The sequence below is a fragment of the Anabrus simplex genome, chromosome X (assembly GCF_040414725.1).
Source record: "Anabrus simplex isolate iqAnaSimp1 chromosome X, ASM4041472v1, whole genome shotgun sequence".
In the NCBI taxonomy this organism is placed as follows: domain Eukaryota; kingdom Metazoa; phylum Arthropoda; class Insecta; order Orthoptera; family Tettigoniidae; genus Anabrus; species Anabrus simplex.
The window spans coordinates 107,608,040-107,875,025 of record NC_090279.1 but is presented as its reverse complement, the minus strand read 5'-3'; the positions used below and the strand labels follow the sequence as shown (position 1 = coordinate 107,875,025).

Below are 266,986 nucleotides of genomic sequence, written 5' to 3'. Positions count from 1 at the left end.
AGAAATAATTATCTGTAGTCCTCATATTGATGATGTACATATTTTATATACATTGTATCTGTTTATATGCTCAACCGTTTACTAATAACCTTATACACACAAACTATATTTTGATGTGTAAGTGCCCACCAATATGTAATGTCCTGTATAATTCCTATGTATGAGCCTACAGGCTCGTGGAATTAATTGAAATAAATAAATAAATAAATAAATAAATTAATTAATTAATTAATTAATATTTGAAGCGGCGAGCTTCTGATAATAGTTATCTGTACCTTGGAGTGTAATAACGCCGCGCTCACGTTATAATTTTTTGACATCCATTGAACGAGGTATGCTTATGTTACAATCCTTTTCCCTTTTTAAGTTATTGACATCACTATTTTACATATCTGTTTCTAATTTACTTTACCAATAAACCCCCATTTAAGTTTTATTCGGATTTTATTGCTGTAGAATTAGATTGATATCCTTATTCGTCAATAATGAGGGACGTTTTCAGCTCAAGGCTGTGTTCTCCTGGCCTTTCCTAGTCGTGGTCCTCGCCTCATTTATCCCCTACGTGCGGATCACGTCATCGGTATTGAAGGGGGCGGTGCAATGCAATAGTGTGTTGACTGTGAAGCACATCATTACAGACTGTTCACTGTATGACAAATGGCGCCAGTACCACGTCATAACTAAGGATATTAAGGGGGCACTCCCATCTCCTTCACTCTGCAAACAAATTATCAAGTTCAGTTTAAAATACCAAAATCTTTTATATTCCTTTCATTCTTCACTCTACTGTAATTTACTGTAAATTCTACAGTTAGAAGTCACGATAACACCTTAGGATTAATGTGACTCTAAAATAACTTAATAAAAAGCAAGTAATATGAGGGTTAGGCTCCTCTTTCATGAAAATGAACTATAGGCCTAAACCTGATTCTTTCTCGAGCAAGTGCAATTAAGTATTAAATGTAATGTTACTCTCTTCCACCTATAATTTCTCAAAGTCTTTAAATGTTTTGCCTCAGCATTTCCACTATATGTACCGGTACGTAAACTGTCAGTAATAGCATTTTCTAAACTCTGTTTTTACACTATACCCCGCCTGTTTTCTGGATCTTCACAGGAAGCAGTAGTGGCTCCAGAGAGATATTGAGGGCAGTTTGGAAACTGTGATGGAATTGATCTTAAAATGTTAAAATTAGTTGTTACACAGTTGTACTGAAACCGGCATTCTATCAAGAAACAAATAATAGGCCTGAAATGTCATTGTACTCTTTCTAGGAATGATGAAATAACCTTTCGCCAATCTGGAGTTTGACGAAGGAGCAGTGAGTAACCTCCCGTTCTTCGTCGAACATGCTCGTAGATCTTCCAATCTTATCATATTTAAAATGAAGTTCGCATACCTAAAAGACAATGACATTGAAAATTGAATGCACGTTCGTAAACTATGCTGTTCGTAATTGAATGGGTGCTCGCAAAAACGGGCTAACCAACATTTTGCCAGAACAGAGATACATCAACTTTTCCAAATGTCAAAAAACAAAAATTATACCATAAAAATAATATTTGTTTCATTATTTTATCTTGATGTAGTACCTTTAAATTACCAATATCATATATTGGAACTGTATTAAAAATGAAAAGTGCTTGGAAAAATAGGAATATAAAAAATGGAAGCAAATTGACTTCTGCTATGACCTAGCTATAGTTAATAGTTTACCTTACATTCGTTATTTTATGATCATACAATACAAAAAGGTGTTTTATACAGTAAACTAGACATAAAGATGTCGGCCCCCGTAGTGTAGGGTTAGCGTGCCTGCCTCTCACCCGGAGACCCCGGGTTCGATTTCCGGCCAGGTCAGGGATTTCTCTCGACCTGAGGGCTGATTCCAGTTCCACTCAGCCTACGTGATTAGAATTGAGGAGCTATGTGACGGTGAGATGGCAGCCCCGGTCTCGAAAACCCAGAATAACGGCCGAGAGGATGCGTCGTGCTGACCACACGACCCCTCATAATCTGCAGGCCTTCGCGCTGAGTAGCTGTCGCTGGGCAGGCCAGGCCCCTTCCAAGGGCATAAGTGCCATGGGTTTTTAGAGATGAAGATGCTTTAGACTTATTTTGAAATATGACATAACTTTCCCTCATGGGACAATTATCAGTCATATGCGTCATATTCTAATGCATTGGAAAATAATTCCTCAGTCACCTCTTGGCCATTGCCAGTTCTCTGTAATACATGCATACATACATACATACATACATACATACATACATACATACATACATACATACATACATACATACATACATACATACATACATTATCATTATAGACTGTTATGCCTTTCAGCGTTCAGTCTGCAAGCCTCTGAGAATTCACTAAACGTCGCCACAATCCTCGATTTGCAACTAGTGTTGTGGCCTCATTTAGTTCTATACTTTTTTTCTTTAAATCGTTAGAAACGGAGTCTAACCATCGTCGTCTTGGTCTCCCTCTACTTCTCTTACCCTCCATAGTAGAGTCCATTATTCCCCTAGGTAACCTATCCTTCTCTATTCGCCTCACATGACCCCATCACCGAAGCCGGTTTATGCGTACAGCTTCATCCATCGAGTTCATTCCTAAATTAGCCTTTATCTCCTCATTCCGAGTACCCTCCTGCCATTGTTCCCACCTGTTTGTACCAGAAATCATTCTTGCTACTTTCATGTCTGTTACTTCTAACTTATGAATAAGATATCCTGAGTCCACCCAGCTTTCGCTCCCGTAAAGCAAAGTTGGTCAGAAAACAGACCGATGTAAAGATAGTTTCGTCTGGGAGCTGACTTCCTTCTTACAGAATACTGTTGATCGCAACTGCGAGCTCACTGCATTAGCTTTACGGCACCTTGATTCAATCTCACTTACAATATTACCATCCTGGGAGAACATACAACCTAAATACTTGAAATTATCCACCTGTTCTAGCTTTGTATCACCAATCTGACATTCAATTCTGTTGAATTTCTTACGTACTGACATCAATTTAGTCTTCGAGAGGCTAATTTTCATACCATACTCATTGCACCTATTTTCAAGTTCCAAGATATTAGACTGCAGGCTTTCGGCACAATCTGCCATTAAGACCAAGTCGTCAGCATAGGCCAAACTGCTTACTACATTTCCACCTAAGTGAATCCCTCCCTGCTATTTTATACCTTTCAGCAGATGATCCATGTAAACTACGAACAGCAAAGGTGAAAGATTACAGCCTTGTCTAACCCCTGTAAGTACCCTGAACCAAGAACTCATTCTACCATCAAATCTCACTGAAGCCCAATTGTCAACATAAATGAATTTGATTGATTTGAATAATCTACCTTTAATTCCATAGTCCCCCAGTATAGTAAACATCTTTTCCCTCGGTACCCTGTCATATGCTTTCTCTAGATTTACGAAACATAAACACAACTGCCTATTCCTCTCGTAGCATTTTTCAATTACCTGGCGCATACTGAAAATCTGACACTGACAGCCTCTCTGTGGTCTGAAACCACACTGGTTTTCATCCAACTTCCTCTCAACGACTGATCGCACCCTCCCTTCCAAGATGCCAGTGAATACTTTGCCTGGTATACTAATCAATGAGATACCTCGATAGTTGTTGCAATCCTTCCTGTTCCCTTGCTTATAGATAGGTGCAATTACTGCTTTTGTCCAATCTGAAGGTACCTTACCAACATTCCACGCTAATTTTACTACTCTTTGAAGCCATTTCATCCCTGCCTTCCCACTATACTTCACCATTTCCGGTCTAATTTCATCTATTCCTGCTGCCTTATGACAATGGAGTTTTTTTACCATCCTCTCCACTTCCTCAAGCGTAATTTCACCAACATCATTTTGCTCCTCCCCATGAGCTTGGCTGTTTGCAACACCACCAGGATGATTTCCTTTTACATTGAGAAGATGTTCAAAATATTCCCTCCACCTCTCCAGTGATTCCCTGGGATCTATTATGAGTTCACCTGAATTACTCAAAACACTGTTCATTTCCTTTTTCCCTCCCTTCCTAAGATTCTTTATTACTGTCCAGAAAGATTTCCCTGCTGCTTGACCTAGCCTTTCCAGATTATTACCAAAATCTTCCCATGACTTCTTTTTGGATCCAACAACTACTTGTTTCGCTCTGTTTCTTTCATCTACGTACAAATCCCTGTCTGCCTCGGCCCTTGTTTGGAGCCATTTCTGATAAGCCTTCTTTTTACATTTACGGGCTGCTTTCACTTCATCATTCCACCAAGATGTTCTTCTTTTCCCATCTTTACACACACTTGTTCCTAGGCATTCCCTTGCTGTTTCTACTACAGCATCCCTGTATGCCACCCATTCACTTTCTATACCCTGAACCTGCTTACTGTCTACTGTTCGAAACTTCTCACTAATCATATCCATGTACTTCTGTCTAATTTCCTTGTCCTGCAGATTTTCAACCCTTATTCGTTTGCAGACAGATTTCACTTTATCTACCCTAGGCCTAGAGATACTTAGTTCACTACAGGTCAGATAGTGGTCTGTATCATCGAAAACTCCCCGGAAAACTCGTACATTCCTAACAGATTTCCTGAATTCAAAGTCTGTTAAGATATAGTCTATTATGGATCTGGTACCCCTAACCTCCCATGTGTAGCGGTGAAGAGCCTTATGCTTGAATAATGTATTCGTAACAGCTAAACCCATACTAGCACAGAAGTCCAGCAAACGCTTCCCATTCCCATTAGCTTCCATATCCTCCCCACATTTACCAATCACCCTTTCGTATCCTTCAGTTCTATTCCCAAATCTCGCATTGAAATCGCCCATTAGCACTATTCTATCCTTGCTGTTGACCCTGACCACGATGTCACTCAATGCTTCATAAAACTTGTCAACTTCATCCTCATCTACACCCTCACATGGTGAATACACGAACACAATTCTTGTCCTAATTCCTCCAACTGACAAATCTACCCACATCATTCGCTCATTTATGTGCCTAACAGAAACTATGTTGCGTGCAATGGTATTCCTGATAAGGAGCCCTAACCCACACTCTGTCCTTCCCTTTCTAACACCCGTCAAGTACACTTTATAATCTCCTATCTCTTCCTCATTATCTCCCTTTACCCGAATATCACTTACTCCTAGCACATCCAGATGTATCCTCTTTGCTGACTCAGCCAGTTCTACCTTCTTTCTTCCATAAGCCCCATTAATATTGATACCTCCCCATCGAATTCCATTTCCTTCGCCAAGTTGTTTCCAAGGAGTCCCTCGCCTGTCAAATGGGAGTGGGACTCCATTACTCCCATAGGTCCGAGGCTTGCTTAAAATGTTCTGAGCTCCGTAAATTCATTCTCTGTAATACTGGTGATATATTGCGGGGACATATTCAAGTAGCTCAAGCAAGTCCTTAAGCTTTGCTGGCCCTATTGGCCTTGTAACACTTTACTTTGGTGACAGCTGAACACTAGCAAGTGATGGCCGACCACCATTACTGTTCCTTTTGTGAAGGTCAACACAATCATATTCCTCAACAATACCATATAAATATTTTAAAAATACTTAAATGGTACATCTTTCATAAATAATATGCCTGAAACTTTACTAATTAGTACTCTTTGCTTATTTACAGATACCATTCTCTTGGTTAATTTTTCTAGCAAAGGTTGAGTGCTCACAAACTTATCACTTGTCATTTTTACTACTTGAAATGGCTTTCTTAGTCTAGCTCTTTTTACTAAATCTTTCCACTCATCTGGCACCAAAACACAAGAAATATCCACAGCCTCTAGTATACATGGAGATAAGGTTTGCTAACCTATATATACATCAACTCCATCTTTACGCCCTCCCCCATAAACGTCTGTTAGCCCGATTTTGCAATAACAAAATTGGCCTAAATAAAATGGCATAAAATTCAAAGTGTTTTATCTCATCACACAGGATTGCCTCATGTTAGCCCAAATCACAGAAGATACTTTGAACCTTCCGCAATTGATGGCAGCTCATAACTCATTTTTTCCAAATTTGTTGGTTAGCCCTTTTTGCGAGCATCCATTCATTTTTTTAAATATAATTTCCGTGTCAAAAGGATTTAGTAAACCAAAACTATAGATACTCTAGAGTGTTTCCTGTCCATTTTAACCTCAGTTCTTAATTAGCAGAGAAAGAGAATACACTCACTCTTGGTCCGGTTAAATTAAAATTTGGCACAGTGCACTTATGAGGCATTATGCCTTTTGATGTGATAGGTAGGCCTGCCACCAAGTAAAGAACATAAATTCACACGCATTAGTCAAAAGCTACATTTTTTCACAATAACATTTAAAACACGCTGCCAGCTATTTACAGTTCTGATAGGACGTAGCAGCATGACGTCAAACGAGGATAGCATTTGTATTGCTAAGCCTTCTCTATAGGTGGTGTTGCTAAGGCCCACGAGAGATGGAGTCTGACCTTTAGCGCCACCGGCGAGAAAAAGTTGCCCAACGCTGCTCGAAAATTGTATGTTTATTGAAATTAAACACGTTTGTTAAAGGTTAGAATTTGTCATTATTTTTTTCTTTTGGTACAACACTTCATTTTTACCAGTCCTTAGCAAGTGTGCTGACGCGTTGTGTTTGTTTAGTGCAGTTCATCAGGTGGTACCTAGGATAGGTCATGACGCAGAGACGCAGATACATTCAGGTGTCTGCTGGGCTTCCTGTCTCCTTTCCTTAAGGCAGGGAGTCGATGCGGCGGTGTCTGGTAGTCCGAACGTTTGTTTGATATCTTCCAGAAATAATGTTTCTTCTGCCATTATACTGTGTAGGATCTGTTTGCAACCGTTAGTTTGTGCCATATTAATTGTATCCCATTTCTAACTACCGGGGCAACTTTAAGCTTGAGTCGTGCCATTGCAGTGCTCATTGACAGGTTCTGTGACTTGGGGATCTCGTACATTGCTTTGGTTGCTGCCGCTGCTTTTTCTTTTACATGCAGGGTGATACCCAGGTATTTAAATGATGACACGATCTCGAGTTGTTAATTTCTGTTACGGAAGATGTCACATGTTGCCAGTTTTCCTCCCCTTCTAAATTTCATAACTTTTGTCTTAGCACTTTTGATGGTTAGCGAGTTTTGTTCCGCCCATGCTCTGAGGTTATTGAATACAAGTAGTATAATAGGCGGATTCGGCCGCCACCACCCCCACCGGCTCCCAGAGGCCTCCTCCACCACCACCACAGACAGAGGCCTCCCAGTGGCCGCCTCCACCACCACCACAGCCAGAGGCCTCCCAGAGGTCGCCTCCACCAGCCACGTGCTTTTTGACAGCTGTCATCGACAACAACGCATTGCTAACCTCACTGCTGCCATCTTGACGGGCCTAAACCTCAGTAGTGCCAACTTAACTTAACTAGCGCGAGGTAAACAAAGCCACGAGTTTTTTGACAGCCACGTGCTTTTTGACAGACAACAACACATCGCTAACCTCACTGCTGCCATCTTGACGGGCCTAAACCTCAGTAGTACCAACTTAACCTAACTAGCGCGAGATAAACAACACCACGTGCTTTTTGACAGCTGTCATCCACCATCATTAAACTACAGAGCACTGTGCTGCCCTCTTTATCGCAGTAGCTGCAAATTCGTCACCTGTCATCCGCAGTGCTGCCATCTTGGCGGGCCTAAACCTTGGTGCTACCAACTTAACCTCACTAGCGTGAGATAAACAAATCTACGTGCTTTTTTTGACAGCCGTCATCCACCATCTTTAATCTATAGAGCACAGTGCTGCCCTCTTTAGCTACTTACCTTTGAAATGTGGTACGTCACAGCTGTCATCCGCCATCTTGTATCGCAAACCTCAGTGCTGCACTCTTTATCTAGATACCTTTGAAATGTAGAGGCGGTAATTTGAGAAATTCTTTATGCTCTTGTTTGGAAACAAAGCTACGTGCTTTTTTTGACAGCTGTCATCCGCCATCTTTAATCCAGAGAGAACCGTGCTGCCCTTTTTAGCTACTTACCTTTGAAATGTGGTACGTCACAGCTGTCATCCACCATCTTGCATCGCAAACCTCAGTGCTGCACTCTTTAGCTAGACACCTTTGAAATGTAGTGGCGGCAATTTGAAAAATTCTTTATGCTCTTATTTGGAAACAAAGCTACGTGCTTTTTTGTCAGCTATCATCCGCCATCTTTAATCCAGAGAGCCCCGTGCTGCCCTCTTTAGCTACTTACCTTTGAAATGTGGTACGTCACAGCTGTCATCCGCCATCTTGCATCGAAAACCTCAGTGCTGCACTCTTTCGCTAGATACCTTTGAAATGTAGTAGCGGCAATTTGAAAAATTCTTTACGCCCTTGTTTGGAAACAAACCTATGCGCTTTTTTGACAGCTATCATCCGCCATCTTTAATCCAGAGAGCACCGTGCTGCCCTCTATGTAGTGGTAGTAAATTCTACACGCTCTTGTTTGGAAACAAATCAATGTGCTTTTCTGACAGCTGTCAACCGCCAGAGAGCACCGTGCTGCCCTCTTTGTACCGGTGACAAATTCCACGTGCTTTACAAACTCACGTGCTTTTTGACAGCTGTCATCCGCCATCTTGCATCACAAACCTCAGTGCTGTACTCTTTAGCTAGATACCTTTGAAATGTGGTGGCGGCAAATTCCACGTGCTCTTGTTTGGAAACAAAAGCCACGTGCTTTTTTTGACAGCTGTCATCCGCCATCTTTAATCAATCGAGCATTGTGCTGCTATCATGCGGGTAATTTCGTCAGCTGTCATCTGCCATCTTTAATCCACAGAGCACCGTGCTGCTCTCTGTAATAGCGGGCAATTTGAAAATTCTGTTAGCTGTCATCCGGCATCTTTAATCAAGAGAGCACCGTGCTGCCATCTTTAGCTAGATACCTTTGAAATGTGGTGGCGACAAATTCCACGTGCTCTTGTTTAGTAAACAAACTCACGCGCTTTTTGTCAGCCGTCATCCGCCACCTTACATCGCAAACCTCAGTGCTACACTCTTTAGTTGAAAAATGGTGGCGGATAATTTAAAAAGAAAAATTCTACAGCAGCCATCTCTCGACGCTAATTGCACAAGATGGTGGCTATACATAACTCCTTAAAGGTGCTTATGCAAGATGATCGCTATACATAGGTTCTTATGAGACGTACTTGGGATGCTTGCGCAAGATGGCGGTTATACAAGGCTCCTTATGAGACACCCTAGGGATGCTTGCGCAAGATGGTGGTTACTCTTATGAGGCGACTTAAGGATCCTTGCACAAGATGGCTTGAGACGTCCTAGGGATGCTTACGCAAGATAGCGGACACAAAATGGTGACTATACATAGCTCCTTATGAGACAGCCTAGGGGGTGCTCGCACAAGATGGCGGCTAATCTTATGAAGAAAGCTAGCTTAGAGGCTACTGCGTAAGATAACGATTGCTGTTATACATACGGTGGAGAGCAAATTGAAATTCTATATGCTTAATCAACAGAGCACCCTGCTGCCCTCTTTAGCTGAAATGTGGTGGTGGATAATTTGAAAAATTCTTTTGACAGGTGTCATCTTTAAACAATGACGACTATACATAGGCTGTTAAGACCTTATCATTCTCCTCCTCCTCCTTCTCCTCCTCCTCCTCCTCCGCCTCCTATGTCAAGGCATAGCTTTATATCGAACAGGTTTAAACCTGCATCGCGAAGGCAAGCGTGTGCAGCGATGACATTATTGTACATGTTTAGACTTGCGAAACATAAGAAGAGTAGAATCAAACGCTGTACTCGATACAACATGTGATCAGAACATTGATTGATGTGTTCAGAACATAAAATAAATAGAATCGAACACTGTACTCGATACAACATGTCAGGGGATACCCTTGTTCTAAGAAGATCAGATTGAAACATAACAAGACTTGAATCGAACACTGTACTCGATGTCGTTAACTTCAACATGTGATTAAAACATTGTTTGGTGTGTTCAGAACACTACATAAGTAGAATCGAACGCTGTACTTAATACAACATGTTAGGGGATACCTTTGTTCTAAGAAGATCAGATTGAAACATAACAAGACTAGAATTGATCACTGCACTCGATGTCGTTAACCTTAACATGTGATCAGAACATTGATTGATGTGTTCAGATCACTAAACAAGTAGAACCGAACGCTGTACTCGATACAACATGTTAGGGGATACCTTTGATCTAAGAAAATTAGATTGAAACATAACAAGACTAGAATCGAACACTGCACTCGATGTCGTTAACCTTAACATGTGATCAGAACATTGATTGATGTGTTCAGATCACTAAACAAGTAGAACCGAACACTATACAACATGTCAGGGGATACCTTTGTTCTATGAAATTAGATTGAAACATAACAAGACTAGAACCGAACACTGTACTCGATGCAACATGTTAGGGGATACCTTTGTTCTAAGAAAATTAGATTGAAACATAACAAGACTAGAATCGAAGACTGCACTCGATGTCGTTAACCTTAACATGTGATCAGAACATTGATTGATGTGTTCAGATCACTAAACAAGTAGAACCGAACACTGTACAACATGTCAGGGGATACCTTTGTTCTAAGAAAATTAGATTGAAACATAACAAGACTAGAATCGAATACTACACTCGATGTCGTTAACCTTAACATGTGATCCGATACAATATGTTAGGGAATACCTTTGTTCTGAGAACATTAGATTGAAACATAGCAAGACTAGAATCGAACACTGTAAGAACATTGTTTGATGTGTTCAGAGCAAAAGTACAACTTCAATGATTTACCTAGTGTAAAAATCAAAACACACACTGTGCACATATCGCATAGCTATCTCGCCTATCACTTGCCTAGTACGAAAATCAAAAACACACTGTGCACATATCGCATAGCTAACTAGGCAACACTTCAAATGATTTGCTTAGTGCGAAAATAAAAAATCTAAACCGCGTAGCTAACTCGTTCACCGCACTGCTAAGACGCTTAGTAATTGCAAATACACTGATATATGTCATGCGAAAATCAAGAAAGCACACTGCGTAGCCAACTCGCTCGGTCACTCGCTTAGTAATTGCAACACGACTAGAACACTGATACACGTTACTCTTTTTTTCTCGAAACACACACACACACACGGATAAGAATGTTGCGAGATACTACATACTTACATGTTTTTTTTTAAATAGGGGATGAAAGATCATAAATTATATGTACACATGTTGTCTCCTCCAAGTTGTAAGACGAAATAGACGCAGTACTGCGAGTTTCCGCTATAGCTGGCGAACGGAAGTAGCATGATATCTCAGCAAAAAAATACGCGTGAGCTTGCATACACGCAAGTCAGACACAATGAAGGATACCGCGATTCAAATCCTGGCAACTTATTCCGTCAGGAAGGGCATCCGGCTAGATCATGTAATTACACGTTATGACGATCGTGCAGGTCCCTCGCCTAGCATTTGCTATTTTTTACGGCTTCCGAAAGTGTGAGTATAAGATGTTGATGGTGATTCATCTGTCGGATGGAGGCGTTAAGCCTTGTGCAGGCTTCTTCGGTAGGAGTAGGCTATGTGCCGATACCGGGACATCTAGTTATAAAACCCGCTACAACTGATTTGTCGCGTATACTGCGATTTAAAATCCTAGTCAGGAAGGGTAACCGGCCGTAAAACTATGGTGTATGATGTAAGAGGCTAGATACTAATAGTTTATGCGTCAAGAAGGGCATCTAGCTATTAAACAATAGTTTGTGGTGTGGGACACAATTTAAAATATTGTTTCTCTAATCAAAAATAACACCCAGCTGTAAAATTAATTCTCCTGATTTAAAATCTTAGTTCGCGCGTTAGAAAGGGTATCTAACAGTAAAACAGATTATCGCGAGTTAATATCTTAGTCCTCGCGTCAAGGAGGGTAAATAGCCGTAAAACTATGGTGTATGATGTAAGAGGCTAGATACTGTAATTTAAAATCTTATTTCTCGCATCACGAAGGGTAACTAGCCTTAAAACAATCCTTGCGATTTAAAATATAGAGTCAGGAAGGGCATCCGGCTGTAAAACAATAGTTCGTGATACAGCGATTTAAAATCTTAGTTCCTGCACCAAGAAGAGCATCTAGCTGTAAAACCCCGATTTTCGTGTTAGAAAGGGCAACTAGTTGTAAAACAGATTCTTAATCCCAGTTCTTTGACGTCAGGAAGGGCAACCGACCGTAAAACAATAGTGTATGATGTAAGAGGCTAGATACTAATAGTTTTGTGTCAGGAAGAGCAACCAGTCGTAAAACAGATTCTTGTGAAGTGTAACACTAGATACTGCGATTTAAAATCTAAGAAGTGCATCTAGCTGTAAAACCCCGATTCTCGTGTTAAAAAGGGCATCTAGTTGTAAAACAGATTCTTAATCCCAGTTCTTTGACGCCAGGAAGGGCAACCGGTCGAAAACAATAGTGTATGATGTAAGAGGCTGGATACTGCTAGTTTGGTGTCAGGAAGGGCAACCAGTCGTAAAACAGATTATTGTGATTTAAAATCTCACGTCAGGAAGGGCAACCAGCCGTACCGTGAAACAATAGTGTATGATGTAAGAGGCTAGATACTGCTTTTTAAAATCTAAGAAGAGCATCTAGCTGTAAAACCCCGATTCTCGTGTTAGAAAGGGCAACTAGTTGTAAAACAGATTCTTAATCCCAGTTCTTTGACGTCAGGAAGGGCAACCGGTCGAAAACAATAGTGTATGATGTAAGAGGCTAGATACTGCTATTTAAAATCCTAGAAGGGCATCCAGTTGTAAAACAGATTCTTGTGATTTAAAAATCTCACGTCAGGAAGGGCAACCGACCGTAAAACAATAGTGTATGATGTAAGAGGTTAGATACTGCTTTTTTAAATCCTAGAAGGGCATCCAGTTGTAAAAACAGATTCTTGTGATTTAAAATCTCGCGTCAGGAAGTGCAACCGGTCGTAAAACAGATACTTGCGATTTAAAATCCCATGTTATGGAAGGGGGCACTCGGCTGTAAAACATATTTTTAATCCCGGCCCTGCTACGTTAGGAACCACATCTAGCTGTAAAAACAGGAGCTCCAAACATTTACAGTTTTAAGCTTTAGGAACGGGTTATGGGTTACATTTTTGTTCTACCGCATAGAACACTATCTTTGAAGTTCTATCGGCGCAGTTAGTCAGAGCGTAGTGCAGAATGCATGTGTTGCCTGAAATTGTACACTTGGCTTCCGGCTGTACTAACCTTGAACGAGGACACCGCGTGCTGATAAGCCACTTATAACTCGCGGTACGTTTTCTTAGCCGTCTAGCATTTAGCTCGTGTAAGTTACTAACATAAAATATTATGATTGTACGGAGAGGTTAAAACACAGCGCCAGAACATAGCCTACCCCTATCGAAAGAGCCTGCACGGCGCCGGGGGCACGCCCTCGAAACTACCTAATAATGTAATATACTACCGTAGGGAGAGGGTAAAACCCGGTGCCGGCACATAGCCTACTCCTACCGAAGAAGCCTGCTCAAGGCTTAACGCCTCCATCCGACAGATGAATCATCATCAACATCTTATATTCACAATCATTTTCGAAGGAGTCTGCATAAGGTTTAACGTCCCTATCAACAGCCCTTACTTAATAATAATATATTTAATGCAGCCAAATAGCCATAACAGAGAATATAGGATTACATTGATGGGTTACATATTTGCATAATCACTTATAGACATTGTTCTTCTTGTACAGAATTCAATGTGGTACTGTTCACACGTTTTTCCACATAGTTTACACTCACAGTCTATACTTGGGTCATGGAAGTGTTTTGATTTGCAGAGTAGGTGATGAAAACCGTGAACTGCTAATCTTGTAATGACATGTCTTAATTCAAAATTAGCTTTTGTCCACGAGCGATCTATCATTGCCCCTGTGCCATAGAAGTCTGGTTGGACTTCTTCTCTCTTCTCAGTCAGATTTGCTAGCAGTTTCTTTGATGCACCGGTGTTCGGTAGTGGCATACTTGTCCTGAGATCTTCTATGAGAAATGATTCCCTTGCGAGGAGATATACAAGTCTAGATCGTGTCGTTTTTGATACACCTATCACCTTCTTTATATAGTTCGCTTTCACCTTTTCCAAGGTTGATAAGTTCCTTACTTAATGCTGGCTTTTTGCACGCCCTCAGCCTGCACACAGCTTATCACCTCCATCCGATAGATGAATCACTATCAAGATCTTGTACTCACAATCATTTTCGAAGGAGTCTGCACAAGGTTAAACGCCCCCATCAACAGCCCTTACTTAATGCTGGCATTTTGCACGCCCTCGAAACTACCTGAGAATGTAATATGCAACAGTAGGATCGCCCCCATCCGACAAATGAATCACCCTCAACACTCTTGTACCCGCAATCATTCTCGCTACTTCGGGAGATAGCAGGTTCGAACTCCTACTGTCGGAAGCCGTAAAAAATAGCAAATGCTAGGCGACGGACCTGCACGATCGTCATAACGTGTAATTACATGATCTAGCCGGATGCCCTTCATGACGGCATAAGTTGCCAGGATTTGAATCGCGGTATCCATCATTGAGTCTGACTTGCGTGTATGCAAGCTCACGCGTATTTTTTTTGCTGAGATATCATGCTACTTCCGTTCGCCAGCTATAGCGGAACTCGCAGTACTGCGTCTATTTCGTCTTACAACTTGGAGGAGACAACATGTGTACATATAATTTATGATCTTTCATCCCCCTATTTTAAAAAACATGTAAGTATGTAGTATCTCGCAACATTCTTATCCGTGTGTGTGTGTTTCGAGAAAAAAAGAGTAACGTGTATCAGTGTTCTAGTCGTGTTGCAATTACTAAGCGAGTGACCGAGCGAGTTGGCTACGCAGTGTGCTTTCTTGATTTTCGCATGACATATATCAGTGTATTTGCAATTACTAAGCGTCTTAGCAGTGCGGTGAACGAGTTAGCTACGCGGTTTAGATTTTTTATTTTCGCACTAAGCAAATCATTTGAAGAGTTGCCGAGTTAGCTATGCGATATGTGCACAGTGTGTTTTTTATATTCGTACTAGGCAAGTGATAGGCGAGATAGCCATGCGATATGTGCACAGTGTGTGTGGTTTTGATTTTTACACTAGGTAAATCATTGAAGTTGTACTTTTGCTCTGAACATATCAAACAATGTTCTTACAGTGTTCGATTCTAGTCTTGCTATGTTTCAATCTAATTTTCTTAGAACAAAGGTATCCCCTGACATGTTGTACAGTGTTCGGTTCTACTTGTTTAGTGATCTGAACACATCAATCAATGTTCTGATCACATGTTAAGGTTAATGACATCGAGTGTAGTGTTCGATTCTAGTCTTGTTATGTTTCAATCTAATTTTCTTAGAACAAAGGTATCCTCTAACATGTTGCATCGAGTACAGTGTTCGGTTCTAGTCTTGTTATGTTTCAATCTAATTTTCTTAGAACAAAGGTATCCCCTGACATGTTGTATAGTGTTCGGTTCTACTTGTTTAGTGATCTGAACACATCAATCAATGTTCTGATCACATGTTAAGGTTAACGACATCGAGTGCAGTGTTCGATTCTAGTCTTGTTATGTTTCAATCTAATTTTCTTAGAACAAAGATATCCCCTAACATGTTGTATCGAGTACAGTGTTCGGTTCTACTTGTTTAGTAATCTGAACACATCAATCAATGTTCTGATCACACGTTAAGGTTAACGACATCGAGTGCAGTGTTCAATTCTAGTCTTGTTATGTTTCAATCTGATCTTCTTAGAACAAAGGTATCCCCTAACATGTTGTATTAAGTACAGCGTTCGATTCTACTTATGTAGTGTTCTGAACACACCAAACAATGTTTTAATCACATGTTGAAGTTAACGACATCGAGTACAGTGTTCGATTCTAGTCTTGATCACTTATTTTGTGTTCTGAACACATCAATCAATGTTCTGATCACATGTTGTATCGAGTACAGCGTTTGATTCTACTCTCCTTATGTTTCGCAAGTCTAAACATGTACAATAATGTTATCGCTGCACACGCTTGCCTTCGCGATGCAGGTTTAAACTTGTCCGATATAAAGCTATGCCTTGACATAAGAGGCGGAGGAGGAGGGCAGCAGGGTGCTCTGTTGATTAAGCATATAGAATTTCAATTTGCTCTCCACCGCATGCATAACAGCAACCGTTATCTTGCGCAGTAGCCTCTAAGCTAGCTTTCTTCATAAGAGCAGCCGCCATCTTGTGCGAGCACCCCCTAGGCTGTCTCATAAGGAGCTACGTATAGCCGCCATCTTGCGTCCACGATCTTGCGCAAGCATCCTTAGGGGTGTCTCTAGCCATCTTATGCAAGGATCCTTAAGCCGCCTCATAAGAGTAACCACCATCTTGCGCGAGCATCCCTAGGGTGTCTCATAAGGAGCCTTGTATAACCGCCATCTTGCGCAAGCATCCCAACGGCGTCTCATAAGAACCTATGTTTAGCGATCATCTTGCATAAGCACCTTTAAGGAGTTATGTATAGCCACCATCTTGTGCAATTAGCGTCGAGAGATGGCTGCTGTAGAATTTTTCTTTTTAAATTATCCGCCACCATTTTTCAACTAAAGAGTGTAGCACTGAGGTTTGCGATGTAAGGTGGCGGATGACAGCTGACAAAAAGCGCGTGAGTTTGTTTACTAAACAAGAGCACGTGGAATTTGCCGCCACCACATTTCAAAGGTATCTAGCTAAAGATGGCAGCACGGTGCTCTCTTGATTAAAGATGCCGGATGACAGCTAACAGAATTTTCAAATTGCCCGCTACTACAGAGAGCAGCACGGTGCTCTGTGGATTAAAGATGGCAGATGACAGCTGACGAAATTACCCGCATGATAGCAGCACAATGCTCGATTGATTAAAGATGGCGGATGACAGCTGTCAAAAAAGCACGTGGCTTTGTTTCCAAACAAGAGCACGTGGAATTTGCCGCCACCACATTTCAAAGGTATCTAGCTAAAGAGTACAGCACTGAGGTTTGTGATGCAAGATGGCGGATGACAGCTGTCAAAAAGCACGTGAGTTTGTAAAGCACGTGGAATTTGCCACCGGTACAAAGAGGGCAGCACGGTGCTCTCTGGCGGTTGACAGCTGTCCGAAAGGCACATGGGTTTGTTTCCAAACAAGAGCGTGTAGAATTTACTACCACTACATAGAGGGCAGCACGGTGCTCTCTGGATTAAAGATGGCGGATGATAGCTGTCAAAAAAGCGCATAGGTTTGTTTCCAAACAAGGGCATAAAGAATTTTTCAAATTGCCGCTACTACATTTCAAAGGTATCTAGCTAAAGAGTGCAGCACTGAGGTTTGCACTGCAAGATGGCGGATGACAGCTGTGACGTACCACATTTCAAAGGTATCTAGCTAAAGAGGGCAGCACGGTGCTCTCTGGAATAAAGATGGCGGATGATAGCTGACAAAAAAGCACGTAGCTTTGTTTCCAAACAAGAGCATAAAGAATTTTTCAAATTGCCGCCACTACATTTCAAAGGTATCTAGCTAAAGAGTGCAGCACTGAGGTTTGCGATGCAAGATGGCGGATGACAGCTGTGACGTACCACATTTAAAAGGTAAGTAGCTAAAGAGGGCAGCACGGTGCTCTCTGGATTAAAGATGGCGGATGACAGCTGTCAAAAAAAGCACGTAGCTTTGTTTCCAAACAAGAGCATAAAGAATTTCTCAAATTACCGCCACTACATTTCAAAGGTATCTAGCTAAAGAGTGCAGCACTGAGGTTTGCGATACAAGATGGCGGATGACAGCTGTGACGTACCACATTTCAAAGGTAAGTAGCTAAAGAGGGCAGCACTGTGCTCTATAGATTAAAGATGGTGGATGACGGCTGTCAAAGAAGCACGTAGATTTGTTTATCTCACGCTAGTGAGGTTAAGTTGGTAGAACTAAGGTTTAGGCCCGCCAAGATGGCAGCACTGCGGATGACAGGTGACGAATTTGCAGCTACTGCGATAAAGAGGGCAGCACAGTGCTCTGTAGTTTAAAGATGGTGGATGACAGCTGTCAAAAAAGCACGTGGATTTGTTTATCTCGCGCTAGTTAGGTTAAGTTGGTAATACTGAGGTTTAGGCCCGTCAAGATGGCAGCAGTGAGGTTAGCGATGTGTTGTTGTCTGTCAAAAAGCACGTGGCTGTCAAAAAACACGTGGCTTTGTTTACCTCGCGCTAGTTAGGTTAAGATGGCACTACTGAGGTTTAGGCCCGTCAAGATGGCAGCAGTGAGGTTAGCAGTGCGTTGTTGTCTGTCAAAAACCACGTGGTTGTCAAAAAACACGTGGATTTGTTTACCTCGCGCTAGTTAGGTTAAGTTGGTATCACTGAGGTTTAGGCCCGTCAAGATGGCAGCAGTGAGGTTAGCAATGCGTTGTTGTCGATGACAGCTGTCAAAAAGCACGTGGCTGGTGGAGGAGACCTCTGGGAGGCCTCTGGCTGTGGTGGTGGTGGAGGCGGCCCCTGGGAGGCCTCTGGCTGTGGTGGTGGTGGAGGAGGACTCTGGGAGCCGGTGGGGGTGGTGGCGGCCGAATCCGCCTATTATACTACTAATACAGTCTGGATATCCGTGGGATCTCTGTTTATCAGCGCCATGTTGTCTGCGTACATCATTAGCTTGACCTTTTCGGTCCCCAGTTCTTTCATGATGTCCGATGTCATCCGGTTGAATAGCATAGGGCTCATCGGATTTCCTTGCAGAACTCCTCTCGTCTGCGGTAGGGCCGGCATGGTGGTGGTTCTATCATAGATTTCCAACTGGTTTGAGTTTATTATCTCCCGTTCGTGTTGTAAGTCTGGTAATGCTTTCTCAAGTTTCTGTACAAGTATTTTTCTGTCAATACTGTCAAACGCTTTTACGTAGTCGATGAAAATGGCGTACAGTGGGCTGGTTGGTGGGTCCTGGGTCCCTGTCTATTCCGACTATGATTTCTTGGATGGCCTGTAAGGTCGATTTACGTTCCATGAACCCGTACTGGCTTAGTGGTATCTCTGTTGCTATTCTTGGTGGTATGCGATGTAGTATGATCTTTGAGAAAAGCTTGAAGGTATTACACTCTAGTGCTACCACCTGTAAGAACTGGGGTCGTCCTTGCTGCCTTTTCCTTTGATTACATCCGGGCTTGCGGATTTTTTGGCCATGGTGTCCATTACACATTTCTTCACTTCGTCTGTTGTGATAGGTTGTAATGTGTGTATTGGTATGACTTTTATTTCAAATCCATTCGATGGTCTATTTCCGAATAGTTCTTGTAAGTGTTCCGTCAATTGCTACGGGTTGACTACGGAATTTGTAGGTGTGGTTTTGTTTGATTTCAGTATCCTGCAGGGGTTTTCCCCTGCCTCTTCGATCACATTTCTCTCTTCATTTTGTCTATAGTCTTTCTTCCTTGTTCCGTAATAGCTCTTTGTATTTCCTTCTCATTTCTGCATATTTCTGGAGGTAATGTTGGTTATTTCTGGATTTGGCTTTTTGTATGGATTTCAACCTTATTTGCGTTTCCTTGCAGCATTCGTTGTCGAACCGTATTTAAGCTGTTCTTTGGTTGTGTGATTTGGTTGTTGATGACAAGAGAATATTTTATAGTTTATTCATGGCTTCGTCTAGGTTTCCTTGTACGATTTTTTCCTTTATTTCCGGTATTGCTTCCTTTTTTGCCTTCCAGAGCTCCTCGTCTACGTTCCTTGAATTTCTTACCTGTTTTTCTGGATGTTCTGTGTGCTTTTTCGTATTCAGTTGTAAGTGGGTTTGAACTGGCATTTTCTTTCTGATTGGGTTGGAGCAACGAGCTAGAATAACATAGAGGGGCTGTATGCCTGTCATCAGCGCTCCCTGCTTGAAGCAAGTTGATAAGGGGCAGCCATGTTAACGGTTGGCAAAACAAAGCGAATTGGCGCGAGAGCATATGTTGAGGTGACAGGGAGATCGTGCATGCCAATTTAATTCCCTAAGTTTTAAGAAGTGAAAACATAGATTCTCGCTTTCAAGAATGCCAGCCGTAAGCTCAGCGTATGGTTGTACTAATCGGAGTAATAAAACCAAGGATATATCGTACTTTAAGTAAGTATTACTGAATTATAGCCGAGATTCCTTTTTGTAATTTCTGTTTGTAATTAAATCCATTTTATTGTTTACTTAGCGAAAGTACGGATAGCCACGGTAATTATTTGTCGAATTTTGTTTCAGAGTTCGTTTAAAGAACAAGGAATTAATGGAACAATGCGTTGTGAGGGCGAAAAGAGATAAATGGTATCCCACTCAATTCAGTTGCTTATGCTCTGTACATCTCCAGCCCTACTTAAGTTTCATTCACATTTACAAATAAAGGAAATGGAGCGCCCACCACCAAGAAAACGTAACAACAAAAAATCACTTATGTCGTTCAAACGTACACTAAGTATGATAAATACAGCATTTTACTGCTATTTTTGAAATGTACCGTATACAGCCTTTATTGTGGATGTCTGTTGCCACACTTCATAATGGACAACTTTCAAGCTTACCTTTCAGCTAGTAATCCCAGTATGATATGGTAATGGGAGAAACATGATATCCCCCCTATATTATAATAAATAATTACACTAAACGATTATTGTGGTAAAGTATTCATGGGCCGCCTCTGTGGTGTACTGGTTAGCGTGAGCAGCTGCCACCCCTGGAAGCCCGGGTTCGATTCCCGGCTCCGCCACGAAATTTGAAAAGGGGCACGGGGGCTGGAACGGGATTCTATCAGCCTGGGGAGGTCAACTGAGTAGAAGTGGGTTCGACTCCCACCGCAGCCATCCTCGAAGTGATTGTCCGTGGTTTCCCACTTCTCATCCAGGCAAATGCCGGGATGGTACCTAACTTAAGGCCACGGCCGCTTCCTTCCCCCCCACAAGGCCCCTGTTCAGCATAGCAGGTGCAGCCCTCCCTCACAGTTGTATCCCCCGACCCAATGTCTCACGCTCCAGAACACTGTCCTTGAGGTGGTAGAGGTGGGATCCATCGCTGAGTCCGTGGGAAAAACCAACCCGGGAGGGTAAACAGATTAAGAAAGGAACACAGTACTCATGAGGATGCAATAATTTTAAAAATATGAACAGAATGAGGTTGTAACCTATTGTAGGTCCCTATGATTTTAAGGTTTCCTGTCATAAATATTTATGTCCATCGTTTTTATTCTAATTTACGCTTAACCACAACAGCCAAGCAGGGTAACGCTCTTGTTCCGATTTCGAGGCCTATTCTTGTGTCACTGTGCAATGATTTCGAACTACCCTACAATCAACTGATCGTGATGTTGGCCTCGTGCCGTAATTGATGAAGTGGCGGTATTCGCTTTAATGCTTCAAGCTATCGGCAACGGTCTTTAATTCTCCCCCAGTGATTCTAAAATACGTATTTTCTACACTTTTCGTCATTTAAAGGCCATGCCCCCTTGCTTGTGTGACCACAGGAAACATGGCGGACTTTCGTTCTATTAGCTTCACCCAGGCACGGCTTCCGCCTCTCTGTGTTATTCTAGCTCGTTGGGTTGGAGCCAACTCTTTGTTCCACTTCTTCGAGCCCTTCGTTGCTGACAATTACCAGGTCATTCGTGCTCTTTTCGTTGTGCGCAATGTATGTATACTCCGATTCCGAGTTGACTAGTCTCAGGCCGTAGTCTGTTAGGAAATTTATTACGCTGTCCGTCTTCGTGCATCTTTTGTCGATTCGGCAGTTGTAGTCACCGGTTACCATTAAACGTTTGTTGTCATTGAATGCTTCGATGTATGTTGTTGTATGTTGGGTATTCAGCCTGAAGGCTGGTTTGATCCTCTGCAACTCCGCCAACAGCTGTCATAAATAGCCTAGGCGTCACTGAAGAGGCGTACTAGGGAAATGAGGAGTGAGGTAGTTTCCCGTTGCTTTCCTCACCAAGCCAGCCGTTGCTATTACATATCAGTCTGCCAAGCCATAGCTATCGATTATATATTCGACACATGTATTTGGGTTGAAGTAGGCTACGATTATATTAATGAGTTGATATCGCCATTGTGGCCTGTGTTCTTAGGATCGTCAGCATTGGCTGTAGGTGCGGCTTCACGAAGCAGCTTATCCCTCCCTCGAGTCGCCCTCCCTTTCCCTGCCTTGCTATAATGTGCGCATCATAGAATTTGTCCAATTCCGCTTCTTCGGTGTTGAAGGTTTCTGTGAGCGTCACAGTGTCGTATGTGTCCCATCTGGTGCTTGAGTCTGCGGATAGTAGTGATTTAAAGCCCTCCACATTCCAAAGCACGGCTTTCAGTGTAGTCTTTGTGTTGGTTTTGTCAGTTCCCACCGTGGAATCTGCATGGTCTGCAGACGGTGTAATGGCGTAGTTCCTGTTAGTGGGGTTGTTTGGTTTCTTGGTGGAACTTGTAGGGGCGAAAAGTCGCCCCTTTGGGCCAAAAGTTTGGGTAGTCTATCGTTTCCTGTTTGGTGAATGGGACTGCAATTCTGAAGCCTATGTTCTGTCCTCTGTGCTATGGTAACGATACCGCATTTGACGTAGCTATCACCTCGTGGGTTGGCTTGCTTGTTCGGAGTGGTACTGTCTTAGCTGTGTTAGTTGTTGCTGGTTTACGTATTTGTTTGCTGAATATTATTTTCGTCGTTAGTATATTTTTTTAAAGTTAATCAGTGGCTAGTTGTACAGTTCTATTTTGTATTGAGCATGTGCATATTTTTTTTCGGTTATTGTCAGAAACTGATGATATTGTTGGTTGTTGATTATGAAATCTCATATTTAGACATGATATTGTATAGGCTTTTGGGCTTGTGCCGTGTCAAGAAAATAAGGTGAAATTCTTAACGTTTCGCAGAAAACTGTGCTCTGCGTCCTTCTGAGGCCTTGTTTTGGCAAATATCAACGCAAGTACCGGTAGCCTACAGGAGTAATAATTATGACAGTATTAACCTATGTAACAATCTCCATAACTCTAAAGTAAGATAAATCGGCAATCAAACTCAATACCTTTTCCACAGAGGAGTGCAGTCGTACGCCGCCTGCACAACGTGTCGAGACATCAAGTCAGCCGTGATCCCTATCACATCGTTGGACAATGGGTAAAACATGGCGGACGAACAATTTGGTCGCATCGTGTATTATGTACTCGGGCTACTATCGCGCTCCGTGCGGCTTTCCTCACATCGTGCTGTCAACGGAATCAGCTGATTATAGATTGCCAAACTAAACTGAATTTTTTAAATGTTGGCTGTTACAGCTGAGTAAGTTAATGTGATACCATTCTCGCCGGTAGTGACAGCAGTTCGTCAATTGATGGATATCAGAGGCTACAATTTACTCCCATTATTACGAGACATTTTGACAGCCACTCATTCTGCCTTCGAGCGAGGATCCTACAGCGAAAGGACAGTGAGTTTTGATTTCACAATTTTAGTGCTATTGTGAGGAACCTGAATTTTTGCACCTCCAGAATGTTGTAATTATGTGAAGTTTCATTACATTACATTAATATGCAGCTCTTTTTGTAACAGAAAATCTTACTCGAGAACCAGGAGTCCTCCTGTAACTTAAAATAGAGCTAAACTAATTTCTTTTTATGGAGATCTTCGAACTTTAGAATAGCTTGCACAAATGGTTCTTTAGGCCTATAACTTGTACATCTTCAGATCATTTTTCTTGTGCTATTTTATTCAATTCAGTAAATGAACATGTAGCCTACATCGAGATGTTTTTCCGTTTTAGAGTCGCGAGGTTCTTGGTTATCATTTCATTGGTACCTGTCTTCAGGGTATAAGGAAGAAAATTTAATTCGATCCAAATTAATGCTTTTTTAAATTTAGGAAGGCGTTTGATACATGAGAGCCTCCGTGGCTCAGGCAGCAGCGCGCTGGCCTGTAACACTGGATTCTGTGGCTCTAATCCCGGACACTCCATGTGCAATTTGTGCTGGACAAAGCGGAGGCGGGACAGGTTTTTCTCCGGGTAATCCAGTTTTGCGTGTCATATTTCATTCCAGCAACACACTCCAATAACATTTCATCTGTCATTCCTTAATCATTGCTGCAGAGAAGTGCGACAGGCTTCGGCAGCCGGCACAATTCCCATCCTCACCGCTAGATAGGAGCTTCATTCATTCCATTCCTAACCCGGTCGAATGACTGGAAACAGGCTGTGGATTTTCATTTCATTTGATACATGATGTACGTTGTCCAGTAGTTTTTACCAGTGGACACTGCAGAAAAATATAATAAAGACAGAAAAGCAATGCAAGTGAAGTCTCAATAACCCAAATTACAATTTGAAAACACGAATGGGAATGCAAGAGTTATTGCTTCAGATAGTTCCTCCAGTTGGCACTCATTTCAACAAATTACAGATGATTTCTTCAGCAGGAATTTAAAAATGTATTTCCTCATTCATGATGAAATCATCAGTTCTCTGCATATTCTTAAGTATTTTATCTCCAACTCTCCTGTCTACATGTTTTTTTTTTTTTTTTTTAACCACCCTTGAAACTAAATGTTGTCTGCTTTCTTCTGCCGTGCAGTGCAAATAACATGGTCATACCTTTCAATAGAACTAGACCTGTCCTTCAACTTGAGCTGGTAATTAGTCGTCCTCATTATGACCACCAATACCAACGTTGCTGTGTGGCATTTCTTGGCCTGAAGTGAGTTGTAAGGCCTAAGATAAATTAATAAAACATTTGAAAATATGTTTAAGCTTAATACATACAGCATTGTCCTCTGCTACATTTTATACCAATTGGGGGAGAAAAAAAAAGTTAAGTCAGGTTGTGAGTTTGTTTTAATTACTGTGTTGATGGGGTAAATGATATCGCGTATGGCTTTTAGTGCTGGGAGTGTCTGAGGACAAGTTTGGCTCGCCAGATGCAGGTCTTTTGATTTGACACTCGTGGGCGACCTGCACGTCATGATGAGGATGAAAGGCTGATGAAGACGACACATACACCCAGCTCCATGTCAGCGAAATTAACCAATTATGGTTAAAATTCCCAACCCTGCCAGGAATCGAACCTGGGAACCCAGTGACCAAAGTCCAGCACGCTAACCATTTAGCCATGAAGCCGCAGTGTTGACGGGGTGAAAGTTGCTTATGGGGATCACTGTGAGTACCTAGGTATTAATATAAGGAAAGATCTTCATTGGGATAATCAGATAAATAGGATTGTAAATAAAGGGTACAGCTCTCCGCACATGGTTATGAGGGTGTTTACGGGTTGTAGTAAGGATGTAAAGGAGAGGGCATATAAGTCTCGGGTAAGACCCCAACTAAAGTATGGTTCCAGTGTATGGGACCCTCACCAGGATTACCGGTACTTGATTCAAGAACTGGAAAAAATCCAAAGAAAAGCAGCTTGATTTGTTCTGGGTGATTTCCAAGAAAAGATCAGTGTTACAAAAATGTTACAAAGTTTGGGCTCGATTAAGTGGTATGTTACATGTGATAAACGAATAAGTATTTGAACCGTAGAATAAAAATCAGTAAAATTTCAACAAGTTGATAAGGACGAAGTCCTAATTTTTAAGACTTGATTGTATTGAATAGGTAGGTAAACAAGAAAAACATACTAGTTTTATTGTATTTAAGTGGTCTGTTCCGAGCTGTCAGCAGAGAGATGGCGTGGAATGACATTAGTAGACAAATAAGTTTGAGTGGTGTTTTTAAAAGTAGGAAAGATCAATGAAGCTAAAGTTGAAATTCAAGAGGACAAATTGGGGCAAATATTCATTTATAGGAAGGGGAGTTAGTGATTGGAATAACTTACCGTGGGATATGTTCAATAAATTTCCAATTACTTTGCCATCATTTAAGAAAGGGCTAGGAAAACAACAGATAGGGAATCTGCCACCTGGGCAACAGATCAGTAGTGACTGATTAATTGAATCATAGGTATAAACTAAATGCTCATGTACCTACCTTCAAATGTGCTTTTAGAATATTTTTGTGAGGGAAGTTCACTCAGTTACAATGCACAAATACATTGATCAAGGAAAAGAATGCACTCGCTTACTGGCCACTGTTTGCTATTGGTGCCAACATAATGTCTGTCTCCCCTACAGTCTCAAGAGTAGCACATGTAGTGAGTCCCATATCTTGAGTTCAAGTGGGGCAAAAACACATGCACAATATGAACTTACTTTCAACTGTCTTTGGAAGTGTTGTTTACTGAGAAGATTAACTGACAGCTGCCGGAAAATACTCGGAAGGCTTATTCTGTTTTTTATCATGCTTCACATCGAGGTGCCGTTAAGGGATCATTGACTGCTCAGAGAGTTCTGGTCTGGTCAAAGGATGACAGTAATGGCTATAAAGAGGGAAGGATCTCTCCACAATTTCCTGGTGCAGCCCTTGTAAGGCCGACCCTTTGACGAGAGTAAGAGTTGTGAACATATTAAGATGTGATTGTGAAAGAACAAGAATGTTGGATAGGAGACAAGAAAGTCAGGAACAAGAAGGCATGAGAGAAATGCCACATTCATCTTGGTTGGTGGTGGTGTTTTCACAGTAACGACAATGATGTTTCATGCTACCTCCGTCCAAAGGTAACCCGTGTCTGTCATAAGACGCAATTAAAAGGGGCCCCAGGGGCTCTGAACTTGGGAGGGTGGGTTGGCGACCACGGGGCCCTCAGCTGAATCCTAACATTGTTTCCACTTTATTTTATTTAATTTCCGGGTTGAACCGTGTTGTACTTGTACGCATATCACGTACAGTTTGCCGACGTTTCGAATACATTGCAGTATTCTTTGTCAAGGCGACTGAAATACCCCTACTCGATCCGAGGTAATCTGTCTCGCGAGACTTCTGGAAAGTATATGTCACGGCCAGGTAGTGGGGGCTTGCCCGCACTGCTATGTAATGGGGTTTCGGCCTGTGTGTTTATGTTGTGGTCTGTATGTCTTAAACTATGAATGATAGGCATCCAAGAATTACTGATTTTATATCCTTCTTCTAAATTTATGTTGTTCGGATGTTTCTTGATTTTGATAGCCTCGCGGATTTTCCTTTCCAGATTCCAAGGGGTGGCTGCTAGGATCTTGGTCTTGTCAAATGATATTCCGTGCCTAGTTTCGTAGGAATGCTTGGCTACTGCTGAAATATCTGTGTTTTGGTTCTTGGTGTGACGGATATGTTCTTTTAGGCGGGTGGAGATTAGACGTTTTCTCACCTACATAACAAGCTGCGCAGCTACATTCAATGTGATACTCTCCAGGGGCCTGTAATTCTATTGTGTCTTTTACTGGTGGTAGATAACGGGCTAGCTTACGGTGAGGTTTATAAATAGTTTTTATGTTGTATTTGTCCAGTATCTTGCCGATCCTGTCTGTAGTATTTTTAATGTATGGCAGTATCGCTGTTTTCTGGCGGGTCAGTTCTTCTTTCCCGTTGTTTTCTCCTGCGGCGGCCTTTTCTTTGTTCTCTTCTGATTTTTTAAGGACTCGTCGGATGTTATTGAGCGAGTAGCCATTTTTCCTAAGGGTTTCCGTGAGATGTTCTTTTTCTTCCTCAAGGTGCTCTGCGTCAGATATCGCTATGGCCCTGTTCACTAGTGATGTTAGGACAGCCTGCTTTTGTGATGGGTGATGATGAGACGAGGTGTGTAGGTACCTGTCTGTGTGAGTGGGTTTCCTGTATACTGCGCGACTCAGCGTCCCATTGGGGTTACGTATTACTAGCACATTCAGGAACGGTAGTTTTCCGTCTACTTCTATTTCCATGGTGAACTGAATATTTACGTGTATGGAGTTGCTTGTGCCAGGCTCCTTACTTTCATATTTGTTATTCAACCTCCCTTGGTCTGCTCTTGTTCTTTTTCGACCATGATGATATTAGGTTTGCGAATCCTAGGGAGTCTTTTATTTTCACGGCCTTGGTGGCCCTTGTCTTTCTTTAGCCGATATGTTTGTTTTTGAAGTGTTGGATCCCTTCCGTTTTTTTCTCTCTGATTAGTGTTACCACCACCACCACTAGGTCTGTCCTGTGGCTGGGGCCCAATCGCTGCCTGTCATAAGGGGCCATGGAAAGCTGGACCAAAGGTTCTGTCTGTTGTAATTGGAGTGCAACTCTGTTACAGACATGTCTTTAGAGCAGGAGTCAGCAGGCCAAGTGTAAGACTGCGTCAGTCTCCTATCCAGCCTCCCTTGTTCTTTCCTGAACCCGGCTTGCTTTTCTTTTGCTGATGCCTTCATTCTTCCAAGTGTCATTTTCCTTCTTGGTAGTGTTAAGAGAGAACAGTTGTCATCTTATGGCAGGAAGCGCAGAAGACAAGTACGAGAGGAAGTACGTCCTGGCCCATGATAAAACGAGTAAATAGCACCTCATTTTATTGCTCCCCAGTTGACAATGAAGTGATGTACCTCTCCTAAAGCAAGACCAGTAACATTCAACTTTCTAACTTGTGTATTTTAAATTAGGGTGTCAATGAAAGAAAGGGGCATGAAAATGAAAGACATTGATGCCCTCTGTGGTCCTTCACTTCCTTTTCTTGATGCCCTTATTAGTAAAACTTAAAATACCTAAGTTAGAAAATTGAATGACAACGTATGGCAGCACAAGTAACAAAGAGAGTGCTTCTGTCTGCCTTCCTTCCCAGTCCAAGCCCAATGTCATTGAGGATCTCCGGAGACGATGTTTGATGTCTCCACCAACGATCATGCTCAATTGGTAAGTGAACATTTCTAACTATAGCCCAACAACATTGCAGCAGACATTTTATGTCTATCTTATGCCACTCCTCCTGACAGGCCATTGATAGTGTGTGGACGTCTGTTTCCTAAGGCTCCTTTTAGGATTCCATATGCACAGAAGTCCATGGGTGATCTATCGGATGCCTTCGCCGGAATGTCAGTAAAAGGAATTGCACGGATTCCGTTTTCGTCTCCATTCTCGCTAAGAACAGACGATTCGAGCAAGAGTTGTGGCTGGATGCATTATCTTGATGAACCCGTACCTGATTTTTCATCCTCCTGGCGGTGCTGGGATACCTGCGTTGTAAATGGGTGTTAAAACCTCTTCCTGATAGGATCTTCACATTATTAGCGACACGGTGAATGGTCAACTTGCCACTATAGCAGTATCCAGCGATGATCATGAAACCCTTTGGAAAACTTGGCATTCTTTATACATAGTTTCTTTTTGTCTCTACGGCGGTACTAATCGAGCATGTTTTGTTACAGTCACTAAGGTACACATATGCTTTGTCTAATGTCACCACATTTTTCCATCTCTCCCCTGCCAGATAGCCCTCATACAGCTCTCTTGCGTTAGTGTGACGTTCCGAAATGTGTTATGGCGCCTATGCCGCTTTTCTAGTTGCAGGTCTGTTGAAACAGACACCCTCAACTTATGTGCGATAGAGGCAGGGTTATCACCTGAGATAAGGGCATTCACTTTACTCACCACTTCTGGTGGCTTGTCATGGATTTGCTTGTTTTCTTCCCCCTCTTGAATTAAGCCCGGTCCACCTTTGCCTTTTTTATTCAATGGAGCACTGATCCAGCTCTTTGATATCAAGAAATCACGCTTCTTGCACGTTCCCTGGATTGCAGAATAGCAATATTTAGCATTGGAAATAGTTGTTATGTAGCCCTCCCAGTAAGGGTCAATCTGCTTCGTCATCATTGCAGCTAATGTCACCAAACTCTGCATACATATTCTCAGTACTGATATGAATCATCGCTCCCTGTTGTGACATGCTCAAGTTGATAACAGCAGCCTTCAGACTTGTCCCCAGAGATCCTGAAAGAGAGAATTGTTTTCAGCCCCAGTGAGCTCATATACTTGCTGTTGCTCTGATTTCAGACGGAGCTTGCTGCGTTCACCGGCCATGGACGATTACTGCTGAAACAAGCAGGTGGGTGCTAAGGAATGATGTAGAGTGCATTACTCATTGGTCCCAGTTCTTGTTACGGGGTCAGGGATGGCGTGAGATGTCGTTACGACCAGAGTTGAGGAGACAATGAAGATTAAATCAATCATGGTGAATGCAGTTGGGAAGGAATCGGCTCAGGCCTATCAATCTGCATTTAGGGCAGCAGATTCCCTATCAATTGTTTACCAAGCTTTATCTTTAAAAATTTTTATGAATTTGCAAATTTATTGAACCTTTCCCTTGATAATTTATTCCAGTCATTTACTCCTCATCCTATAAATGAATATTTGCCCCAGTCTGTCCTCTTGAATTCCAACTTCATCTTCATATTATGATCTTTTCTACTCAAGCTTATTATTCTACTTAGTCATTCGATGACAACTCTGCAATGACAGCTCAAAACATACCACGTAATACGAATGTAGTTCGTCCGTTATTTGACGTTATGAATCTTCCAGCTTGAAACCTCTAGCAACCAGGAATGAGTTAGCTGCAAAATTTATAATGTCCAATAACAGACCAACTATATTCGTATTATAAATTTACTAATTCGGGACAAATGTTTCAGGTTTGCTATGGGAATCACCGTCTATAACATACTACACAGTTGAGCATCTTGTCTCCTTACTTCCCAGCACAAAGTTTGCAACGTTTCCATAACACTACTCCTTTCTACAATTTACGAACTTCATCGAATCACTACAGTTAAAACTAAGAAACAATGTTAGATTACGATTCACCCAATCAATACACATCACTTTACAAGTGAAAAACTATTTAATTAAAAGACATTAAATATATTTAGGGACATGTCTCATCTCTGTTTGCGACTGCATCGGCCATAAAATCACTTGGTAGATTACAAAACCCATTGCTCAGAAATTGAAAAAAAAATGGAAGAACCCAGTTCCTTTTTAAGGACTATTTGAGAAACGCAAAACATATATATATACACACATCATCTACACAAATTGGCCTCATGTCTTGCAGAAACTTTTGTCATGCCTGCCATAACATCTCGTATGGAATACAATGTCCATTGTTGCTGTTCGTATATAAAACAGAAGTTCCTTTATGAACTGTTGAGGAAACACTGGAGAACAAATACACACAATCATATTTAATGAGGTAGTTTAACACTTTCTGCAAACAATCTTTCTGCAGTATGAACAACCTTACTTGAAAATGTTGCAGGCATTGTTGGAATCCAGTAGTTTTAGTGTATTGACTGGGGAGATCAAAATTCTGGCCTCAGAAAAGGATTGGTGCTAAATCCACATGAGAACATTAAAAACTTTAACTTGTAAGGAATCTTCTTTCAGATTGAACTATTCTGGTAGAAGAAATCTGAAACCTTACGAGATCGCCTGTCATATGGCAAAGACCAGTGCTGCCTGACCACTATATTCATGACTTATTAAGAATATTCCTTTTTTAAAAAGGTCTGGAAAGAAAGAAATATAAAAATTAATGGGTTTAAAACCGTCTGATATGTAAGAAAAGAGATTCCGTCACAAATGTATAACGTGAAGCTTACGATAAATGAAACTCCCTATAGCTGGTTTACGACTGAACCTCACTCTGACTTGCTTCTCGCCACGCTACTGCGCGTGACTGGGATGAGACGAGACGAAACATGTCCCTAAATATATTTAATATGGCTTTTAATTAAATAGTTTTTCACTTGTAAAGTGGTGTGTATTGATTGGGTGGACCATAACCTAACATTGTTTGTTAGTTTTTACACTACTCCAGAACAAATTATGCTGCTATCCTTAGAATATTTTCCAGTTCTCGTATCCAGTAGACCTGGTGAAGGTCCCACACTCTGGAACCATACTCTAACCGTGGTCTTACCAGAGACTTATACACCCTTTCCTTTACATCCTTACTACAACCTGTAAATACTCTCATAAGTGTGTGAAGAGATCTGTAACCTTTGTTAACTACCTCGTTATTATGATTACTCCAGTGAAGATCATTCCTTATGTTAACACCTAGGTTTCCCATGAGCTACTATCACACCATCCCATTGTCGCTCTCCATCTCTCCCTGCAGTTGCTCACAATCCTGCAACTACTCTATAACATCATCCAGATCTTTACTCTTATCATTTATAAGAAAACATAGAGATCCAATAATACTGCCCTGTGGGACCTCGTGTGAACTGGAACTGTCCCGACATTTGTCTAGAAGAGAAAATTGGAAACCACAGAAAACAGGAGAGCTGATGGTGGGATTCAAACTCTCTCTCTTCTCTCCTGAGCACAGAGCTCGGCTCCGAAGTAACGTGCGGCCACTCTACGTCCTCTGCAACACCGTTGGCCAGACATGTACACTCAACCACAACTAGCTAAACAGAAGAATCCACCACATTAGTGTAGGTACAGTACTGGCCACGAAATGGAAGTAGACATCGCAGAGATCCCATTTCTAGATCAACGTACAACACATCAACAACAACTGTTTTTAGAATGTGAAGGAGCAGCTATCTTTCCAATGAACCTGTTAATAATGTAGCTCATCGCTACTGGAGGTAGTGGATGTGCTAGGTGCTGTATACGGGCGATAGGTATAAACTGCAAGCACAGTCACTTTTTGGAATGCATTAACAGGGAACAGTTATTGCAATTTGCTTCTTTTGTTTTGTTTCTGTGCATAGCAGTACATATGATAGTATAGGGAAGATGGTAAACATTGAGAGAACGAATCTATACTAATATATAAGGTAAAGTTTGTTTCTATGTAATGGCTAATCTCACGAACTACTGGACCGATTCTAAAAATTATTTTACTAATGTAAATATTCGTTATCCCTGAGGGACGTGGACTGTATTTTCTTTTCAAAACAATTCGATCGTGTGGGCACGGGGGGGGGGGGGGGGGGGGGGAGGAAATATAAAAATAATAGGCTAATATAGGCAATATATCGGATTCGTCGTACAAGGACAAGACAAAGCTCAATTTAAGCCCCTTGACGCAAAGCAACCGTTACGGAGATATGGGCACCACACTCACTACCCCTGCTCTAGGAATCGGATAAAGAAATGAACTGCCGTAACCATGGCAACGTCAGCTCCAGGATTCTTGATTTATCAGTTTCATTTTCCGTATTGACCGTTATATATAAATGCCGATATGTGTGATTGCTTTTGTGGTTGTGATGCGCTAGCTTTGGCTGCCTAGCGTGCACTGTGTCGTGTTCTTCTGGTGTTAGTGGTGTTTAAAATGAGCAATCACACCCATCGGCATTTATAGACCAGAGAAGACCCACCTTCCTGCATTTGACACTCACAGAATAGAAATTACATTCAATACTCCAGCCATATTCAACCGCAGCTGCACACATCTACCTCGGACAATACATCAGACTTGTTATTAATGATTGATAAGTCAACCATAAACTAATGAATAAGCATAATATACAGCAGAAAGAAAAGCACCACTTACAAAAAAGCATAGACATTCTCCATACGATATTGAAGAAAATCAACGAATGCAAGACCGGAAACTTACTCTAAAAAAATTGTTTCCTATTTACTGTAACGGATCTTACATGAATTTGCACATTTTAAGATGACATTCTACATGTACTATATATATTTTTAAGAGTATTTATGTAACTGTACTTTTAATAATAGTCCATTTATATGATTTTCACATCATATTGAAGAAAATCAACGTACGCAAGACGAAAACTTATTCCAACAAAATGTTTCCTATTTATTTATTATAACGGATTTTACTTGAACTGTATATTTTAAGACAACATTTTACATATTTCACATATATTTTTAAAAAAGTGTTTACGTAATTGTACTTTTAATAACAGCTCATTTACATGATTTTAGGCCTAAAAAATTCACCTACACATTTTAGATTGTACATAGTCGAATTTACCCTGATGTATGCTCAATTAGAAGTAAGATATATCCTATCATTATGACTATTATTATGGACAAGGCAAATCAACTAATTTGATTTATGTGAAGGTAACGGTGTACAGCTGAGGATGACTACATGTAAAGAGTCGAAACCGGTACTGTAGATATTTGTATAAATAAATTTGTACTGATAAGGTGGAACCTTTCTCATCTATAACTTAGCTCCAGGATTCTACAGCAGCGAGATTATCTACAATATATCACGAAAACCTAACATGTTACCGACATGAATATTGGTATTTGGAATCTCCTTTAAAAATAAAATGACACAAATGTTTGTTTTCAGAAAATCCACTTAAGCGGTGGGGGGTGAAAAGAAGTGAGGAAGGAGTTGAATTCTTTATATGAGGATACATATATCTCAGAAATTGAAGATGTTAAAATTGGTACTTGGAATTTCCTTTAAAAATACATGAACACACTTTTTTTTCTTTTTTTTGAAAATGCACTTAAGAGGGTTAAAAGAACAAAAAAGCAGGTGAACTTTTAAAATGAGTATCTTCTTCATCTACCGCTTTTACCACACCTTTGGGGTCGCAGGTGCGAACTGTGTCGTACATGTGGATTTGACCCTGTTTTATGGCTGGATGCTCTTCCTGACGCCAATCCCGTGTGTAGGGATGTAATTACTATTGTGTGCTGTTGTGGTTGGTAATGTGACGTGTTGAGTGAATATGAAGAGGAGAGTGTTTGGACAAACACAAACCACCTGTCCCTGAGCCAGAGGAATTAATCACACGCGATTAAAAAACCCGACCCAGCCCGGAATCGAAGCCGGAACCCTGTGAACCTAAGACCTCAATGCTAACCACTCAGCCAAGGAGTGGGGCAGTTTTTAAAATGAGTATATCTCATAAACTGAACATGTTACAGACGTGAAAATTGGTATTTGGAACGTTGTTTAGAAATAAAGAAAACTTTTTTCCTACATAAAAGAGGACTGTTCTCGCATATTGAGTTCCATGATATAGATGTTGATTCCCATAGTGCATTGGCACTGCCGGTGGCTACAATTAGCCTACGCAGTGGCCTCCGTGGCCAGCGTCTTGGTAGGTTTGCTAGGTACCAACTGATGAGCCCAGCCTAGCACATGAGGGTGAAACGCTGACAACCAGGAATGAGTTAGCTGGAAAATTTATAATGTCCAGTAACGGACCATTTATATTGGTATTATTGAGTTCCATGTCGCATGTTCCAGATTTAGGTCTACCAGTAGCCTGGTCATCTTAGCCCCAAAAGTCAATGCTACAAACGTTTGCAAAGAGTTTCTGGGGTAAAGGAAATGCAATTTTTCTGTGAGATTTTATACTTCAGGGATTTACAGATAATGCCTTAGTGCAACACCGAGAAACAAGTAATTTTTATCAAATTACGAAATCCTCGCGTGCGAAGCCGTGGGTAACGGCTAGTATTATATGTTTTTGTTTTTATTTACTTCCATTTAATTAGACACATTATTTTATTGTTTAATGCACAAAACATGTTAGTTGATTGCTACGTTAAGCATAATGTGAAAGGCAGGAGCTTGAATATTTATTATCCAGAACACGTCAACACAAAAAGATAGAATAGATTTTGTGATATCAGCGAGGATATGGATGACCATAATCATTCTTAGGATACGGACATTTTACAGAAAGGTAGGTTGAGGGTATTCATATTCATTTAGAGAGCTAATCCAGCAATCCTCTGCGTGTCAATATTATACAGCACATTTTTGAAAGAAGTAACAAAACACAACGGTTCGATACTGTTTATTTGCCTAAGGCAAACTGTAGAACATGTTTCGTCTACTTTGTAAACATTGTCAGCTAAATATGTTTAAGCGTAATTAATGTATAATTAATATGGACACATTCATTATACTGAAAAGTATGTGTCATGGAAAAAGCAAGGGGAGTGATCATGGACGGAAAGGGAATATGATACATTAACTAATTCTGACTAAAATATCTTGCTAATAACAATAGCTTTATACTATAAAGTTTACCATTGTCACTGATCATGTGTTATATAAAAACTCTCATTACAATTCACTGAGTGTACTATTATTTGTTGTCTTCCTTTAGAACTCTACTTCTTGTTGTCATTGTATCTGAAAGGGAGCTTCTAACGTTGCATTGAGAAATCTTGTGACTGTCCTGTACTTGACTGTTGGGAATTTAGATGCGCGCCCATACACACACTTTTCAGTATAATTAAATTTACAACTTTTTAATGGATTCAACATGTGTTTTAATATTAAGAATGTGTCCTTGTTAATTATGCGATAAGCAGATGATGTTTACAAAACATGTTCTACTGATCTTAATTTGCCTTGGCCAAATAAACAGTATCGAACCGTTGTGTTTTTTACTTCTTTTAATAATTTGTTTTACATCGCACCAACACAGACAGGTCTTATGGCACCTATGGGGTAGGAAAGGGCTAGGAGTAGGAAGGAAACGGCTGTGGCCTTAATTAAGGCACAGCCTCAGTATTTGCCTGGAGTAATCCAGCTTTAAATCTTAATGAGATTTTTGAAGAAGTATTTTATATGATGAAATTATAAACTTTGACAATAAACAAAATTTACCACACCGGTAGGTCTGCATTTCTTGTGAGTTGTCTATAAGTGATTAGTACAATTAGTGAGCTGAATGCAGATCCACTGATTGTTTTGCATTCATCAGTATTTGTTTTAGTCGGTGGATACATCATTTCATTTTGTTTCACCTCGTACCATTAGGGGCTGATGACCTAGCTGTTGGGCCCCTTTAAACATTATGTCCCGCCTGCCAGCGCGAGCACTGAGTAATAGATACAGCTGATGGACAATCCTCATATTTTGACTTTTCCTCTTCATTATAAATATGTTCCTCTTTAGATCACGCTTCTGTCGCAGATAATTTGAAATTTCAACGTTCATTCCTCGTTTTTGACAATGATATAACAAGCTGATGTTCACAGTAGAGAACTTCGCAAGCTGGTTTTTAGCAAGAACCGTATGTAACTCCAAATAGGGTGATTTTTACTACACTTCTGCAAGATTATACCTGCTTTTTAACATACTAAGTACTACAAATTCAATTTAATTTTTCAGCTCATTTTTCTCAAGTTGTTTTTAACACATGTACTTCTTGTCACTTAAGAATGTAGGAATTATGATGTAACATTCTGATTGCTTAGATAACCTGTACATTTCATCCCTTTATGTAATGTAGCTGTGTAACAATTTTGAAACTTAAGAATTGTTAATAAATGTAATTGTATTGTCTAGGTGGACAAATATATTACCGTTTTTCCTATTGTCAGTACGCAATCACATGCAGTAAATGGCCTCGTCTTTGAGGACTGTGATTAGTACCACTATATGAGCGACGCCGTGGATCTGCGTTGGCTGTGATTAGTACCACTATATGAGCAACGCCGTGGATCTGCGTTGGCTGTGATTAGTACCACTATATGAGCGACGCCGTGGATCTGCGTTGGCTGTGATTAGTACCACTATATGAGCGACGTTGTGGGTCTGCGTTGGCTGTGATTAGTACCCCTATACGAGCGACGCCGTGGATCTGCGTTGGCTGTGATTAGTACCACTATATGAGCAACGCTGTGGATCTGCGTTGGCTGTGATTAGTACCACTATATGAGTGACGCCGTGGGTCTGCGTTGGCTGTTGAATAGTACCCACTATATGAGGGAGAAACACCATGCATTTGTGTTGCCTATGAGTGGTGCCATACTGTGAGAAAGACCATAGGTCTGCTTTACCTGTGAGTAGTACCACTACTTAGATAAATTGAAACACAGGACAGAACAAGTTAAGAATAGTACAGCACCAGAATATCGAAAGAATAGAACAATTTTCATAACAAACCACAAAGGGATTATTGCAAAGCTCGGTGATAGTAACAGTTTGGATTTCATTTTAATAACATTTACAATGACATGCTTTAAAGAGAACAGATGTTTCCTGACCAACTGTACAAAGAGGAATTACAGAAGATAGAAAAAACAGTAGAATAGGTGAATGAATGAAGATCAGCATTATTAAATTAAAAAATCCAGGCATACTATAATAATTGACCTGACTATAAAGTACCACACTATTTCAATGTCAAGTTTCAGCAAACACTGGATGTAACACAGATAAATGTCAGCAAGTGCAATGTAAGACTTACGCAGTAGAAGAATGATAACCAGAAATTTTTGAGAGTATTGACACACAGAAAGTTCACTGTCACATAACTTAAAACAGTGCTCCAAACAAAGGAATTAGCTTCTCCCTTGTGGATACATAATGGAGTACAACCACTTGAGAACATAGTCATGAAGTTTACAATACCTCATGTTTGAAAAATAAGTCCCGTACAGATATGAAAATTTACATTGGCGTAACACAAAGATGTTGCCCTCTCTCCAACAGCCGAAGAATGCAAAGTGAGCTGCTTATATAGGCCAGTTGGAGAGGGGAAGTCATAACTCACAGCACTGGAAACGTCCATGAAGAGTGTGGAGGTTTGACAGCAGTGTCGTAGCTGTGGTAGTGTGCAGAGATGAGTTGACAATGTCAGTGGATTGATACTGGAATTGTGAGTTGGATCCGCTGATTATTTTACATTCATGTTCATCATCAACTTTTGAATTTTGGTCAGTGGATGATTATCATTACATATCATCTCCTTAGGGGCCAATGACCTAAATGTTATGACCATTTAAACAACAAGCATCATTATCACACGATAGAGCGCTGGTGTTCTGACCCCAATTTGGCAGGTTCAGCATAACACAAAGATGTTGCCCTCTCTCCAACAGCCGAAGAAGTAGTAGGCTGCGGGCATTTGAAGGTCCTGAAATACGTCAGCCTTGCATTGGTAGATTTGTTGTTGTTTGAGTCATCAGTCTCTGCCACCGTACCGATTGTCAGCAGCAGAAGTTAATCATAGGCAAGAAAGTTAAAGGCAACACCAAAAATAACACACTAATATCAAACACTTACCGTTACTTTAGTTAAGACAGACATTTCTCAGAGACCATGACCCAAATAACCCCTGGTATGGCAATAAGTTGTTTTAACACTACCAAAGAAAACAAGAGGTTCATTGAGAACAAGGTACATAATACTTTATTCAATAAATAAAGGTTAAAAGGGAGACTTAATTAGTATAAAATTTAAATAAATAAACGTCCTCGAAATGAAACCATAAACCAATTAAAACAAATAAAGCCGTGATGTATTAATTTAAAGTGTTTGGCAAACAAGAAGGAAAAAAAGAAATAATAGATTTTTCTATTATTTTTTTAACACCTCCAAAAAACTTGAGCAGTTAGTAACCTGTTTTACAATCCACTAGAAACAATTTCTTTGCTTAAGTTATTCTCTTCCATAGTTTCAAGCAATTTAATTTACTTTCATTATTATTATTATTATTATTATTATTATTATACTTGAACAGTACCAACTACCATCACAGAGATTCCACTAGAATTCAGTTCATGTCTTACTGCCAGAAAACATAGTTAAACATACAACCCGACAGGAGGGCAGAAAAACCAACCCCAGAAAAATAAAGAAGGAAAACAAGTTAATACACCACCGAGATGTCGAGACCACCAACGCAAAGACCGCGAGCCACCCCATAATAATAATTATTATTAACCCAGCCGGTTGCTATGGTAACGACAACACATCGAGCGTCCATAGCAACCACCAATATGAAAACAAGTACAACAATGGTACATACACAGGAGGAAAGAAATCCCAAAAACATAATGAAAAATGAACACTACAAGAAAAAATTTATTACCTGGAATTAGAATGTGGCAGAAAAACATTTCACTGAAATTCAGGCAAAACCTCTTGTGCTCTATAATTTATAAAGAGTAATTACCTTTCAAATTACACATACCGAGGCCAAAAGGAATAAAATTGTGAAGAGACTTACATGTTGGTTCAAACTGCAGAAACACGTTACCATAGTTTACTCACGTAGAGGCACTAGTACTTTACCATATCCAGAAGAAAAGTAAATAAATAAGAGAACGTTCTGTTTGAAAAAGTTTAAGATGATTTCTGAGGGCGAGCCCTCACACAGGCTCCATATCATAGATAGGAACCATATCCCAGAGCGGAGTGAAAACACGTCCATCTTACACAAGGCGGCGCACACCAATAATCAGCATGGCCCCACCAAGCGGAAAGAGAAAGTAATAGACTCGGCCTTAGGGCACGGAATCGTACCAGACCAAGTTTAAGGATTTCAAGAGAAAACATTAAAGCAATATAATCTCATGACACCAATTTCTATAGCACGAATGCAGCTTTCGAAATATGGTTGGTCACCAACGTGACTGCTTTGATGCTGCTCTCCATGCCACCCTGTCCTGTGCTAATCTTTTCATTTTTATGTAACTGCTGCATCCTACATCTCTTCTACTCTGTTGGTCATATTCATACTTTGGTCTGCCCCTACTGTTCTTACCACCTACACTTCCTTCAAAAACCAATTGCAGAAGTTCTGGGTGTCTTAAAATGTGTCCTATCATTCTATCTCTTCTTCTCGTCAAATTTATCCAAATCTATCTACTCTCATCAATTCAATTCAGTAGCTCATCATTTGTGATTCGATCTACCCATCTCGCCTTCAGGATTCTTCTGTAACACCACATTTCAAATGCTTCTTTTCTCATTCTTTCTGAGCTAGTTATCGTCCATGTTTCACTTCCATACAATGCCACACTCCAGACGATGGTCTTCAGAAACATCTTTCTAATTCCTATATCAATGTTTGAAGTGAGCTCTTCCTTGCTTGTGCTAATCTGCATTTTATGTCCTCCTTACTTCTGCCATTGTTAGTTATTTTACTACCCAAGTAACAATATTCATCTACTTCCTTTAAGACTTCATTTCCTTATTTCCTGAATCACCTGACTTCGTTCGACTGCACTCCATTACTTTTGTTTTGGAGTTATTTACTTTCATCTTGTACTCCTTACACAAGACTCTGTCCATACCATTCAGCAGCTTCTCCAGATCTTGTGCAGTCTCGGATAAAATAACAATATCATCAGCAAATCTCAAGGTTTTTATTTCCTCTCCTTGGACTGTGATTCCCTTTCCAAATTTCTCTTTGATTTCCTTTACTGCCCGTTCTATATAAACATTGAAAAGGAGGGGGGACAAGCTGCAACCTTGCCTCACTCCTTTCTGGATTGCTGCTTCTTTTTCAAAGCCCTCGATCCTTATCACTGCAGAATGATTTTTATACACATTGCAGATCGTTCTTCGTTCTCGATATCTGATCCTGATCACCTTCAGGATCTCAAATAGCTTGGACCAAGCAACATTATCGAATGCCTTTTCTAGATCTACGAACGCCATGTACCCTCTGTACCCTTTATTAACAACCATATTTATGTGATTACCCCAATGAAGGTCCTTTCTTATATTAACACCTAGGTACTTACATTGATCCCCAAGAGGAACTTTCACCCCATCAATGCAGTAATTAAAACTGAGAGGACTTTTCCTACTTGTGAAACTCACAACCTGACTTTTAACCCCGTTTATCATCATACCATTGTCCACCGTCCATCTCACAACACTATCGAGGTCACCCTGCAGCCGCTCACAATCTTGTAACTTATTTATTACTCTGTACAGAATAACATCATCTGCAAACAGCCTTATCTCTGATTCCACCTCTTTACACATATCATTGATATATATAAGAAAACATAAAGGTCCAATAATACTGCCTTAAGGAATTCCCCTCTTAATTATTACAGGGTCAGATAAAGCTTCACCTACTCTAATTCTCTGAGTTCTACTTTCTAGAAATATAGCCACCCATTCATTCACTCTTGTTTCTAGTCCAATTGCACTCATTTTTGCCAGTAGTCTTCCATGATCTACCCTATCAAATGCCTTAGATAGGTCAATCACAATACAGTCTATTTGGCCTCCTGAATACAGGATATATGCTATATCTTGCTAAAATCCTACAAGCTGAGCTTCAGTCGAATAACCTTTCCTAAACCCAAATTGCCTTCTGTCAAACCAGTTATTAATTTTGCAAACATGTCTTATATAGTCAGAAAGAATGCTTTCCCAAAGCTTACATACAATGCATGTCAAACTGACTGGCCTGTAATTTTCAGCTTTGTCTATCACCCTTTCATTTATACACAGGAGCTACTATAGCAACTCTCCATTCATTTGGTATAGCTCCTTCAACCAAACAATAATCAAATAAGTATTTCAGATATGGTACTATATCCCAATCCATTGCCTTTAGTATATCCCCAGAAATCTTATCAATTCCAGCTGCTTTTCTAGTTTTCAACTTTCATATCTTACTGTAAATGTCATTGTTATCATAGGTAAATTTTAATACTTCTTTTGTGTTACTCACATCCCCTATCTGGACATTATCCTTGTAACCAACAATCTTTACATACTGCTGACTGAATACTTCTGCCTTTTGAAGATCCTCACATACACACTCCCCTTGTTCATTAATGATTCCTGGAATGCCCTTCTTTGAACCTGTTTCTGCCTTAAAGTACCTATACATACTCTTCCATTTTTCACTAAAATTTGTATGACCACCAATTATGCTTGCCATCATGTTATCCTTAGCTGCCTTCTTTGCTAGATTCAATTTCCTAGTAAGTTCCTTCAATTCCTCCCTACTTCCATAACCATTTCTAACTCTATTTCTTTCCAGTCTGCACCTCCTTCTTAGTCTCTTTACTTCTCTGTTATAATTAGACCTGGGATTTTAGGCTCTAAAAAATTAGTTTTAGGCGCCTAAAATAGGCTTTTAAAAGAGAAAATAGGCACTTAAAATATGTTTTTAAAATGTGTGGATAGGCAGGAAATGACTTTAAAATATTACAATATACACTTAAAGTGTAATGTTATACTCTTTTACTTTAACAAACGTGGTATCCCTATTCTTAACCGAAATACCTGCAAAATTAGGACAGAATAAAGAAGACATTTATCAAAAACTATATAAAAAAAGTCATGTGTCAAAAAACTTATGGATTATATGATATATCATTATCAGTACTGATCTAAAACCTTAATACTAAAATCACTGTACACAATTACAGCACTGTAGGCATCCAATAACGGTGTAAACGCGAATGGAGTATGTGTTTAGTATTTGTGAGGAACATTCCTACAGTACTTTCATTCGTAGTTTGCTTTACAGTACATAACAATAATCTTCTCCAAATTTTCCACAGTAAGGCGGTATCTTTTGTCTGTTAAAATCATTTTGAAATCAGAAAAAGTGCGCTCCACACTCACAGATGTTAGAGGAACATAGGGAAATTTACCTACATTTTTCAATTCAATTTCACTTGGTAAGTCTACCTTTTCCCCATCCATTACCTGATGTACCCGTTTCAGCACTGAATAACCTGGGTTCTTCTGCAGTACAATAGACCACTTGTCTCTTATTTTATCCCCTACCTTGCCCCTAGCACTTTGTCTGTTATTCTCAGCTTCCTCAATTAGAGAAAATTTCTGTTTGAGACTGTTTCCCTTTTCCTCCATTTTTGTAATGGTGACTGGAAGAAATGAAAAATTTGTCTGAATATACGCACTGTCTCTCTGAACACTGGAACGATCATTTAACAGCTCTTCGACAGACGACACACATGCAGAGTTGTCCGTTAAAGGCAAATTGCCTATCACAGTCATGATTTCCTCAAGATGTTCTGCATAATACAGGGCAGCTTCCATCCAGGAACCCCAACGGGTGATGATTGGCTGCGGTGGAGGGGGAATAGAGGGGAGTTTCTCTCGAAAGATGGCTATTCTTGATGGAGCCTTACAGAACACTTTCTTCATTGTTGAAATAAGAGTATTTACTGCAGGAAACTCGGCCCTAACAGTTTCTGTGAGTCTATGCAAGGCATGGGCCATGCAAGTAACATGAATTAAAGAAGGATAGAAAGTTTTGAGGAGAGGTGCAGTGGCAATCATGTAGGAAGCAGCATCGGAGACAAGGAGAAGGACTTCAGAATCATCAACACTCCCAGGATACAATAATTGCAACCCCTTGTTGATGAAGTATACAATGCTTTGACTATTGACTTTCTCAAGCTGTTTAGAGCAAAGGAGGTGAGCGGTAGATGCCTGATTGGGTTCCAGTTTTCCTACTATAAGGTTAGCAATGTACGTGCCCACAGAGTCGGTGGTTTCGTCCACACATAACGATATGCAAGACTCCTGAATATCCTCCCTGATTGACAAAATGACCCCATTGTAACAAATATCTAAGTAGCTTTCTTTAATGTAGATGCTGATGGGATGTGCTGCTTGGTGTATTTCTGTAAAAAAATCTCAGAAAACAGGATTATGCACAGCATTCCAGAGGATATTTGCTCCAAATAGGGCTCGACACATATCAGCATATAAATCATTATGGGTTGTAGGAGATATAGTTTGTGTGAGCAGAGTCTGTCTAATGTTACTTTTCATGGCTGCTGAAGGTGGCATTTTTTCTCATGTGAAATCTAAAACATGATAAAGTGATGTCAATCAGAAACTAAGATGAATAGAAAAGATGAGCTATTGAATAAAATGTGTAATTTTGAACTATTTAAATTAAGCCATTATTACTCTAAAGTTCATTAAGAACAAGAACACTACAGTCCCCGAAGGGCCTTGGCTTTCAATAACGGTTGCTGCCCAGCTCATGGCTTGCAGATATTGGGTGGCGTGTGGTCAGCACGATACATCCCTCAGCCGTATTGCCTTGCCTCTGTGACCCCTGCTCACTGTAGCTTCTCAGTTGTCCTCATGATGCTGGGTCAACACCGTTCCAGACCTCATAGATTTCTAAATTACTGCCGATACTAGAAATCGAACCCAGGTCACCTGGACTAGGTCTCTACAATTAATTAGAGGAGCCAATATCACAACCTTAGTTTTAGATTAATATGAAATTTACGATATATACACATACCTGTTTATTGCAGTACTGGCAGAAAATAATGTTGCCATCAAAAGTCATCTCTGGAAATTGTACAAGCCATTGTTGTATAAGCGCACTCTTAGATGATTTCGTTTTAGGCAAGATGAACTATATTCACTTAAACAGATGTTTCACTGGAGACTTGACACAGAATGTCCCTTCTTACTACCTGCTCCTTGCTCTTCCTAGATAATCTCCCCCCCTCACCCCGTCACTCAACACAGTACGTCCTTTACTACCTGCTCGTTGTTCTTCTGAGCTAATCCTCCACCTCCACCCTTCACTCAGCATTCCTTTGGTGACAGCTGTCTGGGAAGAATGACATTTCTGCGAAAAACCCACCCTCTGCTGTTCTGCTCGTTCCAGGGGCGTCCATTGGGTGATTGTAAAAATTACAGAAGTTTAATTTTATTTTAAATATAGAAAATAGGCATTTTAGGCACTAAAATAGTAAAATAGGCTCTAAAGGTCCAAATAGGCATTTTAGGGCACTATAAAACTCTTTTAATGTAAGGGATTTATCATGAAACGTCAACATATTTAACAAAAATCATGTTATTTCGTAAGGAACGAAATAGGCATTTGCCTTAAAATCCCAGGTCTAGATATGGTGGATCCTTACCATTCCTTACCACCTTTAAAGGAACAAACCTATTTTCACATTCCTCAACAATTGCTTTAAACCCATCCCAGAGTCTGTTTACATTTTTATTTACCATTTTCCAGCGATCATAGTTACTTTTTAAAAACTCCCTCATGCCTGTTTTATCAGCCATATGGTACTGCCTTATAGTCCTAATTTTAATACCTTCCTTTCTTTCACATTTATTTTTAACTACGACAATAACAGCTTCGTGATCACTAATACCATCTATTACTTCAGTTTCTCTATAGAGCTCATCTGGTTTTATCAGCACCACATGCAAAATATTCTTCCCTCTAGTTGGTTCCATCATTTTCTGAATCAGGTGCCCTTCCCATATTAACTAATTTGCCATTTGTTTTTCATGCTTCCTGTCATTCGCATTACCTTCCCAATTGACATTTGGTAAATTGAGATCACCCGCTACTATCACATTCCTTTCCATATCATTTCCAACATAGCTGATTATCTTATCAAATAATTCTGAATCAGTATTACATCTTCTATCTCTTCATATGTTCTTTAGATTTCCTCATCATCCGCTGAACTAGTAGGCATATAGACCTGCACTATTGTGGTAGGCATTGGTTTGGTGTCTCTCTTGACGACAATAATTCTTTCTCTATGCTGGTCGTAGTAGCTTACCCGCTGCCCTATTTTCTTATTCATTATTAAACCAACTCCTGCATTTCCCCTGTTTGATTTTGTGTTGATAATTCCGTAGTCGCCTGACCAAAAATTCTGTTCTTCCTGCCAACATACCTCACTTATACTAACTACATATAACTTTAGTCTATCCATCTCCCTTTTCAGATTCTCTAATCTACCACAACGATTCAAACTTCTAACATTCCAGGCTCCGACTCGCAGAATGTCAGTATCCATCTTCCTGATGATCACTCCCTCTCTTGTAGTCCCCACCCGGAGATCTGAATGGGGGACTATTTTACCTCTGGAATATTTTACCTCAGTACATGATTCATACAGAGAGAGCTGCATGTCCTCGGGAGTTAGTTACGGCTGTAGTTTCCTGTTCCTTTCAGCCATGTAGCAGTAATAACACAGCTAAGCCATGTTGTGTATTATCACAAGGCCATAGACTGCCACCCTTGCAACTTCCGAAAGGCTGCTATCCCCCCTTTCGATGAACCATTTGTTAGTCTGGTCTCTCAACAGATACCGACCTGCGGCTCGGCTCTCTGTTTCATTGGGACACGCACGCCTCCCCACCGCAGCAAGGTCACATGGTTGGTAGATTTTCTGGTACTCCTGCGGGAGAACATTCCGGCACCTGAGCATCTCAGTAAAGCGTAAAAGTAGTTCATGGGACGTAAAAGCAATAACGCTATCGGCCACGGAAGTAACTTCTTCCGCTCCTTTCCTTCGAGATTCACAGATTTCCTTTACTTCGTTTCTTTCTCCTGGAACCTCGCAAACTCCTTAATCCTTTGTATGAAAATGAATGAATGGATTTTTATCAAAATGGTGATTAAAGTCTTGAGATTTATCTCGCCATACTGTCTGAAGCTTTTCATTTCTGAAATGAACTTCCTCATTGTTAAAGCGTGGACTTTCTCGACCACCAAGTGATATTATATTATGATTATTGTGTGGTCACGCAGTCTTCAGAGGAATGACAACTGTAAGTCACTCCATAGTGGACTCAAGACAGAAATGTAGTCTGCTCAGTAGAGGGTGCGCCAGAAGTCACGGCAAGTTCATAAACTACTACTAGAACAAAGCTTCTACACTTGGACGCTACACTCTTTAAGACGATTGCCCTAAACGAAACTTCTGGATAAGTAACAGGAAAGGACTGTCAGATTCTGAAGGGGCAAATGCTCTCAAAATGTTGCGCAACATCTTGGCAGTTCGAGCAGTTCCTGGCACAATCCACACTGTGGAGAGAAAGAACTCGTGGTACTGCTGCAAAGGAACACGGGGCACTGTAACTCTTCCATGGGATCCAATAGAAGAGCACAACCAGTGTTATTCTTGACCCAAACATCCAGTTTGAAAGAGACTTATCCGAGGCCAAGGAAGTTGACCAGGAAAAGAAGAGCATCCCATGTCTGAGTGAGAGAGTGGGTCTGATATTAGGAAGCAGAGGCACACGTGGCATATACTGAAAAAAACTTGGAATCCACCACACAATATTGGAACAATTTATAGGGATATTTTAAAAGATGCAGTGACAATTTTAAATCATCACTTATAATACTAGTAAATGATAAATCATCTAGTGTTTCCTTCCTGTACAGTCATTTTAATAATTCAGGTTTTCATCGCCATCAGGATCCTTATGGAGCTTCACGCTTTGTTAACTTATGTCACATAGACCTGGAAATCTGTTCTAGGTTCATCCCTGCCCGTAGTACGTCTGTCTTCTGGTGGAGGTAACTCGTGCGATAATTGCTTTGTGTCACGGCATGTGATCGTGTTCTGATTTGTTTGTGGTTCTGGCGACTGCTCCCAAGTTACAAAAACAATAAGTTAGATGGTACAAGATGTGTTGTTGGTTAAAATCACCTCGTTTATTTATGGTACCGGTTTCAACATCCATGGACGTCGTCATCAGCCAATCAGGGTCATTATACAAAGATACACATTAAAGTTAAAACACACAAAATTGATCCTCATAATTACAACTGTCTATAACAAGTTAAAATATAAAGCATATTTATGCTAAATGTCCAGGTTTGAATATGTAATTTGTATAAGTTTGACAACTTGTTAGTCACAAATAAAAATAAAAAACTGAAGCTGAGAAGTCTCGCAGAAGAAATTCGCAGTCTTTGACACTCCTAAAATTTATAGATTTGGGTGCTTTGTGCGGCATTGGTAGCCAACGTATGTAGAGAAATGTATGCTGAGTGCAATGTGGTAATGTTCAATACGTAAAAAGAGTGGTGTGAGCATAAAAACGACACTAAGTCAATAGATAATACATATGAAAACCATCTTCGTAAAATACAACGTTATGTCGTATTATATTGGAGCGAGTGGATCTTGTGGCCAGAACTGTGTGTTGAAGATGTTAAAAATTCTTGATCCAATGCAGGCCTCAGCTGGTTGGTTGTGTGTGATCTTACCTTTAAAACATGCTGGAAGTGCCATCCTCCATAACAAGGGACTTCATGAACACCAATAGCGGGAGTTCACACGACCATTGAGATGAAATAGCTTACTCGTGCTTGTTACCATAAAGATTTCCTCGGGCTGATGTCCATTCTTGCTGGTTTCTTCTCCCTTTGGCGGTCTTATTTAAACAGAGAACGTAGGTCGGCAAGTTTTACAAGTCTCGCACAACTAAACTTTAAATACAGGGCTGATTTGTTTCACACCTACACCTTTAGTCCTGTAATGAACACCAGGTTTCTCTTCACAAGCTTCATGAAAGTACGCAGTTTCCCGTTAGTCACCCTTGATTTACGTATTTGAACACACTGTGCAGTCCTTTGTGTTGCTTTTCTCATTAGAATAAATAAAATGTTGTTTCCTGTTCAGCCTTCCACACGCATCAGGTAGGTGATCCTCGTGCAGACTTTCTCTCCGCCAATAGTTCTTCGACCAGTTTTCTCTTAATTTCTTCAGAAATATCTGAGAGAAATGTAATATCACTGTCATAATTCTCAAGTGCATCAATAATGTGTGAATCGGTCAAAAAGGTACATTTATCTTTGCTGTCTCGTAGACGCCATGATGTACACAGAATATAAACAGAACGACTAGCTTGTTTCTTGCTGGAATTCGATAGTATTGTTTGTTGAGATATTTTGTTAACTCCATCGATGCCACGCAATGAAGCGTATAATTGCCGTAAGATGATTGTAAATCACATGTTGGGGTAGCATCAGCTGAAGTGCTGTCTCTCTTCTTCCATGTGATAAATTGCTGAAAAATACAGAAATGACATTAAAAAACTGCAACTGAAGTCGTGGACTTGCTGTCTAAATGCACGATCACTTCACTGTACAAATTATGCTTAGGGCTTTAAAAGTAACCACTGCAGACGATGTGGCAAGATTGAAACTGAGGCACACGTCTTAGGATCTGCCTATTCGGCAAATGCCTGCAAAACACCGGACACCATCACATGTGGTCTTCCTTGGCCGATACACTATGTGCGTAAGGGTATCTAGTATGTGAAGGCCTCGCAGTTGACAGTGGAACAAGACATATTGACATAATTGCTTTCAAATCTGGGAGCAAAAAAGGTTTCATTCTCGATCCAACAATCACAGCTCACTGAAGTCAATAAAGAGGATATATTCAGCAACCTTGAGTCAGAGAGCTCCTACTTGGTGTGAGCTGGCGTTTCTCTTTACATTATCATTACAATTATTGCTATTCTGTATTATGTTAGATTACTAAATTGATTTTATCGGGTGAGTTGGCTGGGCAGTTAGGGGCGTGCATCCGGGAGGCAGTGTGTTCAAACCCCATTGTCGGCATCTCTGAAGATGGTTTTCCATGGTTTCCCATTTCTACACCAGGATTACCTTAATTAAGGCCACGGCCACTTCCTTCCCACTCCTAGGTCTTTCCTGTGTTATCGTCGCCATAAGACCTATCTGTGTCGGTGCGGCGTAAAGCTAGGTTTTAAAATAAACTTATTTTGTATCATATTCTTTGTCAGTTTGGCAACGTTAGTGATTTGAGGAAGAAATAATAATAATAATAATAATAATAATAATAATAATAATAATAATGATGATAGGATAAAAATAATTACATCATCTGAAAGATGCAAAATTAATTAAATTTATAATCCCAAAATTGAAACTCGTCATAGTCATGATGTTTGTGTTTCAGTAGTTGACTATGCCCAGAGTGAAGCAGCCTCACTCCCTGGAGGACATCTCGCTTCACGGATTTGGTCGCTGCATCCAGACATTAGCCTACGAAGGGAGAGACTACCAGCAAGCAGGATGGAACAGCCTATACGAGTTCCTCTACGCCAGCCTTCCGTGGTGCTTCCGAGACAAAGTCGCGTGTCAGATCCTGCGATCCGTGTCTCGTGCATGCGGCGAAGCCAATCTCAAAGAATGTTCTACGGCGATGGTTAAGCTGATCGAGGTGGCCTGTCGCCTCAACCTTCGAGTTGTCGACTTCTCTGCGTGGCCCATATTCGTACAGAACGTCCTGCTGGAGAACGTCCATCGCCTCGACCAGATGGAGATTCTCAACACGGGTCGCGAGTACAGCATCTTCTACATCGGCAATAAGGTCGAACAGCTGCTCAAGGTGGTGGGCGACAACTGTCCCAAGTTAGAGCACCTCGAAGTGCATTACTGCGTCTCTGAGAAATCAGTGAGGCCGCTCCTGCAGTGTCGACACTTGAGGGTGCTAGTGCTCCGCTCCATCAACATCGACGTTGCTGCCTGTCATCAGCTGCTGACCGGCCTTCAGCATCTAGAGACTGTGGAGATCGTGACTCCTAAGTATGAGTCGAATGTGGTGAAGGCTTTGAAGGCCATTCACAGGAGCAACGGCCAACTTCCCTCTCTGAGGAGCCTCACGATCCACATCGCCAAACAGAAACATCTCAAGGTGAGTGTGTCATGTCTCCATATCTCAGGAGCAATGGCCAACTTCCCTCCCTGAGGAGCCTCACGATCCACATCGCGAAGCAGAAACATCTCAAGGTGAGTGTGTCATGTCTCCATATCTCAGGAGCAACGGCCAACTTCCCTCCCTGAGGAGCCTCGCAATCTACATCGCGAAGCAGAAACATCTCAAGGTGAGTGTGTCATGTCTCCATCTCTCAGGAGCCTCACGATCCACATCGCGAAGCAGAAACATCTCAAGGTGAGTGTGTCATGTCTCCATCTCTCAGGAGCCTCACGATCCACATCGCGAAGCAGAAACATCTCAAGGTGAGTGTGTCATGTCTCCATCTCTGAGGAGCCTCACGATCCACATCGCGAAGCAGAAACATCTCAAGGTGAGTGTGTCATGTCTCCATCTCTGAGGAGCCTCACTATCCACATCGCGAAGCAGAAACATCTCAAGGTGAGTGTGTCATGTCTCCATCTCTGAGGAGCCTCACGATCCACATCGCGAAGCAGAAACATCTCAAGGTGAGTGTGTCATGTCTCCATCTCTGAGGAGCCTCACGATCCACATCGCGAAGCAGAAACATCTCAAGGTGAGTGTGTCATGTCTCCATCTCTCAGGAGCCTCACGATCCACATCGCGAAGCAGAAACATCTCAAGGTGAGTGTGTCATGTCTCCATCTCTGAGGAGCCTCACGATCCACATCGCGAAGCAGAAACATCTCAAGGTGAGTGTGTCATGTCTCCATCTCTGAGGAGCCTCACGATCCACATCGCGAAGCAGAAACATCTCAAGGTGAGTGTGTCATGTCTCCATCTCTCAGGAGCCTCACGATCCACATCGCGAAGCAGAAACATCTCAAGGTGAGTGTGTCATGTCTCCATCTCTGAGGAGCCTCACGATCCACATCGCGAAGCAGAAACATCTCAAGGTGAGTGTGTCATGTCTCCATCTCTGAGGAGCCTCACGATCCACATCGCGAAGCAGAAACATCTCAAGGTGAGTGTGTCATGTCTCCATCTCTGAGGAGCCTCACGATCCACATCGCGAAGCAGAAACATCTCAAGGTGAGTGTGTCATGTCTCCATCTCTGAGGAGCCTCACGATCCACATCGCGAAGCAGAAACATCTCAAGGTGAGTGTGTCATGTCTCCATATCTCAGGAGCAACGGCCAACTTCCCTCCCTGAGGAGCCTCACGATCCACATCGCGAAGCAGAAACATCTCAAGGTGAGTGTGTCATGTCTCCATCTCTCAGGAGCCTCACGATCCACATCGCGAAGCAGAAACATCTCAAGGTGAGTGTGTCATGTCTCCATCTCTCAGGAGCCTCACGATCCACATCTCGAAGCAGAAACATCTCAAGGTGAGTGTGTCATGTCTCAAAAAAACAGGAGATACATTTTACAGTCTGATGAGTACAGCATATATCATCCCCTTGTTGCAGAATTATTTTAAAAACTAAATAAACATTACTTGCAAAATATCAGTCAACAACGGCTATAACAAGACAGAATAATTAACAAAGTAAGAGAGAAACCTCAATCAACACTCATCAAAGGATAACAAGAAGGATTTATCCAAATTTACTTTCAAAAATAATAATAATAATAGTAATAATAACAACAATATTGATTAAATCATCAATATCTTCAAGAACATAATTTGAATATAGATTTCTGTAAAAACAGTACAAATAGCCAACTAACTAATGGTATTATCCGTAGAGACAGGTGTTTAAATTCAGGCATTTGCAAATGTACCTGCTCTGAATGTAAAGCGACATACATCGGCCAATCAGGAAGAAGTTTTATAACAGGAACATATTGAGTCGGCAATGAGTACAGAGCACTTTCACAGTTATAGGCATTTTAATTATTATTCCCAAAGACATTTACATCCAAATAGACCAAAAGTCTAACCCCAACTGTAATTTAAATGAATTTACTGAAAATATTCTGCTTGAGGGAATCTTCAAAATATCTTCTCAAAAAAACAAACATAATAAAATTATTGCTGATAACATGAACTCCCATTGTACATGTCTTCCGTACCTCAGCGTTACCCCTGCCGCCCCTGTAATGTCTCCTCCTTAACAACCTGCCTGACACGCTCAGTCAGTTGCTGGCAATATCCACCGTTCTAAAGAGAGCAGGGGGAAAGTCAGTGCTGAATTAATTATTTTCAGTAAGCACAGTAATTTCAATATTGCATTTGAAGAGCTTGTTATTGACGTAACACTCCACCCTTTGAATACTGTATTACCTTTTTAAAGAAATACACTTTTAAAATTATATTTATTGAGAAACTCTAGAACTTTCCAGACATTCTTGATTGCCATGAGGACAAAGTTTAAATATGTCAAAAAAGTAACAAATTTAAATTTGAACATTAACATCATCTGATAAATTATAACACAATATACAGTCTGTAGCAGTGGTACTGAAACAGTTTGGTTGGCATACCTACAGCTTCATACCCCTGAAATACGAGTATATTGCGATTATACCAGAAATAACAAATGATTGTTGCTGGATGTCAAATAATATTAACTAAAATAAAAACATAATGATTATTATGATGATGATTATAATCATCATCATCCTTGGACACATTGTGGCCTGGGATTTAAGGTTGCACCACTCCTCCCTCTCACCAGTCTCTACTTCTCGGAATTTGAGGTACTATCAACTTTGAAGAGGATTCGACCCCATGCGGCGAGCGGCCCTGATGAAATACCCAGCCGTATACTCTGTGACTGCGCTGAGTCACTGGCACAATCTCTCTGCGAACTGTTCAACCTATCTCTTCACTGTGGATCACTGCCTCAAGACTGGAAGTGTGCTGATGTAGTTCCGATTTTCAAGAAAGGGGACAAAGCACTCATTGACAACTATCGGCCAGTGTCTCTCACATCCCCTGTATGTAAATGTATGGAACGACTTGTAGCCTCTAATACACGGGAATACTTCTGGGAAGGTAATCTGCTAAGTGAAAACCAGCACGGTTTTCTTCCAGGAAGATCCTGTAATACTTTATTAACAAAGGTTATTGATGAGTGGCAGTTCTCTCTGGAGAAATCTAAAATTGTACAGGTAGACTGCGTGGATTTGGACTGGGCTAAAGCTTTTGACCAAATCCCCCATGAAATACTTTTGTTAAAATTAAGACAGATGAATGTTAGGGGAAGTGTACTAGCATGGTTGCGATCATTTCTCGAGGGTCGAACTCAACGTGTTGTATTTGATGGAGTTCGATCATCGACCGTTAAAGTAACCTCAGGAGTATGTCAAGGCACCATCCTGGGACCTTTATTATTTAATGCATTTGTCTCTGATTTACCTAAATGTGTGACCTCAACCATAGCTCAGTACGCTGATGACACTGTAATGTGCAGGGATGTACAATGTGTACTTGATTGATGTTACAGTCGGACTTGGACACTATAGCGGTGTGGTGTTACGTCAACGGTCTCAACATTAATGCTGGCAAATGAAAATACATTAGGTTAAGTAGGTTCGACACCCGGTAGAATGTATATATAACATTAATAATGTACATATTGTGCGAGTTAAAACCATGCATTTGTTAGGAATAACCATTTCTGAACAACTAAAATGGAACACACAAACAGAGGAAGTAAGATGCAAAGCTGCCAGGGTGCTCGGTTTTATGCACAGAAGCCTCCGTGGGTGCAAGTCGAATGCTATATGGACGGCTTACCTGACACTAGTGAGACCTATACTAACGTACGGTCTACCTGCCTGGCACCCTACCACTGCAGCTAACCTTCACAAACTAGAAGGAATCCAACGTCGAGCTGAACGACTAATTAACAAGAACATCTACCTGTCTTCCCTCCCGTCAATCGCCTCCTTGTGTAAACAAAGCGACGTCACTTTCTTACATAAGTCCCTCACAGGGGCCATTCACCTTTCACCATTTCCTCTACTCTCCTTATCCTACAACTCCGTCCGTAGAGGCAAAGGGGTGGGTCTTATACCCCCCTTTGTGCGAACTGAGTCTTACAAACTAGGTTTCTTTGCTCATTCAGCGCGGCTTTGGAACGATCTACCCGCCAACATTAAATGTAGAAATGTAAATATAGTTAAACGTTATGTTAGGAAGCACATACAGTGAGAAAATGCATGGGAATATGTGGAAGAATGAATGAGGGTGTGAAAGGTTGTATAAATGAGAAATATGTATACATTAGGCTATACTTTGTTACCTGTAAATAGTGTATATGGCTGTTTTAGTTTAGGATTTAGGTGATTATTTCAAAGGTCAGGGGGCACTACGTGTAGGGGGCTTGTCCTTTTCCCCTGGCCTTCCATAGGTACTGTAAAGGTTTATGGTAAATAAATAATGAATGAACGCATGCCCTTCCTGAGATGACCACCCTGTTCCCCGATAATGAGGAGTGTTGCTGGGCAAAGTAAGCCTCGTAACTCCTTCAAGTATACATAAAGAGTCCAAAGTGAGTGATGAGAACTGTTTTTTGCATTTTCATTGCTTAATGATATCCCAATTATTCGATCGTTGGAGTCTTCTGTTCCTTTGTAAGCCTTCACAGGTCATGGTCCTCTCGCCAGAGGTTTTCATCGTCTAGCAACGATATCTGTGGTAGTGTGTACACTGGGAATGAGTGGATAAGGGCAGTGCAGCATAAGTCAGCCTGGCACATTGGTAGTGTAGTGGTAGATGAAAACAGTAAATAAAAAGATTGATTCTACTGAAAATGAGCACGCTCGACTCTTTGAATATGACATTAAACATTTGGAAATAAAAAAACAAGAACAATACATTGGTTATTAGGACATTGACTTGTGATTTTAAAATTGATAAAAATTCTTGTAAAGTGGGGATTGATTCTTGACTTGTGTAATGCGAATCTGTTCCCCTACCATTACACCAGACCAGTGGGATCGATTCTTGTCGTGCTCCATTTGTTGACACGCTGTGAACGGTATGACTCTTTCTATGATGCTCTGTGGCAATGAATGAATTTCTTAATGTCGCACCGTCTCGAGATGTCCCGAGGAAATGTTAGGTGACATTTTCATTGCCTTAATACACGTTGATGGTACTTCACCCAGGTGTTGGCAGGAGTACATTCCTTAGTCCCTTTAGAGGCAGTTTACACCACACCACGGAGTTCACTGCATACGTTACTTGTATCAGGAAGATTGGTTTTCTGATTTAACACGGGAGCAGGATTCAGGATGCCGAGTGTGCTCCGCCGTGGAGTACGCCCTGGCAAATGTGTTGCTGGTGCTGACTTCCCATTTGGCTTTAAATAGTCCAAGGCCTTTATACTCGTCTCCTTTGTTCAATGCACAGCTTCGACAATCTGTTGGTAACTACTTCAGAGCACTTTTAATAATTGTGCCCAGCAGTTTGAAATGGGGACAGACTGCTGTATTAAAAACTGTAAATTTCTGATCAGATTTAAGCAGTCACAAGTATACCAATGATTCTGTTTCATTGTAAAGGTTATTTATAACAAGATTTGAGTTAAAAGTAATGGTATTTGACTTTTTCTCCTTGTTTTAAGCAATTTACTGTGATCATCAAATTGTTCTCCTCCAACACAGATGCTCTTGGGCTTCATAAGATTTATACGTAGGAAATAGTTGTGTTGGTCACTCCTTGCTGTAAATGTGGTCACAGTGATTTACCATACCGCAAACAAACGCTTTCTTCGGAATAGATTGCACAAAGCTGATGACAACGGAAAACCTCGCAAGACTCCTCTTCGTGTAATGATCCGTTTAGTTTTTCCTTTCAACGTCCCTACTTGAGTGGTGGTATCGGTTAGTCATTCTGAGATGTTTGTGGCCTATATTATGGAATGCCTTCAATATATCTAGGAATACTGCCGTGATGTCATCTTTTTCCTCTTGACATGACTGGAGGATTCCTCGTAATATAGACGACTGATTACCTAATCCACTTTGATGCTGGTTTTAATTTATAAAAAATCGAAAGTGTCCATTGAGAACTGTTTTAATAACCGAGTAAATTGTTATTGATCTCCGAAAGATTGCCAGTGTCGCCATTATTGAGCCTTCTTGAAGCCAGCTGGTGCAGTCATTACAATTATCCCCAATGACTCTAACAAGAGATGGTGGTACTCGATTACTAGGTCTTTATTCACTTGTTGCATTAGAACTTTTCACGGAAAGTGTTTTCATGAAATGTTCATGTATCTCTTTACTTTCAATTGGACATGTTTTATATTTGTCATCCAGAACACAACGTATTGCATTTCTTATTTGCTTGTAAAATAGATATTGAGAGACCTCGTAATTGTTTTCATGTTTCATGGGGTCTTTTCAACGCATCTTCTGGATTAGATGTTTTACTCAAAATTTTATTATTCTTGAGGAGATGTTTCTTCCTCCAGGCTTCATAATATTTAGTAGCTGGATGTTTCGGCCCAGAAAGTTGTTCCTGCTCAAAAAATATTCCACCAGTATTCTAGTAATGAAAAGGGTGGATTCTTCTCAATTAGGTTTGAGGTTACTCTCAATACTCCCTACAACAGAAATTAGAATTGCTCCTTCTTTCTTCTCCTCAATAAATATTTTGAAACACTTCAAAGTCCATCTGGCAAACTATGCATCCGTACAGCAGTCAAACAGTATTGAGATAAGTTTCCCTTCCTAGAATAACAACAACAACCCGACAAGACACTAATATTGGGTCTATGAATCTCATGTTAGATCCACATTGACGATTGAACTTCTTACAAAATTATGTTGATATCCTTCTAGTCAATGCTATAATATTTTACATCCGATTAAGATGAAACTTTACAAGTTTCGACCCGGCATAGGGCCATCCTCCGTAAGACATATATAATGTATTAAAAACATCAGATACACAAAATGAAATGTTAGTTAAGGAGTTTTTCTTAAAAAGCGTGAGGGAAATTGAAAACTATTAGATGGTGATCGTTAAAACAGTCTTCAGCTGGAGGTCTTGGTGTGGTTCAACTAGTATCTGTTGGCTCAGTTGTAATGAACTGTATCACCCATGACTCGGGCCACGTAACATGATAATGTTTCCAACAGCCATGGAGCCAGATGCCGGGTCGAAACGTGCCTTGTTATTGACTAGGAGGTTGTACTAGCCAGTCTGGATCTCATGGTGTGACAGTACGAGTCGGCTCGACGTTTGTTCAGTAATTTCCACCTTCATGACCACAGATTCATGGAATTGTAAATAAATTTGGAACTACTCGCTCAGTGCTCGCACACAGACAGTTTTAGCAGAGGAAAAGCCAGATAACATTGGTGCAAATCTTGAACGGCCACCGAATAAATCGCTCACAAAATTAGCACAACAAGTAGTGGTTTTGATTAGCCACAAACTGTGCTGGTTTACACAGGCCCATTGTTTAAAACCTGCTGATCCAGCCACAAGAGAGATATTGTGAGCATTATTGTCCTCGGCTTGTGTTCTTTTCGGATGAGGCCCTTAATTGTTGCGTGAACAGTCGTAACTCTCGCTGTTGGTGTGCAGAAAATCCTAATGGTGTTTGAGTCCCTCATTATGCAGCATCTCTTATAAGGTAACATTTCATATACGATTTGTATACAGGCTTAAAGCAGAGTACAACACCGTGTGCTCACTTTATGAGAGAGACCTCTGCATGATCACGAAGTTGTCCTTTCGGCTGCACACCACACGACAGAAACACGCAATCCCTCCGTATAGGGTTGGCATCCGCCCAAATCCACATGTGCGACGCAGTTCGCTGCCACGACCCCACGGGTGTGGGGAAAAATGGTAGAAAAAGAAGAAGGAAGTGGAATTTGTTTTAGAGGAGAGATGTCCAGGAAACCTCCAGCTCTAACTAGCTGATGCTTCGCTACTGCATACAGAATTCTAGGTTAGGTAGTGTATACATTGTGAGGAAGCTCTTAACGTTGCCCTAGAAACGCAACGGGGAAATCACCAAATGTCTGTTCTCGTGTGAAGACTGGCTTAGGGAATTGTCATTGTAATGGCAGGTCCACTTGCCTACCATCAGTCACAATGAGGTTGGGTATTTTTCATTATAATGGCAAACACTCTCTCCACCTGCCTTTTGTACATCCTCAGAGAGACTGCCTTAGTCGTTTTCCCAAATGAAATGAACTTAGGTCATTACAGTGACATCAGTAGGAATGGCGCGATCAAAAGCAATGCTTTCATATGAAATACTCGATCAAATAAAAAACTACACATTTTCTCACTTTTAACGAACAGTTCTAGCAGTCCAAAGTTCCAGAGCCGCAGACAGCCGTGATCCGTGAACACTCGTCATTTTTCGGTCATGGGGGTCTAATAGTGGAGAGTCCCAGGGCAGAAACTATGCCCTTTTACTAATTTGTTTCCTATGAGTACCCAATGAGTTGGATAATCTCAATTCACTAAATGGGCGGCGGAAAAATCTCTCTGCAGTGAAGAGCAGGAAGAAGCTTTTCTTAACAAAAGGCTCTTTTCAGGGTTGAATTTTGAGTTATTTAGTGAATTGTGGTGCTATAATTTGGAATAGGCCTAAATTGTAATTCTAGACCAGTTCATACTACTACTACTACTACTACTACTACTACTACTACTACTACTACTATTGCTACTACTACTACTACTACTACTACTACTTCTACTTCTACTTCTACTAACTGAGCTTATAAAGAAGAAAGTTTTCTAACTCCCCAGCTATTTCCCACCAATATTCTGTCAGCCTGTTATACTCGGTACGCAGCAGTAATCCCATCTATCTGAGTTGAGCGGCAGCATAAGAGACAAAGAACATCACCACAAACAATGGTCAATGTAATGTTATTGTTGATCAATCTTATGCGCTTTCAATGTTGTAGGCCTTCACATTTAGTTTTCTTCCGACTCTGAAATACCACTCTTATCATAGTCGGTACGGTAAAACTGAATAAAACATAAATGGTCGGAAATTGTATTCTCTAACTTTTGTTATGTAGTACTTTCGATAGAACCAATAACATAGGTATTTAAATTTTAGGCACCTTCCCCTAAACTACAATTTCATCCAGGGTGAATAAAACTGTTTATAGGTTAGAATGTAATTTCTTATTCCCCGACTCTATATACTGATTTTCATTAAATTCTGTTTACCCATTTTCTCATAGCTTGGTGTCCATATGGACTTAGCAACAAAAATACAAATTCATGAATATCTGTGTTATCAAAGCCGGTACGGTAAACATGTTTATTTATAGTTATGAATTTCATTGGTTCCGTATTGAAGTGGGATTGCAGTAAAATGAAATACCGAATGCCGAAACTAGTACCATTTGACATGTGATTGAATCACATTAAAACGTCTTTGTATTGAATAGGTGGACCTTGAAGGTATTTTATTTTACAGTAAACATGTATAAGATATAAATGATCGGAAATTTAATTCTATATAACTTTAGTTATGTAGTATTTATCAATAGCACCACTAATAATAAAAATATTTGAGAATTACATTTTAGGCCTTCCCCTAAACTACCATTTCACTCAGCGTGAATAAAATTATTTATAGCTTAGATAGTAGTGGCTCATCCCCCGACTTTACATACTGACAGATATTATGAAAAAGTAAAAAGTGCATTTCCTTGTTACTGTGGTTATAGTCGATACAGAAATACCATTCTTTTCAAAAACTGAGGGATGTACAGACTAAACTCTTATTTTATATACAGAGCAGTGCCATCAACAGGAGCTGGACATGACATTCTCCATTGCTAATTGTAACATAACGTCATTCCCAGCAATGATTGATTGATTGATTGATTGATTTATTTATTTATTTATTTATTTATTTATTTATTTATTTATTTATTTATTTATTTATTTATTTATTTATTTATTTATTTATTTAAGCAGTGGCGAAGTTAGGGCTCGTGGCCCTCTCTTACACTTAACCACATAATTAATCTACAGATAATACATATATAAAAGAAATGTACTATTCTATCATAAAATCAAAGATAAGCTAAAAATTACAGATTTGGACAACATATAATGAAGAAAGAAAGCAGAGTTCAACAAATAAAATAAGAATAAAATTTGGAGCATAAAGATAATGAGAAAGAGACAAAGTCATAATGAAAAAGTAAGATACAAACTGAAAAAAATAAGCAATGCATAAAGAGAACACAATAAGTAATAAAATAAATGGAAATATAAGTATGGCCATAAAAGTGATGAGTAAGAAGCTAAATGATGAGAATTACATTCCGTTAGCAACCCCCGCAGAATAAAAGCACAATTAAATAGAACCTGTAAAGGTTCCTGACTTGCTATGAGAAACAAACAATGATGTTTACGATGCAAGTAGAGCAGGGTGAAGTTTTAATGTTGCTTCGGTTTGTAGAGAGCTCGTCAACTTATAAGAGTTTGAGAGGAGGCACATCATCAGGTCGTTAGGGCTCACACGAGACAGTTGGTGACTTCTAGTAGCACATTCTGCTCTGCATGACATGGCTTCCAACAGGATAATGCAAAGGTATCAGGGTATTGCAACACTTCCATGCCCTGCCCGATGTGCTCGATCTAGAGAACCAGTTGCCGCAGGATACCATACGAAACCTGTACGTCTTGTTTCCACTTCAACTGTTCCATTTTGTGCAATAAATTATATTTTTGCTCTGATATTTTAATTGCTCACTTATATACCCATATTAAATTTCATGTGATTGTAACTACTCTTCGTTAGTGAGCAATTTGTTTGCAAATGAGTTGGTTACATCAAGTGTCAACTCCATCACCTCTGTATTTAGTATGGGGAAGTTACTTCATGACACATCATGTTAGTGACCACATGTTACAAGTGTCAGCTTGCGTTTGCGAGATAGTGGCTATGAACCCCACTGTCGGCAGTCCTAATTTCCCATTTTTACACCAGGCAAATGCTGGAGTTGTACCGTAATTGAGGCCACGGCCACTTCCTTGAGACTCCTAGCCCTTTCCCGTCCAGTCATTGCCATTGTGTCGGTGTGACGTCACCAAATTATAAAAATATATCACCGTCTATCTTGAATCACTTTTATTATGGATATATATTATACCAGCTCATGTTCTTGTGCTTTGCTAAGGAATTGTAGGTTAAATACCATCCACATTATAAGATTTTATTATATTGCAGTACGCAAGAAACACCGTGCGTCCTTTCTCATGTAAAGTCTGGGTTGGGGAATATTTTTAATAAGAGGCGGTACCATTTCCTACTGCCGGTCGCAATTTAATTCTACTGCTGTTCAGTTAGTGTTGTCCAAGGTGGTGGTGGTTGTTGTAAAGTACATTTTCCGTTCAGCCCTATGACTGTCAGGAGAGCTACGTGTACCTGGCCATAGGAAAAACAGTCGTTCCTTAAATCCACACCAGCAAAGACTGTCCCTGAACTTTGTGTACTGCCATTGTGAAAAATTGCAATCATTTGAATAGGAACTGGTAATCGCAGGGAATCAAAGGAATGCGGGGGATAAAAACTGTTTCTCCTGCCCCACACCCCGTGGAATTGGTCGCTTTGATCACGTTACTTTCACTTGCAGCCTGGTGCTATTGCAAAGCTTAGGAATTATAGCAGCATTGAAGGGGCTTTCAGACTGAGATTGTGGACCACGTCCTCTGTCTCCACCCCAGACTTATATCTCACCGTCTTAGTAAGTGTTGTTCTTAGGTGCAAGACAGGATCCGTCTCTCTCCATCACACCACCAGTAGCAATGAGCTGCATGCATAGAGAAAATAGTCAGGTTTAAGAAACAGCAAACAGAAAGGAAAATCTGGTAGCATTGTGACCAAAAGTATGACAAGGTGGAAAAGTATGAAGAATAAGATAAGATGTGTACAACAAATAACAGTTACTTTGTTGAGCTGTACAAGCGTCAACTTCTTCCTGCATGTCTTACGCAATCGGAAGTTGTAACTCTCGCCTCGTTCGTGAGTCTGTCTACATGTGCTTTCCACCACTTAGATTGGAGGGCACTGGCAGTGTGGTGCCAATATGCTGAAAACAGTTGGTTTTAGAGCTTTAAAATGTGCTTTCCGGTTCTGTTCCTCCCGTCCTATGACTGCCTCATCCTTGTACATCAAATTAGAATTTTGCCTATAATAACCTATGCTATTGCGCAAAGGGCCTAAATCTATGACAGAAACTGAATTTTGAAAAATCCTTTGTTAGTGCACCTCTAGGGCAGAATGTTCATAATTTCAGTTTTCTATGTCATTCCGATCTGGAGATCTGGTGATCAGTGAGTGGCATTAGGCTGCTTTTTTTTAGTTCGCATGGGCCACCTGAGGGCCACGGTGCTCGTTGTTGCTTGTGGTATTCTTAATGGCAGGTTTGGTCGGTGCCTTGACCTTTTATGTTGGCCCAGAAATCCTTTGTTCTCTTGTTGAACTTTTTTTTTGCGTTGCTGGACCATTTCCTGGTCTCATTGTAAGGGATGTTAGGAGGGGTCTGGTTTTGATAGCTGAACAGTAGTTGCTCCTGTTAATTATGATGGCATTATTAATATTAAGATCTGCCACATCCTGCCAGCGATCGAGTGGCTTTACCCTTGCTGGCTACCTTGAAGATCTTATAGGATAGCCTATACAGGTGTCTTGGTTTGCACCATCGCCTTCCAACTGATAGGATCCTTGGTCCTACTATCTTTCTCAGGAACTCCCTTTCTTGTACTTCGTGGGCTCTTAGTGGGGTCTTCTTAGATAGAGATAGGCGCTCTGCTGCGTAGAGGACTGACTATTGCATAGGTGTTTTGAGGCGTACGGTTTTCTGCTGGCATGGTATGTCTTGTCTAGTTAGCTCTTGAACATATTGTGAGAGTAATAAAGTAATTGGAAATTCTAAATGGACTATTAATATATCTTATGAATAAAAGTTAGGCTGTACGTTAACATCTCAGCCGCTTCCTTCCCACTCCTAGCCCTTTTCTATCCCATCATCGCCATAAGAGCTATCTGTGTCAGTGCAATTTAAAGCAAATAGTTACACTTTCCAGGTTTTATATGGCGTTCGAATGGAATCAAAACAGGTATTGTAATAGAAACCGTATTGAGCACAGTTTATGGATGTGCGTACTCTTACAATCGCCATCAACAGCACTGCGGGGCTGCTCGGTTCAAGTGTGATGATTGTACACTTTCTGGTAACACGTTAAAATAAATTCCAAACAAGTTCATGAAATAGTGGACTCTAATTTTGAAATGATGTTTGATTCACAAAAATGCCGGTTGGCTACAGTTGACAATCAACTATGTACAACTTCTTAAGAGGCACAAAAAAAAAATAAAAAAATTACTTTATATACAGTACATAATATATATATATATATACAAACTCCACATTAAAAAGGTTGGCATTGATACACAAGAATACATTTTGCCTCGTGCTGAGCCAAGAGATATCACGTCACATCACATAGCATATGTCAAAATGGAAGTATCAGTCTTATACAGAAATATGATGAGCTAAAGTAGCACCGAGCGCTGCAAAGAGCAACTGTAGGAAACATCAAGTCTGAACAATAATCATCATTGCTTCGTTCTTGTAACCCATAAGTGGTACCAGTTTAAGTCTCTTAAATATATCTGTGGAAGGCAACAGAAGTCACCAGCAATTGTGCGACGATGACCGCTGATAGAAACTTTTTGTTTTTAGTCATAAAAATTTATATAGGATGACTGGCCAGAGTTACTTGTTACGGGATGAAGTAAACCGTACAGCCAAGTGTTGGGCGGTGGTAAATAACTGTGTTGTTGTTTGAGTCATCAGTCCATAGACTGGTTTGATGCAGCTCTCCATGCCACCCTATCCTCTGCTAACCTTTTCATTCCTACGTAACTATTGCATCCTACATCTGCTCTAATCTGCTTGTCATATTCATACCTTGGTCTACCCCTACCGTTCTTACCACCAACACTTCCTTCAAAAACCAACTGAACAAGTCCTGGGTGTCTTAAGATGTGTCCTATCATTCTATCCCTTCTTCTCGTCAAATTTAGCCAAATCGATCTCCTCTCGCCAATTCGATTCAGTATCTCTTCATTTGTGATTTGATCTATCCATCTCACCTTCAGCATTCTTCTGTAAAACCACATTTCGAAAGCTTCTATTCTCTTTCTTTCTGAGCTAGTTATCATCCATGTTTCACTTCCATACAATGCCACGCTCCACACAAAAGTCTTCAAAAACATCTTTCTAATTCCGATATCAATGTTTGAAGTGAGCAAATTTCTTTTCTTCAGAAAGCTCTTCCTTGCTTGTGCCAGTCTGCATTTTATGTCCTCCTTACTTCTGCCATCGTTAGTTATTTTTCACCTACTTCCTTTAAGACTTCATTTCCTAATTTAATATTTCCTGCATCACCTGCCTTCATTCGACTGCACTCCATTACTTTTGTTTTGGACTTATTTATTTTCATCTTATACTCCTTACCCAAGACTTCGTCCATACCATTCAGCAGCTTCTCGAAATCTTCTGCAGTCTCAGATAAAATAATATCATCGGCAAATCTCAAGGTTTTGATTTCCTCTTGTTGGATTGTGATTCCCTTTCCAAATTTCTCTTTGATTTCCTTTACTGCCTGTTCTATGTAAACGTTGAAAAGGAGGGGGGGGGGGACAAACTGCAGCCTTGCCTCACTCCTTTCTGGATTGCTGCTTCTTTTTCAAAGCCCTCAATTCTTATCACTGCAGACTGATTTTTATACAGATTATAGATAATTCTTCGTTCTCGGTATCTGATCCCAATCACCTTCAGAATCCTAAATAGGTTGGTCCAATCGACATTATCGAATGCCTTTTCTAGATCTATGAATGCCATGTACATGGGCTTGTCCTACTTGATTCGATCATTTAAGATCAGACGTAAAGTCAGGATTGCTTCACGTGTTCCTACATTTCTTCTGAAGCCAAACTGATCTTCTCACAACTCAGTTTCAACTTGTTTTTCCATTCTTCTGTAAACAATACGTGTTAAAATTTTGCAGGCATGAGATACTAAACTAATGGTGCGGTAGTTTTCACACCTGTCAGCACTGGCTTTCTTGGGAATAGGTATAACAACATTCTGACGAAAATCGGATGGGATTTCTCCTGTCTCATACATCTTGCACACTAAATCAAATAACCTTGCCATGCTGGTTTCTCCTAAGGCAGTCAGTAATTCAGAGGTAATGTCATCAATTCCAGGTGCCTTGTTCCTATTTAGGTTGCTCACAGCTCTGTCAAACTCTGACCTCAAAATTGGGTCTCCCATTTCATCAGCATCAACAGCCTCTTCTTGTTCCAGAACCAAATTATCTACATCTTTACCTTGATACAACTGTTGGATATGTTCCTGCCATCTTTCTGCTTTATCTTCTTTCCCTAGAAGTGGCTTTCCATCTGAGCTCTTAATATTCATACACTTAGATTTCCTTTCTCCAAAGGTTTCCTTGATTTTCCTGTATGCAGCATCTACCTTTCCCAGGACCGTACAGCCTTCGACATCCTTGCACTTCTCCTTCAGCCAGTCTTCCTTAGCTACCTTGCACTTTCTATCCACTTGATTCTTTAATCACCTGTATTCTTTTCTGCCCTCTTCATTTCTAGCATTCGTGTGTTTTTGTCGTCATCAATCAGGTCTAGTATCTCCTGATTTATCCGCTGATTCTTAGTTGATCTTTTCTTCCTTCCTAACATTTCTTCAGCAGCCGTACTGACTTCTTTTTTCATGACTATCCACACTTCCTCTATTGTGTTTCCTTCAGCCTTTTCATTTAGTCCTTTTGCAACATGTTCCTTGAAACAATCCCTCACACTCATTTCTTTCAAGTTGTTCAGATCCCATCTTTTTGCATTCTTTCCTTTCTTCAATTTCTTCAGCTTCAGATGGCATTTCATGACCAACAAGTTGTGGTCAGAGTCCACGTCTGCTCCTGGGAAAGTTTTGCAATCCAACACCTGGTTTCTGAATCTCTGCCTAATCATAATAAAGTCTATTTGATACCTTCCAGTGTCTCCAGGTCTCGTCCACGTATAAAGCCATCGTTTGTGGTGTTTGAACCAAGTATTGGCAAGGACTAAATTATGATCAGTGCAGAATTCAACCAGCCGCCTTCCTCTTTCGTTCCTTTTTCCCAATCCGAATTCTCCTACTGTATTACCTTCTCTTCCTTGGCCTACCACTGTATTCCAGTCTCCCATCACAATTAGATTCTCGTCACCTTTTACATATTGTATTAAATCTTCTATCTCTTCATATGTTCTTTTGATTTCCTCATCTGCTGAGCAAGTAGGCATATAGACCTGCACTATGGTGGTGGGCATTGGTTTGGTGTCTATCTTGGCGACAATAATTCTTTCACTATGCTGGTCATAGTAGCTTACCCGCTGCCCTATTTTCTTATTCATTATTAAACCAACTCCTGCATTTCCTCTGTTTGATTTTGTGTTGATAATTCGGTAGTCGCCTGACCAGAAATACTGTTCTTCCTGCCAACGTACTTCACTTATATCAACTACATATAAGTTTAGTCTATCCATCTGCCTTTTCAGATTCTCTAACCTACCACAACGATTCAAACTTCTAACAATCCACGCCCCGACTTGCAGAATGTCAGTATCCATCTTCCTGATGATCGCCCCCGCTCGTGTAGTCCTCACCCAGAGATCCGAATGGGGGACTAGTTTACCTCCGGGATATTTTACCCGGGAGGAAGCCATCATCAGTACTTCATTCATACAGAGAGAGCTGCATGTCCTCGGGAGTTAGTTACGGCTGTAGTTTCCCGTTGCTTTCAGCCGTGTAGTAGTATCAACACAGCTAAGCCATGTTGAGTATTATAACAAGGCCATATCAGTCAATCATCTAGACTGCCGCCCTTGCAACTACCGAAAGGCTGTTGCCCCCCTTTCGATGAACCATTCCTTAGTCTGGTCTCTCAACAGATACCCATGCGATATGGTTGCACCGTCGGCTCGGCTATCTGCATCATTGGGACACGTAAGCCTCCCCATCGCGGCAAGGTCACATGGTTCGCAGGGGAGGAAATAACTTTACGAATAAAAAAAATTAAACAAAAAAGGTTCTTACATTATCCTCCTTTTCAATAGAGACTTGAGACTGACCACTCGAGACGACAGCCTTTATTCCCTTTATTGATGGTCTCGCTATGCTGCACAACACAGTGTTCCACTTTTAAAAGGATTAGCAAGTTTTATGTCAACCCGACGAGTTTTTAAATGAGAGAATTTTTCTACCTCAACATGTTTTTAGTATGTCAACCATAATCATTGTCTTTTAATTTCCACACACTTTATCAGTGTTTTTAATTGTTTGCATAAATGTAATATTTAAGCTCCTACTGAGGATGGTCTTTAGATAGGCTGAAACATGTATAAATATTGTCCCATCTAATATAGATGTTTTTTTGTATTGAAAAGGAGGATAATATAAGACCTTTTTTTATTTGTAAAGTGATGACCATCAATAAGGAATGAGATGTATAACACGACTCGCTAAAGGGGCCAACGGTGCTGGTCTGCAGGTTGAAGATACTTTGTATTGCTGTTTCAGGTCGTGCATGCGGCCTGCCCTCGTCTAGAGAAACTCGGGCTGATCCTCAGCTCCAGCTACAAGACGGACTCGGTGCCGTTCAAGCCCGTGGCAATCACGGACTTGAGCCTTCAGTTCAGCTGCAAGGTGTACAACTCGTCCAAGAAGTTCCGCAAGTTGCTGGGGGCGATCGGTCTCAACCTGTCCAGCCTGAACCTGGACTGCGTCACACATTGCTCTGTCAACCTACTAGAACTTAGCCATCTCTGTCCTAACCTCCGCCGCATGACTCTGGTGTGTTACCGATGCATGGACGTGCCGCGAACGGCCACCTTGTTCCGCCACTTGGAGCACCTGGACATCGACCAGAAGGACTACAACACCCTGTTCCTGGAGCCCATACTGCGGTCGTGTCCCAACATCACGAGCCTCGCCGTGCGTTTCGGACAGTTCACTCACTGTTTTTACAACGTAGAACGAATAGTGATCAGTGACACAATAATTTCCAACATACTAAGAGTGAATTCCTTGGCATGTCTGGAAGAGTTTGTAGTCCGAGGGGAATCTCGGCTCACCGTCGAGACCGTGCGCATGCTGATGGAGTCCTGTCCGAATCTCCGCAAGCTAATCATCAACGACGTGTGGCACATGTCCCAAGAGGAACTAACGAGCTTCAAGCAACAACTACAGGAGAACAATCTCGACCTAGGCGTCTACTACTTCAAGTATATCGGCTCGGATAGGACCTACAATAGTGAACCATAACTTAATATTTATTGTACCGATCTCAGTCTGGTACAAGTACAGAGCGTTCAGAAAGTTGCTGTAGATTAGGTTCAAAGTTCTAATCAAATTAAGGTGTTCCTAGAACCTTACTGCAACCTATAATGGTAGAACTGGTTGTTCATTGTTGTGTTTGTTCCATTGTCTCATGACATTTCACTATTTTAGTTCAATATTCAGTTGGTAAACAGCTATTGAACAAAACATATTAGTTTACTGTTTAAATTTTGTTATTTCAAATGAGAAGCGTATATACCCTGCTGTTTGGAGGAAGACCGAGAGCTGATATCACAATGCAGTTTATTTCACAGGTTAGAGACATGACAAGACACAAATTATTACAATTTCAGACCTGTACATGCACAGTGACTGCGGAACATTAGTACAGCACCATGCTACATGTCCTGGCAGGGAATCAAAGAGCACATGAATATGCTGCTGGGGAACACACTGCCACGCAGTTTGTAGACGCGTCCACAAATCAAGAGTGGCTGCAGGAGGACCCGAACGAACGAGTTGCCGACCGACCACATCCCAGACGTGTTCAATGGGCGACATTTCAGGCGAACGGGTAGGCCAAGGAAACAGTGGTACCCGTTGTTCTTCGAAGAAGGCTTGCACATTCCTCGCCTCATGCAGCCGGGCATTGTCCTGCCGGAATATGGCGTGTGGAAGGTCTGCAGGAGGAGCAGTGTCTCCCTGATGTAGCGGTAGCTGTTCAGATTGCCCTCAACACATAGGAGGCGAGATCCCATGTCATAAACAATGGTGCCCCAAACCATCACACCAGGCTTTTGTCCACTGTGCCGCTCAACAGTACAGTCTACCCGATTGTGTTCACCATGGCGGTGTCTAACATGTATACTGCGATCATTGTAGGACAAGTTGAAGCGAGACTCATCCAAAAACGCTACATTTTGCCACTCAGCATGCCTCTGTCAGTGTTTACGTGACCGTTTCAGTCTGCGATGTTCGTGGCTGTTGGTCAGTGGAAGCTGACGGTGTTGAACCGTCGATGCAGACATATCCACGTCCGTTGTGTGTTCCAACGTTGAGCCAACACTGTGGACAAAACTGTTCCATCCGTTATGGCCAAGTGGACAAATGGTGGTGTCATTGTGTCGTCCAGTGTCGTTGACGCTGTGTACGGCCCTCTTCTCTCCACTGGTTCCACATCTGCCTCACTCTTGCAGCTCTTAAGTTATGAATTTAATTATGGTCCATATTGACAATTGACCATTTGAACGCACCTGCATGCTGATATTCCACCCTGTCATGTCGGCGAGGTATAGTGGCATTTGGGTACAAGTTTCCACTTCGTATCACAGCTCCGCTCCAACTGACTTGCCCGGTCACACAGGAGAGCACTGGTGGGCTTTAAATCACTTATTATGGTTCCGCTGTTCTACACGTCCTCTTTCTCCAAACAGCAGTGTAGATTCATTGCAGAAACCAGTGTTGGATGGTGAACGAAGTGGAAGGCCATCCAAAGTAAACAGACGTTGTTGAACTGTGTGCTGCCAAGGCCATCAAAATCATTGCGCAGGTTGACACGAGGTTGCATGCAGCAGTTCAGAAAACATTTCGAACAGAGTTACAGCGGTGAATGATGTGGTTCTTTGAACTGAAACAAATACATCACCTCGTGTGCAGGCGTAGACCAGACTCGTGGCTCGTTCTACTTTCTGAACACCCTGTCAGTCTAGCTCATAACATAATGTACTCGTGTCTAACCTGCGTTACTAGAGACAGGCTGCTAGATCTATGGCAATGAGGAGTTTCTACACAGTGCAGTGGGTAGAATTCAATTTCCACAACAAAAACAAATTGTTTATATGCTTCATAATTGTTTCTAACATTTACAATTTCTGTCAAGATTGTTTGCTCCCTGATAAATTGTGTTGTCTTAACCAGTGTTAGTCCAGTGAGGTGGAAAATGATACAAAATAGAACTGAATATTAGGCTTATTTCTTCGTAAGCCTATCACAGAAGTTTACACACTCGCCAAGCTTCTTCTCTCTTTTCTGCTTGCTTATGTTTTAGTTGATAATTTTGGCCACAATTTCACTGCACCCAAGGTTTTTTTTTTAGTACGTTTGGTGAACGTGTTTACTACAAAGTATTTTGGACTGTTGCCGACTTTCCTTCTTCCCCTTCAAATAATATCATCGTCTTCTAACAACATAGAGCATTCAGTCTGGAAGCCTCTCTGAATTTACTAAACACAATGCTATATTTGTAACTAGCTCTGTGACCTCATTTACTTCTATACCTCTTATTAGATCACTAGAAACCGTGTCTAACCATCGTCATCTAGGTAACCTGTCCTTATCCACTCGCTACACATCACTCGTACTGATTTATGTGTACAACTTCATAAGTTCATGCTAACTTACCCTTCTGAAAACAGACCAGTGTAAAGATAGTTTTGTCCGGGAGCTGACTACCTTCTTACAGAATACTGTTGATCGCATCTGTGAGCTCACTGCATTAGCTTTACTACAGCTTGATTCAATCTCACTTACTATATTACCATCCTGGGAGAACACACAACCTAAATACGTAATATTATCTACCAATCTGACATTCAGTTCTGTTGAATTTCTTACCTACAGATCATTTTAGTCTTCGAAAGGCTAATTTTCATACCATGCTCATTGCACCTATTTTTAAGTTCCAAGATATTAGACTGCTGGCTTTCGGCACAATCTGCCATTAAGACCAAGTCGTCAGCGTAGGCCAGACTGCTTACTACATTTCCACCTAACTAAATCCCTCACTGCCACTTTATACTTTTCATCAGATGATCCATGTAAACTATGAACAGCAAAGGTGAAAGATTACAGCCCTGTCTAATGCCTGTAAGTACCCTGAATCAAGAACTCATTCTGCCATCAATTCTCACTGAGCTCCTATTGTCATCGAAAACTGTATTAGCAGTTCATTTACCCAAAATGTTGGCTGGCAGGTGGTGGTATACACACTGCTGCCTACCTCATAATGATCATGATCATCTTGCAGCCAGACATTGGCATATCCTCACACACTCGCGGCATACACTAAATAAATAATCTAGGCCCAGTGAGGAAAGCAATGGGAAACATTCTCTCTTGTCATCAATTATTTTTTTGTTTCCCATAACCGTGCAACTTGTGAGGATCCAACATGCTTCTGGACTGATGACCTTTTACTTCTACAGTTTGCTTTACATGGCACCAACACAGACAGGTCTTGTGACGACGATGGGACAGGAGTGGGTACAGTCCCAGCATTTGCCTGGTGTGAAAATGGGAAACATCTTCAAAGCTGGTAGCAGTAGGGCTCAAACCCACTATCCCCCGGGTGCAAGCTCATAGCAAACAGGTGGGCAATGAGAGAGCTAACGTCATCATATTATTCTTTATTGAAGAGCAATATAATGCAAAACAAAACCTAAAGGCTTCCACCTATTCAATAATATTTGTTGTAACCTTAAAAGATTTGATGGGTCTTGCTAGAGACCATCATCAGTCAGAATCAAGAAAGTTACAGCAAGACATGAATTATAGATGAAACTTATGAAGCAAGTGTGTGTTGTTGATATTCGGTGCAAGACAAGTAAACATTTATCACACGTCTTGTGTAAGTTCTCAATTTTCTTCCAATTTGAAGAATGCACTTCAAGTACTAGCACATGAAGAATCTTTTTTCAATTATCCATATTGGAACATCTCAACATTTTGCCATCATTATTCTGTTCATACAAGATTCATGAGTGTTTAACACAACAACACACGCTTGCTTCATAAATGTTATCTATAATTCATGTCTTGCCGTAACGTTTATTTATTTTGACTGATGTTCTCTAGTAAGACCAAAACAAGTTTCATAAAAAATGTGTAACTCTTTTAAGGTTACAATAAATTGTATTGAATAGGTGGAAAGTTTTAGTATTTGTTTTACATTAAAGACTAGATGGCGATAGCACAGCATTGCACTATTTCCGTGACCACAGGTAGTTATCACATGTTTCCTATCTAATGAAATTAATATTTAAGTAGCACAAGCCATTTGTATATAAAATGATTTCGTTGCCATAATCGAATGCACAGACGATAAAACTGCTAAAATTTTAAATTTGTTTACATGCGCACCCCTTGAGAGCCATGCTCTGCTCCTTTACCTGCCAGACATGGAGCGCTTCTCATTGAATTGAACTGTACCTGCCTTTGTTCTGAACAGTTTAAAGACATCTAACATTAAAATATGATTTTCATATCTTGTTATTTTGGCAAAATAAATTTCACATTTTGAGAAAATTTCCTTCATCTTATGCCTGTCTCTAGCGTACACGTCGATAAACGACATTTGTCTATTTCCGTGATATTGTTCCCTCAGCTCTCCTTCCTCTTAATAAAAAGTGTCTGTGATCCCACGGCTATAAATTTGAAGTACAAACCTTACTAATATAAATAAACCTCAACTATATGTAAAATATTGTAGCAAGGAAATGTAAAATAAAAAATCTTTGATAACTCTAGAAATGATTGTCTTGTAAAACCCTACCAGAAATATCTCAACTACGGTGACTGTTACTGAGATACAGTATCAGGGAACTTGTTTTGTTCAACTGCACATCGTATGTAGATATTTTAGACATTTTAAAAGTAAATATCAAACATTTTTCTGATGATGCAATTTATTTTGTAAAAAACAGTTATTATAAAATGTTCATTTGTGCTAATACATACCATACCATTAAATTAATAGTCTTTGGTGTAATCTTAAGTTACTTTGCATACTCTCGCAAGTACTTGTGTCCATAGCCAGTCATGGATTGTGAACTTTGCTATTGCTTTTTGAATTAGTAGAAACGAGTTTTGACCTGCAGTGTCAGTGGAAGTATTCACGTAATTGTAACTGTTTCGCAGGTCGTGCCATCAGGTAGTAATATAACATATTCAATAACTGAGTGGATTTCTTATGTCCAGGCTCATAGTGGTGTGATTCACTGGACTTACTTTTCTTGTTCTTCTTGTATGTTTTCCGTTATGTCAAAGACCGATTTAAATGTGTAGAAGTCCATGCATACATACAGAGAAACAAAGGAGCTGCAACTACATTTAAATATTTGCTCCCATCACGTTGTGAAAAGAGAATGAGTCCGAACAGGAGAAAGATTTCTTTCCAGGTATATTCTGCTATTAAGTCTTTCTTTTTTTCTTTTTTTTTATGCATATGTAGTATGTATTTTATACAGTCAAAGAAAGTCAAGTGATGCAGCAAATATTAAGACTAGGAAATGAAGTCTTAAAGGAAGTAGATGAATATTGTTACTTGGGTAGTAAAATAACTAACGATGCCAGAAGTAAGGAGGATATAAAATGCAGACTAGCACAAGCAAAGAAGGCCTTTCTTAAGAAAATAAATTTGCTCACTTCAAACATTGATATAGGAATTAGAAAGATGTTTTTGAAGACTTTCATCTGGAGCAAGTCATTGTATAGAGGGAAACATGGACGATAACTAGCTCAGAAAGAAAGAGAATAGAAGCTTTTGAAATGTGGTGTTACAGAAGGATGCCGAAGGTGAGATGGATAGATCGAATCACGAATAAAGAGATGTTCAATCGAATTGGTGTCAGGAGATCAATTTGGCTAAATTTAAAACTAAAAAACAATGTTAGGTTTTAATAATAATAATAATGTTATTTATTTTACGTCCCACTAACTACATTTTAAGGTCTTCGGAGACGCCGAGGTGCCGGAATTTAGTCCCGCAGGAGTTCTTTTACGTGCCAGTAAATCTACCGACACGGGGCTGTCGTATTTGAGCACCTTCAAATACCACCGGACTGAGCCAGGATCGAACCTGCCAAGTTGGGGTTAGAAGGCCAGCGCCTTAACCGTCTGAGCCACTCAGCCCGGCATGTTAGGTTTTGGTCCACCTATTTATACACATCACTTTACAAGTGAAAAACTATTTCATTAAGAAACATATATTGCGCGGCTGTGAGCTTGCATCTGGGAGATAGTAGGTTAGAATCCCACTATCGGCAGCCCTGAAAATGGTTTTCCGTGGTTTCCAATTTTCACACCAGGCAAATGCTGGGGGCTGTACCTTAATTAAGGCCACGGCCGCTTCCTTCCAACTCCTAGGCTTTTCCTATCCCATCGTCGCCATAAGACCTATCTGTGTTGGCGCGACGTAAAGCCCCTAGCAAAAAGAAGCATATTAAATATTAGGAATATGTTTCGTCTCTATTTGAGACTTCATCAGCCTTAAAATCACATGGTAGATTACAAAAACTCATTGTTCAGAAATTGAAACAAATGGAAGACCAATGCCTTTTTAGGGATTATTTAAGAAACGCAAAAGATATATAAATTTATATACATTATTTACGAAGAAGTTCTTAAATTGTACTTGGCTAAATTTGACAAGAAGAAGAGACAGAACAATAGAAGACATCTTAAGACACACAGGAATTGGTTTTTGAGGGAAGTGTGGGCGGTAAGAACAGTAGGAGTAGACCAAGGTATATGACAAGCAGATTAGAGCAGATGTTGGATGCAGCAGTTACAGAGAGATGAAAGGGTTAGCACAGGATAGGGTGGTGTGGAGTGCTGCATTAGACCAGTCTATAGACTGATGACTCAAACAACAACATATATTTGTTTTATATCAATCCAACAGCATGGAATACCATTCTTCCTGCTTCTGTCGTATGGATTGTGAACTTTCTCTTATGTAGGGGTAGGGTATTATTTTTTCTTCCTTTTGGTGGATATACCTTTGAGCTGCTTGAAAGTCCTGAATTTTAGCGCTGTGACAACCAATTGTGGCAGAGCAGCTCAGGTAAACTACGTTACCATGGTATGAACTTGACGATCACAGGCAGCGTCGTGCCTCACTTACTAAGCTGAAAATACTGTTTGGTTCACAAACCAACTGGTGTGTTCAGTAATTAGAGCAGCAGTTCCTTCGACTGGTATGATGCAGTCCTCCACACCACCCTATTGCTACTTAACTCCTTCCAAAGCTGTGCACGTCTCAAACCTGTCTCTCCTTGGAGTCAAATATCGCCACAGCTACTTGGTTCAATAGCTGTGATCCAATTGACACCTACACATGCGTAACCTTAGGGCCTCCAATTGTACCCATCCCTTGCCATTTCTCGCAACACATAGTTGGTCCGTTATTGGACGTACCTGGTTGCCAGCATTTTGCCCCAGTGTGCTAGATTGGGCTCATCAGTTGGTAAGTAGCACATGGCTAGTGCATACCGTGGAGGCTACTTTGAGCCACTGGCCGTGCCAATGCACTGTGAGAGACTTTGTCTCATTCTCAAGAAATTAAGCCTGCCTGGCCATCAGATGATATCGAAATCAACATCTATACCACACCAGAAAAACCTGCACCAAATCATTTAAAAATAATTACACCAATGAAAATGTACACCAAAGTTCCAGAAATAACAACAGTTTATAACATGATTAAGAAGTTGTAGTAGCAATCAGTCAACTCGGCTTTGAACAAGCTCTCTTGGCGTGAAGTTAGCTTTATCGGTTGTGTATTTTTCAAACTTTATTTGAACAGATTTTTATTTAATTTTGTTCTAATTGAGTAAATTATTGTAACTGAGATTTCGATATTGTTATAAAATATAGTTCTGTAGTTACTGAAAAATGAAACCAATTAAAATTAAATGCTAAGTTCTAAGTTCTTTATGGTTGTCATTTCAGCAACTTGGCAGTTAAACTATGGACGCAGTCAAATAAAACCTATTAAACATTATTTTTAATAATACACTGCCGAAAAAAATTAGTAGACCTGGAAAGGCGACATTGATTTCGATACGAGGAGGGCAAATGTCACTTGGGGGATGTACTGATAATGATTTCAACATTGTCCGCCAACAGACAGCGTACCCTTTAATAGGGAATGTTTACAGCTCGGTGTGAAGCAAGCAGGCGCCATGCTACATGCTTCCTACAGCCAACTGAGCGAGTTTGACAGGGGTTAAATTGTGGTCTTCCGAGTGGCGGGTCCTTTAGGACAATTACCACAGAAGTTGGACGTGCTACGTCAGTTGTGGAACGATGTTGGATGCAATGGTCACGTGAAAATTCTCATACCCGTAGACGAGGTTCTGGGTGTCCACGCAGCACAGTCGTCCGCAAGATTATCGTATTGTAACGGAAGCAGTGAGAGATCGTAGAGCTACCACAGCACAGATAAGAGGGTTTGTGAGTCCAGAAGTGTCAACACAAACTGTTGCCAACCGGTTACTAACAGTAGGACTACGGGTGCGCACACCTCTAGCCCGTCTTCCACTCACGCCACAGCATTGACGGGCACGGCTCGAGTGGTGCCGCCAGAGGATCACTTGGAAGGTGGAATGGCGGGCCGTGGTCTTCAGCAATGAAAGCAGATTCTGCCTGCACGCAAGTGATGTGATGGTCGTTTGCGCATACGTCGTAGACCTGGCGAGCGTTGTCACGTAGAGTGCATTTATCAAAGACATACTGGCCCCAACCCTTGGCCTTATGGTCTTGTTCACCTTTGCTGTTTGTGGAAGAATGCTGACCAGCGCTCAGCACGAGCAGGATGTTGTAAGACCCGTTCTTTTGCCATTCTTGCAACAGGAAGGTGATGTGTTGTTCCAACAGGACAATGCTTGCCCACACTGCGCGTGAAACTCAACGTGCTCTGCAAGACGTAAAGCAACTTCCCTGGCCAGCACGACGTGCGACTCGTCAGCCCACAACTTGTGCAGAACTACATGAACAGATCGAAGAGGTGTGGAATAATGAATCCCAAAACAGTATGACCGAATGGATGCCAGAATCGGCGCCCGTGGACGATGGGTGTACCTCAGTACTGCTTATGCAGGGTTTCAACAATAGATCTTGAGTGAATTGGAAAACTCTTAAGAGGGTGTACTAATTTCTTTTTCCAGCAGTGTATTACAATAATCCCTTTGCTCATTTACCTGCTGTATTGTTTAATCTATCAATACTGATCTGCATTTAGGGCAGTCACCCAGGTGGCAGATTCGAAATCTGTTGTTTTCTAGTCTTTTCTTAAATGATTGCGAAGAAATTGGAAATTTTGTGAACATGTCCCTTGGTAAGTTATTCCAATCCCTAACTCCCCTTCCTATAAATGAATATTTGCCCCAATTTGTCCTCTTGAATTGAAACTTTATCTTCATATTGTGATCTTTCCTACTTTTAAACACACCACTCAAATTTATTCGTCTACTGATGTCCTCTCACACAATCTCTCCACTGACAGCTTGGAACATACCACTTACATGTTACAAATCTCATGTTATGGTCCGTACTGAAATGTACTTAAAGTCAAATAATAATACTAGATTAGAAATTACACCTGTTCAATACATAATCTCGCTTGTCTCCTTTCTCCCAAGTCTTCCCAGCTTAAACTTTGCAACATTTTTGTAACGCTACTCTTTTGTCAGAAATCGCTCAGAACAAATTGAGATGCTTTTCTTTGGATTTTTTCCAGTTCTTGAATCAAGTAATCCTGGTGAGGGTCCCATACACTGGAACCATACTCTAGTTGGGGTCTTACCAGAGACTTATATGCCCTTTCCTTTACATCCTTACTACAACCCCTCATTACCATCTGTACCCTTTACTTATAATCATATTTATGTGATTACCCCAATGAAGATCTTTCCTTATATTTTGACCTAGGTATTTACAATGATCCCCAAAGGGAAATTTTACCCCATCAATGCAGCAATTAAAACTGAGAGGACTTTTTCTATTTGTGAAACTCGCAACCTGAGTTTTAACCCTGTTTATCATCATACCATTGCCTTCTGTCTACCTCACAACATTATCGAGGTCATTTTGCAGTTGCTCACAATCTTGTAACTTATTTATTACTCTGTACAGAATAACATCATCCGAAAAAAGCCTTATCTCTGATTCAACTTCTTTACATCATTGATATATATAAGAAAACATAAAGGTCCAATAATACTGCCTTGAGGAATTCCCCTCTTAATTATTACAGGGACAGATTAAGCCTTGCCAACTGTAATTCTCTGAGTTCTATTTTCTAGAAACAGAGCCATCCATTCAGTCACTCTTTTGTCAAGTCATTTTTGCCAGTAGTCTTCCATGATCTACCCTATCAAATGCCTTAGATAGGTAAATCGCGATACTGTTGAGTCCTGATTGCAACAACTGGCGTTTGTTTATTTACACTGCAAAGAGAACTCTCCATTCATTTGGTATAGCTCCTTCATGCAAACAGTAATCAAGTAAGTACTTCAGATATGGTACTACATCCCAACCCATTGTCTTTAGTATATCCCCCGAAACCTTATCAATTCCAGCTGCTTTTCTAGTTTGCAACTTTTGTATCTTACTGTAAATTTCATTGTTGTCATATGTAAATTTTAATACTTCTTTAGTATTATTCACCTCCTCTATCTGGACATTATTTTTGTAACCAACAATCTTTACATACTGCTGGCTGAATACTTCTGCCTTGTGAAGATCCTCGCATACACACTCCCCTTGTTCATTAATGATTCCTGGAATGTCCTTGTTGGTTGTTGGAACCTGTTTATTCCTTAAAGTACCTATACATACTCTTCCATTTTTTACTAAAAATTTGTATTGCCGCCAATTATGCTTGCCGTTATGTTATCCTTAGCTGACTTCTTTGCTAGATTCAATTTCCTAGTCAGTTCCTTCAATTTCTCCTTACTTCCACAGCCATTTCTAACTATTTCTTATCGTCGCCATAAGACCTATCTGTGTCGGTGCGACGTAAAGCCCCTACCAAAAAAATAAAAAATAATAAAATAACTATTTCTTTCCAACCTGCACCTCCTTCTAATGGTGCGTCCACACCAAGATGTTTTCGTTAACTTTGTTAATAAACATTGTTCATGAACATTTCTGTCTGTTAATAAACAAAATAGCGTGTTCATTAACTTTTCGAGCATGTTGATAAACAAATTTTCTTTAACTTTTGTGAATGAAACTTTTCATTAACATTTCGTGTTCGGTTCGCACATGCGCAGAGACGCAATTAGAACACACAAATTTGTAGCGCAGAATACTCCAGATCAGATCGCAAGCAACTCGTATACACCCAAGACCAACTCTTGATACACCATACAAATACATAAGTGAAGTGCAGGAGTCATCAGTTGCTAGGAATCTTAGTTATACCTAGCCTAACATCAATGCAGATGGCATTCCGATAATTTGTATCATTTCTTGCAATTTCAGGCCCAATTACTGTCAACAAGAACTGAAAGTCATGTGGGGACATTCTCGGAAAGTTTTGAAAGCCTGTTGCATCATGAATTAAAAGTTCTTTTTTCTATTTGCTAATTGCTTTACGTCGCACCGACACAGATAATTCTTATGATGACGATAGGACAGGAAAGGCTTAGGAATGGAGAGAAAACGGCCGTGGCCTTAATTAAGGTACAGCCCCAGCATTTGCCTGGTGTGAAAATGGGAAACCATGGAAAACCATCTTCATGGCTGCCGACAGTGGGGTTCGAACCAACTATCTCCCGGGTGCGAGCTCACAGCTGCGCGCCCCTAACCATACGGCCAACTCGCCCAGTAATTAAAAGTTCTGACATAAGTGTCTTCTCCAAACTTAATTCTAAATGCTTTACCAATATTTTTCTTTGCCACATTCTGCATCTGCGCTTTTCTCTAATTGCACTCATTAAAATAATGAAAGCTGCAGCTGTAAGTATTTTGTTCTTCCTAACCCTATCCATTCTAACCTCACAAACAGATTTTGGTGTGGACACAATGTTAAAGAATCTTGTTAACAAAAGTTCATTTAGTGTGGACACAATGTTAAAGAAGCTTGTTAACAAAAGTTCATTTAGTGTGGACACAATGTTAAAGAAGCTTGTTAACAAAAGTTCATTTAGTGTGGACAAAATGTTAAAGAAGCTTGTTAACAAAAGTTCATTTAGTGTGGACACAATGTTAAAGAAGCTTGTTAACAAAAGTTCATTTAGTGTGGACAAAATGTTAAAGAAGCTTGTTAACAAAAGTTCATTTAGTGTGGACACAATGTTAAAGAAGCTTGTTAACAAAAGTTTATTAACATATTGAGAAACGTTTTCGTTAACAATGTTTATTAACTTTGGTGTGGACTAACCATTAGTCTCTTTAGCTGCCTCTGTGGATCTGTAGTAGAGTGTCGGCCTCCGGATCCCAAGATAGGGGGTTCAAACCCGGCAGAGGTAGTCGGATTTTTGAAGGGCGGAAGAAAGTCCATTCGACACTCCATGTCGTACGATGTCGGCATGTAAAAGATCTCTGGTGATACATTTGGTATTTACCCTACAAAATTAATTAAATCTCAACCAGAGACGCACAAGAGAGGTCCAGTTTACTCTGTCTGCCATCTAGCGGACCTAGAGTAAAACGGAACGTCAAAATTGACGAGCAGACAGCCAGATGGCGTCAAATCGAAATGTCTGCACACGGTAGCTGATGCCATATGATTGCTATTATTATTATTATTATTATCATTATTATTATTAGTCTCTTTACTTCTCTGTTATAATATAGTGGATCATTACCATTCCTTACCACCTTTAAAGTTTCAAACCTATTTTCACATTCCTCAACAACTGCTTTAAACCCATCCCAGAGTCTGTTTACATTTTTATTTACCATTTTCTGCTGATCATAGTTACTTTTTAAAACTCCCTCATACCTGTTTTATCAGCCATATGGTACTGCCTTAAAGTCGTAATTTTAATACTTTCCTTTCTCTCACATTTATTTTTAACTACGACAAAAACAGCTTCCTGATCACTAATACCATCTATTATTCGGTTTCTCTATAGAGCTCATCTGGTTTTACCAGTACCACATCCAGAATATTCTTCCCTCTAGTTGGTTCCATCACTTTCTGAATCAGATGCCCTTCCCATATTAACTTATTTCCCTTTTGTTGGTTGTTCGTATTACCTTCCCAATTGACATTTGGTAAATTGAGATCAGCCGCTACAATCGCGTTCCTTTCCTTATCGTTTCCCACATAGCTGATTGTGTTATCAAATAATTCTGAATCAGTATCAGCGCTACCCTTTCCCGGTCTGTACACTCCAAAGACATCAAGTTGCCTATTACAGTATCTTTAGACATGAGCCTTACACCTAGAATTTCGTGCTTGTCATCTTTAACTTTTTCGTAGCTTACAAATTCTTCTTTCACCAGAATGAATACTCCCCCTCCTACTATTCCTATCTCTGCGATACACACTCCAGTTCCGTGAGAATATTTCTGCATCCATTATATCATTTCTCAGGCATGATTCAACTCTTGTTACAATATCTGATAAGTATATATCTATTAAATTAATTTTATTCCTTTCTTTACAATACTTCTACAGTTCAACACTAAGATGTTTATGTCATCCGTACTTGATTTCTGGTTCCCTGTTCCCTTATCACCGCTCCCTAGGCCACCCCCCTGAATGTACCTCCCTATTTAAATTTTAAATCATTTTAAACATAATCATGTTTTCTAAGGAAGGCCTTGGTAACAATCATTATTTCATGAAGGCGAATAATTGTTTCCATGAAATGTAAACATATTTCAGCTGTTTATGCAGTTTTGCTTAGAACATGTCACCTCGCATCTCAAACGTAGGGAAAGTGAACTACAACAGGGGGAAGAGAATAGAGGAACTTTTTCTGATAAAAAGGCTCAGGCTTTATGTTGGACCTATTGAAATTCCTGACATTGAAACCACATGTACACTATCAAAAATTATGCATGAGATAAAAAGTGTTGAATCACTTGAAGTTGCCAATAAGTGATTATTTATATTGTGTGTCTGTATGTATAATATGTTCAAGTCCACCTCCGTAATATAATGGTTGGCGCTACTAGCTGCCTTCCTCGGGGGCCTAGGCTTGAATACTGACACTGTCAGAAACTTAAAATTGGCATGAGGGTTGGTATGTGCTTAAAACGATGCATGCAGCTCATTTCCATTAGGGGTGTGCTTGAAAAGAAATGCACCACCTCGGGACGAGGACATGAATGTACGGATGTAAAATACAGTATTTCTGCGAGCTATTGATATTGCGTAATGGAGGCCTACTTCTTTAATTATATTTGTGTACTGCCTTTCCAAATCCATTTTGTTAGATAAATACTAAAAATACTAAATTGGTCTATAGTACAGTGTGGTATTATTATTATTATTTTTTTTACAAGCGAACGGACCACTAAGGATCACGCTACAACTTCATTTCTTTCTCTTTGTGCAGAGTTTATTATTATTATTATTATTATTATTATTATTATTATAGCTATAATTAAGACTGTGGCAAAACAATACAATGTGTATCTGATGATGATGATGATGATGCTTGTTGTTTAAAGGGGCCTAACCAATGTGTATCTATTATGATGTGTGTTCTCTAAGAAAGATGGCCTACTGCAGCTTGCTTTGCAAATATATTATTGCTATAATAATTTGTTTCTAATTGTTTACCTATTTGTAAAATGGTTAAAATACATGTTGTAAAAAGTTAGTTTGTATTCATTAAAATCTATACATCCAGAATTACTTCTTGCGATTTACTGCTATGATCCACCATCTTTCCAAATGCATTTCATGAGGTTGTGAAGAAAACCTTTGAATCACAGTATCTATTAATGCAGCCAACAACAAGCATATAGTTCTGCCCGAATGTTATCGCATTAAAAAAAAATCATCTGAAGTCAGCATTGTAAAATGATTCTTCTCCTTCTGCTGATTCTCCTTCATAATTTATTTATTGGTTTCCACTTTTGTGTTATACCCAGCCACTAGTCGTTTTATCGTGTAAAGCCAAAACTATGAAGGTATTAATTGTGAAAATGGGGAAGATAAGAAATTAGCTGAAAAAACATACGTAGGTATCATATCCTGTGTCAAAAACAAAACAAAACTTGGGATAGAGAATGTACAGGGACAGAAGGTGCTACTCTTCACGCCAGTGTGAATCATCACGGTGGCTATCAACATCACAAACATGACCGGATCAATACGTAGGGAATTCTAATAAAGGCTTTAGACAAAAACATAGAAAGGGATTCAGCGATAGAGGGCCACTGTAAAATGATTGAATATATGTATGTAAACATTACACATATTCCAGTTTCTTATAGTCGGCTGTTGATGAACGTGCCTGTAAGTAGTTCTCGTAATGTCCATCCGCTGCAGCATATTGCTATACACAGGGAGCCTATACCAACTTGCTTTACGTTGTTGGTACCAACGTGAAACATTACTACCTTCTCCTTCCCCTCTTCCTTCTCTTCTATTTTCATCAACATTTGCCTTAACCTAATTGCTGGATAACACTCTACCCTGGTTTCCTTTCCTCCACACACTTTCCCCAAACGTCTAACAATAGAATCCCCCTTGACCAGAGCCTCAACCCTACCTACCTCATTTGATCCCCTCCCCTCCTGGTCAGTCCTATCTTTCCTGATAGCTGCAGAAGCTACTTCCTTCTCCCTTTTCTCCATCCCATGACCCTGTTCCACCTGTTTTTTCCTATCCACTACTCCACATTTCTCTTTCCTACATTTTCCCTTCCTCCTACTTCCACACTTCTCAGCAACAGTTCCCATTTCCTCATCTTCCCTCGGCTGTTCTACCTGCAGTGACTCGTACAGATTTCTCACAGACACCTGTCCTGAATGGAGCCCTTAGCCTGCAATCTCCTTCCCCTTAAAACATTAGACGACCTGTCTTCTACAATTCCCCCCTTTCCTTCCCATCCCTCTTTTACACCTACTGTATCCTGTACATTGTTTGAAGGAGGCCTACTTTCCTTCCTGTCCTCTGAGAGAGTCCTAATTATCTCCCTCAAACTCTCCAACTCCTCCCTCATACTCCTTAATGCCTGGCCACACGCACAGTTCCTACACTTGCACTCCTTAGCCATTCTTCACTGAATAATGAAAAGAAAATGAAAAAAGATAACTTCCGTATCCCTTGTGACAAGAATATGTAAGTAAATATTGTGTTGATATATATTCTTCAAGTGACACAAGATTTTTATAGTACTTCCTAAACTTCCGACCTGCGTGACCCATATTTTAACTGGCTTAAAATATAATAAGCTTATTTTATTATATAGTGCAGCAGTTAACCTTCAGTACCGATGTGTTGTTGTAGGTGCGATCTGTGGGTTTTGATTTAATTCAGGAAAATGCATGTGCATATGTATGTGGCTGGTTGTGTTCCAAGTTACCCCATTTGGAATGCCGTAATGCGTTGTCAAGCACTGAAGAAAACGTGGGTGACTTAAGAAATGTACATATTTTGTTGAAACAAAATGATTCAATTTTGCTTTATCCTAATGTAATGGCAAGTATTGCTTATAGGGAAATATTGAATGTTTTTGAGGCTAAATTTATAGTTTTTCTTTCTGTTATTAGGCTTCAAGTTAATAAGAAAATTGTCCAGCTCTTAAATGTCAATTCATTGAATCATGTGTGTAAGGAATCAATCAATATTCTAAAAGTGAATGCCTTGTCGATGCAACCATTCTTTTCTTTCGTTGGCTGTTCATTTCGGTTCCATGTAATTGTTACAACCTAACCTCTTCTTGATGTCGTCCAAATACTTCATCCTAGGTCTTCCTCTCCCTTTCTTTCCCAGCACTTTCCCTTCAAGTATGTTGTCTGATGACATGTCCAATAAATTTTAATTTACTGTTTTCCATTTCGTTTAAAAATCTTCTCTCTTCTTTAACTTCCCTTAAGACTTCCAGGTTGGTTTTCCTTTCTGTCCAGCTCGTTCTGGTCATTTTCCGCCCTATCCACATTTCACCAGCTTCAAGTCGATTCCTTTCTAATTTACCAGAGTCCAACTCACTCCATACTGAAGTGTACTCCATACAAATGGTTGTGCAAAGGATTTTCTGACATCTATATTCATGTGTGTGCTGGTTAAAATGTTTTTCTTCCTCATAAATGTCTGTTTTGCCAATGCTAGTCTTCTCTTTACTTCCAGGAAGCATTTATTATCCTCTGTTACCACACTACCAAGATAACAGAATTGTTTCACCTGATCAATTCTGAGGTCATCAATTTTTATATTGGTTTTAATTTCTTCCATATTTTTCCGTACTACCATTACTTTCATTTTCCGTTTGTTTACTTTTAATTTCCATAGTTTAAGAGTACCTGAGAGGAGTTTCAGCATTGTGTTAATTCCTTACCGGGCGAGTTTGCTGTGCGGTTAGGAGCGCGCGACTGTGAGCTTGCCTCCGGGAAATAGTGGGTTTGAATCCCACTGTCGGCAGCCCTGAAGATGGTTTTCCGTGGTTTCCCATTTTCACACCAGGCAAAGCTGTACTTTAATTAAGGCCACGGCCGTTTCCTTCCAACTCCTTGGCATTTCCTATCTCCTCATTGCCTCCTCTGTGTCGGTGCGACATAAAGCCAATAGAAAAAAAAAAATCTGAGTCTGCAATTAATATGATGTCATCTGCAAATCTGATACAATGCAGTAGCGTAGCCAGGATTTCAGTTGGGGGGGGGCATTCATCCAGAATTTTATTTTGATAAGTGTCCAAACTTCCAGAGTTTAGCTGGTGTAGAATACCTAAAAAGGAAATTAGTGTCCTTGGATCCAAGTAAAAGTGGTGGATTCGTGTGGATTCCGGAAGCTAATAGTAATCTTATTATTATTATTATTATTATTCCACACACACACACACACCGCCGGCTTTTCCCACATCTGTGAGGTGGCTGGTGCGAACTGTGCCACACATGTGGATTTGGTCCTGTTTTACGGCCGGATGTCCTTCCAGACGCCAACCCTATATGGAGGGATGTAATCACTGTTGTGTGTTTCTTTGGTAGTTGGTAGTGTAGTATGTTGTCTGAATATGAAGAGGAAAGTGTTGGGAAAAACGCCTAGTCCCCGAGCCAGAAGAATTAATCAGACGCGATTAAAATCCCCGGCCCGGCCGGGAATCGAACCCGGGACCCTCTGAACAGAGGCCTCAACACTGATCATTCAGCCAATGAGTCGGACTCCGGAAGCTATTATTAATATACGTTCTGTATAAAATGCTTAATAAAAGTAGATTCGTTAAAACTCCTGGAGTGTCTGGACTCCTTGGACAACAAACCATCCCTCCCCCCCCCCCCAAGGCTACCTCTGTTACTCCCATCCCAATATAACTGCAGCATTTCATATATTCCGAGTACAAGTGAAATGAATGCAAGAATAAAGAGTGTGAGTAAAGATGCAATATTCTGGTTTAGAATAAATACGGTGGGTAATGTTATTATAATAATGGTCATGTGATAAGCAATAAAGAAGTGACATTTTATACAAATAATGCGGCAAAGAAATACACACACACGTCAAATACAGGTTTCTCGCCCTTCTTGTCCATGGCTAGATGTTGAAGCCAAGAGAATGATGGCCCACCGTGACTCGTTATTTCGATATTATAAACAAACCCTAGATCACACAGACTTCGAATCTTACCACATCTTAAAACATCGCACAAAGCAGTTAAGCAGAAATAAGAAATGTATATATTTCCGGAATTTAGCTAACAACTTAAATTCTAATCGCGCATGGGACCAACTTAGAGCTCTGGGAATAGGAAAACATCAACAGAGACAGGCGTCTTCTGACATTCCACTTGACGAACTGAACGATTACTTTAGTAGAATAAATATTCAACCTACCCCAATTAACTGCACCGACTCACCGCCCTCCCCTCCAGCCAATCCACCATTCACGTTTCACGGTGTCGCAGAAAATCAGGTTGAAAAGGCTTTGCATTCCATTAAATCAAAGACTACAGGTGTAGATGATATTACTTTTATAGGCCTACATAACATTATGGGTGCTGTCCTGCCTATACTACTGACGCACATTCTGAACTACTGTTTACTAATCGGAAATTTCCCTACTGTCTGGAAAACAGCGAATATTATACCGGTACCTAAGAGTTTAAACCCACAATCACCCTCTGACTATCGTCCTATGTCTATACTCCCTGCGCTTTCTAAAGCCTTTGAACGTTTAGTATACGAGCATGTTCTGGAATACCTAAATCAAAATGCTTTTGGACCCTTTGCAATCGGGATTTAAGAAGGGTCACAGTACCGCGACAGCACTTTTGAAGGTTACTGAAGACATTAGAAACGCTATGGACAAACGACTGCTCATTATACTTATCCTTCTTGACTTCAGTAGTACCGGTATAGTAATTCCGACTATGATTAAAATAAGTGAAACTGCTAAATAACGACCTGGCTGCGCTTAAGGTTTTTAGTTCTTTCTTTTGAGTAACCGTCAACAGCGTGTAACAGTAAACGACAAGGCCTCTAAATGGAAAATGAAACTTAGTTCTGCCCCACAGGGCTGTATTCCAGGGCCTCTAATTTTCTGTATTTATATCAATGACATACCATCTGTGACAGGAAATAACACACACCACCTCTATGCTGACGATCTTCAAATATATCGACATTGCAAGACAAGATATTAACAATGACCTCCGACGACTCAATATATATGCACAACGAAACTCTTATACTAAACTGCACAAAATCTCAGGCAAACATAATTGTATCACAAAAATTACTGAGCTGCTCAAACAATGTCGCAATTCCGCCTATCCTACTGAATGCTAACATTATTCCCTACAGTAAAACGGTTAAAAATCTCGGCGTAATGATGAATGAAACAGTTGATTGGTCTGATTACACGAAAGAAATACGTAAAAAGATTTTTGGAGTGCTTCACCCTCTTAAACGGCAGAGGGATGTATTTCCATTTTGAGCTACAGGCCAAAATCATACAGACACTCGTTTTTCCTATTCTTGATTATTGTGACGTTTTAGTTGACATGACGAGAGAAGAAACACTTAAACTTCAACGAGCACTGAATTCCTGCCTGTGATTTATTTACAATATCGGGTACGATGTTCATATGACCCCATACTATCAGGCTGTCTCATGGCTGATGTCTGATAAACGTCGGCAGCTACACACTATGACGATGGTGTTTAGAATGGTAACTGAAAGTCAGCCAATGTATATTTCTTCTAAATTCATCTTTTTATCAACATTTCACAACTGAAATACACGTTCTAGATTCATTCTTTCTATTCCACTGTGCCCCACAAATAAAGTTAATAGATCATTTGTGGCGACTGTCGCCAGAGTATGGAATTCCCTGCCAGCTCAGGTCAGAGAAACTAGCTTTTTTAAAATCACGATTTAAGGTCACCTGCCGAGACTACCTGCTAAGGACAGCTGACTTAATGGTTGAATATGAATGTGTGCGTGCCTGAGGATTAGTCATTTTTAAGAGTTTTTAATATTAATTTAGTTAGTAATATATTCAAATTTATTTTCAATTCTATTAATTTATGTAGTTTTATCTATTTTAAGTATCTCGGTATTTATTTAATATTCTGATTAGTATGTGGTTAAGTATACGAGAGGGCCTGGAGCCCTAACTTCGCCACTGTACAGAAGGCACTAATAAATAAATATAGAATGTAAAGCGTAAGGGGTGCCGGTATATATTTTGTTAGTTGGTAAATAAAAATTTCACGTCACAACATATGCTAGGTAGGGTTTACCTTGTCCTGTTAGTTTCCCTCGCGTTTAGGGCCGCGCAGCTGTGAGCTTGCATACGGGAGATAGATTCGAACCCCACTGTCGGCAGCCCTGAAAATGGCTCCCCGTGGTTTCCCATTTTTACACCAAGAAAATGCTGGGGCTGTACTTTGAGACCACGGCAGCTTCCTTCCAACTCCTAGGCCTTTCCTATCCCACCGTCGCCATAAGACTTATCTGTGTCGGTGCTAGGTAAAGCAAATTGTTAATCAGTTTCCCTCGCAAGCCTGGGATACAGATTATAGTAGTATAAAGTTACAGTTTTCTGAAGCTAATATTCGGATATATGTAATTTTTATTAACGCGCCATAACCAACGACACGGAGCTGTTGCCATTTCAACACCGTTTTAAGGGCCACCGACCCAAGCCGGGATTCGAACCTGCAAACTCGGACTCAGGACAGCGACTCAACCAACTGAGCTACATGAAAAGGAGGCGTTTGTGATTATTGTTATAAATAGATGCCGTTAGTATTTTTACAAAGGTTTTATGAGGAGCATTTATTATGGCGTACGTTTTCCAACTGTTCTAAATGCACGAGGCTGGACAGAAGAACTAGCTGGAAGCTAAAGAGACTTGCAGGTGTGTCGCTTCCTTCTCTGTTCACTTTTACAAACCAAACTCCATGGTGTGACAGCCCCGAAGGGCCATCGCCTACCAAGCGACCGCTGTTCAGCCCGGAGGCCTGCAGATTACGAGTTGCGTGTGGTCAGCACGACGAATCTTCTCCGTTATTCTTGGCTTTCTAGACCGGGGCCGCCATCTCACCGTCAGATAGCTCCTCAATTATAACACGTGGGCTGAGTGTACCTCGAACCAGCCCTCAGATCCAGGTAAAAATCCCTGGCTGCCCGGGAATCGAACTCGGGGCCTCCGGTAAGAGGCAGGCACGCTACCCCTACACCGCGGGGCCGGTTGGTACTTTTAGGTCTCCTTATTTTAGAATTTGACTTAAGGCATCCTGCATTCGATTCCCGGCACTGACAGCGTTAAGAAAGGGATGGGATGGGGAAGACACAACCTTGTTTGTGGGTGCAGTATAATTGGCCTTGGATCTCCCGTAATCGGAATATCTATGACCTGGAAGGTAGTCACCTTCATGGGGTGTAGTACCAAAGTGGTTTTTTTTTTAAAGACAAATTGAATGAAAATTCTACTTCCTCAAAAACCAAGAACGATATTATCAATTTTACGAACAGTTTCATTAATGCAGCCTGTTTATGTTTAGAGTAGGCTACAGAAGCTATGATTGTACATGGTAACAATCAAAACGAATCAATATCTACTGAAGATCCGTCACCGCACTCGGTAGGACCCGCTTTTTTCCTATCCACCGGGCGATTTGGCCGTGCTGTAAGGGGCGCACAGCTGTGTGCTTGCATCCGGGAGATAGTGGGTTCAAATCCCACTGTCGGCAGCCCTAAAGATAGTTTTCCGTGGTTTCCCATTTTCACACCAGGCAAATGCTGGGGGCTGTACTTTAATTAAGGCCACAGCCGCTCCCTTCCCACTCCCTTTCTCATCGTCGCCATAACACCTACGGTGCGACGTAAAGCCAATGCTAAATAAAAAATATCTTTTCACAACCCCTTTCAAGGAAAAGTTGTATCCACGCCACTGGCCTCGACTTATGTACACCCCACCCACTGAAATTATTTCGTGGGTGCGCCACTGCATCCACTCACCATTTAAGGTACAAGGTAAGCCCGAAGAATGGTTGGATACTCAAAATGACCATAAATGACGCGGTTATGCCACAAAAGTGTAAAGAAAGGTAGGGGACGGGATCTAATGTTTTAAGTAGAATCCATATCAATAGAACATGACTTTCCATTTTAAATGTTTCATGTATCAACTGCGATTCAAGCCTGGGCCGTCCTGATGAGAAGATAGAACCATTGGAACTGAGTTATGATGCAATTTGAGGTTCCAATCAATCTCCGGGCATTTGACAAAATATATAGGCCTACATATCGAACTTTGGCACGCATCCGCGATTGTCTTGTTACTGTTAAAAAAAAGAATAAAAAAACCTTTTTCATAACTTACCGAGGATGTACATAGTTTTGGCTTCTCAGTGACGAAATGGCCCTCTTCAAAAAATTTACTTATATGGCACAAAATGGGGAACTGTCGTGCAGCTCAAAATCCTGTCACAGTCTTCCCAACGCTGCAACTTAAACCTAGCACATCTCTCAACCGATCTGACACTATGTTGTAAGCTTGCAGCTGTTCCTGGCCGTGGCCCCAGTTATCTCGGTGGTCACGTTCCGGCCCCCAACTGAGTAATCCCTTGGTAATTGCCCTTTTCCTGTCCACCTCCATGGCTTAATGGTTAGCGTGCTGGCCTTTGGCCACAAGGGTCCCGGATTCGATTCCCGGCAGGGTCGGGAATTTTAAACTTAATTGGTTAATTTCGCTGGCACGGGTGCCGGGTAAATGTGTCGTCTTCACCATCATTTCATCCTCATTACGACGCGCAGATTGCCTACGGGAGTCAAATCAAAAGACCTGCATCTGGACAGCCGAACTTGCCCTCGGACCCTCCGGCACTAAAAGCCATACGCCATTTCATTTCATTTCATTTTTTCCCCTTTTCCTCATGTCTTGACATTTGTCAACACACGGTTACATTCCCAATACTGAGGCCTCTAGAGGGAAATATCCCCACACATCACAATCCTGAGTGTTTGCCTTTCATTCAAGCAGTACAAATGTGGAGAATTATGATTAGACCTATTGAGCATTGCTAGTAGATTCTTTGTCGCTACGTTAATTTAACATTTCGGCGCAAGTTTTTAAGTTGTTCGTACCGTACGTAAAACAACGGCTGATCGTCGCTCTAGTTTCAGGAAATACACTGGCCGGCAAAAAAAAGTGGATCACTTTGAAAACGTTGATTTTCTGTTCGCTAAAACAAATTTTTAAGGACATATTTCATTTTGTGATGTTCCTCTTTATAAATAAATGTTTTCAGCACTCTCTGGTAAGTGTGTGGTGCATATGGTCCGAATTGATCGACTATTAGAGATAATTTTCCATGCCATTAGCTTTTATGACGATCCCTTTTAACGGGGTTCCTCGCCCCCTAATCAAGCGTTAAAGTTACTGTAAACATTTGCAGTGATAAGATGTTCTTTGTAAAAACTCTGGGGAGTTCCAAATCAGTTTTTGTTCGATCCTTGATGAGTCAAGATGCCTCTAAGTAGAGAAAATGTTGCACGCGTAATCGCCTTGGTTGAAGACGGTCGCAGCCTTCGGTATGCGGCCCATGCTGTAGGAGCATCTTATGGAAGTGTACAACGGGCCGTGCAACGTTATCGTGAACGTGGAACATGCGAAAGGAGACCGGGATCTGGACGTCGACGAATTACGATTTCTTGTCCTCCAAGTCTTGAGAGACCGAAGAACAACAGCGGAAATCGTCTAGAGGCTACAAGAAATGTCCGTGTGAGTGAGAGAACCGTAAGACGAAGGCTCCAGGAGGCTAATCTTACTTCAAGAAGGCCCGCTACAGGGCCACTATTAACGGGGCAGCATCGGAGAAGACGACTCGAGTTCGCGATGCAGCATCGAAACTGGACCATTCAGGACTGGAGCATGGTGCTTTTTACAGATGAGAGCCGCTTCTGTCTGAGATCTCCAGATGGGCGAGAAAGAGTGTGGAGGAGGCCTGGAGAGCGATTCTCACCCGTAACTCTCTCCCAAAGGACACCATTTTTTTTGCCGGCCAGTGTATTTTTTTTTGGGGGGGGGGGGCCGGCCCCACTGCCCACCCCCTGGCTACGCCAGTGATACAATGTACCCTTTCACCATTGACTTATTCCCTTTGTCTTCTCCTTCATGATCTGAATAGCTTCCTCAATGAACATATTCAATAAATACAGTGATAGGGGACAACCTTGTCTAACTCCTTTCCTAATCCTGGCCTTTTCTTCTACCTGATGATTATTTTTGTGCTTTGGTTCAGATACAGTTGATTAATCATTCTTCTATCCTTCCAGTCCAGTCCTATTTTCTTCATAGTTCTAAACAGTAGTTCCCAGTTCACATTCTCAAAAGCTTTTTCAAAGTCAATGGAGGTAAGTCGTTCTATTCATTTCCATCCTTCTCTCCAGTAACATGCGTAAGGCCAGAATTGCTTCTCTTGTTCCTCTGCCTTCTCTAAATCCAAACTGGTCTTCTCCAACATACTTATCTACTTTTCCTTTTATTCTGTTCTTAACTATGTTAAGGAGTATCTTGTTTGGAGGCATGTGTTAATATTGGTAGTGTTCTGTAATTGGTGCAGTCAACTGCCCTTCCGATTTTAGGTATGGTAATGGTTCTGCATTGTGAAATCTTCTGGCAAGGTTCCTCTTTCATAACATTCATTTATTACTCTGAATAATTGGTCTTTCATGTTGATACCTAAATTTTTCAGTAATTCTGCTGGGATGTCATCTACACCGGTTGCTTGTCCTTCTTTCAGACTCTGAAGGGCATGTTCAAATTCATGTCTCATGATTGGAGGACCTTGCATTTCTCTTCCACACTCATTGATGTCTTCAATTAGCTTATTGTCAATCTTGAAGTCCTTATCATCGTTCAGTTTTTCTGTGTGTTCTTTCCATCGAGCACATATCTTACCGTTGTCTATCAGTAACATTCCTTCGTTGTTTTTTACTACTGCAGATTTGGTTCTATTTTTGTACTGAAGGGCACTGATTTTCTTATGAACTTGATTCTGTTTCCCTTTTTTATATTTTTATTGATGAGTGTCCTAATGTGATGATAAAATGTTTTTTTAAATGAGAAAGAAGACAAATCTAGCCGTAGAAGTTCAGGCAGGAATGCTAAAGCTAGAAAAGTAATGCATAAATGAAAGATTACACCTTTTCACAGCAGTCCATTTCACATCTTGATTATATGTCTAATTTGAGTCTTTAAATAATAACCTGTTAAATAATTCTTCATTTGTTTATCCAGAATTGCTTTACCAACTTTGAAGTTAACATCTTAATAACACTTTCTTTCTAGACGTAATTTATTTATCTATTCCTGTATGTTTTTCCATTGATATTTGAATTCAGTGCGAATTTTCAGGTCACGCCACTAGGAGCGCCACTTGCAAATTGTCTCCCATTTTAACAAGGCTAAATCCGGAAGTGTCGTGTATTGTCTCTACTGTATTTGTATAGGCTACTACTACACTACATTACTACTTAGTTGTACAATTTTTTTCTTACAACACCCTAACAGGATGAAAATTGCTGTTAATTACAGAAAGCAGAAAATAATACACAAGAATTACATAATTCTAAACTGCAAAGTCTACCCTGATTACTACAACAGAATTTTAGTAAAAGAGTTATTACAGATACTATACTACATAAATATTTCACAGTAATAGAATAAACACACTAATTTCTAATAAGATACTATAATACACTACAATAATTTCATACTACGATCAGACGTATCCTAATTACAACAGGTTATTACTAAGCACAAACAGAAATGGAAAATACAATTAATGTTTGAAATTATACGTTATAATTCTCATGTTTGGTTCGTATTGAAATGTACCTAAAGACAAAGAATGTTACAAGTGCTTTAATTTCCACCTATTCAATACAAAGAGAGATCTAGTAATTAAGAATTAAATCTAATCATATTAATTACAGGGATATGTTTCACCCATTATAAGGGCATCTTCAGTCTTAATCTCAAACCTGTAGAGTGAATAATCAGGATCCTGATTGCTCTTACAAATTGTAAAATGAGGATACTAATGCAGGTGCTTGTATAACACAAACTTATAAGACTGTCCTTGGTTAAAACTGTGGTATCAAGCAGCATGTCACAAGTTCTACAAGATTATATTCCTTATAACGCTGAATGGAAATATGCCTTAATATTTGTTGAGGGTGTAAGAAAAATAATTTGGAACATAAACAGCTTAATCTTTATAATGCAGTAGAAGTGTGCTTTTTAACAAATACGACTCCCTCCCTGTCCGCCCACGCACATCTCTCGCAACCAGTAACACATAAACTTAACGCCCCGCCTACCCACCCCGTCCACCCCATCCTCCTCCGCCAATCTTACATTGATACAACACTAGAAGCGCAAGTGTCGGTCATTTCAACTCTACCATAGCAACTGATTAACACCATAACAGTCAAAGAGATAAATGAACATACACATAACGTTGTTTTTCTTTAACTGATTTACATCATTACAGAAGAAGGGGTAAGTCACCGTTTTTTCTTTTAAAGCCACCTTCTCTTTAAAAATTTTTCCTAAGTATTTACTCTCCTCTTGTTACAGACATTACACCATAAGCTCTCATCAACATCAAAATACCTTCCACTAAATATGACTACAGACCTTCCTCACTTCTACAACGCACTTAAAGAAGACTGCTGATCTTAACATATAAAACTAACATCTTTACCTACTTCTAGCAGCTTTACTTTTTTTCTTATCCTCTTCTAGGAGTGATCAAAAAAACAAATTTCAACTTCATTATGAAGATTAAGCTGCTTATGTTCCAAATTATTTTTCTTATACCCTCAACAAGTATTAGGCACATTAAACCAGGTTCCATTCAGCGCTCCAAGGAATATAATCTTGTAGAACTTGTGACAAGCAGTTTGATACCACAGTTTTAACCAATGTCTTATAAGTTTATGTTACACAAGCACCTGCATTAGTATCCTCATTTTACAATTTGGAAGAGCAATCAGGATCCTGATTATTCACCCTGAAGATGCCCTTATAATGGGTGAAACATATCCCTGTAATTAATATGATAAGATTTAATTTTTAATTACTAGATATCTCTTTGTATTGAATAGGTGGAAATTAAAACACTTGTAACATTCTTTGTCTTTAAAGTTCAAAATTCACAAGGCTACTCAAAATAATTGAATAAGCACTCTAATTTCTAATAAGTTACTACAATACACTAAAATCATTTTTAAACTACGTTCAGACATATCCTAATTACAATACGTTATTACTAAGTACAAATAGAAATGAAAATTCCAATTAGGCCTAAAGTTAGAAATTCGCAAGAACTACTCAAGGATTACCAACAAAGTTAAACAAGTAGACAGATTAATATTAGTACTACTTTATCCTACTATGCTGTAATATTAATGAAACCTGCCGTTTGGTTAAATGCTAAAATATCGAAAGGGTTACCGTACACACGAATATAACAGGCAAGATACTATCTAATATACCGTATCTCTCAACTGAAATGTGGTTATGTGATTAATACAGATGGTGGATTACTATTATTTTCCCTACTCTGCAGGATGGAGAATAAAAGTGTCCTTAAATGCTAAAAAATATGAGGTTGTTTACAGTAATTTCTCAAAAATACTTCTGTCAAAACTATGCCAGGGACTTGAATTGCAATTATTGGGATATAGAAACTTGATTATTATCAGCAAACCGCTCATAAATAGTGAAAGATTGAAAGTGTGAAATATATATTACGGATACTTTAACTGCCTCCTCAGAACTACAAATGATCAAGATACAAGAATCAGCTGATTTTTATTTATATTTTATTTATATTTTCTTGATACACTACACCCTTTGTTCACGACTGTAGTCAACAATGCAATATTGGAATACGAAGAGCGGCTGCTAACTATTTCACCAGTGAAATAGGCCTACTGTATATTCTGTTGAAATCCTTTCTTTAAACAAAATTTGATGATGATGATGATGCTTGTTGTTTAAAGGGGCCTAACATCGAGGTCATCGGCCCCTAATGGTACGAACTGAAAGAACAAAAATTTCAAATTCATCCACTGACCAAAATAAAAAAAATAAAAAATGTCACGAAGAATGAATGGACATGAACCCCAAAAAAAAAAAAAAAAAACAGTGGATCAAACTCAAAGATCATAAATTATGGATTACTGACCAAGGGACCACTCAGAAAGCACAATGATGCCTGATGTCTAAAGGGGTGCAAAATCCATGTCTAAGGCCCCACAGAATGGTACATGTCGCGAGTAAAGTAGAACCATGGTATTTGTCATGTTAGGGTACTAATCAAAAATAGCGAAACTCACGGTGTTCCACGCAAGATGGTACTACTCGCAAGTATTGTACTTCGTACAGGGAACGCAGACCTATGGTGTTTCTCACACAATGGCGCCACTCATAGCCAACGCAAACCAATGAGTTTCCTCACCTAGGTGTACTAGGCACGGGTGCCGGTCCCACGGGCTCCGTGGTGTTCCTCACATAGTGGATACTAATCAAAGGCAACGTAGACCCACGGTGTTGCTCATATAGTGGTACAACTCACAGGCAACGCCCAGACCCGCGGTGTTGCTCACATGGGTACGACGCACGGATACTGGAAACCCACAGGGGAACCACTCTCTGCTGCTACTAATCACAAACCTATTGTGTACCAAATATAGTGGTACTACTCGTAAGTAAAGGCGACCCATGGTGTTCCCCGCATGATGGTACTAATCAATAGTAGTTTCATGGTTCTAATACCAGCATCCCTTGGTCGCCCCTTGTAGTCGCCTCTTACGACAGGCAGGGGATACCGCGGGTGTATTCTACATGTGCGTCCCCCACCCGCAGGGGGTTAAACTAAATTTACAACAGTATCATGTTATTTAAAGAAGTTATTATCTTCGTGATAGGTGAAACAGTTGAACTGCCATTTGAAATACTCTGCCAATTGCTTGCACTAATATAACGGCTGCTGAAGTTATTTAATATCCCATCTTTTTACGTATTTTATCAACAAACCTACTGATATTTTAATAATAATATTAAAAAGAAAGAGAGAGAGAGACACACACACACACACACACAAAATATTCGCTAAATTTCAACAACTATTAACTACTTTACCATTAAGATAATACAGAGCTCTTGGAACAGCCAACCACTCGCTAGCACATCCAACAATGCATTTGAAGCCATGTATAGCTATAATCTCTTTGAAATCAGGCTTTGTGGGCATTCTTTGAAGATCATACAAGTTTGTAAATAGATATTGTTTAGCAACATGACGTTGTTTGAGCACAATGAGAAGGAAATAGCCAGACTTTTAGATTAAAGTGACGATTTCAGCGATAATGAGTGATTTTCAATTAATGGTGAGAAAGATATTGAGGAACTAGATTGTATTGGTGAGTTGAGTGATAAAGATGCCAATAATGAGCAAAGTATGCTAAATGGCAGTGCTGGTGGCTGGAGGGAATACCGTGCCATGGACTTGGACTTCAAAAGAACCCCATTCACAGGTACGTCAGGTTATAAGCCATCGTAAGGCACTAAACCTAAGAGTGAACTTGACCTTTTTCAATTATTCATGAGTGATGAGTTATTGTCAGACATTGTGCGTGAGACTAACCGGTATGCCAGTGTAAACATTCAAAAGGTTATGGCCCTCAGACATGAGACTATTTGGAGATCGTGGAGGTCTTCCTGAATTCAAAGCATTTTTAGGTGTAATCCTAAATGTGGCAATGAACAGTAAGGCTGAATTACGATGTGAGACAGTGTTTTTCTGCAATACTTGTAGGAAAAAGCTTTGATTTCATCCTGGAGAATGCTTTGAGACTTTCCACACAATGCACAATTACAGATAAAAAGTGACTAACTGAGATTAATTTCAGGCTTAAAAATGCTGAACAATGCACCTGAATATTGTATTATATTTATTTTGTGTTTGCTCTATTTGATTTTTATAAATATGCTGTCCATATGTTTTTGTGCTGTCTCTTATCCCTCTGCAAGTAGATTCTTAAATGCAGCTGGAGAGGCAAGAGTGTTCATCCCTCAACTGGGTGAATGGCTTTATAGCGCAAATCACCTGGTGGGTAATTACCAAGATCAACTGCACGGCAGCTTGTGGCAGATGTAAACCAACCAACAGAAGATGCAACCTGAGAACTTAGAAACTTAATTAACTGTATTTAAAATGCCTAAATATTTAAATGACAAGTAGCAGTGCAATAATGTCAGCATAATATGAATAATTTAATAATATTTTACTATTGTCATCATTTTAATGTACAGGAGAAGAAGGGTTGTCTAAAATACGTATGTACAAATATTAACTACTGTGATGATAATAGAGAAGCAACTATCCATAGACAAATATGGGAGGATTTCACTTCTTGCAGCCAAGGAGGATGAGACTTCAACTCGCCTTTAAGGAAAATTGTATTATTCTTGGCAGCCATTTCTTGTATAACATTACCATAATAATAATAATATGCGGTGTGTTTTTTTAAGTAAGAGCAGTTAGAAAATATGTACACAATGAAAGACGATTTTCAAACACCACATTAATTTGCAGATTCTACATACTCAGACACCAAGTTCGTTATCATACCTCTCAACTAAGTTTGGAATACCCTCTTCATAGACACTTGCAGCCTGCTCCGATAACCAAGAGTTCTTGATCTTGTGCTGGGACAGAGTGTGTTTGGCCTTCACCTGTACAGGCGAATGTGTGTCTCCATAAAGGATTTGAGTGTTCGATGACATTTTTGACTCGTTATACCGAAGAAGGTGACGACATGTTGAGTCGGATCATAAGGGGAGGCGAAGCATGGGTTTCGCATATCACGCCCGAATGAAAACACACACAGTCGCCTGTAAAGGTGAAGGCCAAACAGACTCTGCCCCAGCGCAGGCGGCAAGTATCTATGAAGAGGATATTCAAAACTTAGTTGTGAGGCATGATAAACTTGGCGGCTATGTTGAAAAATAGAGTAAAGTATGTACAATCTGCAAATAAATGTCTTGTATGAATCGTCTTTCGTTGTGTACTTATTTTCAAACGGCCCTTACTTAAAAAACACGCCTCGTAATAATAATCGTACAGCCTCAGCTACCATGTGGAAACCATCTGGTGTTCTGTTTTATTCTAGGCCTACTAGATGGTTGTCTATGTTGTCCGGTGGACACTGAATGTGTCACCAGATATTTTTTACATGTCAACATCGTACGACGTGGAGTATCCAATTTTTTTCTTTTCTTTCCGATCTGACTACCTCTGACTGGTTTGAACCTGCTATCTTGGGGTCTGGAGACCAGCACTGTACCGCTGATCCACTGGGAGAAGTCAAACATATTAGCGTGAATTTCCAGAAGGTATCGTGACACAATTTAAGAGGGGGTGGATTTATTATAAAATAATTTAATGCGATGATTACAGTACAATCAGGAACATATGAACATAAAAATCTTTTGTGAGACAGCTCTGGATCTTCAGCCTTGTCAGAAGTGAAGAGCGCAAACACAGTACGTAAAGCTGTCACCATGCATTGAGTGGTATGCGCAGTTGCCCGATCTGGAACAAGAGAGAATTTTTATAGCAATATTCAAAATCACTTGAAAGCTCCAATATGTCTGTCAAATTGAGAAAAACAGCATCAACTTCAGCATTTGAAGATTCCAAAAGAAAACCACTTAAGCTTAAAAAATTGACAAAATGAGGTTTCAGCACTTTTTTTTGAGTGTTATTAACATTCTTATTAAATAGGGGCAATAAAAGTCAATTCACTGATTAACAGCGGTTTGAAATTTTGCATCCAATGCTCAGCATCTAAAAAATGTTGTGGTGAAAAATAACACACTTAACTTAAAAGAGTGCACAGACTGTCCTCTGACCTGGTGAACACTGTAACTTTCAGGAGAATTTCCATCTTTTGGATTCTGTTCATTCACTAAACTCAGAAAGAGAGGCCAGACCCTACGTTCAACAGATTTCAATGAGCTTCAGTGTACCTGTGGGGTAGAAACTTGACAATAACTCTTGTACAGGGTCCGGCAGAAACCATCTACCATTTTACTATACGTCTTATCATCATCATATTCTAAAGGCTACCGGGCGCGTAGAGGCGCGCGGCTGTGAGCTTGCATCTGGGAGATAGTAGGTTCGAATCCCACTATCGGCAGCCCTGAAGATGGTTTTCCGTGGTTTCCCATTTTTACACCAGGCAAATGCTGGGGCTGTACCTTAATTAAGGCCACGGCCGCTTCCTTCCAACTCCTAGGCCTTTCCTATCCCATCGTCGCCATAAGACCTATCTGTGTCGGTGCGACGTAAAGCCCCTAGCAATTTAAAAAAAAAAATTCTAAAGGCTAAGCCTTGTCGCTGCAGCCACAGATGTCTATCTTGAGTCAGTCTTTTCAACTCATCCTCAGAAGCAGGTTCTTGAAATAAGACACTCTGGGTTGTCCTGTTCCTCTTTTTCCAGCAATTCTTCCTACTATGATGTTACAAAGGAACTCTTCATGCCGAAGAATGTGAGCAATAAATTTTATTTTCTGTTTTTCAACTTCAGTTAAACACTAAATACGGAATGTAAATGACTAGAGTGGTAACTAAGAGGTAACACAATGCCATTTTATGACAACAACACAAGTCATGTTGTATTTTCATTTTTTGAAAATAAATTCTTTTAGTTAACCACCGTCCCTTGCGATGCACGCTTGGAGTCAATGAACGAAGCTCTCCATTCCTTTCATCAGCATTTCAGGTGGAATTGCCTGGACCTCTTCATGAATGCATCGCCTCAGAGTATCGAAGTTGGGATACATGATGTAAACACTTGGCCCGAGAAGAAAATCTCAAGCACTCAAATCGGGCAATCTGGCCAGCCACGGTATGTCCCCGTAACGTGAGATAACTCTTCCCGTGAACAGCGTACGTAGTATGCGCAGTTGCCCCATCTTGCTGGAAATAGAGCGATGTCAAACGCCCTAAGTCTGTAATTCAGGAATCGGGAAGGTCATCAGTAAGCCCCTGTAACGTTCCGAATTCAGTGTGACCGTTTCCGTGCTTGATCCTAAAAAAACTTAGGGTCCAATAATCCTGGAAGCTGAAACACCACACCAAATCATGACCTTTGCACTATGGAGTCGTTTTTCGTGGAGTTCTTGTGGATTCACATTACTCCAGTATCACAGGTTTTGCTTGTTGACGTAGCCTCTCAGTTCAAAGTGTGCCTCATCCAACATTATCAGGCTGGGAAGAAGGTCCCTATTCTCGTCCAATACATCGATAAAGTTGGTACAGAATTGTTTCTGGAAGGCATAGTCACGCTTATGAATCACCTGCATTTTGTACGGATGATAAGGTAAATCACTGTGGAGAATGCTGCGTACGCTTCTGCCTGACATGAGTAAAACTGCAGCGCTCATTTACTGAATGCCTAGGACTCCTGTCAATAGCATTCATAGTTTCTCAATGTTTTTTGACTTTCCCAGCAATTGCAGTAGCATGAAACTGCTCAACCCATCTCTGTATTGTGTGCCGTTCTGGTACCCTTCTATGTCTCTCAAAGTCAAAACTTCTGCAGCATAGCTACCACACTGTCACCACTTTTAAAATACGCTTCAATCACAAAAGTCCTGGTCCAATGCTCCATAGTAATTAAAATGGCATCCTTCCTGCTACACGCTACCCTGCTCAGTTTTATCCGAACTGCAGGGCTGTACATGCTACCAAACTTTGAAAGTGGTAGGTTGTTTCTGCCGGATCCTGTATAAACATTTAGGTCAATACGCTTTCGTTTTCAAAACAAGAGGTCAAACGTCATGACAAAGGATCCGTTTCGGACCAAGTGAGGGTGAGGTAAATTATTTTACTTGAACATGTCAGATCTGCAACCTAATAATTTCCTAAAAATTGATTAATTCCCAATTTCAATGAGACGCATATATACTTGAGAGTTACACTGCAGTCAACTGGAGAGGTCATCGCACTTGTCTACAAACCTTGAACATCGCAGCTATGATTCTTATACAAAATAAATGAAGATAAAAATGTGAACAAAAATATTACACAAATAGCATTATACTTTATTTTCTACCTGAAATTAATATGGACCTAAACATTCTGATATTAATGTTAATTTGAGGTAGAAAATAAAGTTCAATCCAGTTTGCCTAATATTTTTATTCGGAGTTTTATCTTAACGATCTCTCAAATAATAATTTATTTCGTACAAAATATATAACTGTGAAAAGACTCATCAAGCTTCGCAGACCACTCGGCTACTACCCCGGCTGGCTGCACTGTAACTCTTCAAGTATATCGTGTGATTCAGCCGCCCCTTCAATGTAGTTTTATGCAACCCGCAATAATCATTCTCTCTTGAAAACGTCTGCCCTGCCGGTATGCTCAGACAACACAACCGCCTTACCATGACAGGACGCCATAATATTATACTCGTATTAAAAACTGGAAGGCATGTGTGTGCCTTCAAGATTATATGAACCTAACATGCCGCACTGTGACCGGAGTAAACCTAATACATGCTGTAAGCTGCTCGGTGTGCCATACGGAACCGTAGCATAGTTGGTAAAGGCACGGTGGAGTGGGCTTATATGAGAGGTGGGAGGTTCGAGTCTGAGGCAAAGATTTCATAGTTTTGAAATATTTGTTTAATACTTACCGCATGTAATGTAAGTTGAGTACCTGCTCTCGTGCAAAATGTGTGTGAATGAATGTGTTTGTGGGCCCTAAGAAGGGCCAATTAGTTAGCGGGCCGGACACATACGGACCGGAATTAATAGGAACATAACTGCCCTGATAATGTTTTATTGCAGCAAATGCTCGATGTGATACCCGTTTTGGTTTATGCACATTCGGCCCGGTGTCCAATAGATTGTCTTGCGTGCTGAAGCATTGCAGGTGTTATTGCTCGGCAGGTGTCCGTAATGAGTTGCCGGAGCTGGTCGGGGTTTTCTGGTGCTTGAGTGTAAATGACGTTCTTCAAATGTCCCCACAAGAAGAAGTCTAACGGCGTTAAATCCAGTGATCTGGTGGGCCAAGAAACAGGACCTCCTCGTCCAATCCATTTCCCTGGCAGTTTCTCGTTCAGATGGTTACAAACGGGCAAAGCTGAATGTGGTGGAGCTCCATTGTGTTGCAACCACATTGTCAAACAATCATGCAAAGGCACATCTTCCAGCAGCAGTAGGAGTTCCTGACGCAGAAAGTGCAGGTAGTGTGGGTCCGTCCAATAGCCCTCAAAGAAATAAGATCCAGTCAAGCAACCCACCAAGATTCCACACCACACATTCACTCCCCGTCATACTTGATGGGCACCCAGAGTGGATTGTCCGGACTCCAACAGTGCATGTTGTGGTGATTGATGTTCCCATTTTTGTGGAAGCGCGAGTCGTCTGAGAACAAGATTTGCAATATGAATGCTGCATCATTGTCCAGCCTGCCTAACAGACACCGACAGAACTCCATTCGAGCTTCGAAATACCGCCCATGGAGCTCTTGGTGTAGCTCAAGATGGTATGAATGAAATTTATGTTCATGCAGTATTCGCCAAACGGACGACTGGCTGGTGTTCACCTGTTATGCAATCACCTTTGTACTGATGTGTGGATTATTACGAGCTGCCTCCAGAACGCCCTCTTTCTGTTTCACCCGATGTAACAGGCCTCTCGCGGACTGGTGGCTGCTTGGAAATCATGCCGGTTGTCCTTAGGTGTCTTTCAACACAGAGGAATGTTGCAGCAGCCGGGTGTTGCCTGCGGAATACCATTCCTGGTACACACGTAGTGCCTAGCATGCGTTTTGTCTTGCTTCCCCATAAATGAGGAGCATGTCAAGTATTCCTCCGTGGAAAACATGCCAAATGAAAGCAGAGATTACATTCAGGCCCTAACCAGCAGAGTATGCGCAGGGCACAAGATGAATAACATTGTCGTTCTACTGTTTGAATGTGGCAAACGCGGGCCTGTGTTTACATATTCAAACATCATCTGAGCAATGCATGATTCGAACTGCCGATGGCACATTCCGTCGATTGCTAGGCTGACGCCTAACCACATCCGCCATGCTACACTGCTGGGAAAATGCTGGCAGTACAACGAGAGTAGAGTACATACGCCGTCCGGTTCGGTGTTTAAGACATTAATTACTACACTGTTAGCTAGTTTTATGCATTGATTCCCCTCATTAATGGTTATGAATTTCATGTTTTTGGTCCTTATTGAACTGAGAATAATATATAAGTAATAATAATAACAACCTAAACGTTTCCACCTTTTCAATACTAAAATATATTCACAAAATTATAAATTACACGGTACTAGTTTCGACCCATCTAGGGGTCATCATCAGCCGTATTGGAGCAAAGATCACTTTTGGCGAAATCCTAAGAAAATGTTATTACCATAATAACATCTCATTTCACTTGTTATTCTTTAAAATAACATTTTCTTAGGATTTCGCCAAAAGTGATCTTTGCTCCAATACGGCTGATGATGACCCCTAGATGGGTCGAAACTAGTACCGTGTAATTTATAATTTTGTGAATATATTTTAGTATTGAAAAGGTGGAAACCTTTAGGTTGTTATTATTATTACTTATATATTGATTCCCCTCTTCATTACATCCGATAACGAGGCACGGACGATGTAAGCTGTCAATAGGGTTCAGAACTGTATGCTGACTGGACATTAGTACCATACAGTATGCATGCAGGGAAATAGCCACTACATTGGAAGGGGCAGCTAAATGTGCTGACTGGACATTAGCATCATACAGTATGCATGCAGGGAAATAGCCGCTACATTGGAAGGGGCAGCTAAATGTGCTGACTGGCATTAGTACCATACAGTATGCATGCTGGGAAATAGCCACTACATTGGAAGGGGCAGCTAAATGTGTTTCATTGGAATTGGGGATTCACAAATTATTAGGTTGCGGACCTGACATGTTTAAGTAAAATGTGTCTCCTTTTACTGTTCTATTCCCACTGTTGGCAGCCCTGAAAATGGTTTTCCGTGGTTTCCCATTTTCACACCAGGCAAATGCTGGGGCTGTACCTTAATTAAGGCCACAGCCGCTTCCTTCCAACTCCTAGGCCTTTCCTATCTCATTGTCGTCATAAGACCTATCTGTGTTGGTGCGACGTAAAGCCACAAACAAAAAAAGTTACTGTTCTATGGGTGGCGTGCACCATCTTTGAGTAAATTACTCTGGAAGTAGCGTTTACTAAAGAAGTCCTTACTACAGAAGTAACTTACTACGGGGAGTTATTTACTCTGGAAGTAATGTCGGAGAGTTGATGTACAATGTACTCTTTTAGTTACTACTATAGAAGTAGCGTTCGTTACTCGTGGAGTGTACTTGTGTTTGCGTGTTTTCTTTAAATAAATGAAAGTAGATAAGCTTATGTGTGATAGGAAACGGGAAAAACGTAAACGTAAAAGATAAGTGCTTGTTGGTAGAGATAATGAAGATCTATGTAAAGTATATAGAGTGTAAGAAACACAACATAAAGATGCTGGATAAGAAAATAAATTCATGGAAAGCCGTGACAAAAGAATTCAATGCTCCGAGTGACGGAAAACGCAGTGAAGAGCAAGTTAAAATTATTTGGAAGGACTTAAAAGCAAAGGCTAAAGAAAAGCAGAAAGTCATGGACACGCGGGGAAAAATTAAAACTGATGGTGGTTTCTTCATACAGATCACCTATATCCACAACGAAATTGTTTCCCATTTTCACACTAGGCAAATGCTGGGTCTGTAACAGCCGCTTCCTTCCCACTTCTAGGCCTTTCTTCCTACCCTGTCGTCGCCATAAGAACTAACTGTGTCGGTGCTACGTCAAGCAAATTGAGAGAGAGAGAGAGAGAGAGAGGAAAAAAAAGGACCCCTTCCGATTTCTGAAAAGTTTACCGTTGTCACCGGGAGGGCAAAAAATGGGAATATGGGTGCAGGCAATTGCACCCACAATGTGTGGGAACCTGCCAATGTGAAGAATTTCCTTTCATTTTCCGAACAATCATCATCATTTGCAGGCGTACCTCCCTCTTAACCTCACTAGTGCTTTCACCACGCGATGAAAGATACGGCCAGCAGTCGTGCAGTAATCGTTAATTAGATCACCGGCAACTGTACTGAAATGTTCCGGTACAAAACACTCGTAGGGCACACAAAAACTGTAATTTGGGAGATACAACAAAATTAAGACAGGAATTCAGCTGTAAGTGGTCTCCAAGCAGATTTACAAGGAAAGTAAAGGATTCCTTCCTAAGGCCAAAAACATTCCTGAAACTCTCTCCGTGTGCACACCATACGCACTATTACATTTCGTGTCGTTTTCTGCGTCGAGATCGTCAATGTAATCTCAACAAGTCTAAACTTAGCTTCCGCCATGGACAATGTGAGAGTAAATTCTAACCTATATTCGTACGTTATTTACTTCTTTAGTAATATACTACAACATTTTACTCTTGTAGTAATTTAGTCCAGGAGTATCTGAAAGGACTAAAATACTTTGGAAGTAATTTACTCTCGTATGGAAGTTGCCGAATGCTGACTTCAAGAGTACTTTACTACGGAAGCAGAACTTGCTCTTGGTTGGTGCACGCCAGCCTACGACTTGGTCCCAAGCAGATCCTGTGTCATGACATTTGTCCTCAACATTTTTGAAAACAAAAGTGTATTGACATGAGTTACTGTTGAGTGTTGCCCCAACAGGTACACTGAAAGCTTGTTGAAATGTGTTGTTTTTTTAACAAGTGTGGGAAGGAAGCGGCTGTGGCCTTAATTAGGGTACAGCCCCAGTATTTGCCTGGTGTGAAAGTGGGAAAGCACGGAAAACCATCTCGAGGGCTGCCGACAGTGGGGTTCGAAGGCACTATATCCTGCATACTGGATACTGGCCGTGTCTATCGAGCTCAGTGGGCCTCTATTTGTGAAGCAGTTTTCAAGCAGCCTGAAGATCCATCTAAACGGTATTTAATTTTGGAGATAAACTGCTAAAATGCCACGTTCATGTCTTTTCTGCTATTGGTTTAACATCGAAGGTAAGGCTGCCACCATCTCCCGAATGCTACATAAAACATTCATGTACGACTAAAGGCAGCCGAGCAGTGCCTAAGCTGTAAACACCACATTATTACATGGCATGAATAGTTCAGGGGGAAATCAGTTGAGTTAGTCACAATTTCGTTGCCTGGTTAAAGAGCTCGGTGAGGCTGTGGAACACCCGTGCCGCCGCCAAGTTACTCGTGCAAACAAGACAGGCTATTGGCCTTACGTCCCACTAACTGCTTTTAGAGATGCTGCAGTGCCAGAATTTAGTCCCGGAGGATTTCTTTTACATGGCAGTAAATGTAGCTCACCGACAAGAGGCTGACCGGACTGAGCCACGATCGAACTGTCTCATACTCAGCCCGGAGCCAAGTATTTTTCTACATAAAACTCACAGACACATGAGCCACATGTACTCTATGAGTTTTGATTTGTGCTAAATTTGACATTTCTGTGTAGAGACAGCAGACGAACCATGATGTTGTCTGAGAAAATGAGAATTGTTTCAACAGTTGAAATTCACACAACATATACACACAACCACGATTTCGGAGCATTTTAAAGAAAATGACATGTCTGAAGTGTGGTTGCCAACGAGCACAGAATAACAGAGAGATGCTGGCATTCACTCGCTGATGCCGAGATTTGTGTCTGTCACATTACTGAAACTAACGAGCACAGATCTGAAATTAACAAACAAGCGCAGCTACTACATTATAGACCGGCTGGTTTCCATCATTGTTACAATGGTTAAATTAAATACAATAATTTTGTATTATTATATTAGTAGACTTTATTGAGATGTTGAAAAAAGTTGTAAAAAATAGAAATAAGAAAGGTATGCACTTCAGAAATCTACTTTTAAATGACAGGAAATTAAAAATAACAGAGTTTTGTACCACTTCAAATGGCAGTGCCAGCAGGATTTTATATCTACACTGTTCAGTCAATTTTAAAATACCCTACTATATGGCCCAAAATTAACATTTTTAAACCAAAAATTAATGTAAAGCTATAGTGAACAGCTTGTGATACGGATTTCAGAATAATAACACTTCACTCTGAAGGAAATAAACAGTCGAGACTCCAAAACTTGGTGGTAATAATTTTCCAGGAACTCTACACTAGTGAGGAACCAAATTAGAGATACTGTGTTGCACCCCCTTTCACCCTGACAACGAGCGGCGTGACAGGGAAACGTGGGAAGTTCCATACCACACCACAGCCTCCTCTTATGCATAGAAATTAGGAGCAGGGTCAATGGCCCTCACATCTCTCTCGACATGTCCATGGAGTGTTCACTGAACTATACTCCGCACGGCCTTACTTCTAAATTGAAGTTTCACAAAACAAATGAGCATCGCCTTTCCTCTGTTGCCAGCGCGCTACACCCGCGAGAACAGCTGATGCAATACGACCGCGGTAAACAGCCCTTGTCAAATGTAATACCATACTCAGAAAAACTAATGAATATGGATTGAAAACAATTTCACAGGAACTACACTTGCTAACATCTGACACTAAGAGGGAATATTTTATTAAGAATAAAAGAGAATGAGGAAATAACACATCACTCACGGCTAATGACTGGCACAGAAAGAGGTTATGGCCTACAAAGGGAACATTCTACTGATCTCAGAGCCACTGGAACTCTCCAACAATATGAAAAACACACTAATTACTGAAGGAAAATGCAAAAGATCGCGAACCGTACCGAATACCATACACGCTGAGTGAGATAGGTTAACCACGTGGTGAATGTAAATATTAGAGTTGGCAACTAGATTTCGAGATCGTGCTCTGCCGATATAAATCGATATGAATGGCAGCTGGGGATTGGTTGGATGTCTATGCTTCAGCGCATAACCACCAGACGGAGCCAAAATCTGCCAAAACGTCAATTTAGAAGTGGGTCCGTTCGGAGTATAATCAGCCACAATTCAGGCATGACTGGATGGTACAGGTCTCCCTGTCAGCAGGTTTCTGCATTGATTGCGAGTGAGAGACGTTGTCAGATGTTTCATCCCATGTGAACAGTCCCCATATATCCGGCCTGAACTGTACCCCCCATCAGTGCCACAACTAGTTTGTCCAGGCAATATTTCTCTATGCTTTGAGAGTTCAATGGCGGTGCTCCAGTGCCATTGTCGTTCTTTGTGGCATGCGGCGGTACCCAGGAGGTGGTCCTGAATGGTATGGCTGCTTACACTTCATTGTTATCCAGCGCTGAATTTCTGAGTAATCTGTTCCACAGTGCTCTTACCATCCAAGTCAGTTGCTGGTGACTATGGCAGTTAACCCTAGCGATGGTGGTTTTGCCCGAATCTAGGTACTTATGGTACACTCTGGACAAAGCCCAGACGTACGGCACTGACAATCGGGCTGCAATCGAATGTGCCGAGTCAGCCTGTGCTTACAGCCAGTATCACAGTTGTGTACCACAGCACTGCTACTGATCATCAGTTGCACTCGAGATGAAACATTCAGAGACAAGTTATAATGCAGAGTTTCCAGGATACAGCTTGGCAAGGGAAGGGATTGATTCCATTTTAGTTTCTCTGGAAGACTTGCTGTGACTTGACCGGCAAATCAGTGAAAATGCCACTGAAAGAAGTAAAACTACGTGATATTTACATATATCTCATTATCAGAGCTTTTATGAGGAAACATTAGAGTGGTCTACTGTGGTAAAGAAACTGCTCCATAAACTGCTCAGCAATACCATGGGGAAAAGTGTCCAAACTGACACGGCTATTGGAAAAATCTCCTGAGACATGCTAATATGGCTTCAATCAATCTTGGAAGTTTTGACGGGCGAAAATAATCATCAATAAGTTTTTGTGTAAATATGGAATTTGTCTCGTTTGGCACAACTTCTAAAAGAATTACACTAATGGGTTAAGTGTAGGATAGTTTTCTGGCTGACCGAGGCACATATTGGTTCAAACGTTGTCTACAAGGAAATCTTATGAGGCCAATCAGGATAAATTCAAACTTGCTCTAGTACAAAGCTGCTGGAACATAAACTTTCCAAGTTCCTTCTTGCGAACCTAAAGGTATACTGCAGTTCTTCCCTCACAGACGCCGTGCACGTTCCATTCTCCACGTCACACCAACTTTGTAAATTCTAGGTGTGAGGTGCAGTTGCCCAAAGTGAACAAGAACATAATCTATTGGCCACATTACAACACTCTTCCTAACGGTAGACATTAGAAAGTAAATGTGTTTTGGGTAACCACAGCAAGCAGTACCCTTCCAGCTATGTCATTAGGTTGCTGTGACAACAATGGAGCAGTCCGGTCTAAAAAACACTTGTCAGTATGGCTGCCTAAACAAATGGAAAAAAATTACAAGAGCAGCACTTTTTGTCTGACTGCAGTGCTCTTACAAAAAGCAGAAATAGAGAACTAGATAAAAAACTTCCTCCACCCAATGTCAGCCATAAAAACACAACTGTTAAATGTTTTTGTCTGTGACCGATTTATTCCTTATGAAATAAAAATGATATTCTTCTACCGCTTTTCCCACGTCTGTGGAGTTGTGAGTGGCTCTGTTTTACCTTGCTGATACCAATCGTACATGGAGGTGGTTTGTGTGGTGGTGGGTACTGAGGTGCGTTGTCTGAATATGAAGGGGGCACTGCCAGGATGAACTCAAAACACCCAGTCCCTGAGCCAGCAATCAAACCTGGACCCTTTGAACCAAGGGCCTGAACACCGACCATTCAGCCAAGGACCAGCATAGTGTAGCTGCAATGAGAGATAACGGCAGGTTGTGGGGGAAGAAGCAGATACATCCTCCAATGCTAGTTGACTGCTGAAGGCAACAGACGTGTTTTTGCAACGATGGGTATTTCCGTATCAGCTTGGCGAGCAGCAATCGGAACATGGGCAAGCAGGCAGAGAGCGTGCTGGAATGCAGACCTGCAGCAGGCAATTACCCGGGGCGTGTTGTATCGTTGGCACTCATTACCACATTACTTGTTATCGAAGGCTTGGACTTAAACCTGGGCCCTATTCAACCAGCTTCAGAAGAGGTAGTGAACGTGAAGTGTATGGAGTGTAAGGGGAGCTTAAGATCTGGTGCTAAGTGTGATACGTGTGGAATTTGGTTTCATTTCAAGTGTGGTAAGCTACAAGCCCTGGACAGTGATAACTAGGGCCCGGATTTTTAGGTTTTAAACTATTTTATTCCTTGCTAGTTAACTGCAGTATTTTACCTTACTTATCCATTTCATTACCAATGGAGTAAATTACCCGAATCTTAAAAAAAACTAAATGGGCTATTCAAGACAGTATTATGTTATTTTGAAATAGAAGTACCAAATATTAATGAAATTGAATGATTTTTTTTTTAAATAAACATTATTCACGTTTTTTGAAATGACTTCATGGTTTGGAACTGGAAGTGGTTTGTAAGTATAACTGGTGCAAGTGAAACGTGATACGATACTATTCCACTAGGGTACAGCACATATCAAGAGACAACCTCCTGGCGTTCACTGACCTGTATCTAGCAGGTACAAGCCCGCCTAACTTGCCAGCTTCAGTGCATCTCTCATTGTGTACGGTCGACTACCGCCAGCTACGGCGCTGTTCACTGTTTAGCTCTATACACATTATTATGCGAAAGACTAAAATTAATTTTCCCTATAAATCAATTTATTATTAAAGGCAGTTTAAGAAGCTTACGCATCTCAGAAGCAGCGATGCCTAAAGGCAAGTCATCTCAAAGTTGGTTGATTCGCCAGTGGATTGGTAACGATCCGGACTTTACTACAGATGGCAAAATTATATTTTGTCAAGTCTGCCAAAAGCAGGTAAGGAATTATTTAGCATACCTCCAATAAAAAAAAATCCCCATTACTATAACGAAAAGTAAGTTTTTTTCTGCTATTTGCTTTACGTCGCACCGACACAGATATGTCTTACTGCGACAATGGGATAGGAAAGGCCTAGGAACTGGAAGGAAGCGGCCGTGGCCTTAATTAAGGTACAGCCCCGGCATTTGCCTGGTGTGAAAAATGGGAAACCATGGAAAACCATCTTCAGGGCTGACGACAGTGGGGTTCGAACCCACTATCAGCCGATTACTGGATACTGGCCGCACTTAAGTGACTGCAGCTATCGAGCATGGTAATATCCGTTTATGCGAAGCGCTGGTTTCGGCAAACGTGCCGTGGAATACGCTGACCATAGCTTGCACCGTCCGAGATGCTCTTCGCATTCTTTGCCCAAGAGAAAAACAGGATGGCAAGTTTTTACTTCTTTTGAGTGATAGTGCGGCATATATGACAAAAGCTGGTGAAGTATTGAAGAGTTTCTGCCCTAACGTGCTGCGTGTAACTTGCATAGGCCATGGCTTACACAGATTGGCTGAAGAGGTTAGAAATAATTTTCCATGAGTAAACAGTATTGTTTACTGTGAGAAAGGTGTTTCTTAAAGCTCCTAGCTGCATTCTCACATTCAAGGAAATGTTGCCTCAAACTCCTTTTCCTCCCAAATCCATAATCACTCGTTGGGGGACATGGTTCAATGCAGCCCTATACTATGCCAATCACTTTGAAGACATTAAAAATGTTATAAATTCTTTTGATGTCGATGATGCACTCTGCATAGTGTAGGCTAAAACAGCTCTCACGAACACGAACGCTGTTTCACTTGCCTTCCTTAGGGCACACTTTGCTGATCTTCCTGCAGCTATTGAGCGTGTTGTGTCGACACCGTTGCCATTAAAAGATTCAATAGAAGTTGTGGACTCCATTTCGAAAAAGGAAATACCAGGACCAGTGGGTGAAGCCTATTCACTCAAGCTCACCAAAATTCTACAGTGGAACCCTGGATTTTCAGCAATGAACAGTGTGTCTGCAATACTTCAGGGAGAAGAAATTGCTGGCGAGGTACCATGGGGACCGAGAGCTATTGCTTCAATTAAGTTTGCTCCAAGGACTTCTTCTTGTGTGGAGCGTATATTTTCCTGCTATGAGAATATTTTGAGAGATAACAGAAAAAGTTTTACTCTGAAAAATCTGGAAATATATTTAGTTGTTAATGTAACAGCAAGTGAAAACTGTGTTCTGTGCTTCTGAAAATGTTTCTTGATGCATTGGAAGTGACAAAAATTTAACCTACATGAACCATTCATTGTATTTGCGCATAAATATTTTATGTTATTTTTAATTTCAGTTGGTATGATGTGTTTGAAATGCTTTCATTAAGCCATTCTGTCCCATATTTTGAAATGAGTGGTATAGTTTTGTACTAGAGAGGCGTGAAGGTTACAATAAAGTACAAAAAATAAAAATAAAAATGGAGAGAGACTAGTTGACCTGTGTAGAAACCATAATTTAATCTCAAAATCTACATGTTTTAAGAGGAAACCTCAAAAACTCAAAACATGGAAACACCCTGACTACACTAAAGGAGAATGGCAACTGGACCACGTCTGCATGGACAAATACCACCACAAAGAGATCTATAACGTCAAAGTCCTCCGAGGAATAGACACAGGTTCAGATCACTACGTAGTTAAAATTAAAATTAAACTCACTCCCCAGAGGAGACAACAAAAGCAAGCCCTTAAAACTAAAAGAAAAATAGATCCTACCCAGCTAATCAACAACAAAAATTACCAGAAAGCAACTGAAAAAATAAAAATCACAGACAAACTTGAAGACTTAGTACACAACCTTAAACAAATTGCAGAAGACCTAGCTCCAATTAAACCACGTAAAAAACACCAATGGTGGAACAGTGAATGTGATGAAACAGTGGAGAAAAGACATCAGGCATGGCTATTACATCAGTCCCAAAAGACAGAAATATCCTATCAAAAGCTAGTACAACAGAGAAAAGAAACTACCCAAGTCTTAAGAAGAATAAAAAGACAACATCATAAGGACACCCTGCAGTTAATTGAAGAACAGTTCAGTAAAACTAAATCAAGGGACTACTACAAAACCTTCAGAAAGCAGCTCCAAAAATATGAACCCCCGACCCTACTGATGAAGTATGAAGATGGTAAGCTAGCCCATAACAATAAAGACAATGCAGAAATTCTGGCTAAACATTTCAACAAGCTTTTAAATTGTGAGGAACCTACAGAACTCCTTCATTTGGACACCAACACCCCGATAAAAACATCACCAGAAAACATCAATCCCCCCACAATAAAGGAAGTCTACCAAGCTCTGAATAAATTAAAAAACTACAAAGCGCCAGGAGAAGATCAGACCTTTGCGGAAATCTGGAAATATGCAGGAACCTCAGCAAAAGTTGCCCTCCATCAACAACTTGTCTCTATCTGGATTAAAGAAGAACTACCAGAACACTGGACAACAGCCCTCATTCATCCTCTGCACAAAAAAGGGGACAAAACCGACCCTAATAACTACAGGGGAATCTCGCTCCTAGACATAACATACAAAATATTTTCAATAATCATCCTTAATAGGATAAGTTTACAACTTGAGAAAGAACTAGGAGAATATCAAGGAGGTTTCAGACCCTGGAGGAGCTGTCCTGATCAGATCATGAGTCTTAAGTTGATAATGGACTATAACAGGAGAAGAAACAGAGATATGGTGATAACATTTGTAGATTTCAAGAAAGCTTATGATTGCATCCATAGAGAATCTCTGTTTAAAATTTCAAGACACCTTGGACTACACCCCAAATTAATAAACATGATAAAATTGACTCTCACCAATACCAAGTCAAAAGTGAAGTTTAGGGGCGAAACATCAGAGACATTTGAAATGAAAACTGGACTACGGCAGGGAGATGGGCTCTCACCACTATTATTTAACTGTGCTCTAGAAATGGTAATGAGGGAATGGTTTAGAAAATGTCCCCCCAAAATAAAGATTGGCCGAAAAATCAAAACAAATTGCCTGGGTTTTGCTGACGATTTAGCATTACTAGCAGTGGACATAAAAGAAGCAAAAACCCAGATATCAGAACTTCAAAACATTGCAAATAAAATTGGCCTCAAAATATCATTTGAAAAAACAGAAATTATGCCCCAAAAACCAACACAGCTAAAAGAAGTCACCATAAATGGTAATAAAATCAAAATAGTAACTCAGTTTAAATATCTTGGAGAAGTAATAACACATAACTTAAATGAAAAAATCTCAATCCAAGTAAGAACAAATAGATTAGCTAAAGCACAAAAATTAACATGGGATATCTACAAAAAGAAATGTCTATCAATAAATACAAAAATAAAACACTACAACACAGTTATAAAACCGGAAGCTACATATGCAGCAGAAACACTCTTTTACCTGAATAAACAATCAAAGACTGACAGACTTCAGAAAATTGAAAGGAGGATTGGAAGAACCTGTATCAACAAAAAATATCAGAAAGATGGACAGTGGCGGTTAATACCTAACAAAGTCGTGTACAAAGAGCTAGAACCCATTACAGATACTATGCGTAAGAGGAGACTGGGATTCTTTGGACATATCATGAGGATGCAGGACTCAAGACTTCTGAAACAACTAGTACAACACAATCTCGTCTCAAAAAATACCACAACAGGATGTAAATGGATCAGAGAAGTAAGAGAGGATCTGAAGGAAATAGGCCTTACAACAGAAGACACCAAAAATAAGATAAAATTGAATACAAAACTCAAGAATACAAACCTCCGCTTTACCCTTACACAAAACAAACCAACAACACGCACATTTTCAACTGAGGAAAGGGCACGAAGATCGGAGCGTCTGAAGAAGTACTGGGAGGACCGCAAAGCCCGAACAATCCCTTCAAAGAGACCTGAACGACGGACTGACTAAAGTGATCCTATGTGGTCATAAAATAAGAAGAAGAAGAAGAAGAAAGTACAAAAAAGTTTGAATGAGTAGTATAACTTTAGTAATGATTGAAATGATCATTAAAAACTATTTCAGGAGGACAAAAACCTAAAAAACTATTCTGAGCTATTAAAAAACTAAAACGTGGTTTTTAAGAACATAAAAATCCAGGCCCTAGTGATACTGCAGAAGTATTGGTAATAAAATTGCAAAACTCGAAAACGTAGTTGATGCGAGTGACCCTGATATAATGAGATTAATTACATGTAACCCTAGTGATAAAGAAAGGATGGCATGTAGCAAGTGTTTCGTCAATGGGAATGTGACTAGCAACAAAACAATGTTTGACGAACTACAATGGGAATTAAATGAAGCAAATGTCATGATTGCAGAGCTACAAAAGAAGTTACAGGAAGTGTATACGAGAAATGTAGGCACTCATTCATCTGTGGAGGTGATTCTATCGTGTGGCATATAGGACAGGAAAATAGGTCAGTGAAAGTGATGTGCATACCGGGAATACGAGGTGAACAGTTGAACAGGAAAAAGAGGACGAATGTGGCGGGAATGAGGCAGTAGTAATTCTCCACGTAGGAAATAATGACTTAAAAAGGCAACGGGCTGAATATATAATGGGGGACATTTATGATCAAGTGAACTCGACTAAGAACTAAGAAAAAGTTCCCGAAGGCAAATGTAATTAGTGGTATACTAAGGAGACCAGATGTATCATGGAAGAAGAACGAAGACTGAACGAAGAGCTTAGGTGGGTTGCCGAAAGTTCCGGACCACTGTTTGTAGACGGCAACAGTTGGGTCGACGACAGGGACTTCATCTGAACCGGCGAGGAGTGGCAAGACTTGGTGAACTCTTTTCGAGGGTTACCGAGTCCTTTCCCACCCAAATGGATGACGGCGCAGAACGGGCAGCCGAATGACGATCCACGACGGAAGCAGATTCGATGCAGCTACAACGACATCAGGGCCACCAACAGGACATTGTGAGAGGGAGTGATACCAGATCAGTAAGTTTCTTAGATTGTTGCAGGTAAACTGCAGAAGTATTGGTAATAAAATTGCAAAATTCGAAAACTTAGTTGATGCGAGTGACCCTGATATAATTGTGGGAACCGAAAGTTGGTTATCGGATAATATACAGGGTGTTTCAAAAAGAATATACATATTACAAAGTAGTATTTTGTCCAAAATATCGATCGCTGCACCTCGCCTATTGGAGAAACTAATACATAGTCTAGTTTATATTAATAGCCGCTAGATGTCAGTTGTCTTCTGTTATGCTTGGTAACTGTCGTATGTTTAAAATGGCTACTCCGCAGCAGAAATCATTTTGTGTTCTCGAGTTTGCGAAGTGCAATTCCGTGATTACTGTGCAAAGACGTTTCAGGTTGAGGTACCAAATTGATCCTCTGAATGGGTGAAACATTCGCAGATGGTATCGACAGTTTGTAGACACAGGATGTATATGTAAAGAAAAGAGTCCTGGCCGCCCTCGTGTTCCTGAAGAAAATAGTGCACAAATTGAAACTGCTTTCCAACGCAGTCCTTCAAAATTAACTCGTGTTATTCGGGAGTTACAACTGCCCACAACAACAATTTGACGTGTTTTGAAATAAGATGTACAATATTATAGTTTAGGATCCACCTTTCAATTTCCTATTATTGAAAATAACTTAAATACATATAGTTGCTTAAGCAAACTTGAAATTAATGATTTTATGACCCTCTTAAAATTAGTAGTTACTAACAACTTCTTCATCTTCGACAATACAATTTATCAACAAGATGGTTTAGCTATGGGCTCTCCAGCCTCGGGGATCCTTGCAGAAATATACCTAGACTTTTTAGAACACAATTTCATTGATAACAATGACGACTTTAAACATGTATTATTTTGGGCTAGATATGTGGATGACACATTTGTTATACTGGATGATAGAGTTTTCAATGCAGCTTCTACTCTTAATAGCCTCAATAAAATTGATCCACATATTAAATTCACTCTTGAAACAGAATCAAACAAATCTATTAATTTTCTAGACATAACAATAAACAGATTACCTTCCTCATTATCATATATGATTTACAGAAAACCCACACATACAGCTAATACCATAAAACAAGACTCTTTTCACCCACAGTCACATAAACGTGCTTCATACAACAGTATGGTTAACCGCGCCTTCAAAATTCCGCTATCAAAGGATAACTTAAATAAAGAACTAAACATCATCCGCTCTATTGCCAAATTTAACGGTTATAATTCTTATTTTATTGAACAAATCATTAACAAATTTAGACACCGCCCTAACACAACACTCTTAAAAGATATTCCCAAACCAGCTGCTTACACCACATTCACATTCAATGCAAATACCTATAGTATAGCTAATGTCTTCAAAAAACATAATACTATGATTTCTTTTCGAACTAATAATAGAAACCTTGAATTATTACATAATTCCCACTCCTTAAATAGAACAAGTGTCTTTTCTAAATCAGGCGTATACCGTTTTAAGTGCCACAACTGTAATTCTTCTTACATAGGTCAAACTGGTCGCAACTTCAAAATTAGGTACTTTGAACACGTTAATGCAATAAAGCACAACAGATTTTCGGCAGTGGGACAACACATACATGACACAAAACATGCTTTCACTACAATAAACCAGGATATTGAAATTCTCAGCACTCTAAATAAAGGCCCTCTCCTAGACATCACCGAAAACTGTTTTATACACCTTGACCAGTTTTTCAATCCAAATCTTAATCTGAATGATATTTCTGAGAAACCCAATCCCCTTTTCGATTTTCTCATCTCCTTTTTAAATAACCTGAAGTCAACAAATAAGGAATCAATCTTTCACAATTTACACAATACCCTCTCATGCCACTTCCCCCTTCCGCAACACCCCCCTTGATCCTCCTCAGTTCTCCCCCTTCTCACCCAAGGGGCTCTGAACTTCGGAGCGTGGGTTGGCGACCACGGGGCCCTTAGCCGAGTCCTGGCATTGCTTCCACTTACTTATGCCAGGCTCCTCACTTTCATCTATCCTGTCCGACCTCCCTTGGTCAACTCTTGTTCCTTTCCGACCCCGACGCTTTTAGGTTTCCGAGGGCTAGGGAGTTTTTCATTTTCACGCCCTTCGTGGCCCTTGTCTTCTTTTGGCTGATATCTTCATTTTTTCGAAGTATCGGATCCCTTCCATTTTTCTTTCCTTCCCACCCTCCATCCCCCAGAGGTTCTGAACTTCGGAACGTGGGTTGGCGACCACGGGGGTCCTTAGCTGAGTCCTGGCATTGCTTCCACTTACTTGTGCCAGGCTCCTCACTTTCGTCTATCCTGTCCGACCTCCCTTGGTCAACTCTTGTTCCTTTCCGACCCCGACGCTTTTAGGTTTCCGAAGGGCTAGGGAGTCTTTCATTTTCACGCCCTTCGTTGGCCCTTGTCTTCTTTTGGCTGATATCTTCATTTTTCGAAGTATCGGATCCCTTCCATTTTTTCTTTCCTTCCCACCCTCCATCCCCCAGGGGCTCTGAACTTCGGAACGTAGGTTGACGACCACGGGGGCCCTTAGCTGAGTCCTGGCATTGCTTCCACTTACTTGTGCCAGGCTCCTCACTTTCATCTATCCTGTCCGACCTCCCTTGGTCAACTCTTGTTCCTTTCCGACCCCGACGCTATTAGTTTTCCGAGGGCTAGGGAGTCTTTCATTTTCACGCCCTTCGTGGCCCTTGTCTTCCTTTGGCTGATATCTTCATTTTTCGAAGTATCGGATCCCTTCCATTTTTTCTTTCCTTCCCATCCTCCATCCCCCAGGGGCTCTGAACTTCAGAGCGTGGGTTGGCGACCACGGGGCCCTTAGCTGAGTCCTGGCATTGCTTCCACTTACTTGTGCCAGGCTCCTCACTTTCATCTATCCTGTCCGACCTCCCTTGGTCAACTCTTGTTCCTTTCCGACCCCGATGCTATTAGGTTTGCGAGGGCTAGGGAGTCTTTCATTTTCACGCCCTTCGTGGCCCTTGTCTTCCTTTAACCGATATCTTCATTTTTCGAAGTGTCGGTTCTTTTTCTTTTTTCTTCGAATTAGTATTATATTAAGGATTGTTGCCCAATTGTATTTCCTCTAATAACAATAACCACCACCACCACCACCACCATCACCACCCTCTAATTAACGTCCCCCCCCCCTTTCTCTATTTATCATTTCTTTATCAATTACTACGGCAAGTTGTTTCGAGTTGAACCTCGTATTTCTTTCATTATTTCTTCCTATTTTTTAAATATATTTTTTATTTGGCTTTATTCTTTTTTAACGTTTTAAATTATTTTATAAAACCTATATATCCACTTTGAAATTTGACGAAATTAAATCCTACACTGTTTTCCTAGGACTTCATTCACGTCACCTTTTGCTCTTCGGCCGGAGAAACAAATGCCTACAAGACCTGCCTAGCAACGACTTTACATAAGCGAATATTTGACCTGCTTATGAACTTCAGCTATATTTGTTTTCGGCGCAAGATAGTGATGTTCTGTTTACTCTCTTGACTGTGATTATTGTGTTTTGAACATTTACTGAATTGCTACGTTATGATACAATGTTAATTTTTTGCCTGTATTCAATGTGCTAGTTGTTTTAAGATCTTCGCAAATTGGCTGATGATGACACTTAAAATGTGTTGAAACCGGTCCCATTAAACAGGTTGTAACTACTTTTTACCATCTTATTACGGAGTATTGAAAGGTGGATCCTAACCTATAATATTGTACATCTTATTTCTTTATTCAATACGGAACAATAATGAAGTTTTTAACTTTAAATGTGTTTTGAAATGTCGGTTGGTTATGAAGCCGTACAAGTTACAGCTGTTACAAGCTCTGCGTCATGATGACAAACACAAACGTGTGGCATTTTGTAACGAGATTCTTGATGCTATTGACAATGATGACACTTTCGCACAACGCATAGTGTTCAGTGATGAAGCGACTTTCCATGTTAGTGGTCAGGTGAACAAACACAATGTTCGAATTTGGGGCCTACAGAACCCACATGCAGTCACTGAACATGTACGAGATTCGCCCAAAGTCAATGTGTTTTGTGCTATATCCCGATCATCTGTTTACGGCCCATACTTCTTTGATGGAAACACGGTTAACAGTCAGCAGTATCTCGCTATATTACAAAACTGGTTGTCCCCCTCGTGTGTGCTATGACAATTGTACGGGGTTAACCTCGGTTACCCTCTTCAATTGAAGATCCTCTGTGTGGTGAGGGGGACTAGTAGCTCCTTTCTTGCGATACCGAATGGAGCCCTATTGGGTAACCATTTGGTATACAAGGAGGAGGAAGCTAAAGCACCACCCAACCCTAAGGTGTAACGCTACCCGTGCCGATGGGGTGCATGGCTCATGGGAGATGTGTCTTGAACGGAACCTTCGAGATACTTGGCGCCCTCTCAAAGTAAGTAGCCTTACTTGGGTATGCGGGGCTCTGCCTGGCTACTAGTGGGACCTACATGAGTTCCGTAGCCACCCAAAAACTAGAGAGCTCCTCTGGGGCCTCCGAGAGAAACACCAGCACGACAACAACCGATGGGGACTCTTTGGAGATACCCTCAGATAGTACGAACTCGACAGTAAGAGAGCTCACTCTAGAGGTGGGCAATCTTCTAGTCCAGAAGAAGAAGAAACAGCGCTCTGGTACTGAGAAGAGGAGGTACAAGAAGGCTTTAAAAGGCCCGGGAGCAAGCCAAAGAGGGCCTAACTCCTGGAGCTGAGAGGCCTTCTACTGCCACGACAATGATGACTGCGGGGGGATCGAGTGGGCACAAGAGACGGGACCCTGAAAAGGGCTCTGCTTCTAGGGCACAGAGGACTCCACCCACCAAGACGCCAGTGAGAAAACAACTCCTGTCAGGGGCAACCCCAGAAAAAGATCGGCAAGCCCACAAAAGATCCAAGGTGGAGTATGCCAGGATAGCTAAAGATGGAATTAGGATGGCCACAGTGCCTGTAGGATATCCTGACCAGCAGCTAACTGAAAAACAGGTGGAGTCTGTAGAGGAGGCTATCACCAATCTGACAGATGAGCTTCCGGATCAGGGGCCCATTAAGCCTCAGTTCCTGGACTGCTATCTGTCGAGAGGTGCGGCCATCATTATGGCAGAGAATGACAAGACTGTAGCATGGCTTTCCAGTCTTGTTACAGAGATGCAGCCGTGGGAAGGAGCCAGGCTCACAATTGTGGGCATGGATAAACTCCTCTCCTATAAGAGAGTCATGGTCTGGATACCAGGACAACCAAAGGACAACAATGTCCTTTTGGGAAGAAAGGCACGCCAGAACCATGGCTTAAATCCCAACAGCTGGAGAATCTACGACCGCAAGGAGGAGAAGAGAGGCATCCGCCTTGTGGTCAGCATGGACTCCAGAGATGTGGAAAAAGTGGTGGGGAAGAAGATCTTCTGCGGGGTGCATGTTGCTACCTTCACCCTGGTGGAGGGCAAACGTGACAAACAGAGGACCAACCCCACCACAGACAACATTGAGACCAGCAGGGGCAAAGAGCGGGAGCCTGAACAGGAGCCGGCGCCAGCCAAGCCTCAGGAATCATCGCGGGAGACGGAGCTGCACGTTCCGGAGACCGCATAAGGTAAACATTGCATGAAGGTAAGGAATGATTACTTTCATACAAGCAAATATACAACATTGTATAGCAGCCTCTAGGGTACTTATAAGAAGTTTCCAGAAAGGTGGGTTTTCGGTCGCCCTGATACAAGAACCCTGGCTTAGACAGGGACATATCATGGAACTAAAATGTGCAGGCTTCACTCTATTCAGTGGAGTAGCGGAGGAGAAGCCTAGAGCATGTATACTAGTTAAGGATCATAACGCTTGGGCTATACCAGGCTTCATTACTAGAGACCTTGTAGCAGTTCTAGTGAGATATGAGGAGGGCGGACAGCCAAGAGACCTGGTTGTCTGTTCTGCATATTTCCCAGGAGACTCTGAATCTCCATCCCCGCCGAAGGAGTTCAAGAGACTGGTGATATACTGTAGGAAACAAGGACTTAACCTCATAGTAGGATGTGATGCCAATGCTCATCACAGCATTTGGGGAAGCAAATACACAAACTGAAGGGGAGAGAATTTCACAGAATTTCTATGTACAACTGATCTTGAGATCATGAACATAGGTGATACCCCTACCATCATCAATGATAGGAGTGAGGGGATCATAGATCTAACCCTGGGTTCCATGGGAATCATACAGGAATTTAAAGACTGGAAAGTTTCTTTGGAGCCTTTGGACACATTGTGTTTCATATAGAGGGCTCCTTCGAGATCTCATCTTACAAAAATCCTAAAAGAACCAATTGGACGTCTTTTAGGGAGGACGGGACTGGAATGAAGACCCTGAAATATAATTAAGAACAAGGAGGAGCTGGAGCTCAGTGTGAGCTTTCTAACACAGACACTAGCTACCTCTTATGAATTAAACTGCCCAGTTGTTAAGGCAAAAAGAGTAACAGGAAGCTTCAAGTGGAACAATTATCTTGAAAACCTGAGGAGAAACACACAAAGGCTCTGGAATAAATACAGGGAACTTCAAGATCAAGAAAGTCTAGATTCTTACAAAGAATCACAAAGAAAGTACAAGCCAGAAGTCAAAAAGGCTTCTAAGAAATCTTGGAGACAGTTTTGTGACTCCATCGAGAGTCAACATGAAGCGGCAAGGCTTCATAAAATTCTAACCTTGGATGGAAGGGCAAGGCTGGGCTCACTGGAGTCTCCTTCGGGTGGATATATATCCACAGAAGGGGAGACCCTGAGCTTATTGCTTGATGCCCACTTTCCAGGTTCAGTAGTCACGAATAGTGAAGTAGAATTGAGCGGATCCTTCAGACCCCATAGAAGTGGTTGGAAGGAAGCCGCAGAGATTGTTACCCCAAGAAGGGTGAAGTGGGCATTAGAATCTTTTGCCCCTTATAAAAGCCCAAGAATGGATGGGATCTTCCCAGCACTACTTCAGGAAGCAGGCATGGTCCTTATACCATACCTGGTCAGAATTTTTAGAGCTTGTCTCACTATGGGGTACGTGTACTTCTTGTGGCGTCAGGTGAAGGTAGTGTATATACCTAAACTCGGACGGTCTTCATATACTAGACCTAAGGGTTATAGACCCATTAGTCCAATGCCTTTTCTTCGTAAGACTTTGGAAAGACTGGTGGATAGACATATCAGGGAGAAAGTATTAATAGACTGTTCCCTGCATCCTCATCAACATGCATACCAACCAGGGAAGTCAGTTGAGACGGCACTACACCAGCTTGTTTCCAGGCTGGAGAGCGCCTTGGATCAGCAACAACTTGCTATGGTGGTATTCCTAGGTATAGTAGGGGCCTTTAACTACACATCTTTGGGCTCCATAGAACTTAGTCTAGAGAGAAGAGGAGGCAGGATGCTCATAAAATGGATTATGGCCTCACTGCAGGGCCGTCAAGTTCTGTTTACCTTCAACGCAGTAATGCTGAGAGTTCCTCCACAGGGAGGAGTATCATCACCAACATTATGGTGTCTGGTAGTGGATGAACTACTTACCAGGTTAAATGTTGGAGGAATTTATGCCCAAGGCTATGCAGATGACATTAGCCTGATGGCGGTGGAAAATTTCCCCAGTACGGTTTCAGAGCTCGTATAGAGCCCCTACGCAGGGTGGTAAGATGGTGCCACGACACGGACTTGTCGGTTAATCCCGACAAGACAGAGCTCGTGGTATTTACCAGGAGGAGGAGGAGGAGGCGGCTAGACGGACTGTCAGAGCCTTTCCTATTTGGGAAAAAATTAGTTAAGACAACCTCAGTTAAGTACCCAGGGGTAATCCTCGAGGCAAGGCTATGGGGGCGAAGCGCTGGCAACAGGAATGGGTTAGCTGGAAAATTTATAATGTCCAAAAACGGACCATTTATGTTGGTATTATAAATTTACTCATTCGGAACAAATATTTCAGATTCCCTATGGGAATCAACATCTATAACATCTGATGGCCAAGCAGGCATCAATTTTTGATAATGAGACAAAGTCTCTCATAGTGCATTGGCACTGCCGGTAGCTACAATTAGCCTACGCAGTGGCCTCCATCATATGCACTATCCAGCGTCTTGGTAGGTGTGCTAGGTACCAACTGATGAGCCCAGCCTAGCACATGGGGGCGAAGCGCTGGCAACAGGAATGGGTTAGCTGGAAAATTTATAATGTCCAAAAACGGACCATTTATGTTGGTATTATAAATTTACTCATTCGGAACAAATATTTCAGATTCCCTATGGGAATCAACATCTATAACATCTGATGGCCAAGCAGGCATCAATTTTTTATAATGAGACAAAGTCTCTCATAGTGCATTGGCACTGCCGGTAGCTACAATTAGCCTACGCAGTGGCCTCCATCATATGCACTATCCAGCGTCTTGGTAGGTGTGCTAGGTACCAACTGATGAGCCCAGCCTAGCACATGGGGGCGAAGCGCTGGCAACAGGAATGGGTTAGCTGGAAAATTTATAATGTCCAAAAACGGACCATTTATGTTGGTATTATAAATTTACTCATTCGGAACAAATATTTCAGATTCCCTATGGGAATCAACATCTATAACATCTGATGGCCAAGCAGGCATCAATTTTTGATAATGAGACAAAGTCTCTCATAGTGCATTGGCACTGCCGGTAGCTACAATTAGCCTACGCAGTGGCCTCCATCATATGCACTATCCAGCGTCTTGGTAGGTGTGCTAGGTACCAACTGATGAGCCCAGCCTAGCACATGGGGGCGAAGCGCTGGCAACAGGAATGGGTTAGCTGGAAAATTTATAATGTCCAAAAACGGACCATTTATGTTGGTATTATAAATTTACTCATTCGGAACAAATATTTCAGATTCCCTATGGGAATCAACATCTATAACAAATGTCTATCTATATATATTCACTGATGTCGATTTTTAGCAATCGAGAAAGGGTGGGTCTGCTATTGTAATAAGTACTCCCCACACCGACTTTGACTGGCAGTAGGAAAGGGTTCCTTCTCCAACTCCTGTGTAACTGTCATTAGTGAGGAAGGCCTACAATTGTAATGAATAGTTCCCTTCTCGATTTGACTTGCAGAAGGCAAGTGAGCATGCAGTTTTGTTTAAAACTCCCCTACCCGATTGTGTTTGGCAGTAGGCAAGGGTGCCCGCCATTATAAAGAAATGTCCTCTTCTAAAATGTGACTGGCATTAGGCATAGTGGACTGCTATTTTGATGGAAACTCACCAACTTGGTGTGACTGGCAGTAAGCTGGCTGGCAGTACGAAAATGGGCCTGGCATTAAAAATGGTAACTGCACAACTCAATTTCGAGTGATAGTAGGGTAATTGCCTACCATTATAATAGAAACTCCTCAACTGTAATCCGTCTGGAAGTAGGAAAGGGGGGGGGCTGCCTTTTTAACGAAAACTCCCCAAATCGATTCTGTCCGCGTAGTAGGCAATGGGTCCTGCAATTATAATGTAAACTTTCCAACTCGATTGTGAATGGCAGTAGGCAAGTGAGCCTGCCGTTATATCACAAATCCGTAACAAACACTTTACATTGGAAACAACGTACGGGGACCTCCCCATGCTCTTTCTCGGATAACGCTAAGAGACATGCAATTTTAAAACAATCTTATTTACTGCATGTACACTATGTACTTCGATATTCGAATACAATGTAGAATACCGTAGCGAAGCACGGGTACATTCGCTAGTATATTTGTAAATTCTCAACTATTCAATTAGATAATGTAATTACTATATAGTTACCAACTATTGACATTAGTTTTTATTACAAACATTTACGCCGAATGTTATAATGTAAATATTTTTAAAACTTTATCTCAACTGTTCAATTGAACAATGTAAATACTGTATAGTTACCAACCTTTGACATTAATTTTTGGATACAAACATTGACGCCGAACACTACACCTTTTCTCCCTTAATTGTTTTAATGTAAATATTTTTTAACTTTTTATTTCCCTAAGATTGCGTCAACTGTTTCTCCAGAGCACCACTGCCGAACTCTACTATGTTAATTTTAGGCATTGGTGCTGACTTTTCATCTATAAACCTATATGTTCAACCATCACTTTTGTACAACTATTTCCCATACTTAATTTTTGTAATTGTATTAATAATATGTATTAATTTGTACCGTCAACTACTAACCAGTTACCTGATTTTTTACCTTGAGGTGATATTTTGACTGATGATGCCCTCAATGAAGGGCGAAACATGTCTCAAGTGGAATCAACAATAAATTCCTAATTTATAAAATTTATATGTATTGAATAGGTGGAAAAAACTAACCTTTTAGCATCCTACATTCAGTATCTTCAATACGGATAGCAATGATTTTTATCACTTGCAACAGATTCTATTTCCGGAGAGGCACTTGAACTCGGGGGTCAAGGATCCTACCATATTTAATAAGAATCTTTAATATATCACTGAACAATACAAAGGTTCCAGAAGATTGGAAATCAGCCATTGAGGTTCCTATTCACAAAGGGGGTGACAAAAGCGACTTGAATAACCAGAGACCAGTAAGTTTGACGTCAATCATACGCAAACAAATGGAGCAATTAATAGTAGATTATTTGAGGTTAAAATGGGACTCCTCTGGAATTATATTTAAGGGGCAGCATGGATTTAGGGAAGGCTTCTCCTATGAAAGTCAGCTCTATTCCGTATCCCAAGATATATCGGATAAGCTCGACAGTGGGTCAAGGATTGACGTAACAGTAATTGATTTTGTAAGGCATTCAATCTTGTGCCACATGTCATCCTCCTTAACAAGTTAGCATGTATGAGAATTGACAACAGAGTTATGAAATGGATACGAGAACTCCTCAATGAAAGAGGGTGCGGGTGGGAGAAACGCTATCTTCTCCAATAAGTGTTACGTCTGGTGTGGCTCAGGGTAGTGTTATTAAGCCAATTCTTTTCATACTTTTCATGAATGATATGCCCGATTCGATAAAATTGGAAGTGCGCCTCTTTGCCGATTGCATCATATATCGGGAGATAAAGACAGAGGACGAACCATTGCTTCAGCAGGATTTAGATAAGATTGAAAAATGGGCGCGTGAAAATCAAATTAAAATTCACAGCGGAAAAAAGAAAATGACAGGAAAGAGGGATTACGAAATTGGAGAAGAAAGTGTTGTTGAAGTTGATAGTTGAAAGTACTTAGGTGTTACTATTAGAAAAGACTTAAACTGGTCAGAGCAAGTGGAAAATGTAGTTAAGAAATCCTGGAGATGGTTACATTCTATTATGCGGAATCTCAAGAAAGCTAATTCTGGTGCCAAAAGTAAAACTTATAAATGCTTAGTAAGACCGATTCTCGAATATGGATCTGCGTGTTGGGATCCGTACGGAGTGGGTTTAATAGGCCTAAATTTCCTAGAAAAAGTTCAAAGAAGAGCGATGCGTTTCGTAACCGGGAATAGGAGGAATTACCATTAATTGGGAACTAGAACCTGCCCTGTGTGGTCTTTATAAGAGCTATACGGGAAAGGCTGCCTGGAGTAGTATTAGGAAGAGGTTGGAACCTCCCTCATACTTATCGAGAAATGACCACAAGCATAAATTAGGGCCAGAAACCAGCATACGGACATGGGCAAGTTTTCCTTCGTTAATAGGACCATAAGGAATTGGAATAAATTACCTGCAGCAATCTTTGATAGATTCCTTTCCAGTATCAAGTCATTTAAGAAGACCATTAGTGCTAGTGTAAAGTGAAAAGTAAAAGTTGTAAACTACAGACACTGAATTAGTGATTTTCTGCTTGGTTTAGATTGTGGTATTCTGTTTCCAGGGAACTGCTTGTTGTACTCATGTTGTTGTTGCTGGGTAATTTACTTCATTATCATTGTAATGTTAAGCTGGTAGTAAGCTCCACCTATGTCCGGCCCCATGGTGTAGGGGGCAATGCCCGGCAGCCCCGGGTTCGATTCCCGGCCAGCTCAGGGGTTTTTTAATTGTGAATGATTAATATCCCTGGCCTGGGGACTGGGTGTTTGTGTCATCCTTAATGTTCCTTTCCTCACATTCAACAAGTTACACTTCCGCAATTTACATAATGCACGCAGGTTCCTCACATAGGTGCAAGTAGGGGCAAAAGATCTTCCTAGGTTGATGCCCCAAACAAATAACATTTTTTTTAAAGAACTCAACTTATAGCATTGTAAGCTGTAGTGTTAAGTACTGGAAATACTTAAGTTGTGTGTGAATTTGTAAATGACAATGCTGGATTTAGAAAATTAAACTGGTAGTATTTCTTGTAACATTTGCTTTGCATGGAATTGCTTGTTGTACTCTTGTTGTTGTTGGGTAATTATGTTTTAACCTTTCTTTATTACAACTTGTAATGTTAAGCTAGTAGTAAGCTCAACCCATAGTTTTGTAAGCCATAGTGTTAAGTATTGGAAATAGTTAACTTCTGTATGAAACTGTACATGATGCTAAATTTAGAATGTTAAACTAGTAGTATTTCTTGTAATACTTCTTTTCCATGGAATTGCAACTTGAGTTGTTGAGTAGTTATGTTTTTAACTGTAGCGTTAAGCTAGTAGTAAGTTCAACCTATAGTATTGTAATTCGTAGTGTATATATTGACACTGGATTTAGAAAGTTTAAACTAGTAGTATTCCTTTCGGTTACGTAGCGCAATCATATCTATGAAATGTCACTGTAATATTTCTCCCAAATGGAACAAAATAATTGTTTTTACACAAATAAAGTCTCAAATCTGCGCTAAATTAAGAAATAGTACGAAATATTTTACTAGCGGAGAATAATATGGATACATACTTTACTACCTTACTTTTTCTGCTATGTCACAGCTCTTCCGTTTGTGTTTTGTTTTTCTAACACTTCCGTGTGTGATGTCTTTGCTCACTGAAGTTGTTTGAATTAATTAGGTGTCATTTTCTTCATATGCTCATTTGTTTTGTGCCCTAACTCATTCACTGATCATGCTATTTTGCTGTTTGAACTGCCTGCGCTAGTCATATGGACAAAGATAATGAGAATTCACGGACATAGCACTCCCAATCGTCGGTGCCAGCCCTGGATCTCAGGAAAGAAACAAAAGACGGCACCAGCAGCGGAATACAACATTAGGAAGTCCTGTCTACAGCCCGTAGGTACGTACATATATTTCTCTAGTAACGACGGTATTTCTTAATTTACCGCAGATTTTTCACTTCATTTGCGCAAAACCAATTATTATGTTCCATTTGAGACAAATATTACAGTGACATTTCGTAGATATGTTTGTGCTACATAACCTTTCTTTCTTGTTGTTGTAGGTTTATTATGGTTTAACTTCACTTTATTATCACTTATAATGTTAAGCTAGTAGTAAGGTCAAACTATAGTATTGTAAGTCATAGTGTTAAACACTGCAAATACTTAAGTTGTGTGTGAATTTGTGTATGATGATGCTGGATTTAGAATGTTAAACTAGTAGTAATTCTTGTAATTTTTTCTTTCCATGGATTTGCTTGTTGTACTATTGTTGTTTGCTTGTTTGTTTGTTTGTTGTTGGGAATTATGTTAACTTTACTTTATTATTACATTACTTTAAGTGACCACTGCCGCCAAGATATTTCCCATTTGCAATGTATTTGTTAATATTAATAATAAAAATATACTGCCGGGATGAACACAAACACCCATTCTCTGAGCCACCAGCAGGCAATCAACCCTGGACCCTCTGAACCTAGGACCAGCATAGTGTAGCTGCGATGCAAGATAACGGCAGGTTGTGGGGGAAGAAAGAGAAACATCCTCACATACTGCCGGGATGAACACACAACACCAAATACCTGAGCCGACAATCAAACCTGGGCCCTCTGAACCTAGGAACAACATAGTGTAGCTGTGTTGTGAGATAACGGCAGGTTGTGGGGCAAGAAGCGGACACATCCTCATATACTGCCGGGATGAACACAAACACCCAGTCCCTGAGCTGGCAATCAAACCTAGGTCCTCTGAATAATGCAGCTGCGATGCGAGATAACAGCAGGTTGTGGGGGAAGAAGCAGACACATCCTCACATACTGCCAGGATGAACACCAACACCCAGTCCCTGAGCCAGCAATCAAACCTAGAACCAGCATAGTGTAGCTGCGATGCGAAGTAAAGGCACGTTGTGGGGAAGAAGCAGACACATCTGCATACACTGCCGGGATGAACACAAACACCCAGTCCCTGAGCTGGCAAACCTAGGACCAGCATAGTGTAGCTGCGATGCGAGGTAAAGGCAGGTTGTGGGGAAGAAGCAGACACATCTGCATACACTGCCGGGATGAACACAAACACCCAGTCCCTGAGCTGGCAAACCTAGGACCAGCATAGTGTAGCTGCGATGCGAGGTAAAGGCAGGTTGTGGGGAAGAAGCAGACACATCTGCATACACTGCTGGAATGAACACAAACACCCAGTCCCTGAGCTGGCAATCAAACCTAGGACCAGCATAGTGTAGCTGCGATGCAAGGTAAAGGCAGGTTGTGGGGAAGAAGCAGACACTGGTCTCTCTCCTCTTCACTACATCCGTCTCTTCCCAGCTTCACCACGACACCATCTTGACAGATCTTCAGTTCCTCTGTCTATGACCTACATTCACACTTGTTTCTTCCTTTCCACTCTCACAACTTCTTCGGACATCATCGTAGAAGTGGTGGTGATGGTGATTGTTGTTTCAACTGGACAACCATCTTCTATTAACACTAATCAGAGAGGAAATAATGGAAGGGATCTGATGCTTTGAAATATGAATGTACTGGTCAAAGAAAGACAAAGACCACATAGGGCTTGAAAATCAAATACGGTACTGTAGGGGTTAGAAAATACGCTGATTGGTGGGCCCCCAACAATCGCACTTCTACCTCTCCTAAGGTAAGATGAATAACATTCAACATAATTTGTGTATGTTTACCTAAGCAGTTCTCTTGATGTTTTACCATTGTTTTAAATTAAATCTTTGGTAAAACTTTATCATTTTTATACGAACAAGAGAGCCCCACAGTACAACAGCTCCGAAGAGCAACTGCTGCTCAGCCCGTAGGCATGCAGATTACGAGGCGTCATCCGTTATTCTTGACTCTCTAGACAAGAGCCATTTTCTCACCGTCAGACAGCTCTTCAATTGTGCTCATGTAGGCCGAGTGTACCTCAAACCAGCCCTCAGATCAGGTAAAAAGCCAGAAATTATAGTATAGGTTAAATTATGCTAATCTCACATCATATTCCTGATAGAGGAGAGATATGGTCTTTATCCTTGTTGAGGATGCATGCACATTGTGCATGTAATCAGCAGCTAGCTTTGCCACTGACTGAAATATCATGCACAGAAATCAACACACACAGATTTTGTGAGCCAACCACCACACAAGAACAATGTGAGCCAATGGCAGACACGAAACAGAGCCCCCGCTATGTGCGGAGAGCAGAGGTGCCAACATTTGAAGTGAATTATCAGTAATCGCCCTCCACCCCTGAGAAAAATTTCGAGTAATTGCACAATAACATTTACACATAACCTGTCAGTTCTGTGATAAAACATTCCTTGTAGCTTGTTTCTCACACAGCAGCTGTTTTTCAGTGTAGTTTTTCTTGAAGCATCCTTCCCACTGCGATGACATTTTCGTCTTCTGAACCATAAGCGATTCCAGTGCTGATGTGCTTAATGTACGCCTCACTTCTTTCACAATCTTTGTCAACTGTCAGGTACACTTAACACAGTAAAATACAACATTACTGAAGGATTTATAGTGGAGAAGAGTAGTGCCCGAGTTCCTTCATTCACAATGAATTTTACAACGCTTATGGGTAGCAAAAGGAAGTCATGATCGAATAAGTTTGTTGTCAACTCACAAGCATTGAAACGAGAACAATTTAGGAGAAAGGCTCAAAAGGATTGAAAATTTTTCCTTCTTTTCTTTTTTTCTGTACAAAATTTTGATCATGATAATGTCAGCTTTATGAACATTAAAATAAGAATAATAATTTACACCACCTTTCCAATAGTTGGCACCTCTTTGTTAAACAACCCTGATGTGTTAGAGCAATGGTTTGTTGTAACTAACCAGGACACATGCAAACAGCTGAAAATACGAGCATGTTAACTTCCATATTGATGGTGACTATTCACTTTTTAAGAGATGTACTAAAAACCACCTTTCAATACAAATCATGACGCATTGGATCACCAAATTAACAAGACATATTAAAATGTAATACAAGTTTCGTCCCTCTGTGGGATATCTTCAGCTACACAGATTATAACACTTAAATTACAGATAATTAAAATAACACTGTATAACAAATTGAAGAGGGGCATTTTGAAAAATCCCATCTCTAGTCTTAATACCACTGAGAAAATATTCGCTCAACACTGTTCCATTAAAATGCAGTTGTTACTATACATACGAACGTCTATGCTGTTACTGTTTATACACTACAAAGTCTGACATCACTAGAGGACCGAGACATTCCACTTCAAATCAATGTCGTAGTTTTGATGACTGTGATAAGCCAGATCTCCAACAACATGTTAAAAATGACATGTTGAAACTGATATGGATAAGAACTATTCGTTCATAGTTGCCGTGTTTTCCAGTGGGATTGGAAAACATTTTTAATCAGTTCATTGTCTGTCTGGCAAAGTTCATATAGGTCATGCTCACACATTCTGAGAAAGTTTTTAAAGCCAAACCCATCTTCTACTTTGAGTCCATCCACATTGTGCCTTCTATTCAGATACTGTCGTACCCACATTTTCCTTTCCTTCCTTCTCATGAATGGCCAATGACATAGATGTTAGGCCCCTTTAAACAACAACAACAATCATCATCCTTACCCTTCTCAAAATCCTAAAAGTGGCAATAATGAAAATACAAGATACCACCTATGTATAAACAAAGGAAGTCAACTTTAACAGGTTTATAAGTGTGGACACAATGTGAAATGAAACAATATTTAGCAGTTAACATGTTATTAAATCTTAATAAGTGGAGACCAGCCTTTACACAGCATTTACCACTACTAAGAATTTGCACCCATCGTCCAAGAGTTTTACCCACGACTGCAAACAACTTTCCAACCACGTTCAAAACCTTTGCATCATGGCCCCAACTAACAATGATTTTTCAAAAGGCAAATTAACAAGATAACTGCTCGCTGTACCATGAAATTAAGGGAGTAAATATTCTGTTATGCACAAAAGAATGAGTCCCACAAGGGCAGAGTACTAGTGAGCATAAAATATGAGCGAGCTCAGTTTGGCATGAAATTTATTAATCCCAAACACTAGCCAGTCGTACTACTGTGGTAAATGTTCCGCACCCAGTTCGTGACAGATCCAACATGGCACAGCTCAGACAATGTCACAGCTGTTACACAAACAACATGGCGTGGCTCGGTTAACGTCAGAGTGAGCTATATAAGGCTGCCAACCTATGAGCCGCTGCATGACAAGAGTGGTGGTGATTATTGTTTTAAGAGGAAGTACAACTAGGCAACCATCCTCGTGTGTGACAAGACAATTGGTCTGGGGGCAAAAGCCCCCAGGTTAGAGCCGTGAAGTGACTCTTAGGCCTCTAATATCCTGCGTGACAAGACCATTGGTCTGAACAGGTTAGGTCCGGCTAGTGACAAGACCATTGGACTGGGGCAAGCAAAGGTGATCTGTGGGCATAAGCCCCGAAGTTAGAGCCGCAAAGCGGCCCTTAGGCCTCTATGGTCCTATTAAAACAGCTCGCAGCACATGGCGCTTAGCAAAGGAGTGGGAGCGCTGTGTTGGCACATGACCTAGTTGAAGTTATTACATCACAATCAACCCCTCTTGTTCTGCGCTACGCATTCCGGAGGTTATGTGAATGATGTTGATCAACGAAATATCACTGTAATATTTGTCACAAATGGAAGATAATAATTGCTTTCACTCATATAAAGTCTCAAATCGGAGGTTGATTAAGAAATAACCCGAAACATTTTATTTTAGAGAATACATACTTTCCTGCCTTACAACTACAATTTCTGCTACATCGCAGCGCTTCCTTAAGTGTTTTGTTTGTCTAACACTGTCATGTGTGATATCTTTGCTCACTGAAGTTCTTCGGTGTCATTTTATTGATTTTTCTCATTCGATGTAATTTGAAGGGCTGTCACTTCATGTGCCCAAACTGATTCATTAAACAATTTATTGGTCCAGGGATCATGCTATTTTTCTTTCAACAAAATACCCGCGCTGGGCATACCGGTATAAATTCAATGTAATTTGAAGGACTGTCACTTCGTGTGCCCTAACTGATTCATTAAACAATTAACTAGTCCAGAGATCATGCCATTCTCCTTTAAATATATATATATATATACTGGTCCAGGGATCATGACTTTATTTTTCTTTCAATAAAATATCCGCGCTGGACATAGGCCTATGGAAAAAAAAAAAAAAAAGAATTCCCATTCATCGGTGCCAGCCCTGGACCTCAAGAAAGAAACAAAAGACGGCGCGAGCAGCGGAATGCAACATAATGGAGCCTTTTACAGCCTATAAGTACATAGGCCTAAACATATTTCTTGCTAGTAACGACAGTATTTCTTAATCAACCTGCGATTTGAGACTTTGAGTAAAATCAATTACTATCTTCCATTTGTGACAAATATTACAGTGATATTTTGTGGATCAACATCATTCACATAACCCATTCCAGAAAATAATATCCGTGTACGGGGACCATGCTCTTATTCCAAGGTGGCTCAGCAGTAATTTTATCAGTTCAAATATCGTAAGACTTACAGCTCATCCCTCTTCCTCATAGGCTTTTATCAATCTATCACCAGAAGATTGATTTCATTTTTAGGTAGATTTCAGCCGTAGAATGGCACTTTGACTGCCCTGTTCAACATTCTGGGTTCAAATCCGGATGAGGATGAGAGAAATACCTAAGAGTTTTTTGTATATATCGGTCAGGCTCTGTCATAGGCGCCTAATTATTGTAGCTTGAGATATCTTTAACGCTGCTGCTGTTCTTTCTACAAATATGTTAACATCTTTCAGTAGGCCTCAAAATATTCCTGTAAGGCACACACCATGTCGCGAGCTTGACCACGAATAACTAAGCCGTGCCTCCCCATTACACTTGGCTTTTTTCGAGGTGAATGAATTCTTAGTTGTACTTGTTATTGTTCAGCGGCGCTCTGAACGGATTGCAACATTTTGTAGTTCAGTAAATGACAAGGTGTTAAAAATTACACTATACTACACGATACCAAAATTTACACTAAAATGCCAGTCTTGATAACAATACACTTATTAAAACGAACACAATACTGTAGCACTAGAAATATTTTAATTTCAAAAACACACTATACAGATAATTATATCACTCAAAGCAGACTGTTATATAGCCCAGCCACATGTGCTATGGTATACTAATTGGCAACGTGGACCTGCCTCTCAGAGCTTTAAGACAGAGGTGGGGGTGGGGGGGGGGGGGGTAGGGAAAGGGAGAGAGCGTGTCTAGCTGGGATTGGCTTAAACGGGACGCGTGTATTGGTTGCCATAGTAACCTGCCACTTCTTACTACCACGCTGAGAGCTGTCGGAACACGCATGTTGTTTTAATAGCACTATAGTATCCCATGTGACAAGACCATTGGTCTGGACATGTTAAGTCCGGCTAGTGACAAGGCCCTGGAAAAAAATTGCAAAATGACAAAAAGTAATGTTATGTGGCTGTTCACTTACCTTCATTGGTGCGGTGGATATAAGGTGTTGGCTGCGAGTAGGAACCGGTGGATCCTTTCTTCCCAGGAATGGCAGTATTTAAACACATGTTCTGCCAAGTAACCTATGAATTGTATCTTGCACTCTGATATGGGTAGGGATTCACTCATTGTGCATTACTTCCTTTCTATTGTGTTAGTGTGCACAGTAATATCTTGTCCCGTGGGAGATTGTTGGTTCAATTGCAAATGAATAAATTTCTCGTTCTGGAGGCAGTTATATGCCTTCCGGCAATCCAATACTATTGTTGCGCCAGTAAGAATATACTGCCTAATAATGTGACACTGTCACGGGAATCTATGGGCACAAGAAATAACTTTTTATTGTTGGCTCTTCTTCCTTTATGGTTGCCAGGATCTACCAAACCATCCCTGTAAGTATTCTTGCATGAATTAAAACTGTCACTGTGTATATCCAAGAAATGCACCATTATTTGAGTTCCTACTGGGCTAGTACCCACGTTTTTTCCAAACAGCAGCAACACACTTTCTCCATTGAATACCTGAAGTTTACTTACCTAATGATCCAAAGTTCCTTCCTGACAGCCAAATCACAAATCAATTAGGGTACTTCTCTTCCACATAATTCCTAGACTTGCCGAAACGATCACGACTTTTATGGGACTCTGATTTCCTGTTACCTTCCCCTCTGCCGTTACTTTTGCAGCGGTCTTCTCGTCCGTACGGAGACGACGATATGGGCTTCTCGTCACGTATTTTAAACAACTCTGACGATCTCCGCAACTGTTCATCTGCAATCAGAGGTTTCCGAAACGGTCGTGCTCGTCCACCAAATCGTAACTGCCCCGATTCTTTCTTCCCACCAAATCCTCCTCCTAACCTGCGAGGCACCCAACCAGGAAGCACTCTTTCACATTCAAAATCGACAAACACTTCCGAACCGTTCAACAAACCTCTGTTTCCGCTAACATATGCATGTTTAGCTGACGATGAGCGTTCATATTCAACAAAAGCGTAGCACTTAGAAACTCCAGTTACAATATCTCTTACTAGGCGACATCTCCGTATAGTACCATAGTTAGAGAAAAATGACTTCACTTGTCGTTCTGTCGTCTCTCTTGTGAGACGAGAAATGAATATGGTACATTCTGGTCTCCCTTCTACTTTCGGATCACAAATATATTCTGCAGTAAGAGCCCTCACAATGGCTCGATCGTGAGGCTCAGTATCCGTACCATCAATACTGCCAGCTTTCAATGGATCGTAATATTTATACGTAGACCATACAGCCATTTTCCACGTAACTTAAAACTGTTCTGTTCAAAGAGAATGAGTAGAGGTTCTGTTCTTTTGTTTTACACAAAGAGAATAAGTTTTACACATATGCTTCGCACCTCGCACTTTCTTCTTCTTTCTTGAGGAGGTAGGTTTGGGATTAAGACCACTATTTCCCAGTCACAAGTCCTACTTAATATTTCACTGGAGTCACTTTACGATACACTCACATCAGAAATAACCGTTTTAGACACAAGTATACTGGGTTATATGTAATAAGAAAAAACACTATTCTGTTCTTCGTGAGTAGAGCCATACAAAATATTACACTTTAGGAACTTCTGGAATACATATTATCCGCGCACTTTTTGTCTTGTCTTGTCTTGCTGATATTTTTTTGGGATTCAAAAGACTTTTTCCCAGTCACAAGATCATTAATATGTTACACTTATATCACAAAAACACACGTTTACTACACGAATGTCCGATTTTAGCATGATGCACTTAAGGAAGTAAGATTATATCGGGTATGAGGAGGGTTATGGAGGTAGTACATTCGGGACTGAGCAAATACACAAAGAACTTAGTAAGCTGGAATAGGAGTAACGAGTGACGCTGTACGAGATCGGAAAATAATAAGAACCTTGAAACAGTATCTACTCACCAGGGACATTGAGAAGTGCCACCTCACAAACATGTCGGAACAAAACCAACTGCAAAACTAAATCATGATTACAATTTTATGCGAGTGTTATCAAGGTACTCATTTAAAATAGTAATGATCGTAGGCGAAGGTTGGTGCAACAAAACTGAAAGTCGTGTAGGGAAAGATACTTGGACTTTAAGTAATTTCTGCCCGCGCACTTTTTAGTGATAGATTTACACCCTAGTGCTGAAGCGGTCGACTTTGGTTATCTTCGAGATTCGTATTGGCAGCCTTTGAAACACAAACTAAGAATCGCTTATCATCGCTGTGCGCCATCTGGCGTACACTATAAGTACTCGTACTGTTGTTGTTTACACAGCAAAGCCAAACCATAGAATTCATGCTAGGAACAAGTTTCGCAACGGGAAATGTTATATAGTATTAAATATTGTGTGTGTGACACAGTTGTTAGCTTAAAATAATAAAGGTTTATAAAATTCATATCGATCGATCATATTATCGATTCAATTCAGATTTCATTTCCATTCAGTTGGCAGTATTGACGGAACCCTTCTTACTTCTCCAACGAGTACAAAAATCTATCACTAAAAAGTGCGCGGATAATAGGGATCCTTATGGACTTTAGCTAAACAAAACTAAAAAAACACTTAACTAGGATGTAACAAGAGTAAAACACTCACTTAACTAGGATGTAACAAGAGTAAAACACTAGCAAGACCCCATTGAACATAAGGGCAAGAATACAAGCCATTGAATATGTAAACACTATACAACAATAGAATAATAACAAAAATCTACAAAATTGTAAACAAAATCTTAACAACAAAATTGTAAAAATTGTAAATATCATAACTGCAAACTGTACATGCTGTAACTGTAAAACCTTCTGTACATAATGTAAAGCCGCAAATTTTCTGTACAACCAGCTTACCTTCTGTACATAATGTAAAGCCGCAAATTTTCTGTACAACCAGCTTATGTAACAAAAAATTAATAACACACATTGTAAATATCCTAATAACCTCCCAATAAAAAAATAAAAAACAGGGGTAAAGGATATCCACATGCACACAAATCCACATTGTAACCAGCAATATCAAAACAGACAATCAACCCAGAACAAGAGGAAGACGAAAACATAAAACAACCACAATTGGAAAAACAAAACTGAAAAATCCAAAATTGTAAAAGTATCACATTGTAAAAATACCACATTGTGCATAACTGTATATAATGGAAGATCAATAAATACTTAGCCGAGAGGTCGAGACCCCCTCCCAACTCCTTCACCAACACAAATCTCCGTCCCTCTCTCTTCCAACTCCAGCAATCCTCCAAACCCGCCGAATATCCTGGCCAGAGAGAAGGCGTTACCTTCTAGGTGGCCCGCCCCTTCCCTTCGGGAAGGGGAATGAAAACTTCCCCCTTGGTCCTTGGTAAAACACTAGGGTCGTGATACATTCTCCGGGAACGTATAGAAGTGCCACTTCTCTGCATTCCTGAAAAACAACTGAATTTCGATAGCGTAATTACAATTTGATTTGAGTATTGTCAATATGCTCGTTAAGAATAGTGACGATGTGTGGCGAAGGTTGTGATAGCAAGACTGAAACACGAGTAGGCAAAGGTACGTGTAATCTAATTAATTTCCGCAGTAAAATTTCCTGGTGTCGTGCGTATTGGGGGCATTGGAAAAATAAATGGTCGCTGTCTCCATAATTATGTCCACATGAAGAAGATGAGTCATTCTTGATATAAAAACGGTGTAGGTACACAGGGGTTAGCGAATGATTGAAACGTAATCTAATAATGTTAGTAATGTGACGTCGCGTGTACTTACCGTTTGCAAACCACGGTTTTATTGGGATGTTAGGTTGCAACTGATAATAGTATTGTCCTTTCGTACTAGCGATAGACGCCATTGTGTGTGCCATGCAAGCTGAGCTTCATGTTTAATACGTGGGAAGAAATCGGAGACCGGAATTTTGATTTGTAATAAATGATCGGTATCTGCACTTGCTTCTTTGGCTGCTAAATCGGCTATATCGTTACCTACGTGTTGACTATGCCCTTTTATCCATAATAACGTTATAAAAAAGCCAGACGCCTCGAGTTGGAAAAGAAGATATTTAACATCGTAAACATACGTATTTTGACTTTGGGAGAAAGATTGTAGAGCTTGTAGCACACTTTGGGAATCACTGAAAATATTTATTTTTCTGTAATTCAAATGCTGGACATATAAAAGAGCTTGGTATATGGCATATAGTTCTGCTGTAAAAATAGTTAAACTATTCGGCAACGGCAGCCTCCGCATGGGGGAAGTTGTAATAATAATAAAATAGTGTGTGTTTGTGGATCAAAAAATGCTGCTCCAACTCCAGTACACGATTTTGAACCATCGGAAAATTTTTTTTTTTGCTAGGGGCTTTACGTCGCACCGACACAGATAGGTCTTATGGCGACGATGGGATAGGAAAGGCCTAGGAGTTGGAAGGAAGCGGCCGTGGCCTTAATTAAGGTACAGCTCCAGCATTTGCCTGGTGTGAAAATGGGAAACCACGGAAAACCATCTTCAGGGCTGCCGATAGTGGGGCTCGAACCTACTATCTCCCGGATGCAAGCTCACAGCCGCGCGCCTCTACGCGCATGGCCAACTCGCCCGGTCATCGGTAAAAAGGTGATAATCTACAGAATTTAATAAACCTTTAAATTTCTTATGAGCAGGTGGTTTGAGGGTAGGTGCACGAATAGATTGATTCGACGAACCAAAGGGCACAATCATAATAGATGGACGGAATATTTGAATATCATAGATATATGAGTACACATTCAAGCGTGGTGTTCGCAAAATGGCCTTGGGAATATGTTGCATTTCAACGTATGCCATATATATTGCGGGGTATTGATGATTATGAGGAGGACGCTGTTGGTAATATTCATGTAGTAATTTTAATTTAGGGAATATAATGGAGTTCGATCGACTAATATGTTTGAGTAGAAATTTTTTTCGAAACTTTTAACCTTCGAATATGAAGCGGTTCTTCTGAAGTTGGTGTTGTTCTAAGGGTGTTCGGTCTCGTTTTAGAGTTGCTTACTCGTGTTTAACGAGGCCTAGCTCTTCCCACAGTCCACGAAATGTACTTCATTAAGTGCAAAGGGAAGGCCAACATAATGTACATTACATACTTCATTTATTCACAAAACTATTTACACTGTACAAAATATACATTAGGACGCCGTGGTCCATGTTGTAGCGCACAAACACAATACTGTTACCCACGCTCGTCCAAGTCTCGGCAAGGTTCTTAAACACTACTAAAGGTTGGGCTCAACGCGAGACGAGCTGCTATTGGTTAACGAAATGACGTCACAGTAGGAGCAAAGCAGCCGAGCCCAGAGCGCGCAGATCAGTAGGAATCTTGTAATACCAGCAAACATCACAGTTTCTCAGAACTAACTGCAGACCAGACAAAGTTTACTGCTGTAATAAGATTGAAAGAGAATACAGCATAGTAAGTTTTCATTATTTCTATTACGAATAAGGCGTAAATGTAACGAGACGGCATACTGACCAACGCTTGAAATTTATTAACAAATCCAAGTTCCTCTATTTAGTTTGAGGAAGGTTCTCTCAAATCTATCAACATAAATATTTAGAGATATGAAATGTTTGTAATATTAAATGTTGACAGCAGAACTTCCGTAAATGAATTACCGTACGTTAACATACGATATACTGATTCATTTTCGCAGGTATCGAGTTTAAAGCTCAACACATATTATAACAGCAGCAGAAACAAGTTCATATTCAAAACCATGCGTAGATATCCCTACTTTCTAAAATTAAAGAATAAAAAAGAATAGGAAAAACAGTTAATTAGAACACAGTCCTACCTGTGAGATCAGATGTCATGAAGTGGTTGCTTTTGAACATAAAATTTACTGCCGTGCCTTTCGCCGATGAGCTGCTATGGATCTTTCAGTCCTTGCCCGAAAGTTCATTTGTCGTATGCGTATAAATGTTCTAACATACATTTTTACTATTTCTGGTGGTACAGCGAGGAATTTACTGCTAATTATTTGACACACTTTGCGTATAATATTAGGCATGCGTGACAGTTCAGCACGTCCGTGATCTGTTCTTCTCCATTTTTTGCTCCGAAGACTGTGGAACTGACGAATTTCTCAGGAATAATTGTGCACTTACTGGGCTACTACTGTAAATGCTACCGAGATGGTTCTCTGTAGGTACTGCATATTTTTTCAAGTTCTTGGGAGGTAAATGCAGTAATTCTGCTCTTAAATCGCGAACATAACTGGCATCAGTAAAATGCCGCGAGCACAGAGTAGAAGTAGCTACATTGAAGAAATCCTTCCTTTTATATTTTTGTATCCAAACATTTTGCAGGTCTGAAGCTTTAGGAAATGAATGATACGCGATATCTGTTCCATTCGTCTTTCTGCTGTATGACAGACAGCCAGTTACTGCACATCCAGGCATTGGTGTCAGTTATTTCGAACAGATATAATCTGCTTTAGCCTAACAAATTTAAGAAATTTTATTCACACTCAAAATTTCGTAAAATGACACGCAAGTGGCACGAGGGCTGGAACGGGGTCCACTCAGCCTTGGGAGGTCGACTGAGTAGAGGTGGGTTCGATGCCCACCTCAGCCATCCTGGAAGTGGTTTTCCGTGGTTTCTCACTTATCCTCCAGGCAAATGCCGGGATGTTACCTAACTTAAGGCCACGGCCGCTTCCTTCCCTCTTCCTTGTCTATCCCTTCCGATCTACCCATCCGTCCACAAGATTTTTTGTTCAGCATAGCAGGTGAGACCGCCTGGGTGAGGTACTGGTCATCCTCCCCAGTTGTATCCACGACCCAGAGTCTGAAGCTCCAGGACACTGCCCTTGAGGCGGTAGAGGTGGGATTCCTCGCTGAGTCTCAGAGAAAACCAACCCTGAAGGGTAACCAGATTAAGAAAGAAGAAAGAAATACACACACTACAATGATGCTGTGAACACAGAAATGTCATTCCAGATACTACTACACTCTTCACGCAACTAACGAAAAGAAAATAAGTGCCGAAACACTGCAACTTAACAGAGATCTCACAGAAACGAACTACGACACACACACTACGCAAAATACAGTAGGCCACTGTATAAACCAATAGCAATATACGGAAGGAAACTACGTATAGATATTACGTGGAAATCCTTTCTTTATAAGATAGACAGCGATAAACAACGAAATAAGATACCGGTACACGTGCGGTTGCATGCTACACAGTTACGGTGCTCCTGTGATGACGTCACGAGCAGGACGAGAGAAAACTAACATCTACTGCGCAGCCAATCTGGGCCACCCGTGAGTCTCGGAACTCACTGACGCCGGTGAGGCGCGTGAAGGCTCGCTCCCACCTAGTGGAATCGAATCGAACCGAACAGCCGAAATTTCCACTCGACCGCTCACATCTAGCGGAACAGAATCGAACGGGATTCTACGGGAAACTTCAGGCTTGCAATGGACAGTCTGATAGAAGGTGTGAGGAGGCAGAAAATTACGAGAGATCGGAGAAGTTTCTAGGTGCATGAAATTAACAAGAGAGCCGAAAGAAGAGTATTCAAACTTATTTGAATGTTTATTGCGCGATGAAGCTAAGTCTCTACGGTAGGCCTACTTCAGAGTTACTGTATTGCAATTTCAACAACTATTTCAGATAGTAGGATTTAACAGAAGAAATCCAATTTGCAGGAGGAAATGCTACCTCAGATGCAATAGGAGTCCGTGATCATTTTTAAAACAACTTTAATGCAGCAGATTGTGTCCTGTGGCAGGATGAAATTATTAACCGAGGTAGCCTCAACATTATATTTTTATAATTTGCTTAACGTCGCACCGACACAGATAGGTCTTATGGCGACGATGGGATAGGAAAGGGCTAGGACCGTGGCGTTAATTCAAGTACAGGCCGAGCATTTGCCTGGTGTTAAAAATGGGGAAACCACGGAAAACCATCTTCAGGGCTACCGACAGTAGGTTTCGAACCCACTATCTCCCGAATGAAAACTCACATCTACGCGATCCTAACCGCACGGCCAACTCTCTGTAACATTAATTAAAGACCGTGAAGTGTATTTATTGTCCATAACAGAGCAATTTAGTATACATTAGCCTACTATTTGTTAGGAACACATATACGACAGTTTGAAACCCAGGGAATGCCACTTAGAAATCGTTCACTGTAAATATAGTAAACACTTAAATATAGATCCCATATGAGATGTGGTGTCAAGTATCGTACCGATAAAGGCCTACCGTATGTGGACTCCAACATAACATGCTTTTGTGATGAAGTCAACAAAAATTGAGATAAATTGTATATTGACTACAGTAACCTACCACAGAATTGAATATTCTAGTAAGTTTGGTTTTTCATAGCCTTGCTTATTTCCTCCCAGGCATTAGGCTATTTTTTACGTTGTTGTAGTAATGCTCGTGGGTCTTGTAGTAGAGGAAATTATATTTTTGAATTAAATTGGGAAGTTTTTCCGTGTCTTGTGTTAATAAATTAAATAAACTAACACAAAACAGAACGTTCCCGACCGTATCAAAGAAACAGCTGTCTTTCCAGCTGAAGCTGATACACATTTGCCGCTAAATGGTCGCCCGAAAGATCTCGACCCGACTATCTACGAAGTTGCACGAATCTTGATAATTCTGTTCGATTCCACTCCGCTAGTCGAAAAATATTCTTGGCAGAGAATCCTGTTCCGTTCGGTTCGATTCGATTCGACTCGTGGCGATCGCCATCTCTATCTCCCATTTAAACACATGTTAAAAACAAATTCTGTTCGGTTCGATTCGATTCCATTCCACTAGGTGGGAGCGGGCCTTGACTCTGTCGCCCTTCCACTCGGGCTGTAGCAGTCTGATTGTGCTGACCTCTGACGAAAGAAAACACATGTCGTTCAACAAAGGGCACCCACACTGATACGTAATGCAGAAAATTGTAATCGATCCAAAGCTAATAGACTTTGTTTAGAAGCTAAATCAATTATATGTGCACTGTAATCAAGAGTAGAACGAATGGTTGCACGGTATAGCTGTAATGCTGACAAGGGGTCAGCACCCCATGCACGTTTCGTTACTGTTCGTAAGATATTGATGTATCGATCAGATTTTCTCATTAAAGACTGTATTTGAGGATGCCATGTTAGCCTTTGGTCTATATAAATGCCTAAATATAAATGCTGTGGGACAAAGGGGATGTTATAATCATCGAAAGTAATAGGACTTTTATCAAAAACTCTTTTGTTAGTAAAAATCATCGCCGCACACTTATTTAAGGAAAGAGAAAGTCCATGGGTCCATAGCCACCGAAAAACTAGACTTAAAACATGGGATATTGTAGCTCTACAATTGTCAATGTTGTGGTGTGAACAATAAAGTACATAATCATCTGCATAGGCTAGAATTCGGGCATACGGTGTTACTATAGATTCTAGATCTTTCATATAGAGAGAAAACAAAATGCCGCTTAGTATTGATCCCTGTGGCAATCCCTGCGATGTGAGCCGGCTATCAATTTTATCTTGAGTTGATTTAATTGTTAAACTACGATTGGTGAATAATTGCTGTAAAATAGAAATGAATCTGATGGGAAATCCATAGGTAGATAACTTCTCCCATAGGATATGTAATAAAACGGCATCATAGGCGCCTTTTATATCGAAGAAAACTGCAATAGTAGATAACTTCCGCCCTTTTGCTAATAAGATATCCAAAAGGAATATAATAATAGGATCCTGTGTACTATGACCGCGCATAAAAGCGAATTGGTACTTAGGTAATAACGAATAATATTCTAATATCCACGCCATTCTTTTCATTAGGATTTTACAAAAAAAAAAAAAATCCGATACATGATCCCATTTCAATTCCGTGAAAATTGTCACGTACAGTGGGTCGTTTGGTGGGCTTTAAAATGGGAGTTATAAAAACATTGTTCTATTGCATTGGCACTTGTAATGTCTCAAAAATGCCATTGTAATATTGTAGTAAGTGGATATGGGCTTGGGAAGGCAATGCCTTTAGCCTAAAATACGTGATCGCATCAGGTCCTGGAGAGGAACTATTAACGTTATATAGGACAGATTGAAGTTCATTATATGTGATTGGTTTTAATAATAAATTAAAATGACAAGAATCACCCACAGAGGAGGGTATAAAGGGGGGATTTACTGATACTGGGGCGAGAATGTGCAGAAAGTCCTCTAAAACTTGTCGAGGAAATGAAAAGTTAGCTTGATATTGAAACGTTCTTGTAATCATGCGAATGACATTCCAGAATTTCGCGGCTGGTAGCTGTGGAGTTAAAGTAGAAATGAAAGATTGCCATGCCTTACGTTTCTTGGTGTTAAAAATTAGCTTTGTCTTTGCTATATGATTACGTAATTGGAAGTAAAGATGTTGTGTCATAGATTGACGATATTGTTTAAATAATTGTTTTCTCTTAATAATGAGGTCGTGGCATTCTTTATCCCACCATTTTATTACATACTCCGGGGGGGAGCTCATTACCTTAAGAGGTCTGCACGGGTGGACAGCGCCTCTGAGATGGAACATATTTAAATAATGAGTTAAATAGGGAATCAAGGTTCACCTCGCACAATGCTCACCGTCAAAGAATGTTTACTTTGCTTCCAGTAGCAGAGTTACCAATGTCTTCATTCACCAAGTCTCCAAACGGACAGTAAGTTTACTTTATAGTGTCTCAAAGTGCGGTATATTTGACAGCTCTATGGGACGTTTAAGAGTTTTTCACTGTTAGTATCATTCAAGCCCAAACACATGCATTGCTTATATGGGATTCATTGTAGTGTATTATGTTTTAAAATACGTACATATAACTGTGAACAGAATGAAGTTTACTACGCCTTATGTGAATTTCATGTCATAATATTGGCAACAATTAATAACAAAGACATTCAAGGATCATGGTTGCCATGTGCTATTTGAAGGAAGGGCGTTTGAAGTTGAACTAAAGAGCTCAAGGATCGTGAAAGAGCTGGTATCCGAAGAAGTGACAATGAGCTGTATTTTTCAGTGTTATTGAATCCTCTCTCATCTTAAGCACATTTTTTTTAATGGAAAGGTAGCGATGGAAGTTATTTTATTTTTGTACTTTTCTTATCAGGAATTTTAGTGACATCCATGTCTTGAAATGTCTAAGGTTAGGATAGATATTGCATAAAATGAATTTCATTGCAAAGTCCGTATTGTCGGTAGTGTCGATTTTAAAGGTACACAGAGCCCAAACCTTTCTCCCGAAGAAGAAGCCAAAAATATTTGTAAGATGTGTCTGCTATAACAGACGGATCGAGTCTGACTTCTCTGGGGCAGGGCAGACGAGGACGAATATTCAACTACGGCACAACCTTTCTCCTTGTGTGCGCTTACATTCAAACATTCCGCCTGCCTCATAAACTTTTAACTAAGAATTATCAACACATCATCTCGCCAATATTAGAAGAACTCGATCATCGAATTTTTAATGTTCAATAATTTTATCTTCATTTCAACAGAACAAAACAAGCAACTGAACTCCTACGTTTTAAGAACATTCTTCGAATTTTATCATGTATTTTAACTTGACGTATTCGGTAACTCGAATCATATTTTAATGTGTATTTGTGACCTTATCTATTTTCATTCATCTTACAAGTATTTTCGGTTAATGTCTACAAAAGAAGGGAAACATGTCCTGACACTTGTTAATGCAATTTTAATTAAATATTTTTATAGTATTGTAAAGGTGGAATCTTTGACTGTACCTTTAAAAAGTATAGGCTAGACATGTTACACAAGAATATACACTGATAGTCTTGATATTCTTGCGATCATTGGGGACGCCTTTGAAATCCCCAGCGGTGTCAGCAGTCATTGGTAGATGGCAATGGAATGATTAATTGTTTGTAACATGCACTGACTGGCTTGATGGAACGACTGTAAGCTGATGATTATTAAATAGGCTTGTCCCTATTTGGTCTGGCGTTTTGCAGCGCTACATCAAGGGCTGAATAGCCTATACAAACTCGAACAGATGAAGCTAAGCAAATAAGGTGGCAGGATGTGCTTTCAAAATGGACATGAACATGACAGACTCGACGGACAAGCTGCGGTTTGAGCAACAACTGCTGCGGGTGTTTTGTTAACTTGCACTTGCAAAGAAAAAAAAAGGAAGGAAAAACAATAAAAAGAATCAACTTTGGTAAAGTAAGCTAAGTGGATATCTAGGAGGCAGAATAAGGGTATCTTTAGTCTCCTCAGTAAAGAAATATTACTAGAAGATATAACTTACACTCACTTCGATTTTTAAGTTTTTTTAGAGAGTTTGTTATTTTTCAGCTTAATTCTTCTATCTTATTTAACACCCCAGATGCTTTTAATTTTTATTTTAACCAAAGTAGTCTTATTTTATTATAATATAATTTGGCGACTTAGAGAGGTCTTATGGCGACAGTGGGATGGGACATGGTGAGGACTGGCTATCATTTCCCCAGTGTAAAAGTGGCAAATCACCGAAAGCCATCTCAAGGCTGCCAAGAGTGGGGTTTGAATCCACTATCTCCCAAATGCAAGCTCGGAGCAATATGCCTTAAACTGCATAGTCAACTTGCTCGATGGCTAAGGGAGTGTTTGGACAAATTTCAGTAAAATATAGTAAAATATTATGCAAAAATGAACTGTTATGGAGGGTAAGAGAAGTAGAGGGAGACCAAGATGATGATGGTTCGACTCAGTTTCTAAGGATTTAAAGATAAGTATAGAACCAACTGAGGCCACAACACTAGTTGCAAACAAAGGATTGTGGCGACATTTAAAAAATTCACAGAGGCTTGCAGACTGAACGCTGAAAGGCATAAAGGTCTATAAGGATGATGTATGTATGCATTTACCAATAGTGGTCCCTATTCCTAATAACATATAGATATGGTCATTGCTATACAGTTCAATTAACTTCACTACTTGAGACCTACTGGAGGTCGGCCACAATCACAGCAAAGTCTGCACAATGTTTAGCTGCCCTCTTCGGTTCAAGAGTGTTTCCTTCGACTGTGACCTCTATGTCCATCAATTTTAGTTGGTTATAGTTGTCATTCCTCATAATATGCCCAAGGTAGGCGGTCTTTCTTTTCTTGATTGTACACACCAACATTTGTTGTCGTCTCATGCGCCTGAGTTCAAGACAAGATCCATAGCATCCTTCGGAAAACCCACATCTCGAAAGCAACAGCCTAAATTCTTTTTTCTCTGCTAATCTTCGGTCCCTTTCGTGTGAGTTCAGCTCTTTTGTCAGTGATGCATGGAGCATGCTTGACTTACAGCAGGGAATAATAGATAAGTAAAATTAAAAATCCACCTTTTTAATACTAATATTAAACCAAATAAGTTATAACATTTACTCATATTTGGCTGAAGATGACACTCACCAGCGTCAAAACTAGTTCCAAGTAAATGTTATAACTTATTTGGTTTAATATTAGCATTAAAAAGGTGGATTTTTAATTTTACTTACTATTATTCTCGGTTCAATATGGACTTAAAAATGAAATTCTTAAATTTAAATTCAGCAGGGATACAAGTGTGCGTGCATTGTGCAACAAAATACCGGCGTAAATAGGGAATAACTAAACCCAAATATATCTTTTATTACACACACACTGTCAATGCCATATGATCAATTTTTTAATGCTTCATTAAGAATTGAAAATGTTTTCAAATAGTACTTGATAACCCGAACTGGTCATATCTGAGAAAGAAAAGAAGATCAGAAGTGAAAGGATGAAGAGGTTCTGGGAGGAGGAGGAGGAGGAGGAGGAGGAGGAGGAGGAGGAGGAGGAGGAGAAGAAGAAGAAGAAGAAGAAGAAGAAGAAGAAGAAGAAGAGAAAGCCTTAAGTTCAATGCGGTCCACAGGCGGCCAAACTCGGAAACAAGAAGTACTCGTTAACATTGATGCTTTCACGGCCCGTACTTGTAGACATGGGCTTATGCCGTGTCGAGAAACCGAGGTGAAACTCTTTATGTTTCGCGGAAAACTTTGCTCTGCATCTTCAGGAGAAAAATGTCTTGACTGTTCACGAGGAAGTCTTCTTTGATTTAGGATTCTTTTACCGTTGGATCTGTAGTGGTACGCTCATTTGTCACCACATGGTGGCACAGCGCTTCAACCGGGAGCCGACGATACATTAAGATGTTCATCACACCGTGTGTGCGTGGGAAGTAACAGAGAGGATATCAGACGAATGTGGTAAAAGAAATAGAAACTAATAAAATAAAATGCAATGAAAGACAGCAGGATAAAATAGAACAAAGCTGAAATAATGAAAAGAAAGTATGTGGAGAAAATGAGAGGATGATGTGAGAGGGGGCGTGGTGTACACATGTTATGACATTAACACATAGCTTGAATTGAACCAACTGGTGATGACGAACGAACGAATTTGGAAAACACCGAAACAAAATAACAATATAGAAAAGACAGGGAAATCCTTAATGGCTGCAACCGTGTATAGCCAGTGTCCCTGTTGAAATTGTTAGGAATTTTACGTATTTCCACAACTTCCCGTATAATCCTAGACCTGTAGTGTTTAATGTGGGTAAGAGCTCAAACATCTTGGAACACGACATTGTGACCCGACAGTAGGGCGTGCTCATCTGTTGCTGACTTGTCTGGCTGGTTGAGACCAATATTTCTGTGGTGTTCCTTGATGCGAGTCCCAATGCAGGGGCATGTTTGGCCAATGTATACCTTGCCGCAAGTACGGGGAATTTTTTACACCCTAAGGTGTAATAGTGGGGACAGTTTGTCTTTGCTTTTACCTAAACTATGATCAATTTTAGTGACGGTGCCAAACACGGTTTTTATTTTGTGCTTGCAGAGGACTTCGGCAATTCTGTCTGTGGTATTGTGAATGTAAGGCAGGTAGGCAGTTCCCTTCACTTCTTCTTTCTGCGAGCTTTTCGTGAATACTTTATCCCTGCTACTTTTGGATGTCGTGACTATATGAGATACAATTTTGTTTTGATGAATTTCTGAATTTGTTCGTGTAATGAGTTTTCTATCCTCCAGCTTCCTGAGAAGGGACCAAGCTTCACGACTGGATTTTGTAAATCTTGATTAATTAATTTCATTCATTAATTTCATTATGTTCCGTATTGATATCTGCCATATATCATCGAAAGAACTCAGGTGGAACTCTCTTTCTTTCTATGGATTTTGTAAAGTCAAGAGATTCAACTTCTGAAATCCAATTTTGTCTTCTTACAGAATCTAAGCTACGTAAAAGTTGATCTGCAATTTCGTGATCACCAATATCAATGTATTGTTGATAAAGATGATCTGTTTCCTCACTCCATCCAGGGATATACTCTCTATGAAAGCCGCTAGGGATGTGCTTATTTGCTGTAGATATCACAGCTATCACGAATCTCTCATATCCTGTGCTTGTTGGTGGTATCTTTCGCAAAACATTGTCAAGGTCCTCTGTAAAGGCCGACCAGTTAGCTTTACTGAAGTTCCAGCGTGGTCGTGGGGTAGTTGAAACTAGAGGAATCTGGATTCCAAGCTCATAGAGGACTGGTCGGTGCTGGCTATGAGGAAAGTCTGTGAGCACTTTCCGGATGATTGGTAAAGATTTATCGTCTTTGTTTCTAGACACAAAGCATAGGTCAGGGCAATACTCTAATCTCCATGCTGCAGATCTAAATGTACCTCGATCCTTGGGTTCAAAACATGGAAAAGGTCATTACTTTCAACGCAACCCATTAGCGCCTCTCCATTGTCGTCGTTGGTTCTATAATTCCACTCCTTATGATGGCTGTTGAAGTCTCCTACATAGACAGCTGAGTGTGGGTGCACATCCAAAACTTGTCTAGGCCACTTGACATTGAGTGGTTTATAGATAATTGAGACTACATCTATTCGAGTAACAACAGTGTGAATATCCTCACTTGTACTGGAAGAGACAAGGTAGGCATTATCTACGGTGGAGCGTACGTAGGTGGGATTACCATACGCTTGATGATAAGTAGCTCCCAGAAGATCATATCCTGGAATATTTCCTCTTGTTCTCAACTGCTGATCATCTGCAGCATGAGTTTTTTGGATAACTACTAAGTCGACTTCATAAGAAAGTAGCAGTTTAGACAGTGTTTCACTCTTGGATCGGCTAATGCCTTCTATATTAAGTTGGCAAATACAGACAGTAGGACCCAGTCTCGTAGTAGTAGTAGTAGTAGTAGTAGTTGTAGTTGTTGTTGTTGTTGTTGTTTGGTCCTGAAAAGGACTTTTGGATAGTGAAGCAATGTTCATTAATGTTGTATCTTGACCAGGAGAGAAATATGTCTGGTCGCCTGTTCGCTGTTACTCGCTTAGCACCACCCACGGATCACGTGTAGGGTACTTTAAGGTTAAACCTACGGGCGTGAGCAACAATGGATCCCCAGTAGTGGAAGTATTGAGATCGGGTGGTTGTCCTGCTTGAAGTGTATGTTGTTTAGCCATATTTTATGCTGGTGTCGTCCGTTGGAGATTGGTCTCATCTATGGAGGCGCACTGCAGGGTTAGAGATCATTATAATTATGATATCTACACTAAATGTTTTATACCCTATGTAGTGCTATGCCAATGCACTTGGCGGAATACAATGTGAGTATGATTTCAATATGAAACAAGAAACCAAGAACTTGTCACCTAAGTTATTGGACAGTATGGCCAAGGTATGGTGGCATTTAACATCAACCTCCAACTATTATCAGTCAGCCACTACAGATCAATTTGATATGGTGTGGTGAGTTATACGGCATAGGTTTGTGATCCCATTATTCAGACTAGCCAGATTACATACAAATTCAAGTAAAAGTTTTGTGTGTATATATATACAGTGAGTTTGGTGTGTGGCACAGGACGGAGAAAGTCCGAATACAGTGTTGATAGAAATGGTCGTCGTACCAGCTAATGTATTAAGCTTGTTGTTATGATGTAAATTCTGTACGGGTTGTAAATAAGAAAGGAGAAACAGAGTATGTCTGATGTAATTTATGTTTTATATTACTGAGGAAGTTAAGTTTGTAAGTATATGTGTATATTTTAATGGACAATGTTTCATTTCACACAAGAATATAACCTTCCTAGAATGTCCTAATGCCTTTACTTTCAGTTCAACAAGTCATCAGGTTAGGAAAGAAAGTCGCGATATCGTCAGTCTATGATACCACCCTCATGCTTATTTCATATTGTTTATCATCAAGTACACTGGCACCCAATCAGTTTTCTTTTGTTAGCTCTGTTCCAGAACAGTGAATTAAATGTTAATGTATTGGGAGTCCAGAAAGCTGTAAATGCTACTTGAGTGCTACAGCAGTTTCATTTACATAATAATGATGTTGTTGTTGTTTGAGTCATCAGTCCATAGACTGGTTTGATGCAGCCCTCCATGCCACCCTGTCCTGTGCTAACTTTTTCATTTCTACGTAACTATTGCATCCTACATCTGCTCTAATCTGCTTGTCATATTCATACCTTGGTCTACCCCTACCATTCTTACCACCAACACTTCCTTAAAAAACCAGCTGAACAAGTCCTGGGTGTCTTAAGATGTGTCCTATCATTCTATCTCTTCTTCTCGTCAAAGTTAGCCAAATCGATCTCCTCTCACCAATTCGATTCAGTATCTCTTCATTCGTGATCCGATCTATCCATCTCACCTTCAACATTCTTCAGTAACACCACATTTCAAAAGCTTCTATTCTCTTTCCTTGTGAGCTAGTTATCGTCCATGTTTCACTTCCATACAATGCCACGCTCCACACAAAAGTCTTCAAAAACATCTTTCTAATTCCAATATCAAAGTTTGAAGTGAGCAAATTTCTTTTCTTAAGAAAGCTCTTCCTTGCTTGTGCTAGTCTGCATTTTATGTCCTCCTTACTTCTGCCATCGTTAGTAATTTTACTACCCAAGTAACAATACTCATCTACTTCCTTTAAGACTTCATTTCCTAATTTAATATTTCCTGCATCACCTGCCTTTGTTCGACTGCACTCCATTACTTTTGTTTTTGACTTATTTATTTTCATCTGGTACTCCTTACCCAAGACTTCGTCCATACCATTCAGCAGCTCCTCAGGATCTTCTGCAGTCTCAGATAAAATATCATCGGCAAATCTCAAGGTTTTGATTTCCTCTCCTTGGATTGTGATCCCCTTTCCAAATTCCTCTTTGATTTCCTTTACTGCCTGTTCTATGTAAACATTGAAAAGGAGGGGGGACAAACTGCAGCCTTGCCTCACTCCTTTCTGGATTGCTGCTTATTTTTCAAAGCCCTCGATTCTTATTACTGCAGACTGATTTTTATACAGGTTGTAGATAATTCTTCGTTCTCGGTATCTGATCCCAATCACCTTCAGAATCGTAAATAGGTTGGCCCAATCAACATTATCGAATGCCTTTTCTAGATCTACGAATGCCATGTACGTGGGCTTGTCCTTCTTGATTCTATCCTCTAAGATCAGATGTAAAGTCAGGATTTCTTCACGTGTTCCTACATTTCTTCTGAAGCCAAACTGATCTTCTCCCAACTCAGCTTCAACTTGTTTTTCCATTCTTTTGTAAATAATACGTGTTAAAATTTTGCAGGCATGAGATACTAAACTAATGGTGCGATAGTTTTCACACCTGTCACTCAGCCAGTTCTACTTTCTTTCTTCCATAAGCCCCATTAATATTGATAGCTCCCCATCGAATTCCATTTCGTTCGCCAAGTTGTTTCCAAGGAGTCCCTCGCCTGTCAAATGTGAGTGGGACTCCGTTACTCCCATAGGTCCAAGGCTTGCTTAAAATGTTCTGAGCTCGGGAAATTCATGAAGCAGGATGCTACCCTACTTGCACATAGTCCAAGTGAGGATCTCTCCTCTAACGGGTTATGGACCACCAGTGAATTGTATAGTCCTAGCCGCCTGAGCACAAGGAGGGCCATGATTCAGAATATGTCCGAGATGCCCACTCCCATTCCATAGCAACTGGTATCTCGACTCTCAGGACCACTTACTAGGCCACTCAGCCATTGCCCATGGTTCATGAAAAAATTAATATTATAAAGGTAGAAACTTTGACTGTATTTTTAAAAAGTATACTAACAACGATATGGGCTTTGCAATGAAATTAATTTTATCCAATAAATAGGTATCCTCCCTGTCCTTTATATATTGTTATTTTATTTCAGTTTTGTCATCACCAGTTGGATCATTATGTGTTAATGTCATGACGTGTGTACACCGCCCCCTCTCGTTTTCTCCACATACTTTCTTTCCACTGTTCAGCTTTGTTCTATTCTAGCCTCGTGTCTCTTCCATTGCATTTTATTTTATTAGTATCTATTTCTTCTACCACATTTATCTGATATCCTCTCTGTTACTTGGAGCGCTGTCACCTGGTGACGAACAAGCGTACCACTACAGCCCCAACGGTAAAAGAATCCTAAATCAAACCCTCATTATTGAAGAAGACTTCCTCGTGAACGTTCAGGAGTGAGGGTAATTGTTTCCGCTTCTTCAATACTACAACAGTGTGAAGTCATTAATACATCACATATTTATTAGATTTCAACATAGGGACTGGTTTCGGCAACTGTATTTGCCATCATCAGCCAAAGGAAGAATTGTTACAAGGCGTTATACAAATCTATATTAACATAATCATAAAATATATGTATATACATATTGAACCATACTCTTATTTTGTGTATTAGGTGCACACCATAAAACTTTTTATTGAAATTACTAGCATATTTCTTATGCGATATATTATAATTTGTTAATTCTGTACAATCTTTTGGATATAAATAGTTAAAATGTTGTCAATTCCTTGTAGTCGTTGCAAAATGCTGATTAAGCATCTAGTTTAGTTAAAATCAATCTCTTAAAAAAATTTACAGCTGCTTAAACATTAAGGGCATACAGTTTTCTTGGCCAATTATACATTCTATTTTCTAACATACATTAAAATAAATTTGGCTAATGTCATTTTGGAACATTGAACATATTTGTGCTTGGTATGGAGGTTCATTGCAGTACAAGTCTTTGGTAAAAACTCTCTCTTAAAATTACAGCTGCTTTGACATTAAGGGCATTCGGTGTTTCTTGGCCAATTATACATTTTAGTTATTGACATACATTAACCCATTGAACTGCAACTTTTCTTGAAAATACATATACATTGATTGCAATTTAATCTGGCTTAAAAGAGATCACTTTTGCTACAGCAAGTTAATACACTGAAACACAGTTCACATTCTAACAATAGTTCAACACAGTGTGGTAGATCTTAAAACACTCATATACCTTGCACAATACCGGGCGAGTTGGCCGTGTGCGTAGAGGCGCGCGGCTGTGAGCTTGCATCCGGGAGATAGTAGGTTGGAATCCCACTATCGGCAGCCCTGAAAATGGTTTTCCATGGTTTCCCATTTTCACACCAGGCAAATGCTGGGGCTGTACCTTAATTAAGGCCACGGCCGCTTCCTTCCCACTCCTAGCCCTTTCCTGTCCCATCGTCGCCATAAGACCTATCTGTATTGAGAAAGATCCAACTCAATCCATTCAAAAACAACTTAAACAGATACTAAAAAATAGAACTTTTTTGCTGACTGATAGTGAAAAAAACAAACTGATCAATATGAACCCTGGTCTAGTGACGGTCAAAGCCCAACCAAAAATCCATAAGGAAGGAGTTCCTAGACGTCCTATAGTAAATATTAGACTGAGCCCTCTTTTTAAAACAGTACAATTTATACAACAATTCCTAAGTAAACACTACACTTTTCAAGCAAACAAATCCGTGAATAACACTCTAGAATTGGTCAAAAAACTAGACAGCTTTAAATTGCAACCTCATCATACAATGCATTCGTTTGATATCACCAACATGTATGTGAATATTAAACCAAAAAAAGTCTTACCAATCATTTTAAAAAACCTACGTACTCTTAGCAAACTCAGCCAACTAGAAATAGCAGATTTTATGACCATCCTAAAACATCTAATCAATAGTAACTACTGTACTTCATATTCGATAAGGTAATATACAAACAAGACCTAGCATCTGGCATTTTTACCAATATATACCTAGATTTTCTTGAACATACAAAAATAGAGAAAGATAAGAGATTTAATAACATACTTTTGTAGACAACACGTTTATTATGATGGACCAACACATCTACCACTCTATCACACCATAATAATATTGATCCAGATATCAAGTTTACAATAGAATCTGAGGTCTGTTGACTGTCATTTCGGAAGGCAGTTCCTCTCCGAATTTACTCTTGACAACTTGGTGCTCGAAGTGAGTTTCTGCTTACAAATAAAAACGTTTTCCTTATCTCAGTTTCTGTTATGCTAATACATAATATATTCCTTCTTTTAGGTCTGTCTTGGTTCGAGATATTTCTAGAATCTCAAAATCCTTTGAACATAATGTTTTTCAAGAAATCTGGTCCACCAGTGTACTAGTATCAAGTCTATCCATAATTAAGGACGCTACAATCAAAATATAGATTAAAAACGCACATTAATGTTACTAAAACCCATTGTATTCACATAGGAATGTCATTTAACTTCATATTTTATCAAGGAAGAGTGAACCCCTTTTTATAGTTCGCTAGCATTCATTTTATGAGGAACTGTTTTTCACTAAAGACCTGTACTACAATGGACCTCCATACCAAACATAAAAATGTTTAATGTTTCAAAATGACATCAGCACTGCAATCAACCTCCATACCAAGCACAAATATGTTTAATGTTCCAAAATGACATTAGCCAAATTTATTTTAATGTATGTATGTTAGAAAATAGAATGTATAATTGGCCAAGAAAAACTGTATGCTCTTAATGTCTAAGCAGCTGTAAAATTTTTTTAAGAGATTGATTTTAACTAAACGTAGATGCTTAATCAGCATTTTGTAACAACTACAAGGAAATGACAACGTTTTAACTATTTATATGTGAAAGATTGTACAGAATTAACAAATTATAATATATTGCATAAGAAATATGCTAGTAATTTCAATAAAAAAATTTATGGTGTGCACCTAATACACAAAATAAGAGTATGGTTCAATATGTATATACATATATTTTAAAATTATGTTAATATAGATTTGTATAACGCCTTGTAACAATTCGTCCTTTGGCTGATGATGGCAAATACAGTTGCCGAAACCAGTCCCTATGTTGAAATCTAATAAATATGTGATGTATTAATGACTTCACACTGTTGTAGTATTGAATAGGTGGAAACAATTACCCTCACTCCTTAATGTAAGTCTGGATTTAATATGGACCAAAATGAAGTTTTTGACATTAAATCCTCGTGAACAGTCGAGGTTTTCTTCTGAAGACGCGGGGCAAAGTTCTCCTTGTTTTCTTGTCAGGGTATAAGTGCAAAAGCCCATATGATGTCTACAAATAATACTTATATGTTTACATTATCGAGAAGCAATTATTCCATGTGTGCTCATGTATTCAAGGATGTCCGTTCAGAGAAGTAAAAGCAGGAGTGATACAATGTGTACTTATTGCCCTGAGTTTGCTCCACCCACTACTAAAAAAAATGTCACATACCAACTAAGTTGGCCATGTGGTTTGGGTCACATAGCATTTTCAGCACCATGAGGTGGTTTTCTGTGGTTTCTTGCTTTCACACCAGGCAGTATGTTTAATAATGCCAACCATGATTGCTTCCTTCATAGTCGTAGATCTCTTCAATGCCACTGTTGCAACGCTGTGTTAGCGTGATGTAAAACTCGCAGCAAAAAATGTTACACATTTTGGCTTGAGATGTACCGTAGGGTTCCCTGTAACTGTCATGTTCCTATTCATGATGACATCCTAAACCTTCACAGGTGCAGGCTGAAGTCCAGATATCCACCTATTATTTTTGCCCATAAACTAACTGAGAACCACTTTAATCCATTCAATGAATGGAAAAGGGAGTGGATTACCAACACTGACTATCTGCTTTGGTCTCTGTTCAGCAAAAACAGCTCTGTTCCAAGATTTCATCTCCCAAGGAGGACACTGTCCGCACAAATATTGGAATCTGCGCGCAGAGTCCCTGTTCAGACAGAGCCTAGTGTGAATGTGGTGCTCCTTCCCAGTCGAGTACAGACTGCGGTACATGCTTCTGTGATACAGTGTCTGGGTGGAATGTTGTTGTTTCTTGTCATGTATATATTTTATAGAGTACTTTATGCAATACTGTAGTTGTGCGTGTAAAACTTGTGCATTGTTTGTTTCTAGGTAGAGCTCTCCTGTTGTGATGCTGAGCCAACAACTTGCTCGTCGTGCCTTGTCGAGGACGTCACAGTTGCGAACTTACACTGAGCGTCATTTTCTGAAGGACTTGCTTAATGACGCTGCAGGTCCTGCGAAGGTCGATCCCGAAGATCCCTGGACAACTTCACCTTATCCCCATGGTGCCGTGGTGACGAGAGATCAATCCCTCAAGTCTCGGAGACCACAGAGAGATCCGAGAGAAACGTCGATAATTCTCTTTCCCGGGCAAGGAGCTCAGTTTGTTGGCATGGGCAAGGATTTACTCAAGTTCCCAATTGCTAAGGATCTGTTTGAAGAAGCTAATGAAATCCTGGGCTATGACCTGCTGAGCCTGTGCTTGAACGGACCAAAGGAGGAACTAGATAAGACAATTAAATGCCAGCCAGCCATTTTTGTGTCTTCATTGGCTGCATTAGAGCGTCTCAAGGAAGAACGACCTGCTGCCATCGACAACTGTGTTGCTGCAGCGGGTTTCAGCATTGGTGAAATTACTGCGCTAGTCTTCGCTGGAGCCATTACTTTTGAGAGAGGTTAGTTCTTATAAAACTTAACGAAATGCACCTCAACATAAATCACATTATTTGGCAAGGTGAGAGAGAGATATGTTCATTCCGCAGGCCAGCAACCCACCAAACCCCTCCCTTCCCTATATTCATGACCTAATATCATAAATATATATACCGGTATATATCAAATTGTGCAAGATTTTCCACATTACTGATATCAATAACAGGGCTTTTGATTGTCTGCGTACAGGTAATAAGATATCTGTTTCTCCATTACTTGTATTTTAATATTTATGTATGCCTCCCTGTTATTATTGCACATTATAAATTTCATATTAGAGCCCGTATTGTCAAAGTATCAACTTGTGAAAATTTAAATTTATATTTCTACCTTTACAATACCGTAATTATCTTTATTAAAAAGACTACATTATACTATATTCGCGATACATATTTCGTCCTCTTATGGGACATCTTCAGTCACACATACAAACATTGAAAATAAGGCGAAGACACGTTGAAATGATAAATAAAAAGTTCTTAAATCCGTAATATGAATCCATAAATATCCATAATATGAAGCATGAAGTCCAGTTAAGAGATTAAAATGTTGTTATATGCATAGAATTGCCCAATTATAAAACACGAGTGACTATGCGAATAAAATTATATGCATATTGTACGTAAAATAGTGTGGTGATAATGCCACATTAAAATAGCTTCCTTGATTAGATGAAGAAGGTGGAGTTATGTTGATGATGCAAGTTGAACTTGATTGTGTGTTGACAATATGGGCCTAAAAAAGAAAAAAATGTGAGTGACCTAAAGAAAAAATTCAATTAAATGTAAACTGAGTGCCCATCTGGTCACCGAGTCGACCACTCCACCTCAAGTGAGTGACGTTCTCGAAGGTCGTTGAGGACTGACAAGGAGGGGAGGTTGATGTAAGGGGAGAGGTGTAAGGTAAAGTATTATTCATGCGTCTTCCTGTAAAGAATTTAATGAGTATTTACTCGAAAGGTATATTGATTTCCTCCGATATTTCATTCAGATTATAAATCGGGTTGCATTTTTGATCAATATTTATAAAAATGTTCTCCATAATATTCAATACTTAGTTAACTGGAGAATTTGAAGGTCTTATTTTATGTCTGTGAACGTATGATTGGTATCAAATTTACTCATTCAGGACAAATATTTTAGGTTCCCTATGGGAATCAACATCTACATCATTTGATGGCCAGGCAGGCATCAATTTTTGGAAATGAGACTTAGCTCTCATAGTGCATTGGCACTGCTGGTGGCTTCAAGTAGCCTATGCAGTGGCCTCCACGGTATGCACTAGCCTTGCGTCTTGGGTGGTGTGCTAAGTCCCAACTGACGAGCCTAACTTAGCACACGAGGGCGAAACGCAGGCAACCAAGAATGAGTTAGCTGGAAAATTTATAATGTCCAATAACGGACCATTATATTGGTATTATGGTATCAACCATACGAGAACCGAATGCTGAGAATCTGCCGTATTTTGACGCATTAACATGTTCATTATGTTAAAATTGTGGCCTGTCTGTCTAATATAACTGGAGGAACATTGCTGGCACTTTAATTTGTAAACTCCTGATTTCTGAAATTTGCTCTTGCAGTTATTGATGGTGTGCTGATTATAGAGAAGATGAGCGTTATTGTTGGTTGTCTTGAAAGAAACTTTCATATTAAGTTTCTTGAAAACATTTGTGATTTGGTATATTTTACTATGACTGAAGGTGAAAAGGGCGCAGCTATCTTCTTTCTTTTAGTATCCTTGGTTAATGTCGAAAATGATTTCTTCTCCATTTTGCTAATAATTTTGTCCACAAATTGCCTGTTGAAGCCGTTACTTTCAGCTATAAAATAAATAGTATCCAATTCATTTTTACGATCTACTTCTGACTCTGTAAATCATACTATAAAAGGAGGCCCTCTTATGTGCTGCCGGGTGTATGGAATTTTGTCTAATTACGTTCACTGTTTGAGTGGCTTTCCTGAATATTTTATACCTAAGTTTATTAGAGTCATTAATAATAGCAATATCAAGAAAATTTAACTCTTTATTATTTTCACTTTCGAAAGAAAATTTAATCTGCGAATCATATTATTTAACTGTTCTAATACCTCCTCTCCGTTAGTAATGCCTTGATCAATTATTGTAAATATGTCATCTGTGTATCTCAGCCAGCATATTATTCCTTTATAGTTGTTGATTTTATTATTTTCAAGAAAATCCATGCAAATTTCTGCCATAATTCCCGAAGCTGGGGCCCCCATGGGAAGATCTTCCTGTTTATATGTCTGGCCATTAAAGGTAAAGTCATTATTAGCAGTGACGAATTCCAAGATATTAATAAAATTGGCTACCTCTTGCCTACTTACATTACTGTATTTAAGTAGATTGTTCTTTACAAGATTTATTGTTTTTGATACTGGAATATCCAGGAATATATTTCTGACGTCAAATGAATACATCTTCTGGTCCTATTGCATGTTTAAATATTTAGTACAATCACAAAATTATTTGGTTCATGGTGTGGGTTACTGTAGTCAGGTCCTAGTTCAGGAACCATGGGCAACGGCTGAGTGGCCTAGTAAGTGGTCCTGAGAGTCGGGATACCAGTTACTATGGAATGGGAGTGGGCATCTTGGACATATTCTAAGTCATGGCCCTCCTTGTGCTCAGGCGGCTAGGACTATACAATTCACCGGTGGTCCATAACCCGTTAGAGGAGAGATCCTTACTTGGACTATGTGTAAATAGGGTAGCATCCTACTTCATGAATTTACCGAGCTCAGAACATTTTAAGCAAGCCTCGGACCTATGGGAGTAACAGAGTCCCACTCCCATTTGACAGGCGAGGGACTCCTTGGAAACAACTTGGCGAACGAAAAAGAATTCGATGGGGAGATATCAATATCAATGGGGCTGATGGATTAAAGAAAGTAGAACTGGCTGAGTCAGCAAAGAGGATGCATCTAGATGTGCTAGGAGTAAGTGATATTCGGGTAAGGGGAGATAACGAGGAAGAGATAGGAGATTATAAAGTGTACTTGACGGGTGTTAGAAAGGGAAGGGCAGAGTATGGGGTAGGGCTGATTATCAGGAATACCATTGCACGCAACGTAGTTTCTGTTAGGCACGTAAATGAGCAAATGATGTGGGTAGATTTGTCAGTTGGAGGAATTAGGTCAAGAATTGTGTCCGTGTATTCACCATGTGAGGGTGCAGATGAGGATGAAGTTGACAAGTTTTATGAAGCATTGAGTGATATCGTAGTCAGGATCAACAGCAAGGATAGGATAGTGCTAATGGGCGATTTCAATGCGAGAGTTGGAAATAGAACTGAAGGATATGAAAGGGTGATTGGTAAATGTGGGGAAGATATGGAAGCTAATGGAAATGGGAAGCGTTTGCTGGACTTCTGTGCTGGTATGGGTTTAGCTGTTACGAATACATTCTTCAAGCATAAGGCTATTCACCGCTACACATGGGAGGCTGGGGGTACCAGATCCATAATAGACTTTATCTTAACCAACTTCAAACTCAGCAAATCTGTTATGAATATACGAGTTTTCCGGGGATTTTTCGATGATACAGACCACTATGTGATCTGTAGTGAACTAAGTATCTCGAGGCCTAGGATAGAGAAAGTGAAATCTGTCTGCAAATGAATAAGGGAAGAAAATCTCCAGGACGAGGAAATTAGACAGAAGTACATGGATATGATTAGTGAGAAGTTTCAAACAGTAGACAGTAAGCAGGTTCAGGATATGGAAAGTGAATGGGTGGCATACAGGGATGCTGTAGTAGAAACAGCAAGGGAATGCCTAGGAACAACTGTGTGCAAAGATGGGAAAAGGCGAACATCTTGGTGGAATGATGAAGTGAGAGCAGCTAATAAACTTAAAAAGAAGGCTTATCAGAAATGGCTCCAAACAAGGGCCGAGGCAAACAGGGATGAAAGAAACAGAGCGAAACAAATAGTTGTTGAATCCAAAAAGAAGTCGTGGGAAGATTTTGGTAATAACCTGGAAAGCCTAGGTCAAGCAGCAGGGAAACCTTTCTGGACAGTAATAAAGAATCTTAGGAAGGGAGGGAAAAAGGAAATGAACAGTGTTTTGAGTAATTCAGGTGAACTCGTAATAGATCCCAGGGAATCACTGGAAAGGTGGAGGGAATATTTTGAACATCTTCTCAACGTAAAAGGAAATCTTCATGGTCGTGTTGCGAACACCCAAGCTCATGCGGAGGAGGAAAATGATGTTGGTGAAATTATGCTTGAGGAAGTGGAAAGGATTGTAAATAAATTCCATTGTCATAAAGCAGCAGGAATAGATGAAATTAAACCTGAAATGGTGAAGTATAGTGGGAAGGCAGGAATGAAATGGCTGCATAGAGTAGTAAGATTAGCATGGAGTGTTTGTTGGTAAGGTACCTTCAGATTGGACAAAAGCAGTAATTGCACCTATCTATAAGGAAGGGAACAGGAAGAATTGCAACAACTATCGAGGTATCTCATTGATTAGTATACCAGGCAAAGTATTCACTGGCATCTTGGAAGGGAGGGTGCTATCAGTAGTTGAGAGGAAGTTGGATGAAAACCAGTGTGGTTTCAGACCACAGAGAGGCTGTCAGGATCAGATTTTCAGTATGCTCCAGGTAATTGAAAAATGCTACGAGAGGAATAGGCAGTTGTGTTTACGTTTCGTGGATCTAGAGAAAGCATATGGTAGGGTACCGAGGGAAAAGATGTTCGCTATACTGGGGGACTATGGAATTAAAGGTAGATTATTAAAATCAATCAATTGGGCTTCAGTGAGAATTGATGATATAATTTGTTCTTGGTTCAGGGTACTTACAGGGGTTAGACAAGGCTATAATCTTTCACCTTTGCTGTTCGTAGTTTACATGGATCATCTGCTGAAAGGTATAAAGTGGTATCAATCAATCAATAAATCAATCAGTCAACACTGATCTGCATTTAGGGCAGTCTCCCAGGTGGCAGATTCCCTATCTGTTGTTTTCTTAGCCTTTTCCTAAATGATTTCAAAGAAATTGGAAATTTATTGAACACCTCCCGTGGTAAGTTATTCCAATCCCTAACTCCCCTTCCTATAAATGAATATTTGCCCCAGTTTGTCCTTTTAAATTCCAACTTTATCTTCATATTGTGATCCTTCCTACTTTTATAAACGCCACTCAAACTTATTCGTCTACCAATGTCATTCCACGCAATCTCTCCGCTGACAGCTCGGAACATACCACTTAGTCGAGCAGCTCTTCTTCTTTCTCCCAATTCTTCCCAGCCCAAACTTTGCAACATTTTTGTAACGCTACTCTTTTGTCGGAAATCACGCAGAACAAATCGAGCTTCTTTTCTTTGGATTTTTTCCAGTTCTTGAATCAGGTAATCCTGGTGAGGGTCCCATACACTGGAGCCATACTCTAGTTGGGGGTCTTACCAGAGACTTATATGCCCTCTCCTTTACATCCTTACTACAACCCCTAAACACCCTCATAACCCTGTGCAGAGAGCTGTACCCTTTATTTACAATCCCATTTATGTGATTACCCCAATGAAGATCTTTCCTTATATTAACACCTAGATACTTACAATGATCCCCAAAAGGAACTTTCACCCCATCAACGCAGTAATTAAAACTGAGAGGACTTTTCCTATTTGTGAAACTCACAACGTGACTTTTAACCCCGTTTATCAACATACCATTGCCTGCTGTCCATCTCACAACATTATTGAGGTCACGTTGCAGTTGCTCACAATCTTGTAACTTATTTATTACTCTACAGAGAATAACATCATCCGCAAAAAGCCTTACCTCTGATTCCACTTTTTTACTCATTTATATATATAAGAAAACATAAAGGTCCAATAATACTGCCTTGAGGAATTCCCCTCTTAATTTTTACAGGGTCAGATAAAGCTTCATCTACTCTAATTCTCTGAGATCTATTTTCTAGAAATATAGCAACCCATTCAGTCACTCTTTTGTCTAGACCAATTGCACTCATTTTTGCTAGTAGTCTCCCATGATCCACCCTATCAAATGCTTTAGACAGGTCAATAGCGATACCGTCCATTTGACCTCCTGAATCCAAGATATCTGCTATATCTTGCTGGAATCCTACAAGTTGAGCTTCAGTGGTAGGGAGGGATTCAGTTAGGTGGAAATGTAGAAAGCAGTCTGGCCTATGCTGACGACTTAGTCTCAATGGCAGATTGTGCCGAAAGCCTGCAGTCTAATATCTTGGAACTTGAAAATAGGTGCAATGAGTATGGTATGAAAATTAGCCTCTCGAAGACCAAATTGATGTCAGTAGGTAAGAAATTCAACAGAATTGAATGTCAGATTGATGGTACAAAGCTAGAACAGGTCGATAATTTCAAGTGTTTAGGTTGTGTGTTCTCCCAGGATGGTAATATCGTGAGTGAGATTGAATCAAGGTGTCGTAAAGCTAATGCAGTGAGCTCGCAGTTGCGATCAACAGTATTCTGTAAGAAGGAAGTCAGCTCCCAGACGAAACTATCTTTACATCGGTCTGTTTTCAGACCAACTTTGCTTTACGGGAGCGAAAGCTGGGTGGACTCAGGATATCTTATTCATAAGTAGGGACCTGAAAAATTAGCATCTATTTGTTTCAAAATTAGCATCTATTTACAAAGTTTTCATAATCGTATGGTATTATTAACGATGGCAGAAGTAAGGAGGACATAAAATGCAGACTAGCACAAGCAAGGAAGAGCTTTCTTAAGAAAAGAAATTTGCTCACTTCAAACATTGATATCGGAATTAGAAAGATGTTTTTGAAGACTTTTGTGTGGAGCGTGGCATTGTATGGAAGTGAAACATGGACGATAACTAGCTCAGAAAGAAAGAGAATAGAAGCTTTTGAAATGTGGTGTTATAGAAGAATGCTGAAGGTGAGATGGATAGATCGAATCACGAATGAAGAGATACTGAATCGAATTGGTGAGAGGAGATCGATTTGGCTAAATTTGACGAGAAGAAGAGATAGAATGATAGGACACATCTTAAGACACCCAGGACTTGTTCAGTTGGTTTTTGAAGGAAGTGTAGGTGACAAGAACGGTAGGGGTAGACCAAGGTATGAATATGACAAACAGATTAGAGCAGATGTAGGATGCAATAGTTACGTAGAAATGAAAAGGTTAGCACAGGATAGGGTGGCATGGAGAGCTGCATCAAACCAGTCTATGGACTGATGACTCAAACAACACATGGTATTATTAATTTTAACGTTTCCAAGTTTATGAAGTGCAATTATTGTCCTTGGTTCACACACAGTACAAGTTCATTGTTCAAATGAAAGCATTGTCAGTACTTTGGCATTGCTTTTTATCAAATTGCACCGTATGTCTGTAACCACTGTGTTGTAATGAGACAACACGCGCTCGCTATCGAACATTGTTCGTTGGGGTCCACAACAACTTAAGACAGTATTTAGCAAATATGCTAAACTCTGTCTGAACTGCAGTTAATGCAAGCATGACATCACATTTTTCACTTTCCTTCATCTGGGTTTGAATTGCATGTTTCAGAGAACAGTAACCAGACCAGATATCGTTTCGTGAGAGATCTGTTACTCCAAACAATTTCTCAAGCTCATCTAATTTATCAGTGTTATTCAAAATTATTTCTTTTTTTGGATACAAAGCTTGAGAAATTGACACAAAATGCTTATGGTTGGGGTCTTTAGCTTTCAATGTGGCTAGCTTGCACTGTGAAGAATGAGCAGCTTTGACAAATGTGTCTCTACATGCAGCCTGCTGTAGAGGAGTGAGCTTAATCAAAGCATCATTAGTTGCCGCAGAAAAATTCCCCTCACAAATTAAGGGTAAACTGGCGTCAAGGTTATGCAGTTTGGGGTAAAGGGTATGAGAGGTATGATACAGAGACCCTTTGAATTCAGTAAGGAGGTCAACCAATCCAGCTGCATGACAAAAACCATGTGGGAGTGAAGCCTAATCACTTCTCGGTTATTCAGATACTCAATACCACAGTTGTTGATGTTTTTCATGTCAGACATCTTGAAAAATGTAACAACATCAGTAAAGTAAGCACTCAAATAGAAAACAGCCTGAAACCAGCTATTCCATCGGGTTATGACAGGTGCAGGAAAAAGCTTTGCTTCCTTTGAAGCACCATACTTCGATGTTAAGAATTGTAAATAATTATATTTTCGCTTTCTTTGTGTTCAAAAATTTAGACTTTACCATCGCAACCACATGATATAAATCTGTCATCACTGCGACCCACCTATTGCCAACCAAGCTGATCTTACGTGCCCAGCACTGTACATGCATTAAATGATCCCCTATGACCACACTTAATGTTTCATAACACCGGGTCATGTACGGGGCATTGTCACTAACGAACACTTTAACTGCATCATATCGTACACTGTAACTTCGCAGAGCTTCTAAAACAGCACGAGAGCAGTAACAAAATAATTTAAAATTAATGGATCAATTGCGTACGGGTAAGATAGTTCTAAATGGAAATCGCACTAAAATTCGGTATCCTTCAATTTTGCGTGTGGTTTCGATGTCGTACTACCTAAACCGTACCCGATCAATGAAATCGAAACTTAGACGGTAAATATATTTCATGTAGTGTTCTCACGCATGGCAGCTCTTCATTTGAAAATTCATTAATCCAGGCTCTTAGCTCTTTGCTTTCCAGCTTTTCCAGAGGTATATTTGCTTTGGCAAATACTTCAACTGTGCGTTTTGAGAAGTTATCTCTGGAAATTTTTCGTCTTTTACAACTACTGTATATAACTGTGTAAGCACAGAAGATTGCTTTCTTTGAGACGTACTAGCAGTAGGGATTGAACTTTCGTTATTGTGTTGCTTATCTACGTGTTTTTCAGATTTAACATATTTCCCACCCAACTCGGCAATAAAATACTTGCAAAACACTGTCGCTGAATCTGTGGCATATAAACCATCATTTGCATATTGCTGAGCCCTTTCGTGTGCAGTTTTTGTCGTGCACCCCATAACCTAAACAATCGCTCGACTTTCTACTCTTCAATAGTTTCAATTTTGAACAACAGGAAAACAATGCTGCGTCTATCTTGTTATTAATCACAAAGTTTATACGAGGAGTAATTTTAATACCACCTATTCAATACAATTTATTCCACTATTGTGTGGTTAAATACACATGGAAATTACCAGAAATTTGAAGGGTACATGTTTCACCCACTGTTTATTGGGCATCATCAGCCTCAATCAATCTTAAAACGCACATAGTCTAAGGAGTCATAATAATTTACATAAAACATATTGAAGAATTTTTACAAGTGTTAATACTGTGGACGCAAAATGTTTACAGTACAAAAATATTGAATAAAACAGAACTTATGCTAAAATCACTTTTAAAAATTGAAACGTTCGTACAAAAGTAATTGTCACACATTGTTTTTAAAAAATAATCTATGTCTGACACTGAAATGGATCTTTTGATAAAAAGCTTGAACAATATATATTACATTTGGAAAACAGAATATCAAAAATAAGGCGTCACAGGACAGGAACAAGACGGTTAAAAGATACAGTATTTGCTCATGTTTGAGGCCAAAATTTAAAATAAGGATGAAAATATGTAGTCGAATTGGAGGCGGTATAGATTAAGACATCTTGGAAAGTTGGACAAAAATCATAGTATGTCGTGAAGTGCTAAAAAACATCGAAGAATTTGCCGTAAACGCTGCTAAAAATATCCAGTTAAAAGAAGGTAGACTGGACGATAATTTCGTGTAACCAGAAAATGCCTCATGTAGACGTGGATGTCCATAGTAAACAATGTTGTCAATCTGGAATGAAACGGAAAACTAACTTGACAATGGGAAATTAGGCCAAGAGTATATCACTGAAAACTATATCTTGAATAATGTGTCCTTACTTATTCTCAAGATGTAACTTATGTCCTAATGTATCTGCAGCTTTAGTCTGTTTGAAGTTCCTACTTCTAGTGTAGTATCGACGCTGTGGAGGTGCTGGGGAATGCTGAGGGGAAGGGGGTACCGGTAGGCGGAGCCTCACGTGTTGTAGTCATTATAGGACGGGCGTTCTTTGAAGGAGCAAGTATGGGGTCGGTATTTAACGAACTAGAGGGAGTCTTTAATTCTAAGGATTTAAATATCTGATGGACTTTACTATGGTTTGGGTTGACCGCATTTAATAACTTAGGCATTAAAATATGTAGCGGACTTCTGACTTCCATGTCGTCATTAAGATTATGATTGTTATTATATGTCCTGTCCAGGAAAATGTAAATTCTCTCTAATTCATTCAAAAGTTTACCTTTGCCTGCATTCCTGATTATTGTGAGATCTTTTTTTATTGTAGTGAACTGGTGTCCAGTTTCCTTCATGTGGGTGCTTGTTGCAGAGTATTTATTATGTTTTTCGGCATTGAAATGTTCCATGTACCTTATATAAAAGCTACACCCAGTCTGTCAAACATAAGATTTTCCACACTGAGAACATGTTAATCTATAAACTCCTGAACCTGAATATCTATTATTGTCGTAATTAATCGTATTATGATTTTAAAATATGATTTGAGTTGTGTTAATTGACATGTAATTAATGTTAATTGTTCGAAAGGCTATGTTCATATTATATTTACTGAAAGTATTCGCAATTTGGTGGACTACTGGGCTACTATAAGTGAAAGTGGCGTACTTAGTTCTTTTTGGTTTGTCGGGTATGAGCTTCGTGGATAACTTATTTTTGATTTTGTGGATTAAGTGGTTTACCATCTCGACCTTAAACCCATTAGGTCTGGCTAGGTTTCTTATGTAGTTCAACTCATTCCTTAAGTTAGTAGGGGAAAGAGGGATTCTTAGTGCTCTATAAATTACTTTATGAAAAGATGCTTTTTTTTTTTTTTTTTTTTTTTTGGGAGCTAGGGTTTAATGAGGAATTATTTATAGTTATCGGAGAATGTGTAGGCTTTCTATGTATTTGAAATTCAAAAGTGTTATTGGTTCGTGTAACTGTTATGTCTAGATAATTTAAGGAACCCTTGTCTTCAGGTTAGGGTCGATATTGTTTAATTTCAAAATAAAGGTACATTAACATCTATTATGTAAAAATACTCACCTAAACACACCCAAATGAGAATAGTATTACAGTAACACAAGCCACAAGCTGATATCAGACAACATTTTAAATAGTATGGAAATTCTAAGAAAATTAACATCCCATTAGCAGGTCTGCTGATACAAGAAATGAAATATTACAATTTTGGCACCAAAACATGTTTTAAAAAACAGATTATCCATCTTAAGTGCACTGGTACCATCACTATAGACCAAAGCACAAGTGAGCCGCTTAATTCAATTTAATTTTCCCAGTTTTTGTCCCTATTCACCCCGTGTCCCTATTCACCCCAGTTTGCGGTATGCAATTTTATCATTGACGTAATTTTGAAATGAATTCCATTCTAATGGGACAAAGGAGGAAGAAGCAACAAGATGGGCCTCGTATAACTGTGTGTTAAATAATGCTATTTTCCTATAGAGAAATTTAATTTTGTTCCTGATCCATAGAATGTTGGATTTTTCTTGGGTCTTTCTATGCCAGTATGACAAGACATTCTTGTTTTGAACAGATTTCAAAAAATTAGGGATGAGTCCCTCTTTGAGACAGTTTTTCAAGAAAAGAAATATCCTTACCTATTTTTGCAATTTGGGTCTTAAGATTTAAATATTTGCTAGCTCTACCTGCCTAGTTGGTATCAGCATTGCACTTTATAGATATCATAGCCCGTATTGTCAAAGTATCATTTTGTGAAAATTAAAATTTATAATTCCACCTTTACAATACTGTAATTGTCTTTATTGAAAAGACTACGTTAGACAATATTTGTGATACATGATTTGTCCTCTTATGGGACATCTGCAGTCACACATGCAACATCGAAAATAAGGAGGACACGTTGAAATGAGTAAATAAAACGTCTTTAAATCTTGTGATGCGGTGTGTTGTCATCTTGTCAATCTTGAATGTTAAATACACAATCAAGTTCAACTTGCGTCATCAACATAACTCCACCTTCTTCATCTAATCAAGGAGGCTATTTTTATGTGGCATTATCATCACACTATTTTACGTACAATATGCATGTATTTTTATTCACAAAGCCACTCATGTTGTTTTATAATTGGGCAATTCTATGCATATAACAACATTTTAATCTGTGTTTTAACTGGACTTCATGCTTATTATTATTATTATTATTATTATTATTATTATTATTATTATTATTATTATTATTATTATTATTATTATTATTATGTTCATGCTGCACTATTTTACATTCAAGATTGACAAGACACTAACACACGTGTCACAAAATTTAGACTTTTTATTTACTCATTTCAACGTGTCCTCACCTTATTTTCGATGTTGCATGTGTGACTGAAGATGTCCCATAAGAGGACGAAACATGTATCACAAATATTGTCTAACGTAGTCTTTTCAATAAAGACAATTACAATATTGTAAAGGTGGAATTATAAATTTTAATTTTCACAAGTTGATACTTTGACAATACGGGCTATGATATTTATAAAGTGCAATGCTGATACCAACTAGGCAGGTAGAGCTAGCAAATATTTAAATCTTAAGACCAAAATTGCAAAAATAGGCAAGGATATTTCTTTTCTTTTCTTGAAAAACTGTCTCAAAGAGGGACTCAAGAATGTCTTGTCATACTGGCATAGAAAGACACAAGAAAAATTCAACATTCTATGGATCAGGAACAAAATTAAATTTCTCTATAGGAAAATAGCATTACTTAACACTCAGTTATATGAGGCCCATCTTGTTGCTTCTTCCTCCTTTGTCCCATTAGAATGGAATTAATTTCAAAATTACGTCAATGATAAAATTGCATGCCTACTTATAGATAAACAGCACAAGTTAGTCAACAAAACTAATATATTTAGGTGCAATAGTAAGAGAACTGAAGCTGATTCTCCCTCATCTATGGATCATAACAATCGGACTCATCCAACCATTCCTGTATTTCAAGAGCCTGTTGTCAATCTTTCAAAGACCCGTTTTGATAAGTCAGAAATAAGTGCTATAGAGAAAGGTCCCAAATTCAATTGGCCCGTTCAATCCAAACTTAAAGACACAATCACGATCATGGCGGAAGCTGAAAATGCAATACAAAAGTTACCAATAGAGAACCAAACAGAGCCTATATTTAATATTAAGAAAAAACTTTCTAATAAATAACAACAAAGATGGAGATATCAAAGCCTTCACATTTGCAGATGATGTTGCGATCTGGAGTGACTCAGAAGAGGAATTGGGAAAGAGAATACAAAGCTGGCATGAGGAGTTTAAGAAATATGGTTTAAACATCAGCAAGACCAAGACGGTGGTGATGAAAGTGTATGGGGAAGGAGCAGAACCAATAGTCATGTTAAATGAAGCTCAACTGGACAGCGTTCCAGTTTTCAAATACTTGGGTAGTGTTATATCAAATGACAACCTAGCAAAACATGAGGTGAACAATCGAATCAATAAGGCAACACAATTTTACCACCAGGTAAGACACCTGCTGTGGGATGAGCAAATACCCATGAAAACAAAAATGACATTGTACAAGTCCTATTATACACCAATTCTTACGTACAGTCTCGAAACCACAACACTGACCAATAGAGATAATTCCAAACTTCAGGCAGCTGAAATGAAATTCCTACGCACTATGATCCAGAAAACCAGGAAAGACAAGATTAGGAATGAGAAAATTAGAGAAGAAGTAGGAATAGATGATTCTCTCCTCAATAAGATTCAGATATCAAGACTGAAGTGGTTTGGTCACATTAAGAGGATGCCAGTAAACAGAACTGCAAGGAAGGAATTTGACAGAAAGGTAGAAGGAAGACGACCCGTGGGAAGGCCACGAAGGAAATGGATAGATTTAGTTAAGAGCGATGTACTGCTGAGAGGTCATGATTGGGACAAGTTGGTGGAGGAAGAATGGTACAAGGACAGGATGAGATGGAGGAGGCTCATATACCACACCCGGGAAACTGGAGATGGTTTAGGATGATGATGATGATGACGATGATGATGGAGTACCTTCACATCATAACCAAATAATAGCTTCACTGAAACAGAAAATTAAGGAGAATGGTTTGATTGTGACTAAGGCAGACAAGAGGAAGGCTACGGTCATTATGAATAAAGAATCATACATACAGAAAAGCGAAACCTTTTTCACAGAGAATGCATTCAAAATTATAAAAAGAGGACCAATATTATCCAGAGAAACTTATTCTTAAATGATTATCTTTCATCCTCCATGAAAGGGAGTGTCATCAACTTATTAATATGAACCCAGGTATTCCGACGGCAAGGGCACTTACATGTTATAAACCTCATTTTAGGTCCGTATTGAAAATTTAACAGTTCAACAATGATAAAGGTGTTTTAATTTATTCCACCTATTCAATACTTATATTATCACGTATAGTTGTTACATAATTAAATTCTTAGTTACATGGGACATGTTTCGCCCTCAATTAAGGGCATCTTCAGCCTAAATACAATAATCAAAAATACAACTAAATTAAAAGTGGACGTTAAATGCAATCATCAAAAATACAACTAAAATAAAAAGTGGAAGTTAAAAGTTTAGTCTGTTCTTAAAATTCAGAACAATAAAATTGTGAAAAATGATAAAATAAAAAGATGCTAATGGAAAACTGTCTTATGATTAAACTATAATCTTGTCAGAGACTAAAACTTCTATTAAAATTCGAATTAAAACAGTTCATATAAAATATTGGAAAATCAAAGTGGTAGTAATAAAAAGCCAACGACATGAGGGCGTGTACACAAGCATAAACTTGATTGTCATGAATACAATCTTTTCAAGGCCGTTGATGAAATTCGTAGTAAGTAAGGCAGAAGCATCTATTGAAAAATTGTAAGAGGCCGTTAGCACCGGTAGGTAATAAAATGGCTGAATCCTTGCCAGAAAATGTCAACAGATGCAGAAATAAGTTTTCTGTAAGAAAAGGAAAAGAAGAAATAAGAAATTGAACGTAAGGAGAGAATTCAGTCTTACATAATTTTGAAACAGATGAGGACTTACATGTAAGTGGAAGTTGTTATTTCTTAACTACTGTTGAGTTGGTTGCTGCCCGTCTGTTGGCTCTAAGTCTGGTGTTATAACTGTGCTGCAGAGGCGGTAGCGAACTCGGAGGGGAAGGAATAGGGGAGTGCGGAAGGGAGGAGAGGATGGGTGGAGTCAAATGTGACGAGGCTGACAAAGGGGCGGAGTCAACTGCATTGCTGGAAGTAGGCCTAATATCTGTAGGTATGGGAGGAGTATTAGGGTTTGAAGAATTAAATATATTAGGTATCCTAAATTTATTCGAACTAACTGACTTTAATAATTTCGGCATTAATTCATGTAACATACTTTTATTGTCCGTGGTTTCATTGAGATTCTTTTGCTTATTGTACGTCTGATCTAAATAGATGTATAAACTTTCTAATTCATTCAGCATTCTTCCTTTTTGTATGTTTCTAATTATCGTTAAGTCTTTCTCTATGGATTCAAATCTGTGGCCAGTCTCCCTCATATGCAAACTCATCGCTGAGTATTTCCTATGTTTTTCCGCGTTAACATGTTCCATGTATCTTGTCATAAAATTTCTCCCAGTCTGTCCAACATATGAAAAATTACACTGAGTACATTTAAGTCTGTATACTCCCGATCCTAAATAACGATTCTTATCATAATTAACTTTTTTATGATTAAAGAATATGGACTGGTTAGTATTAGTAGTTTTAAAAGCTATATTAAAATTATGTTTCTTGAATACGCTAGTAATCTGGTGTATAGCTGGATTATTAAAAGTGAATGTAGCATACTCAGTTTTTTTGGTCTTTTCTGGTATCAGATTCGTAGATAATTTGTTCTTAATTTTATTGATTAATTTGTTGATCATTTCTATTTTGAAACCATTTTGTTTAGCGAGGTATCTAATATAATTCAATTCTTTCTTCAAATTCATGGGAGATAGAGGGATTCTAAATGCTCTATAAATTAGACTGTGAAAAGATGCTTGTTTATGTGAACTCGGGTGTAAAGAGGAATTGTTTATAGTTGTAGATGATTGTGTCGGTTTTCTAAATATTTGGAAATCAAAAGTGTTAACCTTACGCGTAACTGTTATATCTAGAAAATTCAATGAGTTATCGACTTCGTCCTCTTTCGTGAATTTCAAATTAGGTTCGATTTCATTTAATTTATTTAAGATTTCTTGACTATTAGTGACATCTTTGTTTATGATTACAAATGTATCATCTACATATCTCAACCATAAATCTATTCCTTTAATTTTTGCTATTATTTCATTGTGTTCGATTGAATCCATAAATATGTCGGCAAGGATGCCCGATATTGGGTCACCCATTGCTAATCCATTCTGTTTATAAATATTATTGTTAAATGTGAAGTAGTTATTGTCTAATACGAACTTTAACAATCTAGTGAATTCTTCTACTTCCATTTTACTAAGATTACTGTGTTTACAAATATTATCATGAATGATATTAACAGTTTTATCTGTCGGAATATTCGGGAACATATTCACTACGTCATACGAACACATCATCTGGTTTGGAAGTACGCCAAATCCAAGCAAAATGTCACACAAGTCAATGGAATTTCTTAATGGTTGTTTATTATTAAAAGTGTAATGTCTTTTCAAAAAATTGTGAATGTATTTGGAGACTTTATACGTGGGAGAATTACGGCAATTGATAATCGGACGAATCGGAATATCTTTTTTATGTATTTTGGGCATAGCTCTAGTTTCCGGGAGCCTAGGATTCATATTGACAAGTTTTAATTGTTCTTGTTCAGTAAAGAGAGATGTGGATCTTTTAAGTAAGGCTTTTAAGTTGCGTTGAATTTTAGTTAGCGGATTTTTTGTTACTAATGTGTATTTATTATTATCAAAAAAATCTTCAGTTTTTTTGATATATGTATCTTTATCCATCAAAACGATCGCACCCCCCTTGTCAGCCTTGGTTACTATAATATTGTTATCTTCAATTTTCGATTTCATGTTTTTTATTGTTTTCTGTTGTTTGGGATCAAAATTGGAATAAATTTCTTTAGCCAGTCTGGGTAATTTCTTCTTTAACTCCAATCTTACTTCATCTTGTACATCGCGTGGGAGTTTTGATATGTTCGCCTCCGCTTCTGCAACTGTGTTAATGATATCTATTTCTCTATCTTTATTAGGCCAATTGTATTTTGGACCCCTTTTAAGTAGGTCATTCTCTCCTTCCGTAAATTTTACCTTGGTCAAGTTAACTACCGTGGGAGTGACATTGTCCGATGGGCCCTTAATTTGTTCTTGTTTCGTTTGTTTACTACGACGTATTTGTGTGTCTATTAAATGATTCAATTTCTTATTCAATGTATCCTGTTTCTTACTAAGTGCGTATGTTAATTTGTGTTCCATGTGTTGATAAAAAGACTGCCATTCTAATGGGGCTAAATCCTGTGTCACCGCTAAGTGAACGTTATATAATTGCAAATTCAATTTGGACTTCTTCCTGTAATATGCCTTGATTTCATTTTTAAGCCATAATTCATTTACCTTATTTTGGGTTACATTATGGCTTGGATTGCTTATGTTCTTACGTTGTGTTGATTTTAGAAAAGTAGGTACAAGTTTTAGTCTCAGACATTGTTTAAGAAAAGCTAAATCTTTTCCTAACTTACAAATCTTCATTTTCAGATTGAGAAACTTATTTAATCTACATTTTGCCTGGTTGGCTGTCACATTACATGTTATAAACCTCATTTTAGGTCCGTATTGAAAATTTAACAGTTCAACAATGATAAAGGTGTTTTAATTTATTCCACCTATTCAATACTTATATTATCACGTATAGTTGTTACATAATTAAATTCTTAGTTACATGGGACATGTTTCGCCCTCAATTAAGGGCATCTTCAGCCTAAATACAATAATCAAAAATACAACTAAATTAAAAGTGGACGTTAAATGCAATCATCAAAAATACAACTAAAATAAAAAGTGGAAGTTAAAAGTTTAGTCTGTTCTTAAAATTCAGAACAATAAAATTGTGAAAAATGATAAAATAAAAAGATGCTAATGGAAAACTGTCTTATGATTAAACTATAATCTTGTCAGAGACTAAAACTTCTATTAAAATTCGAATTAAAACAGTTCATATAAAATATTGGAAAATCAAAGTGGTAGTAATAAAAAGCCAACGACATGAGGGCGTGTACACAAGCATAAACTTGATTGTCATGAATACAATTGTTGAACTGGCAAGGGCACTACCGAAGGTGCATAAAGAAAATATAAGACCCATCATTAATTTCAAAAATAGCTCTATATACAAGACATCTAGATTTATAAACAATTTTTTTTTATTTTTAACATTTCACATTTGAGGGTAACAAGATATCAAGAATTTCAAAGAATTCTGTGATCGTACTAAAGATTTAAACATGCAATCGGACCAAGAAATGTATTCATTTGACGTCAAAAATATGTTCCCGAAAATTCCAGTATCAAAAACGATTATGCCCGGTTTCTGGAACGTGAGATATCGAACCTATAGCGGTATCGAATGGTTAACTCGTGCTTTGGCGTTGCACGAACGTAAGATACATCTATCGATTCGATAAATCTCCTGCTAACTTAGAGGGTCCTGAGCAGGAGATATCTATTTGTTAACTTGGTAACGACCGGGCGAGTTGGTCGTGCGCGTAGAGGCGCGCGGCTGTGAGCTTGCATCCGGGAGATAGTAGGTTCGAATCCCACTATCGGCAGCCCTGAAAATGGTTTTCCGTGGTTTCCCATTTTCACACCAGGCAAATGCTGGGGCTGTACCTTAATTAAGGCCACAGCCGCTTCCTTCCAACTCCTAGGCCTTTCCTATCCCATCGTCGCCATAAGACCTATCTGTGTCGGTGCGACGTAAAGCCCCTAGCAAAAAAAAAAAAAAACTTGGTAACGCGTGCGCAGTACTTCAGTATCAGCAACTAACATTGTTATTTGTTAAAATTTTCTATGGCTTTCTCATCTTCTGACGAAGAAATTGTAGAAAGGGTCAACATTATAGAACGTAATTACGATACCCTTATTGTATTTGTATCTGTGACTGCATTCGTGTTCATAAACGCACTGGTACCAGTAACTGAGTATAATAGATAATTATACATTTATCGCAGCAGGCCTGCTTGCATTGACAGTGAGCATATACTTTTATCTTGGGATTGTTTTAACGATATTCCATTACAAGGAACTAACAGGGTATATAATTGTGTTAATTACCCGATATATATAGTTATACTGTGGTCAAACAATGTTCATATTTTGGAATAACAGGAAAGAGACTTCGGTACGGTATACTTAACTCTCAGTGTAAACAGGATTGCGCGTGGCACATGCTACTGGTGTGCATATTTCATTAGAAATTCCCAAACAATGTCAGATTCTTCTGACAGTCCTTAAACACTACGAAACTGTCACCCACGTCTGGAAGAACTAGTCGAATACAAATTTCTCGCTGCATGGCACAGAGGAGATAAAGCGAGCTGCATAGAAAGCTCAAATGCGATGCATTACTTGTGTGCATGCACCTGGCAATCTAGGGAACAAATCTAATGCATAAAAGCAAAGCAGTACGAGGGGTGGCATCTAGTGTGTATTAATTAGGGTTGGGCAGACCGGAACATTTACTTGCTCCGCAACATTAGGAACTTGAGGCGGAGTGTTTCGGTACAGAGTGCCGAGACACGGGACACAGGACACAGGACTGTAACTGCGTCCTAGAGAGAACTTCGAGAGGCAACAGGACATGCTCCGCTTCAGCTGGAATGTGCCTGAACCGAGCGTGCTGTGCCAAGGCCGCACTAGATAGATTGTTGGCCTTGGCTGTCTGCCTGTCGATACCGGCTGTGTGCCGCCCTGTGTTGGAGTGTCAACATTTTTTCATCCAATTATATCTTTAATTCCAAAGTGATGACCCGTATTTTTCTTGGGCTTAAAAGTTTCCTTAAAGTCCAAATTAATTTTTAACATCAATCCCCGAGAAAGTGTTGAGGGAAATTTTCGAGATATTGAAGAAAGTAAATGGAAGTTGAGAGGGAAGGAATTCGAAGTGTAGAGAGCATAACAGCACCAAAGTACATCAATGTTTTCATCCAGTTATATTTTTTATTCCAAAGCGACGACCCATATTTTTCTTGGGCTTAAGTTTCCTTAAAGTCCAAATTAATTTTTAACGTCAATCCCCGAGAAAGTGTTGAGGGAAATTTTCGAGATATTGAAGAAAGTAAATGGAAGTTGAGAGGGAAGGAATTCGAAGTGCAGAGAGCATAAGGCACATTGGGATGCAGGCGAAGCAGCTAAAGCAGTGCAGCGCAGAGCAGATTTTTGTAATCCACACAAATCATTGCACCATCGCAAGTTGACAGACAGGGCAGGACAGAGCAGAGCAGGTCGGTTCTGCACCTACTTCCGCCTACCACGTGCAGTCTTCGAAATAACAGTTTCCTGCGCACGTGTCACGCAGTTAGTTAAGAAATGGAGGAGAAAATTACCACAGCCATTCAGTCTCACCATGTTTTGTAGGTACTATGTGAATCATGTGGACTGCAATGCAGTATGTACGTATATATATATGTATGTATGTATGTATGTACGTATGTTCGTGAGAAAATGGCTGAACAGAATTTAATGAAAATCGGTATGTAATTCGGGGAATAAGGCACTACAGTCTAGGCTATAAATCATTTTATTCACGCTGCGTAACAAGGTAGTTTAGAGAAAGGCCAAAAATGTAATCCACCGAGCAAGTGGCCGTGCGGTTAGGGTCGCGCCTCTGTGAGCTTGCATTCGGGAGATAGTGGGTTCGAACCCCACTGTCGGCAGCCCTGAAGATGGTTTTCCGTGGTTTCCTATTTTCACACTAGGCAAATGCTGGGGCTGTACCTTAATTAAGGCCACGCCCGCTACCTTCCCAATCTTCCACCCTTCTTCCGTCGCCGAAAACCTTCGATATGTTAGTGCGACGTTAAACAAACAGCAAACAAAAGAATGTAATCCTCATATTTCTATGAAACAATCCGTGACCCAAGTTCTCGCAACATATAGAATTTAAGACAAAGATCTAATGCTGATTATGGAGAGCATCATCACCGACTCCGTCGCCGTCATCCATCATCACATTTATGTGAAGAGATAAATACGGAAAATCATTTATCATGTCTTGTCAAATATAAATGCAAACGCGTTCACAACAGATTGTCAATGTTGATTGATTTTAGTATCTTGTGTCTTGTGACAACTAGATGAAAATCTAGCAGTACATTTGTAAATACATATTTTTCCCTCTCCCCCACTGTGATCCTATTAATGAATTTACCATGCAAGTTGGTCGAGCGGTTAGGATCGCCTTGCTATGAGCTTGCATTCGGGAGATAGGGGGTTCGAACCCCACTGTCGGCAACTGTGAAGATAGTTTTCCGTGGTTTCCCATTTTCACACCAGGCTAATGCTGGGGGGGCTGTACCTTAATTAAGGCCTCGGTCGCTTCCTTCCCATTCCTAGCCCTTTCCTATTCCATCGTTGCCATAAGACCTATCTGTGTCCGTGCGACGTAAAAAATATAAAAAATAATCATGAATTAAATTCTTTGCTTAGTCCATATGAACGCCGAACATCGGTAACATAGAAATATTGTTCAGTCTTGTAAACTGGTGAAGGTGGTTGTTTTTATTGCGATTGTCTTAAGCTGAATAACCACGTTGCTATCAGCACAAGGGAAATTGTGAAGATGACTAATAAAATGAGAAAAATCGCGAATGCTTGAAGAAAAAGAAAAAAAGAGCCTCTTTATACTGGATGCCCCAGTATCACAGAGTCTAAAGAAAACATGTTATTTCTGAAAACCGACGAGACCCTGCGTGGCAATGTGCGCTTACGTCCACTTCGCAATTTCGTAAGCTTCGCGCTGTTCTGCTCTGCTCTTCCCTGCTCTGCGGCCAACTGCTTCTCAATGTGCGCCCGGCCTAACAGCACGAAAGTACAACAGTGTATTCATCCAGTTATATTTTAAATTCCAAAGCGACGACCCATATTTTTCTTGGGCTTAAAAGTTTCCTTAAAGTCCAAATTAATGTTTAACGTCAATCCCCGAGAAAGTGTTGAGGGAAATTTTCGAGATATTAATTACTCACTAATTACTCACAATACAGGCCAATACATTCAACTGGTGAAAATATTCTTGAATTGGTTACTTTTAAACACCTGCACTGCCTTTGTAACCGTGTTATGTGTATTTTATATTGACCGGAAAAATCTTAACCTAAAAGCAGCCTTTAACGTGATTATTGGGCGCGAATTTCAGTGTTCCGACTGTTCGTTCACGTTCCCTGCAGCTTTATGCTGGACCATAGCCATACAGGCACACTCCCAGTTTCCACTGGCGCGGAGCATGTAATGTTGCCTCTCGAAGTTCTCTCTACACTGCGCAGTTACAGTCCCGCGTCCCGTGCGCTCGCTGCACAATTCAGCTAGTAGGCGAAGGGCAGTGCATAGTGGCGCTTCTGATGGGACAGCGAGTCAATGTCTCCGGCTCGCTTGAGAATGTTTCGGAACAATTGACACTCGGTGTTCTGGAACAGCGGAACATAACTGTGCACCGGCACCTTGTGCCGAAACAGGGACATAGTGCCCAACCCTAGTATTAATGAAACTTGATCAATGAGCCAATAGTTGACATTTCGATAAGTTAACAGCTATTACGCTGTGCAACACAGTGAAGATTTATAGAGTCGACAGCTGTAACAAAGCAATAGCTATCGGATAGATATCTCACCATTCCAGAAACCGGGCATAAATCTTGTAAAGAACAATCTACTTAAATACAGTAATGTAAGTAGGCAAGAGGTAGCCGATTTTATTAATATCTTGGAATTCGTCACTGCTAATAATGACTTTACCTTTAACGGCCAGACATATAAACAGGATGGTCTTCGGGAATTATGGCAGAAATTTGCATGGATTTTCTTGAAAATAATAAAATCAACAACTATAAAGGAATAATATGCTGGTTGAGATACGTAGATGACACGTTTACAATACCTGATCACAGCATTACTAACGGGGAGGAGGTATTAGAAAAGGTAAATAATATGGATTCACAGATTAAAAAATCTTTCGAAAGTGAAAATAATAAAGAGTTAAATTTTCTTGATATTGCTATTATTAATGACTCTAATAAACTTAGATATAAAATATTCAGGAAACCCACTCAAACAGTGAACGTAATTAGACAAAATTCCATACACCCGGCAGCACATAAGAGGGCCTCCTTTTATAGTATGATTTACAGAGTCAGAAGTAGATCGTAAAAATGAATTGGATACTATTTATTTTATAGCTGAAAGTAACAACAGACAATTTGTGGACAAAATTATTAGCAAAATGGAGAAGAAATAATTTTCGACATTAACCAAGGATACTAAAAGAAAGAAGATAGCTGTGCCCTTTTCACCTTCAGTCATAGTAAAATATACCAAATCACAAATGTTTTCAAGAAACTTAATATGAAAGTTTCTTTCAAGACAACCAACAATAACGCTCATCTTCTCTATAATCAGCACACCATCAATAACTGCAAGAGCAAATTTCAGAAATCAGGAGTTTACAAATTAAAGTGCCAGCAATGTTCCGCCAGTTATATTGGACAGACAGGCCACAATTTTAACATAATGAACATGTTAATGCGTCAAAATATGGCAGATTCTCAGCATTCGGTTCTCGTATGGTTGATACCAATCATACATTCACGAACATAAAATAAGACCTTCAAATTCTCCAGTTAAGTAAGTATTGAATATTATGGAAAACATTTTTATAAATATTGATCAAAAATGCAACCCGATTTATAATCTGAATGAAATACCGGAGGAAATCAATATACTTTTCGAGGAAATAGTCATTAAATTCTTTACACGAAGACGCATGAATAATACTTTACCTTACACCTCTCCCCTTACATCAACCTCCCCTCCTTGTCAGTCTTCAACGACCTTCGAGAATGTCACTCACTTGAGGTGGAGTGGTCGACTCAGTGACCAGATGGGCACTCAGATTACATTTAATTGAATTTTTTCTTTAGTCACTCATATTTTTTTTCTTTTTTAGGCCGATATTGTCAACCACACAATCAAGTTCAACTTGCGTCATCAACATAACTCCACCTTCTTCATCTAATCAAGGAAGCTATTTTAATGTGGCATTATCATCACACTATTTTATGTACAATATGCATATAATTTTATTTGCATAGTCACTCATGTTTTATAATTGGGCAATTCTATGCATATAACAACATTTTAATCTGTGTTTTAACTGGACTTCATGCTTCATATTATGTTCATGCTGCACAATTTTAACATTCAAGATTGACAAGATGCCAACACACCGCGTCACAAGATTTGAATACTCATTTCAACGTGTCCTCACCTTATTTTCAATGTTTGCATGTGTGACTGATGATGTCCCATAAGAGCACAAAACATGTATCACGAATATAGTCTAATGTAGTCTTTTCAATAAAGACAAATACAGTATTGTAAAGGTGGAATTATAAATTTAAATTTTCGCAAGTCGCTGTTATTAGTTCAGAACCCCTTCCTTCCTATATTTCAGTATTTACGTTACAACTAACAATAGTTCTAAAGTTTCCAATCCCTGTAGTTGCTAAAAAACTGAACATTCTGTTTTAACCACAGTCACATAATGCTTTAAATGAGTGGAATATATTAACCTGTTAGTGTGGTAACTGTAGGTTCACAGTATATGACGAGCATGGTTCCTGTAGAGTTTCTTAAGGCATATTATTATTTATTGTATTTTAATTTTTTAGCCAACATAGGACTACTTATTCAGGTTTATGGAGGTTTTCTTCTTTTGTCAGCCCAATACTGTTTCATCCTTTCTGAATGTATTTTTTTTTCTGCTTCTGGAATCGCTCTTCTTATTCTCTGTTTGATTTTTGTCTGTAGTCTAGTGCGTATTTGTTTTGTATTTTAAATCTTCTATTGCAGTGTTCTGTGCTTCATCTAACATTATTCTTACTCTCACTCTTCCATAATTTTTCTACATATTCTATTTTCTGGTGACAGTATTAGATGGCTTAAGAATGATATTCGTTTCTTTTTCATTGTGTTAGTCACAGGTTCTATTTCTTTATAAACTGTCTCATTGGAAGTTAGTCTCCAGACTCTGTTTACTTGATAATTTTTATTATTATTATACAATCTTCCTGCAACAGCTGCAGGTTGCCCAAAGACAAAGAGTACCTTCACAACAATAATGGATGTGGATACAATAGATAATGTGGTCGTATGATGTTAAATGTAGTACTCTATCTATTGCAAGTGTGTTTGTTGTTTTGAATAATGTTCCACATGCATATGTAATTTGTGGCTGGATGACTGTGTTGTAGTGTTTCAATTTGGTTGCTATTGAGAGACACTTTATTATATGTATTCTTGGTAACATGCTGTGCTGTAACCAGTTTATCTATTCTATTTTGCCATGCTGGTTTCTCGTTCAGGTTGCATATTATGATTATTTCACCTAAATATTTAATTTTTTCACCAATTTTTATTTCCTGGTCTCCCAGCTTAATTTTGTTTGCACGAAGCTCAATAGCTGCAGTCCTTTAAGTGTGGCCAGGAAAATAGTGAGCGAACCCCACTGTCGGCAGCCCTGAAGATGGTTTTCCGTGGTTTCCCATTTTCACACCAGCCAAATGCTGGGGCTATACCTTAAGTGAGGCCATGGGTGCTTTCTTCCCACTCCTAGCCCTTTCCTGTCCCATTGTCACCATAAGACCTATCTGTGTCGGTGCAACGTAAAGCAACTTGCAAAAAAAAAACAAAAAAAAAAAAAAAAAAACATTGTTTGCAAGCAGAAGTTGAATTATCATAATTGATGTTTTTTCAAATGAAATTTTCAAACCAATATTTTGAGCTATTTTCTGTAAAGATTTTATTTGTTGTTTTGTTTCCTGAATATCTGGCCAGAAGAGCTAGATCATCAGCAAATCCTAGACAGTTCAAATGTATGTTATCCTTCTGGGTTCCAATTTTTATATTTTTTGAGTTGTTGTTGTACCATTCCCTCATAACATACTCTAGTGCACAGTTAAAAAGAAGAGGTGACGATCCGTCACCCTGTCTTAAACCATTTGTCACCAAGAAAGTTCTTCTCTGAACTTAATTTTTTTATTATTATTATTAAGGAATAAGTACGCACAATGTGCATTACATAAAATTATTTACATAATTGTGTTATCGATGACAACCTGTTAGAACACACAAGAGCGTGATATCTGTCACATGTCTTTTTACATAATTTACAAATGCACTCTGGTGTGGGAACATAAAACACCTCTGTTTCACAAATCCTATGGTGAAAACCGTGCACCGCGAAACGGGTCACTGTGTGTCTCAGTTCATAGGCAGTGCCCTTCCATTCTGTTGACGTCATGCTCGTTGTGGAGTACAAATCATTTGGAATCTCCTCCTTTTTTTGCTAGTAGTTCTTGTAGTACCTCGCTGTACTGTCTTGTGGACGGTAGTTGGTGATCCAGTCGAAGTTCTTTGGTAAAGAAAGCTTCTCCTGCTAGTTCATATGTCAACCTCGAAGGGGTGTATTTTGATAGGCAAAGCAGTTTCTTTTAAACTATAGCTTTCACATTCTCTCAAGTCTTTCAGATTACTTTTGCTTAAATACCGAGCTCGATAGCTGCAGTCGCTTAACTGCGGCCAGTATCCAGTATTCGGGAGATAGTGGGTTCGAACCCCACTGTCGGCAGCCCCGAAGATGGTTTTCCGTGGTTTCCCATTTTCACACCAAGCAAATGCTGGGGCTGTACCTTAATTAAGGCCACGACCGCTTCCTTCGCAGTCCTAGCCCTTTCCTGTCCCATCGTCGCCATAAGACCTATCTGTGTCGGTGCGACATAAAGCCAGTAGCAAAAGAAAAAACAACTTTTGCTTAAATTATCCCATATTATATCCAACTCATACGTTGTGATAGGTGTAATTTTCGCTTTAAAGAGTCTCATTGCCAATTGCAGAGATGACTAATGTCATTCATTGATCTGACAGCACATATCGCCTTATCACGTGTGAATATTTTCCCTTGCATCTGAAGAGTAATTCCTAGGTATTTGAAGTGATAGGTTAGAATCAGTGGTTCATCTCTGAGATAAAGAATGTCATCCTTGGCTGTTCTTCTGCTCTTTCTAAAGATCATTGTCATTGTTTTGGGCCCATATTGTTAATTGAGTCAAGTTTTCCTGAAGATCCTCTTTTGATTTGAGGTCAAGACCCTATCATGAGCATATAGGACGACTTTTACTTTCTGAGGATGTAAGACATGTACTACATCTGCAGTAGCGACGTTAAATAGAAGGGGGCTTAGCGGGTAACCTTGGAGTACTCTGTTTGATCGATAGGGTCAGATCTGATTATCTATTTATACCTGGTTGTTATGTAGAATATCCTCAATCAATCTTATGATGTAGTGGTGTTCCAGATCAATCATTTCTGCGAACTTTCTCACCAGTATGCTTCTGTTGATTCGGTCAAAAGCTTTAGTGAAGTCTATGAAGACTGCGTATACCTTCTGTACGTGACAGCTTGCATTGTCGATCTCTGCTTACGGAAGCCGAATTGTTCTTTCTCGTCAGTGTTCTAGCTGTAGGAGTGTGGTAGTGACGACTCTTTGTTGTTATTCTCGTGTAGTGATTTGTGACAATGGAAAAAACTGAGATTCGAGCAGTGATTAAATACCTTGTAAAGAAAGGTATGAAAGCAAAGGAAATTCAGGCCGACTTTCAGAACACACTGGGGGACTCTGCTCCTTCATTTTCAACTGTTGCCAAGTGGACCAGCGAGTTTAAATTTGGTCGGGAGAGCTTGGACGATGATCCGCGTAGTGGACGGCCAAAAAGTGTTACAACCCCAGAATTTTTCGCAAAAGTGCATAAAATGGTCAAGAAGGATCGTCGACTGAAAGTGCGGGAGATTGCTGAAGCTGTTGGGATGTCTTCTGAACGGGTATATTATATTTAACCGAAGAATTGGGTATGAAAAAATTATCCGCAAGATGGGTGCCGCGGCTCTTAACATTGGACAATAAACGCACCAGATTGGAATGTCCGAACAAAGTCTGGCCCGTTTTCAGTGCAACCAACAAGATTTTTTGTGCCAGTTTGTGACTACAGATGAAACTTGGGTCCACTACTATACCCCCGAGACAAAACAGCAGTCAAAGCAGTGGAAACATGCTGATTCACCACTACCAAAGAAAGCAAAGGCAGTGCGTTCGGCCGGAAAGGTCATAGCCTCAGTTTTCTGGGATGCAAAAGGCATCCTGCTGATAGATTATCTTCCTACTGGCCAAACAATTATGAGGCAATACTATGCAAACCTCCTAGACCAACTACAGGAAAAGATACGCGAAACAAGGCCTGGTTTGGCAAGGAAAAAGGTCATCTTTCATCAGGACAATGCTCCGCCGCACACAAGTGTTATTGCCATGGCAAAACTTCATGAACTGGGGTACGAATTGTTGCCACATCCACCTTATTCACCTGATTTGTCACCATCAGACTTTCATCTATTCCCCAAGCTGAAAATTTTCCTCGGTGGACGGAGATTTTCTACAAGGGAAGAACTGACAGCCGAATTGGAGAGGTATTTTGCAGGCCTGGAGGAATCTCATTTTCGAGATGGGATCAAGGCATTGGAACATCACTGGACCAAATGCATTAGTCTACAGGGAGACTATGTTGAAAAATAAAAGCAGTTCCACCTATGTTAGATACTTAATTCTAGTACATTCCGAGAACTTTTCAAACCACCTACGTATTAGTTAGAGTAGGTTCAATCAATTTGATTAGCTTTGGGCGAAGTCCGAAATGTCTTAAAATTTTTAATAATGATGGTCTGTGAATGCATCCCCCTATGGGTGGGTGTGGTAGAATAACACCCACGGTATCCCCTGCCTGTCATAAGAGGCGACTGAAAGAGGCCCCGAGGGCTCTGAACTTTGGAGCGTGGGTTGGCGACCACGGGGCCCTTAGCTGAGTCCTCACATTGCTTCCACTTACTCGTGCCAGGCTCCTCACTTTCATCTGTTCTATCCAGCCTCTCTTGGGTAACTCTTGTTCTTTTCTGACCCCGGCGCTGTTAGGTTTGCGAGTGCTAGGGAGTCTTTCATTTTCACGCCCTTTATTGCCCTTGTCTTCCTTTGGCCGATATCTTCATTTTTCGAATTGTTGGATCCCTTCCATTTTTCCTTCTGATTAGTGTTATATAGAGGATGGTTGCCTAGTTGTACTTCCTCTTAAAACAATAATCACCACCACTCTGTGGATGCAGTCGTAAGCTTTCTTGAAATCTATAAACGTTATTGAAAGGGACTTGTTTCGTTTCTGTAATATGCCATGACTAGCTTCAAAGTTATTATTTGTTCAGAGCAACTTCTCCAAAGTCTGAAGCCTCCCTGGTATTCACCTAACTCTTGATCAAGTTGTTCTTTAATCCGATTATATAGTATCTTAGAGAAAATCTTATACGTGCAGTAAGGATGGAAATCCCTCTGTAGTTGTGTTGTGTTTCTTATGAATTGGATTAATTATAGCTGTTGTCCATTGTTCTGGGAATTTTTCTGATATCCAAATCTTCTGTAATATCATATGGAGGGATGTCTGAGTTGCACTGCCGGCACATTTCCACATCTCTGCAAAAACCTGGTCTTCTCTACATGCTTTGTAGTTCTTCATTTCTTTAACCCTCGGGACGTCGCGCGCGTCAGTCGTCGCGTGCGGTGGAAAAGACCGCAAGAATTCAATATTGTTTTCGTATTTCAATTTGCTATTTAATTTTGTTATGTTGCTATATTTTTTGTTTGCTCTCTATTTTCATCATTAAAAATACAAATATTACACACATCAAAATACAGTGAAATGGGAAGAACATAGATTCACAGAATTCACAAAAGTAAACTGGTAAAAAAATTATAGTACAATGTACAAATAATTTACAACTATCAGTAAAAATATGTATAAAATAATGTTACAGCGATGTAAACAGGGTATACAGTTCAATGGTAAGAGTAGTATTTATCACTTTAAAGGCTACAACAGATAGAAGGGTAACAGCAATTAGAGTTTTACTGTTCACTAAAGACAATTTATTTATCATTCTTCATTATATTCGTGAGCTAACTGTATCCTTAGATAATAAAACTATCTTCATCTTCATTTGCTGTTCCCATACTGCAGGCTTGACAAGCGCTCCTGGCATATGTACACAGAGCAGGTAGTACACGAAGTCTTCGTCTTTCTGTTTCTTCTTTTGTCACAGAAGGCACATCTCACAGTTTTTTTTAATTCCTCTCAGGCCTTTCTTCTTCTTTTCCTGTCCCAAGAATATTCCGTAGTCTCAGCCTTATTCGGGGAATATTTTCAAGAGAGAAGCGATACTGCAAGTAATCATGACATAGGTCATTTGCTAGTGTCTTCAAAATGAACGACGGTTTATGTCAACTTCGTTTTCTGGAATTATGAAACATTGAGGAGAGTGTACAACAATGTTGTTCATGACACGGTATAAGATGCTTTCAGCCACTCCCCCTTTGCTCAGATTGTAAAAAGTCCATATTCTAGGTTTCTCTGCTTCACCCGATATTTCTCATCAATGTCATCCCTGTTGTGCATAGTTGATAACAACACTACATAATGTTTCTTAGGAACATACGACAACAACATGGACACATTTCCAAAGCCAAACATGCTGTTCCCTTCGGTCTGGTTTTTGTTTTAATAAAGACGGGAGGTATTTCCCGTTTGTTTTTCTTTATCGTTCCAACCAGAGTAAGTCTGTGGTTGGCCAGCTGACGTATACCAATTGACAGTGCCAGAAATTGGCTGTTCTAGTCTGTTCACTACATCAGGGTCCATCAAGTAGTTTCCCTGTATATAGCTCCAGATTGTACGTATAGAAGGTCCTTGCATCTCCAAGAGCAAATATTTTAAAACCGTATTTCGCCGGCTTATTTCCTATATATTGACGAAAAGGGCACCTGCTACGGAAGGTGTCAAGCATTCACTCAGGGTAATGTTTCACACCTCCCGAAAGGCTGTGAATTTACAAGTAATGATATAGATGTTGATTCCCATAGGGAATCTGAAATATTTGTCCTGAATGAGTAAATTTATAATACCAATATAAATGGTCCGTTATTGGACATTATAAATTTTCCAGCTAACCCATTCTTGGTTGCCAGCGTTTCGCCCTCGTGTGCTAGGGTGGGCTCATCAGTTGGTACCTAGCACACCTACCAATACGCTGGCTAGTGCATACCGTGGAGGCCACTGCGTAGGCTAACTGGAGCCACCGGCAGTGTCAATGCACCAAGAGACTTTGTCTCATTATCAAAAATTGATGCCTGCTTGGCCATCAGATGATATAGATGTTGATTCCCATAGGGAATCTGAAATATTTGTCCTGAATGAGTAAATTTATAATACCAATATAAATGGTCCGTTATTGGACATTATAAATTTTCCAGCTAACCCATTCTTGGTTGCCAGCATTTCGCCCTCGTGTGCTAGGGTGGGCTCATCAGTTGGTACCTAGCACACCTACCAATACGCTGGCTAGTGCATACCGTGGAGGCCACTGCGTAGGCTAACTGGAGCCACCGGCAGTGTCAATGCACCAAGAGACTTTGTCTCATTATCAAAAATTGATGCCTGCTTGGCCATCAGATGATATAGATGTTGATTCCCATAGGGAATCTGAAATATTTGTCCTGAATGAGTAAATTTATAATACCAATATAAATGGTCCGTTATTGGACATTATAAATTTTCCAGCTAACCCATTCTTGGTTGCCAGCGTTTCGCCCTCGTGTGCTAGGGTGGGCTCATCAGTTGGTACCTAGCACACCTACCAATACGCTGGCTAGTGCATACCGTGGAGGCCACTGCGTAGGCTAACTGGAGCCACCGGCAGTGTCAATGCACCAAGAGACTTTGTCTCATTATCAAAAATTGATGCCTGCTTGGCCATCAGATGATATAGATGTTGATTCCCATAGGGAATCTGAAATATTTGTCCTGAATGAGTAAATTTATAATACCAATATAAATGGTCCGTTATTGGACATTATAAATTTTCCAGCTAACCCATTCTTGGTTGCCAGCGTTTCGCCCTCGTGTGCTAGGGTGGGCTCATCAGTTGGTACCTAGCACACCTACCAATACGCTGGCTAGTGCATACCGTGGAGGCCACTGCGTAGGCTAACTGGAGCCACCGGCAGTGTCAATGCACCAAGAGACTTTGTCTCATTATCAAAAATTGATGCCTGCTTGGCCATCAGATGATATAGATGTTGATTCCCATAGGGAATCTGAAATATTTGTCCTGAATGAGTAAATTTATAATACCAATATAAATGGTCCGTTATTGGACATTATAAATTTTCCAGCTAACCCATTCTTGGTTGCCAGCGTTTCGCCCTCGTGTGCTAGGGTGGGCTCATCAGTTGGTACCTAGCACACCTACCAATACGCTGGCTAGTGCATACCGTGGAGGCCACTGCGTAGGCTAACTGGAGCCACCGGCAGTGTCAATGCACCAAGAGACTTTGTCTCATTATCAAAAATTGATGCCTGCTTGGCCATCAGATGATATAGATGTTGATTCCCATAGGGAATCTGAAATATTTGTCCTGAATGAGTAAATTTATAATACCAATATAAATGGTCCGTTATTGGACATTATAAATTTTCCAGCTAACCCATTCTTGGTTGCCAGCGTTTCGCCCTCGTGTGCTAGGGTGGGCTCATCAGTTGGTACCTAGCACACCTACCAATACGCTGGCTAGTGCATACCGTGGAGGCCACTGCGTAGGCTAACTGGAGCCACCGGCAGTGTCAATGCACCAAGAGACTTTGTCTCATTATCAAAAATTGATGCCTGCTTGGCCATCAGATGATATAGATGTTGATTCCCATAGGGAATCTGAAATATTTGTCCTGAATGAGTAAATTTATAATACCAATATAAATGGTCCGTTATTGGACATTATAAATTTTCCAGCTAACCCATTCTTGGTTGCCAGCGTTTCGCCCTCGTGTGCTAGGGTGGGCTCATCAGTTGGTACCTAGCACACCTACCAATACGCTGGCTAGTGCATACCGTGGAGGCCACTGCGTAGGCTAACTGGAGCCACCGGCAGTGTCAATGCACCAAGAGACTTTGTCTCATTATCAAAAATTGATGCCTGCTTGGCCATCAGATGATATAGATGTTGATTCCCATAGGGAATCTGAAATATTTGTCCTGAATGAGTAAATTTATAATACCAATATAAATGGTCCGTTATTGGACATTATAAATTTTCCAGCTAACCCATTCTTGGTTGCCAGCGTTTCGCCCTCGTGTGCTAGGGTGGGCTCATCAGTTGGTACCTAGCACACCTACCAATACGCTGGCTAGTGCATACCGTGGAGGCCACTGCGTAGGCTAACTGGAGCCACCGGCAGTGTCAATGCACCAAGAGACTTTGTCTCATTATCAAAAATTGATGCCTGCTTGGCCATCAGATGATATAGATGTTGATTCCCATAGGGAATCTGAAATATTTGTCCTGAATGAGTAAATTTATAATACCAATATAAATGGTCCGTTATTGGACATTATAAATTTTCCAGCTAACCCATTCTTGGTTGCCAGCGTTTCGCCCTCGTGTGCTAGGGTGGGCTCATCAGTTGGTACCTAGCACACCTACCAATACGCTGGCTAGTGCATACCGTGGAGGCCACTGCGTAGGCTAACTGGAGCCACCGGCAGTGTCAATGCACCAAGAGACTTTGTCTCATTATCAAAAATTGATGCCTGCTTGGCCATCAGATGATATAGATGTTGATTCCCATAGGGAATCTGAAATATTTGTCCTGAATGAGTAAATTTATAATACCAATATAAATGGTCCGTTATTGGACATTATAAATTTTCCAGCTAACCCATTCTTGGTTGCCAGCGTTTCGCCCTCGTGTGCTAGGGTGGGCTCATCAGTTGGTACCTAGCACACCTACCAATACGCTGGCTAGTGCATACCGTGGAGGCCACTGCGTAGGCTAACTGGAGCCACCGGCAGTGTCAATGCACCAAGAGACTTTGTCTCATTATCAAAAATTGATGCCTGCTTGGCCATCAGATGATATAGATGTTGATTCCCATAGGGAATCTGAAATATTTGTCCTGAATGAGTAAATTTATAATACCAATATAAATGGTCCGTTATTGGACATTATAAATTTTCCAGCTAACCCATTCTTGGTTGCCAGCGTTTCGCCCTCGTGTGCTAGGGTGGGCTCATCAGTTGGTACCTAGCACACCTACCAATACGCTGGCTAGTGCATACCGTGGAGGCCACTGCGTAGGCTAACTGGAGCCACCGGCAGTGTCAATGCACCAAGAGACTTTGTCTCGGACCATTTATATTGGTATTATAAATTTACTCATTCAGGACAAATATTTCAGATTCCCTATGGGAATCAACATCTATATCATCTGATGGCCAAGCAGGCATCAATTTTTGATAATGAGACAAAGTCTCTTGGTGCATTGACACTGCCGGTGGCTCCAGTTAGCCTACGCAGTGGCCTCCACGGTATGCACTAGCCAGCGTATTGGTAGGTGTGCTAGGTACCAACTGATGAGCCCACCCTAGCACACGAGGGCGAAACGCTGGCAACCAAGAATGGGTTAGCTGGAAAATTTATAATGTCCAATAACGGACCATTTATATTGGTATTATAAATTTACTCATTCAGGACAAATATTTCAGATTCCCTATGGGAATCAACATCTATATCATCTGATGGCCAAGCAGGCATCAATTTTTGATAATGAGACAAAGTCTCTTGGTGCATTGACACTGCCGGTGGCTCCAGTTAGCCTACGCAGTGGCCTCCACGGTATGCACTAGCCAGCGTATTGGTAGGTGTGCTAGGTACCAACTGATGAGCCCACCCTAGCACACGAGGGCGAAACGCTGGCAACCAAGAATGGGTTAGCTGGAAAATTTATAATGTCCAATAACGGACCATTTATATTGGTATTATAAATTTACTCATTCAGGACAAATATTTCAGATTCCCTATGGGAATCAACATCTATATCATCTGATGGCCAAGCAGGCATCAATTTTTGATAATGAGACAAAGTCTCTTGGTGCATTGACACTGCCGGTGGCTCCAGTTAGCCTACGCAGTGGCCTCCACGGTATGCACTAGCCAGCGTATTGGTAGGTGTGCTAGGTACCAACTGATGAGCCCACCCTAGCACACGAGGGCGAAACGCTGGCAACCAAGAATGGGTTAGCTGGAAAATTTATAATGTCCAATAACGGACCATTTATATTGGTATTATAAATTTACTCATTCAGGACAAATATTTCAGATTCCCTATGGGAATCAACATCTATATCATCTGATGGCCAAGCAGGCATCAATTTTTGATAATGAGACAAAGTCTCTTGGTGCATTGACACTGCCGGTGGCTCCAGTTAGCCTACGCAGTGGCCTCCACGGTATGCACTAGCCAGCGTATTGGTAGGTGTGCTAGGTACCAACTGATGAGCCCACCCTAGCACACGAGGGCGAAACGCTGGCAACCAAGAATGGGTTAGCTGGAAAATTTATAATGTCCAATAACGGACCATTTATATTGGTATTATAAATTTACTCATTCAGGACAAATATTTCAGATTCCCTATGGGAATCAACATCTATATCATCTGATGGCCAAGCAGGCATCAATTTTTGATAATGAGACAAAGTCTCTTGGTGCATTGACACTGCCGGTGGCTCCAGTTAGCCTACGCAGTGGCCTCCACGGTATGCACTAGCCAGCGTATTGGTAGGTGTGCTAGGTACCAACTGATGAGCCCACCCTAGCACACGAGGGCGAAACGCTGGCAACCAAGAATGGGTTAGCTGGAAAATTTATAATGTCCAATAACGGACCATTTATATTGGTATTATAAATTTACTCATTCAGGACAAATATTTCAGATTCCCTATGGGAATCAACATCTATATCATCTGATGGCCAAGCAGGCATCAATTTTTGATAATGAGACAAAGTCTCTTGGTGCATTGACACTGCCGGTGGCTCCAGTTAGCCTACGCAGTGGCCTCCACGGTATGCACTAGCCAGCGTATTGGTAGGTGTGCTAGGTACCAACTGATGAGCCCACCCTAGCACACGAGGGCGAAACGCTGGCAACCAAGAATGGGTTAGCTGGAAAATTTATAATGTCCAATAACGGACCATTTATATTGGTATTATAAATTTACTCATTCAGGACAAATATTTCAGATTCCCTATGGGAATCAACATCTATATCATCTGATGGCCAAGCAGGCATCAATTTTTGATAATGAGACAAAGTCTCTTGGTGCATTGACACTGCCGGTGGCTCCAGTTAGCCTACGCAGTGGCCTCCACGGTATGCACTAGCCAGCGTATTGGTAGGTGTGCTAGGTACCAACTGATGAGCCCACCCTAGCACACGAGGGCGAAACGCTGGCAACCAAGAATGGGTTAGCTGGAAAATTTATAATGTCCAATAACGGACCATTTATATTGGTATTATAAATTTACTCATTCAGGACAAATATTTCAGATTCCCTATGGGAATCAACATCTATATCATCTGATGGCCAAGCAGGCATCAATTTTTGATAATGAGACAAAGTCTCTTGGTGCATTGACACTGCCGGTGGCTCCAGTTAGCCTACGCAGTGGCCTCCACGGTATGCACTAGCCAGCGTATTGGTAGGTGTGCTAGGTACCAACTGATGAGCCCACCCTAGCACACGAGGGCGAAACGCTGGCAACCAAGAATGGGTTAGCTGGAAAATTTATAATGTCCAATAACGGACCATTTATATTGGTATTATAAATTTACTCATTCAGGACAAATATTTCAGATTCCCTATGGGAATCAACATCTATATCATCTGATGGCCAAGCAGGCATCAATTTTTGATAATGAGACAAAGTCTCTTGGTGCATTGACACTGCCGGTGGCTCCAGTTAGCCTACGCAGTGGCCTCCACGGTATGCACTAGCCAGCGTATTGGTAGGTGTGCTAGGTACCAACTGATGAGCCCACCCTAGCACACGAGGGCGAAACGCTGGCAACCAAGAATGGGTTAGCTGGAAAATTTATAATGTCCAATAACGGACCATTTATATTGGTATTATAAATTTACTCATTCAGGACAAATATTTCAGATTCCCTATGGGAATCAACATCTATATCATCTGATGGCCAAGCAGGCATCAATTTTTGATAATGAGACAAAGTCTCTTGGTGCATTGACACTGCCGGTGGCTCCAGTTAGCCTACGCAGTGGCCTCCACGGTATGCACTAGCCAGCGTATTGGTAGGTGTGCTAGGTACCAACTGATGAGCCCACCCTAGCACACGAGGGCGAAACGCTGGCAACCAAGAATGGGTTAGCTGGAAAATTTATAATGTCCAATAACGGACCATTTATATTGGTATTATAAATTTACTCATTCAGGACAAATATTTCAGATTCCCTATGGGAATCAACATCTATATCATCTGATGGCCAAGCAGGCATCAATTTTTGATAATGAGACAAAGTCTCTTGGTGCATTGACACTGCCGGTGGCTCCAGTTAGCCTACGCAGTGGCCTCCACGGTATGCACTAGCCAGCGTATTGGTAGGTGTGCTAGGTACCAACTGATGAGCCCACCCTAGCACACGAGGGCGAAACGCTGGCAACCAAGAATGGGTTAGCTGGAAAATTTATAATGTCCAATAACGGACCATTTATATTGGTATTATAAATTTACTCATTCAGGACAAATATTTCAGATTCCCTATGGGAATCAACATCTATATCATCTGATGGCCAAGCAGGCATCAATTTTTGATAATGAGACAAAGTCTCTTGGTGCATTGACACTGCCGGTGGCTCCAGTTAGCCTACGCAGTGGCCTCCACGGTATGCACTAGCCAGCGTATTGGTAGGTGTGCTAGGTACCAACTGATGAGCCCACCCTAGCACACGAGGGCGAAACGCTGGCAACCAAGAATGGGTTAGCTGGAAAATTTATAATGTCCAATAACGGACCATTTATATTGGTATTATAAATTTACTCATTCAGGACAAATATTTCAGATTCCCTATGGGAATCAACATCTATATCATCTGATGGCCAAGCAGGCATCAATTTTTGATAATGAGACAAAGTCTCTTGGTGCATTGACACTGCCGGTGGCTCCAGTTAGCCTACGCAGTGGCCTCCACGGTATGCACTAGCCAGCGTATTGGTAGGTGTGCTAGGTACCAACTGATGAGCCCACCCTAGCACACGAGGGCGAAACGCTGGCAACCAAGAATGGGTTAGCTGGAAAATTTATAATGTCCAATAACGGACCATTTATATTGGTATTATAAATTTACTCATTCAGGACAAATATTTCAGATTCCCTATGGGAATCAACATCTATATCATCTGATGGCCAAGCAGGCATCAATTTTTGATAATGAGACAAAGTCTCTTGGTGCATTGACACTGCCGGTGGCTCCAGTTAGCCTACGCAGTGGCCTCCACGGTATGCACTAGCCAGCGTATTGGTAGGTGTGCTAGGTACCAACTGATGAGCCCACCCTAGCACACGAGGGCGAAATGCTGGCAACCAAGAATGGGTTAGCTGGAAAATTTATAATGTCCAATAACGGACCATTTATATTGGTATTATAAATTTACTCATTCAGGACAAATATTTCAGATTCCCTATGGGAATCAACATCTATATCATCTGATGGCCAAGCAGGCATCAATTTTTGATAATGAGACAAAGTCTCTTGGTGCATTGACACTGCCGGTGGCTCCAGTTAGCCTACGCAGTGGCCTCCACGGTATGCACTAGCCAGCGTATTGGTAGGTGTGCTAGGTACCAACTGATGAGCCCACCCTAGCACACGAGGGCGAAACGCTGGCAACCAAGAATGGGTTAGCTGGAAAATTTATAATGTCCAATAACGGACCATTTATATTGGTATTATAAATTTACTCATTCAGGACAAATATTTCAGATTCCCTATGGGAATCAACATCTATATCATCTGATGGCCAAGCAGGCATCAATTTTTGATAATGAGACAAAGTCTCTTGGTGCATTGACACTGCCGGTGGCTCCAGTTAGCCTACGCAGTGGCCTCCACGGTATGCACTAGCCAGCGTATTGGTAGGTGTGCTAGGTACCAACTGATGAGCCCACCCTAGCACACGAGGGCGAAACGCTGGCAACCAAGAATGGGTTAGCTGGAAAATTTATAATGTCCAATAACGGACCATTTATATTGGTATTATAAATTTACTCATTCAGGACAAATATTTCAGATTCCCTATGGGAATCAACATCTATATCATCTGATGGCCAAGCAGGCATCAATTTTTGATAATGAGACAAAGTCTCTTGGTGCATTGACACTGCCGGTGGCTCCAGTTAGCCTACGCAGTGGCCTCCACGGTATGCACTAGCCAGCGTATTGGTAGGTGTGCTAGGTACCAACTGATGAGCCCACCCTAGCACACGAGGGCGAAACGCTGGCAACCAAGAATGGGTTAGCTGGAAAATTTATAATGTCCAATAACGGACCATTTATATTGGTATTATAAATTTACTCATTCAGGACAAATATTTCAGATTCCCTATGGGAATCAACATCTATATCATCTGATGGCCAAGCAGGCATCAATTTTTGATAATGAGACAAAGTCTCTTGGTGCATTGACACTGCCGGTGGCTCCAGTTAGCCTACGCAGTGGCCTCCACGGTATGCACTAGCCAGCGTATTGGTAGGTGTGCTAGGTACCAACTGATGAGCCCACCCTAGCACACGAGGGCGAAACGCTGGCAACCAAGAATGGGTTAGCTGGAAAATTTATAATGTCCAATAACGGACCATTTATATTGGTATTATAAATTTACTCATTCAGGACAAATATTTCAGATTCCCTATGGGAATCAACATCTATATCATCTGATGGCCAAGCAGGCATCAATTTTTGATAATGAGACAAAGTCTCTTGGTGCATTGACACTGCCGGTGGCTCCAGTTAGCCTACGCAGTGGCCTCCACGGTATGCACTAGCCAGCGTATTGGTAGGTGTGCTAGGTACCAACTGATGAGCCCACCCTAGCACACGAGGGCGAAACGCTGGCAACCAAGAATGGGTTAGCTGGAAAATTTATAATGTCCAATAACGGACCATTTATATTGGTATTATAAATTTACTCATTCAGGACAAATATTTCAGATTCCCTATGGGAATCAACATCTATATCATCTGATGGCCAAGCAGGCATCAATTTTTGATAATGAGACAAAGTCTCTTGGTGCATTGACACTGCCGGTGGCTCCAGTTAGCCTACGCAGTGGCCTCCACGGTATGCACTAGCCAGCGTATTGGTAGGTGTGCTAGGTACCAACTGATGAGCCCACCCTAGCACACGAGGGCGAAACGCTGGCAACCAAGAATGGGTTAGCTGGAAAATTTATAATGTCCAATAACGGACCATTTATATTGGTATTATAAATTTACTCATTCAGGACAAATATTTCAGATTCCCTATGGGAATCAACATCTATATCATCTGATGGCCAAGCAGGCATCAATTTTTGATAATGAGACAAAGTCTCTTGGTGCATTGACACTGCCGGTGGCTCCAGTTAGCCTACGCAGTGGCCTCCACGGTATGCACTAGCCAGCGTATTGGTAGGTGTGCTAGGTACCAACTGATGAGCCCACCCTAGCACACGAGGGCGAAACGCTGGCAACCAAGAATGGGTTAGCTGGAAAATTTATAATGTCCAATAACGGACCATTTATATTGGTATTATAAATTTACTCATTCAGGACAAATATTTCAGATTCCCTATGGGAATCAACATCTATATCATCTGATGGCCAAGCAGGCATCAATTTTTGATAATGAGACAAAGTCTCTTGGTGCATTGACACTGCCGGTGGCTCCAGTTAGCCTACGCAGTGGCCTCCACGGTATGCACTAGCCAGCGTATTGGTAGGTGTGCTAGGTACCAACTGATGAGCCCACCCTAGCACACGAGGGCGAAACGCTGGCAACCAAGAATGGGTTAGCTGGAAAATTTATAATGTCCAATAACGGACCATTTATATTGGTATTATAAATTTACTCATTCAGGACAAATATTTCAGATTCCCTATGGGAATCAACATCTATATCATCTGATGGCCAAGCAGGCATCAATTTTTGATAATGAGACAAAGTCTCTTGGTGCATTGACACTGCCGGTGGCTCCAGTTAGCCTACGCAGTGGCCTCCACGGTATGCACTAGCCAGCGTATTGGTAGGTGTGCTAGGTACCAACTGATGAGCCCACCCTAGCACACGAGGGCGAAACGCTGGCAACCAAGAATGGGTTAGCTGGAAAATTTATAATGTCCAATAACGGACCATTTATATTGGTATTATAAATTTACTCATTCAGGACAAATATTTCAGATTCCCTATGGGAATCAACATCTATATCATCTGATGGCCAAGCAGGCATCAATTTTTGATAATGAGACAAAGTCTCTTGGTGCATTGACACTGCCGGTGGCTCCAGTTAGCCTACGCAGTGGCCTCCACGGTATGCACTAGCCAGCGTATTGGTAGGTGTGCTAGGTACCAACTGATGAGCCCACCCTAGCACACGAGGGCGAAACGCTGGCAACCAAGAATGGGTTAGCTGGAAAATTTATAATGTCCAATAACGGACCATTTATATTGGTATTATAAATTTACTCATTCAGGACAAATATTTCAGATTCCCTATGGGAATCAACATCTATATCATCTGATGGCCAAGCAGGCATCAATTTTTGATAATGAGACAAAGTCTCTTGGTGCATTGACACTGCCGGTGGCTCCAGTTAGCCTACGCAGTGGCCTCCACGGTATGCACTAGCCAGCGTATTGGTAGGTGTGCTAGGTACCAACTGATGAGCCCACCCTAGCACACGAGGGCGAAACGCTGGCAACCAAGAATGGGTTAGCTGGAAAATTTATAATGTCCAATAACGGACCATTTATATTGGTATTATAAATTTACTCATTCAGCACAAATATTTCAGATTCCCTATGGGAATCAACATCTATATCATCTGATGGCCAAGCAGGCATCAATTTTTGATAATGAGACAAAGTCTCTTGGTGCATTGACACTGCCGGTGGCTCCAGTTAGCCTACGCAGTGGCCTCCACGGTATGCACTAGCCGCGTATTGGTAGGTGTGCTAGGTACCAACTGATGAGCCCACCCTAGCACACGAGGGCGAAACGCTGGCAACCAAGAATGGGTTAGCTGGAAAATTTATAATGTCCAATAACGGACCATTTATATTGGTATTATAAATTTACTCATTCAGGACAAATATTTCAGATTCCCTATGGGAATCAACATCTATATCATCTGATGGCCAAGCAGGCATCAATTTTTGATAATGAGACAAAGTCTCTTGGTGCATTGACACTGCCGGTGGCTCCAGTTAGCCTACGCAGTGGCCTCCACGGTATGCACTAGCCAGCGTATTGGTAGGTGTGCTAGGTACCAACTGATGAGCCCACCCTAGCACACGAGGGCGAAACGCTGGCAACCAAGAATGGGTTAGCTGGAAAATTTATAATGTCCAATAACGGACCATTTATATTGGTATTATAATTTACAAGTAATAAAATAATTTTTGGTCCGTATTGAAAATACCATACAATATATTATTATTTACACCCACATTGGAGCACTTAAATCAATACATTTGAGTTAATTTCTTCTTTTTCTTCTCCCAGAACTTTCTCATCCTCTCCGACCTGGAACCCTTTGTGTGTCCGATATAGTATATTGTTTCCGTGCAACTGTTTTTAATTTGAGACTTATGCTTTTGTTCTTCAAAATCCTCTTCTCTTTTCTGTCTTTGATTTGTTGCTGAGTTATACCCAATTCTTCCAAATAATCCTGAACTTCTTTGAACCAATTATTATTGATTTTATTTTTCAAAAAGTAATCAAATAGTTTTTTCAGTATCCTGGTGTCTGGTAATCTTGATATGTGACAGAAAAAGGAAATTCTATTACGCATTGTAGATATTATTGATTCACATTCACGATAGACAATGTTGTTAGGCAACAATCTCCACTGTCCATCAACTTGGTCTTTTTTATTAATAATTGTTCTAAGAATTCTTCTATCAGTTTTCTGTAATTTGTCTGTTGTAGATTTTACATTTAATTTGAATGAAGTTTCACTAGCATACGTTGCCTCTGGTTTAACTATGGAATTATAGTGTTTCAGCTTAGCGTTTATCGAAAGAGATTTTTTTTTTAGGTTGGCCAGGTAAGTCTTTGTGCTTGTTTAAATTTAGTTGTTCTGTGTTCTATTGCTTCTTTTTCATTTGTGTTCCATGTTATTATTTCCCCAAGATATTTGAATTTCTGAACAATATTAATCTCTTTATTACTGTTCAGTTGAATAACTGGTAAATCAACTTTAAAATGAAATTTGTAATCCCATTTTTTTTGGCTATAATTTCTAGTTGTTCAATTTGAAATTTAGCCTCTTCTGTTGTATTTGCAAGTAATGCTAAATCGTCCGCAAAAGCAAGGCAGTTGAGTTTAATACTTCTACCGATCTTGATAGTTGGTTGGCATTTCTTGTTCCGTTCACGCATAACCTTCTCCAGTGCACAATTATATAACAATGGTGAAAGTCCGTCTCCTCGTCGAAGTCCAGTTCTTATAGTGAATGATTATGATAGTTCACCTCTAAATTTAACTTTTGCCTTCGTATTTTTAAAAGTCATACTAATGAGGTTAACAAGTTTTTGGTGTAATCCAAGTTCTTTAAGGCTTTTTAATAATGAGTCACGATGAATACTGTCATATGCTTTTTAAAAATCTACAAACGTGATGACTAGACCCTTACTTCGAACTCTTTGGTGTTCATTATCCATTTTAAACTAATGATTTGATCTGGACAGCTTCTACGTGGTTGAAATCCTCCCCGATATTCTCCAACTTCTTGGTCGAGTTATTCTGGATTCTTGTGTATATAATCTTGGATAAAATCCTGTATGTAATATCAAGCAAGGATATCCCCCGATAATTATTTGGATCGGAGCGATCACCTTTCTTATGCAACGTGTGGATTATCGCTGTATTCCATTCCTCGGGAAGCTTCTCAGTGTTCCAAATATCAATGATGTACTTATGTAGGTTTTGAATAGTCTGATCATTAGCATTATTCCATATTTCTACTACTGTTTGATTCTCTCCTGCTGCTTTGTAGTTTTTAAGTGCATTAATTGCTGTTTTCACTTCATTGTAAACTGGTGGTATAATCTTTTGTAATGGAGTTTTATTTTTTGGGTTAGGGTCAAATTCTAAATGTTCCACAGGATCCTCACAATTAAGTAACTCTTTAAAATATTCTGCAAGGATGTTAGCATTATCTTGATTATTGTGTGCCATTTTTCCATTTTTATTTCTTAACATAAGTGTGGGAGGGGTAAACTTAGATTGATATTGCTTGAATGTTTTGTAATAGTCTCTTGTTTTATGCTGATTGAATGTTTCCTCTATAGTGTTAAGCATTTCCTTTTGATAATTTCTTTTAATTGTCCTAATTTCTTTAGCTCTTTGTCTTCTGGCATTAATTAGTTCTTCTCGAGATTTTTCTGTTTTCCTCTGTTGATCGTTTAACCATGCCTTGTGCCTTGCTTGAATTGCTTTATCACATTCCCCGTTCCACCACGCATGTTTCTTTCTCCTTTTAATTGGAGCGATTTCTTCAGCTATGGTTTTAAGTTTGTTGATCATTGTCTCTAATTTGTCATTTAAAGGTGTTTTGGATCTCTCTAAATATATTTCATTATTTATTAAGTAACTGGGATCATAATTTCTCCTTGCTTTGAGATGATTACGTTTGTGTTTCCTTTTTGGTGTTAACTTGATTTTTATTTTTGAGATACAATGACCCGAGTCAATGTCTACCCCACAGAGGACTCCGACATTATACATTTCTTTATGATAATCTTTATCCATAGCAACATGATCAATCTGAAACACTCCCAATTTTACATTAGGGCATTTCCATGTCATAAGTTTATGTGGTCGCCTCATGAATCTGGTGGTTTGCAAAATGAGTCCATGATCTGCATAAAGTTCAATTAATCTTTGGCCATTTTTGTTCATTAATTTATGAGCTGGCCATTTTCCTGCAACTGTGCGATACTTCTTTTCTCTGCCTATTTTAGCATTGAAATCTCCAAGTAAGATTTTTATATGCTCATCAGGGATCTTCGATAATATGTAATCAAGTTCCTCCAAAAAGTTTTCAACTCCTTCTCTATCTTTATTGTTTTTGTCATTTGTTGGTGCATGGACATTTATTAAAGTATAAGTTTTATTCCCTACTTTAACTGTTAGAAGTGCCATCCTCGAAGAGTTTGAAGAAAAATCTTCAATTGAGTCTATTATGCTACTATGAACAAGAAAACCTACACCAAATTGGGGGACATTCTTCATTAATCTTTGTCCTGGAGGTCCTTTGTAGAGACGATAACCTCCTGATTCAATTGGGTCCTGGTCTGTGTTCCCAAGTTCTTGTAAAGCCATTATTAAAATCCTATGTTGGTCCATCACATCAGTTAAATGTTTCAACTTGCCCACCTTACTTAGTGAATTAATGTTTAATGTTGCAAAATATGAAAATTCTCCTGATTTTTTGAACTTAAGTCTCTTCTTACATTGTTGGGTTTGTCCACTGTCTGTTAGCTGTCTGTCGATTGTCTGTTGGGCTTCCAGGCGCTCCGACTCGCCTTGGTCTTCTACTTGACACCCCACCGATTCCGAGTGGTGTCTTTGTGCAGATCCTTGTTGTTGTTTGTCCACACCGGTGGATTTATTCATTAGGGGCCGGTTGCATAAAAGTTAATCTAAGTTCAACCACCTGAAACTGATCTCCAGTCAAGCTGAACTTAGAATTTTGGTTGTATAAACATTAATCCAAGATCATGTCTTCTTGATGGAAGATCAAATCTAACTGGTGAATTTTCTCAGATTAACCTGGTTGAACTAAGTTCAGCAGAAGGAATATAATTATTATTTTTGTGAGAAATAAATCTGTTTAGGTGTCTATAACACAATAACAAGGAAAATAATAAATAGGCCTACTGTTGATTAAAGTAAAATGGAAATTAATGCTAATTGTAATTATTTGAACAATAATCCTACTATTAACAAGTTGTTTGTTCTCCACTGTTTTATGCGTAGGGCCTATAGGTTATGCTATTTTCAGATTTCAGATTACTCTGACGTTTCATCTGAGAATGGAGAGTTTGAACTCCAAAGAGCTCCTCGCGTGTTTCAACATAGAAGGAATCCCTTGTTAGAACTAAATGATCGACAATTTAAATACGGTTTCGATTACGAAAACGTGTTGTTGAAGAACTAGAACAAAGATTACATCTACAATTAAGGACACAAACTAAACGAAATCATGCACTGAATTCAATGTTCATGATCCTTCTCACACTAAGATTTTACGCAACTGGAAGCTTCCAAATAGTAATTGGAGACGTATTCAATGTAAATAAAGGAACTGCAAGTAGGACTATACACAAAGTCACTAGAGAGATTGCAGCTCTAAAACCTTAATTCAACAAGATGCCTGCTGAGGAGGGTGAAGTAAGAAGGACATATATTTTTCCTCTTTCTTAAAATTTGCAGTATGCGTCTTCTTGTTACTCATCTTTCTTCTCCATTTTGCGGCTTTGTTTACATATCGCAGACAAATGAATGTCGAATGGCGTCGAGAATTGTCGATCGTTTCTATCTAAATCGCATGTTCGATACAACTCGATTCGATACAATCGCAATTATCTCTCTTGTTTAGCGATGTTGTCAACTCTGTTTCGTCGACCTTAGATCAAAATTGAACTTGGTTCAGTGATCTCAGATTAGTGTTATACAACTTACACAGAGAAAAGAACGAAGTTCATTTCCGATCTTCGATCAAAAGTGAACTACAGTTAGCGATTTTTATGCAACCGGCCCTAGAAGACTCATCATCATTGATTGTCTGATCTTTCGATCGAAACATTTCTGACCGAAGTCAGGCTTTACGATTCCAGATGTGATCTGGAAAGGTGATTTATGAAGTACGAATTGGTGATAAATGAAACGCTACAAGTTCATCCTAGTTGTTCAGGACTGGGAGTAGGCATTTCCTCCATACCCCGCAAACGTTATGGTTTTCCCGCCAATTCTCGGGTAGCTGATTGCAGTGGTTTCCCACTGGGCGATGGGGTCACCACATCCCTATGCCACATATAATATACAAGGTTTGTCCGGAAAATACGTATAAATCCGTTGGGGTGACGTATCACGTATCGTGGAGGCGCCGCCAGGTGGCACTGCTGTTGTCGCCAATCTTCTCAACGCTCAGTTCGAGTCGGAGAGTTCTACGTGTCAGTAGCAGTGTGCGGCTGCTTGTTGAAAGTTACCCGTTTTCACCTGCCGTCGGTATGGAGCTCTCTCTGAATGAGGAACAGCGCATCAACAGCTCGTGTAGCCCGAGTTCGACCGGATTTGGCACAAGGGGGCAGGTGGATCCTTCATCACGACAATGCGCCCGCTCACACGTCGCTCGTTGTGCGTGAGTTTTTGGCCCGAAGCACAATCACCGTGACAGACCACCCGCCTTATTCACCCGATTTAGCCCCTTGTGACTTCTTCCTGTTCCCGAAATGCAAAATGGTGCTTCGGGGGCGGCACTTGGGTGATGTGGAAGCCATCAAGGGAGAAACGACACGGCAACTGAACAGCATCACAACTGAAGACTTTCAACAATGTTATCAACAGTGGAAACGGCGTTGGCAGAAGTGCATCTTGTCTCAGGGAGAGTACTTTGAAGGAGACCATATTGTAATACCTGAATAATTGTCAAATAAAGTTATTATTCAACTTTTATACGTATTTTCCGGACAAACCTCGTATATAAGAAAATATTTATTATTTTACCACCTATTCAATACAGTGCAGAATGTTAACATGTGAGTTAAAACATTGTTGAAATATAATGAGACATGTTTCGCCTCTTCTTGTGAGGCATCTTCAGCCAATATCAAAACCATATTTTTTTTACTGGGTACCTGGTCAAAGATTATTCTAAAGTGTATTGTAAAATATTGTATGTAGGATACAATTTACAGTTAATCATAAAAATGTTTCTGAAATAATTAAAACTCTAATACACATTCTTTTAAGAATTGCATATCTTTCTATATTTTGCTAATTTTTGTTTTAAGGTTTTGATACTTGATAATATATATTTTCTTATATACATTGTAGGCTGTAAATTTGTCAGATTTCTGACCCTGCTTGTGAAATCGTTAAACCACAAAGCAGTCAATAGGAACTGAAACCTTCTGAGACTCATAGTTGTGCGAGAAGCTCAACACCTGTGCCATCTTGAGCTCATAAATCATTTAGATTTATGTGGGACGACCTCTGACATCCCGCTAGGTAGAGCAATCATATTACTGCCATCCCGAGGCCTTTGAATTTTCTTGTCTCATTCCAATCCATACATTTTTGCAACGTACAATTTTGTCTAGCACATCATCAGGGAAGAATAACTGCCATAATTCAATGAGAGATGTTACATTATGAGCTAAATTTAACGGGCCAGACAAGTGCGATAATATATTATGTATTCTGGCTTGTCCCTTAGACCTAGTACAGTGAATGTCCCTCTTAGTTATCTTGTCCTTTCCAGTGTATGGAGTTATTGCTTTGTTTTCTGGTAGATCCCTGTTCTCTGATATATCCATGTTTTCATCTTCAGTATCTGCAGAATCCTCGGTATCCGTGTAGAGATCACTTTCTTCAAGAAAATTGTCAATGTCGTCTTCTTCTTCTAAAATATTATATGCCTCTTCTGTATTATTCACACCGTCATCAAAAAGCCTCTTCCTCGCACTAACTTGTAGTTTTCATAATGTTTAATTAGGTTCCTCTTTGTTTTCCATGCTATCGATCAATCTGTTTATCCTGTCAACTTCTTCGGGATCCATTTTCACTCATAACACAAGTAAACAGTCGAACAATTTGTGTATACTAATTGTTGCGCGTCCAGTGTTAGAACCAAATTTAATAAACGGCAGTAGTCGCCCCTGGTCGAAAGTACCACGCACTCATATAAACATCCACAGTGACAACAGAATAGCAGCTAGGGAGCCTACATGGCTGTAAACACTAGTGGAAGGTTGCGGGGTAGATATGATGGAGGAAGAAATCTGTCCTACAACAATCCTAGACAGAGTAACAAAAGAAGAATGCGTGTGGTCGAAAAGACCACAGCATGACATCCTGAAGGTTTATATTTTCTGGTTTACTTTTTATTGGGGTATGTGTATCAATTAATAAGAGCTTTTCAGGTTCAAGAGCTTGTTGTTAAATGCTGCATTTTCCTTATTGTTATGAGCTATTTTTCCAGTTTTATTTTTCAACAATAAGGCTTTGTAATAATCACTAGAATCAGTTTTGTAATAATTTTCCTCAATAGTGTTTATTAAATCTTTTTGATATTTTCTCTTAATTCCTCTAATAGTTTGGGTGAATTCTTTTCTGACATTCTTGATGTCTTTCTTCATCCATCTATCAGAATCAGAGGTCCATCAGGCACGTCTTTTCCTTGAATTTAATGGAGCTAGATCTTCTACATTCTGTTTAAGAATTGGTATTAGGTCATCTAAATTGTCTGTTAGTCTTGTAGTTCCTGTTCTTTGCCAATACTGAGCATTCTGGATTAACTGATGAGGGTCGTATGTCATTTTCTCTCCAACTCTATTTTGTCTTTTTCTTCTTAATGGAATAAATTTAATCTTGTTTTTAATTAAGTAATGATCTGAACCAGTCTCTGTTCCCCTTAGAACTTTGACATTGTAAATTTCCTTGTGAAAGAATTTGTCCATACGTACGTGGTCTAGCTGCCATTCTCCTTTTGTTCAATTGGGAAGTTTCCTTTAAGTTTGTGTGGTTTTCTTTTAAAATATGTAGATTTGGATATTAGTCCTTGGGTTCTGCAAATTTCTATGAGTCTTTGGCCATTTCTATTAGTATATTTATGAGGAGCCCACTTTCCTACTACATCTTGATACTTCTTTTCCTTACCCAGTTGAGCGTTCAAGTCCCCTATAAGGATCTTGATGTTATTCATATTTATTTTATTCATTGTCTGATCAAGGAGATCCCAGAAAGTATTGACTTCTTGCACAGTTTTTGTTAGGAATTTTTTTTTCATTGGTAGGGGCATGAGCATTTGTGATGGTGTAAAGTTAGAATTGTAATTCTCGGTGAGATGGCTTTAAAATCAATTACGGAATCTGTTATTTTCAAATTTACTATAAATTCTGTACCAAATTGGGGGCAAGGTTTCATGATCCTTTGGCCTAGCTTCCCATTGTACACTCTATAACCTTGAGATTCAAACGGATCTTCTGTTAAATTTCTCATTTCTTGGAGCCCTACCACAAGAATATTTTGCCTAATTCATTTGTGAAGTTCTTGAGCTTTCCGGTTTTCAGTAAGGAGTTTATATTGTGCGTCGCAATGTTGTTTAATATGCTTATGTTTGGTTATATGTATGTATTTTCGAGTGTTCATATTCATTCTTGTCTTTTAAGCGACTACCCACTGAATCCAATGTAGTCTTCTCCATCCTTAAGGGGTTGGACGGTGGAATTCTTTTACTAAAAAAGTTTTCCATTTCTATCAAAGGTTATCAACCTTAAGTGGAGCAAGCTCCGATTTACAACTACGGTTGTTAGCCGCAGAGGATATTTATTCAGCCGCCACTGACATGTGAAACAGATGCTGTTGGGGAACCGCCACTAACATGTGGAACCATCGTGCCCTTTATTGCCACAAGATGTTTATTTTCTGGTTGTAATTTTATGGCTTTAAGCATATTATTAAATATACCAAATAATGTTTTATCCTGTAAAGGACCCTCGAGCCTCGCTATAACTTTACCCTCATGCCCATCAACAGGCGTTGTCCTTTCTTGAAATATGATCTCTTATTACTAAGTAGTTGAAATAGAAGTATTATACTAATGTTAACATGTTGAGTGCCAAGCATTTGGGTACGTGAGGGTAGTCAAGTTTTTGAACTTCACATTCCCATATGGGGTTGTACGTTCGTTCTAAATCGAGAACTGTGCGAACCCATTTGGGTACGCAGTAAGTGTGTGTTTCAAACCTGTATAAATCCTATTCCTGCCATCTGTTGGCCATCTATTTACGTACGTGCATTGTCCACCTTTCATTCATCAATTCCTGTTGTGGCGTGACCCCATATGGGTACGTCAGGAGTGGTTTGTAGGGTGACAAAGTCTATCTAGCACACGGATTGTGTATGCATGTGTGCAGTGCTGTGTGTTTCCTTTTCCTGTAAGTCATTATGAGTAAACTGCGCAGTAAAAGACTTGGTGCAGATAGTTTGAATGATTTATTGAACAAGTCAGACAGTGATGATGTAGATTAAGTAGCCTATGCAGTTACAATGATTTTGAACCCAGTACAGAGCAAATAGCGATCTCGCATGTTCATCTACATTGATGAATTACAATCTTCAGCATACACTTCCCGACTGTACTCCGGGTTTCCAAGCCACCTGTTGCAACTTTAACCGACTTCAACCATCTTCAATTTATAGACAAGAAAAGTGTTCCACCGATCAATACTTATTTATTGTGAATGAATGATTACACTAGTACCGGTTTCGACCTGTCATGGCCATCATCAGCTAGTACATAACATTTATAGTCATTAGACAAAATTACAAAGATGTTACGTTAGATCATCCGGATGTCTAATGAAGAATGGAAGTAAAATATATTGCAGTATTGTTATGTTAAAATATTTGTGATTAAAGGTGGTGGTGATGGTTACAATAAACTAAAACCTATTTAGTGTATATGGATATGAGTACATTAAACACATTAAAACATATAGGCCACAGTATATCACACTTGAAAAATTATAACACATTAAAACATAGTATATATTTCAAAAACGTCTATTAAAATTTGGGTTCATGTTGTGTAGCACTCATTCTTCAATCTTCTTGTGGTTGTTGTGCTAATTTAGTTGTATTAGGTGATCGTTGAGAATGTTCTGCGGCTGATATACTTTATATTGATGTGTTGTAAGAACTCTTGTCATTAAAATTTTTTGAAAATTTAGTATTGTGCAATTCAACTATTGATGTACTCCAGTAAGTTTTATACATACTGCGAGACAGGGTTTGGTTTTAAAGCAGTTGGTGGCGGCACCTCTCTTGTCTATGCACGTTATGTGGTTGTTATCTGTAAAGATAAGTTAATGTAAGTATAGTGTTCGTATGAAGGAATGCCTGGTGTATGTATGAAAATGAAAAGAGTACTTACTATTGTTGTTGTGGAAGTTGTGTGCCGATATGTTTGGAGACTTGCTGTGTTCTGCTACGAGTACGTCTGGGGCTCATGTTAGCTGTGGGGAGGGATGTAGGTGGAGGGGAAGGAGGAGTGGCTATTGTGGAGGTAGGGGCGGGGTTAGGCTTGTGATTTGTCGGTTTGTTAGGACATGTGTTTACTATTTTGAGATAGTCATTCTTTATTGCAGGAATGGCTTTATCAAAAATGATGCTGGTTTTCTCTGTAATGTCATTAATGTTATGATTGGGGTTAGCGTATTGGTCCAGAGAAATATAGAAATCTTCGGTTATGTTGAGCAGGGGGCCCTTAGAGTTTATGTTTAATATCATCATGTCATTATTGATGTCTGTGAAGTTGTGCTTAGATTCTTCTACATGTTGGCCTATTGATGAGAAATGGTTGTGCTTTACTGCATTTATATGTTCATTATAACGGACGGTGAAGTTTCTGCCTGTACGTCCAATGTAGCTTGTGTCACAGTTGTTACATTTGATGCGGTAGACACCTGATTGGTTGTATTTATTATTATTATTATTGTCTGTTTTGGTGTTGTGTATAGTGTTGGTGCTGTTGTGTGTGGTCTTGAATGCTATTTTCAGGTTGTGCTTCTTAAAAATATTAGTTATAGTATATATATTGGTGTTGTTGAAGGTAAATAGGACATAATCTTTTTTGGGTTTGGCTGTTTTAATTAATTTAGATTTAGGTTGGGATTTTATTTTGTGAATGATTTTGTTGACCATTTCTTTGCTGTATCCGTTATGTTTGGCTATATCGTGGATTAATTTTAATTAATTATTTTGATCTTCTATTGTCATTGGGATATTGAAAGCTGCTCTTTTGTGTGTGTTAGGATGGAGTCATTTTTTATGGTATTTAAAGTGTGTGTGGGTTTCCTGTAGATCTTGTAAGATAAGTGGTTGTCGTGTCTGGTTATTGTCAAGTCCAAGTAATTTAAGGTACGGTTATTTTCGGTTTCTTTAGTGAATTTAATTTGGGGGTCTAAAGTGTTAAGTTTGTCTAGTATAGTATCTGCATCAGTGAATCTATTATCTATAATTACGAAGATATCATCGACAAATCTGCACCAAAAATATATATTATCTATTTTATTGATTGATGTGTGTTCTAGGTGGTCTATGTATATTTCTGCTAATATTCCGGAAGCAGGAGATCCCATAGGTAGGCCTTGTTGCTGATATATGGTGTCATGAAATCTGAAGTAGTTATTGTTTATGGCGAATTTGAGTAGATTCATGAATTCTTCTATTTCTAAGGTGCTCAAGTTGCTATGGTTTTTTAGGTTAGATTCTATTATTTTGATTGTTTGATAGGAATGTTAGGGTACATGTTTGTTATATCAAATGAAGCAAGAGTATGATGTTGTTCGATCTTAAGTTCTTTGGTTCTGTTGCAAAAATCTATTGAGTTTTGTATTGTTTTGTTTGCTAAAAAGGAATAATGTTTTTTCAAAATTTTTTGAAAGATTTGTGATAATTTATAGGTTGGACTGGCTCTATAGTTTATAATCGGTCTCATGGGTACATTTTCTTTGTGTATTTTAGGGTAGGCTTTTGCGGATGGTAATTGGGGGTTCATAGTTATAAGTTTAGCAGATTCTGTTTCGGTGAGAAGAAAGTGTGTGTTCTGAGTAGATTTTTTAAGTTCCTTTGTATGTTATTGGTTGGATCTCGGCGTTTTATTGAAAAAGTGTTGTCTTGGAAACATTCTTTAGTCTTTGTTATGTATTCATTCTTATCCATTCTTGCCTTTGTCGGCTTTTGTTATTAGTAGATTGTTCTGTTTTATTTTGTTTTTGAGTTTGTTTAGGTTCGATTTATTGGTGGTATTCATGTTTAGGTTATTATTGTGAATGTTATTGATGTATTGCGGGATCTTTCTACTGATTTCGTGTCTAACTTCGTCTCGTATATCGTACGGGATTTTCTGTAAAGCAAGTTCTGTTTCGGTGACGGCAGTTATAATATTCTGATAGGATGATGTATTACCCCAGTTGTGTTTGGGTCCCTTGCTCAACATATACGTCTCTACATTGTCAAATGCGGTTAGTGTGAGATTTTTTATGGGTGGGTGGAATTTATGTTGGGAATTCTTGTTAAGATTAGAAGGCTCTTTATTTTCGATTATGGTTAGTGGTTTCGGTTTGCTTTGTTGTTTCAGTGTTTCCAGTTTTTTTGTTTAATGTATTTTGTTTCTTTATGGCTAAATCTTCCATTTTATCTTTAGAAATTTGTTGAAAATAATTCCAATAGCTATGTGGGAGTTCATGGGATACTTTGAGATGTGTTGAATAAAGTTCATTATTGAGATGTTGTTTTTTGCAGTATAGGAATTTTATTAATATTCTTTTAACCAAATTTCATTAGTCCTGTTTAGTGTTTTGCGTGTCTGAGCAGTTCGCCTATGTTTGTTATTGTATTTCTGGAGAAATTTCGGTGTTAAGTTGTTTGAAAGGCATTCCTTCAAAAAGGCAATGCTTTTGGTTGCGTTCATTAGCTTGATTTTCAGGTTTTGGTATTTGAATGCGTTACGCTTTGCCTGGTTGGCTTCCGTATTATTTTCTTGTCTATAAATTGAATCCAATCAATACGGAAAATGAAGCTTATAAATAATAATTCAACCATCTTCAGGGATATAGTCATTGTTTTCCATGTTGCACAATCATCACTGCTAAGCTATGTGTTACCCGAATTAAAAATTATACAAACTACAAATTCTCCATATAATACTAATATATATAATCCTAATTCACCAAATTTACCTAAATGGGAGATCGTCATTTACAAACATCTCCTAACCTGAAATCAGGGATCATACTTTCGTACGGCTACTGTATGAAAGTAGAAAACTCCTATACAAAATAGTAAACAGTAAAAGAAATGAAAATATAAACATCCTTGCACCGGAAACAGATGATGGTAGCTTAATACAAACAGAGGAAGGGATCAGGAATGAAATGAAGAAGTGCTTCAACATGCTGTTAAATGGAGATGGGGGTGACACCACCAGCAATTATTGTAGTGTAGATGAAGCCAGAAACAACAAATACCCATTAACATGGCTTGAGGTAGAAACAGCACTAAGGAGCATGCGAAATGGGAAGTCCCCAGGCTTTGATGATCTCAGCTCAGACATGATAAAGGCAGCTGAAATACCAGGCTTGAATTGACTATATAGAGTGTTATCAGTGATTTGGGAAAGTAACAGCATTCCAGAAGATTGGAGTAAAGGAGTCATCATCCCACTGTTCAGAAAGGGCAACCAACGGAAATGTGGAAATTACACAGGCATCACGCTGTTGTCACACTCACTGAAGCTGCTGGAAAAGATCATAGAAATGAGACTTAGGAAGATAGTGGAACCTTTGCTTGAGGAAGAACAACACGGGTTCAGGAAAGGTGTGGATCTTATCTTAGTAGTAAAGATGCTGACAGAAAAGTACCGCAAAAACGGAAGAAATCTTGTGATTGCATTTGTGGACATTGAAAAAGCGTATGATAGTGTTCCTAGAAGATATGGGAATGTCTGGAAGACCTAAAGGTGCCAAAGTACTTAACTGACAAAGTCAAGATGCTATACCAGAAGTGCTACAGCTGGGTCCAGATAGGCAACGGACGATCAAAATGGTTTGAAACAAAGAGAGGTGCCCAACAAGGAAGTGCTCTGTCACCACTCCTGTTCATAATAGTAATGGACAAGGTCATCAAATCTATCAAGAAAATGGACAGTGAACCAAACGCCCTGGTATTTGCTGATTATGTGCTTTTATGGGGAGAGACAGAAGCTGAAGTTCAGAAGAAACTTAATGAATGGAACAACACATTCAAAAATTTTGGACTGATGATGAGCAAAACAAAGACAGTGGAAATGACCATCAACAGGGAAGGAACAAGCTCAAATATATTTCTGGAAGGAGCAAAAATCGAATCAGCTTCCCACTTCAAGTACGTCAGAAACACAATCTCGAAAGATAACACTGTTAGGCAGGAAATACTCAGCAGGACACAGAAAGCATTGAACTTCTACAGTCAAGTCAGAAATTTTCTCTGGGACTGCAAAATACCACAGAAAGCTATAACAATAATGTACCACACTTACTTCGTACCAATTCTCACGTACGGTTTAGAGACATGTACCCTACTAAACAAAGACTTAAGTAGAATCCGAGCAACTGAAATGAGATTCATTAGAACCATGAACCAAACAACCAGAAAGGACAAGATCAGAAATGAAGTGAATAGGAAAGTTGCTGGTATTGAGGTTCCTATTATCAGTGTCATAAAGAAACGCAGACTTAAGTGGTATGGGCACATAATGAGAATGAACAGGGAAAGACCTGCCAGAAAATATTTCGACCTTAATCTCTTAGGAAGGAGGTCACAGGGAAGACCAAGAAAACGTTGGATAGAGACTGTAAGATCAGATGTGGAGGAGAGAGGATACAAATGGGAGGATGTACTGGATCAGAAGATGTATGAAGACAGAAGGAGATTAAATTGAAATAATAAATATGGTAGTTCAACCTATTCAATACAAGTAAATAAGAGATGTAGAGATTACATTCTTATTTAATTAAAAGTGGAAATGGTACTGGTTTCGACCCCAGTCTGGGTCATTATCAGCCGATTATAACTCGAAAAACAATGCGTAAGTAAGAAAGAAGTTAACGGTCAAGTCCACACAATATCAGTTGAAGAGGCGATATAAAAATGACGGGGGTAGGCTCTGTAAAATTCAGACGAAGTGGAATGTAAGTCACTTAAAAGAAGTAATGCGTAATCTTCCGAGCATCAGCACGGCACACGCAATGTTTGGCACTGTCTCATAATGTTCATGAAAAGCAGAGAACAGTTAAATGAGCCAGACTGCATACACCGTCAGGCACAAAGTCACAACACAATCCAAATATGAAGATCTAAAGTCATGAAGAATCCAAAGGCGAGCAGCTCAACCGAAGTAACTTGCAAGCTCCAGAAGATCGGCGCGGTGTTTACAACGTCAAGTGCTGTAGTTTCATACGCTGACGGAGATTGAAGGATAGATTAATGATCAAGTATTTGCTTAGTTCACGAAAATGTATCTCTATATATATATCATCATCATCATCATCATCAGTTTTCCACTCCAGTTGCCCGTGTGTGGTTTACGAGCTCCCTCCACTTCTGTCTGTCCATGTACCACTCTTCTCTCAGGACGACATCCCAGCCAACTCCTCTTGTTCCTATGTCCTCTTTCACTTGGTCCAGCCATCTCTTCCTAGGTCTTCCTACCGGTCGTTTTCCGGCCACGACTGTGTGTAGCCATTGTTTTGCTGTCCTTCCATCGTCCATTCGTTTGACATGGCCAAACCATTTCAAACGGGCCCTTGTCACTTTTTCATTCAGGGATGGCTACACACCAGCTTCCTCCCTTATTCTTTCATTCCTTACCCTGTCCCTTTTTGTCTTCTGTACCATAGTTCGTAGGAACTCCATTTCTGCGGCTTGTAGTTTGCTATCCACTTGTTGGGTTGTTGTGCAGGTTTCTAGGCCATATGTTAGTATGGGGGTGAAGTATGATTGGAATAGAATCTGCTTTGATCTTAAGGGAACTTGTTCGTTCCAGAGGAGGTTCCGAACTTGATGGTAAAACTGAGCTGATTTTTGAATGCGGTTGTTAATCTCATGCTGTATTCTGTTATCACTTGAAATGATGCACCCAAGATATTTATATTGGTCTACTGTTTCAAGCTGTGTACCTTCCAGCATTATTTTTCCTTTCTTCTTCTGCCTGTTGACAGACATAGTAACAGTTTTCGATTTATTTATTGTTAATCCGTGTGCTTTCAAATGTTCATTCCAGGTGTTCAGCCTCTCTTGGACTTCCTTCTCTGTATTTCCCCAAATTACTACATCATCTGCACATGCAAAAGCAATGATGTCCATATTGTTCTTCTGCTTAATTTCTTTCATGACTTCATCCATGACAGTGATAAAAAGTAAGGGTGAAAGGGTACTGCCTTGTTGCACTCCTTTAGTGGTTTGGAACCAATCAGAATTATCATTTCCTATCTGTACACAACTGCAGCAGTCTTCGTAAAGCATTTTAACTTTCTGGATAAGCCCTTTGGGTACATTTTTCTTTCTTAAGCATTCCCATCCTTGGGACACTATCAAATGCTTTTTCGAGATCCAAAAACACTAGTGTTAAGTCTTTGCCCTTCTCCCAATGCTTTTCTAACAGTATTCTAAGTGCAAATATGAGATCAGTAGTTGATCGGTGTTCTCTGAATCCATATTGTTCTTCCTGTAGTTGTGGTTCTATTATTTTCCTTAGCCTTTTTTCAAGTATTTTCTCAAATATTTTCAAACTATGAGACAATAAAGTGATCCCTCTATAATTGCTACATTTCTTCCGGCTTCCTTTTTTGAAGAGAGATATTATTATTCCCTTTTTCCAATCATCTGGGACTTTCCTATCCTTCCATATTGCATTAATTACTCTATGAAGCCACTGTGTTCCTATTGCACCAGTTGCTTTGATCATATCTGCACTGACTTCATCAAATCCTGTTGATCTTTCTTTGGGCATACTATTAAGGGCAGTCTCTACTTCCTTCCATGTTGGCGGGCTCTCTTGGTCAGGCTCATCATTGCAGCTTAAACTGACCTGCGTGGTTACATCATTGGAGTCTTTCCCAGTACTGTTGTATAAATTATCAAAATAGGATTTCATGATCTTCCTTATTTCTCTCTCTTCCCTAACTATGTTACCATCTGGTTCCTCTATTGCTGTTATGTATTCATTCTCTCTTCTTATATTTCGTAATGTTCGGTAAAGTAGTTTAGAATTAGCTTTGCTGTGTTGCTCTAGTTTATCTGTGAAATCAGTCCAAGCTTCCTGTTTTTCTTCGGCCACAATTTTCTTTACTCGTAGCTTCTGATCTCTGTATTTCTGTTGCAGTTTGTTTACTCTAGATTCATTCCTTTGACTTCCTTTTTGCATTTCTTTGTCTCTGGCTTTCCTGGCTTCATTTTTCGCTTTCACAGCAATCTTCACCCGATCGTTCCACCAAGGAGTTTCTTTTGCCTTCATTTTGCTATTAGTTTTACCACAAACTTCTACTGCAGCTCCGACAATGCTTTCTTTGAATCTAGTCCACTCGATGTTGCCTTCTTGTAATGCATCTGATGGTAATTTATAGGTCACTTTTTTTGTGTATTCAACTTGTTTCTCTGCCTTTAGCTCCCATGTCTTGATTTTTGGTTTCCTGTATTTCTGAGGTCTATACATTTCAATGTACTTTATTGTTGCGAGGAGAAGTCTGTGGTCACTGTCCAGGCTTTCACTTGGTATAACTCTGACATATATATATACTTATAATACGATTCAATATAATTGAATGCGTAATTATGATCTTGAAGATTTTTAGAACAGTTGACGTGAAAAAACAATAGTGAATAGAAAAAATGGTAAAAAAGCGCAATACCGGAAACAAATGAAAACGTGTATGCACAGTGCGCTATTTCTTGAATATAAAAAATTCAGGTCGTGATTGAAGTAGTCAAAGTTGGCGGACACAAGGCATGAGTTTAAATTTGAAAGTGAGGGCCCAAAATGAAGGTGGCAATGTAGCTCTTTGTTTTTTTAGAGGTGAAAAGAAAAATAGGATAAGTTAATAAAGAAAATATAAGATTAGTGGATAAGAAAAGATTAAAAGGGTTTAAAGTTAAAAGGTGGTGAGAAAGGATAAGATAGGGATGAAGGAGGGGTAGTTTAGGATGGGTTAGGAGGGTGGGTTACTGGAGGTACAAAATGTGGGTAGGAACTTTGTAAGGCATGGAAAATTGAATCAGGTTTTGAAATTTAGAATTTTTGAGAAGAAGAATCAGGAAGTCAAATAGGATATTGGGTTTTTCAGAAATGTCGTTTAAGTTGAAATTGGGGTTGAAGTATTGGTCAAGGTGAATAAAACAATTTTCAATAGTGTTAATGATTTTAAGTACTTTTATGTCTTTTTCAATATTGGTGAAATTGTGCTTGGAGTCATGTATGTGTTGTCCTATGGCGGAGAATTTGTTGTATTTAATGGCGTTGATATGTTTGAAGTATCTGATGTTGAAGTTGCGGCCAGTTTGACCGATGTATGAGGAGCTGCAGTTGTTACATTTGAATCTGTATACTCCAGATTTTGAAAAAGCATTAGATTTATTTAGTGATTTAGAGTTGTGTAATATATCAAAATTTCTGTTATTGGTTCTAAAGGAAATTTTCATGTTATGTTTTTTAAGAACATTAGTTATTTTATAAGCTTCTTGAGTGAAAGTGAAAGTGGAAAATGCAGTGGGTTTGGTTTTGTCTTTAGTTAAAGTAGTTTTAGGACGGTGTTTGAATTTGTTGATGATACGGTTTATGAAGGAGTTGTTATAGCCATTGAATTTAGCGATATTACAGATGGTGTTAAAAATTAAATAACTGGAAGTTCAACCTATTCAATACATTTCTATTTAAATGGGACCGGTTTCGACCTTAGTCTAGGTCATCATCAGCCATAAAAAACATGTAAAATGTTTAAGAATGTTGGAGGTCAGTTTTACACTGTTAGGCACAAAGACACGACATCACATTCTGTTCTGCACAAAGTCACAACATTAACAATCAACTTGCGAAGATCAAAAAGGCTTGAATTCGCAGACGAACAGATCTGTAGAAGAAAGCCGCCAGCTCCCGGTGACTACGTAGCACATTCAAGGTCACGCGCTGCGGCCAAACACCAAAGTAGAGTGGAGAAAGTTTCGAAGGTCCAGAACCTGTCACGGCTGCGGGAAGCCAAGTGCGTATATAAAAGTATACGATGCCAAGTAATATAACCGAATGAGCACCCGTACTCCAGCTAAGATCTTGGTAAACAGTTAACTTGAAAAAACAATTGTAGAGAGAAGAAAAAAATGTAGTAAAAAGCGCAATATCAGAAAACAAATGAAAACTTATATGCACAGTGCGCTATTTTAAAAAAAATTTTAGGTTATGATTGAAGTAGTCGAAGTTGGCGCAAGACAAAGATTTTTGAAAGAGGAGAATAAATTAAACGAGGAAGAGTGATAGTGAAATAAGAGAAAGAAACTTCAATTTCTTTTATTCTTTCTCTTATTTCACTATCACTCTTCCTCGTTTAATTTATTCTCCTCTTTCAAAAATCTTTGTCTTGCGCCAACTTCGACTACTTCAATCATAACCTAAAATTTTTTTTTTAAAATAGCGCACTGTGCATATAAGTTTTCATTTGTTTTCTGATATTGCGCTTTTTACTACATTTTTTTCTTCTCTCTACAATTGTTTTTTCAAGTTAACTGTTTACCAAGATCTTAGCTGGAGTACGGGTGCTCATTCGGTTATATTACTTGGCATCGTATACTTTTATATACACACTTGGCTTCCCGCAGCCGTGACAGGTTCTGGACCTTCGAAACTTTCTCCACTCTACTTTGGTGTTTGGCCGCAGCGCGTGACCTTGAATGTGCTACGTAGTCACCGGGAGCTGGCGGCTTTCTTCTACAGATCTGTTCGTCTGCGAATTCAAGCCTTTTTGATCTTCGCAAGTTGATTGTTAATGTTGTGACTTTGTGCAGAACAGAATGTGATGTCGTGTCTTTGTGCCTAACAGTGTAAAACTGACCTCCAACATTCTTAAACATTTTACATGTTTTTTATGGCTGATGATGACCTAGACTAAGGTCGAAACCGGTCCCATTTAAATAGAAATGTATTGAATAGGTTGAACTTCCAGTTATTTAATTTTTAACATCAATAATTTCAATACGGAACAATGAAATTTTTATCTTTAAATTACAGATGGTGTTCAATTCAATATTTAAATCTTTTTTAGACATAGGGGTGTTGAAGGCACGGAAAATTAGGCTGTTATAAGTAGCACGTTTATGTGCTTGAGGGTGCGAAGAATCTTGTCGTATTGTGGTTGCAGTTTGGGGTGGTTTTCTGAAAATTTTGTAAGACAAAGAAGAAGGATGTCTAGTAATGGTTAAGTCTACAAAATTAAGAGTTTTGTTGTGTTCTGATTCAAGGGTGAATTTAATGTTAGAGTCAGTGTTGTTGAGAAGAAGTAAATGAGTAAAATGAGTTTAAAATTACTAATGTGTCATCGACATATCTGGCCCAAAAGAGGATGTTAGAGAAATTATTATTATTATTAATTTTTGTGTTAGAATTGACATGAAGTCGTGAATTTCTAGTTTACTCAGATTGCTGAATTTGTTTAAGTTGTTGTTTATTATGGGGAATAATTTGGAAATTGGAATACTAGGGTACATGTTTATGATGTCAAAAGAATGGAGAGAAAAATTTGGTTGGATGTCAAAGTTCTGTAATTTGTCGATTAATTCAGAAGGGTTTTTGATAGATTTGTTGGATAAAAATCAAAAGTTTTTTAGTAAAAATCTTTGGATGAATTTAGAATTATTATATAAGGGACTGGGTCTGTAATTGATTATTGGACGGATGGGAATGTTAGTTTTATGAATTTTTGGGAGGGCTTTGACCGTGGGTAGGCCTGGGTTCATGTTAATTAATTTAGTTTTTTCTTGATCAGTGAGGAGAAAGGAAGTGTTTTTTTTTAAGGTTTGTTTGAGTAGGCGTTGGATTTTATTGGTTGGGTCTTTTTTTACTATAGAAAAAGAAGAGTCATTGAAGAAGTTTTAGCTATGTAATCAGTTTTTTCCATTACGACGGTGGTGTTGCCTTTATCAGATTTGTTGATAATGAGGTTATTGTCATTGATTTTTTTTTTTGATCTAAAATGAGTTTATTGTCATTAATTAATTTATTAAAATTATTATTATTATTATTATTATTATTATTATTATTATTATTATTATTATTATTATTATTATTTTAGGAGAAGTGTTTTTGTTATTATTGATGAAGATTTTTTCAAGTTTTCTTTTTACTTCATATCTGATTTCATCTTGTTCTTCTGTTGGCATTTTGTTAATGGCTATTTCAGATTCAATGATTAAATTGGTGGCTATATTGAAAGTGTTGAGGTGGGGCCAATTGTGTTTGAGGCCCTTCGAAAGAATTAAGTTTGCATCATCACTCAGAGTTGTTTTAGATAAATTGACTATGGGAGGATGGAATTGTTCAATGGTTTTGGAGGGTGTGATAATTTTCTTAAACTGATATTTATGTGAGGAATTGTTCTTAAAAATGTTGAGTTTTTTCCCAAGGGTTTGTTGCTTAATTGACAATTCATGAAATAATTTATTGTCTACTTGAGCTAGGAAGAGGTTCCATTGAGCACTCGGGAGAAGATTAGCAATTTCTAGATGTGTTTCATATAATCTGTTGTTTAAATACAATTTTTTCTTGTGTAAGAAACAAATTTCGTTTTTTAACCAAATTTTGTTGGTTATTCTTTGGGTTTTTAATATGTGAGGAGAAGAATGGGTTTTCCTGATGCAACTTTGAAGAAATTTGGGGGTAAGATTATAGGAAATGCATTGTTTTAGGAAGTCTATATCTTTTCCTAATTTAGCGATCTTGATCTTAAGGCCCATGTAAGAGAAGGCTTTTTGTTTAGATTGGTTAGCTTGTGCATTTAAAGATAAAAATTTCATTGTTCCGTATTGAAAAGTATCACAGTTAAATTGAAATAATAAATATGGTAGTTCAACCTATTCAATACAAGTAAATAAGAGATGTAGAGATTACATTCCTATTTAATTAAAAGTGGAAATGGTACTGGTTTCGACCCCAGTCTGGGTCATCATCAGCCAATTATAACTCGAAAAACAATGCATAAGTAAGAAAGAAGTTAATGGTCAAGTCCACACAATATCAGTTGAAGAGGCAATATAAAAATGACGGGGGTAGGCACTGTAAAATTCAGACGAAGTGGAATGTAAGTCACTTAAAAGAAGTAATGCGTAATCTTCCGAGCATCAGCACGGCACACGCAATGTTTGGCACTGTCTCATAATGTTCACGAAAAGCAGATAAAAGTTAAATGAGCCAGACTGCATACACCGTCAGCCACAAAGTCACAACACAATCCAAATATGAAGATCTAAAGTCATGAAGAAGCCGAAGACGAGCAGCTCAACCGAAGTAACTTGCAAGCTCCAGAAGATCATTTCGACTTGCAGATATTCACCATCATAAGAAAGGAAAGAGCCACCATTAACGACCTTGGATTCAAAAAGTGAACAATTTCTAGAACATTAGTCAACGTCAAACAAATAGGACTATCCACAAGTTACAAATACTAAATTGGAAAGTGGTTGAGTAATATTCATTGCATATTGGCAATGATCACAATAATTTAAGCTTATAACTTGCAAACAACATAAGGAGGTGTCTGTCACTTACTACTTTGGACTGTCAATTGAAGTTTACGTCCAATGCACATTACAGTGATTTTAATGTGTTTATGAGCTATTTCACATCATTCTAACATAATATGCCCTGTAACAACGCAAGAACTACTGTTACCTGCCGCTTTAGACAGTCAACAGTGCAGTCAAGCACGTTAAACCATGTTTACTAATTTTTTATTTTGGCTAGTCATTTGTTTTATTGAACTATCAACACATATCTCTCTATTTAGTGTAAATTATTGTTAAAACGACTATAATACTGACTATTTTACAATTGTTCAACTAAGTTCATTTCATACAGGACTAAATATTCATAAGATTTGAGATCAATTAAACTGACTAGGCAAATGCCTATGTTAAAAATACTCCGACATACTCATCGCGTTAAAGAAAAGACGAACTCATATTAGTTCTTACATATATACATTGAGTGTAATAAGAGCAATTAATTTTTGTAATTGTAACTATGTAAAACATTCCTATTTAATTAAAAGTGGAAATGGTACCGGTTTCGACCCCAGTCTGGGTCATCATCAGCCAATTATAACTCGAAAAACAATGCATAAGTAAGAAAGAAGTTAACGGTCAAGTCCACACAATATCAGTTGAAGAGGCGATATAAAAATGACGGGGGTAGGCACTGTAAAATTCAGACGAAGTGGAATGTAAGTCACTTAAAAGAAGTAATGTGTAATCTTCCGAGCATCAGCACGGCACACGCAATGTTTGGCACTGTCTCATAATGTTCACGAAAAGCAGAGAACAGTTAAATGAGCCAGACTGCATACACCGTCAGGCACAAAGTCACAACACAATCCAAATATGAAGATTTTGTATGCCTTGTGTTCTCTTAACCTGTAATTCAGACTTAGTTTATTATTTTCCAGCATGTCTGAATGTTTAGGACTGGAAATCTTGCAAAAATGATATGAAACGATACCTGAAAGAGGAGAGGTCCTTCCTTTACGCTTGCCAGGGAACCACCTAGAAGTTTTCTTTACTTATATAGTAAAGTTAAAACAGACAGTATGTCAGTCTCTGAAATGCGGACGTTTCCTGTGTTCCTGTTGGCTGTAGGGCACTTCCTATGTATTGACCCACTGCTACCACATTCCATAAAAATCTGAAACCATATTTGAGTTTGAAAGTGCAAGATGTAATTGCAATATCCACGACGTAACTATCCGGTGGTCTTGTCACTAACCAGTCCTGTCGCAGAGGCTTTTGGGTCACGGCTCTAACCTAGGGCTAACACCCCCAGATCCCCTTTGTTTGCCCCGAGAACAATGGTCTTATCTCCAGCCAGACTAATGGTCTAGCAACAAGCGAGCATCATGTGAACCACGAGGACTGAGGTGCACGGTGTTTTATAAATTGTATGAGAACGCTAAGCACTACTCGACTAATTTTTGGTGAAACTATGAGACTACTTCTTCGTGGACTTCCCTGTGTATTGGGCTTGGAACTGGGCGAGGATTTACTCCAGTTTTTTGGGTGGATGCCAACCAAAAAGGAGTGGCTCAAGACATAACCTTCATCATCATTATCGGTTTGCCCTTCCAGCGAGCCGGGTAGGGTGTTTGAAAACGAGCGTCTTCCAAAGTTGCCTATTCAAAAACATTTCGTTGTCCAAGACAGATTCCCAATTCCATCCTCTTCTCTCCACGTCTTCCCTCAGTTGGTCCATCCATCTTCTTCTTGGTCTTCCAGCTGGTCTTCTACCTGTTATTCTCTTTTCCAAATAAGCACATGGTAACCTTGTCCTATTCATTCGTTTAACATGCCCAAACCATTTAAGTCTAGATGACCTCCATCGATTCATTTAGACCTAGGTTAGATCGGATCTCATCATTATTCACATGATCAAGTCGGGTCTTTTGGAGGGCAGTTCTAAGAAATTTCATTTCACAGGCTTGAATCCTACTACAATCCTTTGATGTTAGTGTGCAGGTTTCCAGAGAATATGTAAGGATAGGAATGAAATATGACTTGTACAGGGTCATTTTTGTTCTTTGCGGGACCTTCTCATCCCATAGTAGGTGTCTAATGATACTGTAAAAGTTAGAGCCTTTGGTTACTCTGTTATTTCTATCTGAGCTCTGTTATTACTAGCCACTACACTTCCTAAATAACTGAATTGGTAACTACTTCAACTTGGTGGTCCTGTATTTTTATGTTGCATTCTGTATTATGTCTGCTGATTTTCAATGCTACTGCTTTTGATGGGTTCAATTTCATTCCATAATCATCAAACTTCTTACACCATGCATTCAGATTATTTTTAATTCCCTTCTCTGTTTCATCCCATATTGCCACATCGTCTGCAAACACCAGAGCCAGAAGATCTTTATTACCTTTTCCTTTTAGTTCCTTTAAAATGGTATCCATAACTGCTATGAATAGAAGAGGTGATGAGGCACTTCCCTGTAGTACTCCTTTGGTTGTATTGAACCATTCAGAGTGACCATCTCCAATTCTGACACAGCTTTTACAATTAGTATATAATATTTGGATCTTCCTAATAAGGTACTCCGGTACACCAAGTTTTCTAAGACTTTTCCAAATAGTTGATCTAGGAACATTATCATACGCCTTTTCAAGTTCCATAAACACAATAATTAGGTCTTTTTCTCTTTCCCAGTGTTTCTCTGCCAATATCCTCAAAGCAAATATCAGATCTGTTGTGCTTCTTCCAGTCCTAGAGCCATGTCGTTCCTCTTCTAAGATGGGCTCAAGACTTAACCTTATGCAGTGAAAATCCTTGAGGTGGCCAGGAGTTACCCAGCGCCTCTAAGCTGACTTCTCAGCCAGAGAGAGCCAGACTGAGAGACAAAAACTGAACTGGTTTGCAGACACTCAGCGAATCTCATCTATTGAGATGTTCGATGCAACTTATCGAACGTTTTCCTGAAGTTTTTCTGACTGTCCCATTTCATTGAACTTTTCCTCTGTTAACACAATCTCCTATTTTTATTTTCGCTAAGAATGGACCTGGCAGTTCAGAAGTTCTTCAATATATTATGCTGTATTCTTATTTAGGAGACAAATGCCAGGAAATCTGTGAATGAATGGAAGGCGAATACTTCACTTGGTACTCTATAATAAAACCCTGTTCTGATATGAACATCACTTTTAAGCAACAGCGTACTAAGAAACATTCGTAAAGAAACTGTGTGTTTGTTGACTGCTGAGCCCTAAGGCGTCACTGAAGAAGTCTGATATACGAGAGAAACGAGCAGTACTCACACGGACTGACGAGTGTGCAGGGTTGAGACTGAGACAGCACACTGTACCTCAAAAGAGATAGTTCTGGGCAAGATGTAGAGATTACACTGCCTTGTATGGGCATGTCACAGACCCACCCATTTCCTGGCATCGGCATGTTTCAACGATTTGATACAGGCTGCAGTTTATAAATCTCATATTCGCTGTTCCACTTCATTCAATACCAATCAGATTTTTTAAAATCTTTAACTTATTAGTAATATTTCACACATGCTTCATCCTGCTTATAGGACACATGGTTATATGATAAGTGTTTTAAAAACATCGGACATTGCACATAAAACATTCATATTATTTGTTCATTACTTTAAAAAATGAGTGTTCACTTAGAAAACTAAACTGTCACTACATTAATGAAGAATTTAACAGTATCCATTAAACTGTTGATATTATTTGGAATAGACATTGTCTTACTGTGCTCTTACATGAAAGGCTCACCAGAAAATGCTTCAAAAATCTTTAATCCGGTTTTAAAATCTAGACAAAATACTGCCAACTCGGAACAACATAAACGTTAGGTGAATACAATTTATAGTGCTCATAAAATAAATCTAAAAAAGAAAACGGTAACAAAATGAGAACAGGCAACACTGTCCTGCGATGGTTTCATTGCCGCCATCCTGTATTGCTTTTTAGGATGACTTCTGCATCCTGAATCAGGATCTGGTGTTAATTTTCCCCCATCACATCACATTTTCTCAAAAATCCTATATGATGTTTATTCCATCACATGCACTAATGCACTTCTTACGTTGTTAGGAAGAGTGTTGCTTTAATTTAGATTTCCATATTATTTTATTTTATTATTTTATTAATTCAACGTCCTCCAGCCATCTTGTAGTCACGCTCAGGGTGTAGAGCCAGCAACTATGTACAACATAGCTGGCAACGCGCGGTTTTGGCTGAGTGGCGTCATTCTCTCGTGCTTCGTCCACGACAGTCTGAGTTGTGTTTCGCTTGCTAGTGAAAGGAGATTTTTGTCTTCATAAGTGTTCTATATGTGTGACATACTGTGTTAATATTTTTATTGAACTTACATCTATCAACATGCCACGACATGGCTGCAAGAACAACATTCTGCTATGTATGTGGAAATTTCATGCCGATGAGACAGCGGCACAATATAACCGAGTTCGTGAGAAGGGTCTACTTTGGCTTGAAACTTGGAGAGCAAGACAAGCCGTGGGCACCACATAAGGCTTGTAGAACCTGTATAGAGCCGTTACGGCAGTGGCTGAACAGTAAGCGAACTGTATTGCCATTCGGTATTCCAATGGTGTGGTGAGAACCCCCAGACCACAGTACTCACTGCTACTTCTGTTCTGTGAATGTGAAGGGATTTAACAGCAGCAACAAAGGTAATATTGTGTATCCAAGCAATATTCGATCTGCAATTTTACCCGTTCCTCATGGCCCTGATACACCAGTACCACAGCATCAAGAACATTTACAGGATTGTCCCTCTTCTGAATCTGATGTAGAAATGGCGGGCACTAACTCTGACTGTGATTTCTCCCCTGAATGTGTTTAAAAAGAACCAAGACTGTTCGAACAAAGTGCATTAAATGACTTCGTTCGAGATCTTGGCCTCACAAAGGAATCTGCTGAGTTACTTGGGTCTAGACTTTGTGAAAGGAACGTGTTGGCACCAGGGACGACGTACTATTGGTACAGACATTGCAAACAAGAATTTACACCCTTCTTTTCTGAAGAGGGAGCCGTGGTTTACTGCAACAGCATTCCGGAGGTTATCTTAAAACTAGGAGCACCACAGTTTGACCCTATTAACTGGAGACTTTTTATCGACGCCTCCAAGCGTAGTTTGAAGTGCATCCTTCTTCACAATGAAAAACTTGCATCCATTCCCGTTGCTCATTCAGTTATTGTACGAGAAACGTATGGAAATCTCGAAATGCTGTTGTGTAAACTGAAGTACCAGGAACACAAGTGGCAAGTGTGTGGTGATTTCAAAGTGCTTTCTGTGTGAGTGAGACAGTTGAGCAAGGTTACATCACTGGACTCAAAAAGAATGGCCACGTAGACAATGGATTGTAGGGTTGAAAAACATAAAACAAGAAACTCTTGTTCACAAGAGCTAAATACTGTTACCTCCGCTTCATATCAAACTAGGGCTTATGAAGCAATTCGCTAAGGCTCTAAGCAGTGAAGGTGAATGCTTTCAGTACCTGTGTCATCAATTCCCGGGGATCAGTAATTCCAAAATTCAAGCAGGGTATTTTCACAGGTCCAGATATCAGAAAACTTCTTTCTGATGCTAATTTTGAAGATGTTAAGTGCACTGCAGAGCGATCGGCATGGACAGCATTCCGGAATGTGGTCAAAAACTTTCTTGGAAACACAAAGGATTCAGACTACAAACAAAAGATGGATAGATTGCTTGTTTCTTTCCAAGATTTGGGCTGCAAAATGAGCTTGAAAGTGCACATTGTTACATTCACATCTGGACTATTTCCCCGTGAACCTAGAAATGCTGAGCGAAGAGCAAGGAGGAAGATTCCATCAGGATCTACAGGAAATGGAACTAAAACATGCTGGCAGATTACTGCTGGTTACTAAAGAGAGAAGGTCCAACTACTCTTCACACACGAAAAGCAAGGTGAAGACGTTTCTTGTACTAAGGTAGGACATTGTAAAATTGAAACCGTAGACTTACCTTTCTCAGTACGTTATGAGGCTTAACGTGTGGTAAATTTTGGTCCATTGGCTGTGCTTTTCTACAGATCTGTTAACACAATACACTACATATCTTTATATTATGTTCATAAGTATAGCAGTGTAAGATAGGAGTGTTCAGATGGGTGAAAATAATAAGAAAGAAGCGTTCTTTACATGTGATAATAGTAACCTTGCATGTGTGCGTGCTGCATATTTATCAAATTTTCATTTTGAATTTGTACAAAAACCTGACATGATATGGGAAAACTGACTTCAGTTCTGGAATCAGCATGCCCGAAATATAAAAGATCACTATGTAAACTTCATGCAATGATCGGGAAGTTTGAATTCGCAGGTCAGTGCAATTAAAAAAAAAAAAAAGAAGTGAAGAACTGTGGGTCAGTTGAATGTTGTCGTGCAGATCTGCTCACGTGTTCACTGTAATCAAAGCTGCTTGACTGCCCAAACAAGTCAGCTGTGGTGGGGAAACATATTATGACTATTTTATGTAGACTTTTCTAAGCGAACATTTGGATTTTAGTGTCATGGACAAACTGTATGATCTTTTTAAATGTGCAATGTCCGATGTTTTAAAAAACATAGCAGTCCTATTAAAAAAAACATGTACCAAAATATACAGTTTGTAAATGTTAATAATAATACATTAAGTTAAAGAGTCTGATTGGTATTGAATAAGGTGGAACCAGGTCATGGCTTTCTTTGCCTGGACACATGTTTACAATTGTCTTTCTGTGAGGCTTCAAAGGTATGAACTGTCAGAACACTTGAATAAGGGCAATTACCACTCAAATATTCCACTCCATTGCCACCAAGACCTCATGGATTCTTGCAGTTAAAGGAATTTTCAATTGTTAAAAATACCTTTGAGGTGAAAATAATACTTCTGACATACTTTAGCTCTGTTCAAGTGGGTGGTGTGTCTGTACGTGATACCTGAAGTAGCAGAGAAGAGAGATCCTTTGTTACCGGGCGAGTTGGCCGTGCGGTTAGGAGCGCACAGCTGTGATCTCGCATCCGGGTGATAGTGGGTTCGAACCCCACTGTCGGCAGCCCTGAAGATGGTTTTCCGTGGTTTCCCATTTTCACACCAAGCAAATGCTGGGGCTGTACCTTAATTAAGGCCACGGACGCTTCCTTCCCTTTCCGAGGCCTTTCCCGTCCCATCGTCGCCATAAGACCTATCTGTGTCGGTGCGATGTAAAGCAAAAAAAAAAAAAAAAAACACCTTTGTTTATGCTTACCTGGTACCCACCATCTTGCCCCAAACAGTACACCAGGTGGCTTGCCCACCACTTGTGACCCCTTGTGATCTAGTGTTATGCAAACCGCTGGATTAAGTACGGTTCTAAAAGAAGCATCGGGCTCTCTCCCTAATCTGGGCTAATATAGCACGATGTGTGGTTATGGATTAGAACACAGCAGGAATCTTGAGCACCACTATTAATTCATTGCGACTACTCTGAGTAAACCCGTAAAACAAGCACAGACGAAGAACACATACTTTTCAACAGACCACAAATATTATTGTATAGCCTGGGAACTGCCCATTGCATGCTAAACCTCTCAATAGCTCACGTGACTGGGGCATGGTCTGAGATATGATAGTGGATAGGGCTCGGAGGTATGGAGGGTGGAAAACCACGCAAGTAATCACCCATTGCCTGGGATGTGGTAAAGTTGCATATTTAATAGTTTCCACAGACTGATTTATGTGGTCCCCTAAGAGCCATTTGCATCATGGCGTAGGGTGTGGAGAAGGGGTGGATGAACAGGCAACTAACATTCAATTTCATACGTGTTCCAAGCTTCATAGCACAGTAGCACAAAGTGTGCCCCACTGGAACAATAACATCATGCGACGGCAGGTAGGTATCTGGCTCTGCAAACTCCCGTCCTTCGAGGTACAACACAAAGCTCGTGGTTTATTCCAGCGATGGGTATGTGGATATGTTACTCGTCTGAATGGCTAGCCACAATGCCTGTATCAAGAACGCTATCCAGGTAGACAAGCATGTCTGCAAAGATATCTGCGTGCAACTGTGTCCCTGGGAAGGGCACGACCTGTTTGAGATGATCATGTGATGCCTGCTCACAATGTACATGTTGTGTCGTACACTATCCAGCACATGGGCCATTGCACAGGAGATGAACGTCTCTTTTTGCAGACATTCCATTCCCATAGGTTCCACCTACACTTATACGAGGGCTATTCTCTTCAAGGTCCGATCGTTCGCAAAATAAAAACACTGTGAAAATCAACAGTTTTATTTGCAACATTTCCTTACACTGTCCAGCTACTTCTATACATAGTCACTGTTCTGACATGCATGATACCAACTTTCCAGTCACCTGTGCACCGAGCTCGATAGTGCGGCCAGTATTCGGGAGATAGTGGGTTCGAACCCCACTGTCGGCAGCCCTGAAGATGGTTTTCCATGGTTTCCCAGTTTCACATCAAACAAATGCTGGGGTTGTACCTTAATTAAGGCCACGGACGCTTCCTTCCCATTTCTAGGCCTTTTCTGTCCCATCGTTGCCGTAAGACCTATCTGTGTCAGTGCGACATAAAGCAAATAGAAAAAAAAAGTCACCTGTGCTTTCAGCCACTATGCTACGCTGGTCTGCAACTCGTTGACGGTGCCAAAATGCTGCCCTCCTACCCAGAGTTACATGTGAGCAAAGAGATGAAAATCAGAGGGAGCCGAATCCGAGCTGTATGGAACGCTGCAGGAGCATCGTCGTGAAGAAGCACAATGTCTGATGAAGACATTCCTCTTTACTTGTTCTGAATTACCCTTCGTAGACGATGAATCATGCTGTAATGGTCATGCCATGTTCCATGAATTCCACGAACAAAACACTTTTTTGGTCCCAGAACACAGTAGCCATACACTTTCTGATGAAAAAGGTTTGCTCGCACTTCTTTGGTTTAGTCGAAAATGAGAATGCGTCCACTGTTTGGAATGCTCCTTTGTTACTTCATTTTCGAAATGGATCCATGTCTCATCCCCTGTGACAATTTTGTTAAAAATATCTCCTTCAGCATGGTGGCGCTGGAGAAATTTTAAGACGGTGCCGATTCGCTGTGTTTTGTGATGGTTTGACGGCATCTTGGGAACCCATCTCACACAGAGTTTGTGGTTCTGAAGTCTCTCACTCACGATGGTATAGACCTTGAAATTTCGGGAAATGAATCACTCAACACAGAAATCTCATATTGCCTGATCCACTTTCTGAACAAGATCATCAGCTGACACTTGCTTCCTTCCCTGACCGCCTGCATCATGACCATCTCTACGTCCTGCTTCAAAAGTTCCTGCACCTTTGCCACACTTTGCTGTCACTCATTCACTATACACATTACTCATTCGTCCATGAATTTCGGCTGCATTGCACCCCTGAGCATGAAGAAATCGAATGACAGCACGCACTTCACACTTGGTGGAAGACTATTGTTCTAGGCATGTCTATGTGCTCAGAACTGACAAGTGCGACGTGATGTGGTTGACGGGCATACTAGAGACGCTGCGCAACACTTCATCATTTTAATTTCGAGACCGATCAGACCTTGGAAAAAAAAAAAAAAGCTCTCAGGAGCTCCAGGGTCATGGCTTCAAAGCCCAGGTGGCATTCTCTCAATGGACCCTACAGCATGTGGACACCTTTTTTTGAGCGACCGTCTCATTTAAGGAGTATACTTCCAGGATTACTTCATTTTAAGATCTGGAGAAGATCCAAAGGAAAGTGTCGTGAGTTGTTCTACGTTATTTCTAACAAAAGAGTAAAGTTATGAAAATGTTGCTTTCTTTGGGGTCGGAACACTCGGGAGTAAAGATACGAACAGGTTGACTAAACGGTATGTTCTGAGCTGTCAGCAGAAAGTTGGCATGGGATGACATCAGTAGATGAATAAGTTTCAGTGGAGTTTTAAAGGAAAAGATCATACTAAAAGTTAGAATTTAAGAGGACAAATTGTGGCAAATATTCATTTGTAGTAAGAAATGGGATTGGGTGATGTTCAATGAATTTCCAACTTCTTTGAAATCACTTAGGAGAAGACTTGGTATACAAATGGAAGGGAATCTTGCACCTGGGTAGCAGTGATGATTGGTTCACTTTTGTTTATCGCCATTTTAAAGGTTTTTTTAGTGGCTATTTTAAAAGTTTTCTGGTGCCCTTTTTTGCAATTTTTTAGCATGTAATGTTTTTAGTAATGACTGTTTACAGCTTTGGAGCTTGTCAAGATCCGAGCAGAAGCCATGCAGATCGTAGCTGATGCTGTACCAGGTGGCATGATGACCGTGTTTTGCGCTCCAGACTCGCAGCTGGGCCTTGCATGCTTGCAAGCAAAGGAATGGTGCCTGGAGCGGGGAGTGGAAAACCCGGAATGTTCCGTCGCCAACTACTTGTTTCCTCAATGTAAAGTGGTGGCTGGACATGTCGAGGTAGGTAGAGTACGTGACCTGACCGTGTCCCTGAGAGCTGTTGTCACTAACAGTAATGTTTGTCCACACTGTGGTTCAGCCACAGGGAAGATGGTGTTGTTACAAAGACAGCTTTGCGAGTTGACTGGAGAAAATCGGACCTCATACTACCTTTCTTTCTGCTTGCACATTACGTCTGTGCTATTTCCTGTGAATGAAAGAACAAATCTCCTCATTCATTTATTGCTCCAGACCATACTTACTATTCTCGAGTGTCTCACGACTTGTATCTCTTCAGCAAGACATGCGCTCTCGTCTCCCATCGAAGACACCCTTGAATTCTTGGAAGGCATTAACAAGAAAAGGAGTGTAATGAGCATACTTCAGGTTTTGTATAACCAAGTAAACCCTTCAGTTCAGTAAATTAAGAAAAAAGTTACTTTAATTAAAAGATTAAGGGGTACATGAAATATTTTCATTAATTTTGCTGCTCGTGCTTAGTCTTCCTACAGAATGTCATCCTCACTTTCACTCAGCGCTTCTTAAACCCTTTTACAGTAGTTTCACACTTGATTTTCCCCCAGGCTGTAGCCAATAACTGGATGCTTGGTTTCTTCAGCTTGTCGGTTGGAGTCAATGCATGATCACCCTTTCACAATCAGACATTGGACTCTTTCTGAATGTGGAACTCGTAGTCATTCCCCGGAAGTTCTATCATCTGTTTCCTTATCTTCTTGTGCTCACTAAATGGATCAAGAATTAGCATGGCACCTGGTTGACAACCCCAAACAACTTTAAAGCCCAGTTTCTTCAACTCTGTGTTAAATTTTACATATTAAATGTTAACTAACAATTGTTATTAATTTAACACTTCAGTTAACCTGTTGATCAGTGAGTTTTGGTGACACTTCCAGGTCACCAGGAATGAATTTTTTCTTGAAAATGTTTAATTCTTAATTTTACGTTTTTCGATTTTAACTTTTCTCTACTAATAAATTTACATAATTTACACTTACGTACACAACTGGCATAGAAAATATTTTTCTCAAAATAATGAAAGGAATAGTAAAATTGGCACAAATGTAATTAGGCCTACTGTCTATTTATGATCAAGTTTGTAACCTGTACAACACACTGACTTGATTTTACAACAGGTAACCTACCAAAATATCTTTAGGGTATGGTACTGACGCAGACACTCGAGTTTTTCATCATGTACAATGCCCATATCTTTTCCAGTATAAACAATAAAATCAAGGATAAACCCAGTTTCCCAGTCACAAAGTATAAACATCTTTATATCAAACCTGTGTCTCTTTGATGGAATGTACTGTTTCTATTTTAGGTGACCTTTCCAAGCAACTAGGCTCTCATCAATACAGATATTTTAGAAGGGATAAATACAGATCAGAATTTCTCTCAGAATAGTTTATTATAGGCCTAATTTTGTGAAGTCTGTCATCTGCGTTTTGTAGATTGTTGTTAGAAAAGTGAAACAGCCTTAGAAGGAGGGAGAAATTGTCAAGAGAGGTCACTTTACCGAACATCGGAGTTTTGAACAATTTATTTGTTGCCCAATAGTTTTTCATTTTTTTCTTCACATGACCCATCAACAAAACAATTGCTAGGAAAAGATAGAGAATATCTACGGTTATGCCTTGCCACTTATGTAACTTTCAATTTTTACTTTACGTCTGTATTTTCCATAAAAAATAAGTAGTACTTGCTCATTTCTGACACTATCAAGTTCATAATATTACGATCAACGACTTCTTTGAAAATCGATACTTCAAGTCTTGAATTGTTGTCATTATCGTTCAAATGAAGATTCTCACTAACCCTTGAATTTGATGGATCAAAATGAACAGAAAGCGTAGGAAGAAACCTGCCTACCGAGCTTGACAGCTGCAGTCACTTAAGTGCGGCCAGTATCCAGTATTCGGGAGATAGTGGGTTTGAACCCTACTGTCGGCGGCCCTGAAGATGGTTTTCCGTGGTTTCCCATTTTCACACCATGCAAATGCTGGGGCTGTGCCTTAATTAAGGCCATGGACGCTTCCTTCCCACTCCTAGCCCTTTCCTATCCCACCGTCGCCTTAAGACCTATCTGTGTTGGTGCGATGTAAAGCAGCTTGCAAAAAAAAAAGAAAAAAAAAAGAAACCTGCCTACAGAACTCAACTTTTTTCCTTCGGTTTGAACAGCTGACACCTTAGCTTAGCGGAGCTCTGCACTTCGTCCTCAATTTCCACCAATTTCACTCTCATCGGACACAATACAATTACTGTCACTATCATAAATGTCAATTTCGTCGTGAGACTCCCCGTTAGTCAAAATATTACTTATATCTTCTCGAGCAAGCCCGCATCCTCGATTCAATCCCGCCATTACCACGTATCAAGAAGTAAGTATAAATAACCACCTAATCGATACTTTATTAATGCCTCAGGCAAAATTGAATAAAATTAAAACTTACAGGACATGTTTCGACCACTTAGTGGTCCTCTTCAGCTGTATAAATAAAGAACTGAAAAGAAAAACATTGACAATAAGCACAAATAAAAGTTCTTTGGAGACTCCTTTGATAAAAATGGAGGTCGTCAGAATAGGTCATCTTGCCTTTCGTTCTTGTTTGGAAAAGATGTTTATTCTGCGCTGTCTAGAGGGTCTGTCTTTGAGCGCGACCTGGTGAAGTAACGATGTGATACAGTTTGACAGTTCATGGAAAGCTCTGGAGAGAAGGGAAGTAGAGTTTCATCGTCATCTAAAATAACATGTGAGGGAGGAGGGAGATTGGGCTGTGCTTCTGCGATGTCGTGTTTGATTATATCTCTTGTTCGTCTAGTCTGTTTCATGTCTACCCATTCTAAGTATTTGCTAATATTCTCATATAAGATGTTTTTATGCTCGTTGTTTTCGTTGAGATTCTCTTCACCGTTTTCCAATTTATCAAGAACGATGTGGATGTTTTCCAGGTTGTTCATAAGATTACCTTTATTAATCATACAGATAATTTGAAGGTCCTGTTTTATATTGGTGAATTTGTGGTTGGACTCTTTCATATGGGATCCCATGGCAGAGAATCTTTTGTATCTTTCAGCATTGACGTGTTCTTGATATCTAATTGAGAAGTTCCTTCCAGATTGTCCCACGTAAGTTTCTTTACATTGAGCACAAGTCAGCTTATAAATACCCGATTCCTGGAATTCGTCATCTTTAAGTTTATTAGCTTTATTATGACTAAAGAACCTATGTTTCGTGTTGTTGTTTGTAGAGAAGGCTACCTTGGTATTGTGTTTCTTGAATAAGTTGGTGATTTCGTAAATCTTCGGGTTATTAAAGGTGAATTTTACATATCCTTTTTCTTTTTCTGAATGCTGTTTAAGTTTAATTTGTTGTTGGTATTTGCATTTAGTGATGATTTTATTGATGAATTTCAAACTGAAACCATTATGTAGAGCCTGTTGACGAATGAAAGAAAGTTCCTTTTTTCTGTCTGTTTCTGTTAGCGGAATTTCAAAGGCTCTGTTGACGAAACTATAATAAGCTGATTTCTTTTGCGAGATGGGATGTAAAGAATCACTTTTGATTGTAGTTGGGGTAAAAGTGGGTTTCCTGTATATTTTAAATTGGAAATGGTTGTCTTTACGAATTGTTTGGATATCCAGAAAATTGAGTATGCCTTTCTCTTCTTCTTCTTCAGCTGTAAATTTTATGTTTGGGTCTAAATTATTCAAAGTATTAAGGATATTGTGACTATCATTTATTTCCTTGTTAATTATGGCATAGGTATCATCAACATATCGAAGCCAGAGATCGAGTTCTTTAATGTGACCTACTATCTGAGTGTGTTCCAAAAAGTCGAGGTAAATGTTAGCTAAAATTCCAGAAGCCGGCGCTCCCATTGGAAGTCCATCTTGCTGATATATTTTATTATTAAAAGAGAAGAAATTGTGGTTCAAAACGAATTCCAAGATAGTAATGAAGTTTTCTATTTCAGGTATACTGATACGTTTGTGAAATAATAAATTCGTCTTTATAATCTCAATGGTGTTCTTAATAGGAATGTTCGTGTACATGTCCTTGATGTCGAAGGAACTTGTTACATGAGATGAAGTTAACTTGAAACCTTTAATAGCAATGCAGAACTCTTTGGAGTTTTTTATCGAAGATTTGGTATAAAATACGTAGTTATGAGTTAAGAACCTATGAATAAATTGGGATATTTTGTATGTGGGGCTTCTCCGAAAATTAATTATAGGTCTCATAGGTGCATCCTTTTTATGTAATTTAGGCATAGCTCTTGCTTTAGGAAGTCCTGGATTCATATTAATGAGTTTTTGAATATCTTGGTCGTTAAAAAGGAAGGAGCTTTGCTTCAGTATCCCTTTCAAATTCTTTTGAATTTTTAGGGTGGGGTCTTTCTCAATTACCTTAAATTTGTTGTTAGTGAAAAAAGTTTCTGTTTTATTGATGTATTCGGTTTCATTTAATATTACTACTGTTCCACCTTTATCAGCTTTCGTTATCACTACATCACTTTGTCTAATTTTACGCTGAAGATCCTTCTCGATTTTAGTGTTTGTGGAATTGGTTAGTAACCCTCTAATTAAGGAGGGAATTTTTTTCTTTGCTTCGTACCGTACGTCATTCTGAATGTCGACTGGAAGGGTTTGTATGGCTGTCTCTGTTTCTGCTAAAGTTTGTATTAATACTTGTCTGTTATTGAAACTATGCCAATTGTGATTAGGCCCTTTGCTTAATAATTGTAATTCTTGTTCTGTAAACTTCGTGTTCGACAAGTTCATGACGGGGGGTGGGAATTCTTCACAATTAAAAGAAGATTTAGGTTGATGCTTATTTAGATTTGTTGGGGGATTGTTTTTTAGGTTTTCTAACTTCTTATTCAAAGTTGTACGTTTCTTGTTTATTAGAATTTCAACTTTATCTCTGTCGTATTTTTGTACAGAATCCCATTCTAGCGGAACTAAGTTACTAGAAGCAGATGAGGGAAATGAAAAATAATGTGTGTTGTCAAGGAATAGTCATGCAATGCACTCATAGGCAACAGTTCTTATTTGTAGCACAATCGTGTAAGAAGTTGGGTTATGTAACTACGGATGCTGGGACAGAACTTCATCACAGAACATACGAGATGTGATAAAACATGGAATAAAGTTCGCTGAATATGTTCCAAAAACCTGCCAGTACAATGCCAGGAAACAATTTCAAACATTCAACATAAAATGTACTGCTCATCGGGCTAAAAGTATTCTGTTTCACGAACACATTTCCAACATTTGTTACAAAACAGTTGTTAAAGACAATTTAAGACATTTCCGTGAGATTTCTGAACGCGTTTGGGAGTGAGCGTATTTTGTTTCTTTACATAAAGAGCTCCTAGTGGTGTGTTGAAATAGTATTTTGTCACACATGGTTGACATTATTTTAGGTTATGGTTAGCGGAGACCGCTAAGATGCAAACATGTCATGTAAGAGGCAACAAAAGTGTTATTATGATGAATGCATGAAAAATGTTGTTATAAATTGTAATTTGAAAGTGTGTGAGTGTGCTTGAAAAATGAAAGAATGGACTATTATATCACAATATTCAGTATATTCGTATATGAGTGCTCCTACATCACCGGGAAAATGTGATAATTGATATGTCTTGAATGATTTTTACTACAGGGAAAATAATGTAATGCCTTGTTCATGCTGCAATGGCAGCAGGAATTCTTTGCAGAATTCTACACACTCTTGTCTTGCACTCATGAAGATAGTCGCCTACAATTACATAAAAATTGTCTCAACCATAATAACGAGGAGAGGCCGGTCCCTGCGGTCAGCCTATTTCAACGAGTTTCAATTTACCTGTGGGGGGACTTACAGTAACTTATGTATAAGGGTTTAGGTCAATGCGTTTTCGTTTTCGGAAAAAAATGAGGTTAAATGTCATGACACAGGATCCGCTTCGGACAAAGTGGAGGCGGTAGAGAACTAATAAAAGGCGAACAAATTTCACTCAAGCATGTCAGGTCCGCAACCTAATAATTTCTCAAAAATTGATGAATCCCCAATTCTAATGCAGCGCATATATACTTGAAGTTGCAATCGCAGTCAAACAGAGTGGTCACCGTACTTGTCTGCGAACATTGTAGATGTGAGCTCGAGTCTCGTCGCAGCTATAATTCTTGTACAAAATAAATTAATATTTGAGGGAATGTGAAGATAAAAATGGGAATGAAAATATTACACATTTGCAGTACACCTTATTTTCTGCCTGAAATTAATATAGGCCTGAACATTCTCACAGTTACTGCTGGATTTCTCTCTGTGTATACATATACAGGGTTATTCACCTAAGATGTTACACGGAAATAACGTCTAAACCATTAAAGATATCGGCATTCTGTTCTCATATTCATAAATTGTATCCAGGGTCTTGTAAAACAGCGTGCTACTTATTCTCATGGGGTGATTAATAACTGCGAATGCATACAACTGGCCTAAAAGTTCAGCTGCGTACAAGTTCAAATAGCTAAGTATTTTGAAAATCGGACAGTTACTTTTTGAGATATCAATAAGAATGCATTTGGGCTTTTGCGTGCCGCATCAGACAGCGTACGATCGGCCAAGGACGTATTGGCACGCAAGCTGTTTCCTGGCATGGATTCCAGCCACAGAACGGATACCAGGCACCGTACACATAGTGTGATGTACCGTAACATACCCTGCGTGTGTAACGTTATTGTATGACTGTCGAACGTACAACGAGGAAGGGAGATTATTCAGACATTATTCATTTTCTTTTCTAGAAGGAGCTCTTCCGGTGTCTGTATTATGTTTATTTCTCAATTCGTACTGTAGTATGTACTGTACACTCAAACCACTGACAATTATAGCTTTCGTTATGTTACTTTGAAGTCAAAGTAATTATTTTATTCCTTTTAATTCTTTCCGGTATAACTGCGACCATAGCTTGCAACTGCCGAAATTATGTTCAGGCCGCGCTGCGGGCATACCCGTAGTAAGGTTTGACAATTCACTAAAAATCGAGAACGAGCTATGCATGCATTCTGGTGGTTACAGCGTGTTTCTTCATGTATTAGTTACAAGAGTATTTAAGCAGATGGCAGTATTATAAGTCTAAGTCAGAGAATTTACGATATTTTCGATCAGCATGCATCAGTAGATGTTGTCACTCAGTGAGCTCTAAGACATGGCTTCTAGCGGCAAACATGTGCTTGACGAATGTGATATTACAACTTTTATTATAATTTGGATCCACCTTATTCAATACATAAAATCTGTTGCATAGATGAAATTACAACATATATTTCAATCAGAACTAGTTTCGACGCCCTTCTGTGTCATCAGCTGATATAGGTTCTCAGTCACATAAGTTTATCTACGTCAAATTGAACACAATTTAAAACCATGTTAACAACTTAAAACTGTGTTACGATTATACTGTCTAAGTCCATATTTTCTACAAGTCCGAGGCTTGCGAGTCTTAAACCATAAATTGATGAAAACATATGCAAACCGGTTTGCTCAATTATAAAATAACATGGATTTAAAAGAACAACAACTTAAAAATAAAATAATCTTGAAGAAATATTACCTTAATTTATCACACTTCTTAAAACGTGACGTAGAATCGTATTAAAATACTTCAATGAAATTCTCAGAGTCGCTTAATGGAGCAATCCTAGTGAGGTGGAAACGAGCAATCAGTCCTAATGCCATAAAATGTAACAGGTTTTCCACGGTAGGCCAGCATGTACATGATCTAAAGCATAAATTCACGTCTATAGAATAGGACAATGAGATCTTGGAGAACTTAGGAAGTTTGCTGGATGTTACGGAGGGTTGCTATATACACCTGGTACAGTATTTTAATCCAAACCTTAATTTAAATGATTACTGAAAAATATTCGATTCGATTTCCTTATTGCGTTTTTTAAAAATGTACATATCTCGGTCAATAGGACGGTGTTTCATATTATGCGTAATAGCTGTACTAGTTGCTTCTTACGACCACACCCTCCGGAGCTCCAACAAGTTGCCGTTCCTCCCACTTTCCCCTATTTCCCCCCTTCGATCCCGACCAACCTTGGACACTTGATTACTATCACAATACTGTTCGCTAGGCTTCATTGCGCTTCGCATGGACAGCGATCTTTGAGGTGAGTCGCGTAAAAAAACGTTTACGTTATAAGACAATTTTATATATTGCCTCTTCAGTTAAGTGATAGTTTATTACATTCCTATTATTACAGGTCCGCACTGAACTGGGAACGTTGTCCTCCTTAACATCTTAAAGGACTGATTGCTCGTTTCCACCTCACTAGGATTGCTCCATTAAGCGACTCTGAAGATTTTATTGAAGTATTTTACTACGATTCTACGTCACATTTTAAGAAGTGTGATAAATTAAGCTATTGTTTCTTTATGACTATGTTATTTTTAAGTTGTTGTTCTTTTAAATCCACGTTATTTTATAAGTGAGCAAACCGGTTTGCATATTATGTTTTCATCAATTTATGGTTTAAGACTTGCAAGTCTCGGACTTGTAGAAAATATGGACTTAGAGACAGTATAATCATAACACAGTTTTAAGTTGTTAATATGGTTTTAAATTGTGTTCATTTTGACGTAGATAAACTTATGTGATTGAGAACCTATATCAGCTGATGATGACGCAGAAGGGCGTCGAAACTAGTTCTGATTGAAATATATGTTGTAATTTCATCTATGTATTGAATAAGGTGGATCCAAATTATAATAAAAGTTGTAATCTTGGTTCAATACAGATAAACAATGAAGTTTATTAATTTAACTGAATGTGATATTTTCGATATTTATTGATGTATTATAAGTTTATGCACAAATGAACATATTATTGACATATGAATTCGAAACAACTTCTTACATTTCGTTATGACTAAAGTTCATTTTACGGCCTAGCACATGTTCCCGCGTGTTTCATATTTGCGTGAATACTTGAGATTGTCTACATATTAGTAAAGTTGTCTGTTTAGAAGACTGTATTTCCTCTTTCTCAGAAGTTTTTTGTGATAAATGGAACAATAATTTTACATTTGAGTAACGTTTGACATAATTTATCAATTAAAATGAAATTTCATAACAGCTCCCATTTTCATTATTGTAATTATTACTAGTATTATTATTGAAAATGTATTATTTTTATACCGTACTCATTATTATTGTTATTTTGTAATTGCAATGCACATTTTTTATTAGCAAAACAGGCTAAATATAACAGCATTTCAAAGAACTGTACTTGCTTTGTTATCCGTCAGACCTTTTTTCCCATTTGCAAAACACGGTGTATTATATAAACAATTTTAAAATCTCAAGTGATAATTTACATGATACAAACAGCGTTTTTCATAAATAGATGCCCGAACAAGCATAAAGACAAAAGAATCATGCAAATATCTCCTACAGGTCCAGTGATATAATGTTTTAAAAATGCCCAGTCCAGAAAGTTTGTTAGGGATATTAAGGCTGAGACTGGAATGGGTTAAAAACATCACACCTCCCTGTCCAGTCATGAGTTTGCCTGTCATAATTAAGTTGAAATGATACATAAGGTAGTTCAACCTATTCAATACAAATAAATACGAAATGTAGTGTTACATTCCTATTTAATTATAAGTGGAATCGGTACCGGTTTCGACCCCAATCCGGGTCATCATCAGCTGAATAAAACGCAAAAAACAATACATAGGTAAGAAGAAAGAAATTAAAAGATCAAGTCTCCACAAAAAACAGTTGAAAAGGCAATGTAAAACAACGGGGATAGGCACTGTAAAATTCAGAAGAAGTAGAAGGTAAGTCACTTAAAAGAAGCAAGCGCAATCTTCTGAGCAGCAGCATAGCACACGTAAAGTTCAACATCGTCTCATAATAGAAACAGACTTTCAACGTATTAGGTCGTGTTACGTACATACAGTACGTGTTGAAGAGATGTTAAGTACAGAAGGGAGGTTGTGGGTTCGGATCCCACTGGTGTCCGGTTGGCCATTTTTGTTCTGTACTTAACATCTCCTCAACACGTACTGTATGTACGTAACACGGCCTAATACATTGAAAGTCTGTTTCTATTACAATGCGGTCGTGAAAATTCAATATTCATTGACATGCCCCACAACGGGCGACTTTAACGCACTCTACAGTGTGCTAGCCGCAGTGCCAGACCTGTAGCTCAGATCCTTTCCAACAGAACAAGAATGGCCGAGGCCACCATAGCTCAATTGGTAGAGCAACCGACGCGAAATCGGGAGGTTGTGGGTTCGGATCCCACTGGTGTCTGGTTGGCCATTTTTGTTCTGTACTTAACATCTCTTCAACACGTACTGTATGTACGTAACACGACCTAATACGTTGAAAGTCTGTTTCTATTACAATATTCATTGACATGCCCCACAACGGGCGACTTTAACGCACTCTACAGTGTGCTAGCCGCAGTGCCAGACCTGTAGCTCAGATCCTTTCCAACAGAACAAGAATGGCCGACGCCACCATAGCTCAATTGGTAGAGCAACCGACGCGAAATCGGGAGGTTGTGGGTTCGGATCCCACTGGTGTCCGGTTGGCCATTTTTGTTCTGTACTTAACATCTCTTCAACATCTCTTCAACATGTACTGTATGTACGTAACACGACCTAATACGTTGAAAGTCTGTTTCTATTACAATGCGGTCGTGAAAATTCAATATTCATCGTCTCATAATGTTTACGAGAAGCGGAGAACAGACGAGTCAGCTTGCATACGAAGTCATAACACAATCCAACAAATAAGAAGATCCAAAATCGTGCAGAAACCGAAGACGAGTAGCTCCATTGAAGTAAATTGGCAGCTCCCGAAGATCAGCGCGACGTATTCAACGTCAAGCACTGTGCTCTCAAACGCCGACGGAACTTGATGATCCAGTACTTGCTTCGGTCGTGGAAATGTACATATACATGTAATACAATTCAATATAATTGAAATATGTAACTAGATCTTGTAGATTTTTTAGAACAGTTGACACAAAAAACAATTGTGAAGTGAAAGAAAAATATGCACAGTGCGCTATTTCTTGAAGGTAAAAATTCAGGTCATAATTGAAGTAGTCAAAATCAGCGCAAGGCATGAGTTTAAATTTGAATATGAAGACCCAATATGCAGGTGGCACTATAGTATATTAGTATACAGTTCAATTCGGAAAGTAGTTTTTTTTGTTTGTTTTTTGTTTTATTAAGGAGAGGTGGAAAGAAAAGATAGAATAAGTTAATAAAGGAAGAGGATTAGTAGATAAGAGAAGATTAAAAGGATTTGAAGCTAAAAGATGATGGGAAAGGATAATATAGGGAACTAAAGGATGGGTAGTTAAGGTTGGGTTAGGAGTGTGGGCGTTATTGGAGGTAGAAAATGTGGATATGAACTTTGTAAGGCATGCAAAATTGAATTCGGGTTTAGAATTTTTGAGAAGAGGAATTAGGAAGTCAAATAGGATGTTGGTTTTTCAGAAATGTCGTTTAAATTGAAATTAGGGTTGAAGTATTGGTCAAGGTGAATGAGACAATTTTCAGTAGTGTTTAGGAGGGGACCTTGGTTAATGATTTTAAGTATTTTTATGTCTTTTTCAATATTGGTGAAATTATGCTTGGAGTCTTGTATGTGTTGTCCTATAGCGGAGAATCTGTTGTATTTAATGGCGTTGATATGTTCGGAGTATCTGATGTTGAAGTTGCGGCCAGTTTGTCCGATGTACGAGGAGCTGCAGTTGTTACATTTGAATCTGTATACTCCAGATTTAGAAAAAGCATTAGATTTATTTAGTGATTTAGAGTTGTGTAATATATCAAGATTTCTGTTATTGGTTCTAAAAGAAATTTTCATGTTGTGTTTTTTAAGAAAGTAAAAGTGGAAAATGCAGTGGGTTTGGTTTTGTCTTTTGATAACGTAGTTTTAGGACGGCGTTTGAATTTGTTGATGATACGGTTTATGAAAGAGTTGTTAAAGCAATTAAATTTAGCGATATTACAGATGGTGTTCAATTCATTATTTAAATCTTTTTTAGACATAGGGGTGTTGAAGGCACGAAAAATAAGGCTGTTATAAGTAGCACGTTTATGTGCTTGAGGGTGGGAAGAATCTTGCAGTATTGTGGTTGCTGTTTGGGTTGGTTTTCTGAAAATTTTGTAAGTTAAAGAAGAACATATCTGGCCCAAAAGAGGATGTTAGAGAAATTATTATTATTATTATTATTTATTTTTTTGTTTTCTAAGAAATTGAGGTATATTTCAGCTCGAATGCCTGAAGCTGGTGAGCCCATAGCTAAACCATCTTGTTGGTAAATGATGTTGTCAAAGGTGAAATAATTATTGTTGAGAATCAATTTTAAGATTGACATGAAGTCTTGAATTTCTAGTTTACTCAGATTGCTGAATTTGTTTAATTTGTTGTTTATTATGGGGAATAATTTGGAAATTGGAATACTAGGGTACATGTTTACGATGTCAAAAGAATGGAGAGAAAAATTTGGTTGGATGTCAAAGTTCTTTAATTTGTCGATTAAATCAGAAGTGTTTTTGATAGATTTGTTGGATAAAAATCGATAATTTTTTAGTAAAAATCTTTGGATGAATTTAGAAGTATTATATAAGGGACTGGGTCTGTAATTGATTATTGGACGCATGGGAATTGTTAGTTTTATGAATTTTTGGGAGGGCTTTGACCGTGGGTAGGCCTGGGTTCATGTTAATTAATTTAGTTTTTTCTTGATCAGTGAGGAGAAAGGAAGTGTTTTTTTTTTAAGGTTTGTTTGAGTAGGCGTTGGATTTTATTGGTTGGGTCTTTTTTTACTATAGAAAAAGAAGAGTCATTGAAGAAGTTTTAGCTATGTAGTCAGTTTTTTCCATTATGACGGTGGTGTTGCCTTTATCAGATTTGGTGATAATGAGGTTATTGTCATTGATTTTTTTTAAGATCTAAAATGACTTTATTGTCACTAATTAAATTATTAATATTGTTATGATTTAGGGAAGTGTTTTTGTTATCATTAATGAAGATTTTTTCAAGTTTTCTTTTTACTTCATATCTGATTTCATCTTGTTCTTCTGTTGGCATTTTGTTAATGGCTATTTCAGATTCAATTATTAAATTGGTGGCTATATTGAAAGTGTTGAGGTTGGGCCAATTGTGTTTGAGGCCCTTAGAAAGAATTAAGTTTTCATCATCACTCAGAATTGTTTTAGATAAATTGACAATGGGCAGATGGAATTGTTCAATGGTTTTGGATGGTGTGTTAATGTTCCTAATATGATATTTATGTGAAGAAGAGTTTTCTTTAGAATGTTGAGTTTTTCCTCAAGGGTTTGTTGCTTAATTGACAATTCATGAAATAGTTTATTATCAACTTGAGTTAGGAAGAGGTTCCATTGTGCACTTGGGAGAAGATTAATCTAATGCTTTTTCTAAATCTGGAGTATACAGATTCAAATGTAACAACTGCAGCTCCTCGTACATCGGACAAACTGGCCGCAACTTCAACATCAGATACTTCGAACATATCAACGCCATTAAATACAACAGATTCTCCGCTATAGGACAACACATACAAGACTCCAAGCATAATTTCACCAATATTGAAAAAGACATAAAAATACTTAAAATCATTAACCAAGGTCCCCTCCTAAACACTACTGAAAATTGTCTCATTCACCTTGACCAATACTTCAACCCTAATTTCAATTTAAACGACATTTCTGAAAAACCAACATCGTATTTGACTTCCTAATTCCTCTTCTCAAAAATTCTAAACCCGAATTCAATTTTGCATGCCTTACAAAGTTCATATCCACATTTTCTACCTCCAATAACGCCCACACTCCTAACCCAACCTTAACTACCCATCCTTTAGTTCCCTATATTATCCTTTCCCATCATCTTTTAACTTCAAATCCTTTTAATCTTCTCTTATCTACTAATCCTCTTCCTTTATTAACTTATTCTATCTTTTCTTTCCACCTCCCCTTAATAAAACAAAAAACAAACAAAAAAAACTACTTTCCGAATTGAACTGTATACTAATATACTATAGTGCCACCTGCATATTGGGTCTTCATATTCAAATTTAAACTCATGCCTTGCGCTGATTTTGACTACTTCAATTATGACCTGAATTTTTACCTTCAAGAAATAGCGCACTGTGCATATTTTTCTTTCACTTCACAATTGTTTTTTGTGTCAACTGTTCTAAAAAATCTACAAGATCTAGTTACATATTTCAATTATATTGAATTGTATTACATGTATATGTACATTTCCACGACCAAAGCAAGTACTGGATCATCAAGTTCCGTCGGCGTTTGAGAGCACAGTGCTTGACGTTGAATACGTCGCGCTGATCTTCGGGAGCTGCCAATTTACTTCAATGGAGCTACTCGTCTTCGGTTTCTGCACGATTTTGGATCTTCTTATTTGTTGGATTGTGTTATGACTTCGTATGCAAGCTGACTCGTCTAACTGTTCTCCGCTTCTCGTAAACATTATGAGACGATGTTGAACTTTACGTGTGCTATGCTGCTGCTCAGAAGATTGCGCTTGCTTCTTTTAAGTGACTTACCTTCTACTTCTTCTGAATTTTACAGTGCCTATCCCCGTTGTTTTACATTGCCTTTTCAACTGTTTTTTGTGGAGACTTGATCTTTTAATTTCTTTCTTCTTACCTATGTATTGTTTTTTGCGTTTTATTCAGCTGATGATGACCCGGATTGGGGTCGAAACCGGTACCGATTCCACTTATAATTAAATAGGAATGTAACACTACATCTCGTATTTATTTGTATTGAATAGTTTGAACTACCTTATTTATTATTTCAATTTAATTGTGATACATTTCAATACGGAACATTATGAAAGTTTTATCTTCGCCTGTCATACATACTTTGCAATCACATGTGTACAGTATGCTTACATTCCTGGTATCCATTCTGTGGCTGGAATCACACCCAAGAACCTGCTTGCGGATCAATATGTCCTTGCCCGACTTCACACTGTCTGATGCGGCATGCAAAACAGCGCATTCTGTTCTTATTAATATCTCAAAAACTAACTGTCCGATTTTGAAAATACATATTTGAACTTGCATGTAGTTGAACTTTTAGACCAGCTGTATGAATTTGTGCCGTTCTATTTAAAAATATGGAGTTAGTATCAATATCTCTGTTATTAATTACCCCATGAATATACGTAGCACATTATTTTACAAGCTCCTGGGTACCATTTGCGAATATGAAAACAGAATGCTGATATCTTTAATGGTTTAGGAGTCATTTCCCTGTAACATCTTAGGTGAATAACCCTGTATATTAATTTGATGTAGAAAATAAAGCTCGACGTCGTCACGGTTCGTACACAAGTACGGTGACCACTCAGCCAGCGCTCCGCTTGACTGTGATGTAACTCCAAGTGTATATACCTTGCATTGGATTCGGGAGACACATCAATTTTTTGGAAGTTATTAGGTTGCGGATCTGACATGTTTTAGTAGAATATGTTCGCCTTTTAGTGTTATATCACCTCCACTTTGTCCGAAGTGGATCCTGCCTCATGACATTTGTCCTCATTTTTTCGAAAACGAAAGAGTATTGACCTAAACCCTTCTACACGAGTTACTGTTGAGTGTTCCCCAACTGGTACATTAAGCTCGTTGAAATCGATTGGACGCAGAGTCTGACCCCTTCTTGTAAAAACTATCAGCAACTGCTGCACTGGAGACACAGATAAGTTTCAATCTGTTGGAATCTGTAACCTATTTTCAATTTCTTCTAGTACCTTGTTCATTATGGCTTTCGTAATTAGACATCATTCTTCTGACAACTCTAAAAAGTCGTTTTTTTCTTAGTATAGGTCGTCCTTTGCCTTCTTCAGTTTATAGTCTTTATACAGCAGTAAACCTTCAAACTTACGTCTTCTACAGGCCTCCATTTTGAAATTTTAGCATCTGTTAACAGGTTTAACACGGGGTTGCTGCCATGTTAATTTTAACACAAATATTAACAATTTGTTAGAGTTAACAGTTCTTGATGAGATGGCCATTTTATTCAATTATGTGTTAAGTCTCCTTAACAGCAGTGTTAACACTTAACATTCGTTGAAGAAACTGGGCCTAAGCCAGCCGTTTCCTTGTGCCCTAAAAATAACTCCTTGTTGCAACTGTTCCTATAGTAGCTTCTTCCTTTTCATACAACGCACGGCGGAAGTTCCCAACCACCGGCGGGGACCAATATAAACTTTTTAAATGTTAGGCTGCACATATAAGACAACTAGTTTTCATAAAGACATTTTAACTTAGAAAGCGAGGTTTTTATTCGGGCCAATACAGAAGGGTCCTGTTGTTCTTGCTCACCAAAAGAGTTTTCCTATCTTTTATTTTCAATTTTGATTTGTTGAAGGCTGTTGCGATATCTATTGATATCCTTGTCTGACTTGAAAAGAGGTGCAGAAAGTACACTATATCCAAGATTGCAGTAGGGATGAAATATGAGAGAACTGAATATCAGGTGGGGAACACTAAACTTGAAGCGAGTATTTAGGAAGCTATACAAATTACCATGTGAGGTGAATGGAGGAGTATAGGTGAGAGAAGTAGAGGGAGAGCATGGCGACAACGGTTGGCATTCAGAACAATGAATGGCATAACAATCTCTAGTGGTGATATATCTAATATTTTTGTTCCATGATAATATTCTTTCTCCATAATAGTTTTTCCCTCTGGATGTACTTCCAAAATAATGAGGTGTAATCAGCAATAGTTGGCACCTGAAAGATCTGTGGGATTCCATAAGTGCAAAAGATTTAGCAAGCATTCATCACTGAAAACAACACGATTCATAAACTCATAATCATGTAACAACATGTCGTTTGCGAAGTTGGCACGTAATCTGTGGTCTGCCGGCTTTAGAGCCTGTAATAACTGTAAACGGTAAGGACGTAGCTGTAAGCGTTTTCTTACAACTTTCCAAATGGTCGACGCAGGAAGTTGTAATTCACGACTAGCCTTCCGGACTGATTTCTTTGGGCTACGAGTGAATGACTCTCTCACTCGCTCAACAGTCTCGTCACTTAATCTTGGTCGTCCCTTGCCCTTCCCTTTACAAAGGCAACCGGTGTCTTCAAACGTATGATACCATCTGCGAATGTTATTATCACTTGGAGGATCACAACCGAACTTAATGTGGAACGCACATTGCACAGTAACTACAGATTCTGTCTTTGCAAACTGCAAAACACAAAATGCTTTCTGTTTACTAGTTGCCATCTTTGCTACTACCGCTGTCTAGCGGATTGCGGTGAAACCATTGCACGTACATGCGCACTGGTGCCAACAAACAAAACTGTTTGAGTTGCTCTTTCATTTGACATATAATGTATAACTGTAAGTTTAACGTATTCAATATTATAAGGCGTTAAAACTCCGATATTCATTTGTAAACACCCTGTATAATCCAAGGATGTATGCATCATGAATTTTATTGTCTGGCTGATTGAAACTTTATTTAAGAGAAATTAGTATGGGTTGTGACATTCTTTTTTCTAATTTCTCTGGCATACTCCATTCTGTGTTTTACCAATGCAGAGTTTTAGTTAGTGTTTATTTTTTGTTGATCTCTGTGAACAGGATCTTGATAGGCTGATACTGCTGACTTCTTGTCAGTCACAGCAGTGTGTAGGTAGAGTATATTTCACTGATGTTTTGCTGTGCTTTGTTGACAGGCCCTCAAGTTCCTAGAAAGCAACGCAGCACATTTCAAGTTGAAACGACTGAAACGTCTCCCAGTGGCAGGAGCCTTTCACTCCAAAATCATGCAGCCAGCTGTGGAACCATTCAAGGAGAGTTTGAAACTGACCAAAATATACGATCCGCTCATCGCCGTCCACTCCAATGTCGACGGCCTGACGTACAGAGATGCCCGTCATGTGCAACGACAGCTGCCCCTGCAGATCTGCAAACCTGTCAAATGGGAACAGACGCTGCACGTCCTGTATGAGAGGCGTGCAGGCGAGCACTTTCCAAGGACGTTTGAGTGTGGACCTGGCACTTCACTGAAATCTGTTCTCAAAATGGTGAATGCTAAAGCGTGGGATAGCTGTCACAGTGTGAATGCGTAGGTCAGTCGAGTGTTGCAATGAAAATGTAATCTGCTGATACATTTGTGTGAACAGTCGTTTGCATAGTCATTCAAAATATGTACTGTAAGTTCCTCACATTTAATATTTTAACTGTCCAACCACCATTTTTCCTCATTAACTGTGTTCTAGTCCAGGCTTATTAAAAAAAACCCACATACATAGGATCTCATGCCGTCCCTTCTCCTATCTGGATCTCCAGTATCCTTTCTTCTTTCATCCTCTTAACTTGCCCAAACCATATAAGTTTATCCCTCTCCGTTTTCTCACTGATTTTTCTTCCAGACTTCGTTTCTTACTCTCTTTTTTTTTCCCCTTGCCTTTCCTATCATACTTCTTAAAAATTCACTAGCCTGGATTTTATTGTTCTGTCTTTTGTCAATATCCAGGTCTCCGATGAATGTCATATTTTACCTCATTGGTACTTCCTTCCTCCACATCAGGTTTCGCACAGTCTGGTGGAATGTATTTCTATATTGAATCCTAATTAATATCAGAATATAATTCACCTTCCAGATAGATATCTATAGGTTCAGTTGTTTCTGAGAAAAACATGCCTGCGAGGAACTTGCACAATACTGTGTGTTCATTCTTCTTCTTTTTGGGTGAATGTACATAATATATTCCTAACTTAAATAAAATTATGATCTCGTCTGTGTACATCTGTTATGTTGTTTTTGTCTCGGATTAGATATAAGGAACTGGAACATTTAGAGTTTTCTATATCACAGTAAAACAGATTAACTCTTCTTTATTTTTTACAATTTGTTTTACATCGTACCAACATAGATCTTATGGTGCCGATGGGATAGGAAAGGGCTAGGAGTGGGAAAGAAGTGACCTTAATTGACGTACAGCCCAGCATTTGCCTGGTTTGAAAACGGGAAATCACGGAAAAGCAGCTTCAGGGGTGCCGACAGTGGGGTATGGATGCAAGGTCACTGCTGCACAACCCTAAGCGCACGGCCAAATTGCTCAGTCTTAACTCTTTTGCATGAGGAGTTTCAACTTTCTCAAAGAGTTTATGCAGAATCGCATATAAATACAACTTAATGTTTCAACAAACCAGCATGATCTGCATTTAGGGCCCATCATTGAGGTTGCAGATTACCTAGTCTTTTCTTGAATAATTTCAAAATACACTGAAACCTCGTTAAGAAGTTTCTGCAGGGGACAAGGAAAACGAATGTGTTAAGCGAGAAAACATACTAACAAATATACAAATAAAAACTATCCAACAGGGATATGGAAACATATATGATTTTTTCCAATATGAGGGCATTTTACGTCGTGTATCCGCGGGTACAGTGAAAACTATAGGCCTATCTACAATTTCTAACGATGAGAGGAAAGTCTTCAAAGGTGTGAAAAACACGAGAGAACATAAAAACCTTTTCTGTTGGGGATTATAAAATAACATGTACGAGTAGACTGAAAGGTGTGAAAAACACCAGACAACAAATAATGTGCTCAGGGGCCAACAAAAATATTAAAAATATTATTGCAGATCACGCTCTTTCTAAAACAAGTGTTAGTAGAAGCCTTTTATTTCAGAGCAGTGGGTTATTAAACATTATTTTCTGGTCACACTCGTAGACAATGAATTGGAGGTTACACTCGACCATATGCAACTCCCAGGAATGACTTTGGCCGCCGTTTTGAACGAACAAAACTTTGACTAACTCGAGTGATTGAGTTGAACCTCGAATGTGCAAGTTTGAACATTCGCGACCTCTGCATGCCTATGCCAGTCCACTTTCTGACGGATTTTAGTCTTCATAATTAAGGAATTTCACATTGTCAGTATCAATGTCCTAATCCAGATATAGGCTACCATATCACGCTAAAAATATTCGCTATACTTCACTGTACCACTCAACACAAAATACAATTCTACCTTCTGAATGGAATGTGAAATACAAGCACAAATATGCTCACTCTGTTATTAAAATCTCGTTGCTAACCGGCAAACAAAACTGAACATTCCTTGCACTCCGAAACTATGACACCCTTTGAAGTTCAGGAAGGATTTTCCCATAATCACGCAACTGCGATGGCTCTTACCAGAATTGGAAATCCTGTTTCTTTTAGAAGGGATGACAAATTCAGTAACATTTTCAGGTCTAGGAAAAATGTGATCGTACTAAACGGTAATAGCAAAAATTCGTGACACGATAAGCGAGATATTTTTATATAGATTTAATACGATGAGAATCATGACGTCGAATTTACGACATACTAAGCGGGAAAATGTGTTAATGAGGAACGCAATAACGAGGTTCCACTGTAGTTGAAAATTTGTCGAACATTTCCCTTGGTAAATTAATCAAATCCCTAATTCCTCTTCCTATAAACTAATATTTCCTCGGATTTGTCCTCTAACCTTCATATCTTTTCTACTTTTGAAAAGTCCAGTCAAGATTAATAGGTCATTCCAAGTCTTCTCTCTACTGACAGCTCGGAACATAACGCTTAGTTGAGCAGCATTTTTGTAACACCACTCTTTTGTTGAAAATCACTCAGAACTGTACCGCTTTCTCTTGGGTCTTAACAGCAACATTTTATGCCCTACTACAACCTCTAAATACCCTCAGCACATGAACCTCATCGATGTGATTACACCAACAAAGATCATTAATACAGTAGAACCTCGATAATTTGAAATCAGTTAATTCAAAGTAGCTCTCGTTCCCGGAAAAATGAGGTACGGTTTAGCGCGTTATTTAAATCTTTTAATTCAAAATACGGATAATTTGCAATTGTAATTTGTAATTCAGAACAATGTCGGTTCCATAACCGAAATTCCGATTTCTAATTCTAAATGCCTTTATATTTAAAAAAAAATAATAGTATTTTACAGAGTAATTTATATTAAAAATTTATCCTCATCATGATGGAACGCGTCTTCCGGAACATGCAGGGGTAGCTTTCGGCACTTTCACTCACTTTGGTGTCTCTACAGTGTGCTTCATATTTGCTAAGTTTGAGTGAAATCATAATTCTTTTGTATTCAGCGTTTTAAGGAACGCCACAATATCATGCAACAGGCAGAATCCGCGAACACGGGTGATGCCGACAGTTGGCAAAACAGCGTGGATCATATTTGTACGCAACGAGCAATAGTCACTGGCGACGAAAAAGCATTGTTTTGTAATGCCAAGCCCAAACGGACTTATGGTTTTAAAGGAGAGAAGTGCGAGCCGGGAAATCATACAAGAGTGGAGGTTGTTGTACCGAGTTACAATCAACACGGAAGCAAGAGACTTCCTCCCCTCATCATAGGGGCGTCAGGCACTTTCTGTGCAAGTACAAGGCATCTAAAAACTGCAAATAGTACAGTGATTTATCCTAGTATAATGTAAATACACCTTGTTGGATGCATTTTAGAAATAGTTTTTTTCCATGGCATTTGAAAAGTTAAACTGTGAATCAAGGTGATTGCACGCATTAATGTGTCTTAAAAAACTTGAGTCGCGGCAAGGGTTAGCATTTCAGAATTACGAGAGAAGGGCCATGGCAGGAAATCGTACAAAGATAGAGTCATTATATTGTGTTGTAATGCAGACGGAAGCAACTTTCTCCAGCCGTCATAGGAAAGTTTGATAAGCCACGATGTTTTAAGGATATCAGGTACAGTACAGTAATCCAACAAATAAAGCATACGTGAGCCACCATAGATTTCTCCTAGTCTTTCATTCATGCTTTTTTTTTTCCATTGTGTGAGGTTATGTTTGCCAGTGAGTTATCTGAATTCATTATTTGACTACTGTAAATGCACCTCGTTGGGTACATTTTGGAAATAGTATTTTCCATGGGATTTGAAAGGTTTAAACTGTGAATAAAAGTTAATTGCATGCAATAACAGGTCTTAGAATATTTTGTGACGTTGCAAGAGTTGGCATTTTTGAATTACGAATTGGCAGTTAATTCAAAATCACATTATAGAGATGTACTGAAACACTACTGACAGATGTCTCACAAGTGGTACACGGTATGCGCTTTACGATCGTCATTTGTTCCTCTATGTTTTTTATGGAAGTTGCCTAGTTAATTGATGAAGTTAAAGTTATAATATATCACAATAGGAGAAAATAAAACAAGAAAATTGTTTTTCCCGACTATTACACTATTCCAATGTTCCAAAATCAAGGTCAATCATATTCATACCATCAATTTCCTAATGAGGAGCCTTTCCGTAAAAAGTGGTTGTATGCGCTTCGTAGACAGAACCTAAGAAATAAAAGAGTGACTCATAATATCAATGTCTGCTCGAAGCATTTTGCATTTGAAGATTTTGTCATTACTGAAATGAGTGAATGAAATAATTATAATTAAGAAATAATTTTATGATAAGTTAGTGACGTTGTGATTACTGTACCGGTAGGTAATATGGCCTATTTCAATCATTTTAGCCGGGCTGAGGAGCTCGGACGGTAGAGCACTGACCTTCTAAGACCAATTTGGCAGGTTCGATCCTGACTCAGTCCGGTGGTATTTGATGGTGCTCAAATACGTCAGCCCCATGTTGATAGTTTTACTGGCACGTAAAAGAACTCCTGCGGGACAAAATATCGGCACCTCCAAAAACCGTAAAAGTAATAAGTGGGGCGTAAAAACAATAACATTATTATTATTCAGTAAGCCTCCGCGGCTTATGCAGTAGTGCGCCGGCCTCTCATAGCTGGGTTCCGTGGTTCAAATCCCAGTCACTCCATGTGAAATTTGTGCTGGGCAAAGCGGTGGCGGGACAGGTTTTTCTCTGGGTACTCCGGTTTTCCCTGTCATCGTTCATTCAAGTAACACTGCAGTTTCAATTCATCTGTAGTTCAATATTAGGCTGGCACTTGTGTGTTTTACACGCCATGATTGATTATGCGAAGACAATTTCGAAGTTCTATCACCTTGTTCATGGGAAGATACTGCGAAAATCTCCCTCAGATGACTGCTGCTACAGCTAGTATATTGGCCCCATCAAAGAGATGGAAAGTCTGTTTCAGGCGTGGAATCTGCCAGGAATCTTGTTCCAAGTGTGACAAATGAAAGTGGAGTGTGACAGGCTTCGACAGCCGGTACAATGCTTATCATCACCGCTAGATGGGGTTCATTCGTTCCATTCCTGACCTGGTCGAATGAGTGGAAACAGGCTGAAGATTTTCAGTATTATTCGATAATTTTTGGTGAAAGATGAAGACTTAAGGAGAACGCTGTACCTTTGATATTTTCATGGAACGGCACTGGCACCTTGGAAATAATCCTGAGAGCAAGAAGATTTATTTAATAAGAACTTTATTGCAGCCAATGGCCATATAAGAAATAAATAAAATACCTTTCCACTTATTGTCACCAAGTTTGTTTGCACTTTTAACTGTCATGTCCATTATTCATTGGCAAGCTGGGTAATCGTTTGTTGCATACGCTTGCACTGTAAGGCATGATATTTCTCGCAGTGTTGATCACAGAGTCTGGGCCTGGTTCATGGTAATTCAAGGTCTGGCATACTTTATGATGAAACCCATGTATGGCAGACCTCTTAACTGTATGCCGTAAGTCATATCCTGTGCGTGTCCATTCACGGTTGATCATGGCATCTGTCCCGTAGAAATCCATCCCAATATCTGCTCTTTTTTCTTTCAGTTCTTGTAAGAGTTCCCGATAACTTGTTATGGATGATAGCAGTAGGTGAAGTCTTACATCCTCCACTAAAAACGTATTTCGAGATGCTTAGAACTTGCTTGAGGAACCTCGCTTTCAGACTTTCCAATTCTTGTAGTTGTTTCTTCGAGAGGAACTCCCATATTAACTCCAGACCATATGTGGCTATAGGCATAACCTTTATTACGAAAAGTCGCACGGCTGCCTCCAGGGACAGGCATGGTAGCTGCTTGATGTCGTTAATGTTCCCAATTGCTGCGGCTATTCTTTCCCTCAGGTGTATCGAGAAAGACGTTCCAGTTACTTGAATTGTGATTCCGAGGTATTTGTAGGCGTTGCTCTTCCTGGGCCTCTGTCCTTTGCACTGTATAAAGTTCTGTTTTGCTAATTTACCATCTTTCCTGAATACTACTAACTCAGTTTTGTTTATATTTAGCACCATTTCATTCTCATCTGCCCGTTCTGTGATGAGATCCATCGCAGTCTGCAGTTCATCTCTATTCTCGGAGGCCAATGCCATGTCACCGGCACATATGTATGCGTTTACACTCTTAGTACATATCTTGATCTTGGCTGTCGCACCATGCATTAGGACATTGATTAGTAATGGACTCAGGGGGTCGCCCTGAAGCACTCCAATAGTTTGGCTGATCCATTTGGATGTGCAAAGGTTGCCATTAATCTGTACAAAATTTTCTGTTAAAATATTTACTGCTAGTCTTGTCAGCCATGTTCTGCCAATTAAAGCTTCCAGCTTCTTCGGCATCTTTGTCCTGTTTTCTCTGTCAAAGGCCTTGGTATAGCCAATGAAAACTAAATACATCTTCCCTCGTTCGGCAATTGCTCAGTGGATGTCTTGAAGTAGATTTCCAGCTGCCATCAAAGTTGATCTGCCTGATCTAAAGCCATACTGTTCTTCCGGTAAAAACAGATCTACTGTTGTGCCTATGCGTTGGGTCAGCAATCTTGTAAGCAGTTTGAAACCTACTTGTTCCAGTGCAATTCCTCTGTAGGACTCAGGTCTATTCACCTCTCCTTTTCTTTTACAAGCATCTTTATGGTTGACTTCCTCCAAGATGATGGAATCTTCCCTGTCTCCAGACATCTGTTCAGCAGCTCTGTCCATACTAGCAATAGGTATGGTGCTGAGGTTTTCAGATGTTCATTAAAAATTCCATCTGGACCTGCAGCTCTATGGTTCTTCGTGACCTCAATAACCTCCTTTACTTCAGCTATTGAGAAGGGTGTGCACTGTTCTACTTCATCATCTGTAATGGTTGTAGGTGTTGTGTTATTGTAGCATAGTGTTTGTTCCAAGTGTGCTTCCCAAACCTCCATCGGTATGCCCGTTGGAAAGCACGATTGTCTTGTGCGGAGTGCTTTATATGGATCTTCTTCAATTTGCTTTATTAGTTCAAGATTTTGCCTTTCCTCGTATTCAACTCTCTTTTGTTTCATTAGAAATTTTAGCATTCTGTTAGTCTGCTAGGTCAGTTATCTCCTAGCCTGCCTTGCTTTTCTTAGTTTCTCCAAAGTTAGCTGTCTTGTTTGGTAACAATCTCTGTCAAACCATTTTTTCACACTACCTGTGATTGTTGCATTCACTGTCGCTCCTTTGATGTAGTTCTCTATTAGGGATAATGCTGCATATATTTCTCCTCCTCTGATTTCCCTCATTATTTCTTGTATTACTCCTATATTATCCTCCAAGATATTGGTGTCTATTGTTCTCTTAGCCCCTTTTTGGTCATTCTGTATCTTTGTTTTTACATCTTAATCCTGCTATCACTGGTATATGTTTCCACATTACCGAGCTGTCTGTATACGTTAGTAAGTTTTGTGTCCTTGCTTCAAATCCTCGTATTACCACTAAATCAATTGCACTTCCACCATTGTGACATAGGTATGTCTGCATATTTTGATCATTCACTAGGATCATACCCTCTTCATTTAGGTACTTCAGTATTTTGTTTTCCTACTCGCTCTATCAATTGGGCAGTTTAGATCTCCTGCAAGGATAATGCTTTACGTTGAAGGCTCTTTGCAGGCTGTCGAGTATGTCTCGGACTGCAGTCAGGGCGGAAATATACACACATGATTATACCAATATTTGCATGGACCACTAATAAGTCGTCTTCTGTCATCAATACTTGGAATGGGGCCAGATTTGGTTTAATAAGACAGGCCACACCCCCAGATGGCCTTCCTCTGACATCTTTCTTTGCTAAAGCATGTATGTTATAGTATCCCGGGACATCGGTTCTGTTTTCTGGAGTTGTAAATGTCTCCGTCAAACGGCATATATCAAAATCTCTACATAAATCGTTTGGGGAATTATTTATCACACCTCTTAGACCTTCCACATTCCATAGGAGTACACTAACCTTGTTATTTATGGGTCATTTATTGTCTGGTTCGGATAATTTGGTTTCAAGTGGGTTTCTTGTGATTGGGATCCTAAAGTTTTACGCCCGTGTTGCTGTGGCAACGAAAATTTAGATTGAATCTTCTGACCGTTACCCCTTGTGGCCAGAAAGCTGACTGTTTCACCTTTTCTAGTTCTGCAAGTGGTATGCCAACCTTGAAGACACTATTCGTGCCTCTTCATGGCAGCTGTTCTACTTGTGTGTTACCCACTTTCCGTTGTCCTTTAGGTATTTCGTTAGCTTCACCGCTTCAGTGTTGTGGTACAAGCCTCCAACGTATAGCCAGGCTGACCCTGACTGGAGTTCTTCACTTCCGATAGTCTTTGTTCCTCTTATGACGGTTACTCCATTTTTTTGTACTCTAGTGTTTACAAATTGATGGTCTTCCGCCTTATTCGTTTCTATTACAGTACGTAACTTGTTCATTTGTACTTCCCCTTCTTCCTGTCATGATTATTGTTCCCTGAGATTGAAGGCTGTCTGTTGGAAGATTTATCTTTGTTCTGTCAGACTCATGCCATTTTTCTATATTCTGGCACGTTGCTGTGGCATAACTGTATGATGTTTTATTGTTTACTAGACAGTCTGCTTGCTGTAGTTGTGCCTCAAGTATGAGGGCCTTCTTCTTCAAGGATGTGTTCCCCGTATCTTCTATCTTATCCTTTAGTTCGTCACAGGACTTTTTATTCTCTTCTATGGCTTTTATTTCTTTCCTGACCTATTTTTCTTCTTGCGAGGATGTATTTATGCCATATGTTTCTACGTGGTTCCTGCATATGTTACACATCAATAGCAAGTTCCCTTTCTTGCTTTTGAGAGCATTGAACTCCATAGTTGTCAACGATGTGCAGTCTTTATGGAACCATCTTTTGCACTTGCCATCACAGCCGACAGTGCCACTATCACCATCAAAGGTATTATCGCATTATGGACTTTATGAAGTATTTCTTTGTTTGACATTCCTGAAGTGTTGTTGATGGGCATGGTTGGACTCTATATAAGATACTCACTATATACTATATAATTTAAAATATATTGCCAGGTATTAACTTCCAATTATCTTCTCCGGGAGATTTCTTAGCGAGGTTGATATGATTGTGTTTCTATGCCTCTCTCTTCTCTTTTGGACTCAAGATGGCGGATTGACTATTTTTATTCTCCGCCACATGTTAGTGCTTGGATCACTCAACATACTCCTGATGTAGAGTGCGACCTTAGTGTGCTTAAAATCTTTGACAAGATGACTTCTCACAACAAGAAAATTTTGACACTAAAATTTCAATTTTATCTCAGTATTCTCTATTCTAGTAGTAAGTCGAGATTTTAATATATCCCTGAAACTTAGACTACCAGATTAAACCTGTATTACCATATCGATTCACTCTGTAACTCACTATAATCGTCAGTCTTGTAGCCATGATGATAACACGATCTTCCCTTTTTTTTTTAACTACCTCGGAAGATTAAGAAGCAGGGAAGTAGCCATAATACTGTGTGCGGTGGTGTACCCTGAATAACAGAGTGACCTATAATTCGACACTGGAGCACAATACCAGACTTCCTAAACACGAAATAGTTCATCAATTCCAAATTTAAATTACTTTTTTATCTGTTTTATGATGTGAAACGAGGTCCTGAAACTCGTGCGCTGAAGGAAAATTCAATTCAGTACACATAGTACTGGATGTAGCCTCTGGTATTTTAGTTGTACCAACACCGTGCTTTATGTACCCTTCTAACCTAAAAGCAAAGCAAAGTCATCTCCGTACAAGCCGTGAAGGCCCTTGGAGGGCCTCGACACTTGATGGAGTAGAGTGGTTAGCTCTACGCCCGGCCGCATTTGCCCCAGGAATTAATACTTATTTTTTGTGTAGGCTGAGTGAACCCCAATGCCATATGCACCTCTGGAAGTGGAAATCTAATTTCTTAAATTTTACGATTTCCTGACGGGGATTTGATCCCACGTCCTTCCGGGCGAACCGAGCACGCCTTTACCGCCTCGGCCAGACAGTCCCCTACACCTCTAAACTAACATATATAATTACGCATGTTTTCATAAGGTTATTTTCAATTAAAGAATTCAATCTTAACAAAAACACTCAAAGAAAAGGTTACGACTTTTAGTCAAGTCTCTTCTTTCCGGATAATTTTCCTTTCAAATCTGCAGTGGTATTACACCTGTATTATTTCCCATGTTTTTCAAAACATCAGCAGAATATGGTAACTTCATTTTCATGCATTTAAAGTAACAGTTTTGTTTTGATCATAAATTTAGAAATACTCCATGTAAGTCTAACGGAAAGCGCATACCCTGTATTACCATTACGCTGCCTAGCGGAGAAGTTTTGCGTGATACATCCCTATTCAAAGTCCCAATTTTTGCATCCCAACGGCTTCGAATTAATGAGGTATTTAAAGTGATCTGATCCCCCTTACAAGGTTTTTACCTCAAATATGTTCAGATAAGTTGAAGACGGAGTAACAAGGAGAGGCACTCGACTCATTCCCGCACAGTCATCGTAGTGAATGCAATGATATTCTAGTTCAGTATTAGGCTGCACTTGTGTGTTTTA

General features: G+C 39.6%; 3 protein-coding genes across 6 annotated transcripts; 2 read left to right on the top strand and 1 right to left on the bottom strand.

Moving 5' to 3' along the window:
- Positions 1 to 23,269: 23,269 nt before the first annotated feature.
- LOC136886502 (F-box/LRR-repeat protein fbxl-1) lies at positions 23,270 to 70,538 on the top strand. Of its 2 annotated transcripts, none has more exons than XM_067159317.2 (4): positions 23,270 to 23,477; positions 29,895 to 29,946; positions 50,346 to 51,080; positions 68,670 to 70,538. In XM_067159317.2, the coding sequence occupies exons 3-4, from the start codon at positions 50,352 to 50,354 to the stop codon at positions 69,411 to 69,413; spliced, it is 1,473 nt and encodes a 490-aa protein (XP_067015418.1). In that variant the 5' UTR covers positions 23,270 to 23,477; positions 29,895 to 29,946; positions 50,346 to 50,351; the 3' UTR covers positions 69,414 to 70,538. The 2 variants fall into 2 exon arrangements, with proteins under 2 accessions (XP_067015418.1, XP_067015419.1); XM_067159318.2 differs by having other exon boundaries at positions 50,343 to 51,080.
- A 30,746-nt stretch (positions 70,539 to 101,284) lies between these two features.
- On the bottom strand, positions 101,285 to 140,132 carry LOC136885890 (U11/U12 small nuclear ribonucleoprotein 35 kDa protein). 3 transcript variants are annotated; one of them, XR_010861639.2, is made up of 3 exons: positions 139,197 to 140,132; positions 138,641 to 138,976; positions 101,285 to 101,453 (listed from the first exon to the last, which is right to left on the bottom strand). XR_010861639.2 is itself a non-coding variant. In XM_067158579.2 (2 exons), the coding sequence occupies exon 1, from the start codon at positions 139,930 to 139,932 to the stop codon at positions 139,237 to 139,239; it is 696 nt and encodes a 231-aa protein (XP_067014680.1). In that variant the 5' UTR covers positions 139,933 to 140,131; the 3' UTR covers positions 101,285 to 101,453; positions 139,197 to 139,236. The 3 variants fall into 3 exon arrangements, 1 of the variants encoding a protein (XP_067014680.1); XR_010861637.2 differs by having other exon boundaries at positions 138,641 to 139,050; positions 139,197 to 140,131; XM_067158579.2 differs by lacking the exon at positions 138,641 to 138,976 and having other exon boundaries at positions 139,197 to 140,131.
- Positions 140,133 to 149,595: 9,463 nt separating this feature from the next.
- On the top strand, positions 149,596 to 256,995 carry beg (malonyl-CoA-acyl carrier protein transacylase beg). The gene is made up of 4 exons (XM_067158900.2): positions 149,596 to 149,745; positions 161,955 to 162,520; positions 237,931 to 238,148; positions 255,922 to 256,995. Exons 2-4 carry the CDS (start codon positions 161,974 to 161,976, stop codon positions 256,315 to 256,317), a joined length of 1,161 nt encoding a protein of 386 aa, XP_067015001.2. The 5' UTR covers positions 149,596 to 149,745; positions 161,955 to 161,973; the 3' UTR covers positions 256,318 to 256,995.
- The last annotated feature ends 9,991 nt before the right edge of the window (positions 256,996 to 266,986 follow it).

Bases quoted from the DNA above. Each gene is read 5' to 3' on its own strand.
- LOC136886502 (XM_067159317.2), top strand. From the start codon at position 50,352: ATGCCCAGAGTGAAGCAGCCTCACTCCCTGGAGGACATCTCGCTTCAC. The intron at 51,081-68,669 runs GTGAGTGTGTCA...TTGCTGTTTCAG, and splicing joins CCAAACAGAAACATCTCAAG to GTCGTGCATGCGGCCTGCCC.
- LOC136885890 (XM_067158579.2), bottom strand. From the start codon at position 139,932: ATGGCTGTATGGTCTACGTATAAATATTACGATCCATTGAAAGCTGGC.
- beg (XM_067158900.2), top strand. From the start codon at position 161,974: ATGCTGAGCCAACAACTTGCTCGTCGTGCCTTGTCGAGGACGTCACAG. The intron at 162,521-237,930 runs GTTAGTTCTTAT...GACTGTTTACAG, and splicing joins AGCCATTACTTTTGAGAGAG to CTTTGGAGCTTGTCAAGATC. The intron at 238,149-255,921 runs GTAGGTAGAGTA...CTTTGTTGACAG, and splicing joins TGGTGGCTGGACATGTCGAG to GCCCTCAAGTTCCTAGAAAG.